The sequence below is a fragment of the Mya arenaria genome, chromosome 2, assembly GCF_026914265.1.
Source record: "Mya arenaria isolate MELC-2E11 chromosome 2, ASM2691426v1".
Classification (NCBI taxonomy): domain Eukaryota; kingdom Metazoa; phylum Mollusca; class Bivalvia; order Myida; family Myidae; genus Mya; species Mya arenaria.
This window is the reverse complement of record NC_069123.1, coordinates 62,677,138-62,924,893: the sequence shown is the minus strand read 5'-3', so window position 1 is coordinate 62,924,893 and position 247,756 is coordinate 62,677,138. Positions and strand designations below refer to the sequence as shown.

The 247,756-nt window shown below is 35.7% G+C and overlaps 1 protein-coding gene across 12 annotated transcripts; it reads right to left on the bottom strand.

The window, feature by feature from the left end:
- Window positions 1–11,290: 11,290 nt before the first annotated feature.
- On the bottom strand, window positions 11,291–150,405 carry LOC128208637 (FMRFamide receptor-like). Of its 12 annotated transcripts, none has more exons than XM_052912207.1 (3): window positions 150,145–150,405; window positions 45,522–45,570; window positions 11,291–12,758 (listed from the first exon to the last, which is right to left on the bottom strand). In XM_052912207.1, exon 3 carries the CDS (start codon window positions 12,622–12,624, stop codon window positions 11,509–11,511), a length of 1,116 nt encoding a protein of 371 aa, XP_052768167.1. In that variant the 5' UTR covers window positions 12,625–12,758; window positions 45,522–45,570; window positions 150,145–150,405; the 3' UTR covers window positions 11,291–11,508. The 12 variants fall into 12 exon arrangements, with proteins under 12 accessions (XP_052768167.1, XP_052768148.1, XP_052768179.1 ...); XM_052912188.1 differs by lacking the exon at window positions 150,145–150,405 and adding an exon at window positions 69,853–70,166; XM_052912219.1 differs by lacking the exon at window positions 150,145–150,405 and adding an exon at window positions 68,072–68,291.
- Window positions 150,406–247,756: the final 97,351 nt, after the last annotated feature.

Here is a 247,756-nt window from a genome sequence, read left to right as displayed (position 1 = left end):
TTGAGATCTGATTGCATAGCAAGTACATTTCGGTGCTTACACACCCCGTAAGAACATTATCACGCATGCAAACATAACTGTTATGTATATTACCTTTGCCGGAATACAACAAAACTAATAAGCACTTCTTAAAAAGGAAAAATGCACATATTTATAAAAGTGGTGGCGCTGTTGCCTTAGTGGTGGCGCTATCGAGTATGTTTTGCGCTTGAAGAAATATAAAAAGGAAACGCTTTTGGAATGAATACAAAAGTTGCTATGTTTATCATTCATTGAACATTATGCTGGTTATGCATTCTACTTGCGGAAACAAAACTCTTCGCGAACTACCTTAACCTTACTGAAAACTATTTCGGAATAAACGGCTAGGTGCTGTTAATTTTACCATAGAACTATAAGTATCTATCATGTGTGTCCGGTACGGATCGAAAAATCCGACCCGAGTGCACGCGTGTAAGCCGGTAACGAGGCTTGCCGAGTTACAGGCCACGCAGCGGGACCGAAGGACCGGAAAAAAAACATGATTGATATTTTTTATTGCATAACTATAATTATCAATTTGTGGAATAAGAATTGACGTAGAAAACGCATTTTTGTACATTTGACCAAAATGCGCGTGAAACGTTGTTTACTGACGTCATTAAGTGCAGTAATTTTAAATCACTATTAATGTCAAATAGTAACTATTTAAATCGCCTTTCTACGATTATTCATTATCTATTTTAATTAATTGCATACTTATATATTTGATTGCGCTTTATTGAAATGAAATAATGTACTTTTCATAAACTATACAGTAAAAGAAATAAGAAATAGCGCAACAAATGAAATTATCAAATAAAATATAAATCATACTCACGTTTGTTCATGTAAACAAAGGGCACAGCGCCACCACGGAAGTGTCGACAGCTCTTTTTCTTTGCACCACCGTAAAGTGGTGGAGCTGGCGTTTACAGGCCGTGTAAGGGCAAAGAGTGCTTTTAATATCTCGGTAGGGTAATTTAGTGTGTGTTTTTTTTTTCATTTCAAACGTAGTTCGAAGAAAAGAACATTATTTTTTTCAATTTATTTTATTTCTTATCCTCCAGTCACACAGTTAACATGAAACATGAGAAGTAATTTAAAAAAGAACAAGATCACAGATGATACATGAGTACAGGCGGAATTACAAAAAAAAACAACTAATAAAACCACTTCTACTTATAGTTCTATGAACCTTTTTACGCAGTAAAAGTTCAAGTAACACATAGAATAAGAAAGATGAAACATTGGTATTTATCTTGAGAAACATGTATCACTTACGAATGAAAGTGACTGATGAAAATATATCTCTATAATAAACGCTGTGTCTGTCTACAATATGAATTATATTAGTTCATACATGCATAACAATAACAGCATTCAGTTCATATATGACTTAAATAGTATAAGAAGGGACTAACGTGATACATGATTTAAATATACACATGCATGAAGTATGTCCAGCGCCAACTTACATGCTATCCTGTTTATAATTACACATACACATGACCGCCATTTCACGAGACCACTAATATTATTCATAGGAAGTTATATTAAAGTTTATCGTCGATAAAGCGGTTATTGAAAAATGTAAAATAATAAATGTATATGGGTTGCATTGAAATAAAGGTATCTTGAAATAAATAGATACCGTTACTACCACTTTGACATTTTACTTTCTAATGTCACTAATGATTATAAAAACAGGTAAAGACAAAGTGAATTGGTTAAATTCCATTTTTTTTAAATTACAGATGATTTACGATGTTTACCGATAATAAGTAGTTCTGTAAGGGAGGTAACAATGCGTGCAGTTTGATACTGTGTATATGCTCTCGTAAACTTTGAATCTATTGTATTCATCCGCAAAAACTTCTTTTCAATTGTGTTGTATTGTTTTATTGATGTTTATTTTACTGGTAAACTGTTCTTCATACGGACACAGAAGCAGCATTGTAAATGCAATCTTAATAAAACAACTTTTAGTCTTACCTTTATATTTTTTTCGATAGTAGAAAACGGCTAACTTGGATAATTGATTTTACCCAAAATCAAATCTGATAAAAACATCACTTTGCTTCAAAATAACTTACATTACACTATGACATGTATTTCCGATGACGTTAAATTGATGATATAACTTATGAAAAAACATTGTATATACGTGCTAATTTGGAAAATACATTTTTAATGAAAAGATAATTAAAACTACATTTTCCAGTTACAAATGAGCGTTTTTTCATCGGTTTAAGAATTTTGTCTACAGCGTATTAGAGTAATCGGTCAAGTACAGCAGCGGATTTGTAGACAGATAAAACAAGTACCCGTATATAACTCCTTTTTATTGTCATCACACAATTACCTCCCATGTTGAAGACCGTCATCTGCAGCATCATGGGAACCTTGTCTTGAGAATATATTTAAAATCTAAATTAATAATTTCTCGCGTCAAATGGCACCATGGTTTTACACGCTGCATTCAAGAATTAATGCTGTACTCTCCTTAAAACTATTTAAATAACAATTTGACTATTTACATAATCTGAATCACTGCGCGCATATCCATGGCAATCACGAATGTTCATATATATATATATATATATATATATACGCAAATTGTTTTCACTACGCACAAGATTTCCAGCAAATGATACATTTTAATTTATTTTGTTGGACTGAGGTGGGAGAAAAAGCATCTACCATAGCCGCTCGTGTAAGATTGGTTCATCCCGACCCTCGTGCAGGGTGTTCTGCGGAAACTAGGTAAACCTCGTTTCCTGCAAAACACACTACGCTCGGGTTGGGATAAACCTTACACTCTCGGTCATGGAAGATACTTATAATCTAGAATGTCACAAACGTATGGAATAATATTGAGCTATGAAAAAGCAAAAAACGTATTGACGTATTGAATTTGCAATGGTACCTCTTCAAGTGTTTCTGGTCTTAAAATGTACGATTAGTAAAACAGTCACAAATTTCAAAACAACAGCACAGATATTCCTTCAATATACAGAGTGTGTTGTAAATTGTAAATATATCATCATTTTTTGTTTCCGGAGTATTACTGTTGCATGTTGTAAAACTCTTCAAAAAATGAGTGTATAACCAGCGGATTGATACCGTTATCTTGAATAGTTTAAACAGTGCTTATCTCTCTTCATAATGTATTTATGTAATATTCATAACTCATCTATGCAGCATGACGTCACACCAATTAACCAAAAGCAAGCGTGATGCAAAGTCAATGTCAACGCCCTATCCCGGGACACATGTTAACTGTAAATATCTTAAAATTATGTCGACTATGGACATAACTGAATGGAAGTTACTCGTAAAAGTTATTATCAGATATATGAACGTTTATTGGTTCTTATGGCATTTAATGTCAGCTTTATATGTTCATCGTTGTTTTTCTTGAAAATAACAGCAAATAAATTTAAGTTTGAACCAATGAACGTTTATAAATTCCACTTTCTGTCTGATTATGTTCTGCGCTCATCTGTATTAAACTTTACTCTTTATTTATAGTATAGTTCCATCTAATTTCAATTACAGCCTATTAAAGACCACACACCTTCCATTAACCAGACATGCGCAACCTTGTCATCTATTCAACCACAGCTGCTCGTCTTTCAAGTACAATCATATTAAAGGCCTTTTATGTGCTTATTTTGCAAAATTGCACGCATAAACTAGCTTCCAATGAGCAATGTAACATATATATAATGACATACATTCAATCATTAGAAAATATACTGTTCGACTGTAACAGTTTCTAGCATACTCCAGATATATACATATTCTGCACCACAAGCCCTCAATTACTAACTCGGAACGCATGGTGATATCATTGTGACAGAAAAAGTACATACAATAATGTAACTGTTCCAAATTAGAAACAAAAGCAGATCATTTAACATTCCCGAATGTCCTTTACAGGGTAATGCTATATGCTCTTAGCTTCGACTACCGAGTACCATATATTTCATCATGTTAGAAAGGATGGTGCCAGTATTCATCCGCTTCTTTAATGAGAAGTTAAGAGGAATTTATACATAATATACTTAATACTGTTTTTATATATTACCATATAACCTAACAAGATATACTAGCAGTATAAAGTGATTCCAAAACATACCCCCCATCCCCTCGCAAACTAAATTTTAACTAGAATAAATTCTGAAAACAATTTAACCCAACAATGAAAAGGCACCACTCTGTGTGTTAGTGTTGCGTTGCTTTGTTTAACAATGGAGAGGTACCAATCTATGTGTTAGTGTTGGGTTGCTATGTTCAACAATGGAGAGGTACAACTCTGTGTGTTAGTGTTGCGTTGCTTTGTTTAACAATGGAGAGGTACCAATCTATGTGTTAGTGTTGAGTTGCTATGTTCAACAATGGAGAGGCACCACTCTGTGTGTTAGTGTTGAGTTGCTATGCTCAACAATGGAGAGGTACCACTCTGTGTGTTAGTGTTGCGTTGCTATGTTCAACAATGGAGAGGTACCAATCTATGTGTTAGTGTTGAGTTGCTATGTTTAACAATGGAGAGGTACCAATTTATGTGTTAGTGTTGAGTTGCTATGCTCAACAATGGAGAGGTACCACTCTGTGTGTTAGTGTTGCGTTGCTATGTTCAACAATGGAGAGGTACCAATCTATGTGTTAGTGTTGAGTTGCTATGTTCAACAATGGAGAGGTACCAATCTATGTGTAAGTGTTGCGTTGCTATGTTCAACAATGGAGAGGTACCACTCTGTGTGTTAGTGTTGCGTTGCTATGTTCAACAATGGAGAGGTACCAATCTATGTGTAGGTGTTGCGTTGATATGTTCAACAAGTACCAATCTATGTGTTAGTGTTGCGTTGCTATGTTCAACAATGGAAAGGTACCAATCTATGTGTTAGTGTTGCGTTGCTATGTTCAACAATGGAGAGGTACCACTCTGTGTGTTAGTGTTGCGTTGCTATGTTCAACAATGGAGAGGTACCACTCTATGTGTTAGTGTTGCGTTGCTATGCTCAACAATGGAGAGGTACCAATCTATGTGTTAGTGTTGCGTTGCTATGCTCAACAATGGAGAGGTACCAATCTATGTGCAAGTGTTGCGTTGCTATGCTCAACAATGGAGAGGTACCAATCTATGTGTTAGTGTTGCGTTGCTATGCTCAACAATGGAGAGGTACCACTCTGTGTGTTAGTGTTGCGTTGCTATGCTCAACAATGGAGAGGTAGCACTCTGTGTGTTGGTGTTGCGTTGCTATGTTCAACAATGGAGAGGTACCACTCTGTGTGTAAGTGTTGCGTTGCTATGTTCAACAATGGAGAGGTACCACTCTGTGTGTAAGTGTTGCGTTGCTATGTTCAACAATGGAGAGGTACCAATCTATGTGTTAGTGTTGCGTTGCTTTGTTTAACAATGGAGAGGTACAACTCTGTGTGTTGGTGTTGCGTTGCTATGTTCAACAATGGAGATGTACCACTCTATGTGTTAGTGTTGAGTTGCTATGTTCAACAATGGAGAGGTACCAATCTATGTGTTAGTGTTGCGTTGCTATGCTCAACAATGGAGAGGTACCACTCTGTGTGTTAGTGTTGCGTTGCTATGTTCAACAATGGAGAGGTACCACTCTGTGTGTAGAGTTGCGTTGCTATGTTCAACAATGGAGAGGTACCAATCTATGTGTAAGTGTTGCGTTGCTATGCTCAACAATGGAGAGGTACCACTCTATGTGTTAGTGTTGCGTTGCTATGCTCAACAATGGAGAGGTACCACTCTATGTGTAAGTGCTGCGTTGCTATGTTCAACAATGGAGAGGTGCCAATCTATGTGTTAGTATTGCGTTGCTATGTTCAACAATGGAGAGGTACCAATCTATGTGTAAGTGTTGCGTTGCTATGTTCAACAATGGAGAGGTACCACTCTGTGTGTTAGTGTTGCGTTGCTATGTTCAACAATGGAGAGGTACCAATCTATGTGTAGGTGTTGCGTTGATATGTTCAACAAGTACCAATCTATGTGTTAGTGTTGCGTTGCTATATTCAACAATGGAAAGGTACCAATCTATGTGTTAGTGTTGCGTTGCTATGTTCAACAATGGAGAGGTACCACTCTGTGTGTTAGTGTTGCGTTGCTATGTTCAACAATGGAGAGGTACCACTCTATGTGTTAGTGTTGCGTTGCTATGCTCAACAATGGAGAGGTACCAATCTATGTGTTAGTGTTGCGTTGCTATGCTCAACAATGGAGAGGTACCAATCTATGTGTAAGTGTTGCGTTGCTATGCTCAACAGTGGAGAGGTACCAATCTATGTGTTAGTGTTGCGTTGCTATGCTCATCAATGGAGAGGTATCACTCTGTGTGTTAGTGTTGCGTTGCTATGCTCAACAATGGAAAGGTACCACTCTGTGTGTAGAATTGCGTTGCTATGTTCAACAATGGAGAGGTACCAATCTTTGTGTTAGGGTTGCGTTGCTATGCTCAACAATGGAGAGGTACCACTCTATGTGTTAGTGTTGCGTTGCTATGCTCAACAATGGAGAGGTACCACTCTATGTGTAAGTGCTGCGTTGCTATGTTCAACAATGGAGAGGCGCCAATCTATGTGTTAGTATTGCGTTGCTATGCTCAACAATGGAGAGGTACCAATCTATGTGTTAGTGTTGCGTTGCTATGCTCAACAATGGAGAGGTATCACTCTGTGTGTTAGTGTTGCGTTGCTATGTTCAACAATGGAGAGGTACCACTCTGTGTGTAGAGTTGCGTTGCTATGTTCAACAATGGAGAGGTACCAATCTATGTGTTAGTGTTGCATTGATATGCTCAACAATGGAGAGGTACCACTCTATGTGTTAGTGTTGCGTTGCTATGCTCAACAATGGAGAGGTACCACTCTATGTGTAAGTGCTGCGTTGCTATGTTCAACAATGGAGAGGTGCCAATCTATGTGTTAGTATTGCGTTGCTTTGCTCAACAATGGAGAGGTATCACTCTGTGTGTTAGTGTTGCGTTGCTATGTTCAACAATGGAAAGGTACCACTCTGTGTGTTAGTGTTGCGTTGCTATGTTCAACAATGGAGAGGTACCAATCTATGTGTAAGTGTTGCGTTGCTATGTTCAACAATGGAGATGAAAAAGATACAATCACCGAACGTAATAAGATCATTCTAGGCAAATTTCTTGCCATACATGTGTACCCTTCTGACGCTAGTATAATATATTATGTCAGACATTAACATCTGGAGTGAATGCACTGAACAAATGTTGCCAGGCTGGTGAATATCAATTACGTTTAGAAACTATTGCGGAAAGAAGTTATGTCAATGAGGATACATATATTTATATACAAGCATTCGATAGCCGATAAAGTATGGTTTAAAAATCCTAAACTTTCAAAAAAAGAAGAAGATATGAATGCAAGGGGAAAGTTTTGTTCAAGTAGGGGAAGGGGGGGGGGGGCTTTACCGACTTTGTCGGTCCCATAATGAGTGTTTGTTATTATAAAATACATACGGGGAATGGCCTCGCATTCTAACCGTTAGGTGGCAGTATCAGACAGAGAGTATGGGCAAATGTTTGGTTGATATGATTTTATACATAGTGATTATATAATAGTTTTGTTCATAATAATATAAAACAATAACCATCGCTAAATGATACTACCATGTTGTATCGATCATGTAATGTAAATTATTCATGATTTGTTTGAAGTAGTTCATGTACATCAATAGATATGAATAATGACATGTAATAAATTATCAGTACAGCAGTGACATAATCAATGAACAATGTTTTTGAAGTATATAATCTGATAAGAAGCCGAGACGTGGCCGTGTATCAGCGACACACCATAGTATGAAGACGAGAAGTGGCCGTGTATCAGCGACACACCATAGCATGAAGCCGAGATGTGTCCGTCTATCAGCGACACACCATAGTATGAAGCCGAGACGTGGCCGTGTATCAGCGACACACCATAGCATGAAGACGACACGTGGCCGTCTATCAGCGACACACCATAGTATGAAGACGAGAAGTGGCCGTCTATCAGCACACACCATAGTATGAAGACGAGACGTGGCCGTGTATCAGCGACACACCATAGCATGAAGACGACACGTGGCCGTCTATCAGCGACACACCATAGCATGAAGACGAGAAGTGGCCGTCTATCAGCGACACACCATAGCATGAAGCAGAGACGTGGCCGTCTATCAGCGACACACCATAGCATGAAGCCGAGACGTGTCCGTGTATCAGCGACACACCATAGCATGAAGCCGAGACGTGGCCGTGTATCAGCGACACACCATAGTATGAAGACGAGAAGTGGCCGTGTATCAGCGACACACCATAGCATGAAGCCGAGACGTGGCCGTGTATCAGCGACACACCATAGTATGAAGACGAGAAGTGTCCGTCTATCAGCGACACACCATAGCATGAAGACGAGAAGTGGCCGTCTATCAGCGACACACCATAGCATGAAGCCGAGACGTGGCCGTGTATCAGCGACACACCACAGCATGAAGCCGAGACGTGGCCGTGTATCAGCGACACACCACAGCATGAAGACGAGACGTGGCCGTGTATCAGCGACACACCATAGCATGAAGACGAGACGTGGCCGTGTATCAGCGACACACCATAGTATGAAGACGAGAAGTGGCCGTCTATCAGCGACACACCATAGTATGAAGACGAGAAGTGGCCGTCTATCAGCGACACACCATAGCATGAAGCAGAGACGTGGCCGTCTATCAGCGACACACCATAGCATGAAGCCGAGACGTGGCCGTGTATCAGCGACACACCATAGTATGAAGACGAGACGTGGCCGTCTATCAGCGACACACCATAGCATGAAGCAGAGACGTGGCCGTGTATCAGCGACACACCATAGTATGAAGACGAGAAGTGGCCGTGTATCAGCGACACACCATAGCATGAAGCAGAGACGTGGCCGTGTATCAGCGACACACCATAGTATGAAGACGAGAAGTGGCCGTGTATCAGCGACACACCATAGTATGAAGACGAGAAGTGGCCGTCTATCAGCGACACACCATAGCATGAAGCAGAGACGTGGCCGTCTATCAGCGACACACCATAGCATGAAGCCGAGACGTGGCCGTCTATCAGCGACACACCATAGCATGAAGACGAGATGTGTCCTTCTATCAGCAACATGTCTTATATACGAATATAACCCCAGCAGAGCTATTGAAAACGTGTTCTTTACGGTTGTAAGCGGACCGTGCACGAGAATTTGGAGTTAAACCACTAGCAGATACGTTGTATTAAGAAATGCCATGATAATAATCTATTGTTTATCTTTCGGAAAAAATATTTCTATTTTTATTTTTAATGCATTTTTTTGCTCACTTATATATGTAACACACTTATGTCGTATAAGTCAGATACAGTTATTCTTCAAAAGTGTCCTATTACAGACGTAAGAAACCGTTTTGCTAGGATGAACACCATTTTTTTGCGAATCTTCTAACGTCTGTAAGAGGACACTTTGGAAGAAAAACTCGTACAGTATCTATAACGTATCATGCAGTATCAGTAGCCGCAAATACATTCGTTCATCTGATACGCTTGCTCCGTTATCGTCTGTGTTTATATGCCTATGTAAGCAACATGCCAAAAACATAATCCCCTAATTCAATATCATGACTGTGCTTATAAAAAAAAATCGAAAGTCAAGGCTGCTACCAGTTAGCGATAACAGGTGTCACTTGTTTATCAACTAACAATTAGTCACACATTTTAACGCAAAATTTACAAGAACATTTATATCATCTTTAAAACAAAGCTCTTGACTAATTGATAGCGTACATATGTAAATAAGACATTCTCGACAGTAACAATGGGAACGTTGTCCAAGATAAAACAAATAACTTGTATTGATGTAAATGCAAATAATTAAAACAAATCAAATGTTCAAACAAATACTGTTGTTGGGTGTGCGATTGGAGTTTTGACATAATGAGAATAAATGCATGACACTATTTCAATCATAGGGGTGTTTCATGTATAATTAAAATATAACTGTTCACAGAACATACTCCTCGACACCCAACAATCTTACATTTGCACGAGATACACAGTCTAGGGACTTTTCTACTCAGTCACTCCTGTACGTCGTTTACCGGAAATAGCCAAGCATCGAATAAAAATAAACAGTGCGTTCATACCACACGTCCGCTCTTAGTGGAAATGAAACAGATGCACAAATTGGAAATATTTCGTCATTTAGGAACAATTGATCATTAACATGTGTAACATAAAACGTGAAAAACCTCGCAATCAACAATTTATCTTGAGCGCATGACTACCCTGGTAACTAAAAGTTAACTATGAAGTTTCTTTTAATTATTGATGCGATACAATTCGAGAGTTCAGTGTTTGTGTGCCGTAACATTCAAAAACATATTGAAGGAAAAGAACTTGGAAATTGAGCAATATATACTGTTAGCTAATGTCCTTACACATCTGATGTTATAAGGTTCGACAAAATGATCAATCACCGGTGGATAGTTCGGCAATAATTCTATCAGAAAAGACCGAGAATAAATCACTTATGAACATAACGATGTTATAATGTCCTGTATCACATGGGGACAAGTAGTCTTACAAAAGCAATAAAAATCATCGTCCATTATAGTCGACATGGTACAAGGCAGGAACCAAATTTCCCAACACACAGAAAAAACATTGACATACTTTCTAAATGACTATATATCAATTTAGTATAAATAAATACTTCTGTAATGATCAACGGCGTTCTTTATACATTGTACATATTCCGTAAAATAAACAACTTAATGTTCTCGTTAATATCATTATACACACGATTCGGGGCGAATAGTCTACAGCTCATTCAGCTGGCAGACCTATCACTTTCATTTATAACCTTCTCAAATTTCCAATTATAGCCAAATACAGCACTGTCTTGGATGCCAACCAGACTAAGAATTGGTCCTTTGAGGTTATCGTCCTCCCAGGAACACGTGTAAGTGCTCGTTTGGTTCTTGGGTGTAAGACAACACCGCATTCGCTAGAACACTGCATTGATCAGCTAAGTACTACATGTATAAATATTAGGAGCTTTTAACCAAGAAGTCACATTCTGATTTGCATTGTATATACACGCACAGAAAGATACCGTATTATGGAAAGAATCACATACATCTAACACTTGCTGTATTTATAACAAAGAACATCCAGTAAATCTTGTATACTATACGTTTTAAGAATATGAGTTTTTGGCATATGCGCCTGGTCCGCGGTTTTTTATATGTCTTTGGCAAAGCACAAAGTACATTCCCAGTCTGTAGCAAATCCCGCTCGATTTCTTGGCACGGTCGTGTTGAGAGTGTCAACTACAATATCACAATTTTGCACGGCATTGATCCCGGAAGTTATAATCCAAAGTTCCAAACCCTTGTCTCGTGAGTTCACGAGAAAGCTCGGATTATCTGTTACATTTCAAACTGCATGTCTCCTCAGACACTTCCTCAGAATCATACGCAGCAGGCTTAGGGGCGAGCTTTGTCAATTCAGTTCCTCCATTTTGGGAGTATGAGAGCTTAAATTCATTAACCGGTCTTTTAATGAGAATTTGAAATGTTTTAAGCAAGACTTTTCTGAATTTTCTACCAACAGCTGTATAAATAAGGAAATTCACAGATGAATTAAATGCGAACAGAGTGTTGCTTACACAAAGCCACTGAAGCAAAACCGATTCCCCTAAAAACCAGAACTGGGCCACAAGACCAGGGGTTTGGCAAAGAATGAACACGACAACGATGAGGATAAGAACGATACTCATGTTTGTTTCACTGTTTTCCTGTATATTGCCCACAGTTCTTCTTTTTCGCATCCTCATCAGTTCTAAAATTAGTAACGTGTTCAATATTCCAAGAAGCACTAAGGGGACGATGTATATTAACATCAGATAGAAGTAAACAGTATAGTACTTCTCGTAGAACTCTGACTTTCCAAATGTTGTCGTTATAATTGAAAAACACTGGTGCCATGCGTCACAAGGTGTTACCATGGTCGCAAAACAACGCGGGATGTTGTAAAATATCGCGACACAGGAAATAATTCCAATCACGAGGAAAGCGTTCTTTTTGTTGCAAAATTTCACTGCTCTGAATGGGTGACATATTGCTATGTAGCGTTCAACAGACACTGCCACTGTCACCCAAACGTTAATAAACTGTAGTGTCATAACAATGTAGTTGATTGGTGTGTATATGTGGGGATAGACAACATCGGTGAAGCGCCACATATCGGGGTTGAGCTGCGTGATGGAGATGATTGAGAGCCCAAGGATACACCCCACGATGATACCCGTATCCGTCACCACCAAGGTTCGTAGGAAGTACACCGTTGTGGACTTCATTTCCCGCCGGAATAGGACAACGATTGTCAGAATATTGCCAATAAACCCAATGACTCCTATGATGGGTACTATAACGCCCCAAAATATGAACATCAGCCTGGCGGTCTTGGCATCGTCATCTTGAATATACTCGTCGCCGTACGACATATTCACCTTCAGGTTGATCTCGGACGCCGGCATGGTGATTTTTGAGTTAGCTGTAACCACCAATGTAGATCAATCGAAGACCACGACTTCTAGCTGGGTAAACTCTGGTATCTGCTCGTGGTGTGTGAAGATCTAAGCCTTTATCAGCAGCCTGCCGGACTCATCATCTGTAAATATAAAGATATGCATTGTCAACCTGGATACTATGTGCATAGTATAAAAACACTTTACCAAAGTCATCGGTGAATCGCGGGGTCAAGCCATAATGTAGCCAATAGGCGCGGACAGACCTTGATAAACTCAGATAAACAAACATCAGTGAATCCAAACAGTAAACTTGTAACCCGAGATAGGCGATGATATCAGCTTCAGTAACACATTAGATGTAAATAGTGTTACCCACTTTGCATATATTATAATTAATAACATGTCAACATCCTGTTGTTTTGACCATTTGATAGTGCATTGCCACCTTTAATATAATACAACATAACATATCAACCATTAATTCATTTATTATATAGACATTAAGATTAAAATGAACATAAACCCCGACAGAAAAACATACGTAAAAGTAGCGTATCAAACTGCATGTTTTACTTATCGTATAGTCCAAAGTAATCCATACTGATTAAAAAAACATTGAAAAGTAGCGTCATATCTACCTACAATTAATACCACTGCAATCGACAAGTGATTGTTACGTACAAGCAAGATAGCGAAATTAAACCAAATAGTGTCCCCGTTCGGCCTTTGATAACTCACGGCTCATAGTCTGAATTCACTATCTACACCAACTGATACAGCCTAGTTAAGTGTAATAACCTTATACATGAACAGTTTATCTCATTGCAAACATGGAAAGATATATAACACATTAAAACAAAACCGTAAAAACCTTGGGGCTAGAAAGGTTGGTTAAAAATGAATGAAACGATTGAATAACCCCATACGCTCAATTGAACGCATTATTGTTGTGTCTCCAAATGCATCTCACATGTACATTCGGTAGTACGCATACTACAAAATACATATTTGATATAAGCGACAATTATATCAAGTATGTACAACTACGAATGTGGCTATAAGTGTCCCCAAGGACCTACTAATTTGTTGTTGTTGTTGTAGTTGTTGTTGTTGTTTAGTAGGAATCACATAAAACGTTTCTTAGCAACTATTTCCTTAAACCCATGATACATTACCAGGCCATCAGTCATGGCTTACTTATACGTTTATAAGACACGTAATTCATGCATAATTAACTTTTTGTTTTCAACTGCATGGATACCGTTTAAATTAGTTTTATTATGCTACTTATGTTGGAGTGTTACATGTAGCATGTTGAAACAACGCAATAAGAATGAATCGGATAGAAGGATGCGGGCAAGACAAGAAAAGACAAAAAAAATGTTTAAAATTAAAATAGAAATATATGAGCTGATATATTAAGTGAAACTCATGCGAAATATCAAGTTCGTGTTAGTCATGCTGTATAATCAATGTACTATAAATAAATTAGAAAGAGTGGTATGTTTGTGGAGATTGTATTTGTGATGGTGTTTGTACATCTGTGTCTCTAGATCATTGTCGTTTGGGTTCTTGCCTTAAGCATCTATTAAAAGGCGTTAATAGACAATACTAATAATTACAATGGAGGTAGATCGGAAACGCTTTTTATAAGGCAAATTGTTTCTTGAGATTGTTCATTTACATCAAATAATAAAGTATATGCTTGAGACTATCTATATAATCAGTATGAGCATCACCGGTATCGTTAAAAGCCAAACACTTTTTACGGTTAATTCAAAAAAAAAACAAAAAAACAAGCAAATAATAATAAAAAACTTTTTTCAAGGCAATAAAAAGGTTTAAAGTCGGGATGAAAAATATAGAAGGTCGGGAAACCGAAAACAAACATATTTTTTCGCCGAAACTGGGGGGGGGGGGGGGGGGGGCTGGAACTGGTCAAACTTTAACATATAAAATAATTCGTTTATGTAGGAAATTTCCACATATCAGTTATACCGCAAACATTGTAGGGTAGGGACGATAAGATCAGTGAATACATATATAATTTTTCTACGTCTTATGATACTGAATACATCAAACATGATGCGACGGCTTTGCTATGGCTTATGTTAATTTCGGCTGTAGGGGCGGTAATCGAGTGAGGCAGCAAGTTCCTTGTGTTCCGTATTTATATTCTTTTTTGTGAAGAACAATAAAAAAACCGTTAATAATACATCATGTTTAACAGCTAAAATAATTCTTAACATGGCTTAACACATGACACAGATGTGTATGTTTGATAATGCGCTTATATCTGAAATAAGTGTGTTCTGTGATTTTGTTCTTACATGTTTATATAGATGGCGATGCATTCAACATTCTATTTCCGATGATTAAAATGTAGTAAAGGCATCTCTATATACTATTTAATCTGTCAAATGGCTAGGTCTCCACGTGCGTGTCAGAGGCAAACTGGACCTAATTAAAGGTGTGTATAGTATGTGTTCGCCTTAACATTGATTTACAGCAGGGGGGGGGGGGGGGTACATAGTATACAACTTCTTAAGTCATTTCTTAACCTAAGTCGATTTCTTAAATTGTTCATAGTCAAATTTAAACAAAAGAATAAGGGTTTTTAAAATAAAAGAAATATGTATATTAAATAAAATCAATGACAATTAAGATTTTCAGCTAATATTCGTATATAATATCATATGATCAGATGGGAAACTTAACTTCAGAAAATGACTTAGGTTAGTAAGTGACTTAATATGCTTTATGAATATGGCCCATAGAACTTCCAACTCTAAGTCATTTCCTACTTAAGTCACTATCCTAATTTCCGTATATCTTCAGTGATTTCAAATAAAAAGCTTAAGATTTTCCAAAATTCATAAGTAATTGAAAAAAACAACACACTTTAATGCTTAAAACACTTTGAAAACACTTTTAAGAGTTCGACTTAAATTAGGAAAATACTTAAGATGCTTTATGAACACCGCACAGTTCGATTTATAACGATACAAATCAAATACGTACATGCTATATAGCCATAATCATATGTGTTGGAGTGTGTAGATATCAAATATGTCTTAATGCTGAAAGTCCAACATTTTATATCCGATGTAATGGTTAAAGAATTAATATGAGCACTGATAAAAAGACCTCATCTGCAAAGAATTCGTGACATGTTGCATATGTCAACACGTCACCACCTGATCAAGCTTTAGAACCGAACAGCGACTATCAATGACAAAACATCGTATTAATGTGATTTCATACCGGCTGTTACTTACATTAGATATTCCATAACTTGCGATTTGCCAAAGGCTTCATATGATAGATTGTTTCAAGTGATTTAAACACGCCTTGTAAACAACCTTACGCATAAGCTATTTCACAACAGAGTACATATATGTTTTAAATGTCAAATCAAAAACACTTCCCACATTTGTTCGGTGTAACAATCCGACAAAAGAACAACCTTCTTCTCAACTATGCATCTCCAGCTACTGTCTGTAGTGATATTCATATCCACAAAGCTCTTCCATGGATATTTCCGTCCTTTCTTGATTGAAACCTAGTCCTTTATTTAACTTCTATTGTTTTTTTTCATATCATATGAGCCTCAATAAAATTTAAATGTATTCATATAAAAGCAGAGTTAAACACTATAAAAACACTAAAGTGATGAACCAGAGTGGATAACACACTCCAGCTCCTAATTTCAACTTCGCTCATGTCTTTGCTATATAGTGTGACGAAATATACAATTACCTTTTAACATGCATGAAGTAAGTTTTTCCATCCGCAGTAGTGTCTCACTATCAACGAATTATCATTGTAACGCATAACAATTGTATTAAAACCTCAAATGAATGGTAACTGTTATAAATCATTTACAATATTAGGCATTCATCAAGTTGAGTTTGATGCTGTTTGGTTTATGTTAATACATTCAGGCTCTCAAAAAAGCTGAACAAGTTTGTAAATAACGTGTGATGCTAGCCATCTTCTAGTGGGCATGTGATTTATGCAGAACTTGCGTTTACTTGTATACAAGATTAAAGGTCTGTATAAGACGTTATCGCAGACCAAACAATTTGACATTTGGAATGTTTTTCTTAGAATGAAACCCATGCATTAATTTCACTTAACTTCTGTTCATAAATGTATACAGACGTAATTTAATATATAATCATGACCTTCTGTAGCGACACCTAATCGTTCTTTCGCGTTCTGACATTTACACAACGCTTAGGTTGTGAAATTATAGCTTTAATATTCGCCTAAGAAGTCCAAGAATATGTTTTTGTATCCTGATATCGGAAAAACTTGTCAATATTGAAATATACGCTTCAGGGGTATACGTATCCAGGAATTAACGGTAGTGGCTGCGTAGCTAACTAATATGATATAAAATGTTGACAGGGGTGTACTCACTAAATATTCTTTTAAAGATTCTAGTCCGAAATAGTGAGTTTTGAGAGTTTTAATTATATATGTTCTCTGCTATTAACATTAAATGTAAAATGTAAAATGTAAACTTGGACGATCTTTTAGTTGTAGGGTTGGGAGGTGTTATGGGGATGCGCCGTTTTCCTATCCCAAATCATGCGCAAACCCGTTGTGCGCAAACTATGTTTTTCAAATGTTTCCAGTTATATCATTTATATCAAACTCCTTTCGTTTTTGATATTGGATGTATAGGCGACATAATGTTAAATAATACAATGTGTTTCATGTTACGTGTAGTAACATCACATCAAATATCCCAGAACGGATCCCTCGTATCTTCCGAAACATGAACGCAAATTTTACTAGTACTCTTTGGAAAGGCATACGTGTGGTTTATTCGTAACGTTATATTGAAAAGAAAACTTCACCTAGCCGTTTACTTTGGCGCTCCAAATACAACATGCAACTTTCTTCAGAAAATCTTAAATATCTTAAGTTTGCATGTTTGAGGGCGTATTTAAGATGTTGGTGTTTTTTAGAAACAAGGAGCTCATCTAGGAGACATTTTCTTCTACCGCATATGAATCAAATTAATGGCAAATTGTAAACCATTACAAGAAGAATTTCACAGTATATCTGCGTGCCTTATCCTCATAAAACCCAGACAGATTTAAGTACTTATAACAAAAAAAAATCCAAGGAATATTTTTTGAACAACTAAGCCATTTTGCTGAGATATCCATTATGCTACAATTCGGTTTTTCTAGTATTTCCGAAATCGGGAATATTCCGAGAGCTACAGCTATCAAACCTATCAAACAGCCATATCGTAGAGAGGCAGGAGGGAGGGGGAGGGAGGGGGAGGGAGGGGGAGGGAGGCACATCCTGGCTACATATTCCTCTTAAGTGGCCAAAGCCAACATGACAGTGGAATCATAAATCATTTACCAGTCTTGCATATGTCCCGGCAAACCAGCATTCCATGTGGTATGGAGCCTTTAAGAAATGGTGAATAATGCAGGGACGATGGAGTTAGCATTGATTTCAATATAACAATAACATTTGTGACCGGCCTGAGACTAATCATCTTCAAGATATGAACTATGAAATCTGTGTCCAAGCAATGCAGGGTTCTGCATTTGCGAACACGTTAGGATCAATCAGTATCACATTTCCTACGTCGGATAAGGATCTGGGCGGTGTGGGACACGGAGTAACCGGATGGTATTGTTGGCAGTGGACAATATATGAGATATGAGAAATGGTTGTGAAATGACAATCGAGTTGCAGTACCTCATCAATCTTCTTAATATGAAACCGACAGCAAAGTCATTCTTCATGCTGGCAGTAATTGATATTATCACACAAAAGTCGAAAAGAGCAAAACGTATAATGGAGTTGTACAATTTAGTATTTCTTTATAAAACAATGCACTAAACTTTAGTTTAGATAAATTCACTTAAGGTAATCGAGCAAACAAAACATCTACCCATGTTAAGAATGGCGAGGGCAAAACTTAACACTCAAAAACAAAACAAGTTTCACATATGACATAAAGTGAACATCAATGCAAATAGGCATTTATTACCAATGATACACTGATCATATCAAAAGCGTGAGATCATGTTTTTCTTCATTGCATTGACACGAGTTCAAACTATAACTTGGAACAAAACTAAGCGCACACGTCCAGTAGAACTCGCTCATGTGTCGCTTTAATAGACAAATGATGTAAGTGTTATGCTGCAGAAACATTCTAACTATCGCACAGAAAGTGACCGTCTCAAAAGCGGATTTTTTTCTATCACAATCACCCCAAAAGGCTTCATTACCCAACCTTGAATGGGAAACTTCCTAATTCAAGTGGTTAATGATTCGCGAAAATATTTTTGTGATTCTTCGTCAACTGAACGATATAGCCTTGAAGTTGTTTTAAGACACCAGCATACCCCGTGTGCATGATGTTCATGTTTGCTTATTAAACTAGTTCAGTGCGTCGAGGGGGCACGGGTACCACCTGAGGCGTGCTCATATAACCAACAGTGTGAAACTTAATATTATGTACTTGCATTTGTACTGTAAGTATGGCTGAATATCTAAATGGTTTATAAATCAAAAACATTTAAAAAATACCCTGCTCATTTACGTATATAAGAGCACAAATTACGTTTTAAAACAGGTAGGTACGGAAAAATAGACTGCCAAGAAAAGAAAGATTATGTTTATAAAGTCATAATTATACAAGAAATTGAGGATAAATTTCAGTTCGTTATGAGATGTAGTTGTTTTGATGACCTCCGATCAAATTAAAAAAAATGTTTATAAGTAAAACCCAGGATGTTTCAATGAATTCAACTTGATAGTGGTAATAAGAAACCACCTATTGTTAATTTATGTACAAGCAAATGATAGGAGAAACTTGTTAATCTATGATATCGTTTGAGTTTTGAAAATATAAATCATTATTGTAACCATTTACCACCCGCATTTCTATGATATATTAATTTTCTATGATATATTAATGAACTAGCTATACAGCCTTTCATATCTATAATTATTCACAATATTGCTATGCATGAACACACCCCTTATTGCTCAAGCTGTATTTGAAGCGTTATTGACATTGGCTGCCTGGTCACGATAATCACATGCATGCATATGATTACTTGTATACATGAGTTTGACGAGATGTGTTGTTGCATAAGTGGGAATAACCTTGTGTTATGTATGTTCTCATTTAACAACTACTTTATTTTTATTGTTTTTAATATATAATTTATTGTATAATTCGGTTGATGATGAATGCCGTTGGTGGCCGTATTGCGCTACAATGCGAGCTGATGATTTGTGTGATTTCTTAATAAATGACAATTTATCGTACATGGATAGTTATTTCTTAATGTATTCCATATTTATTTAAAGGTATTACCCTTTTTTTCTGGACAGTGAACTTCGAATATGTTTTACTATTCGACAGATTTAGCTCAGAAACAATCTCTGTTAATTGATCTTAATCTAATTGTCGAATCAGGTCTCCGATCTGAGTATCCTGCTTTGCAGTTTTGGATATTTTTTTTATTTTGGACCCTAAATGGCCCTGTGCTAATTAACGAATACACAGGAAATTGGCCGTTACAGTGACTTCGGGAGATGCACAGCAGCGGATTATCATGCCAAACATTCCTTAAGCCTTCTTTAAGTGACCCCCCATCCACGCCCCCCCCCCCTCCCAAAAAAAACAAACAAAACAACAACGTGTATTTGTACACAACCTCTGTTTATTGATCTTAATCTAATTGCCTAATTGTCTTATCAGATCTCATATCTGAGTATCCTGCTGTGCAGTAAGGGATGGTTTATTATGGAAATGGACCCTAAATGGCCCTGAGCCAATAAACGAATACACAGGAAATTGGCCCCTACTGTGACACCAGTGCAATTAGCAGGAGATGCACAGCAGGGGATTATCATGCCAAACATTCCTTGAACTAGGCCTTTAAGATTAAATGATGTGTATATATTTTTGTAATTGTAATTTTGGAAGATATTGAAGATTTGACAGCAATTGAAACGTCTCCATTTGCATATGATAAACAAATTCGTATTTTATGTCAAAATAGTTTGCTTCTAGGAATTCGAAAGCGATAGCCCAAACGTTTATTGATAACTATATAATTATATTTCAATTCTTGTTCATTATTTCTTCTTAGTATTGTGGCGTTATGTGTATCTGTATACATGTGTCTCTGTAGTTTAAAATGTATCATGCTACAGTTAATTTCCATTGTGTTTTATGGTCAAATGGTACTGTTATGTCGAAATCAAAACTTGATAACATTTGTTTTGAGGTATGGAGATATTTAATGAAAACGTAATTCTATTTTAAATATCAAAATCTATACTTAAAATTGAGACTTTACCACAACTCGCGTGACGGATTGTGGTAAACATAACGTACATTCTGGCTGTATAATGGTTTTAGTCTGTATCATGTGATAGGCAGCACGTACGAGAATTTGTGAAAAAAAAAAATCACCATATTCATATGACAAAAAACAAAACAAATTTCCATGAGAGCATAAAAAAACTTCCACACACGTACGACACGGCCCAACCACACACGTCCGACACAGCCCAACCACACACGTCCGACACAGCCGAAACTCAACACGTACGACAAGGTCCAAACCAAACACGTACGACACGGCCCAACCACACACGTCCGACACAGCCCAACCACACACGTCCGACACAGCCGAAACTCGACACGTACGACAAGGTCCAAACCAAACACGTACGACACGGCCCAAAATAAACACGTTAGACACGGCCCAAACCAAACACGTACGACACGGCCCAAACCAAACACGTTAGACACAGCCCTAACCAAACACGTACGACACGGCCCAAACCAAACACGTCAGACACAGCCCAACCACACACGTCCGACACAGCCGAAACTCAACACGTACGACAAGGTCCAAACCAAACACGTACGACACGGCCTAAACCAAACACGTTAGACACGGCCCAAACCAAACACGTCCGACACGGCCCAAAATAAACACGTACGACACGGCCTAAACCAAACACGTTAGACACGGCCCAAACCAAACACGTACGACACGACCTAAACCAAACACGTACGACACGGCCCAAAATAAACACGTACGACACGGCCTAAACCAAACACGTTAGACACGACCCAAACCAAACACGTTAGACACGACCCAAACCAAACACGTACGACACGGCCCAAAATAAACACGTACGACACGGCCTAAACCAAACACGTTAGACACGGCCCAAACCAAACACGTTAGACACGGCCCAAACCAAACACGTACGACACGGCCTAAACCAAACACGTTAGACACGGCCTAAACCAAACACGTCCGACACGGCCCAAACCAAACACGTTAGACACGACCTAAACCAAACACGTACGAAACGGCCCTAACCAAACACGTACGACACGGCCCAAACCAAACACGTTAGACACGACCCAAACCAAACACGTTAGACACGACCCAAACCAAACACGTACGACACAGCCGAAACTCGACACGTACGACAAGGTCCAAACCAAACACGTTAGACACGGCCCAAACCAAACACGTTAGACACGGCCCAAACCAAACACGTACGACACGGCCTAAACCAAACACGTTAGACACGGCCTAAACCAAACACGTCCGACACGGCCCAAACCAAACACGTTAGACACGACCTAAACCAAACACGTACGACACGGCCCTAACCAAACACGTACGACACGGCCCAAACCAAACACGTTAGACACGACCCAAACCAAACACGTTAGACACGACCCAAACCAAACACGTACGACATGGCCAAACCAAACACGTTAGACACGACCCAAACCAAACACGTACGACGTGGCCAAACCAAACACGTTAGACACGACCCAAACCAAACACGTACGACGTGGCCAAACCAAACACGTTAGACACGACCCAAACCAAACACGTACGACGTGGCCAAACCAAACACGTTAGACACGACCCAAACCAAACACGTTAGACACGACCCAAACCAAACACGTACGACATGGCCAAACCAAACACGTACGACGTGGCCAAACCAAACACGTTAGACACGGCCCAAACCAAACACGTTAGACACGGCCAAAACCAAACACGTTAGACACGACCCAAACCAAACACGTTAGACACGACCCAAACCAAACACGTTAGACACGACCCAAACCAAACACGTACGACATGGCCAAACCAAATAATTAAGACAAGGCCCAAACCAAACACGTTAGACACGGCCTGAACCAAACACGTTAGACATGGCCAAACCAAACACGTTAGACACGACCCAAACCAAACACGTACGACGTGGCCAAACCAAACACGTTAGACACGACCCAAACCAAACACGTACGACATGGCCAAACCAAACACGTTAGACACGACCCAAACCAAACACGTACGACATGGCCAAACCAAACACGTTAGACACGACCCAAACCAAACACGTTAGACATGGCCAAACCAAACACGTTAGACACGACCCAAACCAAACACGTTAGACACGACCCAAACCAAACACGTTAGACATTGCCAAACCAAACACGTTAGACATGGCCAAACCAAACACGTTAGACACGACCCAAACCAAACACGTTAGACACGACCCAAACCAAACACGTTAGACATGGCCAAACCAAACACGTTAGACACGGCCAAACCAAATAATTACGACATGGCCCAAACCAAACACGTACGACATGGCCAAACCAAATAATTACGACATGGCCCAAACCAAACACGTTAGACATGGCCAAACCAAATAATTACGACATGGCCAAAACCAAACACGTGCTACATGGCCAAACCAAACGCGTGCGACACGGCCGAAACCAAACGCATACGCCATGGCACAGACTAAACGCATACGCCATGGCACAGACTAAACACGTACATAATAATGTAGAAAGCGTGTCTGTCATTTAGAGAAAACGTTGCTTCATGTTAGTTGGCGGTTCAGTTACAGACTTAAAACAGCAGGGAGAAGCTCTGTAGTCAATTAAAATGCAATCCTGTTTGAAGGAACAAGAATCGCGGTCAATTACACAATAAAAGAGAGACATACAAGGCAACAAACACATTACACACATACCAGAATATCAGTATTAGTGAATGTCGGGCTAACTGCATTGGAAAAATCATTGAAAACTTGTGAGCTGAGCGCTCAACCACAAACTCAACCATAAACTCAACCACACACTCTTCCCAACATTTATCAACAAAGTTTTTAGAAAATACGGACATCTAACAGATGATAATGACGTCATTCTGTTCTAGTTAATTACCATCCATCGTTTAACCGTAAAATGAATGAAATCTTCATTTTAGGTGACAAGTGTGTTATGTGAGTCATAAAAACAGCTAAACATTCATTGCCATTCAGCACATGTTATGAAGATCGTTCACTTTACTCGTTTGCTAGTTTTTGCATTATATGAAAATGTATGTATGGTCCTTTATATATATAATCAACTTAACATGAGTTAAGAAAACACCCAAAGGCATAGAAAAATAAAAGAAAACATTTTTGGTACATGTAAATAGAAATATTGAACAATAAACATAAACATTTTATAATAATGTGCATTTTGTACAATGCGTACTTTCCCCTTACCAGTCATACCTATAGAATGATTAAACTGCTCTAACATCAACAGAACTAAATCAGTTTCAACGACATTTGGGATATGTAAGATTCATAGTATTATCAGTCATGCAAATGTTCGTATTTCGCAAAAAAGAGTAACTTCAATTGATAATTGGAATTTTCCGCATTTTCCGAATTCCCCTGACAATATTTCCTGTAACATCACGTACCGTTAAAACGAGTGTCCATGGAGAATTAAATTAAAAAGACGAAATCGCAATGCTGCATTTAGTTTTATCTCCTGCAAATTCTGAAATAAAAATTAGTGCTGCACATTTTCATTATATAACGCATATGTAGAAGTATCTGTAGGCACTCAATCTTATTGCGATACAAGCAAAAAACGGCAGTTGTAAAACCATAAAGAACCTTCATGAATTTTCATCTTCAAATTCGTTTACAAAGCACTTAAAATCCAAGTTATGTTGTTTTACTCATTTCAATAAAAAGCGTAGTTATTCCTACACACGCTACATTTTAACGAATCGTTAAAATAACTATCTTTAAATTATGAACTTACTTAGCTTGATCACGCGAATTGCTCTTTTTTAAACAATTAGCAGTCCTCCATAACGTCAGCCATCTTGATTTGAAGCACTTCTTGAGCTTCTTTATATTTTTAGTACATTGAACGACTGATTTAACGATTTCGATATAGTAAAACTATCATACGACCAGAATTAGGCGAAAACAAACTAACGAAAATATACTCAAACTTACAGATTTTCGACCTTTTAATCGGTTAGTATTTCACGAAAGTACGAACTACTTGGCCAATGCCGTCTTTATGAGAAGACACAATAAGGTGCGTTATTTCCTATTACTTGTTATTTTATAGGGGCACTCTATATATTTTTACACTTGATAGATGCAATAAAGGAAGCGTATTCCTCATTCAAATAGAATAGTATTTGTGGCCACCTTGCTACTAATTGAAACCGCTATGTATATAAAGTCAAATGTTTCATTATGAGTAACATCAAAATTGAGGATACACACATGTAGTAAGTTTTTTTACAGTTCATAATGTTTGTGCAGCGATTAATGTGTTATACTCTCCAGTAGAACATGCGTGCGTCCTCCTGAATACAGCGATACAAATAGCTGCTTACAGGTCAACTGATGTGGTAACAGGTAGTTTAATGATAATAAGGCAATGTCCTGTAACTTTCAAGCGAAACGTTATCAGAATACATGATTTGAAAGATGACTGGTCTATCCGGTGACCTTGACCTTTGATATGTTGATTTAAAAATCAATACGGATCTACAGGACAAGACCAACTTTTTCACCAAGCTGAATGACCGGAAGTCCAGAGGATCTCGTTACGTTGATCGGACAAGTTTTTCGTGTTCAAGGGCACCGCGACGTTGAGCTTTGACCAGCCGATCACGAAAAGGTTAACCAACCTCCATAACAAGTGTGAGGGCCATAGGCTCAAGCACACTCACGTAATCAATCGAACAAGCTCTTTATGCTCAAGTCCTTTTCGACCATGACCTAAAAACTTGAAAACTTCAGAAGTGTTCTTCTGTTCATGATCAACCTCCGTATCGAGTTCTACTGGGGAATTTAGGCCCAAAGATTTTCTAGTTAGTTATAGGATAAGGTATGGCCTACCGACCAATCAATCGACAGACATGTGCAAGTCATATTGCTCCGTTTATAAGGGGGGTGGGGTGGGGGTGGGGGGGGGCTTTAACAGTATAATCTTAAATATTTACCTTAGCGGGCAATATTAAAAAGGTAGTGACCGGTCACTAACTTGAATTGTGCGAATCGCTACACAACAAAAACATGGCGACCAATTCCGCCGTCATAAACATCGTAAAAAGGCGTGTGGTCGCCATAACACTCCAGAACATCGGGAGTTTAAGCTTATAATACCCGAGATCAGTTTCAAAGATGTAGAGATAATGTTTCGTGAGAGCCGGGTCTATATCCGAGATTGACATGACAACATCCGACAAGGGGCCATGAACCCGTTTGTATGAAGAACATTCCTGTCGTACAGTTCATCGGGAAATTCTCCGTCTCTGGATAATAGTATAAGTTTTCCCAAACATAAGATTGAATTCCGTCTAATTATAATATACCCTACCCACCACTGCGGGACAAGCATGACCCTTTTCACTTGTCATTTTTATCCAATGATGCAATCATAAAAATAGTTTAAATAAAATAGCAGCAGGGCAAACATTCTACTAGTATAGGAAGGAAATATAAAATTCTGAGAGTTCTGACACAGGCTAGTGCTTGACAAAATGTCATTTCATTTCAAACTGGGACTGAAACCTGGGTATGTTTCCATTTGTACAGTTTATAAAATATTCCTTACTTTACTTGTTGGAGAATGGCAGAAAAATGTTTTTGAGATGCTGAAGCAGGTCATTATTGTCATTTAATTATCAATATGTTTTGCTTTCAGAAAGTGTGTAACGAATGATAACGAAACTCGGATAGCTCAGTTGGGAAAGCGCCGTTCTATCAATCTAAGGGTTTGTGTATCCAGGAAAATGATAGTTATCGAATGTTTAGCCCCAGCAATGTCCTAATATAACTGAAATACTGTTGTAAAAGGACAAAAACAAAGCAAACAAACGTGTACCAAACTATAAACCAAAAAAAAGAAGAAAAAAAGATCCCTACCTACCCTACCTATTAGTGGGGACCATGTTACCCTAACCACACAATTTATTTTTTTAGGCCTTACCGTAACACATCTAAAGAATCAGTCAAGCTCTGGTTCTACTTTTCATTTATATACATGGCCTATTTTAAATGAACTATATATCAACTTAAATCCTATGAACATAGCATCAGTGTATAGAAATAGCTGTAGTTTCTCCGTCCTATTGCGATACTAGAGAAGGTTATAAATACAATTCACTCAGTCTTAAAATTCGTATAGTTTGTTTACAAAGCACTTAAAATCATTGAATGAATGCTTGAGAGATTGAAATGTTATTAAAATGTATATTATTTTAAACATGAATAGTTCCTTTATAGATAGGTTGGTAAAAATAATGGTTTTCTGTCTGAACCGACTAAAACATTGGCATGTGTATATTATACTGTGACGACAACTACAGGGATAATGGTAGCAACATATATATACTGGTCTGGTTTAAAGATACAAGGGTCAAAATCCAAAAGCCAAATGAATAAGCAAATTAACATAAATACATGCCGGTTGTGGTAGCCATCGGACGGACGGTGACAGCAGGGGATTTCATTGGGAGAGATGGGGCTCAAACAGTTAGGACCGATTATTATACAAACTAATTATGTACGTATTTATAAAAGCAAAGCAAACATCATCAACTTTATCATACGTATGCCTAAGATCATTCTTAACCTACTCTCAAAAGTCGCTTAAACCGAAATATCAATTTCCTATCGCCTTATATAGAAACGGATTAAGTCAAGCCTTTGTCCTTTTGGATGAGGACAACTATTTACGCATACTTTTGGAACAAAAAAGCAAGACGGTTTCGGGTTTACTAAAATTACATAGAGAAGAATAATATAAAAATTGTGCACTTCGAAATAAACCTTTTCCTCGTCGTCTTGTATTTATTACCCCCTGTTCTGGTTACACGATTACTTCAGCAAGGACATCCGGTTGTGCGTTTATGTAAATCAAACGTCTCAGGTTTCATTATAGACTTTCCCTGTAAGACATTTTTTCAAATACTATGAATCATTCTGCGCATAATCCTTTGTTAAACTAAAAAAACAATTATGGATGCGAATGTTGGGGATTCAAAATGACTAGATTCAATAGAAAGTTCTTAAATATGTATTAAATACTTAAATATGTATTAAATACTTAAAGTTGTACACCCACACGGCCAAATACAAGTCCAATTTGATCGTTCCGTTTTATCTTAAACATACAATTTCAGTATTTAAAGTCATACGGAGTCAATTACTTTATTCTGCAAAAGCAAGAGCTAATGACATTAAATGGATTAAACATGTTAAGAATAGTTTTACAAAAGTGGCCTTATTAATGTTTGGCGTAGTCACGAATTCCAAAATAAAATATTGTTACAAAAGAGTGTTAGGTACAAACTGGTATGCCTTATGGTACACTTCAGCATGTATACAAACTGGTATGCCTTATTGTACACTACAGCAAGTGTTAGGTACAAACTGGTATGCCTTATGGTACACTACAGCAAGTGTTAGGTACAAACTGGTATGCCTTATGGTACACTACAGCAAGTGTTAGGTACAAACTGGTATGCCTTATGGTACACTACAGCAAGTGTTAGGTACAAACTGGTATGCCTTATGGTACACTACAGCAAGTGTTAGGTACAAACTGGTATGCCTTATGGTACACTACAGCAAGTGTTAGGTACAAACTGGTATGCCTTATGGTACACTACAGCAAGTGTTAGGTACGAACTGGTATGCCTTATGGTACACTACAGCAAGTGTTAGGTACGAACTGGTATGCCTTATGGTTCACTACAGCATGTATACAAACTGGTATGCCTTATGGTTCACTACAGCATGTATACAAACTGGTATGCCTTATGGTACACTACAGCAAGTGTTAGGTACAAACTGGTATGCCTTATGGTACACTACAGCAAGTGTTAGGTACAAACTGGTATGCCTTATGGTACACTACAGCATGTATACAAACTGGTATGCCTTATGGTACACTACTGCATGTATACAAACTGGTATGCCTTATGGTACACTACAGCAGGTGTTAGGTACAAACTGGTATGCCTTATGGTACACTACAGCAAGTGTTAGGTACAAACTGGTATGCCTTATGGTACACTACAGCAAGTGTTAGGTACAAACTGGTATGCCTTATGGTACACTACAGCAAGTGTTAGGTACAAACTGGTATGCCTTATGGTACACTACAGCATGTATACAAACTGGTATGCCTTATGGTACACTACTGCATGTATACAAACTGGTATGCCTTATGGTTCACTACAGCATGTAAGTTCTTCAAGTAAATGTGTAGATTGTTAACAGCGGTTTGATTTTGAAAACTATCTTGTTAAAACACCGCCAAAATAATTGAATTATGTTATTCGATTGAGAACAGTTGAAATAGGTGGAAATAAACGTAAATGACAGAAAGTGCCATCTTTGTGATACTAATCGTATTAGTGATGAATTTCATTGTTTGTTGGAGCGTATTTATTTCATTAACGAAATACGACGTTTCATTGATAACTCCAATTTCTTAACCCCAAAATTATTTAAACGTTTTATGAAATTAAATACAGAATGCAATATGTTTTTTTTTTAAGTTGTTTAAAATCATGAACTATATTGTTAGCAAAATTAACTTTACACCATAATTTACTCCTCTTGCAATGATGTTCATAAGTACAGTAGGGTTAAAGTTCATTTTTACAGCCTCTATATATTCAGTGCAATGATCATTCTGTCATGTATGTAAAACATGAGTTTGTTAAATAAACTTGGGACTTGTTTATACGAGAACTTTAGCATGGATATCAGTTTGATTTTGTAATGGCAAAAGTCTTTTGTATTAAATTAAAAAATAAAGGATTAATAGCAATAATAAGAAGTAAAATAGTTCTCATGCGTGCATTAAGTGCTGGTAACTGGTAATAAAAAGCAATAAAACTCTTCTCAACAAAACGCTAAAAAGAGGCAAACATGCAATTGGTCCTTATATATTCTAATAGAGAGCTTGATTAAGGATTTGTTCTGTCATATAACCTGAGGAATGGTTACAGTTATATTACATTCTGCAATTGTAAGATAAATATTATAAAAATCGTTCACAACAAATAAAGATGTGGTTTTAGGAATGATTTATTACAATGTTCTCGTGTTTACATATCAATGTATGATTGGTAACCTCGGATTTACCAGCTTGTATTGTGATCTATTTTCTTCCTCTTCTTAAACAACTTAAACCAGGAAATGGGGAGATAAAATGTTTAAAGTTTTTTCCTCTTTCTATCGTTCCTTTGTGAAGCGTTTTATTGCCTTTTATTGCCACTTATCAGCCACTAAATGCACACTTAATTCGCGTTATGCCAGTCAATGTTTTATTGCCTCGTTTTATACACTATACGCATGCATAGGTAAAATTATAGAAATAAACTACACACAAGAGTTGAATTAAAAACATATCCATAAAATACAACATATGAACGCTTAAGTCCATAAGTTAATAGATTCGCGGAAGTGACCAAGAGTGACAAGGAAACAACAAATTAGTCAGAGAGCAAGTCGCAACTGTGGTCCTTTGAGCCCAGGCCAGCTCGTGATATACGACTGTGGTCGGTCACCCAACCGCTAATGACCATAATTACGCATCAATTAAGCGACAAACATTACCACTTGAAACAACCATGAATACTTGCAATTATAATTACATCATACGATAGATGACGTTATGGCGAAGAAAACGGGTTAATGTATTTAAGTCCCTATTACTTGCATATACTAAATGTACAGCTTCTTATTTGTATCGTGATTTGATCAACGAGTTACGTCTATGTGTATGTGGTACGATACAAATGAATGCATATAGGAATAGAAAATATAGTACTTTACTCCACAAGTGACTTTTTGTTAGAAATTGCTGCTTCAATTCAAAAATATATGTAATGTATGTATGTTTGTGTGTGTTCAAATTCATGACTCTCCGATATCCATGTTGGGTATCATATTCTTCATTTAAACATGTATCTGCCGCCATGTCATTTATGTTCATTTTATATACCTCATTTGCCATAGTTTATGGTATGAGAGAATAAACGTTGTTTGACTTGACTTTGACTTGACTTGCGCTGGACTTATTAGATAGTAGAAGTATTTACAAAGAAAGTTGACGTTGATGTACCGACTTAAGATGATGGATCCTGATGACCCGCATATTGTAGGGAATGTTTTCAAACCACAATACGAGTCGCGTGCATGTCTTAATGCGATATCCAGGGATGTCTTGAGCAGGTTGAATCATTCTTTCATGGGACTCGCTCATGTTATGTAAAACGCAAAAAAAATATTGCGATAGATAGAGTGGCAAATTATAAGAATTGTTAAAGCTGTGATATTGACGGCTGGAATCATTCAACAAATGTTTATATATGCTGTCGCTCAGTGTGTTTAAAAGTCCTAGAGAGCGAGCGGTTTAGTTTGCCAGTTTTCTATTTCTTTCATGCCCCTACATGTGTGGGTTCGCTCCCTACTAAAACCAGGTTTTTATACTTAAATTCTATTTCTTTTGTCTTCAGTTTCGGCATCAAAGTAAAATAATTATGATATGAGCGATTTCAGAGGCGTTACCGTGAAAAAAGTTTGGTCAATATCATGAGCGAGTCCCTTTAACAGTGGCAAATAGTTCATATAATATTTATTAACAAAGAATTCAGTATTAAAGGTTGGATTAGTCCTTCTGTAATGATACAATGTGATATGTTTCAATCACAGTTTGTCCTCTTTTGTATGACAGTCTTGCACTGAACAGTAGCAAACAAGTACAATTTGGGCATCATAGTCTATGCTAACAACTATACATTCCTTGCCTTGTAAAATTTCAAACTTAGGGATAGATTCGTTAAGAGAAATTTAGCCGATAAAAAAATGCCAAAGTTATTGTGTTTAGCTTCTTGTTATTACAAAACATCTACAGTACTAAAAAAACTGAACTCCAGACAACGAGTTCTCAACATGGCTGACCGGTGAGTGAGTATATGTTTTTCTAGTTTAACTTTGATAATTAATTCACCGCACAAACAATGCCTCCATTGTATAACCCGTTATACTTGACCATTGACGTCAATCGGAAAATCGATGTTTCTGTATATATGTCCTTCAAATAAAATTCGTAGAGAATACAAATGTTGTTGTTGTTTTTGTCAATTATAAGTGACGTCTCTATTCTGTATTTGATATGCATAATTTTAATGAATTACATAGATTAGAATAACTTGCAAAGACTTTCATTTCTGCAAGTTATTGAAGTGAACACGCCCTACATGTTTCGATGTGTTTGACGACAAATCCGTTGGTTAGAATCACGGGTGTTATTACGACGGCAGAAATAATTATACCGAGTCCGTACACTTGAACCCTCGAAAACAAACTGAAAAGTGATGGCTCAACGAATCGTCATTTCGACTCTTGTGTTAGGGGGAAATCGTGAATGTCAACGTCTTTTCAAAATTTACGTCTTTGACAAATCACTTTCTAATTCCCATAAGGCGTGAGAGAGACACGTAAATCATTTCAATTATAGAAACGTCATTGTAGATCAGAAATAAATTCAAATGAAAATCAGAGAAAAACTAACAATAAACGGCAGAAATCATAAATAACGAAAAAAAAGTTAAAAGAACCTACGATTTCTGTGAAATTAAAATTTACGAGTTTTTTATTGATAGAATGAATACATCTGGCGTTCGAGCTCCTACATGCAAGCGTATATGATAAGATATATCTCGGAAGATCTGAACATAATAGATAACTGCTATCTTGGTATGATATGAGCTTTGCTGCCACCCTTATTTTGATAGATATAAGACAAGGAGGCAACGAAAAAAGTGATGTTTTACTAGGAGAACAACGGAAGTTGGACGGATTTTCTACTAAATAGAATTAAATGATATTGCCAAAGCTGTCTGGAAGTTACTGCTGTTTTTGCAATACTCGTGCGTTCAAAATAAAAGGATTTTGTAATTTTATGCTATTGATTGGTAATCTGTAACAGACAAGTTTTATTAAGTAAGATAACCATTTTTATTTCTAGGACAACACTAACAGTATAGTTAATCGCTTCGAACTGTCCAACAACAGCCAAGTAGTTCGTGCACTTCGAACAGTAAAACCAGAGTCAAGTAGTTCGAACAGTCCAACCAGAGCCAAGAAGTTCGAACAGCCCAACCAGAGCCAAGTAGTTCGTGCACTTCGAACAGTTAAACCAGAGCCAAGTAGTTCAGGCACTTCGAACAGTTAAACCAGAGCCAAGTAGTTCGTGCACTTCGAACAGTCCAACCAGAGCCAAGCAATATTAGCGACACGAACAGTCTGACCCAAGCCTACTTTGTTTTTGTTTTATATTCAGGTATTTCAAATTTAAAAAAGTAAAATCAGCAGTCACTGTTTTTCCCATGAAATTAATTCGTATTGTTTACAAAACAGGAGCTTTAACCTTTACTCTAATACAATATCGTACACACGACACGGCGCTTCGAGAATTATTTCACTGCATATTTGTATAATCATACCAAGCTGCCAACTTACCATTAATAAATATAATACCCGACCCTTTAACATTTTAGAGATAAAAGTTATGAATCATTTACAATAATAAATCACAACAGTGTTTCATTTTAAAATTGAACTTCTACATGCCATTTGAACATTCACATGTAAGAGTATACCATTTCAGGGTCGTGACCTTTAAACGTTTATCAATGGAATGTGTTCAAGTTCAGATTCCTCTGATGAACTAACAAACAAATATATATAATTTGTGACGGTACAATTAACCTGTTCAAAACGTATCTTTCATATTCCATTTGCGACATGAGATATTGGCATTGGATATATATTGCAGCATTTATATTAGTATATTATTTTATACGAAATTAAATATGCATGACATATTTAATTTCGTATAAAACAATATATATATATAAATGTATATATATGTATGTATGGAATTAAATCACTTACACAGTATTCCTCTATACTCCCACGTACTCATATCTCCTCATTGTCAACAACATGTTTATTGAAAATATCCAAAACAAAGGGTATCACTTTCATAAGCCGCGAAGTTCACCAAGTAAACAACTTGTTTAGATAATAAAAGGACGAATGGTGAATTTTAATATGCGCGAACAACTTAAAAGAGAGAGAATGCAAGTTGTATGATAAACCCCTCGATAGTGATAAGATAAGCAGGAAACTCATCGGCCCCCAGCCAAACACGCGATGGGCTTCAAGAACCTTGACCAGTATCTATTTCTCATGGAGTGGTATCTCTCCGTGCCCTCCGTGAGAGAAAGGTCCGATCACGCGTGCTGCCGTTCCTTGCGAAATGACGCCATAGGTGTTAGCTCAGTAACAGGCTTTGCATTTCGATGCATTTTCTTGTCTTTACAAATATTTAAATGACCATATATTCAGCGATTGAAGCTAAACAACGAGTACAAATGAAATAGCTGCAAGGGGTTGTAAAGGAAAGTCCTGACCATTGAATGCACTTAGTGACTATGACCATTGACCTCATCTCTCCGATCTCTGCTATCTATGTATGGACAATTTAATGACCTCGCCTCATCTCAAATACTCTGTGGTCACTTAGAGAAGGAGGAATGTGCAAAAGGATATTTCAAAATAATTTAACTTAGCTGGTAGTGTTAAGATATGACTTGTCTAAATTCATATTCTAATTAGTTTTACTATATTACAATGAAAATACTAATAACAGATATTATTATAATTTAATGCGCCTACGGGAAGCCTTCAACAGTCATAGCAATGGTGAACATTTGAAACATCTGACAGTATTACAGTGACCAGTTACATGTACTTTATCAGATGCACGCTTATCTCTGACATCCAGGGTGGGAAATCGGCAGCGTGGCTCATAGGAATCAGCGAAATAGTTCACTTAATTTGAAACTAACCATGTTTATCAATATTAACGATAAATAACATGGAATGCCGGTGAATCTCCGTTCATAAAGTGGAAACGTGCTATTGAAATCTTGCATGGATGTTTTTTATAGCAACACTTAATAAGTACGTTGTTTTAACGACTGTCATTTTCACAAGATGATTCCAAGAAAAATATACAAGCATATTTATGTCGTAATTAATGCATACTTAAATTTATTGAATTAAAAGCTATTTTAAGGTGTCTAGCGCTTAATTACAGAATAATCATTGATGTTGGGTTTTTACATGATATTCATCGCAACATGATTGCAGCAGATGGAGACTTGCTTGATGGTTTGGTTACCGGGGAAACGTTTTTGTTTTCATTTTTTTACACAGTTTATGTTATAAAATGCTTTGTTATCAGAGAGATGTATTACAGATTTCGAGTGATAGATAGTAATTAGAAAAAGACGGAGCAACACAGATGTAAATAAACATGTAGTAACAATACAATGAAAACACCAGCCTGACATGGGCAAGCAGGCCACTCAATCATTGCTTGCGGTCCCTCACTCTTTAAAGTTATTTAACTCAATTTCGGTTCCATGTGTGAACATTACCATTGACCAGTACGCCATTGTGTGAATACACCTATTCCTGGAGCCTTTAATTTCTGACCAACCCTATCAGAAGTAGTGCGTCAATTTCAAAAACACATATGAAATACAAACGATGATGTAAAAGATATCAACAGCCACTTAAAAAAGCAACACAGTATGTCGGCCGTATGTTTCCAGGACTAGTTCAGCAGCAATCAGAGCGCACTGTCAACTTGGACAAATAAAACGGAAGTAATGAATAGCGCTTGTCACAATCAGTGGGTTTTGTGTTTCCCAGAAGATGGTGGAGCGCTGCTGGTAAGGGCTTTATCGCTTCCGAGCGGGAGACCAAACCTTCTAAAATGTAATTATATCTCTCTCTTGAGATTTGAGCCCAAATTGGATGTCCTAGAAAAATCTGCATGTAAACTTCTAAACAACGCGTCTAGTTAAAATGGATTGTGTTTAAAATCTGGTTGTATTTGATCACATATATGTTGCGTCAATCGTTTTCTTTCACTTGCCTTTTTATGCGCCATTTTTCTTAATGTTAAATGACAGACTTGTTCAATGATACAACTATCCACATAACATACTTATTACATTTGGTTTATTTTACATAAATTCTAGTTTGGTTAAATTATCTAAAAACAATTGAAATAAAGGTACGTCTGCGTAACATGACCTACATTCAAGTTGAATTATAAAAAAAGTTGGTTTAATTGGTTTGCATTTTATAATTTCGTTTATCAGCGTTACATTATATATAATACTTTAAGTATTAACTAAACAGGATTTCTTCGACAGTTGTGGTGTCCACTTACACACATATATATAATGAACACTAATTATTATTTCATTTGGGATGACTTTGAAACTGTTTTGCAAATACCTCTTCGCAATAGTATGTGCTTAGAATAATAACGCTCCAACATGTAATGCTCCTTCGAAGGAGTAGTTTTGTTTATGTTCTGTTCATAATTATTTAACGCTCTAGGGCCATTATAACAAACGGTCTCAAGTCAAAGTCTAGACATAGACGGGCACTTTTAATAAATTAAGAAGAATCCTTTTTATTTTATTTGTGTGTTTTTTTCAACAATAAATGTGAATAATTGTACAATATCGAATAATAATAAATCTCAGCTAACATTATCACCCGTAGACTAAACTTGAAAGAAAGTTAAAATGGAAAAAAGATTTGCAGTTTTGCCACTTCAGTCTGAAGTGGACTGTAATCTTGACCCCTGTTTTTATTAAAACTTTGGCCGACATCATACATTTCTGATTTCGGTATCAGACCTACACATACGAGAACTTGTGGTGCCTTGTGATACTATAGTTATTACACAATTCAAAATGGTTTTACTTCCCAAAAGGGAACATAGAAATACACCTAATATAGTTTAACAGATGAAAACCTTTCTCCTTAAAAGCTCGTTGCAGTTTCAAATTGAGATAAAGAATAAACAGGCACACTTTTACGACATTATCTCTAATGCATTTTGGCCTTGGAATTTTTAATACAGTTATCTAGTTTCATAACAGTAACTGATAAAGCGTTATGAACTAGGATATATGAAAAATGCTTTTATCAATTGCTTCAAGTTTGTGTTGCTAGTACATGTGTATAAGGTTAATTAAATGCAGCTCGATATTGGCTGAGGACGTCTTGACTATTTGTAGTAGGGAAACTCAGACAATGTCTTTCAATCCACACATTTCCATTTTATGCCTAATTATCTATATACGTATACTCATTATCTATTCTTCTCGGTTCCACACCAAGATTTATTAAAATTCTTCGGCTTCCTTTCAAATTCACATTAACGTAGCAATCTTATGAACGTATTCAAATAAAGTAGTCTTTTATTTCGCACTGTTTTAAACCACATAATACCATGCATCCAATTTTGAACTCCGACGCATTAATTTAACATTTCATGTAAAAAGGTAGATCAGACGATACCTGATTTCGATTTGCGGTATTAAAGATTACAGGCTTGCGGTCTTCAGAATTTAATCATCATTATATGATCGTTGTTTACCGGTTTGCTGCGAGTTGTTGAATTCATCACACAATCTGTCAGCGTCCACGATTTAAGTGTAACCGTCTTGTTCTCAATGAGAACACATCGGCCAGTTTCCATCGAGAGCAACCTCGATGTATGCCGGTACATCAGTAGAAGTAGTAAATTTAAGAATAATAATATTAATTCATTATATCGTTTTTAAATGTAATGTTTACTTTCATGCTTAAATTTAATTCCCAATAAAGTGTACTATTACATGAATAATTACCATTTCTACGAGTAAAGTCCTTAGGTTTACCTGATAAATGCATCTCGATCTATTTGCGGTTAAGTTAAATAAAGAATTTTGACATTGTACATATACATCTGAGGTTGTTTTCGATGAAAAACTTGATGGCCGAGATGTTCCGATTGTTTTGTTCGGTTGTCCATTCATACAACTTTTACCCCTTTTTATTGTCAACATAGAGTTTGTAATCATCGAGGGTTGAAGTTTACTTCGATTAAACAGAGCAAGTTTGTAATTCTGATAAATGTTGACGTCATTTCCTATCGGTGAAATTGACCGAGTGGTAAAGTGTTCCGGAATGAGAGCGTTGTGGGCTCGTTACTGCTCGGGCCTTCTTCGGTAATCTCCGGTAAACACTGGTATAATAACAGAGTTTTGACTATATCTATTCATATATTCATATCCGTGAATATGAAATGTCCTTCAAATAATGTCATTGTGCATCAACGCGACTTTCAATTGATTTACCTAACGCTACTGAGTGACATTCATTTTAACAGACATATTTCGTATGTAAGAGTGGAATTGTACTTACAGCATTGTCAGCTCTGATAAAATCCTTGTTTCGTATTACAGTATCACCATAACTATAAGTGTCTTGGTCGCTAATTATGATTATTCTTCATAATAGTGCTGTATATTTTCACTATTGTGTGGTTTTGAATGTCATTAACTTACACCGGGGACTACATTTGCATCACTTTGCATTAATATAAAACCTAATTACGTCACGTAATCTCCTAATATCATAAATGCAATAAACTGAGGACGACCCATGTGAATATACTATTAGATAAACAAAATAAGTTCGCGTTAACTATACATGTAGAATGTAATTAGTCATAACTTAATAATGAGTGTGGTATAATAATGGTTAGAACTATAAGTTAACATAAGCTGATATCGGACGAAGAGAAAAGAGACAAGAGGCACATCAGTGCCTGTGCTCCACTGGCCAAAAGGTTCAAGCAAAGACCACCTAACGAACATTTTCGTCAAGTTTCATAGAAATACAATCATCAATTTTTGAGGAGAAGTTATTTAAAAAAAAAAAATACTTTAATAGCTCTGGCTGCCATGTTGTGCAGTGGAGCGAAATGATTTGGGCAATTTGAGTAAAGGAGCACCAAACAAACATTTCTGTCAAGTTTGATCGAAAAAAAGGTCATCGGTTTCGACGACAAGTCGTATAAAGTTTTATTTTTATTTTTTAGCTCTGGCAGCCATGGTGTGCAGTGGACTGGAACCATTTAACAAATTTTGGTTAATGACCACCCAAGGAACATTTCTGTCAAGTTTCATCAAAATCTGATCATCGGTTAACATTTAATCTGAATAGATTATGAAGCAAATATCTAACCTGAACAAGAACTGACGAGATAGAATCGACTTGGTGTTTCACTTACACTATTCGGCCATTTAAGTTACTAAAAATAGCTGTTTCATAAACTTTCAGAATGTCACTTAAACGAAAATTAATGTTCAGTCTATATATACTTTCCTATGTATAAATGTAAGGTTTTTAAATTGATCTTTTTGTGAGAACTTTATGCTTATATGTTTACTCATAAATTATTATTGTTTAAAAATTATTTAAAGATGCTATACGTGAAAAATTAAGACATTATTTTTTTTTCTATTAAAGGGAGGTAATTCAGTAGTAAAATGTAATCAAAGCTATTAAAGCATGGCATTTCTTTTCTAACCATGTTGATATTATTACAGTCTATTCAAGCAAGATGCCTTTTGTTTTTACATAGTACCCATAGGTTCTGAAAAACAAGGAGCACTATTCCCAACAGAAGGATGTCACTCCCTATCACTGCATGAGCATCATAATAAAGAAATGTTTACTCAAACTACAAGCTGCTCAATTGAAATAGGTATTTACCTCAAGCATACAGTTTTATAATGTGGCAAAATAGTCGGACTACTAGATTGTCATTCGGACTAGTAAAATATGCCATTATGCTAGTCCAACTGGCTAGTAGGTTAAAATGTTTTTCGTGAAGACTGCGGACGAGAAGTCCTTAAAGGTTTTTCTATTTTTAACTCTCGCAGCCATGTTGTGCAGCGGACCGGAACCATTTGGGCAATTTTGGTTAAAGGGCATCCCGATGAACATTTATGTAAAGTTTCATCAAAATCTGATAATCGGTTTCTGAGAAGATGTAGTTTAACGTTTTTTTTCTATTCTTAGCTCTGGTGCCCATGTTGTGCAGCAGACCAGAACTGTTTGGGCTATTTTGGTTAAGGACTACCCAAGTAACATTTCTGTCAAGTTTCATTGCAATACGATCATCGGTTTCTGAGGAGAAGTCGTTTAAAGGTTTTTCTATTTTTACCTCTGGGGGCCATCTTGTTCAGTGGACCGAAACCATTGAAGCAAATTTGATAAAGGACCATCCAAGGAACATTTCTGTTAAGTTTCATCAAAATCTGATCATCGGTTTCTGAGAAGATGTTCTTTAAAGGTTTTTCTATTTTTTTGCCCTGGCAGCCATGTTGTGCAGCGGACCGGAACCATTTGAGCAATTTTGGTTAAGGACCACCCAAGGAACAATTCTGTCAAGTTTCATCAAAATCTGCCTATCCGTTTCAGAGGAGATGTCGTTTAAAGATTTTGCTATTTTTAGCTGTGGCGGCCATATTGTGCAATGGACCAGAACCATTTGAGCAATTTTAATAAAGGACCACCCAAGGAACATTACTGTCAAGTTTCATCAAAATCTGCCGAACCGTTTCAGAGGAGATGTCGTTTAAAGATTTTGCCATTTTTAGCTCTGGCGGCCATATTGTGCAATGGACCGGAACCATTTGAGCAATTTTGGTAAAGGACCACCAAAGGAACATTCCTGTGAAGTTTTGTCAAAATCCGCTTATCAGTTTCAGAGGAGATGTCGTTTAAAGTAAAAGTTTACGCACGCACGCACGCACGCACGCACTCACGACGGACAATCTGTGACGACATAAGCTCCATGGCCTTCGGCCAGTGGAGCTAAAAACTATCCTTCGTCATTTTGAGTTCGAGAGAAAATGAATTCGTATGAACTAGAAGCAGTGCTGCAGATAGACACACCAACCAAATATACTTCCTAAAGCCTTAATGAAATGGGTGCATTATGGCTTGACCCCTTTACATCCTCAAGTGTGCCAAAAACAGAATTTTGAATCCATAGGTGAGTTTTTTCCCCCACCGGTTGATGGGATATTCGCCAAAGAAGTAATTTTGTACCCCAAATGCCGCGAGAACTGTGATGAATGACATCCAGAGTGACCCCAAGGCTCCGAGAAGTTTTTTCTTTCTTTTAGTTGAGATTTATATGCAATTATCGATTTTTTGTTGTAAAATTATCATCATTGATTTATATATAGAAGATATAAAGAGTAGATATGATTTAGAAATAACGTGGCAGACTCCAATCTCAGGTGTTTGTAAGACAGGGTTTATCGCCCAACGATCAGAAACCCTCTGCACGAATTCCTATTGTCAGTAATTTCAGATATTTATTGCAGCAATTCTCCTATAATATGTTCAAACCCACGGGTTTTTATTTCAATGACTTCTCAACGGAATGATGTGATATTGTCGTTCAAACGAAACTATAAACGAAGCCTGTCATTTCGCCTGTATATATAATACCTTATGTTATTTGTCAGTGATAGACAAACATAAACACTCTTCATAACTAAAAGGTTTTTAAAAAAAAAATAGAAATAAAGATGTCGTTCCTTCATCACACATTTTAGAAAATGAGCAATATATGACGGATTGTTATACCATTTCGGTGTAAGATCGAAATTTAATTCACAGAAAGCACAATTCTTTTCTGTGACCACGAGCTACCTAACCTTACATCGAAATTCAATATATATATCTGTTTTTTTAATGCTTAAAAATAAAACTGTCTATTTATCAGGCGTTAGTTTAAAAATCATGGGAGAAACATACCGTAATGACGTTATTTAGGTGAGGACTTTAAACCCATCTAAACTTAAACCCATTTAAACTTTAAAAATTATCAACCGATATAATGAACTCTTTGTTAATTTGAAGTTTAAGCGGTGAAAATAACAACAATGAAAACAACATGATATTTCGCATACAAGAAATAGAGGATATTTATTGATTTTAGTGTAAGATAGAATTTCTTTCCACGAGAATCACAAAAAAATATACTTTAACGAGAGTTGAAGCCACGAGCGTAAATAAAGTGTTTCTATGTCTTGATATCAACATGATATTTGACATACAAGAAATAAATAATAAACACTGTCAGCGAATTAACATTATTTAAATGGTAACATACAATGACTTAATTGTAAAATAAATAAAATTGAAAACATTTTAAAATACAACAGAGCTGCGCAAAACAGTACAACCGTGCGTTATCGGTAAACAGCGATGATAAACGATGTTTTAATATAAAGCTGACTGGATCGATATCTTTATTGTTTATATATCAATTTCAATAGCATATGTTTTCAGAACTGTTTCATGTTTCCTAAATAAATCGTTTCAAATGTTTTCCCAGAATTGAAATTCAGCGTAATGTCGTGTAAAAAAAGTGCAGTTTCGCTGGTTAAACTAAAAGCATTGCATTTAAGTATAGACATGATAAAGAGAGACGTAATGATTATTTCAAAAGCAGGGGCGTAGCTTTCTTTTGTCTGTGAAGACCGCGGCCTACACTTTATTTTCGAAAACTCGAGTAGGTACACGCCAAAACAAATGACGTTTAATTGTCAACAGAAACATTAGTTTAGGGTAAGATGTAAGTATTTTCTTGTATCAATACTTAACGATGCGGAATAGTACACGCAGAATCGCATTTCCGACAACAACCAAAACTAGGAATGGCGGTTCCACGCCCGCCTAGAACTTACCCTACTGACTATTTTCAGAAAACCTACACTCTGAGGAGGATGCTTTAGCTGAATACATGATTCACGTTTTTTTCGATGTATAAACTTGTATCCGTCTCGACCATGGCAGCAATGCCTTTACACACCGAACTCGACGTCATGCATACGTCAGAAACACATATCATAATATCCCCTGATAAGCATTTCGGAGTATCATGTGATATCATGTGATATTGATATGGCCTTTAACGAATTAATCAAAATAATTATTATGCCCTCGATATGATACGAATGTGTGTACATCTCCTCTCATGCACATGTAATAAAATAACATTTTTCGCTTTTAATTGTGAATTAACATAGTTATGTGGAATACGCATGCTCAATTTTAAGATAAGCGTAAGGCTTTGTTTGCGACCAATTGTGGTAATGTGTTTGCTAGCTTTCGGTTCTACAAAGTACAGTTCCATCAGTGAATATTGAAATCGATGTACATCCTATTTATTGGTTGTGCTTCTGTCGCCCACTCTGGGATAGCAAACGAGTTCTAATTTAATTATTTCGAAGGCTTTTGACCCAAATTACAATTAAAGTTACGTATTGTCATTCACGAAGCTGCTTCTTTACAATTCGCACATGTGCAATGGACCCTTGCCCATAACCAAATATGCGGCAAAATGTTTTTATGCGTTTAAACATAATTAACGAATTCAGAACAAGTGCTTTATCAGATAAAGAAGTTTCTAATCAAAGCTACTCATCACATTTATTTCCTGACACATTTTCGATTTGTCCAGGAGATATTGCTTAACAAGAGCAGTGTAACTTCTCTTCCATTCCTTCAATGTGTGTCCTAAGCGTTTCAATATAATACTTGACACGTCCAGACCAGATGTCGTGACGATGTTGACCCAGTATGTTAAATTAATTATTCTTCGACAGGAATGTTACGTACATTCAAAAACAAGATCTTTCAAATCTCGTTCTAAACAGTCAGACGCCTGACCTGATGTGCAGATGCCAAAGAAAACTTATTAGTATCGACTGGATGAGGAATTAGCAGTTTAAATTGATAAAAAATAAATCAATGTCACTTTGGTAATGATTGATTCAAACCTCACAGTAAGCAATCATGTTTAAGTAAAGTAACACAAGATAAATACTCAGTACGAGTTAAGGCCACAATCCTTCCAATCCCCCTCCCACGGGCAAACACCCCGCCCTCCAATAGCATAGACGGTCAAAATCTCCCAAATCATCAAAACAACACAGAAGGACGAAATCTACCCCTTATAGCATAGACGGACAAAATATCACCAACAGCCTAGAAGGAATTTAAAAACAATACCCCAAACATCATAGAAGGAACAAATCCATCCCAACAGCATAGACGGACAAAATCCATCCCAACAGCATAGACGGACATAATCCATCCCAACAGCATAGACGGACATAATCCATCCCAACAGCATAGACGGACAAAATCCATCCCAACAGCATAGACGGACAAAATCCATCCCAACAGCATAGACGGACATAATCCATCCCAACAGCATAGACGGACATAATCCATCCCAACAGCATAGACGGACAAAATCCATCCCAACAGGAAAGACGGACATAATCCATCCAAACAGCATAGACGGACATAATCCATCCCAACAGCATAGACGGACAAAATACATCCCAACAGCATATACGGACATAATCCATCCCAACAGGAAAGACAGACTTAATTCATCCAAACAGCATAGCCGGACATAATCCATCCCAACAGCATAGACGGACAAAATCCATCCCAACAGCATAGACGGACAAAATCCATCCCAACAGCATAGACGGACATACTAGTAATCCATCCCAACAGCATAGACGGACATAATCCATCCCAACAGCATATACGGACAAAATCCATCCCAACAGGAAAGACGGACATAATCCATCCAAACAGCATAGACGGACATAATCCATCCCAACAGCATAGACGGACAAAATACATCCCAACAGCATATACGGACATAATCCATCCCAACAGGAAAGACAGACTTAATTCATCCAAACAGCATAGCCGGACATAATCCATCCAAACAAAGTTTATTTTTGAAAATCGAGAGTAAAACCCATTTAGCCGCCACAGATATATAAGTTGAACAACAATTCTCCGTACTCAAGTGTATCATATGAACGACTTACTCTGTACAGTTTCATGCGAAGGAGGGAGCAATGACATGAGGCGGATTACAGCAATCAACGATCAAACATACACTTTCAATTACAAATGACAAAACAATGTGTCATTACTTACCAATATCTAAACGAACTCGATAAGAATAGGCATTCGACTTATACATTACAATCACACAAACTAGACTCGTTGGCCATTGGGAAAAAAAAAAACATTTTAAGTCTACATGCATAGCTGACCTGCTCTAAGATATACACTCTAACAATGTTTTAACATTTAATTTCAGACCAACGTGAGACGTCTGATATAAAACTATATTTTCAGCCCAATGCTCATTAATATGAAGCCATCATAATGAATGGCAATTATATAGACTTAATATGTTTTTTTGTTTTATTTTCGTAGCCATGACAATAACTAACCTTCGGGCAGGCTTGCATCAACACATACGTCATACTTTATCTTAAAAACAGTATAAAGTCGGTATGTATTCGATACTAACCAAACAACAACTACGATATAAATTACATATAACATATGCTATTTCATAGTTTTAAATAATGTTCTAAAAATGGTGTACAGATGTGAATCGAAAACTTCACTGATATTTTTTCGAGAACATTTCCTTTAAATGTCTATTAGATATTTACCTCATGCTAACTTCAACAGACGCAGCATCGCGGAGTTGGCATCAGAGACCTGGAAAATAAAAAAAATATAAATATATTACGTACAAAACATATATGTATTTTGTATTATTTACACCGCATTATGTTTTATTTCCGCGAATAGAACGGTGAAAAGATGGTGCGGTCGAAATCGGTAGTTAGGGAGGGAAACACACTGAAATGTTAAGCCAGACGAATGTTATCAATGCTATTATTGGCAAGGCACACACACAATATCGCTAACAAGATAAGTAAAATAAATAAAAGAAACAACATATCGCATTTGACAAGTTGTATTCGAGGGAAGAACTACGCGGAGAATGTTATGTTAGTTGTATTCGATGGTAGAACTTCGCGGAGAATACTATGTAAGTTGTATCAAAGGGTAGAACTACGCGGATAATACCATGTAAGTTGTATTCGAGGGTAGAACTACGCGGAGAGTACTATGCTAATTGTATTCGGGGGTAGAACTACGCGGAGAATACTATGTTAGTTGTATTCGAGGGTAGAACTTCGCTGAGAATACTAGGTCAGTTGTATTCGAGGGTAGAACAACGCGGAGAATACCATGTCAATTGTATTCGAGGGTAGAACAACGCGAAGAGTACCATGTCAGTTGTATTCGAGGGTAGAACAACGCGGAGAATACTATTTTAGTTGTATTCGAGGGTAGAACTACGCGGAGAATACCATGTCAGCTGTATTCGAGGGTAGAACTTCGCGGAGAATACTATGTTAGTTGTATTCGAGGGTAGAACTTCGCGGAGAATACTATGTTAGTTGTATTTAAGGGTAGAACTACGCGGAGAATACGATGTCAGTTGTATTTTAAATGATGTTTACTTTATAAAAACGAAACTGTTAAAATAAAAGCAAAGTGAAAAAATGGTTCGATTTTTTGCACATCTGACAAATAGATTTATTTCAATGATGCTAATCAACTTTTGTTAACTAAATTGTATACATATTTTGTTTGCTAAAAATAAATTCTTCTATTAGCAAAATGAATAACAGCATTTGTCAGAAGGCTTCAACGTCTAATATATATATAAAAACTTATACAAAGAATTCCACGCCAGTGTTGTATCAGACAGGGGTGATAACAAACAGTTGCCGGTGAATTCATATACCTTGAAGTTTCTGACAAACCGCGTATTTTTACAAGCATATCCGCTTCCGTACTTAAGTCTAGACCAGCATATTTCTATTTTCGAAACGGTAATAAAAAATAATGAATAGGATTTATTATTGAATATGATACCATTTTGCAAAAATGTGTTAGGGATAATTTTTATTTTATTGCGTGTATGTCGTGCAAGAGTGCTACCCAAGCCATATATAAGGATGCGTACAGGGCCATCCGCCCTTACCAATCATTTGTAAATTGTCTGCATTCCAATGAAGGAGATAAATAACATGTCTAATCAAGGCATGCCAGTGTCTGTACAACATATCGAACCATTTATTAAAACAGATAGTCTGTACTGAAAATAAACTGAAAAACTTATTTTAATAGGAGGTTAATTCTTCTCAAAAACATAAAATCAGGTATTCAGTTCCCAGACGCAATTTAACGGCATCAACTGCAAATCAAACTGAATAATGAGAGATTTGAATCAATTACAACATTTTGTTTTCACTTAGCTACACTGAATTAAAAAAAAAAAAACGAAATTTATTTCACGAAAACAAAATTCTCCCCACTGCAGTCTATTTTGCTAGGAAAATGCACAATAACCCGTTAACTTTTACAACTTTATTTTATAAGAACTGCATCCGATCTAATATCGTCTAATCTTGCGTCGACAGCATTGTAATAATATTCTACTAAAGCTTGTTCTCAAGTGCAACATTGACGCCTTCCCATCTCTTATTCCACACTTATTTAAAAACAATAAAGTCTTGATTAAAGAAACATGTCTGTTATTCAAAAAAACATGAAAACACTCTGACGCGAATCCTTAATGTTTTTGAAATTGTTCCGGGCTGGTTAACTTGACATTAAGTTTTATTTCTTTAAATAATGGTTGAGTCGGCAGAATTGACTGTTTATGGAGTAATCCTGATATAAAATGATAACATATAACCTCATGATCGTCTGCATATACTCTATTAAGAATTGATATACAGTTAACAAATTAATTACTTTGTCTGTTTCAATTCAAAGTTATAAAACATATCGTCATCTAAAAATGTCACGTGACCAAGCCTATGTGACCAAACTAAGGTGTATTCGTACTGATTATATCAAGCGATTTATTGCCAAGATATATCCTGTGCGCTACAAATTATACCGAATAACACATGTTAAACGTAATGGTAAAACTGCACGAAGATCAATGACTGGGCGATTTATCACGTGTCCAGATGATTGAATCTGTCTAGCCGCCTGTATTCCACCGTCTCTAACATCTGTCTTTAATCAAATAAAGAATTTTCAGTGGAACAATACTTCAGATAATATGCAATTTTGCCACGTGATGTCCTTCATCAAAATGAATTCTCAAATCGTAACTTACACAGAATTCCCATTTACACATAGTGATAAATCTGTGTGCTGTACCACTTATGCTGAACTACTGAAGAATTACAGAGAAAATGTGAAGTAAATGTCATAAAAATAAAGGTTCGGTTCGTTCAAAGGGAATGCCTTTATATACGTTCATTGCAAAATATTAAAATCTTTCAAAGCACTGATTCTAAATATGTATTGAAATGGCACCACAAAACATATGAACTGTGAATTGCTACGTTGGCTGGGGTTAAACCCCAAAAACACAAAATCCCAGAAAATTCCATTTTTTTTCCTGCCGGCTAATATCCCTTTCCCTTATCTTTTCTTGTAGTTGACATTTCAGTGTGAGTCTCTAACGTCTGCTGAGACGAGCTGTGTCATATATAGTCGTCTACTGTGACGAGCTGTGTCAAATATAGTCGCCTGCTGAGACGAGCTGTGTCATATATACTCGTCTGCTGAGAGGAGTTGCTGTGTCATATATACTCGTCTGCTAAGACGAGCTGTGTCGTATACACGTCTCCTGAGACAAGCTGTGTCATAAATACTCGTCTGCTGAGACGAGCTGCTGTGTCATATATACTCGTCTGCTGAGACGGGCGTTGTCATATATACACGTCTCCTGAGACGAACTGTGTCATATATACTCGTCTGCTTGGACGTGCTGTGTCATATATACTCGTCTGCTGAGACGATCTGTGTCATATATACTCGTCTGTTGAGACGAGCTGTGTCATATATACGCGTCTGCTTGGATGAGCTGTGTCATATATACTCGTCTGCTGAGACGAGCTGTGTCATATATACTCGTCTGCTTAGACGAGCTGCTGTGTCATATATCTCGTCCGCTGAGACGAGCTGTATCATATATACTATTCTGCTGAGACGAGCTTCGTCATATATACTCGTCTGCTTGGACGAGCTGTGTCATATATACTCGTCTGCTGAGATGATCTGTGTCATATATACTCGTCTGTTGAGACGAGCTGTGTCATATATACTCGTCTGCTTGGACGAGCTGTGTCATATATACTCTGCTGAGACGAGCTGTGTCATATATATTCGTCTGCTTAGACGAGCTGCTGTGTCATATATCTCGTCCGCTGAGACGAGCTGTATCATGTATACTATTCTGCTGAGACGAGCTTTGTCATATAAACGCCAGTAGGGAACTTTTATGTTGTTTTGCAAACGCGAGTACTGCTTGTTTACACATTCTGTGCTCAAATCGCCACCCTGATATCTATAAGCCGATTTAACGAATGATTGCATAGGTCTAAAATATTGTCTTGAAAACATGAAATTACATTTTCTTTATAATAAACATTGAACGTATTTGTAAAACTTTGTTTTGGTTCACAGTCTATAACGCGAAGTTATATGTATATAATGTATATACGACATACTTTCACCTTTGGTGACTTCATTGCTTAAAAGATAAACTCCTGGAATGGAGATCATTTAGACTGAATGGACAAATGGACAAACTATACCAAACTAAGCGTTAGTTTAGTTTAGTTTAAACTTTATTTATCTAACAACGAGTTATATTCACCTATACTTAGTCACACTGGTTGACACGATGTTACGCGAGAGTGTGGTCTTGTGTTGTAGGGAGTTTGTGTGAGAACTGGGTAGGTAGTTACATATGAAATAGGGTTTAAACAACTCTTATTAATCTTGTAAAATAATGCTTCAAACGAAATAGTACAACGCTATTATTGTTTAGCCATTTTATGAAGGCATTAGATTGCAGCGGAGTTCTAAATTTCAGCGTATTCTTGAATTATCAGGGAAACAGGAACCTCCACACTTAACCGTTGGAGGCAATCTGACATCACCACCCAACAAACTGATATACATCGGCACATTCCTATCAACGGATTCTGAAATATGAAACTTAATTCGATAACGTGCGTTTTCGTGATAGTCGTACTCTTCTTTATTGCGTAAAAAATCATTATGTTTAACTCTGTTCACGTATATAGGTTGCAAATAGTTTCAAGAAAACATTTTTGCCTTCGGCTATTAAGGGGCTGTCCGGTTATCACAGTGGCTAATGCACTCACTTCTCACCAGGTGACCCGATTTCGATTCCCGGCCTAGGCGCATGTGAGTTTGGTTTGTGGTCACCAATCGGGCAAGTGGGTTTTCTCCGGGTACGAAGGTTTCCCCCAAAACACAAGACAACACTCTTGCGCAACATCGTACCAACGAGATTGATTTATATACGTTGTACTAACATTTAATTAGCATTTTTATTTAGTCGCCTTTTAAACACTTGTGTAAATAATTTGATTAAGATTAAACATCAGCCATTAACAAAGTAAGTCTAGATCAAATATCGAAAAAGAACATGCATGGTTGATACTACTCTAAAAGCATATACACGCTATTAGCATAAAGATAACATTTGCCGAACAAGAGAGCTCCGAACCGAACAACAACGACCGTCTGTACTGACTTGTTACTCAATAAGTTTAATGTCAGAGGTATGCCTCTCGCAATCATGCAATGCATGTAGCACAATGTAAACAAAATTTCATTTGAATATCTCAATTATAGCCAAGATAAAAGTGTTTGCACAACTACGCCGACGACACCAAGACATTCAAATACGCACTCTGCATACTTATTTTTTAAAGAATTGTAAAACGCAGAAATTTTAAGAAAATCCCTTTGACATATAATACGATGGTGCCCCGTACACAGAAAAAAGGTTAATTGGCAATTATCGGATGTTACAGAAATGAAGAGAGCCTAATTTGATACGTTTCGTCATTTGGATCGTTTCATACACACAATAGGGTTTCTCTTCCAAATCACAAATAATTGAGAACTTATAAGAAATCAATATGTCAAAATGAACAATTTACTAGTAATTTTCATTTCCCCTTCTAATAGGACTGTAAACCGGCTATATCCGTACAACGCAGCAAAATCCAAAGCAGGGTTAGAGAAAATAATTTATATTTACGAAGATTGTTGCTCATTGCCTTTCTATAACACTGGCGAAACAACACACGAAGCAAAATTTACCATGCTTACCTCCCCTTCAAACAACTTTTCATTGTGTCGATTTTGTAAGTAAAAAGTAATCATAGAGGTTTTGTCTAACAGAGTTAGAATTTTAATAACATAATTTTCTTCTAATTTGTATCTCAATATTTAAAGTGACACTTTTTTCCCCAATTAATACAAACACATGCATAACAAACATCAATTTTGAGTGATCAAGCTTAAACTACTTACTGAATAATGCATATATGGAAAATATTAATTACTGATAGCAATATTGTAACCGTGTATATTAACAGCAGAAAGCGCAAAAATATTAAATGATTGGTGAATGCTTAAAGATTTACTGTGGTCTACTATAGTATCATAAGGTAGAAAAACCGTGTTTTATGCTCATTTCTTTCAAATTAAACTCGTTATCTTTCATAAGAACCATTGTTTTCGACATTTATTCATCCTTTTTGGTATATTAAAACAATATTATTAATTGTGGTAAATCTTATCTGGGAGTAAGAGTGCATTTTTAATAGTTCGTTTTTTTATAAAGATACGGCAAACGGGTAGAGTCATTGAGTAATTGTTATTACATAGACTAAAAACTTCGTATTTTTTATGTGTTGTTTTTACATCCCGAACCCCCTTTCACGCATGTTACGGAAAAATAAAACCCATTGGCTTCAAAAATATAATTAAAACCCCTTTCACGCATGTTACGGAGATATAATAGCTATTGGCTTCAAAAATAGAATAAAAAAATCCCTGAATAGTTCATTAAAACCATAAAGAGGGGTGTGGAAAATAAATGAAACAATATTTTCTCGAATTTTCACGGACTTTTCTAAGCAGAAATTGGTTATCATTATGTAAAGTAACATAAAATGACTATAATCCAAACCAAAAAAGCGACAAACAGTTTCGTGCACATTCCCCTAAGCGGTACACAACAATCATCCACATTTAACGTACATCTTTAAAACAACAAACCGGAACTAAATTGAAGAGTGCACACTGCAACTTCGTACCAAATCTTTCCTGAACGTTTCATAGATAGTTTTAAGCAGTATTGAAGGAGTCGCCGTGTATAAAACCATCAAATGGCCACATCCCCATGAAAAAGCGATGAATTAGATTTATAATTTGAATAACACATTTGCCTTTCAAAAGTGTTCTTAAGGCTTCATGAAAACTTAATGAGAAGTGTAAAAAGAACCTCGATTAAAAGACATGAGCAGAAAACGCCATATCATGATCATATTTGAGAACCCTGAGAGAACCATTACTCTCGATTAAAGTTCCATTCCCTGTCCAAGTTTGCAAAGACAATTAGTTGAAGCGGAGAAAATCAGATCTGGTCGGATCTACGCAGGACGACTCGATTACCATTATACTTTTAGTTAATTATGGAACGAAATGCGTTCGTGTAACATTGATGAATTTCTGAGTGTGTAATACGAGTATTAACTACAGTCTATTCTCTAATTCCAATTTGTCGGCATTTCCCCGCCGTGCAATGATTATTACATTACACCATATTAGGTTAACTGAATAACCCGATGCCCTGACAGAGAAATTATGACAAGATATTGATACGTTTCCGATGAGTGGATGTTCATTATAATGAAAGAGACTGTTTAAGCCTTATTAGAATATGTTAGAACACTTTATACCCGCACCTAGGTCTTCCGGCATTGTATGAATAGATTATTATTATTTTTAAAAGGAACATTATATTTAATGTGCAGTATTCGTATATACCGGTGCAGATACTGAAGTTGTGTTTGTGCAAGCAGTTAAATGTCTTAGTCAGTTTAAAATGCCATTTTTCCTGTAAACGTGAAATATCACAAGCGTACACAACAACCTTAAGAGCAAGTGTCATATACCAGAGACTACTTACCAAACTTACTCATCTTGAAAACTTCATTTACCATTGACATCTAAATTGCTAGAAATTTGCAACTCAGTATAGTTCCAGGAGGCTGTACTGTATTTCCGTTTTTCATTCGTTTTGATATCCATGATAACGTCTTGTCCGATAACGTCATGTGTCTGCCATGTTGTCTCAAATATCTGAGTTATCTGTTTCCTGGGTGATGCGGTGTTGTTAGTTTCTAGATTTGACAATCATGTCTCCAAATTACAAATTATGTGTTTTAAGAAATATATTTTCCTCCAAGACCAATCTTTATTAGGTCTGACAAAAATTAAACTATACGTTGACACCACAAATAGAATAACATGTAGGACAAAAATGAGAGAATTGTTTGAACTAAGAAAGTGAATATAAATCGGTTATCGATATGGGAAAGGATTACCGCCTCTGAACGGGGTTATATATCTGGGGTTAACAATACATTTGGAACTACTGAGCTTGTCAAGATTAAAGAGAGGTTATGAAACACTCTATGCCAGGGTACATAATATGTCCCGTATCGCACGATTTTGGGCCTTCGGACATATATTTGCTATTATTATGTTTTAAGGTATTTAAATTAAATAATATTTCAGGAATAAATTCTGAAAATTTCATGATGAAATCATTTGAATTGCGTAAGATACGTGTTTATAAGTGAGACCATGTATTGCGAATATTGAATACTTTTGACGTCATTCGCATGACGTCGTTACGAAAGTACATTATTCAAATGATGTGCACAATTAACGTATCAATGTTACTACTAGCTTATAATTCAAATGATTTTCTTTACACATACTCTTTAAGGAACATAAGATAAAAATGCTGAATCATTTTTGTATTTTTAATACATTTGGCCGTTCCAAACACAGACTATTACAATGGATGCAGTGAAAATATGTCTGGATGAAAACCGTGGTTGCTATGGAAACATAAGTAAACCAATGGTCATAAATCCTCGAGACAATGATGTACCAATGGCAATTCTTTAAAAGAAAGAAGTTTGAAAGAAATTGATATACATAGAAAAAATAATTATTTTTGGCACGTTTTATTAATGATTATTTCATTTATAATAATTATTCCCGAAGGCCCAAACTGGCGCGATGCGGCTCATATATGGGTGGACTGTTCGGGTACGTGTAAGTGTGGGTTGTACGCGTACGTCTACGTGTGGACTGTTCGGGTACGTGTAAGTGTGGGCTGTACGCGTACGTGTACGTGTGGGCTGTACGGGTACGTGTAAGTGTGGGCTGTACGGGTACGTGTAAGTGTGGGCTGTACGGGTACGTGTAAGTGTGGGCTGTACGCGTACGTGTACGTGTGGGCTGTACGGGTACGTGTAAGTGTGGGCTGTACGGGTACGTGTAAGTGTGGGCTGTACGGGTACGTGTAAGTGTGGGCTGTACGGGTACGTGTACGTGTGGGCTGTACGGGTACGTGTAAGTGTGGGCTGTACGGGTACGTGTACGTGTGGGCTGTACGGGTACGTGTAAGTGTGGGCTGTACGGGTACGTGTAAGTGTGGGCTGTACGGGTACGTGTACGGGTACGTGTAAGTGTGGGCTGTACGGGTACGTGTAAGTGTGGGCTGTACGGGTACGTGTAAGTGTGGGCTGTACGGGTACGTGTAAGTGTGGGCTGTACGGGTACGTGTACGTGTGGGCTGTACGGGTACGTGTAAGTGTGGGCTGTACGGGTACGTGTAAGTGTGGGCTGTACGGGTACGTGTAAGTGTGGGCTGTACGGGTACGTGTAAGTGTGGGCTGTACGGGTACGTGTAAGTGTGGGCTGTACGGGTACGTGTACGTGTGGGCTGTACGGGTACGTGTAAGTGTGGGCTGTACGGGTACGTGTAAGTGTGGGCTGTACGGGTACGTGTAAGTGTGGGCTGTTTGGGTACATGTTAGTCTGGCCTGTACAACTAACACTCCCTGAGACGCACAACGCCAAAGGGAACACGCACTCACTGAGACACACAACGCCAAAGGGAACACACACTCACTGAGACACAAAACGACAAAGGAACACAAAATCACTGAGACACAAAACGACAAAGGAACACACACTCACTGAGACAAACAACGCCAAATGGAACACACACTCAGTGTGACACAAAACGACAAAGGAAGACACAGTCAGTGAGACAAACAACGCCAAAGGGAACATACACTCACTGAGACACAAAACGACAAAGGAACACACAGTCACTGAGACAAACAACGCCAAAGGGAACATACGCTCACTGAGACACACAACGCCAAAGGGACACACAGTCCCTGAGACACAAAAAGACAAAGGAACACACAGTCACTGAGACAAACAACGCCAAAGGGAACATACACTCAGTGAGACACTCAACGACAAAGAAACACACACTCACTGAGACACTCAACGACAAAGGGAACACACACTCACTGAGACACACAGCGCCAAATGGAACATACACTCACTGTGACTCACAACGCCAAATGGAACATACACTCACTGAGACACACAACGCCAAATGGAACACACAGTCTCTGAGACACACAACGCCAAAGGGGTCATCCACTCAGTGAAACACACAACGCTAAAGGGAACACACACTCACTGAGACACACAACGCCAAAGGGGTCATACACTCAGTGAGACACACAACGCTAAAGGAAACACACACTCACTGAGACACACAACGCCACAGGGGTCATACACTCACTGAGACACACAACGCCAAATGAAACATACACTCACTGAGACACAAAAAGCCGCAGTGAACACACACTCACTGAGACACGCCAAGCCAAATGGAACACAAAATCACAGAAATACACAACGTCAAAGGGTACACACACTCACTGAGACACACCAAGTCAAATGGAACACACACTCACTGAAATACACAACGTCAAAGGGAACACACACTCACTGAGACACATCACGCCAAATGGAACACACACTCACTGAGATACACAACGTAAAAGGGAACACACACTCACTGAGACACACAGCGCCACAGGGAACACACACTCACTGAGACCCACAACGCCACAGGGAACACACACTCACTGAGACACACAGCGCCAAAGGGAACACACACTCACTGAGACCCACTACGCCACAGGGAACACACACTCACTGAGACACACAACGCCACAGGGAACACACAATCACTGAGACACACAACGCCACAGGGAACACACACTCACTGAGACACATCACGCCAAATGGAACACACACTCACTGAGATACATAACGCCAAAAGGAACACACAATCACTGAGACACACAACGCCACAGGGAACACACACTCACTGATATACACAACGCCACAGGGAACACCCACTCACTGAGACCCACAACGCCACAGGGAACACCCACTCACTGAGACACACAACGCCACAGGGAACACACAATCACCGTGACACATAACGCCACAGGGAACACACAATCACTGAGACACATCACGCCAAATGGAACATACACTCACTGAGATACATCACGCCAAATGGAACACACACTCACTGAGATACCTCACGCCAAATGGAACACACACTCACTGAGACACATCACGCCAAATGGAACACACACTCACTGAGATACACAAAGCCAAAGGGGTCACACACTCACTGAGACACACAACGCCACAGGGAACACACAATCACTGAGACGCACAGCGCCACAGGGAACACACACTCACTGAGACACACAACGCCAAATGGAACACACACTCACTGAGACACATCACGCCAAATGGAACACACACTCACCGAGACACATCACGCCAAATCGAACACACACTCACTGAGACACACAACGCCACAGGGGTCATACACTCAGTGAGACACACAACGCCACAGGGGTCATACACTCAGTGAGACACACAACGCCAAAGGGGTCATACACTCACTGAGACAAATAACGCCAAAGGGGTCATACACTCACTGAGACACATATCGCCAAAGGGGTCATACACTCACTGAGACACACAACGCCAAAGGGAACACACACTCACTGAGCCACACAACGCCAAAGGGAACACACACTCACTGAGACACACAACGCCAAAAGGGTCATACACTCACTGAGACACATAACGCCAAAGGGGTCATACACTCACTGAGACACATAACGCCAAAGGGAACATACACTCACTGAGACACACGACGCCAAAGGGGTCATACACTCACTGAGACACATAACGCCAAAGGGGTCATACACTCACTGAAACACAACGCCAAAGGGAACAGCCACTCACTGAGACACACAACGCCAAAGGGGTCATACACTCAGTGAGACACATAACGCTTAAGGGAACACACACTCACTGAGACACACAACGCCAAAGGGGTCATACACTCAGTGAGACACACAACGCTTAAGGGGTCATACACACACTGAGACACATAACGCCAAAGGGAACATACACTTAGTGAGACACACAACGCTAAAGGGAACACACACTCACTGAGACACACAACGCCAAAGGGGTCATACACTCAGTGAGACACATAACGCCAAAGGGAACATACACTCAGTGAGACACACAACGCTTAAGGGAACACACACTCTTACGGACACACAGACACTGATAATATAAATATCAAATATCGATATAATATTTTGGAAAGTCTGGCCGATGCACGGTGATACATTTAGTTAATCTGCAGTATTAAACCGGACTACGGGATCACAACACCGCACGTGTCATCAGTTATCAACCAGAGCAAAAATTAATATGAAATCCTCATTGGAATCAGAAACTGATATCAAATCGTTTAACGTAAAACATTTTTGTCATCGTACCCTGTAACTGAAATTAGAAACTTAGTTAAAGCCAATATCGAATGTAAGATAATACTCTGTTAAGTAAGTTATTATTTTTACTTATATATTTACTTTATGTTTTCAACAACTAGATTCTAATTTATAGTTATATTTAAGTCTTTCGACAGGCTCATGCAGCCAGTGGTAACTCATTTCTAAAACATCGTCGGACCTTCCATATTCCAAACTCCTCGTTTATTTCTGACGAAATCAATTATAAGCAATTCTACATTACAGGAAACCTGCTGGACATTTTAGATTAATATTCGCGTTTATGTCTGTCTGACCTTTCACGAAGTATTTAAAGGTTAATTAAATAAGTGTATGGCCGTACCATAGAGGTACGCCTTATATTCGTGAAATACATCATCAATCGTGTTTAACGAAATACTGAAGCCTTTTCCTATATTAACTTCAGGTGAACTTCGTGTACATGTAATACAACCCATTGTTAATACAGGTGATTGATTTGCCCAGCCATTAGCACTACAGTGGTCATAAGATATCTGTGTATGTAATTGGTTGAGACGTGTTTGTCCGTTAAACATTAAACCTTTAACTTAATGATTTGTGCAAATTGACACATGCTCTCATTTTGTATTTTATATAACATCTATCAGCTATGTCTCGATAATGTCCTGAGATTATTCATGATATATCCTGATACTGCCCCATGTTTAACCTGATATAACACATGATATATCTTGATACTGCCCCATGTTTAACCTGATATAACACATGATATATCTTGATACTGCCCCATGTTTACCCTGATATAACACATGATATATCCTGATACTGCCCCATGTTTAACCTGATATAATACATGATATATCCTGATATAACACATGATATATCCTGATACTGCCCCATGTTTAACCTGATATAACACATGATATATCCTGATACTGCCCCATGTTTAACCTGAGTTAATACATGATATATCCTGATAAAACACATGATATATCTTGATACTGGCCCATGTTTAACCTGATATAATACATGATATATCCTGATATAACACATGATATATCCTGATACTGCCCCATGTTTAACCTGATATAACACATGATATATCTTGATACTTCCCCATGTTTAACCTGATATAACACATGATATATCCTGATACTGCCCCATGTTTAACCTGATATAACACATGATATATCCTGATACTGCCCCATGTTTAACCTGATATAACACATGATATATCCTGATACTGCCCCATGTTTAACCTGATATAACACATGATATATCCTGATACTGCCTCATGTTTAACCTGATATAATACATGTGTTCATCCGGATGATCACCTTGATTAAACTGAGATTACACATGCTATATCATGATAATGTCCACGGTTAAACCTGATATTACGCATACTATATCCTGATTATTTCCTTGATCAAACCTGATATCATACATTCTATATCTTGGTAATGCTCTAAATAAAAACTGAGATTAAACAGGCGGTATCCAGAAAGGGTCATAGGTGAAACCTTATATCATACATTCTATATCCTGGTAATGCTCTAAGTAAAAACTGAGATTAAACAGGCGTTATCCAGAAAGGGTCCTAGGTGAAACCTTATATCATACATTCCATATCAGGAAAATGTCCGAGGTTAGACCTTATATATCACATACTAGTCCAGATGATTTCGAAGATCAAACCTTATATCATACAAGCTTTATCCGGACAATGGCCGAGGTTAGACCTGATATTACACATGCTATTCCAGATGATTTCCAAGATCAAACCTTATATCATACAAGCTATATCCGGACAATGGCCAAGGTTAGACCTGATATTACACATGCTATGTACTGATGAATTTCTAGATCAAACCTTATATCATACAAGCTATATCCGGACAATGTCCGAGGTTAGACCTGATATTACACATGCTATGTACTGATGAATTTCTAGATCAAACCTTATATCATACAAGCTATTTCCTGATAATATCCAATATTAAACTTGATATCATACCAGCTATAAATCTGTCCTTATAATGTCCAAGGTTAAACCTGAGATCATTCATTCTATGTCCTGATCATGTCATTGATAACAGCTTGTTTTCTCGGAAGATATAAATTACTAAATTGTTTAGTCTAGTATTTCATTTTTGCCCTATGCCATAAATTATTCTGATAGGGTGTGTAAATAATAGAGTGGTGACTATCTCTGGTTATGTTTCCCGCAGAAAGTAATTATGGTTGGCGTTTGTTAATTGCTAACCGTGATTAAAATTCCGAGGGAACGTGTATCTGCGATATTGCCATTAAAGTTTACTTGCCATTCGAATGCCAGTTAAGACAAAATGAATATGTATCTGAAACTACAAACGCCATGACAGTCAGGATAGTTTTACATATCATGAAATTAATAATTCCAATTTATTTAACACTGCTTAACGCTTCAGTGGTAGTTAAAGCACTAGTATCCATCTGTGTAGCATTACAAGAGAGTTTAAAAATTCATTTGTTTTTAGTTTTTTTTATTAACCCATTACAGGTCACTATACTCATGACAAGAATTCGACCCGATGTGTCTGAGATGATGTTTGAGTCATTACAAATACTGACAACAAACAACAAAACTTTGCAAATATCCGGTCACACAGAGAAAAAGAAGGCAATATTATCCATATATGTTTCCTTTACGTCATCATCTGGGATGAATAAAACAACTACCTGGTCATAATAGCATTCCAAACATAACCCGATACTGTTCATTCTGGTCACAGTGATAACCAACACCAAATTAAAAATAAAAACAAAATGAAAAATAAACACTCCTAAATGTTTTGATGCTGTTTGTAAAAATAACATACCTTTCATATATTAAATACCCCAAAATCAATCATAGTGAATGTCTTAAAACAGTTGATATAATGATGATCTGATGATAAAGATGATAAATAATGATGATAAAGTGATTCAGCGATATAGGAAAGTTGTTTAAACCTTTTCCTTAAAGCATGGTTATTATTTATTATGAGTGATAATCATACAGGTAAGTTATAATTATCTTAGAAATATGCTTCATCCATATATATTACTTAAAAAAGATGAGTTAATAGTTTGTATTGGGACATATTCTATTGTCCGATGGAGATGAAGTTTAAGATTGTGTTCAAATGGATAAAATGGCACTTATGTTTAACAATCTTTCTTCTTTATTACAACGAAAAAAGTTCTACGCTCTTCGCTCGCTCCGGTTTTTATAAAAACAAAATAAAAAAACAAAAACAAAAACAGTAATTTATATTATTTTCGCTTGCTCGCTCGCTCCATTTAATTTTGGTAAAAATCCGAAAACAAGAAAAAAAATGATGTGGCCTAAGTATTATCAAGTACATGTGGATGTGCGTTAACATAAATTCGAATGTTTGGAGACTCTTAGGTGAAAATAATAAGATATGATATGCCATGTCAATTGATAACCTTCTCTTTGTCAATATTCTTAATTTGGAAATATTTGATACATTGTGTCATTAACAATGGAATGATGGAATACGTTATGCTGTGTAAATTGACATTTTAAACCTCAAGTATGCGACATAAGTATCAAAGGCCGGGTTAGAGTGTCTTGTCTCGGTAAATTGGTTAACACCAATGTAAATCTGAATTAAAACATTAAATCTACGCCTGAAATTAAAAAGTCAACATTTGCTAACAAGACGGCATTGAGGTTATGCGTTGGTTCCCCGTCACTGGTCAAACACAGGGGTCGCACCTGGCAGGAAAGGGCAGAAGCGAGACTATAAACGATCTGCTAAATTATACCTTAAATGTTGTGATTAGGCATAAGCGTATGGTCAGTTCATATGTTGGGTTATTATATTGTATAATTCATGAGTATGCCCGATGTTTTCACCTGCTCCATTTATTAACATAAATATTGTTTAAACCAGTTGACACATAAACGCAATCTGTACATACATTGAGTGCAAACGCCTTGTTTGCGGGAAAGTATATTTTGGATAGCTAATGATTAGTTTATATATACAGCTGGAAAAATATTATTCTTTATCATATATCAACTTACATGGCTTCTTGGTCTTTATATTAAGCGTTTAACAATTCGGGTCCCTGGGGTTATTTGAATGTATACTTAGTGAACATCGAACATGAAACTCTGCTTCCGTTGGCGGATCTAGTAGTCAACGTTAGAGGGGGCGTAACTTAAGGGCATAACCTTTTGATTTGCGACATTGGAACCCCACAAATAAAATCTATTTTGTTGGAAGTGTTGGCAGGGGGGCGCGGAAGTATTTTATTGCTTTTTTCCTATATGGAAATAAAAAGTAAACTTGGACGATTTTAGTAGGGGGCGCGCCGGGTGCCCTAGACCCGCTAGTGGCTTCAGTCATTGCAAAAACACATTGACAGAATGATAGTATCTGTCATGTGTTCCCGTTCCGGATAGAAAAATCCGACCCGAGGGCACCTGCGTTGCCAGGTAACGAGTTACCGGCCACGCAGCGTGCCCGAGGGTCGGAATTTTCTATCCGGAACGGACACATGATAGATATTTTTCTAGCATACATAAATTTTATGGAGAAAATACATAAAAAAGCGCATTTTTATAAGTATCACCAAAAAGCGCGTGCGATGATGTTTACTGACTTCATGACGCGCAGTAATTTGTATTCACTGCATACGTCAAGAAGTTCCTACAGTATCACGTCTTTTAAGGGTTATTATATGGGGGGTTTTAAAGTATATTTTTGTAAAGTTAATGTTAATGGAACTTATCTATTTAAATCTCATAATTATGATTACATAAAGTGTATTATAAAAGAAATTGAAATTATTACGTCACAGCGCGTGACTCATCTGGCATTGGGGGATGCCAGATGGAGTTTTCCAGCACGGCTAAATTCACCGGAAATGCCTCTCCGGTGTGCTAGAATGAATAGTCTCGTTCCTAATTCCATACGTCCTTTGAAGTTTATGCTGACGATGACTATGACGTATTTAATAACATCACGGAACAATACAGAAAGAACTTGGTAGAAGTAGATTTGCTTACGAGCTGAAACTAAACGTTTTTAATAATTCAGTTCACCCAGCCCTTATTGCTGTCTTGTTCGTCATCTCGGAAACACTATTGACTTTATTGAATGATTATAAGGCGATTAGTGATGAAAGTCTCAATAAGCGACTACCGGTATGGAGGAGGCATCGATTTGATGGGAGAAACGTTATGTAACTGACAGATGCGTTTGTGATGGTATCAGAATAAGACTAAAAGAAGGATCATGACATTTTACGTCATACGAAATGGACTTTTTTCGTTAGTGTTATTCTATGAGAAAAGTCACCTATAACACATTCTTTTTCAGTCTTTATAATGTATTACTTGTCTTTATAGTAAGATCGCTTGTTCCTACAACAAACGATGAAATCATTATCATACGAGTCGATATTCCGTGCTAGGGCAGCGTCAGTTCAGTCGAGTGACCCGTGGTCCGTCAATCATAGCTCAACACGTGTTCGCTTAATTGGATTTCACTTTCAATGTATTCAACACCTGTTCCTTCTAGCTATTTTTAGAATAAGGGTCTGCTAGTTGGTCGAGAAAACGCTAGACTTATTTTCATATGGAAAAATATACACCCAAAATACATGATTCACTCTTGATATGCACATTTTGGTGCTCTCTCACACTGAAAAAAAATCCTCTATTTCGTTATCTGAATATTCAAATAAATTATACGTTTACTGAAGGGAAATCATAATAAATGTGTTTTGTGTCATTTAAGCCTACGCATTACACTTGTTTTGTCATGTTTGGTTTTTGATAAATAAAAAAATACCGCGTCTAAAATAACGTAATTCAAATATGCATATTCGCTTGATTGATTCGCTTTGATAATATCCTAATGAATATGCACTTCACTTGTTATGAAATAAACATGGAATGATTAAACAATTTCCAAACTTTAAACTTGATAACAGACAACTAGCACGTATTTTTTTCCAGATTTAAGAAGTAAGACCAAAAGAAGTTCTTTGTATCTCTAACATCTCAAAAATAATAGGGTCGGTAGGTACGCATACTTTTTGTATTTTATTTATTTTTTAGAACCCGGATGGTTCCGCTATTGTAGAACGTGTTAAATATAAAGTTGTCAAATTTTAACATGTTCACTCATTAAAGAACATTTTTTAGGAAATTACCGAACGAAATCCACACTACGGTAAATAAGATGTAGTGTCGGGAGTAAAATTAGGGTCAGTCGGGTTAGTTGAAACAAACAAACAAAACAAACTCCTATGAAGAATAGGTTTAATCTTCGCTACATGGAGTATGGATGGTACCAACTGGTTACTTCACGGGGCCTTGTTTGTTTAACCACCTTAATTGTTTAGTTACGATAAGATCATACAGCGAGGATTTCCTCAAGTTTTACTTCCGACTAGTTGAATTCGTAAACAATCTTTAATCGGTAAAGCAATTAAATATGTGATTCAATTAAATCTATGAATCAGTTATGTAGGCAATAAAAGTATAAGCTTCTAGGAAAACGTAGCTCTCTATGAAGATATAGGGATGATAATATACTGATGCTAATACAAGACATGTAGCAATGCCTGTGTCGAAACGTTCATTTATTGACCAGATAAGTTCACATAAGCATCACGACATGCCGTCTTATTATCCGATAGTCGATATTAAACAAGTCGATGATTACATGATCACATCTTCTGAATATATATATATATATATATGCGATATACTCTTCAAATAAAACCATGCTCTCAATGAAACGAATATAAAGGTCTATCTTACCATCCATGTCGGGTTTGTGTTTATTTGAAGAATCTGTGAATTTAAATCTATATAGAAAATAAATAGGAAATGAATAGCACATGAATTTGACTCATAGTATAAGTTTGATGTTTTAGAAAGTGTTTTTTTTTTTATCTTTTATCTTAATCCGTCGCAATGTGTCATATAGTTTGTTAAAAGGTTACTCATTAAGCAAATTTCAAGAGGAATTTTCAAGTGAAAAATCTTTAGATGTAGAGTGTTAATCAAATTCCTAGTAAGCAGTATATGTTTAAAAGAATACTAATGAACCTCATATAAACATTATATTCTAAGACGATGTTGTTTTTATAAGCTTTTTAAGAGCAGTACTTATTTTGAATCCGCAACCGCCACGTAAATAGAAAGTTGTTCATTTTGGTATATTTTAGAATATAAAATAAAAGATGAAGAGTAGGAGATTTTTGAAACATCAGAGCAATACATAACGGGCATAACAAACTGGTGGATACTATAAATGTAAAAGTAGTTCGCACATTACTGGGTCCAATTGTACACATGCAAACCATCCGATTATATATGGATATTTAGAAACTAACTGACCTTAGAATGTTAAAAGTCCAGAAGGTGTTCCCTTGAGTTCCTTTCAAGTCCTTATCCTTCGTAAGTATACTACAGACTCCTCAGTGAATTTAACCGCCTTAAGAGTTGAAAGAGTCTCGCTAGCCTATTGGCTTAACAAACAAAAAAGTTATAAATATGAAATTTTAAAAGACACTTCGTTTCACTCATATATTTACCTTATCGACACAAGTCGAATTAAGCAAAGATAATTCCTTCAAACCAGGTTTACACTGTGGCTTACTGGTAAGATATAGATATTGGTCAGAGGCCCTTGCCAGGCAGCACTGCTGATTACGAGTCACTGCTATTTCAAATTCCTAACCGATTTAGATAGCTTTGTAATATAAAGGAAAGAAATAATTCAAAAAAGCTTTGTAAAAATGTGTAACCATTTAATTTCATAGGCGCGCTGCTTTCTCCTCAGACTAAAATCGTTTTTCATGGCTATTTTATACATTCTGTCACGTAAGTATTGATACGCATAATAACGTAGGTTGCAAGGAAATATTGGAACACACTCACAACACTAGCGGTTCCAGGGTGGGGGCGGCTACCCCCCTCCCCGCCCTAAAAAACGTCCTGGTGTACTTTTTAATTCAATAACGGCGAAAAAAGTACTTTAATACGCCCAAAATGCTTTCGGACCAGAAATTGATAAAAATTGTCTTTAGGAATTGCCCCCAAACCCCCTTGTTATCACTTTATACCATATCAAATTTGGTTCTGATGGAGGGGCGCAAGTCAAAAGGTTACGCCCTAAGTTACGCCCCCTCTAACGTCAACTCCTGGAGCCGGCCTTTGTGACAAGATTATGTATCATCAATGGTATATTAGATTGATGTTAATAAAGTGGAATGACTCACAATTTATTAAGTTTTGAAATTATAAGTCAACATTATGCACGATGTGAAAATGTAGTGTAACAAAGACGAACTATGTTGTCTATGATTGTATGTTACCTGAGTAATGTAGGCATTCCTGATACAAGACACCTAGGGGTCTCCTGTACATTCGAGTACTAAACATTGTTTAGAATTCAAGGTCTTACCTAGCTTTTCGGCAAATAAATATCGAGCTGAAGGTATATTATTTAACTATTGCGAAATAGGATATTCCATAAAAAGAATAGTTTTCCGGGTAGAATTGGTGGGGAGGGGGGGGGTCCAATGTGGCCCATGAAGATGCTGCTAAACTCGGAGACTGCAGCACAGAAGAGAAAGATAATAAAGGTGTCCGTGTGCAATACCCTAGTTCATTAGTAATTTCGAGCCCATTGGTTCTGCCCGGTGTACAGCGTATCATGTGTGTCGTCTGATAAATACCTGCTTATATAAGATCATTTTTGGCAAACTATTTGTTCAGAAATGGCCTATCATAGCATAACATATCTACAGACTATCGATACAGCCTGTAACATCTCTTACAGAACTAATGTCAATGTCAATCTTATTATGCCCAATATCTAATAATAACAGTTTTATATGTATTTAGTTTTGGCTACAACATGACTTGATACTACGTTAAAACGAAATCATGTACAGAATAATACTGATAATGAGCGAGTGTAATACCAAGTCCGGTTACTTTGAGTATGGTCTGTGCGTCCATTCCGTAACCATTTCAAATTTTTGACCATGTTTTGAACAAAAGGGGGATATTAAATTTAAAAAGTTCTTTTAACAAAGATTAGAACATTAAACCACGCGGTGTGCAAATTCGTAATGGAAGCCAAAATATTGAAATAATATTTATGGCGAATCAAAAACAGACTAAAGCCGAAAGGATTAAGTGTCCTAGAGGTGAAAGGAAGGAAGATACACAATAAGTTAAACCATTGTCAAGTTCCTGACCAAGAGCGGCTCTTAAAACCTACTTCAACAAAAGATGAACCGAGTTGGACGTAAATACGCTTATTAACTTAACACCGACTCATTTATAACAATTTTATGGTTATGTTTACAAAGAATTTGTTTCAAATATTTAGGCTTCGATTATTGCCGTGTGAAAGGAAATGATAAGTAAATGATACCCGAGGTCAAAATGTTTAGCAAAGTCAACATGTTTATTATCATCTTTAGTTTATGGCGGACATTGCTTGAAGTAGGCCGGTTATTGATAAACTGTCTATATAAGGTAAAACTGCGCTCATTTAGTATACGTCGATAATAGAGGATGTATTTATTAAAGGCAGTCTTTGTAAATCAGACTTAATGATATGATATGTCACCGATCAAGTAGGATGCATTAGAATTGAGAAATATCTTTCTTTCATTTCAGTTAGGTAAGAACATTATACGTATGGGCATGGTTCACTGTGTACTACCAATATCTTGACTGTGTTTTTTTTATTTATTTTTTTTATGACAAAAAGTAGATTGTTGCACGAGGGGACAGGCAACGACGACCCACAACATATGGCAACATTTCGAATGGTTTTTCTTCGAAACCACAGTCGAGCTAATCAAACCTTACAACCAGAATATATATGTCAAAGCCATATCAAAGCCAGATCCCCATGTTAATAGCTTCACATAGCCTTCAATGCTAAATGACTAATCGAAGCCAAAGTAACACTTTAAATAACAAAACGAAACATTTTTGCACAGACGCGTACTGAAACTTTATATGTACACTAATAAATGTAGGTACAACTATTTAGAGAGAATCATTTAAAGCTCCGCTTATTACACAGACTGTCGCAATCTGTTATATGTTGAATATGATATGATTTAAATAATATCAAAATTATTAGGTATCTTGTCGAAACACTTGTATGTATATTCACTTTCACAAAAATAAACACCTCATGCGCAAATGCGTTAACGACTTGTAAAGAATTATTATCTCAAAAAAAATCATGGCAGCTGCTTACCAGATGTAGAATGTCGGTTAGAAAGGTTTCTTCGGAGTCTCTTAACAATTTCTTCGCAGATACGTCTCTAATAGATATGGCTGATGCAATCTGGACTTTATCATGTACGATCTTGCAATTGCCAAACCATTGTCAAACAAACAATCTAAAAATGGCACATCCATCAATAAATATTTACTACACACGGCGTTAAAAATACAACATCACTTAAATCACCTTTTAAAAACATTTTACAGTTTTATCTCGCACTAATCCCCATCTGTTTATGTTCAGGAAACCTAAAATTTGTATATTTTGTGTTTTTATGTAAGTTTAACAGTGAAGATCAATTATACTAATTACACACAAAAGGCGTGTTTACTTGTTTGTTTTAATCACCATGATCGACGTCCCTGAACACAACCAGAAAAAAGTTTTAGCATGTCTGATACGAAAGGAATTAAGGTAGGGCGGATAGTTGCACGTTGTTTGATTGAATAAATATATCAATTCTAACTCACATGATAATTACTGCACTCAATCACAGTTGCACATGGCAAATCAATGTATAAAACCAAGTGCTCTCCATGTCTCAATATGTTTACTGTAAAGGCAGTGTTGTCATTGAAAAGTATTAAGACAGGGGTTGATTGTTCAAAACTATGTTAAAGCTTACAAAATTGTTAAAATTTGTTTAATCTTTATTGCCCAGGAAGTTTTATAGATATACTTGTAATCTGCAATAGTTGTAACAATCTATGACAGCTGTCTCGGCTGTTCTAGGTTTACTTTATCTTATGAGCAGATCATTAACTATTTCACGTTTAAAACTCAACAACGATGTCGTTAATCAAGTTGTCACATTGACACAGTTCTGAACACTCTGCCCTTCACTCTTAAAATGTTACACGAAAGATGCTGACGCAGCATGGACCGTCTCATGCGATACTATCCTCATGTCAATATATTTATATATAAAATAGTTTGAGTTTTATATATTTATAAAACAATAACAACAATTGTTTAATTATCTTATAAATAAGTTCGTATAAAGCTTTGTTAGGCGTTTGTTTTTTACGTCACAGTATACTCCGTAATTTTGTATGTTGTACGTTGAGTTAACGATAGCCGCGGTTACAGCCGCCAGTATTTCCCATATGGAACAACGGGCTATAACCGATACATTCTATGAGTCTCAAGCGTCATCACGGAAAAAGTAATCACAAGATTAAAGCCATGAAATTGCTGAATACCATTGATCATCTTTGTCATTATGGCGAGAATAATAAGACAGATACAATCATCTGTCAGGTATATCCTATAAACCTTGATATTTGCCAAGATTAAATAGCTAGATTCCATTAAGATTTATTTTTCAAAAAAATCTGAGAATTTATTGTATTTACAAGATCATTCCATGGAATATTTGCGAAGAATAATTTCATGCAGCGGTTACTCCCCTTTGCGGTACAGAAAAAGGCTAGGGTGTAAATTGTTTCCCTTTGATAAAGCCAGAACATTATGGTACAGTTTGTACAATGGTATGAGACAGCTGAATAATTCTTTCTTAGACCTGTTCAATAGCATTATATAACACAGAGTGAATATTAAAGTCCCTTCCCTTCCATTGAATACTTTATCAGAACAAACTGATTTCATGTTTAATACTGGTATGCACAAGAGCTACTTTTTATAACGCATTGAGCATTTAAAAGAAAGAAGTTCGTTATCAAAATGCAGAATGGGTCAAATGTAGATAGAAATCATAAGTTTTATTTTATATAGGAATATTGTTTACTTACGTAATTCGAAGTTTCAATCGTACCCATTTAATTGCAATAATTCCTTGATTTTTTTTAACTCTCAAAACCAAAATGCAACAAATCAAAGAAGCTTTGCGATCATTTTACACAATTATCTGAATAACGAGATGATGTAGCTGCGCAGTTTCTATTTAAGGAAAGAATAATAGTTTAATACGCCTAATGCAGTTTCTGTGATGTTCCCAGTGCATTTAATCGGTTATATATCTTGTTTGCAGTTATATGATACCAATGTCCTTCGTTAGATTAGATAACATAATCTGCATATATTAACAAGTGTGCATTTCATCAATAATGCTCCTGCATGACGCCTGTAAGTTTAAGGAATGCCACAACTGTCTTATGTTTTGACATAATATACTATTATGTCTACCGGACATGTTTGTATGTCTAACATACCCGTAAGTATGTTTACAGAAAATGTTATTATGTCCAACTAGCATGTTACCATGTCTGAATCATGCAACGTAGTCAAATCTCGCATTTTTTATGAAAACACAATAGTATTTCTACAAAGTAAAAATTTGAAAGAAGAAATATGCCACAATTTAACAAACAAATGTCGAGGTTTTTTCATGGACTATTAAAATTACGAGATGTGGGAACGCGATCTCCCCTATAGAATTACGTTATTTTGAGTTATAGAATGAATAGCTTTATGCTCAACAAGACAAGCAGATTTCTTTAAACGATGGAGACTATATTTAGGTATAACGTAAATTTCGTCTTTTATAAAACGTGTACAAATAGGCCTGTCAAATGAGCGTGTTAATTTGTGCAAAACACATGCTGTTTTAACCACAAGGTATGTTATCATGTCAAATGAACGTGTTATTATATGGACAAGTGTCCAAGACACCTTGAAATAACAACACATTCATCTAACAAGGTTACATATCTTGTTGACAAGAAAGCATGTGTTTTGCACATAATAACACGCACTTTGATAAGATCACACATATTGTGACAAAACAGCATGCGCTGTGGATAGGACATCAATTGGACATAATATTTTCGACGAGTTCACACATGTCGTTTAGACATACATGTAATGACATGCCAGTTAGACATAATGACATATAAGTTAATATAACACAACGTTGGTCTTGCATAATAAAATGCTATTTGGTCATAATAACACTTCATTTAAACATAACAACATGACTGTAAGACATAATAGAATGTCAGTTAGACACAACAGCATACGATGCCACCATAAGTCAGTTTGTGGCGTTCAATGGAAGTACATCATGTTCGTTCCAGCTAGGACGTAATTGGCATTGGAGTATATTAGCAAGCCGCAGTTATTGATTATACTTTGATGGTGATTTGTGCACGCTATTCATCATCCCCACTTTGTTCATTCGTTACTCAAAATAGATTTATACTACAAAAAGTGTTTTTATCTCATCTTCGTCCAGATCTGATTACGTTTACTGTAGTTCTGTTTTGTTTACAATGTGGCAAGTGTCAGGTTGAGCGCCCCCTCCCGTGTTTTCTCAAACTTAATTTAATATAAGATGTTTAAATGTGTTATACAACTAGACATAACTTGATTTACTTTATCACCGTCGTTACACATGAAATATAGTTAATTAATGTTTTCCAACATCTAACGATAAAATGCGAATTTTAAATATTATTTACGCAATTATAACATACTTACATGCTGGATTGAGTAAGCATAATATGTTGTAAAAATTTATCAGATGACATATACGTTTGTACTTTTATAAAGAGCTGGGTAAGCGTATATTGAGTTTTTTTACACCATGTCAAGTGCAAATGTTTGAAATGTTGTTTTAATTTCAGGGATGGATCAACAACCAGATATACGCTAATGGACTCGTGCAGATTATCATAAAAAGGAAACTCAAATCCTCCCTTAAACTGTTTTTATATAATGGAACACGGATATTAAAATACTGATTAAAGTTTTAATCCTGCATGAACTATGCCTTAAGGATCCAAGAGATGTTCTTCAACAACAATCATTTCTTCCTCGTAAATATGATACAAGATTTGAATTTGATAAACATAAATCTTACGTTGGCTTTTGTAGCTTTGCTTACCAATGAACGCAGGTCAAATTTGAGAAAAAGAGCTAAAAAACCCGGTTTAAACCAATTTACCAAACATATCTGTCTTGGTTTTGGTCTGCGATGTGTTTCTAGTCGACAATTTTCATTGAACCCTGATTGACGACTGCTTTGTGCTACAAGCCTTTCTAAACACAGCATTACTTCGCGAACGAACCTGTTCAATTTTCTTTGCTTTTTGCTTTAATTATTGCAACATGCATGTTGAAAGTAGACATTAGTACATGTTTATTAAGCATTGCTGGTCATTCCTTTGTGTAGAATTTTGTTAAGTACTCCGACTGTTCAAAACCCTCTTAATGCAAATAGGCGGTATATAAAAAAAATCATTTTCAAATATATTTCTTAAACCTGTTCAAACGATAAAAACACTGAGCATCTTCTGATGCTTAAACGTGTTAAACAAGATTCAAACGCTTAACATATTTTGATGCTTAAACCTGTTCAAACGATACAAACACTTAACATCTTCTGATGCTTAAACCTGTTCAAACGATACAAACACTTAACATTTTCTGATGCTTAAACCTGTTCAAACGATACAAACACTTAAAATCTTCTGATGCTTAAACCAGTTAAACACGATACAAACACTAACAAATTCTGATGCTTAAACCTGTTCAAACGATACAAACACTAATCTCTTCTGATGCTTAAACCTGTTCAAACGATACAAACACTTAACATCTTCTGATGCTTAAACCTGTTCAAACGATACACACACTTAACATCTTCTGATGCTTAAACCAGTTAAACACGATACAAACACTAACAAATAATGATGCTTAAACCTGTTCAAACGATACAAACACTAATCTCTTCTGATGCTTAAACCTGTTTAACACGATACAAACACTTAACATCTTCTGATGCTTAAACCAGTTAAACACGATACAAACACTAACAAATTATGATGCTTAAACCTGTTCAAACGATACAAACACTAACATCTTCTGATGCTTAAACCTGTTAAACACGATACAAACACTAAACATCTTCTGATGCTTAAACCTGTTAAACACGATACAACCACTCACATCTTTTGATACTTAAATCACTTAAGTACGATACAAACACTTATCTCGGACTTGTTCAAGATAGTATGCTCATACAAATGCTGACCAAAATTGGTCATGACTGGACAAATGCTTTTGATGTTATTGATCGGACAAAACCAATTTTAGGTAATTTCCATAATTATAGGGCGATAACTCTCGAGTGATATATGGCTGGTTATTTTCAGATATCATGTCCATACACATTTTGACCAAAACTAGTGATTATTTGACAAAGGCTTATACAGTAATTGGTCAGAAAAGACCGTTCATAGGTAAATTCAATAATAAAAGGGCGATTACTCTCAAATGACTCAAGAAATACCTCTTGTTATCGAAAGTAACCTAATATGTGATCGAATTACTTACAACAAGGATTGAGAAAAATATTTTGGTTTGTTTATTGATTTAAAGACATAGAAGTTTGATACAAAATAAAAATATTTCAAAGCTAAATAAAAAAAATATATATCGCATCATTCCTCGCTTCTTAATCTACAATAACAAATCAAACCAGTTCTATTGTTTTCGCATGCTCGCTCGCTCTTAATTTGTTTAAGAAGAAATCCGATGAGGATATGAGGGGCTCAATTTCATCGGGCGGCTAGAGAAGTTTCGCACATACGATCATAAATCACGCCCACATTAAACCCGTCCTTGTTCCTGGATATGTGAGACATGCTGATACCTTGTTTGTTGTTATCCTTTCTCAAGAATTGTTCTTATACCAAGGAAACCATCTGTTAGTGGTGTTTCATTTTTGCATGTTAATTACAATCTAGTTTTATTTACTGTTTATTTCCTGTTCAATGACAAAGTGTTAAGTAATTCCATTTTATCAAAACATCAAACCTGGTTCGGTGTGATTTTGTCATGGCTACAAATCAGGTTCAAATATTAAAGTTATAACGTATCTTGTCGACACATTAGTAACCCATTTACTGACAATTTTATCAAAATAAACACTTCGCGCGCAAAAAGGGTAAGTATTGAAAAAAAATCTATAAAACGGACTAGTTCCACATGTCTTTCATACATACCGTTGGTTTAATATGGACATTATCATGTATCATCACTATCCGGCAAATTGTCAAACAAAGAATCTAAAACGGGCACATCCATCAGTAAATATTTACTAGACCCTGCGTGGAAACCTTAAACGACCTTTTAAATTATATATAATTGCTAATTTATCTTTCTTTCCTCTTCACTGTCATGTTCAAAGAAGCTGGGTATCTGTATAATTATTGAACATATGTCAGTGAAAGAGTTGATGACAATTATACAAGATTTATGCAAGAAGATAATTGTTTGTTTAGATAACAATGGTTTATGTAACTTGACAAAATAGTAACGGCAAGTTCTATGCGGGTATATCCCACGTATGTTAATATACAGAATTGAGGTCAAGATCGAGAAAAGCACGTAGTTAATTGCCCGAAGTATGATGCCCAGGAACGTGCACAATTGTACATAGCAAAAAATGCAGAATACACTTAAATCCAAGACTGCCAAGTGCACGTTTTGTAACATTATTGGTACTCTGCAGACACGTATTCAGACAATGACTCTTAAATATTATATACCAAAGATGCTGAAGCAGCATAGTAACTCCCGTCGGCAAACCATGGAACTTTTTGTCGTTTCCTACCATAAGATACCGCGGGAAAATTGCCTGAAAAAAATAACGGTGTTTGTGCATATTTTCGTATTGGTTGTTTGCGGAACCAATGAAACTGTCTCATTATTTAGCCATGGTCACGAGATCACGGGATAGGCGTTTAAATCAACAATCACAGTGGTGTATCGGCGATTGTTCCATGAAAAGTAAACTTTTCTCTAGACTTAGTCGCAACAATAAAGCAATAAAAGAGTAATTTAATTTTCTCTGATTAAATAAATGCAGGCTTAACTATAAGTATTCTAACACGCTCGAAATGTATAGATCATTTGTATCAATCTTGATATTTTATAGTTGTTTTGTAAGAAATTCTATAAGGACTCCAATGGGGGTAATTATGTAAGACATTTTCTCCTCCGTTTGATTATTTATCAGCACAAATTGATGAAGTCGACCGTTAACGAACAAAACGCAAATACCTTTTATAACGCTTTGAACATTTAAATGACGAAAGTACACCTTTTAAACTTACTATCGGTCAACAAACTATAGGAATGAGAAAATAAAACCAAGATATTTGTGGGGGGGGTATATTTTAATAATAAACTGTTTTTCAACAGCATTTTAGTGTATGTAATTTTGAGGTTAAATCAAACCGACTTGTTTGCAATAATTTCCAAAAAGCTAAACATGTTTCATGCTACAGAACAAAACTAGAAATGTGTCCATAGGACACGGATGCCCCCACTTCGATTTTTTGTCACAGAAAATAAGCCATAATGATTATTCAGGATAATCTCAAGTCTTTTTTTGCAAATAAAGGGCCGTAACTCCTAAATGACAAAAGCGATTTCCATGGCTATCGAACTTGATCAAGATATTATGGTCACAACATGTATGTAAAGTTTGGTGAGGATTGGACACATACTTTTCAAGAATTAGATTGGAAACATATATTTTTGAAGTATTTTTGGCAAAAAAGGGCCGTAACTCCTAAATGACTAAAGCGATTTCCATGACTATCGAACTTGATCAAGATATTATGGTCACAAACATGTGTTTAAAGTTTGGTGAGGATTGGACAAACGGTTTTCAAGAATTAGATCGGAAACAATCTTCGGGACGTACGTACGTACAGACAGACAGACAGACAGACAGACGTACGTACGGACAAGGGCAACCCTATATGCCGCCACTTTGTGGGGGCATAAAAACCCTTGCGAACAATTTACACAATTATCTTAACAATGAGGTTATAAGCGCATGTTCTAAGGACATACTATTTAAATAGCGCAATGCGCTTGATGCCATGTCTATGATATTTCCAATTCAGTCCATCGGTTACATCTCTCTTATCTTCAGCAATAAGATATCAATGTCCTCCTTGAGATTTACATAATCTGCATATATGAGCAGTTCCAGCCCCATTATGAAGGGAAACCAAATCATGTAGATCATCAATAACGATCATGCGTGTCTAGTGAAACTCTGTTACCGTCATTTGAACCACGAGAATATTGATAAGAGTATATTAGCCATTCGCAATCATTGATTATGTATTCGTTGATTATGATTTGTGCACGTTTCTTCCCATCATTTTCTGCCTTGTCTTAGTGAGAGGTCAAAACTTCTGAATTTTTTTGTGTGCATTTAATCTTCAAGTAAAGTCGTCCAGATCTGAAAACGTTTACTTTAGTTTTGTTTTGTCGATACACTTTGTGTCATATGTGAGGTTGAGCGCCCGAACAGAAGACCCCCCTCCCTCCCAATATGTTCACTGACCGGTCTATTCAGATGGTAACTCTGTCTCGGAAGTATAAGTCACGCGGTCAGATGTCCCGGTGGGTCAATTTGATCACTTTGAGGTATATAAACACCTTACAATTATAGTAAGACTTTTAATATAAGTTATATAATTTTAAATGTACACATGTTGGTTAGATACTTGAGTTAGCTTAAACCTCTTTTTAAATGAGTCCGTCTGTGATATTACAACAAGAAACAAAACAAATAGAAAATATTTAACAATGTGTCAAGTGTAAAAAGGTTCGTTCCCTTCCCCAAATAAGACTATCTAAAAACCGTTAATAGACTCGTGCGAATTACCACAGAACTCCCTATAATCAGACTGTTATACAAAATAACACGGATATTGAAGTATTGATTAAAGTTATAACCCTGCTTAAAGGGGGGTGCGCAATCACACGAAAAATAACAAGAAATGTTATTCAGTGACAATTTATTACTCAAAAATACAATAAAAAATTTGCATTCGATGCAAATTTTCTGGCGTTTGTTAATGTTAGCTCATGTCTGAAAAGTTTACATAGGATAATGTTACGCCAATAAGCAATGGATATATGTGAGTTAGATTTCTCCAAAATACTGGTTTAAAATAATTTCCACATTTTTTGTTTTGGTGTTTCTCTTGTCATACTGATCAGTAGAGCTGTGTGTGTTTCTACTATATTCTTATTTTCTTTCTCTTTTGACAATATAGAGCGAGACTAAATTTACGAAAACGCTTTTTGCTATAAGCCCTAAATTCATGTTTCTTTACTTTTATTATTACTGCATGCTTGATATGGAGTAATAGATCTCATTATTATAGGACGACGTTCAGAAGGAGTTTTATATCACATGCCATACCTTGTATAAGTTATGAAATAAGAGCATGGGTTCCAACGTATATTATTTGTTGCGGATCTTAAGAGAGGTACGTGTTCGATGCGGAATAAAATGGCGGATTGTTTGAGTATTTTGGTGTGTTTTAAGGATAGTTTGACTTGGTAAGTAAGTTTATATAACTTTTATCGCAATATAAATACGCCTACCCGGAGACATGACGTGTAAGCGTCTCTTGATTTTAACCTTTGTTTCTAGAAGCCTTAACATAAAAGTTAAATGTTAAAGCTGAACGAAAATGTGAAAAAGTGAACATAAAAAAATGCGCGACTTGAAACAGTGTGTGGACTAAAACTATACTATCATAGACCTATTTTAGCTAAATTTATTGAGAGTTTGCATGTATTTCTTTACAACGGCTTGTGCACTTATCATGGATATTATATGGCTATTGATTTACTGTTTAACACTTTTTATGTTTGCCGTGGTAGTTTTATGCAGTTTTTGTTCGCTGCCGAATCAGAATAACGGTAACACGTTTAGGCCTTTGTAAACTAGTAGTATTTCTCTTCTGAAACATTTCATATAATGCTTGCGCGATATAATTGCTTCTGTTTTGTTTGCCTGTTTATGCCTTTAATCTTTAAAAACACTTCTTCTTACGGTACTAAAGTTTGAAATTTCCAAGCCTAGACACTTGGAGATGTCGAGAGAAGGCATATATCTCATATGATTGCATGAACTCTCTCCTGAGCGCCAAAAGCCGTTTAGAATCATCATTAGCATGTGTACTAAAATTCACATTTCCACGCTTTAAGTTTAAGGATTGCAAAAATTTGTTGAGACATGCATGGATCACTGTTAACATGGCTATAATCTTAGTGGCTATATGAAAGTAAGAGTTATCTTACTTGATTAATCAAGTAGGTTGAACAGTTATGAGCCGTTGTATAAAGTTTAAATGCAATACTAGAAGTAGATGCTGAGATGTTGACATATGCATGCTTACAAGAATTTGTACTTCGAATTTTCAAGGGCCATAATTTACGTTTTATAAAAAAGAGTTATCGTATTTGAGTAATTAAGTGTGTTGCATAGTTGTGAACACCTGTTCAAAGGTTCATTGCAATGCATGAAGACAAGTCACTGAGATATTGACTGAAATTTGGTAACATACACAACATTTACCATTACTTCATTTCAAATATTTAATTAAAATATCCTATAATCAGTTGTTGTTGTTGTTTTATTATTGCAATTCATTCATTAGTATATCTTCAATGTTTTAAATAAATCGACTCTTATTTGACAAGTTTTGATTACGATTGTATGTATGAACGATCATAAAATAAATGGTTATGCGACTTGTGTAAGTTCATACTTAAAGCCTTTAACTTTTACACTTACAATTAAAATCAACGCGCTTAAAGCTTCGACAGGCTTTCGACCTGCTACACGTTGTGAGTATAGGCATGTTATGCCGAATTTAACGGAAGTGTGTGGATATTTCTTATTTTGTCTCAGTTATTTCAGCCCAGAGACTTCAGCATATTGCATATGCATATTCGAAAACAACTGATATAAATCTGTTCGTTTTGTCCACAAGTGCCATAGGTTGTGGGCAATATTGAGATACATCAATACACACAGGGAATAAACAGTATGTGGTGATTTGTTCCAGAGGCATTTTTTGCGAGGATCCTGTCACTGTACAAAGAAACCATAACATAAACTTAATCAACATGCCAAATGCATTTTGTTGTATGCATTTGGTAAAGCAGTCATACCGTGGTAGTAAATTTGATACGAATCAGTCATGTTTGAAGTGTAGAGTAGATTTTACTCAAACATACCTAAGTGCTTTATCCATGGCAGCGCATTGTTAATGAAACCAAAAATCCAGATATGTTTTCATATGCAACGTTCCAGATTAGGTTTCATATGTAATTGAGCATTACTCTATATGTTAGATATAGTATTTGGGCATTCCACATATTAATTGTGTATTTAAAGTGACTGATACTTCATGGTTTTGAATTTATTCATTATCCGCATAAACGTACAATTTGCGAAGGGATTCATGAGCACGCGTATCTTATCTTTTTTATATTTATGTTATTATGTATAACATATGCATGATTATATTGACAAAACGCAGCGGACCGTAAGTCTTTCAACGCTTTAGGCGTTTTGATTTATAAAGATGTTTGTTAGAACCGGCATGACGGTTGATCGTTTTACGGAACGATTCTGTGGACGCTTTATTATAATACAATGATGTTTTACAGAATAGCTCAAATAATTAACTACACATTTTGGTATCTCTTTAAAACCGTTAACGCACATATGAAAAATGTAATTTGAAAATATTACCATGACCATCAATAGTACAGGCATGCATTTATACAGCAGAATTATTATATGTTAATAAAGAGAAGACCATGCTCTCGTATGTGCTTTTTTAACAAGAATGATATTATATTTCAACTAAAAAAATAGTTATACATGTTACGGAAGGAAGCAATGTGCCGCTGTGCGGCCAGTCAGTAAAGGAATGAAACTGGAATGAAAATAAATAAATGTAGTTTCACACATAGGCCATAATCACCGACCATATACCCAGGATCTGTACCTCATCTGTCAATAAATTTCCTGTAGATATTCACGTTCTTGAATTTATTCTGGTATTGCGAGAACATATTTTAGTTCCTGTTTTAAAACAAAATATCACTTTCCTATTTAAGAACAAAGCGTCAACCTGAGTCCGCCACTATTTCACAATGATGTCAGAATAAATATTAACAATGCAAGAAAATATGATGTTTTATAAACATAAATATCTCAAGCTTAGTCAGTTTATGACTTTTATAAATATTAAATACAACAATAAATATAAAACAATGACAGCTGCTACAGAACGCTGTAGGCAAGAATGTTTGTTTGGCACTTCTTTACATTTTTTATCGATGAAATCTAGACTTTATGATAGACGATCTTGAAAATTGTCAAACAAATAATCTAAAACAGCCCATCATTTACTAAATATTTACTGCGCATGATGTTGAACATACAACACTTTAAAAACCTTTTAACATATTTTGCTGTTTATTTTCTCTTGACATCCCGCTTTTCCAAGTTCAAAGAAACTAGGTATTTGTTTAATTAGTGTACCTATGATACTGAACATTTGAAATAAACTACGCAGATCGGTTGGTTGGCTCAGTGGATAGCATACTCGCACACGCTTTTCACCTAGGCGACCCCGGGTTCCATTCCAGGCCATGGCGCATGTGAGTTTGGTTTGGTGTCACTAAGCCGAACAAGTGGGTTTCCTTCGATACTCCGGCTCCCCTACAAGACCACGAGCTCGTGCCAACGAGAGTGATTAATATGATGTTGTAATAAATTGTTTCACAATTGTTGTAAAAATACAATTAAGATTAGGTTAGATGAGATTATATTAAACCACGTAGCTGATCAAATTGTAAAGGCAACAAGTATGCAGTTTGATAAATTGTAACGAACGGAGGATAACATGATAGCACAATTTCAATTCTTTGAATGAGACCTATACTCACCTTCATTCACAATTGTACATAACAATTCAATGCAGAACACCAATTTAAGCCATTTCTGCCATGTGCACGCCAGAATTGGCAGTGTACAGACAGTGTTGTCTACTAATCGTGTTCAGACATTCACTCTTAAATATTTAATACCAATGATGCTGAAGCAGCATGGACTGAAGAAAACAATGCTTTTCTCGTGTAAATTGCTATAAAAATAACAATTGAAATTGACTTGTATTATGTATCTTATATATATCGCAGACCCCCATAAAAGCATTGTTCAGCTCATGCTTGTCCCGTTATATTTAACGTTGTATATATTATGGGTATGTTTTTAAGAATAACAATGAAACTTGAAAATTGGAAAAAAAGTGTAAATTAAATATGTTTTATGAAATATATGCTAATTTGCCTTCATTAAAAGTACTCTATCAATTTGAAGAGAAAAACTGCATTGTATTATTACCTAATAATTTTATTCTAGATGTTCGTATATTCAGGATAATGATAACAATACACTCACAAGTTCCTGCTGTTCAACAACAACGATATCCTCATAACAGAGAATGAGTCATTTCACTGGCATCACATGAGTTCTATATATCAATAAAATATCGACAACTATATCACTGTCCAGAAGTACTTTACCGCGGAATTACTATGATGTCTTCAGGAAAACTCATATGTCCATTTTGCAATACCTCAGCCTGAAGTGGCATGGCTTGGCGTCCCAAGTCCTGAACAGACTAATACGGGACAGATGATTTTACTCCGTCCCAGGACATTCATGGTAAAAGATAGTTACCATCAATTAGCAATATTGTTAAGTGTAGCCGGCGTATCAGCATGAGTAGTTTGCGAGGAAAAAGATGACAAGGTTTTGTTTACGGTCTTCTCAATATCCACAATAGATGAAACGAATGATGAGTGAGCGGTAAATTACAGCCGCCTGTATTTCTCATATGTAGCCACGGGCTATAACCGATATATTCTACGAAAGATTGTCATTACGGAAAAGGTAATCACAAGATTAAATCCACGAGTCTGCTTTTGAATTTGAATGTTTTGTCATGATGAAAAGAATACATACGACATGAAATATCTCATATGGCAGGTATTTTCTAGACACCTAAAATCTCAGAAATCAGTCTGATATTATGCCATTCCAAGAATATTTATATTGCAAAAGCAATCGATGGAATATATGCGTAGGGGAAAACTATAGAAAAAGAACAGACTGAAATTTGTCCACTATAATTAAGTAGCGTATTACCTTAGGATAGCCGTTGTATTAAGATATATATATATATATATATATATATATATATGTAACTTACTTTCGTTGCAGAACAATATATATACGTACAATAATGAAAAGTACATGAACAAAACCATAAGCCTACTTCTTAACAAAGGGCAATCATATTTGTTGATTGCTGTTATGGATACGGACTATTAAAGCAAAGGATTCATTTCTTGTTGTACCATTAGATATATTTTTGTCTTAAAAATACCTCAGTCGTACCCATTTAATATTATGAAAAGATTTTAAGAATTAAGAAATATTTTTTTGGAAAACTCAAAACCAAAATGTAACAAACACAGTGCATTTAAGAGCATTTTACACAATCATCACAACAAAACGATAATGTTGCCACGCATTTTCTATTTGAATAAAAGAATAATAGCTAAATGCGTTAAATACATATTCTTTGATAGTCGTAAATCAATCCATCGGTTATTTTTGCCCTGTTTACAGTAATAAGATATCAATATTTTTGTTCCTTTTTCCATAATCTGCATATACGAGCAGTTTCGCATCACAAAGATGATACAAATAACATATATCATCAATTATTATCATGCATGTCACAAGATAATGTTATGGTTATTTTAACCGGGACAATATCGGTACGAGCATATTAGCAAGTTTCAGTTATTGATTACAATGTCTTTGATTTTGATTTGTGCACTTTTTCGTTCCACTAAATTGCTTTTGCATTGTTAAATGGGGTCAATATTTCTTATTGTTTTTGAAGTGCATCTTCAAATTGTTCTGATAATGCTTAGAGCAGTTCCATTGGGTGACAAAGTAGCTAGAAATACGGTTTATATTCCCGCGCTTGGTTGTTGTAAGTATACGTCGGATTGTTATGCAGTCTTAGTAGCATTGAAGTAGACTGACGCTTTCGTATGAAACTGGGCTTGTTACTACACATAGTTGCCTTTTAAATATATTTGATTGAAGTGGATAACCACTGGCCGACTTATAGAAATAATAGTTAACACTATGTTCGCAACAATAAAATTCAATACATGTTCATAGTATAATCCTTGAGTAAGCTTAAACCTTTGTACATATTGGTCCGATAATGATAACTTGTTTTACAATATGATATTCAAGGCAAATCCTAACATATACTAAATGAAAGGCTAGTCAAGTAAATTGAAAAAGGAATATGCACAGTACATCAACAATGTGTTCTGTTCCAGATAATTATTATGTGACTCGTAGGTTAATAAAGAATAGTTGTTAGAATATACATAATGCTCCGACAACGTTTTCTGTTACATATCTTTGTTATTTGACTCGAAATATCAAAAAGGGCAGTAACAATACACACGCGGTGTTCTGTTTCAAAGTAATTGCTACTTCACTCGTAGATAACCGAAGAAGTGTAGTAAGGATAAACATAATATCCCAACTTCGTATAAAATTGCTATTTGACTCATAGATTACCATTAAAGGTTTATTCAATTCCCTCAGAACGTTATATTATCATAGATCACAATTTAAGTTTGATTTAGGGCGAATGAGCCTGTCTATACCAGAATTTGTTATTCATCGAACATGCATATAAAGACATTTAGTGAACGTTTTCAGGTCTTGGCCAGCTTTTATATATAGGTTTTAGCTATAACTAATTAATTAACTTTGGATATGTTGCCATTCCAAAAGACAAGTTTAAAGCCATTTACTCTGGCCTGTTAAGTGCTGCCTGTCTCAAATTTAGGATTTAAATTTGCTATTTGGTCAGAAACTATATTTACAAACCAACCTATTCTTTGCAGTTAATTATTTCCTGTAAGGAAAAATGCTGTAGTTTTACATTTCAAACATTTTCGGGAGCTACATATTCTCATTACTGTTTATGATGTTTTCCAGCAATAATTAGGTACATGTTGGTCAATATTCAAATGAAATATTAAGCAAATTCGTTATGAAATATTTAAATACATATAGCCAATTGTAAACACCCGCTGTTTTTATGTTAATTTCAATTATTATTATTGTTACCGGATATAGTTCTTATATCTGATTTCCGACTTATCCAAGCCAAACAGGAATGTTATAAAACATGTAAATCATAATTAATTATTTAAATGGCTACCAATATTGTTTATGTTTAATGCTGTATAACGCAATGTTGGACAAACGCATGTTTTATGGAGTTGGATTATACTTAAGTATACAAGTTTATGTTTTTATGAGTCAATTATTATCTTAAAACTTTCCTTTACAGTACAAAGAATTTTCTACTTCCGGAGTTAACCACTCTGCTTACTACATGGTCCTTAATGTAATGGGGTTTAATTTGTAATTCGTCAAAATCTTCCTTTACTAGTACAATATGCAAAACAAAATGGATCGTTGTCATATCCTGATGTAGCTTGAACGTATGATAACTCCTGAAATATTTGTTGCTACTACAGCGTTCAACATATTAAAAAAAAGCACTTATCACAGGTGCATCTAGTGAATATTACAAAACGCAATGGAAGATAAATTGCTGAGGAATGTAAAGGTATCGAGTAGGATAACGAAACGTTTATCATAGCATAACTACATAACCATCCGTCACAAAATGTATTAAACTGGTCAAATGTTTGGTTTCGTCAAAATTGGCTAAATGATTATTCATTGAACCGGTCAATCGTGTCCACTTATTATTGCTGACCAATGGCAGCATTTATATGTGCAAACTAGACAAAAGACAGTTTATTCAATCGGATGTCTGTGTTGGTTAGTTAGTGGTTATTTTTTATCCAAACATAAACATACTCTGTCGAGATCCTTGGAAGATTATTTACTGACATAAACTGCTTTAATCACTGCAGAAGCTTTTCCATATTATAATTAGGGAACAAATTGATTTCAAAGCACTGACTTCGCAAATGACGGTGTAACGAGGCTGTAAAACTGAAGCTCAAGTGGTTATTGCAGCAAACGGAGGGACGGTAAATTTCGATCAAGTGTTCACCGCACTTTAATTTGCAGAAATAGTTAAGAAACTCTCTTGCAATATTGCCTAATTAAGAAAGTGGTTTTTACTATTACAGTACATACTTACGAATTGCTTTACTTTTATTTATTTGATAATGAGCTATGAAAAACACGCACCAGTTACTGAACCGTTTTAAACGAGAATTTGAAATTCGGTGATGATATTTTTGATTCTCAGAGTGTGAAGCAGAGGAAAATCACGCTATAAACATATTGATAACTGATGTAGTCAGCGAATAAAATGAAATTTTAGTAGGTCCAATCTTCATAAAAATTAATTATTCATCTTTCGAATATAGCAGATGATGCCTCCACATTCCCTTTTGAGAGATAAGAGCTAATGACAGCTATAAGAATGACACCTTATTCATATAGTCTCGCTTCGTTACTAGAGCGATGTTGTTTTGTCTGCTCAATGTGCCAATTGTAAGAGACAGGGATAGGTATTTGAAGACAAATGTAAAACCATTCGTTCCAGTTATATGTAATAGTCAGTTCATATAAGGAAAATTATTAATGTTTAAGAAGGGCGAAACTATCCCTACTTAACTAAACTGTCTTAAATATCTTCGGTTATAACTTTGTTTAAACAGGCGAGGAACCAAGTTATGACGTAATATCGGTTAAGATGTACAAGGAACGAATCATTTTGCAGCCAACAGGCGATTTCAATGGCTGTAAATAAAGGTAATAATCTAATGTGGCTACAATGGAGAAACAAATGTAATTATAAATGTTACCCGGTTTCTCATTTTGGAGTGCAGCGATTGTAAAGTGATTTGTGAATTGAAATTCGACGATAGCGGAGTTGACAGTGTTGCAACTTGGTCATTGACGTCAACTGTCAGTCAAACTTATACTGCCAAAACACAGTGAGTGTTTTTATGTTTCTTAGGTTTGTCTTCTAAAATGTAGACTTTATTACGTAGAAAGCTCTGATTGTTAACACAGTCCTTAGTCAACCTTCTGAACACAATAAAAGGGAACGACGTAAGTTACGACGTTATCGAGCACTAGCTACCGGCACAAATACTTTCCGGTGAGCACTAGCAACCGGCACAAATACTTTCCGGTGAGCACTAACTACCGGCACAAATACTTTCCGGTGAGCACTAGCTACCGGCACAAATACTTTTCGGAAAGCATTAGCTACCGGCACAAATACTTTCCGGTGAGCACTAGCTACCGGCACAAATACTTTCCGGTGAGCACTAACTACCGGCACCAATACTTTCCGGGATATTGAAAATGGGACCCTTATAACTCTCGTAAAGCAATGTCGTGAACCAAAACGTTGGCGGGTGGAGAAATCAGATTAATTATTTAGCTCATTTCGATCAATCTCGTACACCAGATCAGCGATGTTATGCGTATCACATTATATTTAGCATTTTCGAACTCTTAAGTGACTGAGAATGAGCTTTAAACGTTGCATGTTGTCTCTGGAATATCATCAGGAATATCTTCATAATTTTCTTTCAGTTATAATGTAATACGATATCTTTTACAATAAGTATCAAAACAAACAAAAGAGGAAGGCCCAAGAGAACCAACTGTTATAGTTTAAAATGAATATTATGAACTACAAAACGATATGGAAACCATTATAAATATAAAATCGTATACAGAACCGTTCATTAAGTGTTTAATCGCCAAAATATTGCCATGTTACGTTCGCAATCTCAATTTTTGGCATTTGGATTTGGATGAAACTTAGTATACAAAGCACATATATTTTTCTCTACCTGAGAGTTGTTTTTAAGTCCCGTATGCATATATTAGAAATATGAAAACTATGTTTACAGCGCAAAAACAATTTACGTTGTGTAAGTCGGACAAAATCCATGTACAATATGTATTCGTTTTGAAAGGCACTCTAATAATGCAGTACCGGAATAAGACTCCAAGTAATTTTGATGCAACGAGACGTATTGAGAAATATAGAAAGTAGCGAGTTACATGTGTGATGTTGTGTGATGTTGTGTTTTTGCAGTCATACGTGAAGACGAGATGAGAGGCAATCAGGACCTCAGCAGATAAATACAAGAAACAGGAAATTAGTTCAATAGAGTCAACAGTCTTGCATGTATACTCTGATACGAACCAATCATGCATTTCTTTGAGAATGTGCGTGTTTCGAAAAAAGATGATATGCTCCAACTTATACATGATTTTACATAAAAATTTTCATACGTCAAAATTAACTTGTTTCAGTACGTGCGCTGCAATGCAACACGCGCTAATTTGATCGTAGTCATGACATGAACGTTGGTAGAGCGATATTATCATTATAACATTAAATAAGATATCCGTGGTGCAACCTTGCGTTCATTGAATAACCCGGTGCCACTGTTAGGATCTGTAACCAGGTTAATCTGGGGTATCCGTGGTAACCAGAGCTGTTGCTTTGTGATGGTAGGGGCAGGACAGGGTCCTTTCGTGAACACCGAAGTACATAACCAGTTCAAAATGGGGTTTTAATAGTTCTAGTAGTCTGATTTCTAAAATGATAATTAAATGATGATTACACGATGGTCATGTTTTAAGCGTTTACTTTTTGCTGGTAGTAAATTAATAACGACTCAGTCATGTTTGAAGTGTAGAGTAGATTTTAGACAAGGTTTCATATGCATTTGGGTATTCCGAATACTAAATGAGTATTTCAAGTGACTTCATGGTTTTGAATTAATTAAATATCAGCATAAGGATCTAAAAGTGTTTGCGAAGGGATTCATGAGCATGCATATTCGATCTTTATATATTACTGTTAATTTGTTTTACAATAACATGAATACACTCGCAGGACGCAGCATGCCAAAGGTCTTTCAACGCTTTAAGCGCTTTGATTAATGATGGTGTTTGATAAAGCCGGCATGATGGTTGCTATTTTTACGGAACGACTCTGTGGACACTTTATTGTAGTAAAATGATTTTTTACAGAATAGCTAAAAAATTAACTATATATTTTTGGAATCTCTTTAAAACCGAGAACGCACATATGAATATGTTTTGCAAATATCATCATGATCATCCAAAGTACAGGATGGTATTTATGCAGCAGAATTGTAATATGTTAATGAAGAGAAGACACTGCTGTCGTAAATCAATCTTTTAACAAGAGCAAAAAACTTTAAAGCAAAAAAATATTCATACATTTAAGATATGGATGGAAACAATGTGCCCGTTGTTGCCAGTCAGTAAAGAAGCAAATTGGAATGAAAATGAATTAATGTAGTTTTACACAAACGTGTCATTAGCTTTCCCGAATACGTTCTTGTATTCAGTGTGGTATTCCGAGAGCAATATATTTTTTGTCTAGAGACAAAGTATCACTTTCCTATTTTAGAACAAATCGTCTAATGAATATTAACAATGCCTTTTTTTAATTTTAGCCCATATATATATCAAGCTTAGTAAATTTATGACTTGTATAAATATTAAATGCAACAATAAATATAAAACCATGACAGTTTCTTCAAAATGCTGTCCGCAACAAGGTTTGATCGGCGCATCTTAACATTTTTCATCGATAAAATATAGACTTTATGATGTACGATCTTGAAAACTGTCAAACAAATAATCTAAAATTAAACACCAATTAATACATATTTACTGCACACGATCTTAAACATACAGCACTTTAAAAACCTTTTAACGTAATTTGCTGTTTTATCTCTCTTGACGCCCCGTTTGTCCAAGTTCAAAGGAACTGGGTATTTGTGTAATTAGTGTACTTATGATACTGAACATATGCAATAAACAACGCAGGTTGGCCGGTAAGGACAGTGTTTTGCATACTTGCTTTTCACCTAGGCGACCCGGATTTGATTCCCGGCCTGAGATCATGCGAGTTTGGTTTGTGATCACCAAGTTTGACAAGTGGTGATCCTCCGGTATTCCGGGAAAAAGTTAAGATCTATCTTAGACAATTTAAAATCAATGGATGAGACCTAAACTCACAATTGTACATGCAAAATCAAAACAAAACACCATTTAAAGCCATTTCTGCCAAGTACACGCTATTTCGCAGTATTGGTACTGTACAGACAATGTTGTCTATTAATCGTGTTCAGACATTGACTCTTAAATATGTTATACCAATGGTGCTGAAGCAGCATGAACCGAAGAAACCTATATTTTCCTCGTGTACTTAGTAAAGAATAGAATTTGACTTCTTGTATTAGGTCTCTTATAAATATTGCAGATGTCGATAAAAAGCATTGTTCAGCTCATCCCGTTATATTTTACTTTGAATACATTATGTTCTGTTTTTAGAATAACAATGAAACTTGAAAAACAAAAACCGTAAATTAAATGTCTTTGCCGAATATATGCATTTGCCTTTATTCAAAGTAATATAACACTTTGAAGAGAAATTATTTTATTTAAGATGTTTGTATGTTCATGCTTATGTATGATTACAATACACTCACAAGTTCCTGCTGTTCCACAACAACGATATCCTCATAAAGGGAAAAAGTTATTATCAGATATATGAACGTTTACTGGTTCTTATGGCATTTAATGTCAGCTTTATATGTTCATCGTTGTTTTTCTTGAAAATAACAGCAAATAAATTTAAGTTTGAACCAATGAACGTTTATAAATTCCACTTTCTGTCTGATTATGTACTGCGCTCATCTGTATTAAACTTTACTCTTTATTTATAGTATAGTTCCATCTAATTTCACTGGCATCGGAAGTGTTCTGTATACCAATAATATGTCGACATTTATAACACTGTCCAGAAGTTCCTTATCGCGAAATTACAAAGATGTCTTCAGGAAATCTTATCTGTCTATTTTGCAATACCTCAGCCTGAAGTGATATGGCTTGGCGTCCCAAGTCCTGAACAGACTAATACGGGACCGATGATTTCACTCCGTCCCAGGACATTCATGGTAAAAGATAGTTACCATTAATTAGCAATATTGTTAAGTATGGTCGGCCTATCATCATGAGTGGTTTGCGAGGAAAAAGATGACAAGGTTTTGTTTACGGTCTTCTCAATGTCCAGAATGGATGATACGACTGATGATTGAGCGGTAAATTACAGCCGCCTGTATTTCCCATATGTAACCACGGGCTATAACCGATATATTCTACGAAACCTAGATTGTCATTACGGAAAAGGTAATCACAAGATGAAATCCACGAGTCTGCTTTTGAATTTGAATGTTTTGTCATGATGAAAAGAATACATTAGACATGAAATATCTCATATGTCAGATATTTTCTAGAGACCTAAGTTTGTCTAAACATGATGGTGTTTGATAAAGCCGGCATGATGGTTGCTCGTTTTACGGAACGACTCTGTGGACACTTTATTGTAGTAATATGTAGTAACTACATATTTTTGGAATCTCTTTAAAACCGAGAACGCACATATGAATTTGTTTTGAAAATATCACCATGATCATCCAAAGTACAGGATGGTATTTATGCAGCAGAATTATAATATGTTAATGAAGAGAAGACACTGCTGTCGTAAATCAATCTTTTAACAAGAGCAAAACACTTTAAAGCAAAAAAGTATTTATACATTTAAGATATGGATGGAAACAATGTGCCCGTTGTTGCCAGTCAGTAAAGAAGCAAATTGGAATGAAAATGAATTAATGTAGTTTTACACAAACGTGTCAATAGCTTTGCCGAATACGTTCTTGTATTCGACATTTATATCACTGTCCAGAAAAGGTAATCACAAGATGAAATCCGCGAGTCTGCTTTTGAATTTGAATGTTTTGTCATGATGAAAAGAATACATACGACATGAAATATCTCATATGTCAGATATTTTCTAAAGACCTAAGTTTGTCTAAAAAATCCGTCTGATATCATGACATTTCAGGAATAATTATATCGCATTAGCATTGAATGGAATATATTCGTAGGTTGAGAAATAGAGAATTACAGACTGAAAATAGTCCATTATAATTTTGTAGCGTATTGCCTTTTAATAGCCGTTGTATGAATATGTTTATAAAACATACTTTCGTTGCAGGACAACATATATACGTACAATAATGAAAACTCCATGAACAAAACCAGTAGCCTACTTCTTAACAAAGAGCATACTCCAAACAAACATCTAGGATCAAGGACAAACGAACACTAAACATAAGATAAAACTCTACAAGGCACCAACCATTACATAACTTTCAAAATATCTACCTAGGATAACGCGTGATGCGAGAACAAGTCCTAAGTCGTGTTAAATTTATATTGACAATAGCATACTAGCCCTCTCTTGGAAATGTTATCAGTTTTATGAATGATACTACTTTGTAAATAGATTCTAACAAAAATCCTTAACAATACTGAGTAATTATTTAGCCCGTTTTCATCCATTGAATAATGTGCAAGCAAAAATTAATTTAAGAGTTACGTTGTATGTAAAATAAATAGGTGTACACTTTTTAGTTTTTTCATTTAACACAAAACAAAAGAACATGTACACGTTTTTGGAATGAGTTGACTCTTTATAAGAACGGGATACGAACTATTTAACCAAGAAATTCATTTTTGTGGAACCATTAGATATATTATTGTTTCAAAAATATCTCAGTCGTACCCATTAGATATGTTATAAAGATATGTTACTTTTGGAAAAGTAAAAACCAAAATGAAACAAAGTGCATTTACGTTCATTTTACACAATTATCACAACAAAACGATTGTGTTGCCGAGTCTTTTCAATTTGAATAAAAGAATAATAGCTAAATGCCCTTTATGCATATTCTTTTATAGTCTTAAATCCATCCATCGGTCACATCTTCTCTGTTTACAGTAATAAGATATCGATAAATTTTGTTCATATTTCCATAATCTGTACATATTAGCAGTTTTGTCATCTCTTAGATGATACAAATAACATATATCATCAACAATTATCATGCATGTCATATGATAGTGGTATGGTTATTTAAACCGGGAATACACCGACTCGAGTATATAAGCAAGTAGCAGTTAATTATTATAATTTGTTTGATTTTGATTTGTGCACAACATTGTTATTGCATCGTAAAAAGATATCAATATTTCTTATTGTTTTGTAGTGCATCTTCAAGTTGTTCTGATAATGTTTAAAGCTGTTCCATTGGGTGCGAAGGTACTTGAAATACGGTTTATATTATCCGCGCTTGGTTGATGTAAGTATACGTCGGATTGTAATGTAGTTTCGGTAGCGTTGAAGTAGACTGACGCTTTCGTCATGAAACTGGGCTTGTTACTTTACATTGTTGCCCTTTAAATATCTTTAATTGAAGTTTTTAATCACTGGCCGACTTAAAAACGATAAAAGTTAATTCTATGTTTGCAACTATAAAATTCATAACATGCTGGTTTGATCCTGGTGAAAGTTTAAACCTTTGTCCCTATTTGTCCGGTAATGATAACAATATGATATGCAAAGTAAAGAAAACTGTAAAAGAAATATGTACAACACATTATCAATGGGTTTTGTTCCTGAACACTTAAATTTGACTCGAAGATTAACAAAGAAGAGTTGTAAGTATATACACAATCCTTCAAAAAAGGCCAGTTACAATACACACGTGTTCTGTTCCATAGAAATGGCTATTTCACGCGTGGATTAACAAAGACGTGTAGTAAGAATATGCACAATATCCCCACTTTAGATTGTTTTTCTAGAAAACTGCTTTTTGACTCATAGATTACCATAAAAGGCTAGTTCAGTTCTCTCAGAACGCTATTTAATCATAGATCACAATTTCAGTATGATTTAAGGCAAATGAGCCTGTACCAAGAGACGTTATTATTCGAACATGCAGATAAAGCCATTTAGTGGTATTTACGTTTTCAGGTCTTGGCTAACTGTTTAGATACTTTAAGTTATACCTAATCAATACACTTTGAATAAGTGGGATGTTGGCAATCAAAAAGACAAGTTTAAACACATTTCCCTAATATGGTTGTTTTTTCTCTCTGTTTACTCCTGCCAGTGGTTATTGCAGGGAACGAGAAGACGGTAAATTTCAATCAAGTGTTCGCCACACTTTAATTTGCAGAAATAGTTAAGAAACTCTCTTGCAATATTGGCTTATTAAGAAAGACGTTTTAACTATTACAGTTCACACTAACGAATTGCTTTTATTTTATTTTATTCATTATTAGATATGAAAAACATCCATCAGTTACTGAACCGCTTAAAACGAGAATTTGGAAATCAGTGATAATCTTTTGGATTCTCAAAGATTGTTAAGCGGAGAAAAATCACGCTATAAACATATTGATAACTTGTATAGACAGCGAAATAAATCAAGTCTAAGTACGACTAATCTTCATGAAAATTAATTAGTCATCTTTCGAATATAGCAAATTCTGCCTTCACAATCCCTTTTGAAATATAAGAGCTAATGATAACTATTAGAATAACCCCTTATTTATATCATCATCTCGCTTAGTTATTATAGCGATGCTGTTTTTCTGTCTAATGTGCCTATTATTAGAGTCTGCGAATGGTATTCGAAGTCAATATAAAACAAACGTTCCAGTTATATGTTATAGTCAGTACATATTAGATAAATTATTAATGCTTAAGAAGGGCGAAACTATCCCTACTTAACTAAATTGTTTTAATTATCTTCGGTTATAACCTTAATTCAACAGACGAGGAACCAAGTTATGATGTAATATCGCTTTAGATATACAAGGAACAAATCATTTTGAAAGCCGACAGACGATTTCATTGGCTGTAAATAAAGGAAATAATCAAATGGGGGTACAGTGGAGAAGCACATGCAATAATAAATATTAGCCGGTTCCCCTTTTAGAGTGCAGCGATTGTTAAGTGATTTGTGAAAATAAAAACCGCCCTTGAGATTCGGCGATAGCGGAATTGACAGTGTTGCGACTATGTCACTGGCGTCAACTGTCAGTCAAACCGAAACTGCCAAAACTCAGTGAGTGTTTTATGTTTATAAGTTTCTCCCTCTCAAATGAATTATATGTTTCGTTAAAATCTCTGATTATTTACATAGTTCTTAGTGGTCCTTTTGAAGATTATCAAAAGGAAACGACGTCAGTACCGACGTTATCGAGCACTCACTACCGGCACAAGAACTTTCCGGTGATATTGAGAATGGGACCTTGAAGACACCATTAACGTAAAGCGATGTCGTGAACGAAACGTGGGCGTGTATAGGAGTCAATTAATTATTTAGCTCGTTTCGATCATTTTCGTATACCAGATCAGCGATGCTATGTGTATCACATTAAATTTAGCATTATCGTACTATATTGAATGAGAATGAGTTTAATACGTTCATCCTGTCCCTGGAATATCTTCAGGAATATTTTCATAATGTATTTCAGTTATAATGTAATATGAAATATTTTACAAGAAGTATCAAAACAAACAAAAGAGGAATGCCTAAGATAACGACCTGTTATAGTTTAAAATGTCTACTATAAAATACAAAACGAGATGGAAACCATTATAAATATAAAATCGTATACAAAAAACGTTCATTAAGTGTTCAATCGACAAAATATCGCCATGTGACGTAAGCAATGTATATTTTTGGCATTTGGATTTGGATGACAATTCGAATACAAATGACATAGATTTTGCTATATCTGAGAGTTGTTTTAAAGTACGGTTTGTATTTAATACAGTTATTCAAACTAAGTTTACAGCGCAAAAAACAATTTACGTTGTGTAAGTCGGACACAATCCATGTACAATATGTTTTCATTTTGAAAGGCATTCTAATAATGTTGTACCGTAATAGGCCTTCAATTAAATTTGACGTATGTTGAGAAAGTAGCGCGCTACATGTGTGATGATGTGTGATGTTGTGTTTTTGCAGCCATACGTGAAGACGAGATGAGAGGCAATCAGGACCTCATCAGATAAATAAAAGAAACAGGAAATTAGTTCAATAGAGTCAACAGTCTTGCATGTTTGCTCTGATACGAACCAATCGTGCCTTTTTTGAGAATGTGCGTGTTTCAAAAAAAGATGATATTCTCCATCTACGTGTTCTTGCCATAACTTTTTCATACGTCAAAAATATCTTAACTTGTTTTAGTTCGTGCGCTGCAATGCAATACACGCTAATTTGATCGAAGTCGTGATATGAACGTGGGTAGAGCGATATAATCATTATACAAATTAAACTAGACATCCGTGGTGCGAGCTAGCGTTCATTGCATAACCCGGTGCCACTGTTAGGATCTGTAACAAGGTTAATCTGGGGTATCTGTGGTAACAAGAGCTGTTGCTATGTGATGCTAGGGTCCAGGGCGGGGTCCTTTGGTGTACTGCGTAGTACATAACCAGTTCAAAATGGGTTTTGAATAGTTCTATTATTCTGATTTTTAAAATGGTAATTAAATGATGATTACACGTTGGTCATGTTTTAAGCTTTTACTCTGTAGTAAAATAATAACGACTCAGTCATGTTTGAAGAGTATAGTATATTTAAGACAAGGTTTCATATGCATTTGGGTATTCCACATACTAAATGAGTATTTCAAGTGACTGATACTTCATGGTTTTGAATTAATTGAGTATCAGCATAAAAATTTAAAAGTGTTTGCGAAGGGATTCAAGGGCATGCATATTCGATCTTAATATATTACTGTTAATTTGTTTTACAATAACATGACTATACTCACAAAACGCAGCAAGCCAAAGGTCTTTCAACGCTTTAAGCGCTTTGATTCATGATGGTGTTTGATAGAGCCGGCATGATGGCTGCTCGTTTTACGGAACGACTCTGTGGACACTTTATTTAATACAATGATGTTTTACAGAATAGCTAACAAAATTAATTACATACTTTTGTAGACCGTGAACGCACATAATTTTATGAATGTGATTTGAAAATATCATCATGATCATCCAAAGTACAGGGTGGTATTTATGCAGCAGAAATATAATTTGTTAATTAAGAGAAGACCATGCTCTCATATATCCATTTATTACAACAACAAAAGTTTAAAGCTACAACTAATTATACATGTAAGACACGTAAGGAAACAATGTGTCCGTTGCTGCCAGTCAGTAAAGAAGCAAATTGGAATGAAAATGAGTTAATGTAGTTTTACACATACGCCAAAATCCAACCGATCAATTGCAAGGATCTGTACCTCATGTATCAATAGCTTTCCCGAATACGTACTTGTAATCAGAGAAGGATTCCGAGAGCAAAATAGTTCTTGTCAAGAGACAAAGTATCACTTTCCTATTTTAGAACAAAGCGTCAATCTGCGTGTGCGACTATTTTACAATGAAGGCAAAATGAAAATTAACAATACCAGTACATCCTTTTTAATTTTTACACAAATATATCAAGCTTAGTCAGTTTATGTATTGTATAAATATTAAATACAACAACAAATATAAAACCATGACAGCTGCTTCCGAATATTGTCCGCAAGGAGGTTTGTTCGGCGCATCTTAACATATTTCACCGATGAAATCTAGACTTTATGACGTACGATCTTGAAAATTGTCAAAGAGATGATCTAAAACTAAAAAAAAGCCTACCAATAAATACATATTTATTGCACTCGATTTTGAACAAACCGCACTTTAAAAACCTTTTAACATACTAATCTGTTTTATCTCTCTTAACAACCCCTTTTTTAAGTTTAAGGAACTATGTATTTGTGTAATTAATGTAACTATGATATTAAACATATGCAATAAACTACGCAGGTTGTCCGGTAAGCGCAGTTGCTAGCACACGCGCTTTACACCTAGGGCAATGGCGCATGCGAGTTGGTTTGTAGTCACTACTCAGGACAAATGGGTTACCTCCGGTAATTTCTTCCGGAAAAAGTCTCTATCTTAAACAATTTGAAATCAATGGTTGAGACTTAAACTCACTTCCATTCACAATTGTACATGAAAAATTAAAGCAGAACACCATTTAAAGCCACTTCTGCCTAGTGCACACTATTTCGCAGTATTGGTACTGTACAGACAGTGTTGTCTATTTATCGTGTTCAGACATTGACATTTAAATATGTTATACCAATGATGATGAAGGACTTAAAATAAGAATAGAAATTGAGTTATATTATGTCTCTTATAAGTATTGCAGATGTCGATAAAAAGCATTGCTCAACTTATGCTTGTTATTTTACATTTAACTCTGCATACATTGTGTTCTGTATAGGAATTACATTGAAACTTAAAAAACAAAAAGCATAAATTAAATATCTTTGAAGAAATATATGCATTTTTATGTTTATTCAAAGCATGATAACACGTTGAAAAGAAATGCTACATTTCATTATCACTTTATCATTATATCTTTTTCGTTTACTGATGATAATGATTACAAAACACTCACAAGATTCTGCTGTTCCACAACGGTATCCTCATAAAAGAGAATGAATCATATCACTGGCATCGCATGGGTTCTTAATACCAATAAAATCTGGACATTTATATCAATGTCCAGAAGTACCTCAACGCAAAATTACTAAGATGTCTCATCTGTCTATTCCGCAATAACTCAGCCGGAGGTGACATGGCTTGGCGTCCCAAGTCCTGAACAGACTAATACGGGACCGATGCTTTCACTCCGTCCCAGGACGGTAAAAGATAGTTTCCATCAATTAGCAATATTGTTAAGTGTAGCCGGCCTATCATCATGAGTGGTTTGCGAGGAAAAAAAGGACAAGGTTTTGTTTACGGTCTTCTCAATGTCCAGAATGGATGATACGACTGATGAGTGAGCGGTAAATTACAGCCGCCTGTATTTCCCATATGTAACCACGGGCTATAACCGATATATTCCACGAAACCTAGATTGTCATTACGGAAAAGGTAATCACAAGATTAAAGTCACGAGTCCGCTTTTGAATTTGAATGTTCTGTCATGATGAGAATACATACGACATGAAATATCTGATATTTCAGGTATTCTCTAGATAAGTTTATCTCAAAAATCCGTCTGATATCATGATATTCACAGAATAATCATATTGCATTAGCAATCAATGGAAGATATTCGTAGGGGAGAAATATTGAATTACTGACTGATACAAGTCCACTATAATTTAGTGCCGTATTAGCTTATAATATCCGTTGTATGAAGATGTACATAAAACTTACTTTCGTTGCAGAACAAGTAATATACGTACAAGAATGAAAAATCCATGAACAAAACCAGTAGCCTACAATTCAACAAAGGGCAAACTTAAAACCACTAGGGGCAAGGACAAACCAACACTTAACATAAGATACAACGCTACAAGTAAGCAACCATTACATAAGTAGTTTATCCGCATATGATAACCCGTTATGCTAGGTTCGAACAATTCCTAAGTAGTGTTAAATTTATATTGACACTTTCATACTAGACCTGTCTTGGAAATATTAGTTTTATCAATGATATTTCTTTGTAAACAGATTCTATCAAAAAATCCTTTTTAAGACAGAGTAATTATTTAGCCCGTTTTCTTCCATTCGATAATGTTCAAGCAATAATTGATAATATTATACCTCACATAAATCTGTCCCATAAAATGTGATATGGACCGATGACGTCATACAACTGGTAAGGGCGGTTCACAACGGCGAAAACTTGTCGCAAGTTAACATTATTAGCTTTGTTCAATAAAACACATTGCAATCGCTTTAAAATATTGAATTGTAATGAAAAGTGTTTGGTAACGCCTCGGTCCATGTACACTTCCGGTGGCTGACTGGCCGGACCTTATAATGTCATATGACCCTCAGTGGTGTGTTATATTTCTTAATAAGAGTAACCTTGTATATGAAATAAATCAGTGTACAGTTTTAAGCTTTTTCATTTAACACAAATAATAAAAAGAACGTACGCGTTTTAGAATGAGTTGATTCTTTTTAAGGATGGGATACGAACTATTTAACCAAGAAGTTCATTCTTGTGGTACCATTAGATATATTGGTTTAAAAATACCTCATTTGTACCCATTAAATATGATAAAATGATATGTTATTTTTGGAAAAGTAAAAACCAAAATGAAACAAAGTGCATATACGAGCATTTTACACAATTTTCACAACGAAACAATTGTGTTGTCTCGTCTTTTCGACTTGAATAAAAGAATAATAGCTAAATGCCCTTTATGCATATTCTTTTATAGTCTTAAATCCATCCATCGGTCACATCTTCCCTGTTTACAGTAATAAGATATCGATACATTTTGTTCATATTTCCATAATCCGTACATATGAGCAGTTTTGCCATCTCTTATATGATACAAATAACATATATCATCAATAATTAGCATGCATGTCACATGATAGTGTTTTGGTTATTTAAACCGGGAACACATCAAATCGAGTATATAAGCAAGTTGCAGTTCATTATTATAATTTCTTTGATTTTGATTTGTGCACAACGTGATATGCAAAGTTAAGCAAATTGTAAAAAATATGTACAATACATTAACAATGTGTTCTGTTCTAGAAAACTTTAATTTGACTCGAAGATTAGCAAAGAAGAGTTCTAAGAATATACACAATCCTTCAAAAAAGGGCAGTTACAATACACACGTGTTCTGTTCCATAGAAATGGCTGTTTCACGCGTAATTATCAATTAAGTGTAGTTAGATTATGCCCAATATCTCGACTTCATATTGTTTTCAAGAAAACTGCTTTATGACTCATAGATTACCATAAAAGGTTAGTTCAATTCCCTCAGAACGCTATATTATCATAGATCACAATTAAAGTTTGATTTAAGGCGAATAAGCCTGTACCAAGGGATGTTATTCATCGAACATGCAGATAAAGACATTTAGTGGTCTTTTGCGTTTTCAGGTCTTGGTTAGCTGTTAAGAAACTTTATGTTATACCTTATCAATAAACTTTGGATAAGTGGAATGTTGGCATTCAAAAAGACAAGTTTAAACACATTTCCCTAATATGCTTGTTTTTTCTCTCTGTTTACTCCTGCCTGTTAAGTGTTGTCTGTCTCGAATTGGGGATTTACATTTACTATTTGGTCTGAAACTATATTTACAAACCGACCTATTCTTTGCAGTTCATTAGTTCCTGTAAGGATAAATGCTGTTTTTTTACATTTTCTCTCTCATTATTTCAACATTTGTGTTCGGGAGCTACATATTCTCTACTCTTTTCTATTTATTACTGTATACGGAGATTTCGAGCAATAAGGTAAATGTATGTCAATATTCAAATGAAATATTGAAGAAAGTCGTGTTATGAACTATTTATATGTATAAACCGTAAACACTCGCTGTTTTTGTGTTAATTTGAATTATTATTTTGATACTGGATATAGTTCTTCTATCGGTGTTCTGACTTATCCAAGCCAAACAATAAGATAATGAAACATGTATATTATTATTAATGTTTTAAATGGCTACGACTATTGTTTATGTTTCCCGCTGCATAAAGGAATGTTGGATAAACACATAATGTAATGGAGGTGGTTTATACTTTATTATATAATTATGTTTTAATGCGTCAGTTATTATCTTAAAACTTTCCTTTACAGTTCAAAAAAACTTCTCCTTCCGGTGCCGGAGTTTACCGCAGCTGCTTACAATATGGCCCTTAATTGCATGGCGTTTTATTCGTCAACATCTTTCTTCTCCAGTAAAATATGCAAATCAAAATGGATCGTTGTCATATCCTGGAGTAGCGTTTAAATAACTCATGAACTTGGTGTTGCTGTATTAAGAAAATATAAAAAAAAACACTTATCACAGGTGCATCTAGTAAATATTACAAAACGCAAGGAAGATAAATTGCTGAGGAATGTAAAGGTATCAAGTAGGATAACGAAACGTTTATCGTAGCATAACTACATAACCATCCGTCACAAAATGTATTAAATGGGTCAAATGTATGAGTTGGTCAAAGTTGGCTAAAATGGTTATTCATTGAACTGGTCAATATTTATAAACTTTGTATTACCTAATAATAATAGCATTTATAGGTGCGAACTATCCGGACAGTTTATTCATCCTGATGTCTGTTGTGGTTAGTAAGTGGTTACTTCTTATCCAAACGCAAACATACTTCGTTGAGATCCCTGAACAATTATTTACTGAAATAAACTGCTTAAATCACGGAAAAAGATTTTCCAGTTAACAAATAAAGAGAATAAATTGATTTCAAATCACTGACTTCGCAAATGACGATAAAACGAGACTTTAAAACTGCAGAACTGAAGTGTTTACTTGAGGAAACGAGAAGACGGTAAATTTCAATCAAGTGTTCGCCTCACTTTAATTTGCAGAATAGATAGAAAACTCTCTTGCAATATAGCCTTATTAAGAAAGATGTTTTTATTGTTACAGTACATATTAACGTATTGCTTTACTTTTATTTTGATTGATTGGCAATAAAAAGCATCCACCAGTTATTAAACCGCTTTGAACAAGAGTTTGGAACTCAGTGATAATCTTTTGGATTCTCAAAGTGTTAAGCGGAGAAGAATCACGCTATAAACATATTGATAACTGGTGAAGTCAGCGAATTAAATGAAGTTTCAGAACGTCCAATCTTCATAAAAATTAATTATTCATCTTTCGAATATAGCGAATGCTGCCTTCACAATCCCTTTTGAGAGATAAAAGCTAATGACAGCTATTAGAATTTCTATAATCATCTTGCTTCGTTCTTACAGAGCGGTTGTTTTTTTGTTTATCTGTCCAATGTGCCTATTATTAGAGTCTGCGATAGGTATTCGAAATCAATGTTAAACCATACGTTCCAGTTATATGGTATAGTCAGTATATTTTAAGTTAATTATTATTAGTAAATTTAGGTAATTATTATTACAGTTTCAGCAGGCAAGGAACCACGTTATGACGTAACATCGCTTAAGATGGACAAACAACAAATCATTTTGAAAGCTGACAAACGATTTCATTGGCTGTAAATAAAGGAATGTGGCTACAGTGGAAAAGCACATGCAGTTATAAATGATAGCCGGTTCCTCTTTTAGATTGTAGCGATTGTGAAGTTATTTGTGAAAATAAAAACCGCCATTGAAATTCGGCGATTGCGGAATTGACAGTGTTGCAACTAGGTCATTGTCGTCAACTGTCAGTCAAACCGAAACTGCCAAAACACAGTTCGTGTTTGTTTGTGCTTCTAAGGCCGTTCCTCTTAAATGTATTATATGTTTTGTAAAAAGCTCTGATTATTTTCACAGTTCTTTTTAAACCTTTTGAAGACAATGGAAAGGACACGAAGTAAGTACCGACGTTATCGAGTACTTACTACCAGCACAAATACTTTCCGGTGATATGGAAAATGTGACCTTAAAGACACCACAATCGTAAAGCGATGCCGGGAACGAACGTGGGAGGGTAAAGGAAGCAGTTAATTATCTAACTCATTTCGATCATTCTCGTGCACCAAATCAGAGATGCGATGCGTACCAAATTAATTGTAGCATTGAATCTCTGGTCAATGAGTTAAATACGTTGCAAGAAGTCTCTGAAATATCTGGAATATTTTTATTAAAAAAAATCAGTTATAAGTAATACAATATATTTTACAATAAGTCTCGAAACAAACAAAAGAGGAAGGCCTAAGGATACCAACTGTTTAAAATATCTGATATCAACTACAAACGATAAAAAAAGTATGTAAATCATTTTAACCATACAAAATATTGCCATGCTATGTTGGCATTGTATATTTTCGGCATTTGGATTTTGGTGGAAATCGGTATTAAAAGGACGGGATTTATATTTTTCTAATCATGGGTACCGGTGTTGTTTTGAAAAAAAAACAGACAGAGAATTAACGTGAAATAAAACGATTTAACATTCTCAAAAAATGTCAGATTCTTGTCACATTTACAGTTCACTAGAACTATATTAAAACTTACAGCGTAAAATGTAGTCAGGCAAAATCCATGTACAATATGTATTGATTTTGAAAGACACTATAGTAATATTGTACCGTAATAAGCCTCCAAGTGAATTTGAAGCAACTAGACGTATGTTGAGGAATATAGAAAGTAGCGTGTTACATGTGTGATGTTGTGTGATGTTGTGTTTTTGCAGCCATACGTGAAGACGAGATGAGAGGCAATCAGGACCTCAGCAGATAAATTCAAGAAACAGGAAATTAGTTCAATAGAGTCAACAGTCTTGCATGTATGCTCTGATACGAACCAATCGTGCATTTCTTTGAGAATGTGCGTGTACGATGTGTTCCAACTTAAAACAGTTTTCCCCTAAACATTTCCATAAGATAAAAATTATCTTAACTTGTTTAAGTACGTGCGTGGCAATACAGCACGTGCTAATTTGATAGTAGTGATGATATGGACATGGGTAGGGCGATATAATCATTATAAAAATTAAATAAGACATCCGCGTTGCCACTTTAAGTGTCTGTAACCAGACTCTAATCTGAGGTATCCTCAGTTATCAGGGTTGATATTCAATATGCAACTTAAGCCAATCTCATGGTCATACGTCAATAACTTTCACTGTATAGTTCCGTTATTTATATCGAGTAATTGAATGAGCCATATCGTTCTTATATTCGATAAGAATATTGACTTTCACGCCAGAGCGGTTTTTATGTGAAACTAGGGGCCAGGGCAGAGCCCATTTGTTTACTATGGAGTACCAGTTCAATATGGGTTGAGAATAGTTCGAATAGTTCTAGATCTAGACTCTATAATGATGATTATATCATGACAATACGATGATCAAGATTCAGCTACTACTTTCTGCTGGTAGTAAATTGAATACGACTCAGTCATGTTTGAAGGGTAGAGTAGACTTTACTCAAACATACCTAAATGCTTTATCCATGGCAGCGCATTGTTTATGAATCCACAACTCCATTTAAGTTTTCATAAGAAAACTTCCAGACAAGGTTTCATATGCATTTGAATATTACACCATACTTTAGGTTTAATATTCGGGTACATCAAACATCAAATATTACAAATGACTGATACTTCATGGTTTGGATTAAATTGAGTACCCGTATAAACGTATAAAAGTATTTGCGAAGGGATTCTTTGAAAGTTTACAATACCATGACTATACTGACAGAACGCAGAAGCCTTTCAAGGCTTTAAGAGCTTTGATTCATAACCATGTTTGATAGAACCGGTAGGACTGTTGCTCGTTTTTTACTCTATGAAAACTTTATTGTAATACAAAGATGTTTTACAGAATAAGCTAAAACAATTAAATACACATTTTGGTATCAATTTAAAACCGTGAACGCACATACTAAAATATTGTCATGACCATCCATAGTACAGGAATGTATTAATATATCAGAATTATGATGGGTAAATTAAGAGAAGACCATGCTCTCGTATGTCCATTTTTAACAAGAACAAAATTAGATTTCAGCTACTCAATTATTGATACATGTTACGGAAGGAAGCAATGTGCCGCTGCTCTGACAGTCATTTAAAGGAGCAAATTGGATGAAAAATTAATTAATGTAGTTTCACACATACGCCACAAAGACCAGCCATATACCCAGGATCTGTACCCCATCTGTCAATAACTTTCCTGTAGAAATTCCGGTTCTTGTATTTATTGTGGTATTGCGAGAACATTTCTTTTTCTGTTTAGATACAAAATATCACTTTCCTATTTTAGAACAAAGCGTCATCCTGCGTCCGCGACTATGATTGCAGAATGATTATTAACGATTTATATTTGTAGTCACCAAGCCGGACAAGTGGGTTTTCTCCGAGAAGTCCGGTTTCCTCCACAAAACAAGACCACACAATCGCGTTTCTTCGTGCCAAGTTGGGTGTTTAATATAATGTTGTAATAAATTGTTTCACAATCGTTGTACAATTTAGGTTTAAATAAGATGAGATGAGAATTTATATTAAACTACGCAAATGAACAAATTGTATCGGCAACAAACGTGCAGTTGGATATATTGTAACGAACGGAGGAAAAGACGGAAGATAACACGGTAACACAATATTAATTCTCTTGATGACACCTATGCTCACAACTGTACATGACAAATCAATGCAGACAGTGTTGTCCATTAATAGTGTTTAGACAATGAATCTTCAATATTTTATACCAATGATGCTGAAGCAGCATGGACCGAAGAAAACAATGCTTTTCTCGTGTAAATTAATATTAAAATAGCAATAGAAATTGACTTATAATATAACTTTTATAAGTATTCCAGATGTCCATAAAAATATTGTTCAACTCATGATTGTCGCGTTGTATTTTACTTTGCATGCAATGTGTTCTGTTTTAGAAAAACACTGAAACTTGGAAATTGAAAAAAAAAAAGTTTTCTAACACTTTGAACAGAAATACTGCATTCTATTACTTCTTTATCATATTATCTTAGATGTTCGTATATCTATGATTATATTTATAATACACTCACAAGTTTCTGTTGTGCCACAACAACGATATCCTCTTAAAAGAAAATGAGTCAATTCACCGGCATCGCATTGTTTCTAAATACCAATTATATATCGGCATCTTTATCGTCCAGAAGTACCTTAACGCGGAATTACTAATATGTCTCAGAAAATCAAATATGTCCATATTGCAATACCTCAGCCTGAAGTGACAAGGCTTGGTGTCCCAAGTCCTGAACAGACTAATACGGGACCGATGATTTCACTCCGTCCCAGGACATTCATGGTAAACGATAGTTACCATTAATTAGCAATATCGTTAAGTGTAGCCGGCCTATCATCATGAGTGGTTTGCGAGGAAAAAAAATGACAAGGTTTTGATTACGTCTTCTCAATGTCCACAATAGATGAAACGATTGATGAGTGAGCGGTAAATTACAGCCGCCTGTATTTCCCATATGGAACCACTGGCTATAACCGATATGCTACGAAACCTAAATTGTCATTACGAAAACAGTAATCATAAGATTAAAGCCACGAGTTTGCTTTTAGATACGGAATAGTTAAGCAAGAGATTCATTGTTCTTGTACCATAAGATATATTATTGTTTTAACAATACCTCAGTCGCACCCATTAAATATGATAAAAAGATATGTAATTTTAGAAATATCAAATCCAAAATGAAACAAACAAAGTGCATTTACGACCATTTTACACAATTCTCACAACAAAACGATAAAATTGTGATGCATTTTCTATTTGAATAAAAGAATAATAGCTAAATACTTAAATCCATTCATCGTTTAATTTTTTCCTGCTTACAGAAATAAGATATCAATATTGTTTGTTCATATTTTCATAATCTGCATATATGAGCAGTTTCGCCATCACAAAGATGATACAAATAACATATATCATCAATACTTATCATGCATGTCACATGATTGTGTACTGGTTATTTTGACCGGGACAATATTGGTAAGAGTGAATGAGCAAGTTGCGGCTAGTAAAAATGTTAGAGTAGACATACACGTTGGAAATTAAACTGGGATTGTTATTACACATAGTTGCACATGAATTGTCTTTGATTGAAGTGTTCCACCATTTGCCTACGATATTCTAATACTATTTTCGAAACTATAAAAGTGGATACATGTTGGTTTATCTTGGAGAAAGCTTAAACCTTTACCCATATTGATCCTGTAATGTTTACTTGTATTACAATATAATATTCAAGGCAAAATCTGACATATGCTAAATGAAACTCTAGTGAAGATTGATGTAAAAGACACATGTACAGAGCATCAACATTGTTTTATGTTCCAGAAAAATGTTTTTTGACTCGAAGATAAAGAAAGTTGTTAGAATATACACAATGCTTCAACAACGTGTTCTGTTCTTTATGATTGTTATTTAAATCGTAAATTATCAAAAGGATAGTTAAAATACACACGTGTTCTGTTCCAAATAATTTGCCTTTTCACTCGTAGATTATCAAAGAAGGGTAGTTAGAATATCCCCACTTTATATAATTTTCCTGACATATGCTACTCGACTCATAGATTATCATAACAATTTAGTAAAATTCTCTCAGAACGTTAAATTATCATAGATCACCAGGTTGTAATTTTGATTTAAGGCGGATGAGCCATGCCTTGATTGCACCAATGTTATTGGTGGAACATGCAGATAAAGACATTTAGTGGTACTTTTCGTTGTTAGGTCTTTGCTAGCTGGCTAATCAATAAACATTGGATAAGTGGAATGTTTGCATTCCAAAAACAATTATAAAACTATTTCCCTAGTATACTTGTTTTGGGATTTTCTCTATGTCTACTCGGGCCTGTTAAATGTGTGTCTGTCTCGAATTGGGGATTTACATTTGCCATTAAGTCTGAAACTATATTTACAAACCAACCCTTTTTCTGATGTTCATTAGTTCTTGTAAGGAAATATGCTATTTTCTTTACATTTTCCTCTCATTATTTGGACATTCATGTTTGGAAGCTACAGATTCTCATTACTGTATACGGTGATTTCCAGGAATAAAAAGGAACATGTTTGTCAGTATTCAAATGAAATATTAAGCAAATTCGTGTAACGAAATATTTATATACATTACCAACTGCTTTGTTTTGTATCAATTGAATGATTAGTTTGCTACCCAATGTTTTACATCGGTTTGATGCATACTTTGATAAGATTTAACATTTACGGTTTTTTTTACCTAACAATCCTTGATAACATACTTAGTTTTTTTATATATAGTATGTATGCACTGTGCTGTTTGTGGAGTTTTGTGCTGTTCTTCTATGTTTCTTGTTTGTGATTTTTTTTTGTGTTCTATTTCTTTGGCGTTTACCCAGTGCCGTGCTTATGGGTTTTTTTACTATTGAGCTTGTGTCTGTAGCTTTTCACACAAGTGTTGCTGACTAAACCAAGACGAACATGTATTTTATAAAACATGTATATTATAATAAGTGTTTTAATGGTTCCAATATTGTTTATGTATAGCGCTGTATAAAAGACTGTTGGGCAAACACATGTATTATGGAGCTGGAATATACTTAAGTATACAATTTTATGTTTTTATGAGTCAATTATTATCTTAAAACTTTCCTAAACGCTACAAAATTTCTACACTCCGGCGCTAGAGTTTGCCACAGCTGCGTGCTATATGGCTCTTAATTGCATGGCATTTAATTCGTCAACATCTTCCTTCTCCAATACAATATGCAAAACAAAATTAATCGTTGTTATATCCTGATGTAGCTTGAAGGTTTGATTACTCCTGAAATCGGCGTGGCTACTACAGCGTTGAACACATTAAGAAAGCATTTACCACAGGTACATCTTGTGAATATAACAAAACGTCATGGAAGACAATTTGCTGCGTCGAGTAGGATGGAGAAACTTGTATCATAGCATAACTACATAACGATCTGTCACAAAATGTATTTAAATGGTCAAATGTTTGCTTTCGTCAAAATCCGCTTAAATGATTATCCAATGAACCGGTTATAGTATCCACTAATTATTGGTAACCAATGGAAGGCAAACTAGACAAAAGATAACTTTTGGAAAGTTTATTCAATCATCCGAACATAAACATACTTCTTCAAGATCCTTAAAAGATTATTTACAGAAATAAACGGCTTTAATCAATGCAGAAGCTTTTCCATTTAATAATTAAAGGGAACAAATTGATTTCAAAGCATTGACTTCGCAAATGACGGTGAAACGAGGCTGTAAAACTGCAGCTCAAGTATTTTTTGCAGGAAACGGGAATACAGTAAAATTGAATCAAGTGTTCGCCGCACTTTAATTTGACATAGATAGGAAACTCTCTTGCAATATTGCCTAATTAAGAAAGAGGTTTTTACTATAACAGTACACACTAACTAATTGCTTTGCTTGAGTTTGGAAATCGGTGATAATCTTTTGGATTCTCAAAGAGTGTTAAGAGGAAACTAATCACGCTATAAAAATATTGATTACTGGTGTAGACAGCGAATTAAATTAAATTTTAGTACGTCCAATCTTCATAAATTCATTATTCATCTTTCGAATGCACAATTTACTCCCTCCACATTCCCTTTTGAGCTTATGACAGCTATCAGAATAACCCCCTTATTCATATAATCATCTCTTTTTGTGATTATAGCAAGGTTGTTGTGTTACTGTCCTATGTGTCTATAGGTATTCGACTTTATGGAAAACCACACGTTCAAGTTATATGTAATAATCAGTACATATTAGGTAAATTATGAATGGCTAAGAAGGGCGATGCGATCCCGACTTGATTTAAACTGTTTTAAATATATATTCGTTTATAACCTTGCTTCAGCAGGCGAGTAACCATCATATAATCATCTCGCTTCATTATTACAGCGCGGTTGTTGTTATTCTGTCCAATGTACCTATTATTAGAGTATGCGATAGGTATTCGAAGTCAATGTTAAACCATACGTTCCAGTTATATGTAATAGTCAGTACATTTTCGGTAAATTATTATTGGTTGAGAAAGGCAAACCTATCCCTTCTCTACCTTCAATGTTTTAACTATCCTCTGTTATAACAGTTTCATCAGGCGAGGAACCACGTTATGAAGTAATATCTGTTAAGATGTACAAACAACAAATCATTTTAAAAGCCGACAGGCGATTTCATTGGCTGTAAATAAAGGTAGTTATCCAATGTGGCTACAGTCGAGATACAAATGCAATTATAAATATAAGCGGTTTCCCTTTTGTATTGTTGCAATTGTGTAGTGATATGTGAAAATAAAAACCGCCCTTGCAATGCAGCGATAGCGGATTTGACAGTGTTGCAACTAGGTCATTGGCGTCAACTGTTAGTCAAACCGAAACTGCCGAAACACAGAGAGTGTTTGTTTATGCTTCTAAGGTTCTCCCTCTCAAATGTATTATTATATGTTTCGTAAAAAGCTCTGATTATTTTCACAGTTCTTTGTGAACCTTTTGAAGACAATTTAAGGAAACGACGTCAGTACCGACGTTATCGAGCACTAACTACCGGCACAAATACTTTCCGGTGATATGTAAAATGTGATCCTAAAGACACCACTTTTGTAAAGCGATGCCGTGAACAAAACGTGGTAGGGTAAAGGAAGCGGTTAATTATTTAGCTCATTTCGATCATTCTCGTACACCAGAACAGCGATGCTATGCGTACCACATTAAATTTAGCATTGTCGAACCTCTGGTGAATGAGAATGAGTTTAATATGTTGCATGTTGTCTCTGGAATATCTTGAGGAATATGTTTTATAATGTTCCTTTATTTATAAAGTAATACGATATATTTTGCAAGAAGTATCGAAACAAACAAAAGAGGAAGACCAAAGAGAACCACCTGTTGTAGTTTAAACCACCTGCTGTAGTTGTAGTCTTGTATGAACTACAACCAATATGGAAATAATTAATAATAATCAGTTTCTATTCATGGGATCTGTTTTGATAAAACAGTCATAGAGAATTAACTTGAAATAAAACGATTTGACATTCTCAAAAATTGTCAGATTATTGTCACACCTGGAGTCCAGTATGTAAATTTTAAAACTATTAGAACTTAGTATATAGCGCAAAAACACCTAACGTTGTGTTAGTAGGACAAATTTCACTTTCAATATATATTCATTTGAAATACACTCTAAAAAGCAGTTACGTAATAAGCCTCCAAGTGAATTTGAAGCAACTAGACTTATGTTGAGAAATATAGAAAGTAGCGTGTTACATGTGTGATGTTGTGTGATGTTGTGTTTTTGCAGCCATACGTGAAGACGAGATGAGAGGCAATCAAACCGGCCGAAGATAAATACAAGAAACAGGAAATTAGTTCAATAGTGTCAACAGTCTTGCATGTATGCTCTGCTACAAGCCAATCCTGCATTTCTTGTGCGTGTTTCGAAAAAGATGTTATGTTCAAAATTTGACGTGTTTTCCTGAAACATTTCCATGAGACAAAATTATCTGAACTTGTTTTAGTTCGTGCGCGACAATGTAACACGTGCTAATTTGATTGTAGTCGTGATAGTACCGTGGGTAGAGCGATATAATCAATATAAAAATTAAACAGACACCCGAGGTGCAATATTGCATTAGTTGTATACCCAAGTGCCACTTTAAGAGTCCGTAACCAGGTTAATCTGAGTTATCCGTGGTTACGAGAGCGGTTGCTAGGGGCAAGGGTGGGGCCCTTTGGTTGTACGCCGGAGTACATAACCAGTTCAATGAGATTTTTGAATAGTTCTATTTCTCTGGCTCCTTAGATGATGATTATACGATGATCATGTTTTAAGCTTTGACTTTATTGTAATATCAATACAAATGAAAAAAATGAAATTAGACGAATAAAACTACATACAGAAATACCATTTCATAAACTTACTTTTCAACTACATTAGGAAGATACTTAAAACAAAAGGCCATTACAGATCGGATGTAAAGAATAATAAAGATAAATATATTCAACACTGCATCTAGGTTCTTAATTATATTTTCAGACATTTGTTTTACAAATATTTTCAATAACTTTTCAAATGAAACTAGATTCATATCACCTGACATTATTACAAAAGGCTCAATGAAATTATTCAATTGTGCATCAGGCACCTTAAACGAATCATATCTTTTTAATTTCCAATTAAATGGAAGATAATCTAAAAACATATCTTACTTTTGGCAGCCATTTTCCTCACCCGTGGACATGGAGATGTTAGCCTCAGTGTTTTTGTTTTCTTGTTCATCATGAGTTCGGATAATTAAGCATGTGCCTCATTATGTAAGTTTCAAAAACGTTTTATCAGAAGAAATTCAACACTTGTTCAAGGGAGAGTAAATCACAACAGACATCCGTATTTCAAGGTGTTTATCAATTTCAAACGACATGTTGTTTATATTTCCAGATATACAAAAACTATTGTAATTGGTTGTTGAAAAGGATGAAAATCGGTCATCAAGTTAGTGAGCAACTTCGGTGGATTAGACCTCCTGTCCGTCATATGCGATTTTATTGCTTAAAAGTATTTGTTATTGACAAAACAAACCATCAATAAATATTTATTTTAACTACCGTTTGTTCTCGCCTTTTTGGGTAATTTTCATCAGTATGATTTTCTTAATACGTTAAAGTTAACGTAAAGAAATATTTATTTCGAAGTCTGTAAAAGAAGTTATTGTCAGGTGTCTCTTACGTTTATACTTCGGGCAAATAACTGGAAATTAAGAGCATTGTTTCCGCGCAAAATGTGACATAATATATAACACAAAGAGGTAGAATTTGTATTTTTAAAGTAAAAATAAAAATCTCCTTCAAAATTTGTACAATATTATTCTTAACTTTACAGTCAATCTTTAAATGGGTGGGGAAAGTTGTTCCTTAATGATACAATTCAACCTCCCAATAGCTTGGTTTATTTTATTTTAAACATTAAGTTTATTTTTAATGCATTCATATATTTATTTAATGTTATGATATCAGTAAATGCATAATCCGTTCAACGAAATTTTAAAAAATGGGTCTACTACCTGGGTGTACTTATCCTATATGTTTGAGTCGTCTTTTTCAGACAATGAAAACAAATACGTTTGATATAATAATAACCTTTCTGGACTTCTATGGCATATTGATGATAGGTTTAAGTATTTAGTAGAAAAAATAAAGAAGCTTTATCGAGCGTGTTTTCCAGGCCTACAATGCAGACATGTTCGCTTACTATACCCGATGTACGAATAAGCATGTCCGTGGCATTAATTAAAAGTGAAGAACCTGGTAACAATGTATAAAGCATCAACTGGTTGGTTGCTGGTTGCTGATAACTAACATTGAAAATCTAATACCGAAAATACACTATATACTGAATAATTTCACTGCAGTTAAATTTTGTTAAGTGGCCTATTTATAATCTTTCTAGACCAGAAAAATGTTCTTGTAAAATGCGTCGGTATAAAAAATATAATACTCACTTTTTAAATCCTTTCTATTGATACAAAATTATGTTGAAACACCAGGCTCCCAGAATTCCCATAATTGAGACTCGGATGCATTATCAATACAAATCCGTACCTCACACAAGTTACAAAACGTTTCAATCAACGCGATCCGCTCAAGAAAACAAATATATTGTACATTAATATCAAAACTTGATAATCTATGTTTGATGCGATAACCACATTGAAATGACGAGTGGAACCAGGTGTTCACAGGACTGATAAACCTTTTTACCATTTATCTGAGCATTTATCAAAAAAGGTAAATTTAAACAAATTATTTTCATCGGAGCCATTATCAACTTAGATAATTAATTATAAAGTTAAACAAATATCAACTCTTAAAACAACATATCCAAGGTCACTAGTCGTATCAATAGTGCTGACAACATATCCGAGGTCACTAGTCGTATCAATAGTGCTGACAACATATCCAAGGTAACTAGTCGTATCAATAGTGCTGACAACATATCCAAGGTCACTAGTCGTATCAATAGTGCTGACAACATATCCAAGGTAACTAGTCGTATCAATAGTGCTGACAACATATCCAAGGTCACTAGTCGTATCAATAGTGCTGACAACGCAAAATGTTCTCATATGGTGTAATAAATGAAAAAATTTACAAACGCATTATTCCAATCAATGTTTAACTTGCTCGATATTTCTAAGAAACACTAAGAATTTTCTAGAATTCAATCATACGATTGCAAGTACAATTTTAAAGCAGCAATATACAATGTTAGCAGCCAACATAATTTATTATGGCGCAGTGACGGCCAATATAGAACACAAGACAACATACAACGACACAAAAAATGATTGAAGTCATCCGAATATAGATGAATAAAGCATTAAAATGTTTTTATTCAACGACATGTTTTCTATTAATACAAATAAAGAATTAAACAAGTGTAACGACCTCAGCTAAGTATTGTATCATTAATTGAGGAACACAGTTTTTTATATTGAATTCAGAACGTGTGGTAAAAACCTCATTACTTTTGTTAATTGAAACAAAATGGACCTCCGGCGTTTAAAACACTGAAGGAACGTCTGTGCATTATACACATCAAACGGTGCAAGATAAATAACATCCATTGAGCATCGTAAAGGGCATCTTTTTGACTGCTTTTTATCAGACGATTACTCTGTTGTTTTTCTTATATTTAATTCACAACAGACAAATGATCAAATATATCACAAATAAAATAAAACATACCACAAACGTGTCCTTCTTTTACAGCAACGCAAATCTGGCAAATCCTTTCAAACGATAATATAGTTCTCATATATGACATGATGTCCATCATGTTGTCCTAAAATAAAGGCTTTATTTCACCAAGCGTCGTCATTATTACCTGCCTTTGTGGTGATAGATCTTACTTTCATTAAGCTTTTATTATTTAGCTATTCTACTTTCTCTGAAGAGCCTTTAAGGACAAAACTTGGCAAACGGCATGTTTAATTTTAAGTGCGTTTGCACTTTTTATAAAAAAAAATAATGTCTCCTTAATTAAGCCTGGTTCATTTTTTAATTATCTGATGTATTCATTCCAGAGTAATTTGGCTATTGATTGTCAAAATCAAACACTTTTAATTATCGTCTGCATTTTTTATCTGATTTTTAGGTCGAGAGATTGTTTGTACATATAAAAGAGCTTCAATAATTTATATATTATGGAATCCTTGCATTGTTACACCCAAATAAGATGTACCACAATTAATATAAATGTTTTAATTCACCGAAAAGGATAAATACATCACGCAAACAATGGTTCTTATAAAGGATACCGTGTTTAATTTGAAGGAAAGGTGCAGAAAACACGGTGTTTTACCTTATGAGACAATAATTGATCACTGTAAATCGCTTGTTTTGGTGTGTGAAGGAGTTGGCATGGATTTGCCAAAATGTTCCAGATTTGTATATGGGGTGTGGTCTCGTAATGCTATATCTTCAAATAAAAAACTATATCTATATATCTTACTTACTTAATCACTAACATTTGTATTCCTGGTAAGAAAATAAGTTAATAGCAATCACCACGAAGCCACCGAACATTATGGCTTTGATAGTGCAAACCATGTAAGCATATAGAACTAGTACTGAAGCACTTTTGATTTTGAATGAAAATGCTCTTTTAACAACATTGATGAAAATCGTCTTTCCTGAAATTTGAACGGCTCTCAAACACATTAACGTATGTCATGCAGCATATTATGCTTCAAAAAAAATAAATCTGAAACAAGACATAAATCTTGACGTTTTAAACAGCGTTCGCTCTTCAATCCACTTAAATTGCATTGTGGCGATTAATTGATGGCAATGTCAGTGTTGCAAAGATATCAAACATAGAATCAGGTACCTTTGCCTAGGTGTTGAAAAGGTTAGTATTAGTTGTTACATATATTATCCTTTAATTATTTCCCCTTTTTTATTGTTAATAACAACATTTATACAACCTCATTTCTAGACCATTATGTTTTGTTCATTAATAAGCCATTATCGTGACCAGAACTGTTCAATTTGTACCCTGACTCGAATTACAACATTAACATGGTTTTATAAGGAAAATGATCTCTGATGCTTTAAAATCAAATACACTGAATTGACATAAAGCTTACATCATATGAATTGATATTGCAGCTAAGAAGATTGGAGAGCTTAGAAGTGTCGAAGGATTTCTATTTCCAGGGGTTTCAGTTCAATCCAGTTCGCTATCATACGTGATCTTGGAAATTGTCAAGCAGGCGGCAACAAAATCATACTTTTATCGAATATTGTGTGTGAACCGTTCGCCGAATGCAGAACTTTCAATATAAATCTGGTAATTTACGTCAGGCCTGAATTTTTTTTTCAACATTTTTCTATTCCAAATTGTTTATCTCCGTATCATCTGTAGCTGTCAGCGACTAAACATAATATATATCAACTAGTAATAACAAACACAATGATAGAATAGTCCAAGGAATATTGATATGCTTTTGAATGGCTTTTTGAGTATATCAACCACAACTTAAGCGCTTATAAAAATATATATATGCAGCGAAAGATCAAAAAGCATAATATGTTTGAGTACCTTATTCATTTAATGCCATGCATATCATTTAAAGACCATTACTTTCCGGGCAATACCGACCTCACTTCGAGTCAATTCTAGACCTCTTACCAATACCTATAAACTTTTAAGAGACAAACTTGTAATTTTTCTGTAAACATTATGCTTGTTATTATGACAAACATGGAAAGATATTTTAAGTTTGTGTTATAACAATGAATATTATATGACAACGTGATCAGGAAGCTTCACAGGTCAAAATCAATGTATGCACATAGTTATTTTCAACAGTTATATTCCATTTAATGAATTGTCGTTGAACGAACTAACTTGGCTGTTTAAGTATGTCATTCACAGTTTTAGTATAGTTGAGATTCGTTCCTACGACGAAATCTCCTTCGCGGCGTAAGGTCCGGAAAGCTACCAAATAAGCTATCAGGGATTAGACATTTTGCTATTAAACAGTGTTCTTAAGTTTCGTTTTGACGTCGCTGACTAGGATATGTGCGGTAAAACAGTAATTTGAAAAAGACCCGATTCACATAAGTCCACAAGTAGTTGCATGCACAATATATGATGGTATATTATTTAAACTTTCAACAGAAAACAGAATGCCTTCCTCGGTCAGTGCCCTAACTTCTAGCTCCTCTATTTTCTGTAAAACATACATTTTAATATACTTGAAGATTAGATTCCAAAAATGCAGCAGTCAATGATTAGTGTTATGTATTGAATTGACTTTCTGTTGCAATCCAAACCTTAACATTATAATTTTCGCATATATAGAATGTAGACGTGCCCATTTATTTGTATCAGTACATGTGTTTGATGCACGGCTAGGTGAGCAGAAAACATAAGCTTATTTTATTAGTGAGAAAACAGTTTTATCAAAGAAAGAAAAGAAACAGCATAAACAGCTTTTAATTTGATATTAAAATTGCAAAAATCAATTTATGAAAACAAACAATAATAATAGAAATAAAGGAATGTGTACCTTAGGTAGTGTCCGGTCGTCTAATGTCCAGTAATAAAGGAAACTATACATACGTGACACATACGTAATTGAATCCGAGCTTTCATTCATAAACTGTTTGTAAACCAGTGTAGTGTTTATTGACAGTAAATATCGCCGATTTCAGTTCAAAGACATGGCAGCAAGACGTCCAGCAGAGAGCTCTTCAAAGTTCCAATACTGTGAGCAGAGGCACATGGCATCAACCAATAGAAGCCACTGGACCCAAGAGGGCTTTACTTCATCGTTTCTGTCACTATTCTGCCTAGGTCAGGATGATGATTTACCCTCTGCTCCCGGACACTCCATAACGGGACATTTATGATCAATTTGCAATATTGTTAAGTGTAGTGGGCCTATCGGACGGTGGATTATGGAAACATTATGACAATGCCTGTTTACATATTGAGCAATTTAAACGTTGAGAGATTGATACCGCACCATCTTCACATAAATCTTGATTTCCTTAACGATCAGAGACAGGACTACTCTTTACGGGGAAAAGTAATTACTAGATGAAAGTCAAATGGGTAGTTTGTAGTCATAAAAACTATTACCTTCTTTAAAAATGTAATAGCTGAATAGCCTTTGCGAGATTTTCCCTTACGAAACTTGAATGTCACCGGTATAGGATGATATTTATTGTATATCTATAGACGAAAAACTACCTCTTATAATATAAGTGCCAAGTCAAGTTAATATTAACCAAAGTGTACCTGAAACAAATTTTCGCCATGCTATATTTTCCCTTTCCTTCTTATATTAGATTGATGGGTTCAAGTCAAATTCATCGTGTTTTGGAACGAAACGAAATCAAAACTCACTGGGAAAAAATCCACAGATAATTGTTTACACTCTACAACATTTAGGTAAACGGACGTCCCTCTTGTACGCAAATGATTCGACCAATACGCATGTCTCATTTTGCAAACTAAACACCGTACATTAGCAAATGAAAGTTTTACAACGTCTTATGTCATCACTAACCGAACCCATAGGACGTATTTTGTTTTTGTTATGTTATAACCAATATCGGATAATATACAGTAAGCAATGCTAACCAGTTCCTCAATTTACATAATACGAATGCATCACATTCTGTCCCTTCTCTCGGGACGACGGATCTTAGAAACGTCATTTTATATTATTAGTACATAGCAATAACAGTCAATATTATGATAAGAGGTCAATCTAATTGCTTTCTCATAAATAAAGTTATAATCGTTGTGTAGCTGAATTAATGCTTTCTTTTCGGATCAATATTTACATGCCCGCATTTACCAACTATGAATCTGCCAAGCGTTCAGTAAGGCGAGCCGTTACCTAACGTAAGCAAACTGTTTCGTTTTGAATCCCTGTTGCAACTCAGCGCATGCCCTGCACGCGAGGAACCAAACAGCAAACGTTTGCCGTACACGCGTGGCAAAGATTTGGTCATATTAACGACGCATCACTATTGGGCGATTCTACTTGTCATATGAACATAAATGTACCTCTTACACGTTTGCTGGTATTTGTGACAATGCCTTGGAATTTAATTGATATTTAATACCAAATTTATGCAAACGTTTACCATACGCTTGTATACTGCGTTTTTGCCTGTGTTTAAACTGAACCTTATTGATGGACCTCGGGCCCAGCACTATTATGAATGTCAAAATGATAGGTTATTGAAGACTAGACGTACAAATGAAAGAAACAGGAAATTAGTTAAGCCAGAACATACACCGTTCACTCATTTTTCTAATATTAGAATACATCTGATATCAGTTATTTATTTATTGTACGTTATGCACGTGGTAAAAACAAGTTTACTCATATGTATTTCTAAATTATTCTGTCTGCTTGGATGTTGGATGAATTTGTACTTTAAAAAAGAGAATTGCATTAGATATATTTGATTCTTATCGATTGTTGTTTATGCATCATGAAAACGACAACGTTGTAAAAATCGTAAACATTGCAACGGAAGGTCAGACAGATTAAATGTCCTAAAGGAGTGCATGACACAAGATGAAAAACAATATTAGTCGCCATCGTTACGCGACCTGGGGCTCAGCCTCGATTTGAAGGTTTTGGACAAAGTGCAAATGGTATTGTCTCAGAACGTGCGCTAAAGTACGGCTGTATGTATATACGTTCCCGCTGTGCCTGTACACTAAAGAAGTTGGTAACAATTTACAGTGCTTTCAATACAACAAAATCCGAAATTATAAGGCAAAATAGAACGCTTTTAACAACATAACTTGACAGAAGATCAGAAGATTACGAATCCAATGCCAATAATTGAAATACACTCTGTAACATTAGATAACAATGTGAATATGTATGTGTATGTATACTTTCATATACTCGTATGTCGACGTCAGGTGTGTGTTGTAAGCATTCTGTTCTAGGGACGCTGACCGTAAAACACCTACATTTTGCTCTCAATAGACACACTCAATTTAACCAAGAATGCTATGTTCGTATGTATTTTTGTGTTTCCGACCTATCCGTCTTCCTGACTAAATTTATCGCGCCTCGCGTCATTACACGCTAAAATACAATCAGTAATATACTAACTTCATGTGCCATATAATGTCTCTTAAGAAGAACAAGGGAAGGCAATGTCAGTCCGACATCATTTACAGTGATCCATTAAAGCAGTTTTCTAATTAAAACATAGCTTGTCAAATTTGGATTGATGTTTTCATTTATACTATCAGTGGCACGATGATATGATATGTATATGCATGATCCATGGTTCGTAATTGAAAAATAATCTAGAAGTAAACGATCAGAGGCATATTTTTCAACAGCTGTACATTTTAATCTTGCATGCTTTAGGCAGTCTAAGCAAAGTTTACAGAAACATTTTTAACTGTTAAAATTTACACAGTTTCAAAGATGTAACCTGCATGTTATTCCATTGCTAAATTAGTTTTAATACGTAGCTGCAGCGAATAAAGTGATGAGCAAATTTTATCTTAATCAAAAACAAAATTAACTGTTTTTGAATAACAAGAATTCAGCATGGTATTTACTTTGTTACATGTCTGACTGATACACTGTTCTCAAAATATCAAACAACATTTATTAAAATCAATACAGATGTGTGCATTTACTTGTGGTAATCAATTAAGAGCGTCAGATTACGCAATTATGTTAAACCCTAATATACCGCTAAACGAAACATGTTGGCCATCAAAAGAAGACGAAAAATTGCCACTGATTAAACGATGCCAAGTGATAGGTGGATTTAAGCATTTGGCACGCCATGCAATCCCAATATTTATCTCGTTATACTTCAAACTTATCACGCATTCCATTTGCCCAATACTGTATTGTTCATTTATATACACGATGCCACAGTGTAGTGCCAAAAGAAGCAGCAAATTTTAATACTGTTTTGGGGTCCATAAATCAGTCTGCCCGTCCACCTATCCATACATCCATTCAGCCAGTGCTTATACAGATTCACAATAGACATATTTTGAATCGGTGTTGTTTTGTTAAACAAAATGTATTTCACATTGTTGACAGCATCTGCCAAGGGTAAAATAGTAGTTCCACAGAGACTAGACAAACAGGAACCAAACGGGAAAACACTAAATGTACAGCCTTAAAACTTCGTTTTCGTTTCAATGTTAATGTGGCGAGATAACGTACAGAATCAACTGGATTTAGAATACTTAACCTATATATTTGTATACATTTTAGAATATACTACACAAGGAGCAACTTATATAGCATAGAAACGATGCAAGCAACAACTGCAATGGGACGACTAATGCCGAAATACCGATAAAAACATTTACAAAAAATACCGACACAGTTAAGAAGACCTGACGGCAAGCGAAGCATTTCCAAAAGAAACCCAGGCTGCTTTTTAAATACTTCAGCTATCAGTATCTCTTAATATTTCTAAACTCAAATGTCTATACCACATATATTCACAGACTGAAATAACATTAATGAATTAAATGGCTGCATCGAAAAAACAAAAGGACACCGGAATGTCATTTGTCCTCCTTGAATAGTCATACGAAAGTAGCAACACATGGATGCCTGCAAGTAGTTAAAGTTAAAGACTCAGACTTATACTGCACATTATTGCAATTGTGCAATGACATGTAAATTGCACGATAATCACATTCATAAAATAGGAAATAAGACACGATAATTTACAACACAGTATCTTTTCGGTGCTTAAAATGGTGTCTACGCTGCCTTAAGACATGTCTTCAAGTGTGCATTTGCATGTAAAAAGGTCATTGCATTTCCCCTAAGCCTGCATAAACTGTTGTAGGTGATAAGCCAATTACTACACAAAATCATGAAATTGAAAATGTTTAAGATAAACTTCTGCATCTATTATTTGTCTTAATAATGTGCCTTGTTCGACTACTAGGGCGCCCATATTGCTTTCTCTAGTCATGTCGTCTTAATTGAATACAAAAAAAAAAACACCACAACCCACCGTTGTCGGATTTTTGTAATAAAACAGGCATTTCCAATTTCACTCCTTTCTACCCTTATAGTGTGGTCGATATGCGTCGCAAGGGAATACCAATATTTCCCATTGATATGGGATTCGCATCTTTTATAAATAAATATCTTCAAATTCTACAACATTTATAAATTTCCACTTACTTCATAACGGCATTGGATCCAGTGCTAGAAAGCAAGATAACATTACACTTCTGGCTGTATGTATATATACATCTCTGCGATTAGGCACTGGATGGAAATGAAAAAAAACACATTGTTTTGGAGGACATTCCTTCCGAGATAACTGACTCTAAATAAAGTTTTGTTTTTTCAGTGGGTGATAGAGCAATTGCCATAACAAGCGATAGTGTTTTTCATTACAAAACCGTGAAATCAATGGCAGGGTTTTGCACCTGCGTGCAAGGAAGTTGTACCAGCAATGCATGTTCATGTCTCACTGATTGTACAGATTCGTGGTAAGGACTTCAGTCCTAAAGGATGAAATTAGTGTCACTGTAATACGGAGCTAATGTCCATTAGGTTTCAAGTGCTTTAAAAACAAATCATTTTTTATGTTAATTATCTGTTTGAAAACACATTTCCAACAAAAAAGAGAATGAAATAACATGGACAGGCGTGACAGTAATGTGTTTCTGTAATGCCCTACAGCAACATGACCTATTTATAGTCATTTCTATTGTTGAGCATAAGGCAGATGGTCGTGCAATGGAAACTTCAGCAGCCATTTGTAAAAAGTTAAGTTGTCATCAGGTTATTGTTATTGCTAGCTAGCACATTTAAGTGTTGACTGGTTAAACGTTATTATTGACCAATCAATAAACAATCTGGTTAACTTTGACTTAACCAAGAATTTACCTGTGTTGTACAATTAGCTGCAAAATTTTAATTGTATTCATACGATTATACAACTATCTGCTTTAAACATGAACTGTTTGTCAAACCACACACATGCATTATTGTAAAGGTTCTAAAATACTTTTAAGCAACACAACGGTCAAGTTCAATGACCTCGTCCAAATAGCCGTTATTCATTCGAGAATCTATTTCAAAAAAACTATGAAGACCTTCACAGTCTTGTGCCGCCTAGTGGCCAATTTGTGATTACTCTTTTTCCCTCTCATATAACCAATTAATATGAAATTTTATCCTTCGAACGAGTTTGGTTAAAATATAAATTGCAAATGGTTTCAAATCGAATGTTAACAGGCAAAATGAATTCTCTAAAAGTAAATTGGAATGTCTTTACTGTTTCATTTACTAGTTTTTGTAAGGGACAATGTCAGTTGATATCCACACTTTTTACATAAATCTCATTTTTCCATATTATACATATTTGCCTGTGTTTTCAAACCTTAAGTTATTGGTTATGCAAAGTATATATACATATTGATGCCAATGCGATAAGTAACCGAAAACCGAAAAGCCAGTAAGAGGAAACGGAAATTGATTTAGTCAGAATACACATATTTCACCTTTTCCCCTTATATTAGATTATAACTGAGATCTGTAATATATAGCTGTTACGTTATGCAAGTTTTCAAAACAGGAATGCAGACATATATATCTTATCTATTGTGTCGGATTTGAATGCTGCTAGCGTACAGCAGCCGATTGTATAAAATTCAGATGTGTTGTCCACAAACTTATTTATTATTTTATAAATATTGGCCAATCAGGCAACGTTTCGGGCTAACTTTGACCAAACCAAAGAGTTTACCAGTTTGATACAACTAGCGGTAGATGTACTAGAAGCCTTAGTTTTAATCAAAACGAGACTTGCACTACTTTGTATTAGCTGCCTATCATGAGTCTCATAACTAAAAATATGTGAAACGAGTCAAGGGCATAATTGTCACAGCAGATGTTTTTCATCATTCACATTCGCAGTTATATTGTCATTGAAACAAATAAATGATGCTGAACGCAATAAAAAAAACACAGGTCTATAAAGATCGAGTCATCAATATCTAGGTCAAACTGGTCGAATGTCCTCTGTGAAGGTTTATTCAAAAGCCAAAATTACAGTAGGCTGCCATTCCAACTCCACCTGATGCTCGGAGTTAAACAATGGAAATGACATTGTCAATGAAAGCTTACAAGCTGTCCTGAAATACATCAACAAATATACATATATACATATATATAACAAGAGATAATGTGTGTAGAACATTTATGTCCAAATCGATGGCTGACATATCAATTTGTATTGTCAGAATGTATACTGTATCGCATATCTAACCTAAATTTTGATAATACAACGTGGTATTTTCTTTGTCAAATGTCTGAAAAATGATACACCGTTCTTGGACAAATTCACAGCTGTGGGCACTTACGTGTGGTTATCAATTAAGAGCGTCAGATTACGCAATTGCATTTAAACTAAATAATTCTGAAATAGGGTTGCCACTGATTTAACGATGCCAAGTGATAGGTAGGTTTAAGCGTTTTGCACGTCATGCATTCGTTGTATGTAACTCGTTATACTGGAAACCTATTATGCATTCGTTGTAATTAACTCGTTATACAAAAAACCTATCATGCATTCGTTGTATGTAATTCGTTATACTAGAAACCTTTCGTGCATTTCGTTTGTTCGATATTGCATTGTAATTTATATTCACTATGCAAAGAACACAAAACGGCGCAGTGCCTAATGAAGGAGCAATCTACAATTCTAATGCGGGTCAATTAAACAGCCTGTCCGTCCACCCACCCATCCATTCACACATTGCCTAAAGATGTGTATAATAGAAACATCTTGAATCGGTATTGTTTTGTAAACTAAGGCCACACCAAATTGATATTTCGTTCCGCGGATTTACCGCTCCTATATCTTTGAAAATGTAAAAAAAAAAAAAAAATTTTTTGTGCGCCCGCACCTCCATTTTGGTCGCCAAGCAGATTTTTTTCAGGTAATAATTTATTAAAAGGCTAAAAATAATCAAGAATAATTTTTCTACGCTAGTTTTCGTGTTTTTGTAAAGGGAAGTTATTGATGCGTAGTGTTTTATACTGTATATCAATCGGTTAAGCATGGGTTTCAATAAATTTAATCTAAATGGCGGCTTCCGGTATAAACAATGTGGCTCGAAGTTTGGAAATTAAATCTTATTTTTGACAATAAATATGTTTTGAACATGCTTGAAGTCATTGTTGATCGTCTCATGCACTAAAGGGTCAATATTTAAAGCAATCATTATGCAATAAAGCATGTGTATCTGAGACTGGTAGCGATTATATTGCGTAATTAGTGACTCGTTTTCAATGGAAATCGGAATGATCAACTTAGTACTATTTTATTCAAGTCATAATACAAGGGACCAAATTTTACATCGTTACGACGATGCTGAAGATGACAGGTCAACTTAACTGGAACATGAGTCATTGTTTGGTCCAAATTGATGTATCAAGCTCATTTTTGATCAAATTCTGACAAAACAACAGTTATGAACAAATATCTTTTCACAAATAGCGATATAAACACTGGTCTGGATATACCTCAACATAAGTAAGCCTAAGTTTATCACCTTATATTTTGTTTTTATTTGCAGCATAATCCGGGATTGTAACGCACTTGTCAATTGTAACCACTGCCCCGCCCACCCCTTGCCCTTGTTCCATGGGTATACCGGGGACAGCAGAGGCAATGGGCTGTGTTTTTACCTTTCAGGTGGCCCCGCAGTGCCTAGTGAATGTGGTTTTGTCTTCATATTGAAAATAGTAGGGAATGGGCCTCACATGGGTATTCGGGGTTGCGGGGCCATTTGGCAGGGATTTTACCAGCAGTGTGTCCCTGCAGGTCGGGTATTTTACCCGGGTTTTGAGAGACCGGAAGTCAAAGTCCCCGCTATTCCGGACTTAGAGGGGGGGGGGGCATATCCAATTGGCTGTTGCATAAAAACATCTAAATAACCAAAAAAGTACTCTGAAAAATACCCTTGTTCTTTTAATAAGCACATGTCATTGCATTTCCTGTGATAATAAAAACAAAATTTAGTCTTATGTTATATGGAGTCTGATGTTTGATGATGCCTGTGTAAGTGATCATTTTTTACAAATCCAAAATCAATCCTAAGTTATGTCTAAATACAGTTGCATATGATGTTAAACTGATTCTGGTAGATTTATATAAGTCGTTTCAAACATTTTACTTAAAGCAGGGTTATTTATTATTATGAATGATCGTCATATTAAAGTACGTTTTAATTATATAAGAAATTAGATTTATCCATATAATGTTTGTACTAAACACGGATGAATAGATAGTATGTATTCCGACATTTTCTCAATGTCCATTAGAGGTTCAGTTCAAGATGGCATTACAATGGGTTTAAGGGCAATTATTTCTTTCTTGTTTATATTGAATATCAGGAAAAATATATTTTTTGCTCTTCGCTCGCTTCGGTTTTTATGAAAACTGACAAAAAAAAAAAAAAAAAAAAATTCGTTCGGTCGCTCCAATTTTTTTTTGCAAAAATCCAAGGAACTAAACATTAATTTTGTGTGGCCTAAATGAATTTCACATTGTCGGCAGCATCTACAAAGGGTAAAAGAGTACTCTCAAAAAGATTATACAAACATGAACCAAACGGGACAACACTGTTAGGGTGGTCATGCACTTAAAATGCAGATGCTGAACAACTTTCTTTTAATATATTTTTAAAAAAGGCCTATCATAGAGAAACTTAAATAACAAAGCGACGATGCAAGCAACATCTGCAATGGGACGACTTTGCCAAAGTAACGAAAAATAAATACTGAAAAATAACCGACCCAAAAAGCCGTTGAAAAGATCTGATGCCATGAGCATCAATTTCCGATGAAACCGAGGCAGCGTATGCAGTTCTTTTGCAATTTGCTTAAAGGATATCTCGCTACTGGTGCAGCGTACTGCACGCATTATTTTAAAAATACATTATTTAAAACCTCGCGCTTTCACTACTAATGCAGCGTATGCATTATCTCAGAAAAAAACAGTCTAATTAAAGATGTCACATAATTCTAAGTTTCCAGCATACAATAAAGCTTAATAGTTTGTAAAATTTTACGATTCTTAATTCTTATTGTTTGTAGGCTTGAATTTACATTTTACTGACCATTCCAAGACTAACAACCCTTGATAAACACACCTAGTTTCATACATAATATATATGAAGTGTGGTGTTTGTGGAGTTTTTAAATATTTAAACATTTGTTAAAAAAAACTTCATCAAACAAAACACTGCATGTATAATATATGACACCAGGGGTGTTGATCAAGGCGTGTTAGCCTTAAAACAGTCAGCAAAATGTGCAGTTTTGTGTTGCTCTGTTTTTTTTTTTTGTTTTTTTTTTCTGTTTTATGTCATTGGCGTTGATCCTGTGTCATTGAATAGGGGTTATGTTAAAACTTTCGACTATTGTTTCTATAGTTTTGCATATAAATATTGAATGTTAATGCCAAAAATATATACAAATTAAAATAGCATTGATTAATTAAATGGCTGCAGCGAGGAAATAAAAAAGAGGCCTTCGGGTCGTTTGGCATACTTAAATAGTCATAAAACGAGTGCCTGTATGTTTGAGTGTATTTATAGTTAATCCCGTAAAAGAATCCTACATACACTGCACATTACTGCCTTGTGCAATGGCATGTGAATTGCATGTCAGATGATAATCAAATTCATAGAATAGGATATTAGACACGATATTTTACAACACCGCACCTTTCTGGTGTTTGAAATAGTGTCTACGATGCCTTAAGACATGTCTTCAAACGTGCATTTGCATGTCAAAAGGCTATTGCATTTCCCCTACGCCTGCTTCAACGGTTGTAGGTGATAAGCCAATTACTACACAAAATCATGAAATTGAATTTGTTCAGAATAAAGTACAGCATTTGACACGAGTAATCAGAATCCATTTGGTAACACACATGCATTTTAATTTCTTAAGATGTCGTTATCCCAAGTATTACTTTGATTTAAAGAAATAGAGTAACTAAGACCGTGGGGTGTGAATGCTATGCAAAGCAGCCTTAAGGCGGTAACAACCCACTTTAAATTATTACTTTTATGTTAAAATTGCACTGCGAATATCATTCGTTGTTCAGGTTTGATTATTTGTGTGCTTCTGTTCCTGTGTTTGTTTTTTAAACCTAGAAATAAAAAAGGTTTAGCCCAAATTATACCAAAATGCTACGATCTTTATTGTTTAGTTAAAAAAATAACAATTCACACCAAAACATAAAACAGAACATTAAAACAACTCCAACATAGTACGTATGATAACACCATACGCTTCAGTTAAACAATTAGGATACTACTTCCGTCCTTGGCTAGATCATTCCCGATTTGTATGTTTGCATAATAAAAATGACCGAATCTGTCCCGACAATGTCCCAATTCTACCAAATGCGATACGGCGGTTTGCATTTCGACAAGATCTGGACGCAATCCGGAAGCAATTGACAAGAGGCAATGAAAATTTCCTAGAACATGTCCGTTTCCGACGTCATCCAAACAGCACCGACCATTGTTTTGAGTTTGATCCGATACAGCAGAATTATGCATGACACACTAGAAGTCACGATTGTAATCCGATTATACTATATCTGCTGATTTTCCCGAAAGTTGCGGGACGCCACTAACTGATGGGAGCGTTGACCGACCTCTTCTGATCATTCCCGTTCCGAAAGAACCTATAACGAACGTATACAGCTGCGTTCAGACAATGGAATAACATTCAAAACCAAGTGATGATAGTCATCCAACTTTTTTTAATTAACGCAGCGTAGCGCTGCCTGACCTTGAACGCCGCATTAGTCGGTCGATATGTTATTTACGATAAATATGTCTTAAGTAGATCCTGTCAGAATAATGTGCCATGTTAGACCACTAGGGCGCTTATGTGTTATTTTCTGGATTGAAATATCAAGTCGCCCTAATTGCTGTCTTAAGACATGTCGTCTATATTGAATAGAAATACAGAACAAACCACCTTTGGCCAAAACAAACACAGACATTTCAGTCTTTCTACTTTTGACAATGTGGTCGGTATGAGTCGCAAGGGAATAAATATTTGCTATTTATATGGGTTTTGCACCAAAATGACTATCGTAATATTCTACAACATTTTTATATTGCCACTTACTCCACAATGGTATTTGATCCATTGTAATACAGCAAGATGCATTACATGGCTGGCTGCTCTATATCTTTACGTCGTTGCGGTTAGGCACTGGATGAAACCTCCACCTGTTTTGAAGGACTTTCCTTCCGAAATAACTGTCTTTCAATCTCGTGCTGAGTTTGCTCCGGGGAGGTAGAGCAATTTCAGCGACAAACAATGGGGTTTTCATAACAGAACCGCGGATTGACTGACAGGGTTCTGTTTCCTTGAGCAAGGACTTCGTATCAGCAATGCATTTCCATGTCACACTGGTTGTCTGGATTCGTGACAAGGACTTTTCATTCCTAAAGGATTCAATGACTTTAAAATTGGAAATTTTATACCGAGACGATGCTCTGTAGGACAAATCAATTTTTATGGTGATGATCATTTTGAAACACACTTCCCAACAAAAAGAAACTGAAATGACAGCAATGTGATTTTTGATATCCCTTCAGCAACATGACCTGTTGATAATCATCTCTCTTGTTGAGCATATGGCTAGGTCGTGCGGAAGCAACTTCATACTCTTAATTATGTTAATGACTATAAAATAACGATCCGCTTTATATTTGAACTATTTGCTGTTTGTCAAACGACACGGTGGCATTATTAGACAAATATTGATCAAAGTGTATCATATGAAGCTAAGAATGTCAAAGCATAACAATATCACATTAACATCGAAATGTCATATCGACTTGAGCATATCACACAAAGCACAGTTCAACTTATATATACTGTATTATATATTACATAAACCTATTTACTTGTTAGCAACAAATTGGTCAAGTTCGATGACCATCAAAAGACCGTTTTTTTCATCCAAGCTTCTATTTCAAAAACAGCCACTAAGATCCCAACAGTCTAAAAGCGGTATTTTGGCCAGTTTGAATTTTAAAAAAAAATCCCCTCTCATCCCTGTAATTATATAATTGTATCCTTCGAACTAGTTGGGTTGATGATAAACTACAAATGCAATATACTGCAAATGCTATCATGAAAATCTCTAAAACTAAAAATTAAATGTCTATACTGTTTCATTTTCAAGTAGTTGTAAGGGAAAATGTCATTTAAATATGACACTTTTGAAATAAATGTCATATTTCTTCTTATTATACATATATGCTTATGTTTTGAGCATTACGTTAGGTCAATACAGAAATATTGATGACAGAATGATAGGTAATCGAAGATCTAAAAACCAGCAAGAGAAACCGGAAATTAATTTAGTCAGAAAACACACATTTCACTCTTTCCCCTAGAATCAGGTTATATCTGATATACGAAATATTACTGCTACGTTATGCAAGTGGTTTTCACAAGAATGCGGACAGCATTGGAATGCTAGCGTATAACAGACGATTGTATAAACTTGGATAAGTTGTCCACAGGTTATCTGTTGCCTGTTTGCCAATTAAAATGATCCGATCGTATGATATCAATTACTTGATAAATATTTGCCAATCAAACAACATTTTGGCTGTACTAACCGAAGAGTTAACAAGTTTTATACAATTGGCTGCTGATGTTTTCGAAGCCTTATTTTTAATTAAAAAGAGACTTGCATTAGTTTGTAATGGCGGCCTATCACGTGTAACAACAAAAGGCAATTCATTAATAATATATAACATGAGATGTTTGTAGAACATTTGTGCACCCTTTGTCGATGGAAGAACATTAGTCATTTAGCATAAAAATATATGTTGATTAATTAAAGGTTTTGACAAACATCCCCGTCAAGTTTTCGGATAGTAGTCATATTAATTGGCCAGTGTTCCAAAACGTTACAGCGGTTAATGAGATACATTTTCCAGTAAAACATGTATACTTCCTCCTAGCCGCAGTGAACTAATCAAATGGATGCAATTAAGTAAAAAAACGGACAGTGCAAGTTATACAAATAACTGCTTCAAGGTCAATTGAAGTGGTAACCAATATAAATATAGTTATACTACATTAGTCAATTTCTTCCTACTTTCAAGCAAATTATTTTAGTTATTAATCACTACATCATTTTAAGGAAGTACCTGTTTTGAAAGATGTCGATGAATATGGTCAATGTGGAGGCATTGACCTTTGATATGTATGACAATAAGTGTCTAGAATAGGGATGCCCTAGTTCCTACCGTATATGAGGCTCGGGGCCCAAACATACCAAGCTTTCAATCAGACAAGGCCTTTCATGTTAAAAAAAAACACCAAGACCGTGACCTTTGACATACTGATCCCATAGTCAATAGGGGTCATCTGATGGTCATGACCGAATTCACTTCTTCGGTTAAGGACCATTAGCCCAAGTGTTATGTTCTGAATCGGACAAGGTTTGGTCTATCGACCGACGGATCCACCTTAATGTGCAAAGCAATATACCACGACTTTAAAGGGGGCGTTATAATAATACATTCAGACTTCAATTTTCAGGAATATCATTTGCAGGCTACTGTTATGACAATGCCAAACAAAACAGTACCAAACAAGTTGTCTATCTTACCATCCTTCCTTCGATTCAATTATTGTTTAAACATATTTAAAGGAGTCATATCTTAAATTAGTTTTTTGCATTTTGATGGAATGACTTTATTTCACAATGTCATCATTTTCACAACAATAAAAAAGCCCTGAAAATATCCAGTATTAGGATCCGGTATGTACAGCATTCATACAAGAGGTCAGTTAAATGACTAGGGGCTTTAACCGACTTGCAAATCCTCTTCTCTGCACGAAAACTCGCTATGTCGATGTCGTTGAGGCCTCGTAAAATACTTCGAAATAACGATAATTTGATATAATCAAAACACAAAAAGTGTATAACTACACCCATCATATTCGAAAAGGTTTCGACATAAAAAGAACGTCGATATAACAGAGTTCGACAAAGCGAGTTTCGACTCGACTATTGAAACTATATGAACAAAACAAGTCCTGTAGCCTACAAAATAACTTAGACCCTTTTAAAGACGTATACGTCCTAACATCAGATGACTTCAATAACCTTCCAACAAATGCAAGTATCATTTGCAGCCGAAACATCAAGTTACAACTACCTAATTTAAGACCACTTACCCGACCAATACCATCCAAGTTTAAAACATAAAACTACATTTTTTTCTTCCAGAGGAAATTCTAAAATTAGATTCACCACTTTAGTAAAGCAAAAGGTAAGAGAAGCCGCATTTCTGGCGCCAGGAATATGGTAATTGAATGTTAGTTGAAGCAGCGTGTCATACGCAATATCTCGGACGACACACCATTACATTATTTCGAATTGTTTAAGGCTTACGATATTTAAGCGACACCCTAAACGGATAAACGAATAGTTGTCAATGTTAATTAATTAAATGGCTGCACACAGGAAATAGAACGACGTAGTCGGGTCATTTATCATACTTCGTAGGCTATCCAAATCGAGCAACACATTAGAGAGTGCCAAAACTGCCATGAATGTCTGAGTGTATTTATAGCTAATCTGGAGAATCAGACAAACACTGCACATTGCTGCATTTGTGTGTTTTACCATTGACATGTAAATAGTGTGACAAATGATAATCATATTCGCAGAATAAGATATTCGACACTATATATAACGACTCTGTGCCTAACTTGTGTTTGAAATTGTATCTACGGTGTCTAAAGCAATTTCTTCAAACATGCATTTGCATGTAACAATATCATAGCATTTCCTCTATCAGCTGGTGTGGCTGATAAGCTAAGTGCTTCACGCAATCATGGTATGTAACTTTTTCAAAATGCGCTATATTTGACAAGTGTTATCAAATGCCATATGCGTAACAAAACAAACTTTCATTTTTTATGTATTTCCATATTGAGATGTCTTCCAAAAAAGAACAAAGATTTAGCAACGGCTTTAGAAATGGCATCCATTACTGCGTCAATCCTTCGATCCTTTATCAGCAATGAATACGACTTATGACCGCGTAGAGTCGGTTTAGCCGACCGTCCTAAAGTGGCAGCATGTATTGATCAGATAAAGTATAGATATCATAATATATAATGTATCTGTATGTGTAGAATTGTGGATTTGTGTGGCGTTTTATGGCTCTCTTTAAACGTATGGTAGGCCTTAAAAGCCCGTGCCTCTTAACTCCGTACCTCTAAACTCCGTGCCTCTTATCTTCGAACCTCGAAACCCTGATCCTATTAGCCGCGTTATCCGTTTAGCTGTTGGATTTGTCCCTGGATTGTACCTGTAGTTTCAGTGATTGTATCAAGTATTTTGGCATCTAAATGATCTTTAAACTAGTATATTTAACCATACGGATGCTAGTTACCTTCAGGTAACTTTTGCGGAACAATGAAGGTTTAAAAAGACGATCGTTTTTTTGCAGCCGTAACGTTATATATTGCTCAATAGTTGGTAAATGCAGTTCATGTGGTCACACATTGTTCGGTCATAATAACACAATGGAAATGTATCCAAAAACAAGCAATTAAAACACTTCGTGGTGTGTATGTAATTGTTGCTTAATATAAAATATAGTCTAAGAGCGTTTTTCAGTTCTATGATAAACTCACGTTACTGTGCCTGGAACGTTAGTTATTCCATCCTGGGTTAAATTAGCATTACAGTATTAGAGACTGTTGCTCAATTTAGGGCTGGAGCGTTATTCCGTAATGGTTTAAACTATCGCCACAGTATATTGGTCAATTGCTCAATGTAAGGCTGGCGTTTTATTCCGTCCTAATTTAAACTATCGTTACAGTGTTTGAGACAGTTGCTCAATGTAAGGCTGGCGTGTTATTCCGTCCTAATTTAAACTATCGTTACAGTGTTTGAGACAGTTGCTCAATGTAAGGCTGGCGTGTTATTCCGTCCTAATTTAAACTATTGTAACAGTGTTTGAGACAGTTGCTCAATGTAAGGCTGGCGTGTTATTCCGTCCTTATTTAAACTATTGTTACATTTTTTCAGACAGTTACTCAATTTAGGGATGAAGCGTTATTCCGTCCTGGGATAAACTATCGTTACAGTGTTTGAGACAGTTGATCAATGTTAGGCTGGAGCGTTATTCCGTCCTGGGTTAAACTATCGTTACAGTGTTTGAGACAGTTGATCAATGTTAGGCTGGAGCGTTATTCCGTCCCGGGTTAAACTATCGTTACAGTGTTTGAGACAGTTGATCAATGTAAGGCTGGAGCGTTATTCCGTCTGGGTTAAACTATCGTTACAGTGTTTGAGACAGTTGATCAATGTAAGGCTACAGCGTTATTCCGTCCTGGGTTAAACTATCGTTACAGTGTTTGAGACAGTTGATCAATGTAAGGCTGGAGCATTATTCCGTCCTGGGTTAAACTATCGTTACAATGTTTGAGACAGTTGCTGAATGTGAGACTGGAGTGTTATTCCGTCCTGGGTTAAACTATCGTTACAGTGTTTGAGACAGTTGCTGAATGTGACACCGGAGCGTTATTCCGTCCCGGGTTAAACTATCGTTACAGTGTTTGAGACAGTTGCTGAATGTGAGACCGGAGCGTTATTCCGTCCCGGGTTAAACTATCGTTACAGTGTTTGAGACAGTTGCTGAATGTGAGACTGGAGTGTTATTCCGTCCCGGGTTAAACTATCGTTACAGTGTTTGAGACAGTTGATCAATGTTAGGCTGGAGCGTTATTCCGTCCCGGGTTAAACTATCGTTACAGTGTTTGAGACAGTTGATCAATGTAAGGCTGGAGCGTTATTCCGTCCCGGGTTAAACTATCGTTACAATGTTTGAGACAGTTGCTGAATGTGAGACCGGAGCGTTATTCCGTCCCGGGTTGAACTATCGTTACAGTGTTTGAGACAGTTGCTGAATGTGAGACTGGAGTGTTATTCCGTCCCGGGTTAAACTATCGTTACAGTGTTTGAGACAGTTGATCAATGTAAGGCTGGAGCGTTATTCCGTCCTGGGTTAAACTATCGTTACAGTGTTTGAGACAGTTGATCAATGTTAGGCTGGAGCGTTATTCCGTCCCGGGTTAAACTATCGTTACAGTGTTTGAGACAGTTGATCAATGTAAGGCTGGAGCGTTATTCCGTCCTGGGTTAAACTATCGTTACAATGTTTGAGACAGTTGCTGAATGTGAGACCGGAGCGTTATTCCGTCCCGGGTTAAACTATCGTTACAGTGTTTGAGACAGTTGCTGAATGTGAGACTGGAGTGTTATTCCGTCCCGGGTTAAACTATCGTTACATTGTTTGAGACAGTTGATCAATGTAAGGCTGGAGCGTTATTCCGTCCCGGGTTAAACTATCGTTACAGTGTTTGAGACATTTGATCAATGTAAGGCTGGAGCGTTATTCCGTCCCGGGTTAAACTATCGTTACAGTGTTTGAGACAGTTGATCAATGTTAGGCTGGAGCGTTATTCCGTCCCGGGTTAAACTATCGTTACAGTGTTTGAGACAGTTGATCAATGTAAGGCTGGAGCGTTATTCCGTCCCGGGTTAAACTATCGTTACAGTGTTTAAGACAGTTGATCAATGTAAGGCTACAGCGTTATTCCGTCCTGGGTTAAACTATCGTTACAGTGTTTGAGACAGTTGATCAATGTAAGGCTACAGCGTTATTCCGTCCTGGGTTAAACTATCGTTACAGTGTTTGAGACAGTTGATCAATGTTAGGCTGGAGCGTTATTCCGTCCCGGGTTAAACTATCGTTACAATGTTTGAGACAGTTGATCAATGTGAGACTGGAGTGTTATTCCGTCCCGGGTTAAATTATCGTTACAGTGTTTGAGACAGTTGATCAATGTAAGGCTGGAGCGTTATTCCGTCCTGGGTTAAACTATCGTTACAGTGTTTGAGACAGTTGATCAATGTTAGGCTGGAGCGTTATTCCATCCTGGGTTAAACTATCGTTACAGTATTTGAGACAGTTGATCAATGTAAGGCTGGAGCGTTATTCCGTCCCGGGTTAAACTATCGTTACAGTGTTTGAGACAGTTGATCAATGTAAGGCTGGAGCATTATTCCGTCCTGGGTTAAACTATCGTTACAATGTTTGAGACAGTTGCTGAATGTGAGACCGGAGCGTTATTCCGTCCTGGGTTAAACTATCGTTACAGTGTTTGAGACAGTTGCTGAATGTGAGACCGGAGCGTTATTCCGTCCCGGGTTAAACTATCGTTACAGTGTTTGAGACAGTTGCTGAATGTGAGACTGGAGTGTTATTCATTCCCGGGTTAAACTATCGTTACAGTGTTTGAGACAGTTGATCAATGTTAGGCTGGAGCGTTATTCCGTCCCGGGTTAAACTATCGTTACAGTGTTTGAGACAGTTGATCAATGTAAGGCTGGAGCGTTATTCCGTCCCGGGTTAAACTATCGTTACAATGTTTGAGACAGTTGCTGAATGTGAGACCGGAGCGTTATTCCGTCCCGGGTTGAACTATCGTTACAGTGTTTGAGACAGTTGCTGAATGTGAGACTGGAGTGTTATTCCGTCCCGGGTTAAACTATCGTTACAGTGTTTGAGACAGTTGATCAATGTAAGGCTGGAGCGTTATTCCGTCCTGGGTTAAACTATCGTTACAGTGTTTGAGACAGTTGATCAATGTTAGGCTGGAGCGTTATTCCGTCCCGGGTTAAACTATCGTTACAGTGTTTGAGACAGTTGATCAATGTAAGGCTGGAGCGTTATTCCGTCCTGGGTTAAACTATCGTTACAATGTTTGAGACAGTTGCTGAATGTGAGACCGGAGCGTTATTCCGTCCCGGGTTAAACTATCGTTACAGTGTTTGAGACAGTTGCTGAATGTGAGACTGGAGTGTTATTCCGTCCCGGGTTAAACTATCGTTACATTGTTTGAGACAGTTGATCAATGTAAGGCTGGAGCGTTATTCCGTCCCGGGTTAAACTATCGTTACAGTGTTTGAGACAGTTGATCAATGTAAGGCTGGAGCGTTATTCCGTCCCGGGTTAAACTATCGTTACAGTGTTTGAGACAGTTGCTGAATGTGAGACTGTAGTGTTATTCCGTCCCGGGTTAAACTATCGTTACAGTGTTTGAGACAGTTGATCAATGTTAGGCTGGAGCGTTATTCCGTCCCGGGTTAAACTATCGTTACAGTGTTTGAGACAGTTGATCAATGTAAGGCTACAGCGTTATTCCGTCCTGGGTTAAACTATCGTTACAATGTTTCAGACAGTTGATCAATGTTAGGCTGGAGCGTTATTCCGTCCTGGGTTAAACTATCGTTACAGTGTTTGAGACAGTTGATCAATGTTAGGCTGGAGCGTTATTCCGTCCCGGGTTAAACTATCGTAACAGTGTTTGAGACAGTTGCTGAATGTGAGACTGGAGCGTTATTCCGTCCTGGGTTAAACTATCGTTACAGTGTTTGTGACAGTTGATCAATGTTAGGCTGGCGTGTTATTCCGTTCTGGGTTAAACTATCGTTACAGTGTTTGAGACAGTTGATCAATGTAAGACTACAGCGTTATTCCGTCCCGGGTTAAACTATCGTTACAGTGTTTGAGACAGTTGCTGAACGTGAGTCTGGAGCGTTATTCCGTCCTGGGTTAAACTATCGTTACAGTGTTTGAGACAGTTGCTCAATGTGAGTCTGGAGCGTTATTCCGTCCTGGGTTAAACTATCGTTACAGTGTTTGCGACAGTTGCTCAATGTGAGTCTGGAGCGTTATTCCGTCCCGGGTTAAACTATCGTTACAATGTTTGAGACAGTTGCTGAATGTGAGACTGGAGTGTTATTCCGTCCAAGGTTAAATTATCGTTACAGTGTTTGAGACAGTTGATCAATGTAAGGCTACAGCGTTATTCCGTCCTGGGTTAAACTATCGTTACAATGTTTGAGACAGTTGATCAATGTTAGGCTGGAGCGTTATTCCGTCCTGGGTTAAACTATCGTTACAGTGTTTGAGACAGTTGATCAATGTTAGGCTGGAGCGTTATTCCGTCCCGGGTTAAACTATCGTAACAGTGTTTGAGACAGTTGATCAATGTTAGGCTGGAGCGTTATCCCGTCCTGGGTTAAACTATCGTTACAGTGTTTGTGACAGTTGACCAATGTTAGGCTGGCGTGTTATTCCGTTCTGGGTTAAACTATCGTTACAGTGTTTGAGACAGTTGATCAATGTAAGACTACAGCGTTATTCCGTCCCGGGTTAAACTATCGTTACAGTGTTTGAGACAGTTGATCAATGTAAGGCTGGAGCGTTTACAATGTTTGAGACAGTTGATCAATGTAAGGCTGGAGCGTTATTCCGTCCTGGGTTAAACTATCGTTACAATGTTTGAGACAGTTGATCAATGTAAGGCTGGAGCGTTATTCCGTCCCGGGTTAAACTATCGTTACAGTGTTTGAGACAGTTGATCAATGTAAGGCTGGAGCGTTATTCCGTCCCGGGTTAAACTATCGTTACAATGTTTGAGACAGTTGATCAATGTTAGGCTGTATAGTTATTCCGTCCCGGGTTAAACTATCGTTACAGTGTTTGAGACAGTTGATCAATGTTAGGCTGGAGCGTTATTCCGTCCCGGGTTAAACTATCGTTACAATGTTTGAGACAGTTGATCAATGTTAGGCTGGAGCTTTATTCCGTCTCGGGTTAAACTATCGTTACAGTGTTTGAGACAGTTGATCAATGTGAGTCTGGAGCGTTATTCCGTCCCGGGTTAAACTATCGTTACAATGTTTGAGACAGTTGATCAATGTTAGGCTGGAGCGTTATTCCGTCCCGGGTTAAACTATCGTTACAGTGTTTGAGACAGTTGATCAATGTAAGGCTGGAGCGTTATTCCGTCCCGGGTTAAACTATCGTTACACTGTTTGAGACAGTTGATCAATGTTAGGCTGGAGCGTTATTCCGTCCCGGGTTAAACTATCGTTACAGTGTTTGAGACAGTTGATCAATGTAAGGCTGGAGCGTTATTCCGTCCCGGGTTAAACTATCGTTACAATGTTTGAGACAGTTGATCAATGTAATGCTGGAGCGTTATTCCGTCCCGGGTTAAACTATCGTTACAGTGTTTGAGACAGTTGATCAATGTAAGGCTGGAGCGTTATTCCGTCCCGGGTTAAACTATCGTTACAATGTTTGAGACAGTTGATCAATGTAAGGCTGGAGCGTTATTCCGTCCCGGGTTAAACTATCGTTACAGTGTTTGAGGCAGTTGATCAATGTTAGGCTGGAGCGTTATTCCGTCCCGGGTTAAACTATCGTTACAGTGTTTGAGACAGTTGATCAATGTAAGGCTGGAGCGTTATTCCGTCCCGGGTTAAACTATCGTTACAGTGTTTGAGACAGTTGATCAATGTTAGGCTTAAGCGTTATTCCGTCCTGGGTTAAACTATCGTTACAGTGTTTGAGACAGTTGATCAATTTGAGGCACAGCGTTATTCCGTTCTGAGTTAAACTATCGCTACAATGATTGAGACAGTTGATCAATTTGAGGCACAGCGTTATTCCGTCCTGGGTTGAACAATCGTTACAATGTTTGAAACAGTTGCTCAATGTGAGGCTACAGCGATTTCCCTCCTAATTTAAGCGACCGTTACATTTTTGAGACAGTTGCTGAATGTGAGACCGGAGCGTTATTCCGTCCTGGGTTAAACAATCGTTACAATGTTTGAGACTGTTGCTCAATGTGAGTCTGGAGCGTTATTCCGTCCTGGGTTGAACAATCGTTACAATGTTTGAGACAGTTGCTCAATGTGAGGCTACAGCGTTTTCCCTCCTAATTTAAACGATCGTTACATTTTTGAGACAGTTGCTGAATGTGAGACCGGAGCGTTATTCCGTCCTGGGTTAAACTATCGTTACAATATTTGAGACAGTTGCTCAATGTGAGGCTGGAGCATTATTCCGTCCTGGTTTAAACTTTCGTTACAGTGTTTGAGACAGTTGCTGAATGTGAGTCTGGAGTGTTATTCCGTCCTGGGTTAAACTATCGTTACAGTGTTTGAGACAGTTGCTCAATGTGAGTCTGGAGCGTTATTCCGTCCCGGGTTAAACTATCGTAACAGTGTTTGAAACAGTTGCTCAATGTAAGGCTGGAGTGTTTTCCCTCCTAATTTAAACTTTCGTTACATTTTTGAGACAGTTGCTCAATGTGAGGCTGAAGATTTATTCCGTCCTGGGTTAAACTATCGTTACAGTGTTTGAGACAGTTGCTCAATGTAAGACTGGAGTGTTATTCCGTCCTGGGATAAACTGTCGTTACAATATTTGAGACAGTTGCTCAATGTGAGGCTGGAGTGTTATTCCGTCCTGGGGTAAACTATTGTTACAGTGTTTGAGACAGTTGCTCAATGTAAGACTGGAGTGTTATTCCGTCCTGGGATAAACTGTCGTTACAGTGTTTGAGACAGTTGCTCAATGTGAGACCGGAGCGGTATTCCGTCTTGGGGTGAACTAACGTAACAGTGTATGAGACAGTGGAGTGTTATTCCGTCCTTGGGTAAACTATTGTTACAGTGTTTGAGACAGTTACCTAATGTAAGGCTTGAGCGTGATTCCGTCCTGGGGTAAACTATTGTTACAGTGTTTGAGACAGTTACCTAATGTAAGGCTTGAGCGTGATTCCGTCCTGGGGTAAACTGTTGTTACAGTGTTTGAGACAGTTACTCATTGTGAGGCTGGAGCGTTATTCCGTCCTGGGGTAAACTATTGTTACAGTGTTTGAGACAGTTGCTCAATGTTAGACTGGCGTGTTATTCCGTCCTGGGTTAAACTATCGTTACAGTGTTTGAGACAGTTGCTCAATGTTAGACTGGCGTGTTATTCCATCCTGGGTTAAACTATTGTTACAGTGTTTGAGACAGTTGCTCAATGTTAGACTGGAGTGTTATTCCGTCCTGGGTTAAACTATCGTTACAGTGTTTGAGACAGTTGCTCAATGTAAGGCTGGAGTGTTATTCCGTTCTAATTTAAACTATCGTTACAGTGTCTGAGACAGTTGCTCAATAAATAGCTTGAGCGTTCATCCGTCCTTGATTAAACCCTCGTAAATGCGTTTGAAACTGTTGCTAAATATAAGGCTGGAGTGTTTTTCCGACCTTGGTTTAACTCTCGAGGCTGTTACTCTATTTAGGGCTGGGGCGATATTCCGACATGGGCTATACTCTCGTTTCTGCGTTTGAGACTTCTGCTGAGAAGAAGTCTGGAGTACTAAACCGTATTGTGTTAAACTCTTGTTCAAATGTTCTATATTGTTGCTTTATATGTTTATCGTGCTTTGATTTGGTGTGAGACTGTTGCTCAATTTAAGGTTAATGTGTTCTTCAGATTTTGGTAAAACTTTCTTTGTTTGTTCGGATTCAAACATGAATTTTTATTTTATTTATTGTTTGCCTTTTATTAGTGTTCTGATTTGATTACATGGTTTGTTAAGCGGTCTGAGTGAAGAAAATACTAATATATGTAACAGTTTCATCAGATAACATGACGATCACCACGCTTTTAAAGAAAACATAAAGGTCTACAAGAATCATATGATTACGCCTTGGTAGGTCGATATCTCATTTATGGTAAATTATATTTAAGTAGTACCTGACAAAAGTGTGTGCCTAGTTTGACCAATACGTGTAATTTTCTAATTCCTTACAACAACACAGCCATGCAAGGCTTTATTTACGTATTTCAGTTATATGGAGTAGGACAGCTTGGTGATTGTGCGTTACCCCCTTCTGTAATAATAAACACATGTGAAGGAATGCAATATAGGATTGGGCAAAATACATTTTCAATTCCATTCATTTCTGCCTTTGATAGTCTGATTGGTACTTGTCACAAGATAATAACGACAGTTGCTAATAGAATGTGCCACCGTAATGAGCACCCTCGAATTATACAATATCCTTAGTTCATAAAGGCACTGGGTCCAGATGCATCACAGCGTACTGTGCTCCCCGAAAAAAATCAAGTCTAACAGATTAAAACTGTACTGAAATCCATTTACGTTTTGAAAAGATACTATTTACTGTTAAAGTCATATTGTCTTTGCTCTTGGGCTTTATGGCAGCAACATATTCGTTGAAAGAAATGTGTGGCCAACATCACAGTACCACATAAACACTATCTGGTTTTGGTTTACTTCTTGAATGATAAAATCCAAACTATTCAGTGAATATAGCAGTTAATATGTAATTAAAATATAATGCTTCTTATATTAAGTGTTTTGTTTGCAAACTACCCTCCGATAGAAACATTAAATGAATAAAAAAATAATAAGTCTAATTAGATCGATAAAACGGACTGACAGAGCGTTGACAAATATACCTAGACTTACTCAGGTTGCTCTCTCTGACTTTAGCGCTGAGCACATCGTTAAAGGTCGCGTTCTGTCTACAGTACAAATTGTACAATGTATGCATCATTTTTTTTTTAAATTTTTCTACAACACAGAGGACATTATCTGCAGTGTCTCAAACAGTTTACTGTTTGCAATTACAAAGCTGATCAAGTTCATTGTCGCAAGGTCCTCACCCGAGTATATATTTTAAAATGCGCATTCAAACGTTCAAGTTATTGCTCTGTGGAATGACCAATACCGCAAATGATAAAAATGGCATTTTCGCGACTGTACCTGTTTAAGCGAATATTGTATTACAAACAATTTCTTACATAATGTATTTGCGAGAAACAGCTATCATGGAAGTTCTCAAACATGCTCCTATTCCGTTTAATGACCTGGGTTAGAATAAGACAGAACTTTATGAAATTATAGTCCTTTACTTTTAATTCCTATATCAAGCTTGTGAATAAAGCTTAAAAGTTATTTCAAATAGTGTTAAGGTAGTTTGGATGAAATATAAAGTTATTTCTTTAATTTATAAGCTTAACTTTCCGTTGCTACGTTTTAAGACAGCTGGGTTTTCAAGCTTTGCATGGATATGCTGTTTGGCTGTGAAATGCAAATTCCATTTTATATACCTTTATAAGTAGGACGCATTTACAGTACAACTTGAAATATAGTTATTCAGCAAGACAACTGGAGTGTATTGTTTGCATCAACTTCGAACTGCACAATGTTTGCCATAAATGTTCATAAAGCCTAAATTACTTTTCGTCAATGATGGTTCCTTTTCAGAGCTGTTGGGGATAATAAAAATCCCCGGACCATTCTAGTTGTAAAAATGTATTTTATGATGAAACTTTAGAAATATTAGTCGAACATTTCATTTCAATTTTACAATACCTTAGGGCCATATGGGTATAGGGTGAACTGCAGTAGACGTTAATGTAACGAAAAATCGTTCAATACAATATATTAAAGTGGTCGAAAACGGAAGTGTAAAATGTCAGTCATAACGTCCGATGTGCGGACTTTGCTTGTTAAATGTTTTGCTCGTTTTATTTTATCTAACTTATTTAAATAAAACCCCTATTACAGTGGTTAAGAATTGATGAATAATGATTTAATGATAATTTTTCGGCCTTCTCTATCCATGTTTGTGTAAGTCATTTGCAGGAGTGGTATTTGAATTGGACAGAACAGGAAACTACGACGTCAATATGTTATTGCTATGTTAGAGGCATACAAGATTTCAGCATACATGTATGAAGTTTGGGTGACTCATAACAGTGAACACCTTACTTATTACATAAACAAGAAGTTTTAATAAACTGACCCGCACACATATGTTTTTATTCACGTATATGTTCACTGAGCCCGTACGCCTGTGTACGTATTTTTGTTGGTTCGACCCCTTTTCAAAATGGTATGTCATTATTATACGATATGTTTTTATAACTATGAAACAGTTGAACATTTAAAACTAAATCAAAGAAAAAAAGTAAGATATTCTTGTCAAATAACAAATTGACGATCATTAAGATGAAACTGGTTACAGACATTACCTCGCTTCAATGTTTAAACCGATGTTAGGAAATCATTTGTCTTCATTTTAATCTGTCCATATTTAAAAAAAAACGATTATACATACCCTCGATCAAACAAGAGTCATTCAACTAAAGTACAATAGCAATATTTACACAAAACATAGGTCAAAATACTTCCTAAATGAATACAATGCCGACCTGTACATCGTGTAATAAATATATATTGAAATATCACAGAGCAATATGTTCATCCATGCTCCAAAAACATGAAGTGCCCGGCAAATGTTAAGCATCGCCGGGCAATATATAAACCTGTTCTCTGACAGCCCTGGCCATCATTTAAGTCAAAGGTGTTAGTGTGGGCTGTTTTATTTCAATGTCTGGCTTATACTGACACTGCGACATTGTCAATGAAGTAATGTCTTCATTTTACATTCTCCATTATCGGCCTTCCATGGCTGCTAACGTCCAGCCATTGGACAAGATAATTGTGGTGATCGTCTACATGCATCACATAGTTTATGTAACTGCTGCATCTTCTCTTTGATATAACATTTTAACATTATAAGTATGTGTTTCATTATGTTATCTGTACTTTCATATATCCTTAACTTGAATTACATGCGGCTGTTCAGTAATTGCTGTTATTCTAGCGAAAAAAAATGATCACATGTTGCACTTAAATCTTTACCGTCGATGTTTCAGTTTGAGCATAAATCTAATGTTTTGGGTACGAATATAGATAGGAGTAACATAGTTACTGCTTACAACTCTGTCTGACTTCTCCAAACATTTGAGAGAGCCTATATTAGCCGTGACATCTAGGGTTAGGCGGCTGTGGTTTATGTCTCAATGTACGACAGTATTGGCAGGGGAACGAGGCTGGTGAAATATTGTTGCTGGTCTTGTCCTCATTCTGACAATATTTCAGAACCAATATCTCGCTCTACTAGACTTGCGAAACGACTGCTTTTATTCATTATGGCAATAAAAATGCTAAACCACAATTAAATACAATGTTTAGATGACAAATTTTATTTTCTTTGAGTTTTATTTTCATAATTCAAGATTGATCCTTAAATGCATAATGTCTCGAAATGTAATGTTTTACGATGTTTTCTTCATCCAAATCAAATGTTTATTAAAATAGATGACGTTAAAATGACATTTTTTTTCAACCTTTGAATATGAAATCTGATGTCAACCTTGTCAGTATGTGGAACGTTATTAAAGGTTTGAACACTGCGATACAGTGTGGGTGTTTATTTTCTTTTCCTTCAGAATCATTAGTATCGTTTGATGATTATTGAAGATAACATAACGTTCACACCAGTGTTAGGCTAATCATAACTGTCAATCGAAACGAAGTTACTGATTCTATTCTTTGAATGTACATTGTGCTTTCAAGAATGAATTTAACTTTGGTCAATTAGTTTACATTATCGACTTTAGCACTGAGCCGATTAGAGGCAACATATTATAAAGTAGGAATCAGTTTACAACTGTGATGGTGTAAATGAATGCTGCTCAGATCATATATCCGTGGTTGTTATAAGTTTCAAGTTTCAAGTTTTATTTATAATAAACCAGAAGGTCGTATACCCATGAGGCATAAAGTGCACAATGGTGACAAATACAAATAATATGTACTTGTGCGGTAACATATTAACTAATAAATTATATGACAATGCCCATTATACAAGACTGTTACACAATGTCTTTTCAACTTAAACAACACCTATATATTGGCGTTGCTTTTTCTCTTTTAATGAAAGCAGTTGGTTTGATTGCATTTTGATTCATTCGAAAAAAAGTCTGAAGTAGTCTTATTGCAATTCCTCCTTCAATACTGTTTTACAAGATCTACCTTTCTTTTCAATGATAAGATTATAAAGTCATACTTGTTTGAGAGTTATCATTAAACCAACAAACCTTTTAAAATATTAGTCTATATACCAGCAGTTTTTCAATTGTTAAAAGTTATGACTATTGTCATTTTAGCTCAACTATTCGAACAATAAGGAGAGCTATCCTAGTCACCCGAGCGTCGGCGTCGGCGTAACAACTTACGTTAAAGTTTGTGTACCACCTCAAATATTTTCACAGTCCATTGACATATGGCTTTGAAACTTTGCACACTTGTTCACCATCATGCCCCCAACATGTACCTACTTAAAATTTACGTTAAAGTTTGCGTACCACCTCAAATAATTTCAAGGTCCATTGACATTTGGCTTTGAAACTTTGCACACTTGCTCACTATCATGCCCCCAACCTGTACACAGGAGGAGGTAACTCTATCAAGCATTTTGACAAAAATATGCCCCTTTTTCTACTTAGAATTTACGTTAAAGTTTGCGTACCACCTCAAATATTTTCAAAGTCCATTGATATATGGCTTTGAAACTTTGCACGCTGGTTCACCATCATGACCCCAACCTGTGCACAGGAGGAGGTAACTCTATCAAGCATTTTTACAAAATTATGCCCCTTTTTCTACTTAGAATTTACGTTAAAGTTTGCGTACCATCTCAAATATTTTCAAAGTCCATTGACATATGGCTTTGAAACTTTGCACACGTGTTCACCATCATGCCCCCAACCTGTACACAGGAGGAGGTAACTGTATCAAGCATTTTGACAAAAGTATGTCCCTTTTTCTACTTAGAATTTACGTACCATCTCAAATATTTTCCAATTCAATTTATGTAAATATCTCAGCACATCATGTATTGCATTGAAATCTAATCTGACAGTGATCCATACATGTTTCGCAAAAACTTTTTAATCCATACACTGAAAAGCGGCGGAATAGTCGAGCGCGCTGTCTCTGTGACAGCTCTTGTTAAAGCACTTATGACTTAAATAGAATCCCGCAATGAGGAAAAGCAAGTGCGCATGCTTCAATCTTATTTTTTATAAACAAAACCCATTTAAATGAATGCACATAAATCATTAATCGACATGTACATGTTGACACATTAAGTGTTAATTAATTTTAATTTTACGCGACATTATAAAGTGTCACTCAATCTCCAACTGTGTATTTCTTCCCTCTTTAAGAGTTGGTCATATAGGACTGTCCTTATAAGATAACATGTACATCACCTACTGTAAATCATGACTAGTCGCGGCTTCCGTAGCTTTCATAGAAAGTTAAATATCGTTTTTTTTTTGTTCTAAATCCTGTCAAAACATTGCAACTGTTTATGCTGTATGATGAGTCGACGAAGTGACAATTGCCCGATTATTATTCACTCCGAAATTAAAGTATTTCTTCTTTTCGGGGAAATATGACAGCGTGAACAGTAAAAGATAAACATTAAATATGAGTCTGCATTCTCTGATTAATAATAAACAGTTGCAGAGACATTTTATACTGCAAATTAATCTCTATCATATTATATCATTTATTCGCCAGTAAATGTTACAACATTTATGCCCATTAGAAATAATATATGAAACTAGTCATATACAAGTCATTGTGGAGAGCAATATATAGTAGTTTTGAATTTACTCCTATCAAGAGTGTCGAAGGAACAACGAACAGTCAACGAACTGCAAAGTTTGACATCAATAGAAGTGACTGCTTTTGGAACAGCCGAAAAAACATTGCGTATATCTGTACCAGAATGGCTACATCAGAATTCCAGATTGGTCGATATCTAATTTTCATTGACTGCCGTTAAAGTGGTACCTGGCAAACGTGTTTCTCTATTTGAACCGAAGCCTGGTGAGGCCTATATCCCAAAGGATAAAGCCATATGAACAGCAATTAGAATAATTGTATTTTACTGATTATTTTCATTCCCTGTAATGGTTTGGATAGAGCATCATCAGTTAAAACTCCAGTGATTTGTTATTTTATAGAGCTAAACAAATTTGACATGTCATTGAAGAGCCCTGAGCGTGTCTTTAAAAAAAAACTAAAAACGCTTCTAATTGACTTGAGTTTCACTGTACGTTTATTCTGCCCAAATGAGATCGCTTTTGAAAGTATTTATATTAAATACCATTATCCCCTTGACGTTCAACACTCATATTCGTCAATGATTCGCTGACCAGGTGCCAAGCTGTAACTCATTCACTAAATTGAGGTCATCACTCTTATTTAAAGGGACTCGACACCATAGGTTCCCAAGAATACAAATACAGTATTTCCTAAAAACAATACTAGAATTGTCAATGCAATACAATTTACATGATAAAAAGTAATAATTTTTCTCTGTCCCATCTGAGTTTACCCGTTTAAAAATAGCGCATACTGTTTTCCCTGTTTTAAGGGTGTATATTCACGGTATAAGTACAGATACATATAACGCCGCTATTTTAAATTAACATGTTAAAGCTGCACTCTCACAGATTGAACGTTTCGACAATTTTTTTTATTTTTTGTCTGCGAACGAGCCATTTTTGCCAAAAAAACATGGAAACCAGTTATATGAGACTGCTGACATAATATTAGATCGCAGATGTTTAAACTTAAGTTCACAAATGATGTTATATGCATTTTTTCTTAAACCGGAAATATGAAAATCTACGATCTGATTTTTTGTCAGCAATCTTATTTCATTGTTTTGCAGATATTTACGCAAACATTTGCTCTTTCCAAGACAAAAAAAATGTAAAAATGGTATATCTGTGAGAGTGCAGCTTTAAAGATACATGTGTCGTATAAAGTGATGTGGTACATCAGTACTTAGATTCAATGTAAACAACGATATCAAGTTTATGTAGGTTTTTTGACAATATTCTAATTTTCTTGCAGTGTATCATCTGGTGTCAAGTTCGTTTAATATAAACATGTTTACATTCCACCTAGTAACCGGATTTATTTATTACATCAGCTGTATGTTCCTTCCAAATCAAATGCAAAATCTGCTATATATCACCCACACAACAAGATAAGAAAAGGCGGGAAGGGGGGGGGGGGGCTCAATTTATGGCTTTAAAAGATAAAAATGATCTATTTTAGATATTTTTTGCTATGTGTTCATACAGTTTACTCTAAACATATAACTGGATGTTCCGTTTCCGTTGGATATGTGTTTCCTTTTTTTCGTATTATTTTGCAATTTTCTTTCAGCTTAAGCAATTTGCACTACCAGAAGTGTATCACTATTCTTTATCCATTAGATTTCAATGAGCATTTGCGCATTCCTTTTTCACGTATTCAAATAAAAAATAACCTTATCATATTACCTACAATGGTATAAAAGCTAATGAAATATTAACCATCCGAGACATGGCTTTTTTATGTGACTGAGTTGAATTATTAATTAATCCTGACTGAGTTTTACCCTAATGAGTTTAGTTCCCAGAGTAACAAAATGGTCGTTTTTTTCCAGGAAGATAAAAACAACGGTAAATAATATTGTATTTATATGATGAATTCCACTGCGCCATATTTGTTGATCTATACAGTTTAAGTATTTACAATGCAACATTAAATTTTGCAACACATTATACAAATCAAACATATGGATTTACATTCATGTCGTTTGTTAACGTGTTCAAACAATAATGAGTTTAGCTACGCCAGCACTATCTATAGCCAGGCTCAGTATATGACAATGTATAATGTACTATCTATAGCCAGGCTCAGTATATGACAATGTATAATGTACTATCTATAGCCAGGCTCAGTATATGACAATGTATAATGTACTATCTATAGCCAGGCTCAGTATATGACAATGTATAATGTACTATCTATAGCCAGGCTCAGTATATGACAATGTATAATGTACTATCTATAGCCAGGCTCAGTATATGACAATGTATAATGTACTATCTATAGCCAGGCTCAGTATATGACAATGTATAATGTACTATCTATAGCCAGGCTCAGTATATGACAATGTATAATGTACTATCTATAGCCAGGCTCAGTATATGACAATGTATAATGTACTATCTATAGCCAGGCTCAGTATATGACAATGCATAGTGTATGTACACAACATCATTCAAATTGTGGTTTTAATATATTTCGGGCATCATTAACATTAACATGCACTAGACGCATCTCATTCCTTTATCTCGAGTTTTTGTTTACTCCAATTCATTTAAATCACAAGCCTCAATCCACAACCTTGTCATCATTATAACCCGAGCCGACCCTGAAGCTACTGAAGCGTAATTAGGGCACACTGAGCCCTATATCAACCTAGTGGGTGAAGCAAGCCATAAATCTTATCTCAATTTCAAATTCACTATACAGAGCCAAAACAATGTCACTTCTTAAACATTGTAAACCCACCTGACAGTCCTTAGTCAACAGTGTTAAGATTCGTTTCGTTTGTTAAAAAATAATTGCACAAAAAATAAGTTTCTATATGAGTGTATCAAATATTAACGCAGCTCTTATTTGTTATCTGTACTTATTTTTTTTATAAACCATACAGCCTGGTTAATATATATATAGTTTCGTTCTTATCCATATATACATATGACATTTTTATGTGATGAAAGTAAATAAACTGAAACTGAGAATTAAAAACTAATTGACTTAACAATGCATCTATTAGGTGAGCACATCAAAATGTAAATACTGCTAAGTACGAATAGATGGAGAATTAGAAAAAGTCTCATCAAGCAAAGCAGTGTTAGCCTTGTCTACAGAATTGATATTTTTCAATTACTCACCAATTACGATTCTTCTAAGTGATAGTATGTATGTTCCATTATAAAAAAACATGTTCTTTGGTGCCCTCAAAATGTAAGTCCAAGGTGGTCAGCGGTGTTCAGGTCACACAACATACGTGCAGAAAAAAGTAAGTAAAATGAAACTATTTTGAAGGTTTACTTAAACGAAATGTCGCACATTAAAAACACAATACACAGGATGTCTACTAAGTGACTTAAGCCACAGCACATTTGTCTCGCAAAGTTCAACTTTATCAACTTAAATCTGTTGCCATGAAACATAATCTCAGCTACCGTGTGTTCATATTTTAAGCGCCCTTGCATCAAATGGAGAATCCTTCAAGCATGACATCCCGGTGAAGAAAATTCGCTTAATAAACCAAAAGCCTGACTTTGATACATAGAAATAGGGTTAATACGGTTTAGTGTTCATTGCTATTAAAGTGCAGTTATCTTTAAATTGCCTAAGTAAATTGCCTCGATTAAAATATGTGTCTATGTGTGAAGTAGATGATCATGGACTGTCATTAGCTATATATCAACAATTAGAACAAAACAGAACAATTAGAAAATTGGTATCCCCCGCATGAGCCTTGCCGGAGAATCAAGCAGTTCAAGCATGCTAAGTAGCTTAACTCGGCAAAGAGATATAACTATATTTAAATATAGTGAATATTAATAAGTTAAAAGGCTAAATGGTTACGAAAATTGGTCTTATGAGCTCACAGTTACTTAATATCGATGATTATTATCTTCATATAGTTATTTAACAAGAACACGATTGAGGCTTAAAATGACAAATTTATGTATTTCATTAATTTCAAGAAACGCGGTTGGTTCCTTCAGTCTAGGCAAAAACATGTGTACTATCACACTATTGTAAAACACATTGAAAATAAGATTAATTAATTTCGCACGATTAATTAACTAGTCACCGTAATTACTCCAAATTTAAGCGTGTTTTTTTTTCAATGATTAAAAGGGCGCATACTCCCCTAATTTCCCATATGCACTTAATATTCAATATATCTTGTTACTCTGGGTGGACAACATTCTGCGTGTGTATCGACTACGGGGCAAATAACGTGTGTAACTGATTCGATGTAAACATTTCTTCTTTATAGTTATATTCACTTCATTATAGTTTAATTATTTTTCTCTTGAGATTACTTAGTGTTGCGACTCAAGACTCCGCTAAAGGGATCGCCAGATAGATTCACACTTGATCATTTAGAAGTGCTCTGACAAGAAAGAATGCAACCGCCAAATTTCGATTTAGTTATAAATTGGCTTTATTTATATAGATATTGATTTAGAAGCTCGTGCATACACTCTGGCTTGAAAAGAGGCATTTCGCGCTCAACACTATCATGGAAGCCAGCATTGATCTAATTAAGTCGATGCCGGGATGTCATCAGCTGTTCATTTCGTAATAATGAAAGAATGGATCACGTGCAGTATTTGAAATGGACGCGGCAGTCTGATAGAAAATAAAATATTAATATTTGGCGAAATTAAAGTATCAAAAACAAACTATTCTCAATGTTTATTCATAAAGGATAAATCTTATCCGTGTATAAAAATCATAGTGCTTAATGGGCAAAAACAAGATTAAAGGGGATAGAAAGGTAACATAGGAGTGGCACAGGTAGTGTAACAGGTGCGTCTTATGTGAAAAATACGGTGCAAAAACGACGAACCGTAATTCTCCTTTATCGGATATATCTCCGATTAATATGATATAGATAAAAGAGTTAGTAATACTTTACATCGAGCTTTTCGTTAAATGTTCAACGAAACGGAAACAGATGATCAAATGTATTAGACAATTCACTTTTCGAGACCCCAATCTGCGGCGGCTTGGTCAAGGGTGACTTGACGGAGAGCGGCACCGTCACCGCCGGCAAGAAGCCAACGACCTGCCAAATGAATTTCGATACTCCTCAACGTCAAACAAAACAGCCCTGGCTATTCGTAATCCCGCCGGAAGTTACCGTTGACAAGGAAATCTCGACAGAAACCATCATTAACTCACTATAGAGAATCGAACACAACATGAATCACATGGACAAGCGATTTGATGATTGTGTATGACCAGAATAAAAAACTTAATGAAAAGTTTTAATGATGACATGGTTAATGCACACTGACTAAATTTGAAAAAAAAAGTGGTTACGCATGTCAAGAAAGTATTTCAAACTTGTCGAGCTAAGAGAACTAGCGGAGGGGTTGTAGTTTATATTCGCTATGGCATTTCAGAAGGTGTCAATATAGTTGAAAATCAGTTTGATACAATTGGTTCTTTCAACGAATGGTCGGATCACGCCACGATTTACTTTGACATAGCTATTAGGCATAGTTTATTAAACAGCTTCATCAATATGTTTAATCAAGCAACCAGTTGATTAATGAGCTTCATGATACAGTTCGACGCAATTTACTGCGGCATTGCATGTGTTTAGTGTTCAACATTTCATTTTTTTCCAATGAGTAGGCAGTATTTCTCAAGTGTTGCAATATATTTATTTCAGTTAATCAGTAGTCACTCAGTATATTGTTTTAATCAAGTAAAGTGGAAGATATAAGCAGTGATTGTCCCAGTCAGTCGCTTGTTCACACAATAAAGATGACAACTAAAAACAAAACAAAAAAGATTGACTTTGCATTAGGGTCTACACAACGTGAACATGATATGATGGCTAAAACCAAAGATAAACGTATATACTTAAGGAATCAAAGTATGATACACAATTTCGTTTTTGGAAACAAACAAGAATCTAGAGCTGAAACATGGGAATACAGTCAGGCTGAGTTGCGCGATTTTATGAACTCTAATCCGAAACTTCTGCTGAACTTGTTGATGCTATGGAATTTGAAAGGGTTCATAGCATAGGCACTTTTTGTCCTTTAAGTGTGCATTCTAGTTACAAAATGTGTTGATTTCAAAGACCGAGAGTTTGTAATTTTTGCAGCTATGCTGCTTTTTTAATGACTTCATAGAATTTGAGCAGGCTGGAAACGCCACTTCACGCATATCAGTAAGGGAAATCTATATACGTTAAGGTTGATCTTGTTTAAATTTTCATCGGCAGTGTTTTTCATCAATACATATTGAATAATCCACTTGAATTTTTTTCAGATTTAACGTACTAGTTATTCACAAATAAAAATGAATATATCACTCCACGACCATATCAAAGGGCGAACAATTTTGGACAAGTGAATAGTGAATCCGCCCGAAAAAAAGAGTTTCCAAATATACATTGTCGAGACATTCACCGTTCAAACGTTATTTGTGTAAAGATGTTCTAATTTTAAATAATTCGACCAATTTAACAATTTTTGTTGCTTAAACGACATGTACGTGACCGATATTGAAGTTTCCAAAATATCATTTGCGGACGACTACTGTGACGTCAGATTCATCATTTACAATTTTCCGACACCGGTCGAATTAAACAGCAGCCATGTTGGATTTTACGAAGAATGAAACACAACAAAGAAGCATTTAGCATGAATTTACATAAGACTAAGAATCAAGTTATTCAGCAAAAGCAGATATTGAGATTGGCTGTCCATGGAATGATTCACATTATCATAAGGATTAAATTACACGCAATTTCATGCAATTCAATTTCGTGGCATGTCACTGCAGCATTGAAATGGAGGTCAAACGGAATTGAAATAGAATTGAATTTAAAATATGCACAAACTTATGCATACGGTTTCTTCCTCAATGAAGCTCAATGAATGAATATTTACAAAGCACGTACAAAATCAACACATGCAGGCATAGATCGAGGTCATTAAAATGGTAAGTACAAATTACTACAAACAGTTTATGGTTTCATAGCTTTGTGCGCTGATACGTGTTGCATCAATATAAATGACGATAAAAAAACTAATATTTCGAGTGTAGTACTAGAAATGCACTGGTCAATTGTAAGCACGACCCCCCCCCCCCCCCAGGTCCGGGGGTATGCCGAGTGTAGCAGGGGAAATGGGCCCCACAGGGCAGAGTGAGTGCAGTGGTTTTGTTTTCACGCCGAAAACCGGTGTGATGGGCCTAACCTAAGATGTCCCAGGGGTGCAGGGGCATTTGGCGGGGATTTTACAAGCAGTGTGTCCCCGAAAGGCGGGGATTTTACCCGGCTTGAACGAAAGTCAAAGTCCCCGCTATTCCCCGGACCTGGGAGGGGCCGTGGTTACATATGACTGGTGCATAACCAGGGACTCTACAGTTATACACACTAAGATGTAACTTAATTCACTTCAAGTAAGTAATGTCAGGACTTAAAAAAATCTTTATAACTCCCTGATCAGTAGCAAAGTTAGTTATTAACGCTTAACCAAATGGTAATAATTAGTTGATCATCCAGGATAGCTATTGTAGAGGATAGTCCAAATAATTGTATTTCGACAGATGTGTTTACGATTTTTGGTATCTCAAATCCTGGATTAGAAGAATCCCGTATAAAACATCTATTATTTTAGACTAATGAAGAGGCTTGCTTCTAGCTATACTACCTGGAAGCGTTCTGACATTTGGTACATCAACGTTTGCCGAAATATTATCTTCATAGGAACCTCCCCCCCCCCCCCCATAAAAGAAAAATACAAAAACAATGGTCAAAAACTCATAATTTTGACATTTTACACAATGTGAATAGAAGGTCATAATAATAGCATTTCATTTCCAATCCTTTCAAGCATTTACTGACTTATTTTACATTGCTTGCGAAAAAAGTTGAATTAATTTATCAGTGTATATAACTTTTTTCACAACAGCCCATTCCCAGTCCGTTCGGCAACATGTTAGAGACTTTCGGTATTTCAAGTAATGTGATCTATAATTAAATGACTGCGCTCGCCAATCAATTGTCGAAATAATTTCTGCTAGTCAAGAAACATGAAATGTATTTTATCAAATTAACATTACCATCAGTTTAAATCAGGATATTACCATAAAAAGAACAATTTTTCACCAGTCAATAGCTGTTTATAGTCCTCTCATAATTCAAATTATAAACATGAAATATCGATTAGCATCCGCTGCAGCGTAGCTGCTATATATACATACCCTGCTCTCTGAAACAATGAAGTCGTCTACCGAAAACATTTATCAATACAGAACATACGGGAATTTCTAAGGCACCCGTCAGATGTATGCAATAGCATTTGTTAGGACATGCACATTAAATAGGACATTAATTGTATGAAAAAAATATGATTTACGATGTAACCGTACACACGTCCGCATAAATTATGATGAATAAGATTGCAAACCGCAAATGAGTGGAAATAACGGGTACAACCCAATATAAGAATGAACTACAAAAGTTTTTGCCTGTCTCACTCAAATTTCGCATGTCAAACTTATTGAGTAGCTGCCAGGCTAAATCATTGCAAAAACAAACCTGGAATATTGAGTGTAGGAATATGCTGTGAAGGCCTTTTACTTTCATAATGCGCTGACCAAATTCGCCATCCTTCAAATTTTGCACCTCTTTTTTTAACAGGTAACCCCGCAATAACCATCCTTTGCAAAGGTGTTTATCTTTATATGGAATTACACTCTACTTGAAATATATTTTTGCAACCGTATAACCAAGCAATTTGTAGGCATTAATGACCTGGTACACTTGTTCAACCCCCTACACACAACTCGGTTTACAGATGAAGTCTATTTTAGACGTTATTTTTTCTACCAGCATTTCATTGTCCAGACGACCATGTTCTTGCGTGCTAGTGCCTGTCGATTTCCATACAGATCCGTAATATTTGGGTGAAATGGACAATGGTTGTAAAATGAATACTAAATCACTCTCATTGGCATCATAGTTGCGAGATAGTTGTCTTGTGTTGTGTTGTGGAGAAAACTGTAGACAACTCACTTGTCCCGCTCGATTACCACCAACCAATGCAATGTAGTGGTCCTTCACCAAGATTATACAAAAATTGGCCTGTTTTAAGATATATGAATAAGTCATACATCAAATTAAAGGTAATAATGAGACAATCACAAAAATGAAAAGATTATGAAAATCGGACTATCTTGTCAAGAGTTATTGCCCCTTGAATTTTCAGGAATTACGGATTTTTCTGTCGAATTAATAGCGAATATTCAAAACTAGTAAATTTCTATATATTCCCTGATGTAGCATATCAAAGATCTTGAAAAGACAAAGTCATAAATGCAAACAGAACAAAAATCATACATCCCTTATAAGAGTTATTGCCCTTGGAAAATTTCTGGAAAACCATGTTTTTCTGTCATATTCCGTGCATCACCAATATTTTCTGTTTACAGTACAGGTAAAAAAACATGTAAGTGTAGTATATCAAATGAAAGGTCTTAAAGAGAGGAGGTCAAAACTGCAGACAAAACAAATATCTGACTACCTAACAATAGTATTTCGCTTAAGGATTTTTGTGATACAGTGTAACCTCAAAGAATTGCCACCCCTCGATTCTGATAAACTTTGAGTGACCATCTCGCAACATTTGCATGTCCAATATTAGCCTTTATAACAAATGAATGATATAGCCATATAATTGTAAACATACCTTAAACTGGGGTTGCCTCTTGTATTGTATTGTTACCAGCCACCTTTACATACGAATAACCACATCGCCAGCCTTGTAGTCTCTGGTAAGCTCGACTGCATAAACCGCTATGTCATCCTCATATGTCACATTAAACCAAGCAGGAATTCCAGGTTCCTGTAAAGAAAGAATGTATAACAATTATGTATCAGCATAAGAATTTCCTCTGTGTAGACACTAGTAAATAAAAAAGAACTAATGTAAATTTGAAGGCAGTATCTACCTGAGAAATTACAGTGCCTTTGTACCATGTAGATTCACTCTCATTCAACCATTTATGTTATATTTGTTTTCCAACTAAAAGATGGCTATCACCATCTGGTGTAGGAATATCAAATGCACCTTTATCTAAAAGTAACACATTTGACTTGAGGTCTTCAACAGTTAGTGGGGTCCTGTGGCCTTGTACATCTTTGGAAAATGCATAAACATTTGGATTGGCACATTTCTGTTTAAAAACAGATTTCCTAAATCTTAACTGTGTTTTAATGCTTCTTCTTTGTCCTTTTTGCTCTTAAGTTCTTGTAATTCAGTGTTTACCTGAGCTTCGGTTTGCCACAAACCATAGAATAGTATGTCATTTTTCTCTTTTTCTATTTTTTCTACTCTCTTTCTAAATCTTCTTTTTTTACGAATTCTTCCTGCTGTTTTTCAGATCTCTTCCTACTGATTTCTTCTTCCCGAAGTTTTTTTTTTTCAGTTTCTACTTCTTTGCGACTTTCCTCGATCAGTTGAAGGACTTCCTCCCTCTGTGACAACCATGCATGAGTCTTATTCAGCGAAAATGCCTCCAATGCAAGCGTTTTTATGTTTGGCTTTGATGATAAGATATGATCTGCGTAGGAGAAGACGCGCTCAGGATATTGATTGTGCTTGTCAACACTAGAGGTTTCATGCTCATTTATATGTTCATTGGATCCACCAGGAAGGTGGCTGCCAAACTGACGCTGTATCAGCTGAATCAAATTAGGGAAAATCACAGAAAGAATCACTATAACATGACAGTCGATTTCTGATGGCTTAATTAATTTTTCGTACATTTTGTCTCGTTTGACTGGTACATCATCATAGAGGAGCAAGTATTCCCTAATAAAGTCATCCAAGTTTTCAACACATTCAGCAATGTAATTTATTAGCCTGACATACCTGATATTCATGTCTGATATAGATACCTCTTGATTTTCTATGATATTCCACAGTGGTGTTGTAATATGTTTGGATATCAGGCCAAGCGATTTGCATCCAATAATGAAGAACGGCTGCCTCAAATCAAATATCACTGACTGCAGTAAACCATTCAAAGCTGGACAACTTTCTAAGTATGCAATCATCTGCGATTTCAAAAAGTACACATGGCCAGCATTGGTAAATAAAATGTTGAACCTGTTTCCTTTAAGTGGTTGCAGTGGCAGTCCACGCATTTGATTGTCTTTCAATAACTGTGTTATAAATGTGACAAAATGGAGTGACAACCATATTTTTGATCTCTTTTTTTGGCAAATGATTTGCAAGCCGTTAAGATTGTACGAATTGTGCCAGCCTGACCAAACTTACTAAACGAAACATTATGAATAGGAATTTCATTCTTGAAATGGCCCTTTTTAACTTCATACAGTGATTTAGCAGAAACATCTGCCATATGCATCAGAGTGTGGTGTCCACAAAAAAAGTTATTCATTCTAGAAAGAGCAGCTTTTTCATTTTCTGACATTTCTTCATATTTTTCTCTAACATTTGGTAAAATGTCTGTTCGGTATTCAGCCAAGAGTTCATTAAACTTGGTCTCGGTTGAGGCTCAATCACTCATTGTATTTCTGATATAACAAATAATTTTTTGTGCAGGAGATTCATTGTTTGAACAAACACTGTCAATATCAGACAGGATGTTTTTAAATGTCTCTAATGTGTCATGACTTGACTTAGTTGCCATATCTCTTAAGCCAAGAAAAGTGTTATTCCCTTCACTGTCGCGTGTAGCAAGCGCTCCCCATTTGGAACCATATTTACTTGCCTCGTCGGTATGCAAGGTAGTGTTAACGGTGTCAACTGCTGTGCCAACTATCTGTTTTCTAGCAAGAATTCCGCGTTCCAATGACCAGTTCTGAATGGTGCTTATAGCAGGCAATTTATTTGGGGGTTTTGTTGACTAATTGCAACACATTTTCAATAACTGCTCCAACATTTTGATATGCAACATGGTTATCTAAGAGTGAATAAATACATAAATGTAATTTCAAATCATATGTTTTGGTTCTTTCATTGTAAAACTCAACATTTTCATTTTTTTTCAATTTATGTAACTCAGTTTCAAGTTTGTTATTTTCTTCCATCAACAGATCTAACCGTTCTTTTAGTTGCCTACACTCATTTTCCAGCTTTTCATTTCTTTGAAACAGTTTATCAAAATCTTGCTGTGTGTAACCAGTGTCATTCATATCAATTTTTCTACATTTTACCCTCCAGTAAGCTTTCCTATTGGCTGTCCTTTCAACTGCTTTTTATGGTAGTCAAGAGACTTCTCTTTTTCTTCCAAAGAATCATTAATTGTATCTTTTTCTTCAATGACTAGCTCTAAAATTAATGTTCTTCAATATTTTCTTTTTCTGCTGACACATTACTCAATTCCTCTGCTAATTTAACAGCAACACTTTCATAAACTTTAGCTTTTACTTCACTATTGTCTCATTCTAGAAAATTCTTACCCGAGCTTCTATTGGTTGTATGTTTTGTCTCCCCTTGGTCTGTGGTTACAGTCGATTCCATAGGTGTTGGAAGTTCATAGGGCTTGTTCATAAATCTCTCAAAATTTTCCCCTTCCTTTACTTTTATTCAGATATTGATATTTTTAAAATAGTCTGTCCAGTTATGTAAGAAGTGTTTTCTCACTTGATTTCATACTGTTCCTTTCATTTAAATACTTAGCTGTTTCAAGAACACCATATGTCTTCATTTTTTCCAACACTACCTTAGTAATATCCATATTTTCTGAAAATATAGAAAAGTAATTAAAATTTATACTTACATTTATAATTCCTTCACCAAACTAGCGCGGTCCACTATCACCTTCGTCCCAATGAAAAAAACAAACAAACAGAAACTGAATAAAAATCATCAGAAATAAATAAAACTATACATAAATTAAATATTTAAACAAAATTAACCAAAATAAATTCAAAATTAAACAAAATAGAATAAAAACAATTTTGCTTTTAGGACAATATATTAATTTCAGAGTCGGTTTTACCACCAGGCGGATTGCAGTGGGGGTTAGGTTCGACTCTCCAGTGGATTCTTTCCATGGCAGAGTGGGTTGTATGCCATGAAACCGGACCAGAATAATCAGAAGGACAAGTAGCAGTAGTGCAGTTATTTTTGGTAGATGCTTCTTTACTTTGAAAATCTGTTGGCGGGATAAACCATGTTGAACTTGAACAGTATTCAGATTGAAAGTCTGGATGGCCTAGGTCCTGGGCCTGTGAGCCATAACAGGCAGAAGCACTGGATTTTTGTACAAAAGGAATAGCACTGACTTCGGAACTCTTTTGTCCCTCAGAAAGAGTTTTTGTCAAATGTGTTGTAGATATTTCAGCAGGTAAATTGGTCAAAAACGAAACAGTAAACCAAGGCTTACTGAATGAAAAACTAATCTGTTTGATGCGGGGTAGAAAACATAATCAGATGGCTTAAAATAACTGAAATCATATGTCAACAAATCATAAGCTCCAACGCTGTGCAAATAATAATATAAACTATTTGTTGTGAAGTTTGACCACGCCATTTTCTACAATATTTAAACAGTTTGACTGTTAAAAGCCTGAATGTACCTAAAACATAAACAAAACATGTTTAAAAAACAAGATTTGTACCTAAAAACTCTGTTTTGGATAAGAATTAAGCATATTAACTTGTTTACAAACAACCGATCGTTCCATTCATGTATACAATTACAACTTCCGGTTTCTAATTTCGGATAAGTTAATTTAGGACGGGGAAACCCACCGTCTAAAAAAAGACCGCGCATTGCTATGCGCAGCATACAGCGACCATTTGAGTGATTTAGACTTGAAGAGTAAACAACCTTAATAAGCACTGATCTTTTGATCATTCAAATTAGGTGAGCGACATCGGGCCATATGGTCACACTTGATTTTGTTATATGAAATAACAACGGCTGAACCGACATACAACTTCTACAATAAGAATCAAACTCATCGCGGCATTGAATGTTGCATCTACACCATTTAAATATATACTAATGGCGACATTTTAAATTTTATACCATGTTCTTTTCTCAAGATGCTTTAACATTTTTCGACAAATTTTCCTTAACATATACAGTCGAAACCTATAAGCTCGAACTTGCTTAACTGGGTTTCCGCATGGCTCCCAGCCATAAAGGACCGATTTCTTTTAACTGAAGCTAAGCATACTCGATTCGCTCGAAGTGGAGGAATGGCTTTCAATGCTTATTTTTTGTGTCTACTGGATCTTTATATTAGAATGAATATTGACTCAGTCAAATATACATATCATTGCGCATTTGAAATTCTGATGTAACCACTTGAACCATAAGTTTTCAAGATGTAAGTTTCAAGACAATATTAGTATTTTCACTTTAAGTATACAAACAATCGATAAAATCAAGGCATTGCCGCATTCAGCACTTTCAGTGCTTTGATACATCGTTAGCAGCGGCAAAAGTACTTACTGCACGAGGATTTCCTCCAGAGATCGTTGCAAGCAGACGAACACTGATATCAGCTCTAATGACCGCCAAACAAGGTTTGTCCGGCTACCTTACTTTACTTCCTATGCAGACGGCAAGTCCGTCCGTAACAGTGACGCTACCATGACACTGAGCGCCGGCTCGACCGGACGTGGAAGCTTCTGGTCTGCAGACGGACCTCAGGCCAGTAGTGCGGCAATTTTGGAAAGATAGCGGCCAGCAACTCCCATACACGCTCCGGAACTGCAACCCGCACCACTAGCAGAGAATCTAGGCCATTATTTCCATACCGTCATGATTATATACTACATAAAGCGTAACTAGTTCTAAATTGAATTACTAAGATTTGATTGAGAAATTGACCAATTGATCAATTTTTCTTTCGAATCACTGGGGAAACTGAAATACTTAATTTGAAAAAGGTTACAAAACATGTCAAGAAAGTATTTCAAACCTGTCGAGCTAAGAGAAATAGCGAAGGGATTGTAGTTTTCAGAAGCTGTCAATATAGTTGAAAATCATTCTGATACAATTGGTTCTTTTAACGAATGATCGGATCACGCCACGATTTACTCTGACATAGCTATTAGGCATAATTTATTATATAGCTTCATCAATATATTAAATCAAGCAATCAATTTTTTTCCAATGAGTAGGCAGTATTTTTCAAGTTTTGCAATATATTTCAGTACATCAGCCGTATTCCGTAATATTGAATTTATAAACAGTGCTTTTATATTGATCAACGAAAGATATAACCTTACACGGCAAGCAGATGTCTTTACGAAATATGTTTAAACCCGGCACCCAAAATAAAAAGGAGGAAAACCTTGTCGAGACAGTCAACAATTTAACATCTAAAATGTAGTTCGTCACAACTAAAGTAGACACTATTTCAATTAAAGACCTAGCCGTGTCTCGACATTCTATATACTATATATACCCGCCAGAATATAATAACAATTATTCTTTTAGCAGAGAGGTACGAGGTACTTATCGTGACTCTTCTTATAGGTGTTATAGTACACATGCATAGATTAGGAAACACAATCGACGCCTTTTAATCGTTAGCTAAGTGTGCCATAAATTTACCAGATTTTGAACCTAGTCCTAAACAAATGTACAGAATAAACCGGTAAGCTGATATGTGCAATAATAACAATAATTATACATTTCGTTGACCAAATGAAGGTATCAGATGAGATTTACACGAAAGAGAACATTATAAATTCGTAGTTTTGAAGAATACAGTGCTTTGAGTGAATCGGGCAGCCTAGTAAGAGCGTGGATTGTTTTCACGAGATATTTTCATACAGACATGCTATTCAACTAAAACAAGAGTCACCGTAAACAATCAATTGCTCTTCGTTCGGTGCACACGGTCGTTTCTAAATAAATATCGTTTTAAAATATAGAAAACAATGTTTATACGTACCGAATCGAGGACGTTTTTCATCCCAAAATAATGAAGCAGGAAACCTGAACGCACCTGAGATTACTGCCCTTGTTATCGACCATGCTTGATCAACAATGAGAAGAGGAGTCACAGACATCGGTGATGACTGGCCAGGATGGTCGATTAGTTATTGACACCAGACAATCGCAAAATAAGGTCAATGATATAAAATCTTGAATCGATGAATTATTTTATTTATTGTCCATTTATTTGGCTTCCCATCCTGGTAGACCACAATATTAATTATATTTTTATTTTTAAAACGATACCCCAGTAAATCGCATTCAGCACTCTTAATGAATGGTTTTCGATATTGTTTTAGCGTTTGGTATAAAGGGTCGCGCAATCCCATCGATACAAAACATATCTTAAGCTCTGACCAAATATATATTTCGAAAAACTGCCAATAAAAAAATAGCAGTCTGAATGGCTGATCCGTTCTTTGGTTCACCTTTCGAAAACGTTCGCGTTTCGGATATAGACCTGGAACCAAACCCGTTGGCGCCTTACCACTCACCTAAGCCGCCCAAATGCGGGCGATTATTGTCAATGACAGCAGGGCTAATGAATTAAAACCCGGGACATACACACACTTTGATAGTGGCAATCATGAATTTCAACTTCAAAAAATGACATTTTGGTGCCAGCTGCGCACCATACTATTTTGAGGCATTTTCATCAAGAATGCTATAGTTTTTGCGTTCTAATCAGAGATTTAAAATCATTGATGCCACCACTGTCTTAGTATTTTTAGGTTTGGAAACTTATTCTCCACACATGTTATAAATATGTCCTATCACCTACCACCTACTTCGTTGACTAAAAGCTGGATTGTGTCTTTGTACATTATCTCCTATGCTGAATCCAGTTGCTTTCAAGCAAGTGAAGTCCATTATGAAGTCATTAAGGTTAGTCTTAGCAGATTCTGAGTAGCAACAGAACGATTCTTATTGGTTTGCGTTGATATAATTTTCGTGCGAACAGTCGATTCATTTTTTTAAATGAATTGAAAGTCGTCTAATTGCTATACTAATTCAATTGGGGTTTAAATCAAGTGATTTTGTTCAGCTGCCAACTCATTAATGTTTTTTTTTTCTTCAAGTCTTTCTTCGGTTTAAACTCTATTATTGAATTAAATACAATGAAAAAAATGTTTTTTTATAGATGTATCTTTATTACCTTTAAATGTCGTAGTTATGCTCCATGTTCAAAGAAAAGTACACGATTTATTTCAACTGCAATGTTGATGTTTACCATGTATACCACCGTTATCTATTTCCGTGTCTCAAAACAATTAACCAATCAAACCTGTATCTTCTTACAAAACTATTTTACAAGCACGTGGTTTAACGAATACTATATTCACATTAAATTCAATACTTAATATCACGTATATACTTAAATCATTTCTACAATCTCAATTTTAAATCTTTGAACTTTGATCACAGGCAACATGAATTATAACGATTTACAACGCCTACAAAAATAACGAAATTACCGATTGCATTCATGGATACGTCTTGATAAGACGAACATACATTAGTCGCACAAAATACAACGTAGACACCGTGCGAAACCGTACAAAAACAGACATCGGTAATGACTGGCCAGGATGGTCGATTAGTTATTGACACCAGACAATCGCTAAATAAGGTCAATGATACAATCCGGTACGAAACCTGCCCCCATGTGTAACTGTATTAGATGCTGACTCGCGACAAAGAAGCAGACAAACTTTGGTAAGTTGTGTTGCGGTGGTTTTAAGATGGGAGATGGTATATACAGAGCTTACTATTTCTCCAGTTATTTTTAATACGCTTTGTCCGAGATCAATCCGTGTTAACAACAAACCAGGTGTACAAAAGGACTAAAACAATACCCAAAAAGGTTAGTGTTACGTCTACATGTGTTCTCGTTGTATTCGCAAGTGTGAGGTTGCGCGCGCATATACTATTTTTAACCATCAGTGAAATCATCCTTAGCATACAGTTCCAATATGGTTATCAAACTGTTATGAATACATCCATGTTGTAGCAGGTGTGGTCTGTGTTGTTTTCACGTTGTGTGTTTCTCGTTCAGTTTCTTTTTTGGCTCTAGCCGTATTCACATGGTTCCTCTAAACAGCGTGTGTGCCTAGCATACCGTTCCAATATGGTTATCAAACTGTTATGAATACATCCATGTTGTAGCAGGTGTGGTCTGTGTTGTTTTCACGTTGTGTGTTTCTCGTTCAGTTTCTTTTTTGACCCTAGCCGTATTCACATGGTGCCTCTAAACAGCGTGTGTGCCTAGCATACAGTTCCAATATGGTTATCAAACTGTTATGAATACATCCATGTTGTAGCAGGTGTGGTCTGTGTTGTTTTCACGTTGTGTGTTTCTCGTTCAGTTTCTTTTTTAACCCTAGCCGTATTCACATGGTGCCTCTAAACAGCGTATGTGCCTATGTATTGGGACTATTGGGCTTGTCCATGTAGTTTCCTTGCATTGTTCATATGCTATTGTATAACGTTCCTGTTTAAACATGAATTAAGATTTAGAAACATCTCAAAAATATAACCACATATCATTCTAAACACTTCAAGCATTACATATTTTCAACCGGTGTTTCCCTGTATTTAATTTTAGTAAGAATAGAGATATGCTCGAGTAATGATTTGAAACGAGAAAATAAGCAAACAATTTTAATTTCACTTCAATATTGTCGACATTGACTTTGTAAGTCATTCGTCAAATTATTTCCTGGTTAAAGGCAATCTAACAACTATCGTGTTAAAATGGTTTTGTACAGCACTTTAAGCATGTTTTGCGAATTACCGTGTCCTAATTACTTGATTATCGTTGAAAATTGTTTTCAATGTATTAATTAAATACGTTTCAACGTCCAAATTCAAAACGCTCATTCATGTTTCAAAACACATACAAATACATTTGAAAAAGTAAAAATAAGGACATTTTTATGTGAAGCCTCATGGTTATCGTTTCCTGTTGTGGTTTTTTGGCAATGATGATGTAACGTGATCGTCGCCTGTAAATAAAAGAGCTAAATAAAAGAGCAGACGACATTAATAATTAATATCCACTTACTGTGTTCAACCTCTCTGTACCCCACCGACAGTTTGTATAATATCAGTGAACATTTTGTGGGGAGAGACATAACCAAGCTTTAATCGACTTAGCCAAACATTGCACTTTTTCTTACGGAGAGATGGACCCCAGACATTATGTTTGACATTGTAATGTAATTTGTCATCTAAAAATGTTCCTGTTTATTTTCACATGGATGCAATTTTCATCTCCAATACATAATCATTCGGGCTCAGCCAATCAGATGCTAGGGAAAAGGCGTTGGTAAATGCAGTGCCGATTCTATCTCTGTGTTTGGTATCTTAGATGTCGGATGATGGATTCTCCTCCCTCTGAAACATGGCACTGCCATTTCTTTGCTATCATATCATATTTTATCAATCTACCGTCAAACCATTGACCGTTTTCTTCAATTTGCAATAATATCGTATTATTAAGAAAGTATGTGCATATCAGAAATTTAACAAATATGCATTTTTGCGTAAATTTGGAATTGTGCAATATGCCGGATGACAATGTTAAAAACTGTGCTTGAAACATTCACCATTAACAATTATAGCATATGCAAATGTTGTTTCTTATAGCGCTCTGCCTTGGTATCTTCCTTACGTTTTATAGAGCTCTGTCATGGTATCTTCGTTACGTTCTATAGCGTTCTGCCTGGGTCTCTTCGTTATGTTCTATAGCGTTCTGCCTTGGTATCTCCGTTACGTTCTATAGCGCTGTCTTGGTATCTCCGCTACGTTCTATAGCACTCTGCATTGATATCTTCGTTACGTTCTATAGCGCTCTACCTTGGTATCTTCGTTACGTTCTTCAGCGCTCTGCCATGGTATCTCCGTTTCGTTCTATAACGCTCTGCCTTGGTATCTTCGTAACGTTCTATAGTGTTCTGCCATGGTATCACCGTTACGTTCTAAAGCGCTCTGCCTTTGTACCTTCGTTATGTTCTTTAGTGCTCTGCCATGTTTTCTCCGTTTCGTTCTACAGCGCTCTGGCTTGGTATCTTCGTTACGTTCTATAGCACTCTGTCTTGAATTTTCGTTACGTTCTATAGCACTCTGTCATGGTATCTTCGTTACGTTCTATAGCGCTCTGTCATGGTATCTTCGTTACGTTCTAGAGCGCTCTCCCTTGGTATCTCCGTTACGGTCTATAGCGCTTTGGCATGGTGTCTTCGTTACGTACTATAGCGCTATCTATTGGTATCTTCGGTACGGTCTATATCGTTCTGTCATGGTGTCTTCAGTACGTTCTATAGCGCTATGTATCAGTTTCTTCGTTATGTTCTATAGCGCCCTGCCTTTGTATCTTCGTCACGCTCTAGAGCGCTCTGTCATGATATTTTCGTTACGTTCTAGAGCGCTCTGCCTTGGTATCTCCGTTACGCTCTATAGCGCTCTGTCATGGTATCTTCGTTACGTTATATATCGCTATGCCTTGGTATCTTTGTTACGCTCAGTAGCACTCAGCCATGATATCTTCGTTACGTTCTATAGCGCTCTGCCTTGGTATCTTCGTTATGCTCTATAGCGCTCTGTCATGATATCTTCGTTACATTTTATAGCGCTCTGCCTTGGTATCTTCGTTATGGTCTATAGCGCTATGTCATGATTGTTTCGTTACGTTCTATAGCGCTCTGTCATTGTATATTCGTTACGTTCTAAAGCACTATGCCTTGATATCTTCGTTATGCTCTATAGCGCTATGTCGTGATATCTGCGTTACGTTCTAGAGCAATCTGCCTTGGTATCTCCGTTACGGTCTATGTATTGGTATCTTCGTTATGTTCTTGAGCGCTTTGTCATGGAATTCGCCACTGCGCTGTATATTAATACTAACTACAAAACAATCATAACCTCTGAGATTTCTTTTCATCTGTTTGAGTGCAGGTACTGGACTGAATTTAACTTTAAAGTATGTGCATCAATCAGACTTGAACAAAATATCAATCTGAAGTAGACCTCTCAATTCTAGATGTTGTGTATGTACAATAGACAAATCTGCGTATGTAAACAAATTGTGTATGTGCAATATACAACTCAGCATATTTATACACATTATGCATGTGTAATAGACAACTCTGCACATCAACACACATAGAGTATCTGTAATAAACACCGCTACATATTTACACACATTGTGTATGTGATAGACAACTCTTCATATGTATACACAATGTGTATGTGTAATAGAAAACCCTGCACATGTATAAACAGTCTGTATGTGTAATAGACAACCCTGACTATTTATACACAGTGTGTTTGTGTAATAGACAACCCTGCATATTTGTGTATGTGTAATAGAGGACGCTGGAAATATACACATATTGTGTATGTGTAATAGAGAACGCTGCAAATGTACACACATTGTGCATATGTTTTAGAGAACTCTGAATATGTACACTTGTTGTGTATGTGTAATAAACAACGCTACATATATACGCATATTGTGCATGTATAATAAACAACTCTACACATACACTCACAATCTGTTGTAGAGCTAAGACAACATACTAAGTATGATTTATTTTTAAGCATGCGTCATTGCTGGCATTAGCGTCAGTTACAAAAGCTTGTCCAGATATGTTCTCCTCATATGCTAATTTCTTTTTCTATTTTTTCACATTACTGGCATAGATGGAGTATTCAAAAACGTTTTAGGCAGCACCACAGACTTCTCAAGTATGTAAAGAAGTGAAGCTCTGTTTGATTGAGACTGTGCATGGACAGGAATGGTAGATGTTACCCCTTTAATTCACAAATCCATACGTATTAAATGATTCCAAAGGACTTAGTAATACTGTATATGAGGGTTGTTTATATGCTTTATTACGTAAGTATTTTAGTCAGCAGAATTTTAAACAAAAACAAAATTATATCATGATAATTGTCAGGGATTCTGCTCTTTATGTGTAAACATAGATTAAAGTTGGGCTTTTATTTTTTACCACAAACATGACATTGTGGAACACTGAACTTCAATAAAATAATTCGTTGTTCAATAACATAGGGTAACGCTAGTATGTGCATCGCAAATAGCGTCAGAGGATGGTATTTTCAACGGTGCGAAATAAACTTAAATCTGTAAAGTTATAATAGTTTATGTTCTTATTGTTTAATAAATCAGAGGGTGTGTTTTTTAGAATATCTGTGCATGCGCGCAGGTAGTCTTAAGACCGCAAATTCCAAAGAACTACTTCTATTCATGTCTTTTTAACCCATTTTTTTGTCTCAATGCGCTCTATGTTTAGTAGCAGAATGACGTCGAAACCATAAAATTTTTTATCCGAGTATGAGTTCTTGCTTGTTCGGCTATTTCCGCGCTGTATTTCTGTATTCCGGCGTTTTATTTTTAGCAGAATATAACTATTTATATATCGTTATATTTATCAGCTTAGTGTGGGTCAAAATAAAAGATGCTCTGGTAGGAAGGTAGCATACTGATATTCACTCTGAGTTCAGCCCAAGATGTTTTAGAAATTATTACCGACCGCAAGTGTACTATCGCCTGCAGGGTTTGTTATTTTAACCTGGTGTGACCCTGAAGCACGCTTATTTGTAAGGGTGTATTTCTAATATAACTTTTATCAGATAAGAAACAAAAATGATTGTCTGAAAGTCAAAATAGTTGTATCCTAGGTTTCGCATTGTTAATGCTTCAACTACTATGATTTGCCTGCTTTACAATAACAAAATACTATTCATTCTATGATTTTTAGGCGTATACTTTTCTAATAAGATGTTTACATTTTTTGCGTAAAAGCTTCGTATTCTTGACATATTTTGGACAGTAGCCTATCAATTTATTCTAACACGCATGCCCTGATACGACAGTGAGTTATGCATACTTTTGATGAAGCAAAGTAGTTCGGATTTAACCTGTAAAACACCCAAAGAGTGCGAAGCATTCATAACAGCACTAGTATTATTTCTAAACAGATACTTGCATAAAACATAAATAGCATTTATTTATCAATAAAACTTGAAACGGCACAATCATATTCCAATTCTTAGAACAGACAATTTCCGATAATCTAGAAATAGTTTCAACTACATTAACTGACTGATTTTCTAAAAATAGTTTCTACATACATTAACTGACCACATGTTTGCCCTCACCTCGGGAAAACGACCATCTGATAAGCTCTGCATTTTTGGAATTATTGCTATTATATTATTTATTCGTAAAAATATAATCATTCTTCTTAAACAATTAAAACGTGTATGTTCATTCAAACTTTCATAACGTATGATATCTAATCAAAGCACTGAAAATCTTTAGAAGCGATTGAAAGGGGCATGCATTGACGAATTTGTAACTTTAAATCACGGGGATACGTCGACATAAGTGATAAGCTGTGCATCTTGAATGGAATTATTGCTGAATTGTTTGTAAAAAATGATTTTCCTTAAACAAAACGTGTATGTTCATTAAAGGAAATGATATATGATGTATTGTATTTTTCTATCGTATGATATCTAATAAAAGCAACGAAAAATCTTTAGCATGCATTATCACATTAAAGACATGGGGAGGGGGGTTTACGACGATTGAACTGACATTTACATAAACAAAATGACACAAGACGCCATAAAATATGTATAGATATTGTTGTTTCCTCGCTCAGTGTGGGCAAAAGCGCTCTTGGCCCTCGGCACTTTCTTCACTTTTATCAATGTACCCTTCACCCATTCCCATAGTTCAAATAAAATTTGCAACTCTCACATATTTGCCAGCAGATAGTCTTTAAGCGCCTCGCGCTTTGATATTTGAACGTACACCACAATGTATTTTAAAATTACCATCATCACGTCAACTATATTTCGAAATTATTCTTAACTTTTTACTAAAATACACCGTGTTCAAAGTCGTAATGCCAGTAGAGTTTTTGTATTTTCTGCTAAGGCGTACTACAACTTGAACTTCACAAAATCAAGTCATTTGAAATGAAACTTATAGGATCCTCAAGATCGAAGTGTATTTCTCATAACATATTCTAACATTATTCTAAACAGAATACAGAGAGTAAGAAAAAGATGCGCGAGTGGATTTCAGAAAGATGTTTTGACGTCATTAGTTTCATACCATCAAGCCATATCTCAAGTTGTTGGTCTCGAAAGGTACATGTACATGTACATGTATGTGAATCATTAGGGGCTAGGTGTATATGAATATGTGTAACAAGTTCTCTATTTTAGCCCAGCAACATTGTGGTCTACAGAGATTGAAGTTAGTATTATAGTAATGGCTCTAAATAGAGCAAAAAGTGCATATTAATGCAAGCTTTTACGCCCCTTTTCATGTGTATGTGTTGTTGTTGTTTTTTCTTCTCAAGAAAAGTTGACAAAAAGTGATGAATTGAAAACGAAAATGTTGGCAACATGTTGTCATCTGTGACATTCCTGCCAATTTAAAATTAATTAAGTTTCAAATAGAATCCATTGTAGAAAAAGGCTGTTAAATTGAAACAATGAAACCAATTTAAATTTAAACAATGAAACCAATTTGTGAGACGAAGGTGACTCAGCGTTCAACATTAACCCGCGATGAAACTTCATACAAGATACGGAAATTAAGTGTTTCGTTCCTGAGTAGGAACGCAATTATTCTGAGCTCGCTTACATAAACACTTTATTTACTCATTTGCAGCGATTCATATTTAGAAATTATTTTTAACTTTTATGTTTTATCACAATTACCGACGGTTTGATCATTATGTCAAAAATCTAGTTTCATTGTACAACGGGCAACAATTTTAAAGTTATCAATTTTAATGCGTTCTTTTTTTATTTTCTGTCATGCGCCATTCGAGCAATGAAATTGGACGAATGTAGCGATATTATATCAACGGTGCTGTCAGAACCACCATCATACTGTTCATTCATCAGAATTCATGTTCAGTTATTTTCAATAATACAATCTCCACATTAACCTAGGAACGCAGTGTACCCTTGCGCAATGCCTTATGAATCATTCATCATCTCAGAAATATATGTAAACTATGACAGACACCGACCAAATTATTCACTCAGAATTGCGACATGGGAATCCGAGGACGTCCACAAATGGACAGATTTGCATTCCTACGCAAACAAAGTCGGAACGGTGAGCCCAGCTGTCATACAATGCCAAATTTAATTACAGCGGTCCCTATAAGGATATGCCGTTGTTGGTTAAGTATTTGCTTTGGTCGTTCGTATGTCTAGCTCCACGTAATTAATTAGTAAAATGTTATCATTTCGCTGATGTTTCTAGCTAAAAGTGCGAATATTATTACTCTAAACCTGTCTAGGATTTAATACGTATTTATTTCATTACGTATTATTACTCTCCAATCTTCAGTGTGTTTGTAATTACCGACATTTCTCGTCAATCTTTCTTCGTTTTCCAATTATTCCTCTTTGAATATGTATTGAAACACGGTCAAAGTATATCAATGTTATATCAGATAAGCAATTTCGTTTCGTTCATTGTAATATTTTGCATATTGTCCTTCTATCCTTTCAACGTAATATTCGGGGGAGACCCTTATTAACAAACAAATATATTATAGCGGATATTTGTTGATTTCAGTGTAAGATCGTATTTTGTCATGTGACAAATATTTTTACGAGTGAAAATATAGTTGAACAATGATAACTTCTTTCATGTTTATTTTCGGAGTTCTATTTGGTGTCTTATTTTTGTCCGAATACTCCCCTTTTTTAAATGACAGTTTGCTACGCTGTAACACGTGAGAAGCTCAGGTAAAGTTGTGGTCGTATTTCCACACCGGCTAGTTGTAGACATAGTTCTCCATGAGTTTTGTTATAGTTTAATATTAACTCGTATTTAAGTGCAAACGTTTTATGAACATTCATCAATGAACATTTTTATCGCATCTATGTTCCAAATAATATTAATAATTAATGCGCGAAAGTATTTTTTAATTGAGCATGGCATGCACACAAAACCATCTTACATTGATAGGCAGTTACATACGGAATAATGGAAAGCTCAGACATGAAGGCGTAACAAATCTGAATTAATATTGGACGTAAAACAGATGTCCATGTTTTAAAGTTTTATTCATGAAATATGGGTAATTATTCACCACAGTCTGTCAAAGATCAGGCTGATTCGCTTGAAAAAGGGTCGTTTTCCAGATAAAGAATGAAGACCCCGAATGTTTAGGCGTTCTAGATTTAAACACAGTAACAGTGAATTGTTGTGTGAATTTTCTGTTCGTACTACAAAATCAAACAGTTAAAAAGATATTTGATAGATGATATATGTTCGACCAGTTGTTTTCGTCTGTAATTCGTTTTGAACGATAGCAAATGTTCGAACATTCAGCTTCAATTTCAAGAAAACCTTTGAACAACAAACAGGATTACATTTTTTTTCTAAAGTAAATTAGATTTCCAAAATATCTTATCTTAACATAGGCAACCTCTTTTTATTGTAATCTATTTGCTAACATTTATTGGTTTAGGCCTCACCAAATTGATATTTCGTTCCTCGGATTTACCGCTCCTATTTTTTTGAAAATGTAAAAAAAATATTTTTATTTTTTTTGTGCGCCCGCACCTCCATTTTGATCTCCAAGCAGATTTTTTTTTCAGGTAATAATTTATCAAAAGGCTAAAAATAATCAAGTATAATTTTTCTACGCTAGTTTTCCTGTTTTTGTAAAGGGAAGTTACCGATGCGTAGTGTTTTTATACTGTATATCGATCGGTTTAGCATGGATTTCAATAAATTCAATCAAAATGACGACTTCCGGCATAAACAATGTGGCTCGAAGTTTGGAAATTAAATCTTATTTTTTCGAAAAATATGTTTGAGCATGCTTGAAGTAACTTAACTGGAACATGTATCATTGTTTGGTCCAAATTGATGTATCATGCTCATTTTTGATCAAATTCTGACAAAGCAACAGTTTTGAACAAATATCTTTTCACAAATAGCGCTTTAAACACTGGTCTGGATATACCTCAACATAACTAAGCCTGAGTTTATCACCTTATATTTTGTTTTTATTTGCAGCATAATCCGGGATTGTAATGCACTTGTCAATTGTAACTACTGCCCCGCCCACCCCTCGCCCTTGTTCCAGGGGTATACTGGGGACAGCAGAGGCAATGGGCTGTGTTTTTACCTTTCAGGTATCCCCGCAGTGCCTAGTGAATTTGTCTTCATATTGAAAATAGTCGGGAATGCGCCTCACATAGGTATTCGGGGTTGCGGGGCCATTTGGCAGGGATTTTACCAGTAGTGTGTCCCTGCAGGTCGGGTATATTACCCGGGATTTGAGAGACCGGAAGTCAAAGTCCCCGCTATTTCGAACTTAGGGGGGGGGGGGGGTGGTCATATACAATTGGCTGGTGCATAAAAACATCTAAATAAACAAAAAAAGTACTCTGAAAAATACCCTTGTTCTTTTTTGTTTCAATAAGCACATGTCATTGCATTTCCTGTGATAATAAAAACAAAATTTAGTCTATGTTATATGGAGTCTGATGTTCGATGATGCCAGTTTGTAAGTGATCATTTTTTACAATTCCAAAATCATTATGTCTAAATACAGTTGCATATTATGTTAAACTGATTCAGGTAGATTTATATAAGTCGTTGCAAACTTTTTACTGAAAGCAGGGTTATCTATTATTATGAATGATCGTCTTATTAAAGTACGTTTTAATTATATAAGAAATTAGATTTATCCATATAATGTTTGTACTAAACAAGGATGAATAAATAGTATGTTGCGACATTTTCCCAATGTCCATTAGAGGTTCAGTTCAAGATGGCATTAAAATGGGTTTAAGGGCAATTATTTTGAACAATCTTTCTTATTTATATTGAATAAAAAGAAAAATATATTTTTCGCTCTTCGCTCGCTTCGGTTTTTATGAAAACTGACAAAAAAAATAAAAAAAAATGTTTTTCGCTCGCTCGCTCCAATTTTTTTTGGCAAAACTCCGAGGAACTAAACATTAATTTGGTGTGGCCTTAACAACGATGTGTTTAGTTTAGATCAAGGGAAGTAACTACCTGATTTCAATACGTGATTTTATGAAGGGGAACTCACGGCACCACCGGTCTTTCGTAAATATGTGACAGTTTTTAATTCATTGGTCTGTTATACAGCAAAGGAGCTGTTGAAAATCTAATATGCATGTTTTTCAGCACGTCTTTTCTTCTTTCTCGTATATAACAACCAAAGACTCGCAACGGAAATGAGTAATGTTAGTGAAGCTATGATCAGAATAATATATACACAACCAACTTGTTCATACATGTGTCAGACAACTAGTGTTCGATCGGCAATTTAAAAATCGTCAGTGAATTTGTCTTACTTTCTTACATTTTCGTTTTCCAAGTATATAAGTAAAATGCATCTTCAATGAAAGAAAAAAACTGGTGTGCCACAGCGTCAATACATGATGCAGTAAAGGTGTGTAACCATGTGCATGTATTTTTCCTTTATTGTGTATTTCTGCTCCATTAATGTAAGAAACTTGTAATTATGTTATTTACTCTTTAGATATTAGTTGCACTTCTCGTTGTCTTTAGCATTTAAATCGATGACAGTTCGTTATTGTGGTCACATAAGACTGCATATATAGGGACAAAACATTCTAATTATTATTAGATTGATTTTTTCAGAAAAGGAACACAGCAAGTTTTATAAACACCTCAGGCTAATTTGTATCGTAAGCTTGTACCTTAAAATGATATAAAAGGTTTGAAGAAAGTATTTGATAATTATTGACCAGTCATATATATTTCTGGCAGACTTGTATGCACTGTTTTACGAAATCCTTTCAGTGACCTCGCGACTTTGTCCCTTGCCCACAAAAAGTCCATTGTCCATCCTTGCATCTGCATAAACCGATCGAAAAATGATGCGCTGATGTAACAAATAAATCTGGCGCGTTTTTGTTCTTGTCCAATTTCAAGGGGTGAAGTCGCGATGGTCCTAACAGGATTCCTTCTTTTTTATTGCAGGACTTTAAACTGGACGGCGTATGAATGGCGACTTTAACTGCAGTATGGTAAGCAAAGAAATAGTGTCAAACATTCAAAATGCGTCTCTTTGGTCATTAAGACAACGCGTTTATCCGGGTGTTTTTAAGACCAGAGTCAAAAACGAAAACAAGTTTCGGAAAGGAAATTCGACTATGTTAAGCATAAAAGAAATCCTGATGCCCATGCTAACACCATTCTGGTGGTAAAAGAAGTAGAATGTAAACTCAAAGTAGCACACAAATATACCATTCAACCATTCATCATTTATCAGTTTCGCATATGCAATTAAGGTTTAGAATCGATAAAGATGGGTATATTGATGTACCCTGGTACAGTGAAATTGTCTAAACAGATGACATTGTGTAAAAATCAATACTTCAACATTATATGACTTACCCACATTTTCATGTGCTGATGTTCAGGATGGGGTAGCTAACCATTATAAAATTGCATTCTTTTACCATACGAAATACAAGTTCACTAGGAAATTACCCCATCCGGACCTTTATTCTCGTTACTTTTGATTTAAATACAGATTAATCTTTAACCTGGTTTTATATATTGTAAATAAAGGTTTTTATAACTTATAATAACAGTGGTTTCACATTTTAAGTCCGAATCTACTGGGTTTATATCCACTTCTGTAACTGAATTTAAACTGTACACAGTCAGTCGGCCATTTTGGTACCTAAGAATTTTGACAGCTGCGTCACTTCCTTTTCTTTAAGGCCAGTATAGCCGCGAAATTTGAATCTTAAAGAGCTGGTTATTACATTATTTTAACAAATACTAAAATGTTATAGTAGCAATAATTGTGATAAAAACCATAATTTCCATTGTTTAGCCGCAATGTTTATCTACTGTTACAATTTTTAGATCGATCTGTCGACTCGGTTTAAGGCGATCGATCATATTTTATGCTTAAATCTATATCAACTGACTGTCGATCGGCTGTCGATCGGGCGTCGATCTAGAGTCGATCACCTGTCGAATGCACGTCGATGCAGTCGTCTGTCTCTTAGTATATAAAGAGAGGATTTTTGTTGAAGGAGTTCCCCAGTAAAAAGAAATTCTTGTTGCACCAAAGCCTGTCGCTGAATGCAAAGTAAATATTCCATAGAACTATATTAAATACGGATCGTTATAACCATAAGTAATTATTCAAGTTAAGGGGAGCGTTTTCGACATTAATGAAACTTAAGCAGATCTTTCTATAGTCAATTAAACCAGTATCCTGATAGTCTTATTAACGTGGATGGCGGCTGACTGTTTGAATGTTTTAATGCTAAGAAAAAGATACTATATATGTATTTAAAATACAAGGCTCGAGTGTGATTCTTTCCCCGAAGTTATCATCTTTGTAAACAACTGTAGCGTATTTGTTTTACCAAAAGTTGTAAGAGTTACTCATATGACACGTACATGCATATTATGTATACGAAGTTGTTGGTTAACATTGAATTAACGTTAATTAAAGTTTATACGCCTTATGTAGTGATTTAAGTAATTACTGCGAACTTAAACATTTACGAGAGGGAATGTCAAATGGTCATCGAAGAACTCGGAGGTCAAATCAACACTAGTGCTGTACCAGAGGCACTACATTGTTGGTGTCAGAAGTGGGATCGATGTTAATTTATTGCCGATCTAGTGATTCGAACCCAATTACAATATTTAAAAATCTGTAGCTATGAGCAACTACGACAGCGACGACAAGGTAACGTTTCGGGAGATACGGGATAACGCTGGGGAACCGGATGAGGGCACCGACCAGGCACCTTGCCGTGACGCGGGGCTACCCGACACAGATAACGCGGTCGACGGCAGCGCGCAGGAGGACTTGAGGGCAATGATGACGGACATGGCGGGCGCTCTCCGCGAGGTGGTTACCCATCTTCGATGTATGAAAGAGACACATAGAGTACCGGCCGCGCCTGCGGACACGCTAGCGAGAATTTCAGGGGCGCATATCGAGCACCTACTAGAGCACAAGACCCGGCGAGTGACTACGCACGCAGGGGACAGTACGACGTAAACCGTGCCCAACAGTACGACAGCACAGAAAGGTCACCCACTATTGTGTACTACCGAGATGGTGACTGCAACAACCGGGGACAGTATGACCCGTTCCGTGTGCAGCAGAATGAGAGCATAGACTAAGACCCTCATGGAACGCACTACGCTTAAGGTGACTACAGCGGCGGGGGACTGCGTCGCCAATATGCACGTGATTGCGAGCCAGCTAGGAGGACAGGAAGGGCCGGAGGCCCCAACCAGCCACAGGTTAAGCTCCCTACATTTACAGGAAAGGAGAATTTGGCCGTATGGCTATCTAAGTTTGAAACCATAGCAGATATGTATGGCTGGGACCACGAGGAGCGCCTGGACAACTTACTGCAGGGAGGGACAGGCCGGTGAGTTTGTTTTTTCAGAGTTGACCACCAACGTACTTTATGACTACGATGCTCAAGTAACCAAGCTGACTTGTAGGTACCGGGTAATAGAAACGGCACATGCATACGCGGCTAGATTTAACAGACGGAACCAGAAACATGGAGAGACCGCTGAGGCCTTTGCGGCCGAGTTAAAAAGATTATAGGACAAAGCGCACCGCCACAGTGATAGGAGAACAAGGGAAGAAAATTTTCTGAGAAGGTTTTATGACGGTTTTTAGACCAAGAGTCACGGGTCGCCTTTGAGTTCACAAGGAGCCCAGGAATATCGACGAGGCCGTGTATCACACCGTCAACTGGATCCAGATGAGAAGTGGCGCAAGGGACGACAGGAGGCGTTACTTAGCAAGGCGTGCGTGCTACGGCGAGCAAAAGGAAGTAAACGATGAAAGTGAGCACGTGGACATTGAGCATGTGCGATGGGCGGCTGACGGAAAGTCAACCGCAGCAACCAAAAGGGCCGACGAGCGACCGGAAGCAGTTACAGGCGACCAGCGCGCTCAAATAGAACGCTTGCTTCAAAGGATTGAGAAGCTGGAGGAGGCCGCCAAACGCGATCTACCGCAGCGGAGGGGTCCTAGTGTAGGATGATACAACTGCCATGAACAGGGGCACTTTGCCCGCGAATGCCCAAAGAAAAGGGTCATTAGAACTAACCGGGGAGATGCCAGAAAAGAGGTGAGCAGTAATGTTCCTTTAAACAAGCAAGGACCATCTCTCGCGGCCAGATGGGGGTCCAACTAGAGGGTGACGTTTCTACGACTGGCCACAACTTTGTTGGGAATGCAGGCAACGAGGAGAGGGTACAGCTAGGTGCGGCCGCACCTAGGGACCGAGGCGACGGCATAAACATCCAAGGTGCGGTAAGCGGGGTCCCAGTTGCGTTTACAACGGATACGGGGGCGACGAGGACTATTATATCGCACCGGGTGTATGAGCAGATGAGTGACGCGGAGCGGCCCAATCTAGGAGGGGCTGCCTATCTTCGGGGTGCAGGCGGAGCTCCAATAAAAGAATGGGAAAAGGGTATGTTTAAGTTGACCTCAGGTCCCCTCGTCCTTGAGAAGGAGCTTGCCATGGCGGAAATCGAAGACGAGGCGCTGCTCGGGTTTTACGTTCTTGTAGGGGGCGACGGTGGTCCGGCGGAAATGCTGTTGAACAGGAACGTTATAGTGTTAAACGGTAAGGAGATCCCGTGCCTGCGGAGGGTAAAACAACAAAGGGTAAGGAAAGTGGTAGTAGCAGAGGACGTGTGCGTGCCGGCAGAGTCGGAAGCTTTGATTGATGTCTACATATAGAGAACAGAAGAAGACGACCTCGATGATAGGACGAACTTTTTGGTAGAGGCGACAAACTCCTTCCAAAAAAAGTACCCGCTCTTGATGGCTTCGACTCTCGTAAATATCAACGGCGCGACCACGTGTATGGTGAGGGTTTTGAACCCGCTCCCTGATGAAGCAACGGTGAAACAGGACGCCGAGATTGCGCATGCTGAGCGCATCGAACGCGTGGTAAGTGTCCTCTCCGACAAAGAAACGTCTGACAACAATGTGAGTAGTATAAGACGGGTACAAGTAAGCAATTCGATGGATGCACAGGCTAGCACACCCGCCTTCCGGTCCGAGATAAGTGAGATCCCGGAGCACTTGCGTGCGCTGTTCCAGAAGGCGGCGACGGGTAGGGATTTGTACCAACAGGAGGTGTTAGCTGGTTTTTGGTAAAGTATCAGCAGGCGTTTTCGCGACATGAGTGGGACTTTGGCCTTACTGACCTGGTAGAACACGGGATCGATACAGGTGGCGCTCGACCGGTCAAGCAGCGGCCTATGAGGGTACCCTTAGCGTACGCCGACGAGGAGAAAAAGGCCATTGAGGACTTGTTGCAGAAAGAGGTAATCAGGAAGAGTACTTCTCCTTGGGCTTCACCGATTGTCTTCGTCAGAAAGAAGTCAGGCGCTATAAGGCCGTGCATAGACTATCGCAAGGTCAACGAGCTGGTCAAGCCTGATGGATTCCTCTGCCCAGGATACAGGACTGCCTCGATGCAGTAGCCGGGTCAACACTTTTTAGTAGCTTCGACTTGACCAGTGGGTACTGTCAAATTCCCGTGAAGGAAGAAGATATACCTAAAACAACCTTTTGGAGTAAGTATGGTCATTACGAAATGGTCAGAATGCCATTCGGCCTGAACAATTCTAGTGGAACTTTTCAGTGCGCGATAGAGCTGGCATTGCAGGGCCTGCAGTAGGTCACGTGCCTAGTGTACATCGATGACATCATCGTGTTCGGCCGAAGCTTCGACGAACACATGGCGCGGACGGCTGAGGTAATGGACCGCATCTCAACTGCTGGGCTAAAATTGAAACCAGAGAATTGCCAGCTACTCCAGACTGATGTCACATTTCTCGGACACGTTGTGTCCGGCAAGGGAGTCAAGCCTGATCCGCACAACATCGCCAAGATCGTCGCCCGGCCGCGGCCGGAGAATGCCAAGCAGGTCAAGCAGTTCGTCGCAACAGGGTCGTATTACAGGCGTTTCGTTAAGGACTTTGCCAATATCGCCCACCCCTTGACGGAGCTGACCAAGATCGACAAGCCTTTCGTATGGAGTGACGCCTGCGAGGAGGCTTTTAACCAGCTGAAGCAGTGTCTGATAAGCCCCCTGAGGTCATGGGGTACCCCCTGGGCGACGCGGGACATTTTCTCCTGGATGCCTCAGGGGTTGGCATATGCAGCGTCCTAGCGCAGATACAAAAAGGCCGTGAACATGTGAAAGCAAACGCCAGTCGCGGTCTGAACAAAGCCGATCGCAACTTCTGCGTTACGGAAAAGGAGCCGCTGGCTGTCGTCTATTTCTTGCAATACTTCCGCCAGTACCTTCTTGGGCGGAAGTTACGGGTGCGAACTGACCACCAAGCGTTGGTGTGGCTACTGCAGTTGAGGGAGCCAAGTGGCAAAGTCGCAAGGTTGATAGAAATACTTGCTTCATACGACTTTGAGATCAAATACCGACCGGAACGTCTCCAAGGGCACTGTGACGCCCGTTCACGCTGTCCAACACCGAACCACTCAAATGCGGCCCATGCCCAAAGTGCAAGCGGAGGGCGGAACTAATGGGCTGCGCGCCTGAAGGGGGGGACGGTTCTGGCTTCAGAAGAAACCGGATGTGGTTAGTAACACAGACAGACCTATGAAAAGCGAGACCGCATAACCCATCTGATGCTGTTGCTTCCGGTTTGGGGGGCTGGCTTGACGCATACAAAGCGAGCGAGATTGCGGAGTTCCAGTAGCAGGACGAAGACATGCAAGCCGTATACCGTGGGCTCCTCGTAGCAGCAAAACCGACAACAGAAGCAATGTCTACCCGAGTCCCGGCGCTACTGGGTTGTTTGGGACAGCTTGAGGATACGCAATGGAATCGTTTTTTGGTCATACAGTCCTGACCGGAAGTCGCAGCTGGTCGAACCAAAAAGACTTATTGAGTGATTCAGACTTGAAGAGTAAACATTGATTTAAAAGTTTTTATCATAAAATCAGTGCAACCTTATATAAGTATGTGTAAAAAACGTATTTTCTCACACCAGATAGTTAAAAAGCCGGCTATAAGCAGGAGAAAGGGAAAAAATGGTTTGAAAATAGAGCTACAGGTGCGCAAGAACGTCTGCTATAACGTTCTACGCGCCAAACGCCTGGAATCTCTCAATTCTCGCCATAAAAGGGATTTTAATCACGTGACCCATTTTTGTCAAAATGGCCGTCGCCGATGCGGAAGTGAAGGCAGGCGGTTTTTAAATTGCCGATTTATCGATATTTTTAATGGAAAAATGATAATTATTGCCAGATATCATTCAAATAATTTTCTTGTAGTAAACAGCACTTTTACGATACAGTTTGGCTTTTGAAAAGATATAGCAGTCATTAAATTAACATGGGTTTATAACGGAAGTAGAAGGGGAGATAAAAAAAATGGCCGCATCGCTGTAGTAGCTAATAAATCATTATGAGGTAGCTGTTAACCAAAATAGTTTAAATATGTTCCTGTGGTCAAAGTGTGCCTTGCCTTGGGGGTCCTAGGATGGTTCTTTACTCAGTTGGTTCAAATTATGTTCTTGGGGTCCAAACTTGCCTTGCCCCTGTGGTACCAGGTTTTCTATATACTTATTAAGTCTTATTTTAAAAATGTTTTCTTAATAAAACTACATTTCCCAGACCATTGATGTAGTGGCTCTTAGCAAAATTGTTTAAAAAATGCTCCTGGTTTCAAAGCTGACCAGACCCTTGAACTGAACTGGTATTGATAAAATATCGTATGACCAGTAATGAACTGAACTTTGAAATGACTTGTGTAGGGAAGAGACTGAAGATGTTTTATGAAAATCGGCCAAGGGATCCCAATTTTTTTATAAACTTACACCGTTATATCTCATCTAAAACTGCAAGGTCAAGATCTTTGGTTAAACACTGACTTTCTTAGCAACCAGTGACCTCCTTAGCTGTTAATGACTACCTTATCAACAACTAACTTAAACAACTTCCTCATCAAGAAGATGAATACCGAGAATCAACTTACTTACTTTGTATTCAATATCATTTACAAACTTATCGACAACCACCTTCTTCCTGGGCAAGCTAAAACAACCTTAATAAGCACTGATCTTTTGATCATTCAAATTAGATGAGCGATATCGGGCCATATTGTCACACTTGTTTTTGTTATATGAAACAACAAAGGCTGAACCGCAACTTCTACAATAAGAATCAAACTCATCGCGGCATCGAATGTTGCATCTACACCATTTAAATATATACTAATGGCGACATTTTAAATTTTATATCATGTTCTTTTCTCAAGATGCTTTAACATTTGTCGACAAATTTTCCTTAACATATACAGTGGAAACCTATTAGCTCGAACTTGCTTGGCTGGGTTTCCTCATGGCTCAACTGAATGTAAAGGACCGATTTCTTTTTACTGAAGCTAAGCATACCCGATTTGCTCGAAGTGGAGGAATGGCTTTCAATGCTTATTTTTTGTGTCTACTGGATCTTTATATTAGAATGAATATTGACTCAGTCAACTATACATATCATTGCACATTTGAAATTCTGATGTAACCACTTGAACCATAAGTTTTCAAGATATAAGTTTCAAGACAATATTAGTATTTTCACTTTAAGTATACAAACAATCGATAAAATCAAGGCATTGCCGCATTCAGCACTTTCAGTGCTTTGATACATCGTTAGCAGCGGCAAAAGTACTTACTGCACGAGGATTTCCCTCCAGAGATCGTTGCAAGCAGACGAACACTGATATCAGCTCTAATGACCGCCAAACAAGGTTTGTCCGGCTACCTTACTGTACTTCCTATACAGACGGCAAGTCCGTCCGTAACAGTGACGCTACCATGACACTGAGCGCCGGCTCGACCGGACGTGGACGCTTCTGGTCTGCAGACGGACCTCAGGCCAGTAGTGTGGCAATATTGAAAAGATAGCGGCCAGCAACTCCCATACACGCTCCGGAATTGCAACCCGCACCACTAGCAGAGAATCTAGGCTGGAATTTCCATACCGTCATGATTATATACTACATAAAGCGTAACTAGTTCTAAATTGAATTACTAAGATTTGATTGAGAAATTGACCAATTGATCAATTTTTCTTTCGAATCACTGGGGAAACTGAAATACTTAATTTGAAAAAGGTTACAAAACATGTCAAGGAAGTATTTCAAACTTGTCGAGCTAAGAGAAATAGCGAAAGGATTGTAGTTTTCAGAAACTGTCAATATAGTTGAAAATCATTTTGATACAATTGGTTCTTTTAACGAATGATCGGATCACGCCACAATTTACTCTGATAAAGCTATTACGCATAATTTATTATATAGCTTCATCAATATATTAAATCAAGCAATCAGTTGAATAATGAGCTACATGAAACATTTCGACGCAATTTACTGCGTCATTGCATGTGTTTAGTGTTACACATATTTATTTTCCAATGAGTAGGCAGTATTTCTCAAGTTTTGCAATACATTTCAGTACTTCAGCCGTATTCCGTAATATTGAATTTATAAACAGTGCTTTTATTCCGTCCTCTTTCGTGTAAATCTCATCTGATACCTTGACTTGATCAACGAAAGATATAACCTTACACGGTAAGCAGATGTCTTTACGAAATATGTTTAAATCTGGCCCCCAAAATAAAAAGGAGGAAAACATTGTGGAGACAGTCAACAATTTAACATCTAAAATGTAGTTAGTCACAATTGAAGTAGACACTATTTCAATTAAAGACCTAGCCGTGTCTCGACATTCTATATACTATATATACCGCCAGAATATAATAACAATTATTCTTTTAGCAGAGAGATATGAGGTACTTATCGTGAGCCTTCTTATAGGTGTTATGATTTAGAAACATCTCAAAAATATAACCATATATCATTCTAAACACTTCAAGCATTACATATTTTAAACCGGTCTTTCCCTGTATTAAATTTTAGTTAGAAAACCGTCAAACCATTGACCGTTTTCTTCAACTGCATTTGGAAAAATATCGTATAATTAAGAAAGTATGTGCATATTAGAAATTTAACAAATATGCATTTTGCGTAAATTTGGAAGTGTGCAATATGCCGGATGACAATATTAAAAACTGTGTTTGAAAAATTCACCATTTACATGTATAACATATGCAAATGTTGTTTCTTATAGCGCTCTGCCTTGGTATCTCCATTACGTTCTATAGAGCTATGTCTTTGTATCTTCGTTACGTTTTATAGCGTTCTGCCTTGGTTCATTCGTTACGTTCTTTAGCGCTCTGCCATGGTATCTCTGTTTCGTTCTATAGCGCTAAATGTATTGGTATCTTCGTAATGTTCTAAAACGCTTGTCATGGAATTCGCCACTGTGCTGTATATTAATACTAACTACAAAAATCATAATATCTAAAATTGCTTTTTATCTCTCTCTTAGTGCAGGTACTGGACTGAATTTATCTTTAGAGTATGTGCATCAATCAGACTTGGACAAAATATCAAACTGAAATAGAACTCTCAATTTTAGATATTGTGCATGTTCAATAGACACAGTTTGTATGTGTTATATACAACTCAGCATATGTACACACATTATGCGTGTGTAATAGACAACTCTGCATATCTATACACATTGAGTATCTGTTATTAACAACGCTACATATTAACACACTGTGTATATGATAATTAATTCTGCATATGTTTACACAATCTGTATGTGTAATAGACAACCCTGACTATTTATACACAGTGTGTTTGTGTAATAGACAACCCTGCATATTTGTGTATGTGTAATAGAGGACGCTGGAAATATGACCACATTGTGTGTGTGTAATAGAGAACGCTGCAAATGTACACACATTGGGCATGTGTAATAAAGAACTCTGAATGTGTACACTTGTTGTGTATTTGTAATAAACAACGCTACACGTATACGCACATTGTGCATTTGTAATAAACAACTCTATACATCCCCTCACAATCCGTTGTAGGGCTAAGAAAACATACTTTAGTTAGTATGATTTATTTTTAAGCATGCGTCATTGCTGGCATTAGCATCATTTAAAAGCTCTTGTCCAGATATGTTCTCCTCAAACGCTAAATTATATATTTTTTATCTATATATCACAGTACTGGCATAGATGGAGTATTCAAAAACGTTTTGGCTACCAAGAGGGTGATCCCTCGGCAGCACCACAGAGATTGTGCATGGACAGGAATGGTAGATGTTACCCCTTTAATTCACAAAAACATACGTACTACATGTAAATGATTCCAAAGGACTAAGTAATACTGTATATGAGAATTATACGCTTTATAACGAAAGTATCTTAGTCAGCAGAATTTTAAACAAAAACAAAATTATCTCATGATAATTGTCAGAGATTCTGCTCTGTATGTGTAGACATAGATTAAAGTTAGGCTTTTATTTTTTACCACAAAGATGACATTGTGGAACACTGAACTTCATTAGAATCATTCGTTGTTCAATATAGAGTAACGCTAGTATGAGTATCCCAAATAACGTCAGAGGATTTTCAACGGTGCGAAATAAACTTAAATTTGTAAAGTTATACTAGTTTGTGTTCGTATTATTAATAAATCATTGATTGTGGTCTTATTGAAACGTACACAAAAGTATATTTAAAATTTTCCATATTCACGTCAATCCTATTTCGAAATTATTCATATAAACATTTTACTAAAGTACACAGTGTCCGACTTCATAATGCCAGTAGAATTTGTTGTATTTTCTGCTAAGGCATACTACAACTTAAACTTCACAAAATCAAGTTATTTGAAATGAAACACTTGATCCTCAAGATCGAGGTGTATTTCTCATAATATATTCTAGCATTATTCTAAACAGAATTCAGAGAGTAAGAAAAAGATGCGCGAGTGGATTTCAGAAAGATGTTTTGACGTCATTAGTTTCATACCATCAAGCCATATCTCAAGCTGTTGGTCTCGAAAGGTACATGTACATGTATGTGGATCATTAGGGGTTAGGTGTATATGAATATGTGTAACAAGTTCTCTATTTTAGCCCAGCAACATTGTGGTCTACAGAGATTGAAGTTAGTATTATAGTAATGGCTCTAAATAGAGCAAAACGTGCATATTAATGCAAGCTTTTACGCCCCGTTTCATGTGTATTTGTTGTTGTTGTTTTTTCTTCTCAAGAAAAGTTGACAAAAAGTGATGAATTGAAAACGAAAATGTTGGCAACATGTTGTCATCTGTGACATTTCTGCAAATTTAAAATTAATTAAGTTTCAAATAGAATCCATTGTAGAAAAAGGCTGTTAAATTGAAACAATGAAACCAATTTAAATTTAAACAATGAAACCAATTTGTGAGACGAAGGTGACTCAGCGTTCAACATTAACCCGCGATGAAACTTCATACAAGATACGGAAATTAAGTGTTTCGTTCCTGAGCAGGAACGCAATTATTCTGAGCTCGCTTACATAAACACTTTATTTACTCATTTGCAGCGATTCATATTTAGAAATTATTTTTAACTTCTATGTTTTATCACAATTACCGACGGTGTGATCATTATGTCAAAAATCTAGTTTCATTGTACAACGGGCAACAATTTTAAAGTTATCAATTTAAATGCTTTTATTTTTTTATTTGCTGTCATGCACCATTCCAGCAATGAAATTGAATGAATGTAGCGATATTATATCAACGGTGCTGTCAGAACCACCATCATACTGTTCATTCATCAGAATTTATGTTCAGATATTTTCAATAATACAATCTCCACATTAACCTAGGAACGCAGTGTACCCTTGCGCAATGCCTTATGAATCACTCATCATCTCAGAAATATATGTAAACTATGACAGACACCGACCAAATTATTCACTCAGAATTGCGACATGGGAATCCGAGGACGTCCACAAATGGACAGATTTGCATTCGCACGCAAACATAGTCGGAACGGTGAGCCCAGCTGTCATACAATGCCAAATTTAATTACTGCGGTCCCCATAAGGATATGCCGTTGTTGGTTAAATATTTGCTTTGGTCGTTCGTATGTCTAGCTCCACGTAATTAATTAGTAAAATGTTATCATTTCGCTGATGTTTCTAGCTAAAAGTGCGAATATTATTACTCTAAACCTGTCTAGAATTTAATACGTATTTATTCCATTACGTATTATTACTCTCCAATCTTCAATGTGTTTGTAATTACCGACATTTCTCGTCAATCTTTCTTCGTTTTCCAATTATTCCCCTTTGAATATGTATTGAAACACGGTCAAAGTATATCAATGTTATATCAAATATATTATAGCAGATATTTGTTGATTTCAGTGTAAGATCGTATTTTGTCATGGGACAAATATTTTTACGAGTGAAAATATAGTTTAACAATGATAACTTCTTTCATGTTTATTTTCGGAGTTTTATTGGTATCTTATTTTTTCAGAATACCCACCTTTTTTAAATGATAGTTTGCTACGCTGTTACCCGGGAGAAGCTCTTCAGGCAAAGTTGTGGTCGCATTTCCACACCGGCTAGTTGGAGACATAGTTCTCCATGAGTTTTGTTATAGTTTAATATTTACTCGTATTTAAGTGCAAACGTTTTATGAACATTCATCAATGAACATTTTTATTGCATCTATGTTCCAAATAATATTAATAATTAATGCGCGAAAGTATTTTTAAATTGAGCATGGCATGCACACATAACCATCTTACATTGATATGCAGTTACATACGGAATAATGGAAAGCTTAGACATGAAGGCGTAACAAATTTGAATTAACATTGGACGTAAAACAGATATCAATGTTTTAAAGTTTTATTCATGAAATATGGGTATTTAATCACCACAGTCTGTCAAAGATCAGGCTGATGTTTAGGCGTGGTAGAGTTAAACACATAAACAGTGAATTGTTGTGTCAATTTTCTGTGAAGTTCGTACTACAAAATCAAACAGTTAAAAAGATATTTGATAGATGATATATGTTCGACCAGTTGTTTTCGTCTGTAATTCGTTTTGAACGATAGGAAATGTTCGAACATTCAGCTTTAATTTCAAGAAAACCTTTGAACAACAAACAGGATTACATTTTTTTTCTAAAGTAAATTAGATTTCCAAAATATCTTATTTTAACATAGGCAATCTCTTTTTTATATTGATCTATTTGCTAACATTTATTGGTTTAACAACGATGTGTTTAGTTTAGGGAAGTAACTACCTGATTTCAATTCGTGATTTTATGATGGGGAAATCATATTCAGTATCAGTATTTCGTCTTTCGTTAATATGTGACAGTTTTTAATTGATGTTATACAGCAAAGGAGCTATTGAAAAAAGCTAATAACCATGTTTCACACCACGTCTTTACTTCTTTCTCTTATTTAAAAACCAAAGACTCCCAACGGAAATGAGTAACGAAATCCTTTCAGGGACCTCGCGACTTCGTCCCTTGCCTCAAGCCGACAAAAAGCGCGATTCCATTGTTCATCCTTGCATCTGCATAAATCGATTGAAAAAAATGATGCGCTGATGTAACAAATAAACCTGGCGCGTTTTTTCTTGTCCAATTTCAAGGGGCGAAGTCGCGATGGTCCTTACAGGATTTCGTTATTTTTATTGCAGGACTTTAAACTGGATGGCGTATAAATGAGGACTTTAACTACAGTATGGTATGCAAAGAAATGGTGTCAAACATTTTGGTCATTAAGACAACGCGTTTATCCGGGTGATTTTAAGACCAGAGTCAAAAACGAAAACAAGTTTCGGAAGGAAATTTGACTATGTTAAGCATAAAGGAATCCTGATGCCCATGCTAATACCTTTCTGGTGGTAAAAGAAGAATAATGTAAACTCAGTAGCACACAAAGATGTCATTCAACCATTCATCATTTATCATTTTTGCCCATGCAATTAAGGTTCATAATCGATAAAGATGGGTTTATTGATGTACCCTGGTACAGTGACATTGTCTAAACAGATGACATTGTGTAAAAATCAATACTTCAACATTATATGACTTACACACATTTTGATGTGCTGATGTCCAGAATGGGGTAGCTAACCATTATAAAATTGCATTCTTTTATCATGTACGAAATACAAGTTCACTAGGAAATTACCCCATCCGGACCTTTATTCTCGTTACTTTCGATTTAAATACAGATTAATCTTTAACTTGGTTTTATATATTGTAACGTAAGGTTTTTATAACTTATAATAACCGTGGTTTCACATTTTAAGTCCGAATCTACTGGGTTTATATCCACTTCTGTAACTGAATTCAAACTGTACACAGTCAGTCGCCATTTTGGTACCTAAGAATTTTGACAGCTGCGTCACTTCCTTTTCTTCAAGGCCAGTATAGCTGCGAAATTTGAATCTTTAGGTGCTGGTTATTACATTATTTTAACAAATACTAACACGATTGTTATAGTAGCAATAATTGTGATATAAATCATAATTTTCATTGTTTAGCCGCCATGTTTATCTACTGTTACTATTTTTAGATCGATCTGTCGACTCGGTTTAAGGCGATCGATCATATTTTATGTTTTAATCTAGATCGACTGACTGTCGATCTGCTGTCGATCGGGTGTCGATCTAGAGTCGATCACCTGTCGAATGCACGTCGATGCAGTCGTCTGTCTCTTAGTATATAAAGAGAGGATTTTTTTGTTGAAGGAGTTCCCCGGTAAAAAGAAATTCTAGTTGCACCAAAGCCTGTCGCTGAATGCAAAGTAAATATTGCATAGAACTATAGTAAATACGGATCGTTATAATCATAAGTAATTATTCAAGTTAAAGGGAAAGGGAGCGTTTTCGACATTAAAGAAACTTAAGCAGATCTTTCCATAGTAAATTAATCCAGTATCCTGATAGTCTTATTAACGTGGATGGCGGCTGACTGTTTGAATGTTTTAATGCTAAGAAAAAGATACTATATATGCATTTAAAATACATGGCTCGAGTGTGATTCTTCCCCCGAAGTTATCATCTTTGTTAACAATTGTAGCGCATTTGTTTTACCAAAAGTTGTAAGAGTTACACATATGACACGTACATGCATACTATATGTCTACGAAGTTGTTGGTTAACATTGAATAAACGTTATTTAAAGTTTATACGCCTTATGTAGTGATTTAAGTAATTACTGCAAACTTAAACATTTACGAGAGGAAATGTCAAATGGTCATCGAAGAACTCGGAGGTCAAATCAACACTAGTGCTGTACCAGAGGCTCACGATATCAACCACAAAACATATAGAAAAATGTCGTGGAGCCCGGAAATATTAGCAGAAACTGCAAAAGGACACCTTGTTGTAATGCATCTTGTGATCAAATCATTGTTTCAAAAGCTGATCACATTTTTAAATATTTTGCACAAATATTACTAATATATACCATTATGACATTAAAAAAATTGTATTGTCTGTACAAACGTGCCTTTTTTCATTCTTTAATATTTAAAATTATAAAATTATAAAGGTGTGGCTTTTGGTAATCAACCTCTGGCTTCTATATGTGTGAGATAGTTTGGAAGCCAATCAGGGTAAATAGATGTTTTGACGTATAGGCAAGAACGGTAATAGATGACTTTATTCAGAAGAAAGCGCCTAAACACCAGGGTTGTCTTCTGATACGACCCGTCTTTTATATAACACCACAATAGCCAGTTTTTGATGATAACCAGTTCGACCTTCCTCAGAGATAAAAAGGTATGAAAAGGTATCAAAGCAATCGAAAAAATGTTTATTTTTGGTACGAGATGACCTCATATTACCCTTCTACAATCACGATCAACGCATCAATAACATGGCAGGCCAATTTCTAACCGTAACAAAGCTCTGCATTGGTCTTTATTATGATACTGTTTGCTATATTTAATGTCAGAAATTGTCATTGTCGATGCCTTTTTTTAAAAGAAATGTGACATTTGGTGATGTGCTGTCAATTTTGGCCTAGTAAGACTGGGTGCACAGTATTTCTTAGTTCCCTATAAGCAATAGTCCGACAAATTTTATTTACTTTGAAACATAATTGTCTCAAAAAGATGTTAAGGTGAAGTTTGGTCGATTTTTTTCTTCTTTGTTACTTTACCGTTTTCAAATCTGCTCTATCCGAATTAGGTGTAATCACACCATTTAATCATTCTAATGATGGTTTGCTTTACGATAATCGTCTTTTCGAATCTTAGTGGTTTTCCTTGATTAAGATATTTGTGGTATTGCATTTTTTTCAGAGGATCTCACATGCGGATGTCCTGTAAAAGTGGCGTTCGTCCTGTTCATGAAAATGAAACAAAATACTTGCCAAAGGGATGATTGGAATGGCATACGGAGATTTCATGATAAGGTATATTTAATACAATACTTTGTCACCATGACCTTTAATACAAAATTGACAGCGATCTACATGTATACAATTTAAGTATCGCCGTTCATTTTCTGCCAATCTGCCATTATCGCTGGACGGACTTTGTTTAATCGTTTAGGAAAGTAGTTTTAGCTACTTACGAATACGACCGTCAAATATCCAGCGAGTCATCACTTGTTTTCAAGTGTTTTAAGTGTTTTATTCAGCCGTTCACCCCCGGCTTGACGACTCAATCGGTAAGATGATCAAAAAGAAACAATTACTATTACATATTGTTCGTAAAATTCAAAAGGTGTTATATACTTTAAATTCCAAGACGAAATCAATAGATGAGGGAAGAAGTATATATCCATTTCGGAAGCATACCAATAATACAATGACAACTACAGGGACAAGCCCAGTAGTCAGAAATTCAAATACAAGCCCTGTTTAGATTAACAAGGTAAGGGCCTCCACGACACCACAAACCCTAAAACAGACTACACAATCATCAATATAGCTTTACCGGTACATCATAGGAGTGTCAAGCAACGATCCGCGCCACCGCTAATATCACCGAAAGGACGAGTCTAAAATCTTGCCCGATTCGTTTGGTGGGAAATAAACCGAACACATAAAACATAACTTTTATGAACTCAATTGTTTTTTGTGCAAAACACGCAACATACGCAATGCTGAACATAAAAATACAATTTCAAAAATACCATACATTTAAACATGTTTAAAATTGAGAGTATGGAACAATCACTGTAATTTGTATTATTTGCGAATTCCAAATATGCCTACAAATATACCATAATGCTTTTAAAATTAGACAGAACAGATAAAAGCATGTGATAAAGTGTTTTTCTTTAAGACTACACCAATTCGCCCATATTAAAATGGTCTGGGGCTTCAATTTGCTCATCAAATTATAGGAAACTATAGGAAACTAGAAGTGCTACATTGCGACGTAACCAGAAAATTCGTATTGGCAATTAGCCTTTAGATAGGAAAAGACAGCCTTTCTCTTTACTTACGTGAAATAGAGACATAACCGAAAATTACTCTAATTTAGTATCAATTTAGTTTCGCTGCAACATTCATAGATAGTATCATGACCTTTACCCCACCCCACCCCCAAAAGCAATCGCTGCTAGTTATTCATATATGCTACCTACAGACAAAGTTTATTCACTATCCATGATATCTAACTATACAGTTAATCGGCGGAAACCATTTCTCTATTTTAAGTAACATTTTGACACCAACCAAATCAAAGACAATCCCAATCTTGATCTTAAAATAAGCTACATACGCACCAATTTTCATCACTATCCATCAATTTTAACTTATCGAAAACCAACGCCTGGTTGCCTGCTCGCCCTCTACCGGATTTTGTTGAACAGAATGTGTTTAATCATAGAGAATAAGAAAATAACACTGGCTAAATGACCAACGGGTGAGGATACTTTGTGCGGACATTTAATTCAGAATGTTTGTTACACAAAAAACATATCTTAAATACAAATAAAAAAATTAAATTGCCATTAAAAATCGATTAAACGATTGAACGAATATTTGATAATAAACTTAAAGGTATTAAGATCTGGTGAGATTGCACTTAATGGAGATGAAGCAGCTTTGGATATGGTTAAGCATATAAAAATAAATGTTCGACGATATTTTGATTAGTGATGAACAATTGCTGAAACACCGTGCAACCAGCCATAGTTCGCCAAATCTGGCAAGTGTACCTCTTCGCACTGCGCTATGTTACGTTTTATTTGCTAGATCATATGAAGGGGCGTTTAATAAATTCACCTGCGGTGAGCGGGTAGCGTCCATTATGTTGTCGGATTACATTAGAACCATTTTTTCAATTATCACCAAATTTGGTCAGTATGTGTATCGGCATAATATCTCAAACAAATTTGATATCCAGTCTTATAACTAGAGTTATCGCCCTTGAGTTATTATAGAAATAACCTAAAATCTTGTCCGATTAATAACTTTAGAGGCTTCTGAACAATCATCACCAATTATGGTAAGAATATGTATGGCGATAATATGTTTGGGCATAATATCTTGGACAAGTCCCATAACCAGCGATATCGCATCATATTACAGAAATAACCTAAATTCGTTTTTGTTCGATCAATTTCTTTAGAACCGTTGCCTGATCGTAACTCGGTCAGGTTCGATTACCAGCCACGTAGTCTTAGTCACTCCAGAGTTATGACCATCTAATTAGTAAAACACTATTTACAGTGTATCCTGCCTAAATTTGACTAGCATACAACAAATTATCACTAAATTTGCTGTCCTAAAAATAGAACGGACGGTATTTTGTGACAGTAGACGCTCTTGTCTTTAAAAGGTATTATCACGACAAAATCCAAACGTCAAATATATCATAATATAGTACAGAACAGAGATTTGTAACGCTCAGAAGTCTTTTTGCCAATTTTAGTTTGCGATCAATGCATTTTCTTTACTTTTTAAGATCGAAGTTAGTACCCATATCATGACGTGTTTTTCCTGAATGATTGATGAAATGGCAGTGTGTAGGTTTTCAAATACATATATGGGATTGAGAATAATTACTGAACTTACACCTATCATTGTGATAAAAGACTCTGTTAATTCCTCCATTAATCTTATAAAATTTCTTACCTCCGTTCACACAAAACGGCGTTATTTCAACACTAACCAACGTTACTTAAACCACAATTGTACGCGGTTACCACTTTTCCCAATGTTCTTCCCTACCCCAGGCGGCGTCAATCAATAAATCAAGTCCTCGTTTATACATTATAAAGGACCTTAGTATGCTTAGATACACCAATGATACTTAACGTGGACGTAACCCCTGACTTTAACTGTTTAAATTTAAAGAACAACAACATTGAAATGGATACGATTCCAAATGGACGTTGGAAAGTGGAGAAAAGAATAGCGAAAGTGGAGCGGTACCTAACAATCCTTGAAAATCATACCTAGTTTTTTATATATAGTATGTATGCACTGTGCTGCTTGTGGAGTTTTGTCCTGTTCTTCCATGTTTCTTGTTAGTGATTTTATGTTATATGTCTTTGGCGTTTACCCAGTGTCATTAAACCGGGTTTATGTTTAAACTGTTTGCTACTGAGCTTGTTTCTGTAGCTTTATGCATAAATATTGGGTGGTAAGCGATGCCAGCCAAAAGATGGAATTGTAACTTTGCAAAGGTCACGTTGACAAAACACAAATTATTGTCGAATGAGGAAGTACACTTCTGATTGGCAGTGGTGAATATTCGCGCTTTCAATGACGATGACACACCATAGGTTAACAGAAGGGCAATAAACTGTAAAATTGATATACTTTATCTGACATGAATTTGTTTTAACACAGCATATTAGATTACAAGTACAAAATTGCTGTAGGAGACTGCAAAAAAGGCTCGCTCTAAATCGATCCATAGCAATATACAGTTAGTGCTTTGTGAGGTGGCGAAATGGGCAGTTTCAGTACTGACACATGGACATTTTAATCAGTCTAGGTTCGTTTTATTACATATATATAATGCAAACATGAATGAGTTCACAAATCGTATTCAAATAATGCAGGACATCTTTCAAGCTTTATTTTACTTTAAGACAGATTTTGAGTAATATACATTGAAACGTTTTGTAATGAGAAATTTGTTTGAAACAATAAAAAAACTGCGTTTTGTGTGTTTTGAAGTGCTGAAATTAAAACGAATAGGCAATTTAAATGACTATAAGGCTAATTTATTCTAGTCATGTTAGTCAGGAAACAATGTAAAATGGGACAAAATGAACTGAGAAATAAAAAGTGGCACTTTTATTCAAAATTTGAAATTGATACAATATAAATGCAAGTTAAAAAAAGAAGTGACTAGAAATGAGTGTGACATGATATTCAGAATGCAATCAACACTATATGGTATTGAAATACAGATGTGTCTTTCAAGTATGAAATATGCAACATGATAAACACAGTCATAACATATACAGGTACTAATAAAAAACCTGAGAAATAGCAAACTTAAAGTCTTAAATGAAAAGTTTGAAATGGATGTTAACATATATACATATTGATATACAACAAAGCACGACACGGTGAAGCAGTCTTTAGAAGAGTCCAATACAAAAGACAGGATTGGTTTTGAGAAATAAAGATTAAAGTACATTAGTTTTTAAGATGAAGAATTTTAAGTACAGCATACAAATAGATGATTTCAAAATTTTAAAAAGAAATGCAAAACAAATGTTGGTGATTTTTTAAATATGAATAACATTAACATAAAAATGAATGCTTTTAAAGGGGTAAGAAGCAGAACGATTTGTAGGAACAGTTTTATGAAATGAACATTTGTTGCAAATGTGCAAGGTATTTAAATTTTATACTAGCAGTTCGATGTTAACGAATGGGAATGATAATGTCAGAATTTTATGGGAAAGGGTTATTGAAAAGTTTTATAAATGGAATTAATTTAGTTGTTTTCACAAATGAATGTTATCATTGTGTAACAATAGTTCAACGGAAAGGTTGGTATACAATAGAGTGACATTATGAGCATTCATTTAAAGAACAAACAAGAGGGTCAGGGTGGCCCTAAATCGTTCACCTGAGTAAAAGAGTTTAACCTTTGAAATCAATCTTGATATTTGTTCTCAAAGAATATTGAAAAACATACTGGTCAAACGTGTTGCCTGGATAATCACTGACAGGAATTGTCACAGTTGCCTGCACACTGACAAGATTTGTCACAGTTTCCTGCACACTGACAGGACTTGTCGATTGACTGCACACTGACAGGATTTTGTTCAGTTGCCTGCACACTGACAGGACTTGATGATTAACTGCACACTGACTGAATTCGATTCTCATACCTGCACACTGACAGGACTTTGTTCAGTTGCCTGCACACTGACAGGACTTGATAATTGACTGCACACTGACAGCACTTGGTACAGATACCTGCACACTGACAGGACTTTTTTCAGTTGCCTGCACACTGACAGGACTTTGTTCAATTACCTGCACACTGACAGGACTTCGTTTAATTGCTTGTACAGTGACAAAACTATGTTAAATTGCTTGCACACTGAAAGAACTTTAAGTATAGATACACAAACAACTGACAAGACTTTGTTCAATTGCCCGCACAATGACAAAACTATGTTAAATTGCTTGCACACTAAAATAACTTTTAGTATAGATACACAAACAACAAACAGTGCACCATCTAATAAAATTAATAATATGCCTTAAGCTTTAAACATCAAAGAGCACTACACAATCATGATCTATTGTTGCTTCTTTCATCTTGGACAACATCATCAAACTTTAAATGATGTTAATCAAATTTTTCTGTATAAGGCTTATTCACTCTCCACACAGAAGATAAGATTTGTAGCTTAGAATAATCTAAATGAAGTTTACAATAATATACATGAAGTTCAATCGAAATTTATCATTTTATTATCTATTGCTAAGTTTTTTTCATGAAGTTCTTCTAAAGAATGAAGTGTATAATGATTATTTTAATCTATGATCCTAAAAAAAAGAACAATAATGATCTTAGAAGTGACTATGTTGAAGACTTAATAAAATTTAAAATATATTCCCTTGATACTAAAGAAAGAAAGTAGTGGAATCTCCAACAAAAAGGGAGACCATATAGCAAGACTTGCTGCCCTTGTTTCAAGGGTAAACTTTACATAACTATCAAATTTTAACAAAATGTATTTATAATGAACTTGTAACCCACTGGGTGAGGCCAGTTTTTCTTCAGGGGCATAATTTGAATAAGCATGGTAGATAACCAACAGACAATATTACACACCAAATATTAAAGCACTATGCCTAATAGTATTTGCCGGAAAAAATTGTATGGCAACCAGAATTCTGTATGGAATTTATTACTTTGAACAGTTTTGAAAAAGCACCAACCAAGAATCATTGACTATGAAGTTTCATTAAAATTGTCAGAGGGGTTTAGGAGAAGCTGATGATAATAACCAAATTGTTGACATTTTTCTTCAGGGTTGCCATGGCAACCAGAGTTCTGCATGGAATTCAATTCTTTAAACAATTTTGAAAAAAGGACCAACCAAGGATCGTTCCAATGAAGTTTCATTAAAATTGTCCAAGCGGTTTAGGAGAAGATGATGATTATAACCAATTGTTGACATTTTCCTTTAGGTTGCCATGGCAACCAGAGTTCTGCATGGAATTCATTTCTTTGAACTATTTTGAAAAAGCACCAACCAAGGATCATTCCTATGATGTTTCATTAAAATTATCCAAGGGGTTTAGGAGAAGATGATGATTATGACCAAAGTTGAATAGCATCAAAAAACAACAAAAGTAACGTGTAAATATGGTTAAGTTGTAAACAGTACAAAACAATGGCAAATCGAGCAGATTTATAATGTACATCATAATGCTGAGAAATGCGTCAAAACGTGCTCTTGTTTACAAACAAACGCGCAAATTTACATCGACGTACCCTTCCCATACGTTCGGAAATTTATGTCTAACTTTCAAACCATGCATTTATTTTCCCTATATTATATTTCCTTTTTGGAAACGTTTTATCGGTAAATAATACTGCGAAAAACATTCGTGCTGCAAGAATATTTACATGCAAAGTAGTCTGCCTTTATTAAAATTATACTCATTTCCCTTGTAGACGGTAGGCTTTGAACAACATATCGTATTTGGAAGTAAATTTCTGGAAAGGAACTGATCCTTGGTGTAACAGTGTCATTGCAGTTGAACACGCAATGACGCTATTACTGGATATCACTGAAGATTTCCTGAGGGATGACTGTAATTCTGAATGTCATAACCCTAATGTTCAAAGCAATGCAAACCAGTGTATATGCCTACCGCGAATAACACATGAAAGTAGCAATCAATTATCTGGCGATGGTACTGACCCAGTTATAAGAGTTCGTGGGCACAATAAGATGTAATGTTATTGTTTATCTTCAATGAACCGTTGATGTTCATTTTTGAGACAATGACATTTTTATATATTTGGCATTCTATAATGTAGGGGTTCTTGGTATGCCATGAGTACAGTACTATTTAACATTATTCCTGCATTTCATGGAATCAGTTCCGTGCTAGAATTACCGTTGGCTTCAGTCTTTGACAAACTGGAATTGTTCACACAAAATTCCTATGAAGAAGGATCAACGAACGTTATAAAGGTGTACAATTAGATACTTAACTTATTTAACTCGAACCTTTAAGGAGTCAGCGCTGTTGTTCCGACTCCCGTAATTTGCAGGTGATGTTTGTATTAGGATTATGAGGACGTGAATTATGTTTGTTTATTTATAACGAGATAAAAAATTATTTCACAGGAGCCACTACCGTTCAGTGTTTTGTTTACCACTAGCCGCATAATCATACCGCTTTGAACACAGATAGGCATTTTCAATAATATTGTTTGGCTATGAATACTCTACACCGATGATGAACAAAAAAAGTCACATGACCACAAATGCAAACGCAAATAATATTTTGGCTCGATTGATCGTCAGTCCATAAGTTTCTTCACGATATTTTTGAGAGAGTTCGTTAAAGTGACATAGCGCAAAAAAGAATGCATTGATTTGTCTTTCGATCGGTGTATTGGTCACCATTCATGCTTGCATAGTTTCCAAGAACACTTCGATACAAATAGTGTCCAGGAATGCAAACGCACGTAGCTAGTGTTAAAATGTCGTAGCTTTAGATAAAATTCCACATTGTGTTCAAATGTATTCCGTTTAATATGTCGTTATATAATAAGTTTCAAGAATTAATGCATTAACGTATAAATTCAAAATCAAACTATACAAAATTGTTTGGCCCTGCAAAAACCGGTCCTGTTCTGCAATGTAGACTTTATATCAGACTGCAGTGTGGTAATGATTGTCCATACAGACTGCAATAGTATCAAATTTTGTGAGAGAGACACTGTGAAATGGACCCACATTGTCGAGGGAATTTACGCCTTTACAAACCGTTGCACGTACCAGCAGGGACATTATTTTTTTTATATAAAAAGCAATTTTACCATCCGATCGTTTGGTTGTTAAAACAAAGTGAACATAACTGTTGAAAAAATTGGATTTATACATTTAATGAGGGTCAAAGTGCATTTGAAATGGTCACTTCAAGAGATTTATTAAAAATAAATATGCATTCATAACAAAGAACAACGTCAGTCGGACACAGTTCTTTTTTTTTTGATATATAATGCAAACGTTCATTTCACACCCGATTGATTTGTCTCTAATATTTGGAAAACGGGAAGAAGCTCGGTGTAAAAACTGCGTTTCTGAATCCGTATCACACACTTCATACTGAGTAACATAGTGCGCATGCGCAAATCCACTCCAGCAAAGCTACGCAATGAAAATTGTCGTTTGTTGTCAATTTCAAATGTTTTTTTTTAAAAGAAACACTTTTTTCTATTTAAAAAAATTGTGTTTAAATAAATTAATTGTTACTCGATTCTAAAGATACATCACACTTGTCATTATATATCATGCGATATCAACTTTACACAACAGACTAACATAGTATTCTTGAAACCAGAGAGTAGTTACCCGGAAACCGGAATCACCCAGTGAGAAGTGTCATTGATCTAAATTTACTTTCTTACTTTTAAACACAAACTTGTATTGAACATATTTTAAACTTAAATTATTGCATCACACTATTAAAGGGCAATAACTATAAAAAGTCCGATTACAACAAACAGTATTATTCACAGCACTTTTCCTCAACTCAGTCGATATGTTTATGAAGTTTGAAATCAATACCTCAAAAACAGATAAAGTTGAAAAAGGTTTTAGACCCCGTTTAATGGCAGAGGGTCACGTGCATGACATAGAACACAAAAAGAATCAAACAAGAGATGTATGTCAAATATTATGCCCCCTGAGCGCCATGTTGTCAGGAATATTTAGACAATGGAATGAAATATTAATGGACCGAAATGACAGCTGATTTGTCATTGACGTTGGATGCATTTGAGGCAGTTTTAATATTATGTGTGAGGATAGCAGGTACAGTATTTAGCTCACCAGAGCACGAAGTGCTCAAGGTGAGCTATTGTGATCGGTCTTTGTCCGGCGTCCGTCCGTCAGTCAGTCCGTCCGTCAACAATTGCTTAAAAAACTTCTCCTCTTAAACTACCTGGTCAAATGCAACTAGAACTGTAAGCCATAGGCTAACGTATACCCCCCACCCCTCCATGTCTAGGTTGTTTGCCCTGGAGTTAGGCCGGACAAAGCTAATTTTGCCTACAAGGGGAGATAACTCCAGTCAGGGTCATGTGACCTGTACCAAATTCACAGAGGCGAAAGTTTACAACATGGCCATTAATTTCTGAAAGTTTGATAAAGATTTGTTGAATAATAACAAAGATGAATCCCGGACAGGGCTTATTTTGCCTACTTTAACACATCAAGGGGAGATAACTCTGGTCAGGGTCATGTGACCCGTACCAATTTCACAGAGGCGCAAGTTTACATCATGGCCATTAATATCTGAAAGTTTGAAAAAGATTTGTTCAATAACGACAAAGATGAATCCCGGACAAAAAAAAACGGACGGACAGACGGACAGACAGACAGACAGACAGACGGACAACCCAATTCCAGTATACCCCCCCCCCAAACTTTGTTTTGGGGGGTATAATGAAACTTCACAGGAAGCCTCCTTGGGTGACCATCTACAAAAAAATACAACAAGGGGTCACAATTTATCAACAACAACAACAACAACATAGCCGACTTCCTGTTTTGCTTTAAAAAACATCTGCTCTGAAATTACTGATCCAAATTCAATTAAACTTTACATTAAGGTAGCTTGGATGACCCTCTACCAAAATACAACAATGGGTCACGATCATCAACAACAATAACAGCAATAACAACAAAATGGCCGACTTCCTGTTTTGCTTTAAAAAAACATCTGCTCTAAAACTACCGCTCCAAATTCAATGAAACTTTACAGAAACCTTTCTTGGGTGACCCTTATAAAAATACAACAAGGGGTCATGATTGATCAACAACAACAACAACCAAATGGCCAAAGTGTTAAAATCTGATAGCTATGTAAAGTATACTCTTGAAGCAAGGGCAGCAAGTCTTGCTATATGATCTCCCTTTTGGTTGGAGATCCAACTACTTTCTATTTTAAGTAACAAGGGAATAGATTTCAAATTCAAAGTCTTCAACATAGTCACTTCTAAGGTAATTATTGTTCTTTTTTTAGGTTCATACATTAAAAAAAATAATATACACTGTATTCTTCAGAAGAAATTTCATTTTTACTAAAATGATAAATTTAATAATCAGACTTTTCCATTGAATTTCATGTAGATTATTGTTAACTTCATGTACCTTATTTAAAGCTACAATCTTATATTCTGTGTGGAGAGTGAATAAGCCTTAATGTATATAAAGACAAATTTGATTTTGAACATGTGAAGGAATGTGATGTTGACCTAGATGGAAGAATATTAGTGGAAGGTGTTGAAGGTGGTCTGATATTTAATTTTAAGAGCTTAAGGCAGTTTATTGATTCTATTGGATGGTGCACTGTTTGTTGTTTGTGTATCTATACTAAAAGTTCTGCTTCAGTGTGCAAGCAATGTAACATAGTTTTGTCAGTGTGCAGGCAATTGAACGAAGTCCTGTCAGTGTAGGCAATTGTACAAAGTCCTGTCAGTGTGCAGGCAACTGAAAAAAATCCTGTCAGTGTGCAGGTATCTGTACAAAGTGCTGTCAGTGTGCAGTCAATTATCAAGTCCTGTCAGTGTGCAGGCAACTGAACGAAGTCCTGTCAGTGTGCAGGCAACTGAAAAAAGTCCTGTCAGTGTGCAGGTATCTGTACAAAGTGCTGTCAATGTGCAGTCAATCACCAAGTCCTGTCAGTGTGCAGGTAACTGTGACAAGTCCTGTCAGTGTGCAGGCAACTGTAACAAGTCCTGTCAATGATTATCCAGGCAACATGTTAGACCAGTATGTTTTTCAATATTCTTTAAAAACAAATATCAAGCTATATTGATTACAAAGGTTAAACTCTTTTACTAAGGTGAGCGATTTAGAGCCATTATGGCCCTCTTGTTAATAATGTTCAGATGATGACCGATAATTTCAGATAAACAAGTATCCTCTTAGCAGCAGGGAATGAATAAATAAGACGGAAAGTTTTAATGACCAATAGTCGTGATCTTGCAACATTTAAGCAATATTTGTTAGTTTGTAACCACTACATTTAAAAACACAACTTGTATTGAAGGATGATCAAGACTAGTCAGATAAGGGAGAACCTTATAAATACCTGGTATTCACAAATCAATAGGGGTCATCTACTGGTCAACCCCAAACCTAAATGTCAAGATTGAGCGCCATGGGTGCATGCATTGTCGTGTTACCACACGAACAAGCTTTTTGCGTTCAAAGTCACTGTGACCTTAATCTTTGACCCCTAAAATCAATAAGAGTCATCTACTGGTCATGCCCTACCTTCATGCGAGTTTGATGACCAACGGTCCAGGAATTGTCGAGTCCTCACTCGGACAAGCTTTGGTCTACCGACGGACAGACCAACCGACCGACATTACGACCGACCGACCGATATGTGCAAAGCAGTATAACCCCTCCTCATAACAATCAATAACCAGAAACATATAACAAAAACACAAAACTCCACAAACACTACTTATACGATAAATAGAACAATGTATGTCTATCAAGGATTGTCACCGATAGGTACCACATTGAAACGGTAAGTAAAATGTAATTTACTAGGGGTTAAACTTGTTTGTTGGCACAACTTCACTCTTATCCCAACACTCCCGAATTAAGTAAAGAGGTAAATGGTAAATTTTATCAAATAATGCATTAACTCAAGGAAAACTCATTTTTTAAAGCAATGGCATTTACAATACATTCTACTTGTTTGATCTTACAAATCTACCAGCATGTAGAAACATATATCATGTCATGTTTCCGTATCTTTGATGCTCACAATCAAAACATTTTTCTGAAATAAATATAGCTATTAACAAAACTGTATGTGTCGTAGAATCACTTGTAACGTATTTGTAGTTGTCCATGTATCTTTATGTATGTACAATCGGTGTATGATTTCATTTCTAATAGTAGTTATTAACCTTTTTTTATTCACTTTCATTTCCATTATGATCTGTATCTACTTAAACTTCCATTATCTTTTTAATCTTTTCTTTCTTATTATTACTAACTTGTTTCACTTTTCACCTTTGCATTAGACTTTGGAGGAGACAGACTCGTGTGTTTTGTTGTCTATGATATTCAGCGTGCCAATTATCTTAGATAAACTGCTTGTATTTCATGTATATGTCATCACATGTTCGTTTAATGTAGTATCCGTATTATTAGCACTTTATATACTATTTACTTTGCAGGAGACGGACGTGTTTGTGATTTTGTCTTGAACTACATTTCATGTAGCTATTTCTCTCAAGAGTCAGCAAGCCCTTCTACTCTGAGAACCTACGCCATCTGGGTATTCTTCGAGCTCTTCTGGCTCAATGTTAGAACGATTTTATAAAAACAACATGTTTTTGTTTCTTCTCTGGATGAATAGTTTAAAGGCAACACTGCTTTCACCGGCAGACAATACTCGGACGCTTACTCTTATCTCAGTCAAAAGAGATGGGGAGTAAACAACGGAAGAGTTGAGGTTTTTGAAACACATGTGTGTATTTTTCACGCCACATATGTCGATTATGTACAAAAAATACATGGAAAGCTACATGGACAAGCCTTGCAGTCAAACAATTCCAAAAAAAATACTGTTTAGAGGCAAAATACTTGGTCCCAAATGTTAACAAACTCGAGACACTAACGTATGGACACGTAAAACAACCACTTACAGGTTGGCATGCTTTTGGCCTGCTACGTTTTACGAGTATGGTCTTGTAAAGCCGAATGGATCGGAGTGTTTGAAAAAAATCGCAGTTTGTAATCAGTAATATCAGCCACGAATCGTGGGCATGTTGCATATGCATATTTATAAACCACTCATATATATCTGTCAATTTTGTCCATGAGTGACACGTGTTGAGGTCAAGGTTAAGACACATACAGGGAATACATATTGCGTGGGTGATTCGATCCAGAGAAGTTTTTGCGCGTGGATCCTGTCATTGTAGAAAGAGAAATTGCACATCAACTTTATTAACGTGGATAGTAAATTAAATACGACCTAGGTTTAAGGTGTAAAGTAGGTTCCGCGAAGAAATGCCTAAAACCTTTATCCCTGGCAGTGCATTGTTTATGGAACTAAAGTGCCATACTTCATTTAGTTTAGGTGTCCAACATATGTAATGAGAATTTCAAGTAACCAAGCCACCATGGATTTGATTTAATTGAGTATCAGCATAAAACAAATCTAAAAGTTTGCAAAAGAATAAATACTTAGCATGCATTGATACTCTTTAGACGTTATTTTTTGTTTTACAAAAATCATGACTTAACTCACAAAATGTTGTCGGTCGAAAGACTTTCAAAGCTTTGTTTCCTTACCTGAGGCCACTTAACAACATGATTTGATTGTGGTGTAAAAGCAACTTTTTTATCTTTTATTTGACATTGTGGGAAAAGGGGTGGGCGTCTGACACAACAGGAAAGGAAAGCCATAAAAACGGCGTTCGAACGAGAAGAGACCAAACCTTCGATTGGACAAGTGTGGATCAACACCAATACAACAGTGACGGAACAGCCTACCGTTCTTCCCAATCAATGGCCAAAACTGCCCACTCCATAGATTGGGAACTTTAAAGTTCGGGTGTCAAAGGTCAGATGGACCATTCACCAAAAAGAAAAAAAACATGTGATTCCCCTCCCCCCTGAATCCGGTAACGATCGTGTTTACTCCGCCAACAAAGGAAAGCTTCTTGCGTCATACGCCGAAGTCTCTCTTTATTGGCCAAACCAATGACCTACATTATATTTTAACCGATAGTTTCTAGATCCCCGTGAGTATTCAAAAATGTAAACACAGACATACATGTACCCGATATTTAATTTGATTTAGTACGCCTTTATTTTGATACTATTTGCGTATACTGATTTTCATAATACGTTTCGTCTGCCATCGATATTAAATTCTTAGAAAACGTAATGATATCAATATCATTAATATCATTGCGTTTTCTAAGATTTTAATCGCTGCCTTTTCGCACTCTTTTTAACAGCACAGACCATTTCGTTAATATTTATTAAAACGTTACATTAGCAGCTTCTCACTCATAACACAGCTTCGTAGTAATGAGAGCATATAAATAATTTAAAATAGGTTGTTGTCGCAGTTACAACAGCGATGGAGTTGATACGTTCGTGTGCGTATTAATATTTGAATGTTAAAAATATTAAGTCGATCTGCCGATGGTAGATATTAAAGTCTGCAGACCTATCGGCCTACAGTCTAAAAACAAAAAGACCACATTAGGGGCATAACTAGGCGTACTCTTGTACGCCCGTGCGTACAATTCGATTCCGCTATCGAGAAAAAGAGAAAGGCTTAAACTTCGAAAACAATTATAAAAACCAGAGGCTTAGGGGGTATGGGCAAATATATACTGACTGTGGTTTGTCAGAACTCTGTTTTCGAAAAATATTTCAAGTGATAACAAAATGTGTCCGCTTTTTTAATTTTAACTATACCTTCAATGATGTTACGCTTGTGGCGTCATCTATATAAGTACAGCAGTATTTAGCCTTTGACTAATGCCCAAAAGTTTTTGTCCACTTTATGGGACGAGGCATATTGTTGTTCTTCCCCCTCGAGGTATCGGTTTTAAAAAATTGCTTTGCACTGTACCTATATATAAAAATATTTCATAACATAATGTTGACGGATTTGTATACTAGGCAACTAAAGTAAGGCTAGGATTTATTACCTTCTGTACCGAGAAGCCCTTTTTTCAAAGTTTGTGAAAGCATGGCGTGGCCTTTTAACGGGTTCTTTTTCAGTAAGGCTTTCAACATACAAAAATAACTGATGCTTTTATATAAATACCTGAATGCTTCATATTGGGATTATTTTCTTCAGGGCTAATGGTCTTAAACATAGTGACTGGGTCTTTATGAAATCGAAAAAAAGGAACTAACAGTATCCGATGTGAAGTACCTACACGGACTCACAAAGTATCATTTCATTTAAATGTAGGTGTATTAATGTTTTGACAGTTCAGTGTAGTGTTATTTTAGATATATAATCTAGATATATCAAACTGTTCAAATAAAGCTTACACCTACTTAATAAAGTTGTATTAATCACTTTTTAACCTACTTTTTTCAGAGTAAACATACATAAATATCAATTGTGTTTACGTAATAATTGAATGACATGAACATTTATATGAAACACTAAGGAAACAAGCTCAGTAACCAAAAGTTAAAAAATATAAACCCAATTTAATAGCAAATGGTAAAGGGCAAAGACATAGAACACAAAAACAAAAAGTCATAAACAAGAAACCTGGAACAACGGGAAAAAATCAAACAAACAACACAGCGCATAATTATATACTTTTAAAAAAATATTTATAGTTCTTAAAGAGTGTAAGGTACCACCTTGAAACGGTCAGTAAATGTAAATTCACTGAGTTTAAAATAGTCTGTGTGCACAACTCACTCTTATCCCAACAATCCCGAATAAAGAAAAAAACGTAAATGGTAAATCTTTTGAAAGTTTGCATTAACTTGAAGAAACATAAACTCCGTGTAATTGCACAGGGTAAAAACCAAATACATAGAACACATGCAAAAAATCACAAACCAAAAACATAGACATAGAGATGGATTCAAGGGAATGTTTCACTAAAAGAAGTGCTTTGTATTGTAATTAATATAAAATTCTTGTTGACTTTAACTGGTGTGGTAGTATTAATGAACTAATGACGAAACAGCATCTCCTTGCTGAAGTCTTGCTTGCTGCGGCCCTGCTATCGGGACAACTGGCAATACCAAGGCAGCAGAAGCACTTGTCCAAGCCATAGGTACTGCTTATGGAATGTTGATGGAACAAAGATATCATGTGCTTTCTGCGTCCAGAAAATATTGTCTTTTGCATTAACCAATGAGCAGACTCACCAAAAGGTTGTATTTTAACATCTCAGTTTTTGTTTTAAGTTTAGTGTTTTTCGTTTATGTTTTTAAATATTTAGTTATAAAATGCCAAGTGAACTTACATAATAGTAACTATGCGCTGGAGTTCAACTTTAGTCACCTAAATCTGTTCACCACAAGTTTTTATATATTTTTCAATATTTGATTATTGTTTCATATGTTTCAGATTTCCTATTTCGATGTTTATGATGTTTTAAAAGAATTTTGCTGGAAAAGAACCCGTATATTTCTTCAACTTCTCATAACACCTGATTTAAATACTCATAACGCCTGATTTAAATATTCTTAATGACAAGTGTGTCTGGGTTTTTTTTCCATTTGTCATAAGGGTTTTCTTTCAGAGTGTGTAATATATCATTGATAGATATAATGACATTTCAAGCTCGCAAAACAAGTTACATGTAGTGGGGGATGGATGTCTCATTTTCATTCTAAAAGCAATCAAGTAGACCTTGGTTGGAATTTACAGAGTGAACAAAGTCCAACAGACCATCACTCTCATGCAAATCCTTTTATAAGCAGTAATGAAGATAAAAAAATTCTAATTTGATATAAACAGGTCAAAGTTAAAGAAAGGTAGCCTTTATTGCAAATTGCGCATATGACCCTAACTTAAAAGATATTGGACATGAACATCAAAAGACCCTGATATGTTTTAAACTTTACTTTACCATTAGCATAACAAAGTCACAAATGCTTGAATTAAAAAAGCTTGCGAGAATGACAACCACAGGACTTTGGGCATGGCATACAGGTGCAAACTTTTACATGGAGTTGATTTTATTAGTGAAGTGACTGATTGGTCACCGTTTGAAACAATCTCATTGGGTTTTTACTGTTTCTTCCCTTAGGCCATTTTTTTATTAATTGGTTAACGGTTTTTAAAAAAAAAGGTTGGACGGGTGGTGCGAAAAAAAAGGATTTCATACTTATACTATTTTTTTAAAAATACATGTACATGTATTTTTCAAAGCGTTTGTTGCGAAACCCAAAACCAAAAGATCAAAATAATAACAAACAGGAAACACTTTTCAAAGTTTTATTTAACATATACATCCCAGTTTGTATATTTACAATGAAAAACATGAGTCAAATATAAAGATGTGATTCTCATTGACATACTTTGCTTCCATATGCAATAGAAAAAAATGGCAATATTCTTAATATTGTTTTTTTTTGGAGGGGGGGGGGGGGGTAGCTATGATTTTTGCGGGTAGGTAGTGGGAGGGGAAACAAACAATATTATATTTTAGGCCTTAGTTGGTATACAGAGTGTTTGGGTTTTTTTCAAAAATGCAAGTAGTATTGTCTGTTTGTATATATTTTACACATGCACGCATATATGTATTTCAAGTAATAACAAAATATATATAACATATGTTTGAAATACATTCAAATGAAAGTAACCACATGAAAAGTGTTTTCTGACACAGTTGTAGCAAAATAAACATGCCGTGTTTAAAAATATTCTGACCAATAAACCCTATATAAGTGCTAATGGTTCAAAAACACTTTTTGTTAGTAGTTTTAGATACTGATATGATAAGACTATGATCTAGGTTATAGAAAGTAGCATGCAGCAGTGTTAATATTGGTAGGCATACACATAGCAAATAATTTGTACAACCAGCCTGACATTGAAAGTAACAAATCTATTAAGTGATGTGAATGCAAATTGTTTTCTAAATAAAAAAAATGGAACGAGAACAGTGAAATGGCTTACACTGATCGAAAGATATATTACGCTGTCATATCTACCAACAACTATTCTACATGTAATGTAAAACCTTACATTTATTTGAAAAGTTCATTAAATACACGTTATACTGTTATTTCATGTACCTATGTAAGTTCTTGTTCAAGTTGATCGCAGTCTCACATGTTACACATGTTCTGTCGCAGTTGAAACTACCAATCTGAAGCGAAGATTGGCATATGGATATATGCGATCCTCCGGTCAGTGTTTGCTTTTAAAGATCAAGGTCACACTAGAGAATCATTATAACAGTTTCATGAATGTCAGCCTGCAGGTGTTATACAAGAGTTCTCTGTTTTAAAATTATCATTTTTTTCCAGTTAATTCATGTTCATTCTGAATTGTATGTTGTCTGAGCCGCCAATGATATGTCCATCCTGTTGCATGTTCAAATAGTTGATGATATATACTCGACATCACTGGAGGACAAATTAATAATTACAATTCTCAAGAAATTAGGTCAAACTCATTGGCCGGAAAAAAATGTATATTCTTCATGTAATTAAGAACCATTTATAACCGGTTCTAACATAGAAAAAGGATCAGGGTGGCGATCGAAGCCAGGACCCTCTGATTCCGAGTCCAATACGCTAACTAACCACTGATTGTGAATCCATCTTTTTAGTTTAAAAATGAAATCATTGAATAAACCAGGATGAAAATCATAATGACAAGAATAACACAGTGAAAAATATATAAATGCTGTCGTATCCTCCATCGACAAAAAACGTGTCTTCTATATGAGGCAGCATCGGCTAGCAGAAAACGGTTTTAAAGATAACATTCAATCTTCGCACATAGTGAATGAGAAGAGCGCCACAGGAGAAATTTCCTAAATCGCACTTGATCAAGAAAGCGTCTATTGTCGGGCAAAATTCTTCAGTTCGCATTAGCTACTATTTAAGAAACATGCGAAGTAATCGATTTTAAGTTTGTCCGAATATACGGTTAGACCAAATAAAAATAATAGGTGCATTTCAGGTAACGCTGCCCCAAAAAAATAGGGTAGGTAGGTAGGAATATTTTTTTATTTGTTTTTATATTTTTTTTTGATATATTGATTTCAGTAACTGTTGACTCAAAAAGTAACAACATGTTCCATGCTTCAAAGGAATCATTCTTTATTTGTCTGGTTAAATACTTAGACAATGATGGTTGGATTTCAACTAAGTTATGGTACACCACTCAGCTATTATTTAAGACTTTTTCAGGAACGGTTTTACTTTTCTTTATGCACCCTTTTGCTTTCATTCAACCTATGAAGAATGCTAACCTCCCTGTAACATAATTACATGAAGAGTGGGACAGCAAATTAACCATTTAAGCCATCAGCTAAGGAAACCTCAATGCTGTCAAGAGGACCTGGGGGTAACATGCAAGTTTTATTGCCAAAATTGCACACTTAAGTCTGACATATCAATCCGAAAGTCAGTATCTGACACATTTGTATCTGACAAGAAAATATAGTTCAAGAATTGAAATATACCTGCCACACAAGCACAAACTACCCATAATTCTCCTTAGAGTTCGGATAAATCTAAAAATTTGGACATCGATTATTATTTTCAAAATAATTTATTTTAGGTACCTAATTTTCGGACACCTAAAGGACATCGATTGTAACTTTTACAGTTACTAAGTCTCACCGACAAAAATTATTGATCTTTATCGTTACATTGCCTGGCTAGATTACCTAACCGTATACATCACTGTGATAAGTTATTTAGTTACTACCCATCCTAAACGATTTATTGCCTGTTGAAAAGGATGTATGATATATTTAATGGAGGATTAAAGAAACAACAAGGGCAATCAAGAGATTAAGAAAACACAGACATGACATGTTTGTAAAACGATCCGCCAATAAACTTTGAAACTTGTACCACACTTTTAATGTAGACTTTATGAAGCAATGATCGTTCAGTAATACTCATTGTAACATCAATAGAACAATAAAAATCAACACATTCAATGATACAGGTAACTATTTAATGTGATGAATTAAAGTTAGAAATGCAATACTTAAGTAACAATCGAAAACACCACTCAGAAACAATAATCCTGCATAGCAATATCCATGCTCTCCATGAGATCCTCGTGGGTATAACTGAGAGCTATGCGACGTCACACAATGTGACTGATTGATCTGAAGCCGATAAAAGGTGTTTATTCATTTCAATGCATGTATAAAATGGTGTTGAATGAGATTTTAATTAACTTGATGAAGGAGTTACACTCGTAATAACCATGGATAACTACGGATAAATTAATAAGTGGTAAAATGCAGACATGAAGAAAAAAGGCAGGTTTACCATACATGTAGATAATATGTAAAAATGGTTATTTTCTATGAATTCGGAGAGCGAAAAAATAATTATTTTAAGGTGTCCGAACTCTAAGGTAAAGTACGGTAAATACATTCAGAAATCCAACTCTAATATTGTCAACTTTACGTACATACATTTCGTAACAAATGCTTTTCGTACCCAAATCACATTTTTTCAGGGAAAAATAGGTTAGGGTCGGCGGGAAAAAATAGGGTCGGTCGGGTAACCTGAAACAGACCTATTTTTTATTTGACCTTATCGTGTTGTATGTTTACCTAATCTCTTTATATTTAATAAGATGACAAAATAGAGACTGTGGTGAATTTTTGGTGCCAGTTGTGTTGAAGATGACGAGCCACAGTGGCCACATATGCTTCTCTTTCTCTTAAAAGCGGAACCTTTTATAATTAATGGTCTTATTATAACCCGATTATAGCAGACATTGGACGCTTCTGATAGGAAAAAATGGATGTAAAATGCATGGATAGTTTGTATTGTATTAATAACTTGGTTAAAACCCTAAAATATCAATACTCATGTGAAAAACTACTGAAACAAGCTCAGTAGCAAAACTTTTAAACATGAACCCGGTTTAATGGCACTGGGTAAACGCCAAAGACATAGAACACAAAACAAAACATCACAAACAAGAAACATGGAAGAACAGCACAAAACTCCACAAACAGCACAGTGCATACATCCCCCTCCCCACACACACATTTATATATATATTAGGTATGTTTATCAAGGATTGTTAGGTACCGCCTTGGAACGGTCAGTAAAATTATAAACTTGAAGAAAACTAAAGAATAAAACAAATCATAATAAACATATTGGTAAACCCTAAGTACTTCAATGGCTAGAGATCCCAACTCTATCTGCAGACTGGGGCATACAGTTTAGAGCACGTCATGCCAAATCTTTTCAAAGATACGATGCAGTCATTGTTTGAACCTATGAGCATCACACTCAGTCTGTCTTATAAAATGAAAGGTTTAAAACTGTGAGATTATAGAGTTTCATAATAAAAAGCTTTTCAGTAAGGTTAAGGTAGTTCGCGAAGAGTTTTGTTTCCGCAAGTAGTATGCATAACCAGCATAATGTTCAATGAATGATAAACATAGCAACTTTTGTATTCATTCCAAAAGCGTTAACGTTTAATATTACTTCAAGCGCAAAACATACTCGATAGCACCACCACTACTCGACAGCGGCCTCACTTTTATAAATATGTACATTTTTCCTTTTAAAGAAGTGCTTATCAGTTTTGTTGTGTTCCGGCATAGGTACTCTACACAACAGTTATGTTTGCATGCGTGATAATGTTCTTACGGGGTGTGTAAGCACCGAAATGTACTTGCTATGCAATCAGGTCTCAAAATATGCACAAGTCCGATTCGGGAGAAAAGCTCCTGGCACCACAGTTTGCACAATATTGAAACGAAATACTAACCAGCCTACAGTAGAAATGTTCCGACATGGTACCACATTTTCCGATTTTCGAAATATGTCCGTTAAATGAAGTTGTTTTTTTCTCATTTATTTTTCAACATATATCATATTAACATGATGCATCAAGAACATATGTATATATATGTATGCTTAAACATTTCTATGTTGTGTAAAAAAGCATTTTTTATCACACACACACACACACACACACACGCGCGCGCTCACACACACATACACACTCAGTGATGTCCCTGTTAATGTTTATAAAATTTAGTTTTATTTTAGGAAAAGAAACAATGATTTGATATGCGTTGTTTAGGCTAGATGTGTCTGTTTTGTATCTTTAGTTGTTTAGACTATTGAGTACTTCCCATTTATTTCTGTGGGTTTCAAACTTATCATTGTTTAATGCTATTTGCTCTTTTATTGTGATTCTTAATTTCAGATAATGCAAAAATGCATTGAAAGATAATAGTCTGTCATTACATTTTGTTGAGTTTAAATAAAATTTCATTAAGATAATTAAAAAATTACAGATATTACTGTTCTTGCTTTTTTTACTATTCCTAATAGGGTTTCGTGTTTGTAAATTGTTATATTCATTGGTGTCAATGTAATAAAGTAATTTAATTTGTTCCATAGCTGTTGTGTTTTTTGACACTCCCAATATAAATGTTCAATTGATTCTATATATGAATTGCAAAATGTACATAGACTGCAGTCAACTAGTTTGAGTTTAAACAACAATTTATTAGTCGGTAGTATTCTCATAAGGAATGTGTAGTTGAAGCTACGCAAAGTTGTATCTATCGTTGATTTGTAAATGTTACCATATATAGTTTTCCAATCAAAATTTTCACTAATATCCAGAGTTTCTTTCCATTTTGTTTCAGAAGTCGGTTGAAGAATATTTTGCAACAAAATCGAGTACAAAAGTGTGTTTGTTTGTAATGATGTTTCAACTTTTTCTTTAAATTGTTGAATATTAGTTTGAATAATCCCATCTGTAGTCAGCTGTGTCTTAATATGTAATGGAATTGACCGAACAAGTGTTTGATACTTTATAAAGTCTGTATTTCTTTTGTTGTATAGGTATTCTATTTGATTGAAATAGTAGAAATTGTTTGTTCTATAATCAAAAATATGTTCAAGATATTTGATACCCTTTTCATACCATTGTTTGAAGAACAGAGTGTTTCCTATACTGCAAATTGTTTGGTTATTCCATATCACTGTTTTAGCTGTTTTCATTGAGTTTGAGTCATGTTTTTGTTTAATTTTACTCCAGGCTTAGAGGACATCATTTATGAATGAACCTTCTCTTGAAATTGTGTTTATTATGCCATTGCCTAATTCACATTCAAAAACCAATTCATTTCCATAATTTGTAAGAAAGATTTTCCATTGACTTTTGTTTTTGTCGTCTAAATATCTTTTGACCCAGACAGCTTTAATGGAGTTAAGAAAGAGTTCAACATTTGTAAGTTTTAGTCCACCGTTTTCATGGTTTTGGTACATAATATCTCTTTTTATTTTGTCTGGCTTCTCGTCCCAGAGGAATTTGAAGATAGATTGTTTAATATTCTCAATAATATACTTGCTTGGATTTGCGAGCACAGTGAATGGGTAGATGATTTTTGGTAGCGCAAATGTTTTTACTACGGTAATTTTACCCGTTAATGTTAGTTTCCTATGTTCCCATTGTTTAAGTACTTTATGAAATTCGTTGACTTTTTTATTTATATTTTCGTCTTATTGATTTTTGTTTGTCATTATAGAATGTAATACCTAAAGCAGTTGAGCATTCTGAAGTCCATATAAATGGTTTATTTTTGCAGAGCCTTATGTTTGTGTTTTTAAGGTGCCACTCTAAGAATGATGGATTTATTTGTGTTGAGGTTTAGACCAGAACATTTTGAAAAGGATTCCAATGAATTTATCAAAGACTTAAAAGAGTTTTCTGAGCCATCATTGAAATACGTTGCATCATCAGCAAAAAGGGATTGTTTTATTTCTGTTTCACCAACTTTTATTCCCTTGATTTCAGCGTTTTGTTTTATATAGCCTGAAAGAATTTGTAGACAAATGATGAACAAAATGGAAGATAGCGGGCACCCCTGGCGTACTCCCTTTTCAGTTCTGAAGGCCTCCGATATATGGCCATTGTTTATCATTATACTTTGAATATCTGTACAGAAGAGTTTAGTCCATTGAATGATTTCTGTGCCAAAGTTGAAAGATCGCAGACTGTCAAGTATAAAAGAATGATCAATACTATCAAATTATTTTTGAAAGTCAGCAAAGAATAGGTAAAGTGTTTGGATTAGTAGATACATTGTGATGTTTTGTCTCTTGTATGCATTCCTTAATTTTTGACTTATATTCATTGTCTAATAAAAGAGCATTATTTAATTTGAAGTATCCCGGACCTTTGTCGCACTTTAAGTCGTCTATCGTTATTGAGACAGTAGAATGATCAGATTTGAATCCTGGTTTAATTAAGCTTTTATTTACGTAATTTAAAATATTATTTGATATAAGGAAATAATCAAGGCGACAGTGTATATGTGGTTTAGAATTTGAATGCCAAGTATATTGCATTTTAGAAGGGTAGAATATTCGCCATATATCTACTACATCACAAGAGTTTATTATGTTAAATATTGTTGAATATTAATGAAGTTATCAAATAAAATATTAATCATACTCACGTTTGTTCATGTCAACATAGGGCACAGCTCCACCACGGAAGTGTCGACAGCTCTTTTTTTCTTTGCACCACCGTAAAGTGGTGGAGCTGGCGTTTAGAGATCGTGAAACTAAGAATCAATAAAAAATTATTTAAAATAAAAGCGACAAATATTACCTCATCTTTTCTCCAAATGATAACCTATGTAAAATATTAGAAGAAAATGACGTCACATGCCGAAACACTCCGAGTCAGCCAAAAAAGGTTTTAAAGATAACATGAATTTGCAATATTTTCATAAAATCAAATGACTGAAAGCTAAATTGTATTCAACCCTATAGTTTGTTTCAGGAATTCATCTTCTAAAAACAATAGAAGGCAAAAACTCTTCAAAGTATTGCCTTCATATCCACGGTTTAAATAAAATCCAAGTAATTCATTGAGTCTATCTGCCCAAAAGCCTGCTTATTTAAACCCGAATTTCTAAATCGCATTTGATTAATTAAAGCTTCTATTGTCGGGCAAAATTCTTCAATTAGCATAATATATGATGTCCATTTCAGAATGAATATTTCAGGCAATGAAACTCCCAACAAAGGATCACCGCATGTCAGGATAAAAGTTAGTAATCTCAAATTTTGTGTTCTCCTTATATTTCAAAGTGTTAAAACTATTTATTTTCAATTCTGGCTTGCAGTACGAGTTTAAGGTTAGATTCGCCATTTTAATGGCATGCATGTATAATTTGTTTGGTAAAAAATGGAAACAATTACTGGTTTCTACCCAGGTAGCGGATCGTATAAAAATTCATCACAACCGAACTAAAATAAGTTGGTTTAAACAATAATTTCAAACAGATTTAATACTTTACAAGTTGGTATATTAGCCTTACAGCTAGTGTCGTGCCGATGATCGATTATAATCGACAATTGATCGGAAAGGTCTACGTCGGCGACAATCGATAGTAAAATTTGAACAATCGATTATAGAAACAAGGGACCTAACCGCTACCAAATAATTTCCTTATTTCTAGTTAATGCTAGTTTATGTTGAAATGTTATGGTGTTAACTATGTTAAGTTATGTACTCATATTCTTATCAAGTCAGTAAGTCACTACAGTACCTTATTACCCCGTTTACTTCTAACCATGTAAGATTTTAGTTTTATCAGTTTTCTGAAAGAAACTGTTCTTGTAAAACATATAGAATATTCAACAGCTTGTTGTACTTGGGACTGACTGATTATTAAAAAGAAGTTGATATACTTCTTTGTGTTTATTTTACACATGTATACAATACTAAATGTAAGACAAAAATTAGAGCCTGTGGTCTCATGTTCCGTAATAGTAGCGTGTAAACACTAAGAGATAGTCGCAATCTGAATAAATAATGTAATTTATACAAAGAAATCTACAAACAATATTGTAAGGGAACATTGGTGCTTAAAACTGGTACATGCACTGTATCTGTATGCCTTAAATATGATGACCAAAGATGATTAAATAATGATTAATAATAAATCATTGATCGGTTTCATAAACCGATGATCGATAGTAATTATTTTGTCCGATTCCCAACACTAATAACAGCATGACTGGTTACTTAAGTGCCTGCCCAACGTTAACTGCCTTGGACAAATGCAGTTCATCAATTCAACATCGAAAGTTAAATATTGTCAAATCATTGAAGGCAAAAAAATAGTTACGCTTTAGTTTCACAGGCACAGGAGGGAGCGCTCTTTATTTTGTATGTATTTATTGTCTTCACTATTCCTTCACCATTTTAAATGAAACAGTCGACGCTGCTTACGGGGCCCCGCCTTCGGTCTTTTACCAGAGTTTGTTTTTGAGTTAAGATACTTAAAACACTTCGACAAACCTTTTCACAATACGGCCGTCAGACAAAACATAATTTTGCCCCTGGGGTCATTACTGCCCCACCCCACGGAGATTGTCCCGGAAGGGACCAGTGTGGCAAATGCAAACGACCTCGGCGACATTGGCGGTGGCCCAGGGAAGAGTTCTCTTTTCTTTGTAAGGGACGGACCCCCCCCCCCTCCCCTTAAATTGGGAAATGTTAAAAACCTTTTTGTCTGAAATCACTATGCAAATCCTTGCTATTTTGAACAAGGCTTTATTTAGTGGTCCACTACCATGGTTGTTCAAATTATACCCCTTAAGTCAATACTGGCTCTGCCCTGGGTGTTACAATTTTCCTAGAGACTTATTTAAGAAATATTTTCAAAATCTTCTTGTTTCAAACCACAAGGCCCATACCTTTGATATTTGTTGTGGAGCATCATATGATGCAATTGAAATAATGCCCCTTGTGGCCCCACCCCTTTTGCTTACTTATTAATTTTTAAAGCTACAGTAATGAAATTTTGACCATGTGAACAGTTTTGCAAACAAGCATTAATGTTGTCCTCGGATGTCCTTGACTTTGACCTTTGACCGACTTTTTATTTTTAAAGCTACAGAAATGAAATTTTGACGATGAGTACAGTTTTGAAAGCAAATATTTTTTACCCTCAGATTACCTTTACTTGGCACATATTAAAATAGTTCATGCAACTAATCTGTTTACAACACTTCCTGTCCTCAGATGTTGAACGTGCAGCGTTTTCAGCTAACCCAAACACTAAAAGTGAACTATATATTTGTTGCCCATTACTCAAACGTACATGCTCTGGATTGAAAATGACCACAAGAGCCATGCCAGTAGAGCATAGGCCCTTTTGGGCCTCTTGTTTATTTATTCGATATATTTCCTAAAAATAACAATACATGTCTAAATTCTGTAAGTTTTGGGGTGATCATCTCAGATTTGAAGAAACGTTTTTCGAGGTATGCTAAATCGTAAGCACTTTGAAGTATACCATAGGCTAAATTTAGCATTCAGCTATTAGTTCAAACGCTTGCTTCATTTGTCGATACGGTAGATAAGCGTTAACACAGCAAGATCTTACCTCTGGTAAAGAAAACAACTGCATAATTGTCTGTTTACTTATCACTGTTTGAGCTATAGCCGGTGTCCATTCCCACACAGTGGTATTGGTTAGAAATTAAAAACCGAATTCTGGTGTTCAGTCGTACATTACAATTATGTAATGCCTTTAAAATGACGATAAATCCACTTGAAAAGCCCACTGTTGCCTTTATGTAATCAAATAGGAATATTTTCTAGACATTCTAAAGAACATATAATTGATATAATTACAGGGCTGGTAATATGCATGCACCGTAGTATTCAAATTGTAAACAAAAAAAACATGATCTTGGATATGAAAGTTTATTACTATTTCATTTGTATTTGTCCAAGAAAGTAAGTTTGTTGGTAAACTCCCCCAAAATATAGTATCATTTTTACATTTCATGTACCATGACAAAGTCTTTGTTCATACACGGCACTAGTTTTTAGTTAAATTGTCGAGTGTCATGATTCAGTGTGTGTATACCACGTGATAAATTGCGGCATAAATACTACTTCGGAAGCAACAATTTGCTTAAAATGAAGACTTAAATCAAAGATATTTTTTTCTTTTACTACACCATTTTAAATAAAACAAAGGGCAGTATATGCCGCTTAAAGAGCCCCGCCTTCGGTTGACTACTGAAGTTCGATATGGTGTATGTTTCATCAAACACTTCGACAAACCAAACCACACTGGTCCCTTCCGGGACAATCTCCGTGGGGGGGGGGGGCAGTAATGACCCCAGGGGCATAATTTGAACAAACCTTCACAAGCAATTGTGACTTTACATGTAAACTTGACAATAGACTTCGCTCATGTAGACTTGGCTAAAAATAGACTTAGCTTAAAATAGCATTTTTATACTTTCAAGACCCATAATCCAGGCATGCATGGGCAGAACTGGCTGGTTTTCAAAAGGAACCAAGTTCTAATGGATATCTAAATACTGTACAAGTTTCATCGAGATACAATCAAAACTAAGACTGTATCATGTTCACAAGCAATTGTTTACAGACGAACTGATTTTTTAATTCTTTCAAGGCCCATAATCTAGGCATGCATGGTTGGATATGGCTGGTTTTCGAAAGGAACCGAGCTCTAATGGATATCTAAATACTGTACAAGTTTCATCGAGATACAAATAAAACTGAAGATTGTATCGTGTTCTCAACCAATTGTTTACACAATAGCATTTTTTTATACTATCAAGGGCCATAATCTAGGCATGCATGGGCGGATCTTGCTGGTTTTCGAAAGGAACCGAGCTCTAATGGATATCTAGATACTGTACAAGTTTCATCGAGATACAATCAAAACTGAAGACTGTATCGTGTTCACAAGCAATTGTTTACAGACGCACGGACGCACATACTACGTACACATTACCATCGCATAAGCTCTTCTGGCCTTTGGCCAGTAGAGCTAAAAATCTGAATCGAAGGATTTCACAAGCAAAAGCTCAACTATTTTTATTGTAAGAAATGGCAATGTAACTTTTAAACTGTTAAAGATATGCCCTTAGAAATGTTCACAGTACTGTACTGGGGATAGCCGTATTATGTACTGGGGATAGTTTCAAAGTTGAGAAATGTGTCCTGGTGATAACATGTAAAATGGGACAAAAATTTATAGTAACACATATACAATATACATGTATGTCTTTTTCGAACTTACAAATAATCTGCAAAAAGTGAGAGTACAATTTGATAAGAAATTATTGAGCAAACTTTAGGTAACAATGAGTTTGATCCATGCTCTCCTAAATGAACGTATATATGCAAGCAGCTTAAATATCGGGGTTGGTCACAATACATACTTTCTCACTGAAGTGAACGAACAGAGACCACTATTCTGTTCTAAGTAATAGCAACATCGACCCAAGCTAAGAAAAAAGCTTCACGTGTTCCAAATTTGATCACAATATCTCATTCCCTACTGATGACTTTCTGTGTGCAAAAACGTACCTACTTAATTTACAAAGCAATACTATATATATGAATAGCAAACACCACATAAATTCTACGGCCATATGTTTTGTGTTCTTCAATAAATCAGATTACCGGCGTATTTCAAATATTTAGATATTTGCGACTCGAACGTTGATGCTTGTGAAAAACACATCATGGTTAACTAATCTGTATGAATAAACGAGTTTTAAGTACATACAGATACAAAAAAACAACATGTTTTTTTGCTCTCATCCCTCGATATGGACAACATCGAACAATATCCCTCGAGCTCGCGTATAGGTAAATAGCCGTGATTATCCCCAGTTTTTTTATTTGCTTCATCTATCCCCAGTACACCGCCAGGGCATCAAAAGGTATGCATATCTCCGTAACAACAAAAGATATCGTATTGATATCTTACACATTACTAGATAATGTAATTACAATGAAATCGCTCGATTCAGTTTTTATATTCTTATTTTCAATTTGTTGATTTTTGTTTGAAATCGTACCACATAAATGAACATTTGTGAGCGATCATGCAACTTTCGGCGAGAATTGGGCTATTATACAAAGGGGAGACACATTTCCATCATAGTCGTATATTGCACAGTATCAAGTTATTCAAAAGTCTTCGATTTTGATAAATATATCACAATAAAATACAAAAATGATAGAAAACTTGCCATGTGTCAAAATCAAACGCTTATCGATTTATCACTTTTTGAGCTATATCCGGTGTCCGTTCCCCCACAATGAATACAGAAATTGCCAAAAAGTCGCTACTGATTCTCATTATTTTCCCCCTTTTGCTGCAGTCTCTAGCCACGCCTTAAAGCTGCACTATTATTCCTAAATAAGATTGAACACATTTAATACAAATGTTTAATATACCAAATAAAGGATGAAATAATGTCGAACACACTGGTTATTATGAAGGATACCGAGTTTAATTAAAAAAAGGGGGGGGGGGGAGAAAACACGGTTTTGCTACCTTATGAGACCAAAGTAAATCGCAGTAAATCTTTTAGCATTCACAGATCATTTGATATGTTTGCGTTTCTAGCTATTAAATACAGTTATAATATTGTTAATAGTAATTAATATTTGCCATAAATTCATCATTGAGTCAGTAGTTGAGGGTGTATCACTCAAATTTTATGTTTGTTTTACATCTGTATGTATTGATTTTGAATGAGAGTGTGAATTTAAACTAAATTAGTTAAATTACTTCTTTTATATTAACATGTTTGTTATGATTTCGTGTTGAACTACTCTTGGATGATCAAACGGATTTGCTTCAAACTTTTACAGATAATCTGGCATCGTGTCTTGGTGATAACGAAGGACGGATTTTAATGTTGCATGCGTGTCGAATTCCTCTTACACATTAAGACATCTACGTTTACACTGCGGTCCTTTGCCATTGTTTTATCTTTTTGGTGACAGATATTGCAACTGCATTAAGCAAACAACAACAACATCGATTCAACTTTTCAAAAGGCTGTATGTATTTTAATCCTACATCATTTGTGTTAAAATATAGCCCATGCTACGCGGACTATTTTTTTTACATATGTTATCATGTTTATAACGTCATTTTATCCGTTTGGTCCCGAAAATGCGCAAAAATCGTGATATTTTAGCAACTGCTGTCACCGTATTTTATTATTTGCAATCCAGCCCTTTAATTATCAGTCAACGGCAGTTCACAGTAACAGTTATCATCAGGAAAATGGTATAAGGCTGACTTTAATGCTTAACCAAGTTTAAAAATTGTATTTTTAAAAGTGGGCTAAGGTGCAAGCAGATTTATCGCCTAATGTGACCAGCCCGTTTAGATTATTATGAACATGTTTTTATTAAGGTGTTGGGCTGCGGTTAACACATATATTTGCCACCAATATTTCAGCCCTTTGCGATGTAAGAACTGCTATTTCTTGCTTAATTGGTGAATTCACATTTAATATGTAGATTTAGTATGTGTCAAACGCAACTGAATGTGCCATTTAGGTATCATAAAAAATACTTGACGCAACGTTGTCATGATTAGACAATAATTGACGAAACGTTATCATGAATGGCTGAACTTATATATTAACATATATGTGTTATGTTTTTTCATTTTCAATTTCAGTGTCTACTTGAAATGCAAATGTTGTCCAAGAGGAGAGCATTGCCATTATTCATTTATGTATGCTTTTTTTTCAAAACGATCATTGTGTCAAACGCATATACAATCTTAAGAAAATAAAGCAACACAGCATTCAAAAACATACCAGATTCAGAAATTGAATGTTTTAAAGCTTGTGTGTAAAATATATGTGACACCTGTTAACTTACTCTTAAAGTGACACTTATTCAAAATGAATACATAAACCTGTAAATTCTTACATTCTCACATGTACTTCTTACTCAATTATGCATTATGGAAAAAATGATTACTGATAACAAGATTGTAACCGTGTATTTAATAGCAGAAAGCGCAAAAATATTAAATGATTGGTGAATGCTGTGATTTACTTCTATAGTCCACATTTCTTTCAAATTAAACTCGTTATCTTTCATAAGAACCATTGTTTTCGACATTTATTCATCCTTTTTGGAATATTAAAACAATATTATTAATTGTGGTAAATCTTATTTGGGAGTAAGAGTGCATCTTTAAACAATGGAACCTACTTGCAATTGAATGAACCAAGTTCGAATGCTGACAATGGTAAAACTTTAACATGCACTCTTTTGTTGTTTTCTTGCACGAAAAAGCTGCATACGATGTGCTTCGTTTTATGATGTGTATATGCATATGATTGCAACTACTATGTTTGTATAGTAGTACTTTTAGTATATAATTGCTAAGCATATTTTCCAATAGCTAGGATAGGAGGCAAAAACATATGGTATAGTCCCTGACCTAAATACAATTGTCGTTAAGTTCGTGTTATTTGGGGATATGCTGCGGTGCATCTTAATGAGTTCTTATCTAAAATAAAGTATTTTATTTGAACGGGCATACATTTGATATACATGATAATGTTTTACAGGGTTAAAATAATTTCATCAATCAGCGACTTCATTTTAAATTCAACAAACTTTATATATTCGGACTTTTCAATGCGTTTCATGTCCATTAAATGTAATGATTTCAGGACAACATTACAACTTTTGATATGTTTAATTCAAATTTGGAATTCGTGTTATGAAAAAAATCACCATAATTCGAACAATTGATTACACTTTGTCAAATCAGGATAAAGAGAGACAATATTGTTACGACCTAGCCAAATTGACGACGCAATGAACGTTTTACGTTTTATTTTTGGAGCAAATATATATATGCATCAAGACATCAAACATCAGATATAATATACAGTAGTAATAAGCGGCACCGTACACAGCAAAACGCGTTGGCTTATATAAACGCTGGCACAGTACGTCGAAGTAAGACAGTAAAATAGTATTATCTGTATAAAAGTGTTTACAAATTCAATATAAAATCGATGCCTGTTAATTTATTACTTGTAAGTGGTTTATTTACTTATATAGTGTTCTATTTAAATATTCAGGTTGATTTTAACCTTTTAAGAATAATATGCAGGCAGCTTGTTCAATGATCCAAATTCGACTGTCCTGAGACTGAAAATTCACGGCCTTATATACTCCTATGGTTTAACGACACAAAAATCTCGGTCAATGACCGGACCGAAAATGACCCAGAATCGGGTCAAATGACCCGATTGGCTGACACCCATTGTAAAATACTCAAGATGGCGGACGAACTGTCAAATGACCGTGAAGTTTCCGACAAGAGATTTAAAACATCACACTGGATTACAACAATAAATTATTAGTGCATTTCATGTGAATAATGGATTATTAACTAAGAGACATCATCACCTTGTGGAACGACATGATTCAAACGCTCAAGTAAGAATAACTTGTCAAATTTTGAAATCTAGAAAGGTCAAAAACTATCTCAGGATTACCCAAAATTCAAAGGTAAAATGGAGGTGTACACGTTGAATTACAAAGAAAATATGTGAACTTAGTGAAATTCCCAACAAGAGTTACTTCGTTTTGCTGTGTTAGTGCCATAAAACAACAGTTTTGAGATCAGTAAATGTTATGCAAATAATGTCAAACATGTACATCCATAATTTACTGAATAACTAGGTACTTATTAAATATTTTGCATGAACAATGCTTGAAAAAAATGGACTTTATCCAGGATTATATTACTAACAACACTTAGTGACTATTTATGATATTGGCATGATGGACACAGGGCTAGCCCGTCTGTAAGATCAGGATGGCGCTAAGCACTGGCCTGAAATGGCAAGGTTTGAAAACTTCAAAATATCTTTCCATGAATAGACAAAGGTAAGTATGAATTACATATATTTTACATTAATAAAGATAAATGCAGTATGGAGTGACGCATGCCAGGGTTTATCAATATCTACATGCTTCTGTGATAAAACATGCCATTCAAATTGTTGTGGTTTTCTGAGTATGGGCCAACTGTTTATTTAAAATACCAGTAACCGGGTATATATATATATAATTTTGGCTGTCGAACTTGGCTTATCTCTTTTCCATTGGTATATATATATATATATATATATATATATATATATATATATATAGGTAAACCCAACATCATTCACAACACTTCTTCCTACAGTTCTAATTCTTATTTTTCAACGATAACTTTAACTTGTTCCAATGGAAAAGAGATAAGCCAAGTTCGACAGCCAAAATTAAACAATAACATTTTTAGAGGAGCAATGATCAGGGCTGATCAGACACAAAATAAGAAACGCAAAATGGTACAATACAACACACTTAGTACATATACAATAAAATACCTTTTTTAATGAACGTTGGGTACCTTGGAATGTTCAGCCAAGCGGGAGTTCGCTAGGGGTTATATCGTTTTACTAGTACTCAACCTGACACTTGTCACACTATTTATAAATAGAAACAAAACATATAAGCCTGATCGGAGTCCGCATCACATGGTCGACAATAATCTACAGGGTAAAACAAATGTATCCATCGACCAGCTACAGACATCGTCTGCAAACAAACAAATCCAGCAGGAGCAACAGTGCTACCCACTACAAGGTACTATACAGTACTACTATCTGACAAGCTCGCAGAAGTAAAGTTTTATTACTATGTATTTATAAAGTCAAATACTAGCGTGTTTGGGGTAGAAACTTATCTATACCAATACAACAGCAGAACTGATTGGTATACAATAAGCTATGTCACCCAAGTAATGACACTATGTACCTATTTTACAACGCTTTGTAAAAAATATCGAAAGTTTGAGAAAATTCCGGAGAAGTTGACGATTATGTATGTGCATTATGTGTATCATAGTAAATGGAAACATTATTACTAGGTAATAGTAAATGGTACTCGCTCATGTTTTGGCATCAACATATTAGTTTTCCTTGTAATGTATATTTGAAAACATTTATATACAAAGGATGTTTCTCTTTGGTGCTGAAATTGCAAAAAAGACCATTTAAATTAAATTTAAAAAAAAGGTTGTAGTACGGAGCAACATAAACTCTAGTACAGTCAAGAAAACACGCCACAGCCTTGTAATGAAGGGCGTTACCAACGTTTTTCAAAAGTGTGGCCTTTGAATACAATATTTGAGAATATAAATGTATCAACGCATGTTGAAGGGTTTCAGCCGTCAGTAACGTAGAATAAATACTCCTTATAATTTCCACACTTTATTTCGTAATAGAAAAATGCGTAAAAATGCATTTTACAAACCACGAACGAGTCCCTTTAATGCAGAAAAACACTACGACTGACAGACAGATGCATGATAAAAAATTACACGCAGTTATACAATGAAAACTACAGGGACAATTCAAAATAAAGCCTGTTTAGAGGCACAAGGAAAGGGCCAACACGACAAGAACTACCGACGTATACACCATATACACAAGTACAAACACCACAAACGGACCACTTATTTATTGAAATAGCTTTATCGAGAATGGGATTGCCTTGGAACTGTCAGTGAAAAATGAGTTCACTGAAACACGAGTATTTTCGGGGCTTAAATCCTCACACTCGTCCCAACAATAATCAACAAAGTATTTACAGCACGAGTAAACGCCAACACATGAAGAACGAAAGACAAAATAACACTCTACATCTAAAAGAAAGCAGCAGTCTATTGATGTATATCGGGGTACCAATTTGCAAGCCTTAGTCACTTCTCCAATTGAAAACAAAGTTTCAGTCTGCTTATGGGTAAACTAATAGTACATATGTTATTTCTTAGCAAATAAGTCACAGCAAGTCAGAAACAATTGTATATCTAAAACAAGCATATTTTGTGTCCTCTGTACCAGGTAGGTTTCTTTAATATATTATAGTTTTCATAGTATCGTCCCATTGGACACATTTATAGAAGAGACTATTTTAATAGTGCTTGTGACACTGTATTGTGCTTCTGACACTTTATAGTGTTTCTGAAACTACATAGTGCTTCTGCCACAGCGTTGTTTCATTGGAAACTGTGAGAACTGCTCCAGTGGTGGTTTTCCAGCATAAGAAAGGTATGTCTTGGCTAAAATTAATGGGTTATGCAATGGCAAGGAGATTCAAGGCTGAGTTTGTTTGTCCTTAAAAAGAAAAACAAGTCAAGATAAAAGTAGTTTAGACTATTTTATTGATCTTGTTCATTCCCATTTTAATAACATCAGCTTAATCAGTACATGTATAAGCAAATGTGAATAAAAGCAGCTAACCTCCGGACTTTGAGGAAATGCCAACTTCTGACAATATCTTTGTTTACTCATTCTGTGGACATAAAAATATGGCTTAAACTATTTGAAAAAAAAATACAAAACTTCATGACTCAAACAGGTTTTTATGTTGTAAAATTTGTTTGAAAGATCTGTATAGGATCTCTTGATTATTTATCATTTCAGTTAGACATGCCACTTAGTAAGTCATGGAAGAAGGCAAAGGCCAGGAGGGCAATATTGGGAAGCAGGGAGCAGGTGTTGGCAGAAGATCCCGATATAGTCCCTGTCGTAGGTCCGGTCAACGTACCGGCAGACAGGGCCCCATCAGCACCTGTCATAGGTCCGGTCATTGTACCGGCAGACATGGTCGCTGGGGCAAATGATGTAGATCCGTTTAACGTGACGGCATTCAGAGCCCAAAAGGCACCTGATGTAGGTCTGGTCAACATACCAGCATTCAGGGCGCTTGAAAGACCGTTCAACGTAACGGCAAACACTACACAATGCTCAAACGAAACAAATGCTTCATATGCCGAAAAGGCGCAAATATTTCCTAAGAACTCTAACTTGAATGATAGAATATGCACTACATCTTCTGCAATGCAGGAAGACCAAAGCGAAATTGTGAATCAGTCCTATTGCACAGGTATGCCCTTCAGCTGCTTGTCGTTAGTATTTGGTTCTTACAGTCAAGCAAATAATAGATTTTCTATTGAAACTAGAGGTAGTCAATGCACTATTAACTCATTATGTGCTTTGATATATGCAAAATATTCTGATTTGATAACAACAGAAAATATTAATGAGGTCTTAAACATTGGAGACGAGCTGTACAGGAATGTTGTTAACAATTTAAAACAACTTGGTAGATTTAAGCACAGACTATTAAGTCTTGATGAAATGCCTGATCAAGTGAATGTTTTGTCCAAAGTTGTACAAATAAGAAAAGAAAACATTGTATCAGGAATGACTATTCAGCGTTTCGGAGATACAGACTTGCCAACTCTACATCAAGCCTTGCATGTAGCATTTCAGACAGCACACCATGCATTGGTCATGATAGGAGCAATTTGTTCTGCTGTGTTTCTTAAAGATGAAAAGTTTTAGCTGTTTGATTCACATTCACATGGAGAATATGGACTGTCAAGTTTTGATGGCAACTCTGTATTGATGGCATTTGATAAACTTGAAGACCTTGTCACATTTATGTATGCTATGTATGAAAGTGCAAATATTGATATAATGAGTCAATATGAAATATTACCTTTAAACTTTAGTGTAGTTGAATGCACTTCACAATACCATAATATGTACATTAAAGATCAGCAGAAAATAACTGATATCAGCAAAACTGATGCTGATGATGTTTGGCAAACAGTTTCTTACAAAAAGCAAAAGAAATCCAGTAACTTTTCTGTCATGCCAAGCAATGAACAAACACATGAAGTAGTTAAAAATAGCATTAAGCAACAGTCTGTTGAACATAAAGTGAAAACAAGTACATATAGTTGTCCTGCAATTGGGCTTAAGACAAAAATGAAAGATCATACAACATTGATTGGCAACTACTTCAGACACCAAGACCAAAAACAGCAACAGAAGGATAAAAAAGGAGAAAGTGATAGATGCCTACATGAGACTGTACATGCAAAAGCAAAGGCAACGTGATCAATTCAAAATAAAGGATAGAGAATTCACACTCAGGTCAAAGCGGAAAGCAAGGTCAGACGAAGCATTCAGACAAAAAGAAACTGATGTACAGAATAAATCAAAACGAAAGGCAAGGTCAGACGAAGCATTCAAGCAAAAAGAAATAGAGTTACAGAATAAATCAAAACGAAAGGCAAGGTCAGACGAAGCATTCAAGCAAAAAGAAATAGAGTTACAGAATAAATCAAAACGAAAGGCAAGGTCAGACGAAGCATTCAAGCAAAACGAAATAGAGGTACAGAATAAGTCAAAACAAAAGGCAAGGTCAGATCCACTTATACTAGAGCAAGAAAAATTAGCAAAACAAGAATCTTGAAAATGCCCTTCATTCAAGCATAAAGAAATTCATATACAAAATAGATCAAAACGAAAGGCAAGGTCAGAGGAGGCATTCAGACAAAAAGAAACTGATGTACAGAATAAATCAAAACGAAAGGCAAGGTTAGATCCATACACATTAGAAAAAGAAAGAATTGCAAAGCAACAGCGGAGATTAGATGAAAGAAACAAAAGCAAAGAAAAAATGCTAGATTGTAAAAGAAAATCTGAAAAACGTAAAAATCCATCATTTTCAGAAGCAGAAAAGATAACTGCAAAACGAATAAAAAGGGGTAATGATATTGAAGAGTGTATTGCAAAATTCCATCAAAACATACAAGTAGGTCCCATCTATGTTTGTAGTTCATGCCACCAGACGTGGTTTAAGGAATCTGTATCAGAGGTTCTAACTTTTACTCTTAAAGACAAAAACAAGTACTTAACTGGTCTTAAGTCAGTAGCTGAAAAAGAATGGATATGTGCTACATGTAAGCAAAATATTAAAAAGGGGAGATTACCTACATTGTCTGTTTTAAATGGAATTGAGTGGCCAACAAAACCAAACGAACTGGATTTGTTCCTGAAGAACGTTTAATAGCCTTACGCATTCCATTTATGCAAATTAGAGAACTACCAAGGGGGCGTCAGTTATCGATAAAAGGGAATGTTGTTAATGTTCCAGTTGATATCCAACCAGTTGTGAACACCCTACCAAGACCCATGAATGAAAACATTACTGTAGCCATGAAATTAAAAAAAAAGATGTCTTTTCAGTCATGTGCATTTTCTGAAAATGTTCGGCCACTTCGAGTACTTGTCGCTTTACACTGGTTGATGAACAAAAGTGCTCTTTATAAAAATGCGAATATTGACATTGATCAGAAATGGATTGAGGATGTTACAGAAAAAATAACGAAGTCAAAAATGAATTTTTTGGGTCAAAAGCAACATCTTCAGAAAACAACTGCTGAAATCGTTCCTGAGCGTGACACTGATAATAATATAGATGCATTGAATGATTCTCGTTGTTCCAGTGATAATGTCTCCCAAGCATTGCACAAATCTTTTGAGGAAAATATTAAGCTATGTAAAACACTGAGCAGTGTTGACTTTGAAGACTGTGTTGGTGAAATTATTGACTGTGCAAAAATAAATATACTAAAAATAAAATTTCGCATTCATTTCTAGGAGATTTATATGACTCAGATGCTGAAGAAGTTTTAAATGAAAATGTGGGAAATATTGACACTCTTTTTGATGGTGCAGACCTTGAAAACAGACATGCTACTTTTACATTTGCACCTGGAGAGGGTCAACGACCACTTAGTATTTTTCAAGATAAAGATTCAGAGTATCTGTGTTTCCCTAGCATATTTTGCGGTCAAAGGTGTAAACAGAAAAGTACCTGTTAATTATAGTGACATTGCCAAGTGGGAACTTCGAAGTCAAGATAGACGTGCTGCAAACAGCGTGCCTAACATATTTTTAAGTTAAAAAAATACAGATGAAGCAATTAGATGACAAGTCAATTTAGCTGTTAGAAGACTGGTACAAACAAATTAACTGCTGCCCAGGCAAGAAATGGGGAATGCATGGCTACAATTGTAAAAAATGATGAAGGTTACTATTTGTTCAAACAGCTGAGAAACAGTCCGGCATATTTAGAATCCAGAAAGAAAGATGTTTATGCAATGATTAGACAGTTAGGTATACCAACTTGGTTTATGTCCTTGTCTTCTGCTGATACCAGATGGACAGATCTTCTTAAAATCATTGCAAATCTAAATGAAAAAGATAAGTACAGCGATGAACAAATAGAAAACCTCACTTTGGAACAAAAGATTAAATTGATTCAATCAGATCCAGTTACTTGTTCAAGGTTTTTTGACCATAGAGTTCAGGAGTTTATAAATACTGTTCTTAAAAGTGATCACAAACCATTAGGTAAAGTAACAGATTGTTTTTATAGGGTTGAATTCCAACAACGTGGATCTCCACATATTCATATGATTGTGTGGGTAGAAAATGCTCCAAAATTAAATGTAGACTCAAATGAAGAGATAGCAGCATATGTCGACCAGTACTTAAAATGTTCAATTAACAATGAATACGTGGGGGCATTGGTAGACATCCAAATCCACAAACATTCAAGAACGTGTAGAAAAAAAGCAAGATAGGATATGCCGTTTTGGTTATCCATTACCACCTCTGCAAAAAACTATGGTGTTAGACCCACTTGAAAATGACAAGGACAAATATTTCAAACAGTACGAAAAAATCCAGAAAAAAATGAATGATGAGAAACATGGATACAATATGTCTTTTGAGAATTTTTTGACAGATATTGCTCAGATGAATGAGGATGATTATATTAAATGCATTAGAAGTTCATTAAACTCTTCCAAGGTGTTTTTGAAAAGAAATCCAAATGAGATACGTGAAAATTTATACAATGACGTAGTATTGAAAGCCTGGAAAGCAAACACTGACATACAATTTGTCTTAGATCCATATGCTTGTGCCATGTATATTGTTTCATATATAAGTAAATCACAACGTGGTATGAGTAATCTTATGCATGCTGCTGCAAAAGAAGCAAGGGATGGCAACCTAGATATAAAAAGGCAAGTAAGACATATTGGAAATGTGTTTTCGAACAGTGTTGAAGTGAGTGCACAGGAAGCAGTCTATCTAGTTTTGCAAATGCCCTTGACCAGAAGTACGAGAGACGTTGTATTCATAAATACTTCTGTACCTAACCAGAGAGTACAATTGTTAAAGCCCAAGTCTGCTCTTGATGAGTTGCCTGCAGGCTCAACTGACATCATGTCAGATAACATAATAAAAAGATATTCAAAACGCCCAAAGGCTTTAAATAACTACTGTTTAGCTGATTATGTATCACAGTTAGAAGTGGTTTACCCAGATGATAAGAAAGACCTAGGTAATGCAGAACAAAATGATGATCAAAAACATGCTGGAATGTCAGAAGATGAATATTTTGATGATTGCCAAAACATTTGTATACTGAAAAGTGGTATAAAAATCAGAAGACGCCGTAATTCAAAAATCTTAAGGTATGTAAGTTTTAATTGTAAAACAGATGAAGAAAACTATTATAGAGAAAAACTACTTCTCTTTTATCCATGGAGAAATGAAGAGAGAGATTTACTTGGACATTTTGCAACATACAAAGAACAGTATGAATCAATCCAAAATGTTGTAAATGAAAAATGTGCATGTTATGAACATCAAGTTGGAATTAGCAAGAAATATGGCTGAAGCAGAATACAATGCATATGATGAAATTGCTCATGCAACTCAGCAGGAAGAAGCAGAAACTGCTGAAGAAGAACCAGTAGAATCAGAAACATTTATCTATTTCAATCCAGATAGAGTTAGTGAACAAAGAGAATATGATATTGGCATAGACATTGGATGTTCCATTTCATCTGCACAAATCTGTTCTAATGAAAAAGTTTTACCAGATGAAGAGTACAGAGCTCTTCTGCGTTCGTTGAACTCAAAACAGAAAGAGTTTTACAATCACGTTGTTCACTGGATAAAAACAAAAGATGCACCTTTGTATACATTTCTTTCTGATGGTGCTGGTGTTGGTAAAAGTGTTGTTATAAGAGCATTGTATCAAACACTATATAGAATGCTTAATCTGAAAGAAGGAGAAAATACTGACGATATAAGGGTACTTTTGTGTGCATATACTGGAAAAGCAGCTTTCAATATAAACGGTTCTACTATTTCGTCCGCAGTTAAGTAGAAGTACAAACAGTCCAACCAAACATTAACATGTGACAGCTTAAATACTTTCAGATCCAAATATAGAGATTTATCTGTTGTCATAATCGATGAAATTTCAATGGTTAGTAATACTATGATGAGCTTCATAAATCCGAGGCTGCAAGAATTAAAAGGGACTCGCAAACTATTTGGAGGTGTAAGCATTATAGCAGTGGGAGATTTATTCCAATTAAAACCTGTAAATGGTGATTGGATATTTAATGATTTAAGTCGTGATGCTACATCTTTGTCCATGAACTTATGGAAAGAACTGTTTGTTATGTATGAGTTATCAGAAGTAATGAGACAAAAGGATGATTTACCATTTGCAGACTTATTAAACAGGCTGAGAATTAACTCACTGACAACAGAAGATAAAGTAGTTCTTAAAGGTGTGACATTGAATCCAGTGCTAACAATTACCAAGTAAACTCCCCACATTTTTTTGCTGAAAACTATTACATGCATATTTTCAATGACACACTTCTAAACAGTTCAAACAATCAAAAAGTGTCCATTCTTTGCCATGATTCTGTTGTTTCACCAAAATTATCAAAGGATAAGCAAGAAGAGGCTATCAAAAGATTGCCCACAGATCCAAACAAAACTGCTAATCTTCATTGTTCATTGGATATTATTGAAGGGATGTTGTATGATTTAACTGTCAATACAAATACTGAAGATGGCCTTGCAAATGGTGCGTCATGTGTTGTAAAATTCATTGAGCATAAACTGAAGGAAACACAACGTCCTAGTATCATATGGGTACAATTTATGGATTTGAAAGAAGGTTGTGAAACTAGATTAAAATATAAAAATCGAGGCTTTTATCATGGACAAATAAATGAAAATTGGACACCTATATTTGATATCGCAAGAACCTTCACATACAACAAAAAAACTTTTGAAAGAATCCAGTTTCCGTTAGAACCTTCTGCTGGGAGATCAGTTCATAGGGCACAAGGAACAACACTTGATTGTGTCGTTATTGACTTATCCCAAAGGAGAACACGAAAAGTTCCACACCTTCACTATGTTGTATTAAGTAGAGTAAGGTCCTTAGAAAAGCTTCAAATTCTCAATTTTAATGAGCAGGCTTTACAAGTTGATGAACAAGTTAAAACAGAAATGGAGAGATTGCTTAAAGATGCTTCTCTAGAATTGTGTTATGTTTCCTTGGAATCTATACCTTCAAGTATGCATTTTAAAATTGCATTCAACAATTGTAGGTCATTAAATAAGCATTTCATTGATGTGAAACATGATCAGGGATTGTTGTCTTGTGATATTATTGGATTGGCAGAAACTAGATTACATGAAAGTGATAATGATACATCTTATCAGATACAGGGATACCATTTAATACGCAATGACCAGTGTACTACATCAGCATCTGAAAGACCTCCACATGGATTACTTATTTATGTCAAGGATGATGTAGTAATAAAATCTGCAGGCAGCATTAGCTGCCAGAATTTTAAATTTGTTCTTCTGAATGTTGCAAGAGAATTAAGTGAAATGCAAGTCGTCATATTGTATAAATCACCAAAAATGTCTGATTCTGCTTTTCGCACTATGCTGACAGAGAAACTCTTTCCACGTTTGGTACATCATAAGCCTCTAATTATTCTGGGTGATTTTAACATTGATGTTTTAAAATGTCATGGAGGTGTTTTGCAGTATTTGTATGATAAGCTTAACTGTAGATTACATCTTAATGAACCTACAACTGATTATCTATCTGCATTAGACTTGATAATAACAAATATTGATGCCATTGTGGGTACAGTAGAAACTTACTGGTCAGATCACAAAATTGTCTACTGCTGTTCTCAAAGAATCTCTTCAAATTAAAATTCACAGTGCAAAAAACAACCATTGCATTGCTTACCATTTCTAATTGAAAAGTTCACCCTCCCAATATTAAGGGGTAGGACATGTCTTTGTATAAACCTTGACCTTCACCTAATTACCTATTTCCAGTCATGGCAAATATCCTCATTTGTCCACAGTTTTGTTTTTATGCTATTGTAAACCTATACTTAAAAAGTCTTGACATTTTGGTACAATTTCAAGGAGATTTGAAGTGTAAACAGACCTCATTACTCATGTGAGCATTCTCACATTTGAACTGTCAGTTTAAAAATATTCCATAGTGTTGACCTGTCAGACAAAATATCTCTCTTAAGCAATATATGACCTAGTCCTTTTCTAGGTGATTTTAGGTGGTTTATATGTCATTTTAGAATAAAGGGTAGTAATTCCTTTTTAAAGTGGACCTGGCTATGTGCTACAGGTGTCAGAAATTTATGAATTTTATATAGAACGTATAGCAAATTTATTTACTACCGTTCACCCTACATGAAAATAAGACAGAACTAAATTGGTACTATGTAACCTAATACAAGCGGAGTAATTTGTTTAAAAGAGATAAAACTAAAATTTTCCAAAAACTTTTGTTACAATTAAAAGAATTTAATTTGTCTTGTATATTTTTTACACTAAATTTTTCTACATTTGTCAAAAAACTAAATATGGAGAAGTCAATGTTGCGTACTATATATTTTACTGTTCTTCGGTTTTCCCGCCATATGTCACAAAATTAGGCAAACAATCAACATGACGTCCACACCAAAAAAACAGAAAAAGGAAGATATTGTTGGCTTTTTGCACAATGTGTCTCCGCTGAAGAGTTCTAAAGCCAACAAAAAGTACTTCAATGCTGTAGTACAGACAAGCAACGGGTACAGCAACGTGGTTTCCTTTAAGCCTGATTCTCACAAATCTTTCGTCGAAATGGAAGCTGCCAAGTAGTTCTGAATTAAAATTACAAATTATTAAAAAACATTATTGTAATTAAAATTAAGCAAAAATATCGCCAAAAAATTATTTCACATGGTAAAAATTATTTATTCTCCAAAGGTGCTCCCATATCCAATTACTCTGTTGTAAGAAGTGTAGAGTAATTTGAAGCATTGGTGACATTATATGATAAACAGAATAATACACTTTAATTATTAGACTGATGATGCAAGTTTGATGCGATGATGTATTAATTATTAAATGTCTACTGTTTCACAGTTTTGCTAAAAACATCTAGTCTTTTGTATTCCATTAACCTTGCTATATAGTGCTATCCTTTTTTTGTATTCACAGCAATAGTCTGCCACTGTTCTTCCTGTCACAAAAAAATCCTCATTTCTCTTATTAGTTTTAGTTGTTACCAGTTTTTATTGTGCTTGTTAGTGTCACTTCAATTATTATGTTTTTTAGCAGATTTTGGAATATATTATTATTATTTCATGTTTGAGATCACATATATTTGTTAATGTCCTTCACAAGTTTTGATTTCCTTAGTGATGCAAAAGTAAAAAGGTCTAGCTTGTAATGTATGCAGTAAAAGATACTCGTGGTTCAGTTATTCCTGGTTCAAAAATACTAAGAAATCACTTGCATTCCAAATAGCTCACAGAATATTTTTTGGTCAAAATAGCATAATTATCTCTTTGCCAAATATATCTTGTGTCACTCCTAGCCATTGACGCATTTGGCAAACGATAGTATTTTGTCGATTTGCTTGTTACATAAACTGTTAATATGTATGTTTGACTTCATTTTCAAGTTGTTCCATACATCTTGTGTGTAAAATGCTGTTGTTGTTTTTTATGCCACCGGCATGTTTTGATGTACTTGTAGTTCCAAGTTTTATCAGTTTTCAATTAGTGTTAGATTTAGTTATTATGTTAGACCATCTTTTCCATATAATGTTGACGTCATTGATCAATGTTTGATTTCACTTTCCATACTGATTGTTTTTTTATGCCACCGGCATGTTTTGATGTACTTGAAGTTCCAAGTTTCATCAGATTAAGTTCTTGTTACTAGGACCATTTTTCGATTTAATGTTAACGTCATTGGTCTAAGTTTGATTTCACTTTCCATACTGTTTGTTTTTCATGCCACCGGCATGTTTTAATATACTTGTAGTTCCAACTTTTATTAGTTTAAGTTCTTGTTAGTTGTACTTGTTCTTATTAGTGTCGCGCAAATGATATGTTTTTAACCTTTTTTTTCATATAAAGTTTGTTTAATTCCTTAATGTAAATGTCTGGTATTGTAATATATGCACCAAAAAAATTGTTGCAGTTACTAATGGTTTAAAATTACTAAGAAATCACTTACATTCCAGGAATCTCCTAGTTTGATTCCAAATGACACTTGGAAACAATCTGAATTCATGGATACATAAATCTTATCTTTAAACAGTAATAGATCACTTATTGGTTAATTCCCTTCAAAAAATCCATAAAGATTATCACAACGTTCCCTTACAGGCCTGAATACATGTACTACTGATTTCACAGTAATGCCTCTATTTTAGCCCCCAAATTGTAATATCTACAAAAAAATCCTGCAGGGTTTGCTAAATTTTTGTTACTTTTTTAAATTGAATCTTTTTTTTTCCTCTGCCTACTTTTTGGTAGACAATTTCGAAAATAAGCCTACAGTCTTGAATTATTTTAGTTGCATCTTGAACAATAAACTTTCTTTAACAGATATTTTTTTTGTCAACACTAACTTAATTTTGTACATAATGTAAATTAGGGGACATATATGAAAATGAAAGTACATGTACACCGTTGCACATCATAGCATATTTTACTATACATGTAGTAAGCATATTTTACTTTACTATAATCTTTAATATATAAGATTGTGTCTACATTTTTTCCTTGCTGAAATATAGTTAATGAAGTTAATAAATTAAAAAAAAACAATTTCTCTAACAAAACTTAAGTAAGAATATTGTGTTTAAAATGATAATACTGCTCAACTGGATCATTGCCGTTTTCTAAAATACACTTACCATTGATTTCTAATCGTTTGAAAAGCCGTTGTTGTTAAAGTTTTAGTTAACTTAAATTTTTGTATGTAGCAGTTCTGTTCCTATTCGGCATGGTTGCATGGTAGTAAAGTCTCTTTTGACTGGCCCAGTCATAAATATTTCTTTGTTAAACCTTGACTGATATTGTTTGTATACTCTGAGAAAATATGGTTGTATAGTATTATTTACTAGGAGTTCCTCAATGTTTAAACATTTCTCATGTTTTAATTTTTTTTACCATTAATTATTCAATCATTTTGAGCAGTATTATAACTTTAAGACTGTATCTCAGTCAGTACCTTCTCGTACTATTTTTTTTTAAACAAACCTACTAAACAACCATGTAATTACTATAGACATTAATTTGTTCAAAAAGACAAACAAATTTTAATACTGTCAACAGGTTTATCAGGTCAGTAAGCTTAAAAATTATATTAACATGTATTGTTCTATGTCAGAAAAAAAAAACCCAGTTAAATCAATAGTGCTTCTGACCAGGTCTCAAAATTACCTCTTTTCCTTTTGTAAACTGTCGATTTATATGTATATAACTTTTGTAAGGAGTAGTAGTTATGGCTCTCCGACCCCACTCTCCATGATGACGGGGATAATAAAAGGGCAACTTTGGTTGTTGAAATAACTTTTTTTTTATAGATACAGCCTTGAAATTTAGATGACATATACAGTTTTGCACAGTGATTTTAAAACTGACTTTCAGTGACCATGAATGGGACCTGCTGACCTACTTTCTTAATATTTTAGCATCAGTTTGACATTTGAAACATGTAGCTCAAATTACTCAGGTGAGCGATCCAGGGTCATCATGACCCTCTTGTCTATAATAAGTAACAATGACATTGACCCGACCAACCCCGAAAACCATCCAGTGGTACAACTTCACAAGTCTTCTACACTTTACTTGTACGTCAATCGTATCAGAAGTCATATTTCTATTTTAGCAACAGCAGCCTTGACCCTTCCCATAAACTTCATATACATATCCATACACTTCAAGAATGTACGTCTTAACATTGGCTTGCTATGCACTATTTACACAGCCAACTGCACACCAAGACGCATCACTGGCGGAATCCACTTGTTTGACGTCCGTTCGACCAAAGACGCATCCTAATCTATAATAATAAAAAGCATGGCCTATTAAACATACATTTGCATCCAAACTAATTGATCTGGCATTTCAGACTTCAGAAGGTAGCAAGTAGCAATCCGTGCAACTCTCAAATTCTCACATTTAAAGTGACGTAAAATGTATGTTTATAAGAGAATTTACGGTAATTGTTCATTGCAAAACGTAAAGATGCACAATTTTACATATTTAGCATACACAGAGTAATTGCACAATTTCCTGCAGTCACAATCTATGCAACTAAAAGTTCACTGCAAATTCTAACATTTAAATAGTCGTAAAATATGCGTGTAGAAGAGAATGTCATGGTAATTGTTGTTTGCATAACGTAAGGTGCACAACATTCATCTTTAGCATCCAAAGATTAATTATCTCTGGTTTAAAATTTCCAAGATTAACCGCAGTCACAATATTTTCAACTTAAAGTTCACTGCAAATTCTTTAAAGAGTCGTTAAATATATGTTTATAAGAGAATTGCACGGTAGTTGTTCATTGCATAAAGTAAAGATGTTCAAAATTTATATTTCTGATAAATAATTTGACGTTTTGTTCTAGTTTTAACTCACGAACATGGAATATGTAAATCCGTCTGACAGTGTTTTATCAGTACTTGGCAAGTCATGGTATGCATGGCTAATTTCTTTCTAAGGGATGTAACGTTTTTCTGTTTAACTCTAGGATAAACATTACACTCTATTGTTATTTCAAGGTTTCTGCATAGTTTTTCGAAAAACTGTTTGATTGCGGAGAAATTGCGATGTGGATTTAGCTATCGGCTACGGTGTTCCGTTAGCGCCAGCGCGGTTTCGCGCTTTCGTCCTAAGGGCGAAATCGCGAAAACACGATACCTTGACGCGAAAACACGATGCGATAAAGCGAAAACACGATAAGAGATCGCGAAAACACGATGCGAAAAATATCGCGTTATCGCGCTATTAATATCGTGTTTTCGCTTTTTCGCCTTCGCAGTCAGTAGGGCGAAAACGAGAAAACGCGATATCAATGGCGCGAAAACGCGATATTTTTGGCATCGTGTTTTCGCGATCACTTATCGTGTTTTCGCGTTTTCGCCCTCTCAACCGCGAAGGCGAAAACGCGATGTTTTTATTTCGCACTTTTGTCTTCCGGTTGGACATGCGTAAACCACAACAACAAGAGAGATGGCGTCTGAAGACGATATTTATGTATACTTTGTTTGATCCATTGGCAAACTAATGGATTAAGCTGTTAAATTGTGCTTAGTATTAAGGTAGATCATAATAGTTTGAGATGAACCCGAACGCCAAATTCGGAGCAGGAAAATGAAATAATCATTGTGCTTAGGAACACCGATTTCGAAAGTGAAAGTAGAACTGTCATTGACAGTGTCAAACACAAAAGAAATTGCTCTTTTTTTGCACGACGCTATTATTATTGCGGTTGAACACTCGGACTACCTGGCTAAGTATATTACACATGTAGTAGAAGCTTTATGCAGTAAATATTTTGTTTGGACGCATTTTATTTGTTTACACGTGACATGACCTAGTTTGAGTACATGCATGTCAGATCTGTACAAAGTCTCAAACTTCTGTTCAGTTTGTTGTCAATATTTTTCTCCAAATTGTGATCATGTGTGCAATATACTTATCTAGGTAGTTTGCATCAGATGTGTGTAATTAGTTAATATGCAGTGCTGTTGTCCTCGAGGGGGTAGGGGCGGGTCTATATGACATCACCGAATCTGTATAAATCTGTGATGACATATACGAACTTGCGTCTGGATAGACCCTGTTTTTCTGTGCTGCCAATATTTGAATAGGTTGTATTTTCACTGTGAAAATATAAAAATTTCGGTCACTTTTCCCATTTAAAATACATGTATATAAATGGGATGCATTGTCACGTAAAAATATATGAATGGGGTCTATTTTCAGGCTTCAAATATATGAAAGGGTCTTGTTGCAAAGAAATGATATGTAAATTAGGACTGGAGTTTGTTTTCTGTTTCACTTTGTAAACAATCAGGGGTTGAAATAAACTTATTTTGCAACTAGTGAAAATTGCAAGTGGTAAGTTTTCCAAGTAGCAAAACAGTATTTTAACTAGAAATTTTAAATTTTCACATTGAATTCAAAGTTCTTTGCAGCACTTTTGCATGATTTTACATTTCAAGAACAATGAAAACCAACATTGTTAAAAAAAGTGATGTCTCAATTCGTCTGTACGTAAAAGATCAGTGTCAATTCCGTCGAATTTTGTACTAGCAAAACATTGCTTGTTGCAGCATTTTCAACTGGCAATTTTCAAAATCAACTAGCAAATTGCCAGTTAACATTCTTTATTTCAACCCCTGACAGGTTTTTTTTTCTCACTTTGAGGGGTAGGGGCCCCGACTGTTCATTTTAGGAAAAAAACATTGTGAAATTAGACATATTTTGGAACAAAGTTTAGAGCTAGGGAACAAGAAGCCTAGGGTAAAAGTCAGTTTTAGGGGAAAAGAGCATGATTTTAAAGAAATATTCTGAGGGAAGACACCTTATACAGGCCGCTACAATATAAAGAAAATAGCTCGGCCTGACAATATCTGAATAGGACGTGTTTCCGATGTCTTTGTAACAAATATGTGAAGGGATATGTTTTCCAAAGAAAGATGTATGAATGGGGTGCTTTTTGAAAAATCCTGACGCACGTCCATATCAAAGTACTTCAAAGTGTCCCCTCCCCTGATCAGTTCTCACGGCAGGACTGAAGACAATTTGGGAATTACTTACCGAAATTGGACTTGGGCAGTATGCACAGATCTTCCAAGAAAACGTGGTAAGGCCATCATTGAAAACTGTTTGCTTGTACAACCCGACCCAAGATTTGAAGAGTGGGTCGGAGGGTAGGGATCTTTTGCACCTTAAAGGCCTCGTACGACCTACTTTTTTCTTACTATTTTACCATGTACACACTCGCTTATGATCCGCTACAGTCTGGTAGATGGAGGCACGAGAGATGATCAATATATTCACGAACTTTCCCGTATAAGTAATATCCGACTCAAATGTGACGCTTATGGTTGGCCATCGCCATCAAAAATAATTAATTAAGCCGCGGTAAAAATATTTTAGCTCCGGCATAAATATGATTTTAGCCGCGGCTAAAATCTTTAAGCTCCGGCAAAAATCTGATTATGCTGGCCAACGTCACCAAAAATAATTGTTTTAGCCGCGGTTAAAATATTATAGCTCCGATAAAAACAGTATTTCCACCGCGGCTTAAATATTTAAACTCCGGTAAAAATACGATTTTATCTCCGGCAGAAATGTTGTTTTTTTTATTTTAGGCGCGGTAAAAAACGAAATTATGTGGCCGGCCTTGTCAAAAATAAACTTTTAACTCCGGTGTAAATATTTTAAGTGCGGTAAAAATAAACACTGACCATGTTCACAATCAATGTGTCCACCAGGTGTCGTATGTCAGGTTATGAGCTTTCCGATCGATTATTCGATTATATTCAATCAATCCCTAGCAGCGTGTTACTATTTATAATAGCAATCTCAGGCACGTAGGAAGCATATTTAAATTGGGGGGCACTTTCAAATTGAGGGTGGGCACAACATAGTTGAAGACAAACTCCACTGACTAGTCTATGACCAGAATTTTTAAAAACCCTGTTTGATATGAATTAAAGCAATCGGGGCAGTTATTGTTGCGGACGCCCAGCCCCCATGCCCTCCCTTTTCATACGGGCCTGAATAAAAAAGGACTCCGGACTCGCGCATGAGTAGGCTTGCGAGGTTTTGAGGGATTTACGCTGAATCATGTTGCTCTGTGGAATCTCACATTGTCTACCTGCTTTACTGGCAAGGGCGGTTCCAGCATTTTTTGCCGGGGGAGGGGGGTCCAGGCAAAGATTTTTTTCCTGGGGAGGGTCCAGAGGCAGCGAAAAAAATTAGGAATATTAAAATCTATGTTTTCAGCAATTCCTGGGGGTTATGAGTCGTGTTACCTATGCTCGACCGGATTTGTATGTCTTTTGTATTCTTTGCCTGCTGCCAGCGCCGTTTGTGTCAGCAGTAGTTGCCGCCGACCTCGCCAGACTCGAGGACCGATCCCGGCTCGCCTGAAGTCTGGCGAGTGGGTCCTGCAAGACAGTTTCCGCCATGTTGTCTGAAAGTCTGCGAGTGCGCACGGGAATGAAAACTCTAGACAGTATTTATAACGGTGGTATCTATTGGCCGAGTCGACATTTAAATTTGCATATTTTAAATACTTATTTTTGATAGCTTCGGCCAGATACTGCATTTATATATTGCGTTCAAACTTTAAATTTTAATTTTGAATGGCCATCATTTAATAGGTCGGCCGTTGTTACTCAGTATTAAATATTTAAATCGCGGTAGAAATGTATAACATTTATGCCAGACATAAAATATTTTAACCGCGGTTAAAATGATAATTTTACCGGAGCGAAAATAATTATTTTTGATGACAATGGCGAACCATACTCGGCCGCTGTCACTCAATATTAAATCTTTTATTCGCGGTAGTTTAATGCCGGGGTAAAAACATTTTAGCCGCGGCAAAAATCGCATTTTTATCGGAGCTAAAATATTTTAACCGCGGCTAAATTCATATTTATGCCGGAGCTAAAATATTTTTACCGCGGCTAAATTAATTATTTTTGGTGGCGATGGCCAACCATAGACGCTTTCTATACAGGTGCACATTACATGACACAGTTACTGTTTATACGAAATGATCTGAATAAATAAAGGATACATTTATCTGTGGATTCTGGATCGTGTACATTCAGAAATAAAATGTTACAACACAAGGAAGCGAATTATTGATCACTATGGAAGGGTATTTAAGTAAAAAATCAATTCATATAAATGAATTATTCTTGTATGTAAATTACATTAATATTATGGTAAATTTATATTCTATCATTACTGCTAACATGCGCATTCATACTATTGTTACGCACATTTAGAGATGTTACTACATCTTAGTTACAAATAGCTGCCATATATGATATTCATATAAATGTATTATTCTTGTATGTAAATTACATTGATATTATGGTATATCTTTGTTCTATCATTACTGCTTACATGTGCATTCATACAAATGTTACGCACATTTAGAGATTTTACTACTTCTTAATTCCAAATTGCTGCCATATATTAGAAACTTGTTAATTTTAGATTTTATCTACAGACTGACAAATGTCTGCTGACTACTGCCTAATAACTGCTTGCGTGAATCTGAACGAATAGTTTATTTATAATTCAAATTAATAAGTTAAGGTTATGCTAAGCGAAAACATCCAGTACTATAACACAGCCAGCAAGCAGTAGACAACAAGCATTTGTATAAATCCGTGACGAAGCTAAATTCATATAAAGCTGGGGACCATTATCTTCGGTTGTTTCCGTGATTCGCAAGGTGCGCACCGGTGTTACCTGAAAAAAATACCACGGCAAATTCCTACCGCGAGGAGCGTGTTCCCTCTGGTCGGCCCAGTTGTCTATCCTAAATTATGATCGGACCTGCTTGAGGCCATCAGAATTATTAATGTCGTTCATCTTTGTCGTGATATTTTTTTTACTTTTATGTTATAAAAGGAAAGGCAATATTACTATATTATAGTATATTCCATACTTTTTTAGGAGTCTATCATGAACTATTTTAATGCAACGTTTATAAATACGTTGAAACTGTTGTCTATCACAGATTATTTAGCTTGACGAAATAGGCTATTGAGCAAACAGATTTTAGGCTTAAAAGTATCACGTTTATGAAACTGTTGTCCGCATCTCAATAATATGTACCTTTTAATACGAAGTTGTTAGTGTCTATCAAAGAAATATTTTAATTGATATTTATGTATGTCATACAAAAATAACCCTATCATATACCATTTCTTTTATGGACATTTGAAGGTACATATTAACAAAATCAATTGATATATTTTATTTTTTGCATCAAATATGTTCTTTGATAATATAAAGAAAAGTACATTGATCAAACAAGTGTAAGTGAGAAAGAAATAGAATTGGCTTCAATTGCCAATCAATAATTTCTGCTCACAGTCTGCAGTCTATCACAGATCAATGAGCAATTGCAATGACCAACAGTTAACACAAACGCTTCCGTGGGAGGGGGGATGGCACACCCGGCACATGCCCCATCACTAAAGTCTTCAAAGTTTGCATTCTATCTCAAAGGAGTGGAAATTAATAAACTACACCTTTCAAATGCCATCATGTGCAGGCGATGTGAACTCATAAAAACAACAAATTCAAACAGCGCAACCTCCTTTAATTATGTCCTCTTGATGTTTCTTCATCCGTATATAAACAACAGTTTCCACGTCTTCCAACAATTTCCAATACTGGTGAAAATGTATCCATCATCCGTGTGATATTTGTTGAAAACAAGAAAAGCATACATGCCATAAAACTGAGAAAAAAGTTATTTTCTCCAGTCTTGTAGCAGAACGCAATCCTTGAACATGTGCAAGATATGCCATGAAGTCAATATCACCACTACTTGAAGGCCACCGATGTGTTATGTTCACTTGTATGTCTTTCTGATGTCTTCACAAATTGCTTACGTCTAGCGGACCCTTGGGGGGAGGGGTACGCCCCTTAGGTATGTCCTCTCTTGGGGAGCGGAGTACGCCCCTTAGGTATGCCCTTTCTTGGGGAGCGGAGTACGCCCCTTAGGTATGCCCTTTCTTGGGGAGCGGAGTACGCCCCTTAGGTATGCCCTCTCTAACGTCTATTCCTGAACTCTCCCCTGCTTTTAAGATAAACTTTCATAACCAGTATCACTTATTACCTTATTCTTATAATAAAATTCATTAAACTTATCTTGAAGCCATATGATGGCAGATAAACAATGGTTAAAGTTAAATGAACAGTAATGTTCATTTCTATTTTTTTTATTGATAAGATTAATCCCAGTATGAAAGATTCATTTTATATTAGAAAATAAATAAAATATATATGTTTAGGAAAGACAATTAAGAAAACCATGTTTTATGATAGACAATATTTTTTTATGTAAATGATAAATAAGAAAAAATATTCTTATTGTCTATCATGAAATATATATTTCTTATTGTCTATCATGAAAAATATTTCTTACTGTCTATCAAGAATTGTTTTTATTATTGCCTATCATGAAATATCTTTCTAACTGTCTATCATAAATATTATCATATTTTATGATAGACAATAAGAATTTTTTTTTTAATATTTCTTATTGTCTATCATGAAAAATATTTCTTATGGTCTATCGTGAATTATTTTTATTATTGTCTATCATGAAATATTTTTCTGTCTATCATAAATTTTAATACATATGTTTAAATTAAATATTTCTTATTGTCTAT

Excerpts from the sequence above, each read along its gene's own strand:
- LOC128208637 (XM_052912207.1), bottom strand. The coding sequence starts at position 12,624 with ATGCCGGCGTCCGAGATCAACCTGAAGGTGAATATGTCGTACGGCGAC.